The sequence below is a fragment of the Dicentrarchus labrax genome, unplaced genomic scaffold (genome assembly GCF_905237075.1).
Source record: "Dicentrarchus labrax unplaced genomic scaffold, dlabrax2021, whole genome shotgun sequence".
Taxonomy (NCBI): Eukaryota; Metazoa; Chordata; class Actinopteri; family Moronidae; genus Dicentrarchus; species Dicentrarchus labrax.
The window spans coordinates 18,658,369-18,864,011 of NW_026136709.1; the positions used below are offsets into that span (position 1 = coordinate 18,658,369).

The 205,643-nt window shown below is 39.9% G+C and overlaps 15 protein-coding genes across 28 annotated transcripts; 8 read left to right on the forward strand and 7 right to left on the reverse strand.

Moving 5' to 3' along the window:
• Window positions 1-11,945: 11,945 nt before the first annotated feature.
• Window positions 11,946-15,226, reverse strand: rbis (ribosomal biogenesis factor). The gene is made up of 4 exons (XM_051411189.1): window positions 14,974-15,226; window positions 13,377-13,492; window positions 13,167-13,283; window positions 11,946-13,072 (listed from the first exon to the last, which is right to left on the reverse strand). Exons 2-4 carry the CDS (start codon window positions 13,485-13,487, stop codon window positions 13,004-13,006), a joined length of 297 nt encoding a protein of 98 aa, XP_051267149.1. The 5' UTR covers window positions 13,488-13,492; window positions 14,974-15,226; the 3' UTR covers window positions 11,946-13,003.
• Window positions 15,227-17,717: 2,491 nt separating this feature from the next.
• On the forward strand, window positions 17,718-24,418 carry LOC127369512 (carbonic anhydrase 1). The gene is made up of 7 exons (XM_051410965.1): window positions 17,718-17,895; window positions 18,171-18,368; window positions 20,033-20,151; window positions 20,653-20,745; window positions 20,866-20,928; window positions 21,029-21,184; window positions 22,868-24,418. The coding sequence occupies exons 1-7, from the start codon at window positions 17,862-17,864 to the stop codon at window positions 22,985-22,987; spliced, it is 783 nt and encodes a 260-aa protein (XP_051266925.1). The 5' UTR covers window positions 17,718-17,861; the 3' UTR covers window positions 22,988-24,418.
• A 31,676-nt stretch (window positions 24,419-56,094) lies between these two features.
• Window positions 56,095-61,404, forward strand: rdh12l (retinol dehydrogenase 12, like). The gene is made up of 7 exons (XM_051411057.1): window positions 56,095-56,270; window positions 56,593-56,711; window positions 57,975-58,130; window positions 58,221-58,325; window positions 59,366-59,575; window positions 59,724-59,916; window positions 60,611-61,404. The coding sequence occupies exons 1-7, from the start codon at window positions 56,257-56,259 to the stop codon at window positions 60,711-60,713; spliced, it is 900 nt and encodes a 299-aa protein (XP_051267017.1). The 5' UTR covers window positions 56,095-56,256; the 3' UTR covers window positions 60,714-61,404.
• Window positions 61,405-62,884: 1,480 nt separating this feature from the next.
• On the forward strand, window positions 62,885-73,772 carry LOC127369816 (uncharacterized). The gene is made up of 6 exons (XM_051411551.1): window positions 62,885-62,903; window positions 63,476-63,629; window positions 64,303-64,463; window positions 64,694-64,900; window positions 65,018-65,199; window positions 66,605-73,772. The coding sequence occupies exons 1-6, from the start codon at window positions 62,885-62,887 to the stop codon at window positions 72,155-72,157; spliced, it is 6,276 nt and encodes a 2,091-aa protein (XP_051267511.1). The 3' UTR covers window positions 72,158-73,772.
• Window positions 73,773-73,871: 99 nt separating this feature from the next.
• On the reverse strand, window positions 73,872-80,762 carry pks1 (polyketide synthase 1). Its single transcript, XM_051411321.1, has 6 exons — window positions 80,629-80,762; window positions 80,369-80,522; window positions 80,116-80,276; window positions 79,823-80,026; window positions 79,543-79,724; window positions 73,872-79,443 (listed from the first exon to the last, which is right to left on the reverse strand). The coding sequence occupies exons 1-6, from the start codon at window positions 80,684-80,686 to the stop codon at window positions 73,948-73,950; spliced, it is 6,255 nt and encodes a 2,084-aa protein (XP_051267281.1). The 5' UTR covers window positions 80,687-80,762; the 3' UTR covers window positions 73,872-73,947.
• A 966-nt stretch (window positions 80,763-81,728) lies between these two features.
• Window positions 81,729-89,265, reverse strand: yme1l1a (YME1-like 1a). Of its 2 annotated transcripts, none has more exons than XM_051410629.1 (18): window positions 89,032-89,265; window positions 88,296-88,415; window positions 87,839-88,007; window positions 87,535-87,636; window positions 87,309-87,418; window positions 86,969-87,119; window positions 86,728-86,811; window positions 86,104-86,277; window positions 85,811-85,963; window positions 85,586-85,718; window positions 85,440-85,502; window positions 84,672-84,784; window positions 84,177-84,332; window positions 83,875-84,026; window positions 83,659-83,785; window positions 83,313-83,386; window positions 82,863-82,949; window positions 81,729-82,740 (listed from the first exon to the last, which is right to left on the reverse strand). In XM_051410629.1, the coding sequence occupies exons 1-18, from the start codon at window positions 89,065-89,067 to the stop codon at window positions 82,588-82,590; spliced, it is 2,157 nt and encodes a 718-aa protein (XP_051266589.1). In that variant the 5' UTR covers window positions 89,068-89,265; the 3' UTR covers window positions 81,729-82,587. The 2 variants fall into 2 exon arrangements, with proteins under 2 accessions (XP_051266589.1, XP_051266588.1); XM_051410628.1 differs by having other exon boundaries at window positions 86,704-86,811.
• A 207-nt stretch (window positions 89,266-89,472) lies between these two features.
• LOC127369362 (uncharacterized) lies at window positions 89,473-93,230 on the forward strand. The gene is made up of 3 exons (XM_051410630.1): window positions 89,473-89,821; window positions 90,358-90,545; window positions 90,660-93,230. The coding sequence occupies exons 1-3, from the start codon at window positions 89,644-89,646 to the stop codon at window positions 91,719-91,721; spliced, it is 1,428 nt and encodes a 475-aa protein (XP_051266590.1). The 5' UTR covers window positions 89,473-89,643; the 3' UTR covers window positions 91,722-93,230.
• LOC127369363 (uncharacterized) lies at window positions 92,035-95,259 on the reverse strand. Of its 2 annotated transcripts, none has more exons than XR_007886063.1 (2): window positions 94,879-95,259; window positions 92,035-93,039 (listed from the first exon to the last, which is right to left on the reverse strand). XR_007886063.1 is itself a non-coding variant. In XM_051410631.1 (2 exons), the coding sequence occupies exons 1-2, from the start codon at window positions 93,989-93,991 to the stop codon at window positions 92,511-92,513; spliced, it is 1,302 nt and encodes a 433-aa protein (XP_051266591.1). In that variant the 5' UTR covers window positions 93,992-94,871; the 3' UTR covers window positions 92,035-92,510. The 2 variants fall into 2 exon arrangements, 1 of the variants encoding a protein (XP_051266591.1); XM_051410631.1 differs by lacking the exon at window positions 94,879-95,259 and adding an exon at window positions 93,219-94,871.
• Window positions 95,260-95,276: 17 nt separating this feature from the next.
• mastl (microtubule associated serine/threonine kinase-like) lies at window positions 95,277-101,414 on the forward strand. Of its 2 annotated transcripts, XM_051410626.1 has the most exons (13): window positions 95,277-95,787; window positions 95,872-96,009; window positions 96,115-96,254; window positions 96,334-96,422; window positions 96,504-96,610; window positions 96,709-96,868; window positions 97,031-97,179; window positions 97,502-98,566; window positions 98,743-98,884; window positions 99,006-99,020; window positions 99,914-100,027; window positions 100,130-100,231; window positions 100,428-101,414. In XM_051410626.1, the coding sequence occupies exons 1-13, from the start codon at window positions 95,620-95,622 to the stop codon at window positions 100,583-100,585; spliced, it is 2,547 nt and encodes an 848-aa protein (XP_051266586.1). In that variant the 5' UTR covers window positions 95,277-95,619; the 3' UTR covers window positions 100,586-101,414. The 2 variants fall into 2 exon arrangements, with proteins under 2 accessions (XP_051266586.1, XP_051266587.1); XM_051410627.1 differs by lacking the exon at window positions 99,006-99,020 and having other exon boundaries at window positions 95,279-95,787.
• A 351-nt stretch (window positions 101,415-101,765) lies between these two features.
• On the reverse strand, window positions 101,766-108,797 carry acbd5a (acyl-CoA binding domain containing 5a). 2 transcript variants are annotated; one of them, XM_051411006.1, is made up of 13 exons: window positions 108,705-108,797; window positions 108,204-108,330; window positions 107,737-107,857; window positions 107,138-107,210; window positions 106,918-107,035; window positions 106,269-106,505; window positions 106,023-106,181; window positions 105,510-105,604; window positions 105,191-105,422; window positions 104,312-104,514; window positions 103,475-103,534; window positions 103,225-103,334; window positions 101,766-103,133 (listed from the first exon to the last, which is right to left on the reverse strand). In XM_051411006.1, exons 2-13 carry the CDS (start codon window positions 108,298-108,300, stop codon window positions 103,121-103,123), a joined length of 1,518 nt encoding a protein of 505 aa, XP_051266966.1. In that variant the 5' UTR covers window positions 108,301-108,330; window positions 108,705-108,797; the 3' UTR covers window positions 101,766-103,120. The 2 variants fall into 2 exon arrangements, with proteins under 2 accessions (XP_051266966.1, XP_051266965.1); XM_051411005.1 differs by lacking the exon at window positions 108,705-108,797 and adding an exon at window positions 108,451-108,673.
• Window positions 108,798-110,727: 1,930 nt separating this feature from the next.
• abi1a (abl-interactor 1a) lies at window positions 110,728-158,056 on the forward strand. 8 transcript variants are annotated; one of them, XM_051410827.1, is made up of 12 exons: window positions 110,728-110,950; window positions 122,820-122,987; window positions 138,519-138,695; window positions 142,717-142,731; window positions 143,388-143,491; window positions 144,111-144,263; window positions 148,514-148,614; window positions 149,817-149,942; window positions 152,944-153,243; window positions 154,803-154,889; window positions 155,968-156,153; window positions 156,255-158,056. In XM_051410827.1, the coding sequence occupies exons 1-12, from the start codon at window positions 110,834-110,836 to the stop codon at window positions 156,428-156,430; spliced, it is 1,710 nt and encodes a 569-aa protein (XP_051266787.1). In that variant the 5' UTR covers window positions 110,728-110,833; the 3' UTR covers window positions 156,431-158,056. The 8 variants fall into 8 exon arrangements, with proteins under 8 accessions (XP_051266787.1, XP_051266789.1, XP_051266790.1 ...); XM_051410829.1 differs by lacking the exon at window positions 154,803-154,889 and having other exon boundaries at window positions 110,729-110,950; XM_051410830.1 differs by lacking the exon at window positions 149,817-149,942 and having other exon boundaries at window positions 110,730-110,950.
• Window positions 158,057-158,107: 51 nt separating this feature from the next.
• Window positions 158,108-162,785, reverse strand: pdss1 (prenyl (decaprenyl) diphosphate synthase, subunit 1). The gene is made up of 11 exons (XM_051410835.1): window positions 162,596-162,785; window positions 161,730-161,797; window positions 161,343-161,475; window positions 160,982-161,112; window positions 160,637-160,778; window positions 160,428-160,539; window positions 160,178-160,287; window positions 159,994-160,074; window positions 159,621-159,734; window positions 159,451-159,531; window positions 158,108-158,983 (listed from the first exon to the last, which is right to left on the reverse strand). The coding sequence occupies exons 1-11, from the start codon at window positions 162,749-162,751 to the stop codon at window positions 158,843-158,845; spliced, it is 1,269 nt and encodes a 422-aa protein (XP_051266795.1). The 5' UTR covers window positions 162,752-162,785; the 3' UTR covers window positions 158,108-158,842.
• Window positions 162,786-162,799: 14 nt separating this feature from the next.
• Window positions 162,800-169,272, forward strand: LOC127369435 (protein adenylyltransferase SelO). Of its 2 annotated transcripts, none has more exons than XM_051410823.1 (20): window positions 162,800-163,116; window positions 163,664-163,905; window positions 164,003-164,121; window positions 164,207-164,335; window positions 164,712-164,776; window positions 164,884-164,940; window positions 165,093-165,191; window positions 165,618-165,685; window positions 165,797-165,884; window positions 165,973-166,042; window positions 166,248-166,320; window positions 166,403-166,486; window positions 166,575-166,704; window positions 167,143-167,187; window positions 167,279-167,360; window positions 167,514-167,606; window positions 168,148-168,224; window positions 168,423-168,466; window positions 168,646-168,725; window positions 168,834-169,272. In XM_051410823.1, exons 1-20 carry the CDS (start codon window positions 163,004-163,006, stop codon window positions 168,954-168,956), a joined length of 1,881 nt encoding a protein of 626 aa, XP_051266783.1. In that variant the 5' UTR covers window positions 162,800-163,003; the 3' UTR covers window positions 168,957-169,272. The 2 variants fall into 2 exon arrangements, with proteins under 2 accessions (XP_051266783.1, XP_051266784.1); XM_051410824.1 differs by having other exon boundaries at window positions 162,815-162,890.
• On the reverse strand, window positions 169,273-191,867 carry apbb1ip (amyloid beta (A4) precursor protein-binding, family B, member 1 interacting protein). The gene is made up of 14 exons (XM_051410822.1): window positions 191,684-191,867; window positions 185,091-185,150; window positions 183,968-184,055; window positions 182,517-182,809; window positions 180,941-181,018; window positions 179,205-179,364; window positions 175,241-175,362; window positions 173,992-174,066; window positions 173,738-173,881; window positions 173,161-173,271; window positions 171,446-171,544; window positions 171,232-171,352; window positions 171,043-171,104; window positions 169,273-170,929 (listed from the first exon to the last, which is right to left on the reverse strand). Exons 2-14 carry the CDS (start codon window positions 185,148-185,150, stop codon window positions 170,288-170,290), a joined length of 2,055 nt encoding a protein of 684 aa, XP_051266782.1. The 5' UTR covers window positions 191,684-191,867; the 3' UTR covers window positions 169,273-170,287.
• On the forward strand, window positions 188,495-201,033 carry nell3 (NELL (neural EGFL like) family member 3). Of its 2 annotated transcripts, XM_051410817.1 has the most exons (6): window positions 188,495-188,622; window positions 195,167-195,204; window positions 195,395-196,085; window positions 196,568-197,127; window positions 197,537-197,603; window positions 197,847-201,033. In XM_051410817.1, the coding sequence occupies exons 3-6, from the start codon at window positions 195,425-195,427 to the stop codon at window positions 199,376-199,378; spliced, it is 2,820 nt and encodes a 939-aa protein (XP_051266777.1). In that variant the 5' UTR covers window positions 188,495-188,622; window positions 195,167-195,204; window positions 195,395-195,424; the 3' UTR covers window positions 199,379-201,033. The 2 variants fall into 2 exon arrangements, with proteins under 2 accessions (XP_051266777.1, XP_051266774.1); XM_051410814.1 differs by lacking the exon at window positions 188,495-188,622 and having other exon boundaries at window positions 194,914-195,204.
• The last annotated feature ends 4,610 nt before the right edge of the window (window positions 201,034-205,643 follow it).

The following is a 205,643-nucleotide window of genomic DNA, read 5'->3' on the forward strand; positions in this document are numbered from 1 at the left end:
TTGACTAAAGAGACCCACAGCAATGTTTTATTTTGTGGTATAATGAGGTTTTTATCTTTTTATCTTTCTTTTTTCTTTTGCACTACATATCCCAGTGTACCCAGCTCTATAAATTGCTTCTAAAGACACACAATGCAAAATCCCTGCAGAAGAGTTTTCCTGGAGAAGTCACTACTGAAAAGATGAATCAAAATGTTGTAATCAGAATTTGATAGTTAAACACTGTCTTCATTTGTTTATATGAATAAATGTTGCCAATTATTACATTTTTACAGACTGGCTCCTGCATATTTTGATATGATACTAACTAACTTCAGGCGCTTTTTCTCTGTTAATGAATGTAGCTATTCAGAATACATTTTGGATTTCAGAACTATTCATTGTTTTTCAAAGAACTCATTGTGTTGGAAAATGTCTCCTAAATGTGCTGTTCATGGCGACATTACACCACGTTCAACTTTATTCCAAATCCAATTTTGAAACTCCACATATCAATATGTTGTGTGCTGGGAAAAGACGCTACACACCGCAAATCACATTGCATACAAATGTGGCTGCGAGATCATTAATAGCATTGCAGAGATGTGCCAAATTGAAAATGGAACACAGATGGGTTTTTGCACAGTTCATTACTTAGATTGCCTTCTGAGAACAGAATTGTGAAAATACAGTGTGTGTGCATTTATGAGGCATGTACTGTATGGGCAACAACAACTGTCTGCTGTGGCTCTGAAGACCACAGATGGACCGCTGTGAAGCAGACAGTACTGCTGCCTGTAGTGTAACATCGGTGGATGTTCTCTCTCTTACTATTGCATGTTCACTGAAGAATTTATACAGTTAAATAATGAATCATCTGTTCTGCGGAGTCGATAGATTCAGATGTCCTGTTGATCCTAACATTTTGATTGGATTGGTGATTGAAACTTACATGCAGCCAGAACATCATGGAGGGTGTTATCAGTATTTCAGTTACAATACTGACTTGAAAACAATGATGAAGAATACAGTTATTTTATTGTATAACTAAATAATATTGTCCATATTGTAGATTCTTTCCAGCAATTATTTCAAATAGATTCAGATAACCTCAATTTGGAATGGAGAGAGAGGTCTAAAATGTGAAACATTCATGGTAAAATAAATATTTCACCTTCTGAAAACCATTTACAATCAAGCTTCCATTTAGAGAATAAAGAGACATTTCAGTTAATCACCAAACACTTGCTGTGATTCTAACAGTTTGAATGAGGTGAGAGTCATGTTAAAAGTTAATAAAGAATAAGAGAAAAGGTCAATTTCATATACACAGTGAAATAAACACTTCACTGCAAACACAGTTGGTGTGATAAAGTTAAGTTGAGAAACCTTCAAGGTTCAGCTTCAGATATGTCTGTATTCACTTTTTTTTTTTCTTCTGTTTTTTTTGTTCTCCTTTTCGGTCCCATGAGTGACGGGGGATGACGTCACCGACAGAGTGAGAAGCAGTTTTTACTCTTCATACATTTTATCATACATCAAAATGTTCCCACAAGCCTCTTTTTCCCCAATATGTACAAATGGAACCCACAGGAGTTACAGCTTTGGAGATTTCACCTTAATTAATATTACACTAGAGCTAAGTCCTTCTTTTCTTTCCCCCTTTCAGCTAAGAGATTCTCCCATAACTGAAATATTTTGTAGATATTTTACATATTATATTTAGCTCCTGCTGTCAATGTAAGAATCGAAGAGATACAAGTTATATTATGGAGGGGATGAAAGCTTGCTATCTTTTAATTGTTCGTTTTGTAAAGATACTTCTACCACTTCACTGAAGCTCATTGAATAGGGACTTTAAGGTTCTCTGATATGCACTGTAGTTCTGACCTTGAGTTAAAGCAATGAGCATTTTTTTTCTGCCTGTTTAGTTTTAATACAGTGCTGATAGAAAAAGGTACTGGCTGTAGATTACCTCCTTTGACTTTTGCTAAATTAACGTAAAAGTAAGATTGCTTAAAGCTGCAGTGAAAAATATTTGCATTTCAGCAGTGGATCAGTGACGCTCATATGAACCCACATACAATTATCACACAACTCTGCAGTTCCTCTCAGACATTTTAGTGTCTTTCAGCTCACTGTTTTGATTTCATGACATGCAACTTTTATGTTTTGGTACACCACTCTCATCAGTATTGTTTCCAGATACGAAAGGCAACTTAATACTATCTTTACACTACCTGTGTAGCACCAAACAGTTAACAGACATAGTTAGCAACTAGCTGGAGAACATAGTGGAGTATTAAGTATCTAAAGAGCCATATTTTCCTCAGAAACTGCTGTTTGGACACAAACTTGACTCCAACTGAATCCTAATGTTGTTAAGTTTCAGCTCCATGTGTAAATGAGGCCTACACCTTGTTGAGCTGCCAGAAGATGGCCAAAAATATCAATGCAGGTTTAAGAAACCGCAAACCTATTAATCATGAAGATAATATAGATAAATGTTTGGAGACTGAGAGATTTGTGATAAAAGCTCAGTTATGGATTGAATTGTTTTCACATTTTGTATAGTCAGTCAAAATGTGTTAATCTCCTGGTTTTATTGGTGTGTTTTCTTTTTCTTCTTGTTTATACCAAGTATTGATCTGAAACTTCCTCTTATCCTTATCTGCTGCCTCCCCTCAGACTCTTAGCTGCACCTCCCATTTTGTCTCTGATGTCTACCTGTGTGCATCTTCACTTTCCTCCATTTTAGTCGTCTCAGTGCACAGCAGCGCTCCTGAAATCCATTTCTTCACAACACCTCTGGGCTCCTCACCTCCCTGGGGTGAGGTGAGCCCTGCTGTCATCATCTTTTCTTTGCTTGTCTGCAGGTTGAAAACTTCCCTCTCTTATCTGCAGGGTCTGAAGAGGCCTAAACACCAGTCAGAAAGACAGGATTTTAAATCTCACTCATGGAGGCAAACATCTCCAGCAGAGCTATTCAATCATTGTACAAGTGTCTGACTTCATCTGGCACTTCTGTGAAACAGTGGTAGCAACACAGATACTAAATGTCATTTCAGTTATTAGCCCTGAAGCCTTTAAAGAGAGGTCATTTTTATTTTTAAAATGTATATTGGCGTATATTCATTTCCCAGCTACCTGTCAATCAAATGCTGTGTGCAATATTATGCAATCTTCCCTCAATTTTGATGAAAGCTGACTTTCAGTGGATGGCTGTAACATGCTCCATTTCTATTTATTCCATACAAACAATGTTGCTCCTTATGATAACATAAAAACAAACATTTCTTTTGCATCAGAGGATTTTCCCCAAGAAAGATCCACCTAACAACAAGTGTAAAAGCTGTCATGGGCTGATTCAATCAGAAGACAGATACCAGCCTGACATTTGTTAATAGAACAAATTCTCATTTTGTTTTATTTTGTCTTGATAAATTATTGTTTTGATTTGATTCTGTAACGTTTGATGGTGATTATGATAAAGGATTATTATATTTAGAGGTTTGTTTAATTAAATTAAAGTTATCAATGACTGACCAACTGCAAGAATTATTGGGACTTATAAAAGGAAAACTATTACAAATTGGGATGAATTTCCATACCTCTGGTCATCAGTTCTTGTTATAAGTTATGATAACATTGTACTCTCCAAAGGAATTGTTCACTTTTATCAACACCATGACGTCACTAAAAAGAAACCTAATAAACATGAGCTTTCTGAAAAATAAGACTGTAAGATTAGCTACCACTTTAGTTGGAGCTAAAACTGAAAGTGAGTGCAACCGAAATGTCGGAAGTAATTCCTCGTTATGGCCCGTCCCTGTTGCCTATATTGGTTAAGATGCATATCGTACAATGCGCCCGGTATGATTCAAACTGGGGACCTTCTGTACACGTCATTCTCCCCCCCTCTCCTTTCTTTTTCTTTAACCTCTATCCACAAATAAAGTCAAAAATGCATTACTCAGGAAAACAAACTACAGCGAGTACCGCAGGTCAAAGTTAAACCGTGATGGATGTTTCCAGCAGACAGTTTGGGTAATAATTTTACCTTAGTTTTGCCTTAGTTTTGTCTTCCAAATAACTTTGACTACTCCTCCTACTGAGGGTCTGTTTTCTTCCCAGATCTGAGATGTCTGCCATTACTTTGGTCAGTACAATATGTAAAAATTTTTGTTTTCCTTTTTAACATAAGTCAGCAAGGATGGAGAACATGCATGCAGGATAGTCCAAGGATAGTTTGCCCTGTTGCACCATATTTTTCTCTTTTTTAGATAGTAGCGAGTGAACACATTAAGTAGCTCCAAACACTGCCAGCAAAAGTGTTAATTATTCAGATTCTTTCATCTTGATCTCAACAGTTTTTTCCCCCCCAAAATATCATCTGTCATCAGCATTAACAATTGTTGTGTTACTGCACTGGAAACACTTCCCCTCCAGGCTATAGTCCATCCAGGGCTCCGTGTTGTCTTCCTACCCGGCTCCTCTCTGTCCTTTCCCTGCGGCAACCTCCCCACTGTTCCTGAGGAGCCTCCTTTCCACCTCCTGGATCCTTGACAGTCCACTGACCTGCCCAACCCGGTCGGGACAGCAGAGTCTTACTGAGACCTCTTATCATCAACAAGCACTTCACGTCCATCCCTTCCTCTCCTGAATCACAGGCCTCGCTCCCTCATTGCCCTCCTCTGGAAATGTTCCTGCCTTGTTACGGAAATGTATGAATAACATTTCCCTTTGTCCTTGTGCAATTTCTCCATCATCTCTAATGTCTGTAATTTTGCCATTGACAGCTTAAAATGCAAATGTAAAGAGGTCAGTTTTCAATTTCTATCTTTAAGCACTACAGCCAGTTAGAAGTGATTTCAAATCAGACTTAATCTGCTTGAAATGCCCTGCAAAATAAGTTTTTATGACTGAATATCAGCGTAAATACAAACTGCAGACCTGGAACAGAGTCTAGGTTTTTGCATTGTTAGAACAAATTGGAGGTGAAAGATAAGAAGCACATTTTTCTTCTTTTTATACATTCAGTTCAGTTTTGCTGAGCATGCATACTCTTATTCAGCACCTTCAGGTTCACACACTTATTTACATTTGTACACTCCCTATAGTACTATAGTTATCTACTGCCTGCCATTGAAAAGATCCACCAGCTGGGACTCACTGTGCTCAAGGGAACTTCTGTAGCAACTGGTTTAAAACAGGAACATCACAACAACAGTTTCTTGACAACGTAGGATTTTCCCGGGAATCTTGAAATTCAACAACAAAACACAATACAGTGACCACAAGAGCATCAGTATAACACCAACAGAAACTCTCTTCAGTACACCAATCCTGGACCAAACAGTAAACAGCAGTTACACACGGTGGCTGGAAAAGATGACGAAATTCGAAATAAAACTTTCTGGAATGCAACTAAAACTAAGTTTGCAAGACTGGTGTGTCATAACACACTGCAACCAACTTTGAAATCGATGAAACAACTTTCTTTGGTGCATCATAAAAGTTGTGTGAGAAAACAAACAAGATAACATTTCACCACATCTTACCAAGTCAGACTCATGTATTTAGTCTTAAGATCTTGTTTTTCACATAAAAAACAATCTGACAGCAAAGGGGAAATACTTCCATGTTTATAATTTGTGTCAACATCTCTTGAAAAAAAAATCAAAAACAGATTTTAAAAGCCTGTAAAAATGTGGTTTTAAATATTTCTCTATAACGTTAAACATTCATCACTAAATAGCAACAATTTAAGTTAAAGTTCAAGGGAAAAACACACTTATATTATTATTTATTTAGGAAGAGTTTAACACTCTAAAACTCTACTTTATCAGGACTGTGTGCCTGTTTGATCAGATTTTACTGCCAGCTAGCAACACACCCAACTGTCTTCACAGTTTGATTGAAATATTAAACTCTGATTGGTGCAGGTATGTCACCCATTTCAATCCATTGAGAAAAGCAAGGACAAAAAGACAAACCCAGGAATGTTTTCTTTGAAATAAAAAGTATAAAGCTGTTCTTACTTTGGCAAAAATTTGCTTGTTCTTGTGGGACCCCATGAGTGAAGAACTGACAGAGAAAAAAGGGATTCAAGGCCTTAAGGAGAAATACATTTTGAACCTTAAAACTACATTTAGTTAGACTGTTGCATGTCTGACACTGGTCACACTCACTGCAAGAAAAATGACAGGCGAATCACTGAGACCCAATCAGAATCAATCAGACTATCTAAAGGTATTTATTATTGTAAAAACCTGAGAAATTGCACAATGGAATGTAGTATGTACACTTACATTTTAGGACACATACAACTCAACAGTTCTTGCACTATATAATGTCCATCACAGACTGGGAAATTCACACAGAATTGTTGATTTGCTCAATGCGTCAGCCAATCTGTGAAATATTTTTCAAAAAAATCTAGATTGTTCAAATATATTCAAGCCCAGTCATAATAATCGCTTGTTACTTTCATATTACAGAAGTGGCATGCTTTCCCTTTTGCTACAGGCATGCATTTTGAGTAAACAGAACCAGGACCACCAGGGAGAAAGCACAACGGTCTTCTGAAGACAGGATGAATTCTATAATGCTGTAAACAGAGCATATTTGCATTGTGGTATTGCTGCTTTCAACACATTTTGCACCTTTTTTTCTCTTTGTCTGTGTGTGTGTGTGTGTGTGTGTGTGTGTGCTCACATGGGTGTGGAAAACAAAGAGACAGCGAGACAGACGCAGGCAGAAATAAGTGCGCTGTGTTTTTGGAGAGCCCTGTTTTTAGACGGTGACATCTGACGAAGGAGGAGGGGATGAACAGATGTACTTTGTTCATGCATCTGACAGGTGTACCAAAAAGCTCTCTCCCCTCTCCACTTCACTGACAAGCAAGCGTGCGCTCCTCTCCAGATCTCCTCTGAGCCGTACGCCTCTCTCCTCCCTCTTCTGTCCCTCAGCCACAAGCCGGCCCACAGTACCTGCAGGTGGGACCTCACCGGCGACTCCAGCAACGTGCTCGGGATCCCATTAAAAAAAGCAACTGTGTGTGCTGTGTTCTCTCAAGTGTAAAGCCTATTTCATTCCCTACGAGCCAAACAGCTTGCAGTCACTTGACGCTCTGGTGGTTTGTTGCAGATGGAAAATAGAGCTGCAGAGGCTTGGGTTTGTTTGTTTTGGCATTTGGTTGTGATCCAGATACAGTCTGGGGCGTGGAGGTGACAGGGTTCTTGACTCGGCTGAGCATCCAGACTTGTACATATAAGTTCTTAATGTTTAGTCCAAAGCTGTGCTCTGTCCTAATTCCAAGTTTGAGATCTTTGTATATCAAGAACAAGTGGATAAAATGCTTTCTGAAGAGAAAATCCTTTGATACCTCATGTTTAATTGGGAAGAACTTCCCTGTAAGCCTGGTTTAGGTGATTTGCAGCTTATCTGCTTTGGATGAAAAATGTAAGGTTTGTCTACATAGATTTATGGATAACTGTTATTTTAACAATATTTCAAAATAAAAATGTAGTAGATTTATTAGAGGTGCATATATACATGTTGGATTATAATTTATTTATGGAACCTAGACACTAGACTAGACACTTTCCAGCAAAACAACAGCATTAGTCATTTATAGGGCAGAAACAAACAATAATTTGCATTATTCATTTTCATTAATCAATCCATTGTATCGAATTCTGAGAGCCCAAGGGGACATCCTCAACTGTCTTGTTTTGTCAGACCAACACCCCAAAACACAAAGATACTCAGCTTACATTGATATAGAGAGGAAAGCAGAAAATCCTCACACTGATGAAGCTGCAACAGGCAAATATTTGACAACGTTGCTTGATGAATGACTTAAAAGATGAATCGAATATTAATCAAAATTGTTGCCGATTGTTTCAGCTTGTTCAAATTCTTCTGACACAAACATTGTGTGTACGTTTTTATATATGTGGTCATGCAAATGTTAACATCTCTCACAAGTAAAGGTGGAAGTGGTGTGACACTGTGCCTGACATGAAAGCAGTCAGCGTTAGTTTGTAAACCATGACCACACTCTAACCCTAACCTAACCCAGCAGTTAACACTGCATATGAATCATATGATCAAATTCAAGCATTGTCTTAAAGATTTAGAGGTTCAATTAGGTTCATCTCGACTAGGTTTGGCTGAACAGTGAAGTTTTTATGTCTTGATTCTGAATAAAAACGGTATAAAACAGCATTTTAATGACTATCCTTCAACACTTGGCAGGTACATGTTGAAATAGTTGCAAAAATCGACACCTAGATGTCTTCTCACCTGCAAGTTCAATTGAGTATCACCAGTTTTAAAGCATATTCAGTATCTAAATCTTTATTTAGTGTGTTTATTTTTGGCAAAATTGAGATTCTGTTTGTTTTTCTTTGAGTTTTCTCCCCAGGCAAAGACCTACCAGACCCTGGGGTTGGATCTGTACAGTCTTAAAAATTCTGTTTCTTCCCTGACCTTGATGCAAAGACATTATTTCATTTTATATACTTCTGGAGCAAGGAATTTCAGAATGCCGTTTTCTCTTACTGAAGGATAAAGGAGACAGGGGAAATAATAGTAAATCACCATTCTTTTCTGGCATTAAGAAAATTCAGACCTTTTTAATCATGGCTGGCTCCTAAACTTTAATTAACTCAATGAAGAGCCCTCTTAATCAAGACTTTCTGACTGTACCCCAGGTGTTAAGAACAACATGTAGAAGCTTTAATGAAATTATAACAGGCTTAATCACAACTATTCCAAAAGAGTCTCTGCAAAGTCCTTGTAAAACTGCAATAAATGTTGGTGTTTCTGGGGAAAAGTACCACAGGCCTATAGGTTTAATCAGATGTTTGGAGGGACAGACACTTGATCAAACAGCAACCCACTGAAGATTGAAGCAAAATATACAGATTGACATGAGATAAGTCTGCAGGCGTGAGCGCGGAGAATTCTGGGTAACTGTGAAGACACAGTAAGACATTGAACTCTGGTCTGAAGAGAAAAACTTAATCATAAATTGAATCTTGGCTGTCTAACTTGTTGGCAAAATGCCTTTAAAGACATTAAAGGGGGATTCAAATGACTATCAGAAGGGGAACCGTTGTCTGTCAATGACAAGTCAATGACAGAATGTGTTTCAGTAAAGGGATTTTTATTAAGTAAATATAATAACGTATTTCCTTTTCAGGCAGATTTATCTGATTGCAGCATATGCCTATGAGAGAGAAATTTAAGTTTAATAGCCATGTCAAGATAACGTTCACATCTTTTCATGATTATTAATTTTATTTGAATGGCATTTCGACCTTTCAAATACCATAACTGCACCCGTTAATTCAGTAACTACTTTTTTTTTTCAATGTCAAGGGTGCTTGGCTTTGAATTGTTCACCATGTTCTCTTTTGCCAGGTCAAATAAAGCCGAGCTGTCAGTCAAGCATTAATCATTTAAAGGCATATTTCAATTCAAGCTGATAATGTACGTCCTTGACACCTATGGCATCCATTTTTTATTTTAAATTGTTGAATAGGAACGAAGTTAAGAAAAGAGTGGGTCGCCATTAAGGCTTTGCAAAACACTGGCGTCTGGGTTGTGACGACTGGTGCTATCAGAAATGGCTGTGAAAAGCAAATCTGCATAGGCAAACACTCGCTGTGCGCTTGCTGCTTCTGTCTCTCTCGCACAGACAAAACACACTGATTCTTATTTCTGTCACAGGGAGGAGTGCAGGTGCTCTAACCTTTTGCTGGTAGTCCTGACAGAGTGAAAAACCCAGCTGTGCGGTGGGAATGACATACTGCAAATAGGCCTTCAGCTTCTTATTGGCATTCAGGGAGCCTAACACCTCTCTCTTTCTCTTTCTCTCTCTCTGTGCCCTCAACTCACTCACTCACACACACTCTCACACACACACACACACACACACACACACACACACACACACACACACACACAGATTCACTTCCCCGCTTGTCACCATGCATATTGATAAGCCCATCCAGAGCACCATCTTGTGGACATTTCCAACTCTGGTGGTTGTCTAAAATGTCACTTTTGATTACATTCAATTAAGCAACTGACTAATCAAGTTCAATCAACCCGCCTGGGAGTTTTTTTTTCTCTCTCCTTCTCTCTTTAAAGACACAAATTAAATTATGAATCTAATTTATGAAAATCAATTCTCTGCCCTGCTATAAAATATAGCATCATTAGCATCGTCTGTCTCTGTCTCTGCTTGGTATTTGGCTCAGTCAGACATACTGAGCCAAGTTCTTATATAATTGATGGTTGGATCAAAGGGAATAAGTTTTGAAGCACCATGCAGAAGTAGTCTTTGCATAATAAACAGCCACAAAAATGACAAACACACCCTCAGCCCACCACTTACCCACAGGTCCAACTACCCCCTACCAGCTCATGTAGATTACATTCTAAATTTAATGTGTGCTGGCATGATATCTGTCTCCCCAGGGTGTGTAGTGGTGCAACCCCACTGCCTGTGTTGTGGTGCAGCCATCTGGATCACAGTGGGGAGCCCCTGACACCTTAATACTGCATCTGCTACACTCCCCTCGCCAATCCTTTCCAACTGAAAACCTTTTTTTCTGTATCAGAAATAAACGTTTATGGCCCAAGGGCATTGATCTAATGCATTTCAGACCAAATCTGTCATATTTGCTCGGATTTCCTGTGATTCTGCTTTCGTTTTTTGGAACTTTAATCAGGGTTTGCCGCCCTTTTCCAGCAGTATTCTGATTGAATTAGATGTTTCTATCCAGTGTGTAGGATCTAATTAAAATGCCCTTGCCTCCGCCTCTCCTTCCGAGCATGTAGAAACTATAGTGGCTGCGAAAAAAAAAAAAAAGTGAGTTTCTAGAGCCGGTGTTTGGTTTGGCCGTGCTGGGCTACTGTAGAAACATGGCAGACTCCGTAGAAGAGGACCCACTCCCTGTAGATGAAAACAGCTCACTCTAAGGTAACAAAAACATCATTCTTATTTTACTGTGATTATACTTTAATGAAAACATACCTATTAATATTATATTCTATTTCTGCCAATAGATCCTCTTAAATGTTAAACACTGGACCCTTAAAGCTGCTCTAATCAATATTTCTATATCTATATATGACTGCTTTTAAAGGTGTCACTCATATAGATGAACCCAGAGAACTATGAATTATTTTCCCTCAGCTTTACAACGCACTTTTATCATCTTTCATATGATTGTTTTGGTTTTATGGCTTGCAACTTGTTCTGGTTCACTCTCATCAAAGTTTATTTCAGGGACAGCAGGCAGCTATACGCTACCTGCCCAGCCTCAGCAGACAAACTTGGCTATTAGTTGGTGAACACAGCTGTGTATGTATCAGCTAAAAGGCCACATATTTCCCTCAGGAGGTGGAGGAGATCAAAATAGAACTAAAATGAGACTTTATCAGGCACAAACATGACTCCAAATGCATGCTCATGTGTAACTGCGTACAATAAGTAAGCAACTGTTTGCTAACGAGTTCATCATAAGGTGTTAATGTTACAGCTGAGTGGTCAACAAAATCGGTTATTGCGGGTTTAGGTTAATAAATCGTCATTCTTTACCACCTTGAAAATCTCATTTTTAGCTTATTTATGTCATGTGTTTGTTTGTTTACTATCCTCATTTGTGCTTTCACCTTGCTCAGATTTATTGACCAACTAACTGAGTCAGAGGTCGCCACAGAGACAAGCAATCAGCCAGGCACTGGTACCGGTGACCTCTGATGTCAAGCTGCTACAGCAGGTTGCAGCAGCAGCATACTGATAACGGCCCGCTGCTCGCAGGTGGAGCCGGAAAATCTATACTTCATCTTCAGGTGCACTCCTAATAGAAGTGTAGTGTGAAGCACTGAAACAGAGCTTGTATTATATACCTTATATATATACCTGATAATATGATTCAGTCCAGTACAGCAACACCACTTTATTTTTTACAATTTAATGATGCTACAAGTGATTTCTCCTTTAAATTCTGATTGTTTTGTTATGACAATTTCTACATGAAGTACATGAAATATTTCCATAAGAACCACTGGTAACAAAACCCTTTTGAAGCAAACGCTTTCATCACAGCAGTGACCTCCTTTGTGACTTCATTTACACTAAATCCGAAGCATGAAACACAAGCAAAAAGGTGTGAAAAACCTCGAACTGCCTGGAAAAACCAAACTCAGAGAGGGTATGATAAAGTGCACATGGTTATATAATTGTTTTCTTTAAAATAACATTATTAGTTGCATACAGGTTTAAGATGATGGACAGGGCACCCTTATCAACGCTTTTTAGTAAAGAGAGTAGAGCTAAAACAACCAGTTGCTTCATGAACTGTCAAAGAAAACCAATTAGCAACTCATTTAGTAATCGATTAATCGTTTCAGCCGTTTTCCAATCAAAGATACCAAATATTCTCTGGTTCGATTTACTCAAATTCAAGGTTTTGGTGATGTTATTTGGGGGGTTTTACACTGTTGGTCAGAAAAAAGCAAATGATTTGAAGATTCTACGTTGGGTTTTGGGAAATAATAGTGGGCTTTTTTTTTTTTTTTTACTATTTTTTACTATTTTACTACTGATATTTCATAAATAAAGGAGTCATCAAATAATCAAGAAAATGATCAGCAGGTTAATCGATAAGAATCATTAGTTGCAGCCTGAAGAGAAAGCAAACATTTCTACACAAAAGAATATAACCAATACAAAACAGAAATCCTATGTTCCTGAAACAATATCACAACTGACAACAACTCCGTCAATTGATCATATTTATCTGCACTGAATATACAGATCTATATACCATGCAATAAGAATAACTTCTTCCATTTTCCAACTTATCTGCAGTCCCCAGTTTGGCATGAAATGTCAAAATGCATTGGAAGTAAATTGACTTTCATGCGTCTGATGTGGACAGACATACAGTACAACAGTCGGTCACTGTGTTCTTTATAACAGTCCCACTTTCAATGTCCATTATAACTGAGAGAATAGCTGAGCAGCAGTGTCAACATTTACAGATTCCTTTGGTGGCTCTCTGACAACCTAGCAAAGAGAAAAAAAAAAAAAAATCATTAATCACATCAAGAGAATTAAAAACGTTGGACGATGAATGAGGGTTTTCAATTTACACCTCTACCTGTGTTTGTTTCTTCGGTTCGGGGGCAACAGACTTCGAAACGCTCTTAACATCCCTCTGGACTTCTGTGAAGATTTGATTGAGGTTCTCCACCTTCTCATTTTTCACCGCATTGATCTGTGAAGCCACAAATTATGCTAGAGCAGGCGCAACAAACAACCACGTACAAAAGAGGGAATACAAAATACATGGAAGAAAAAGCAATCTTACGTGTTTGAGTGTTGTCGTGACAGGTTTCGCTTTGTTCTTGTGCTTCGAGTGCTTGTTTGCAACTTGAAAGACGCTCCTCTGTTTTTTCCCTTTCTGCTTATTCTTCGCCATGTTACCTGGGGAGAGAACGCCAATCAGTGGGGAGAAATCTACTTTCTGTACAATAGCCTCTGTTTTGTCCTGTGTTTTTTTTTTTCCCTGCAGCAGTAATAACATAGCATGAAAATGGACCATTATCAGACCATGCACATTTGCTTATCTACAGATTTTAATTCTTCCGTATTAGTGATATTTTAAATATATACTGAATTGAACTATATTAGTGTTGTTATAAATACATATATTAAGTTTAAATCATGTTTCAATGTCTACCAGGACATAATATTTTGTGAAATTATAATAAAACCTCTGTGTTAATTACTTTAAGGGTCGGATAATAATAATAATTTAATACTATACACACTGAAACTGACATTTCCTGAGACTATTGCAACCCTACTCACAACTGCTCTACCTGCAAAGTGGTAGTTTCCGCATTGATCACACCGGCTCTCCCCTCTCTAAATTACACAGATGTTGAGATTGTTCGGTAGCAACACATCTGTTATGCCAAACGCTCACTGAGACAGACGGAGAGTCGTAAAACTTGAACCGAGTCCAAAGTTTCAGAAGGTGTAAGGTTGTGCATAATTGAAGTGATTCTGAATGTGGCATAAACAGAGCGATTCAGGGATTTGGAAATTTTGCCGCAGACCTCCTTTTTTTGAATTTGATGCACAACAGAGTCTAGACTTTTACTAAGGGTTGCACCACAAACAAAAAAACAAACCCTGACCAGAGTCACGTAATTGACTGGCAACTACTTGTAGAGTCGGTGGAAAACTCAAAACAAGGAAAAACTATAGAGCTGCATCTATTTGTTACTTAAATTCTGTTATTTGATGCCATAGACACTCAACATTTGAGCCAGGATAGCTTAATATTGCTGATTTACATAACTTCAGACTACACCAGATACAATACTGACTCTGGGGAACTGGGGAAACAATAAAAGTCCATCTCTTTAATCTCTTAAATCAAATCACACATATTGATTGTATGTGATCTCCTTTTGATAATGTAAACCTGTGGATCAATCCATTAGTTGTCAACTACTAAATTAAATAACCTGCTGTTTTGGATACATCGATAATACATATTTTCTGGTTTCTTGCAATATCTTTGATGTCATCCCCTCAACACATTTCCATTTTATGGAGCCAAACAACGAGAATATAATAAATAGTTGCAACCCCAGAAAAAACAATATCCAATCCTACAGCCAAGTGTTGAGACAGCAACTACACAACCTGGCAGCAATGTGTTTGTATACCATGTACTGTGAACTAAAAGGCCTCCCATTTATCTTGATATTAAGTTTATTTTGGCCCCCAGACCTTGAATACAACATGAGTCCTGCTCACAGCTGCCTGTTGCAGAGACATTTAAACAACCTTTAAACTCCCTCACATCCACACTCCTCTGGATGAACACGAATCCCTGACTCAACTCACTCACTAAATGTTACTGATTTGCATTATTTTCGGTGTAAACAAACCTTATTTGTGGAGCACGTTCGTCGTTGTTGACGGTGTTGATTTCCTCACGCGCTAGCACCAACGTGCCCCTCTTCAGCGACGTCATTCCTGTGCGACGGCCCCTCTACGATCGCTTGTTAAAATCATTTTAATGAGTAGCAACGAACAGCGGGAATTAAAGCTGTTGCGGAATGAATGAGACACCGTTTGGTCTGTTAAATCCAGCACATAAGTTTTATTTTTATATCTTTCTTTAGCGACACAAAACGCCATTATTTTGAAAGAGTCCTCATTGGCGGAAGTGCTGCTTCTTTTTTTAAAGATGACGCGACGTAGATGTTGTTTTACATTTTTGTTTTCTCTTCTAATACAAATAAATACGATCTTAAAATTCTTCGTGTTCAATTTATAATCGGAAAAAAATAAAAAATAAAAAACAGGAATATTTAATTTTCTGTGAGGAAAGGTGCGTCAAGCTGACAGAATTAAGAAAACGGCACTTCCGTTTTTATTAAAAATAAAAGCACAAAGTAGAGCTCTTTTCCAAATGCTTTGAGATTAAATAATACCAAACAATACCAGGCACTATTAAACTTCATTAAGGTCCATGATTTTACCTTTTGGATATCTCTCTGAAGACATTACCACAAAGTGACATTGTGTGTGTGTGTGTGTGTGTGTGTGTGTGTGTGTGTGTGTGTGTGTGTGTGTGTGTGTGTAGGCTCAGATCTCTTACATTATGTCCATGCCAATGTCACGCTGTCAAAATAAAACTTTTTAAGTGCAAGTTAAAAGTCCTGCAATGCAAAAACTGCAAAATGTTACTACAATGTTAAGTAGGGTATGTTAGTGCACTATAATCAGGAAAATGTAATTAAAGTAGCCTTGCACTATATTTCATTATAAACTGAAGTCATTTAAAAGCTGGATTTGTGCTTGGTTGAGGTGGAGCTAATTTTGAAGTACTTTCTATAGCACTGCACTTTTTTTAGGGATTAAACTGCAGGTTATTTTCTCCATTAATCGATTGATTGTTTACTGTATAAAAATTCTGAACTGCTGTCACAATCGCCCTAAATGATACCTTTCACAATGCTAACATTGTCAGAACAGTGTACACAATTCAAAAGTATTAAAAAATAAATTAGAATACTCAAAAGGAAATGCAGAAAATCCTCTAATTTGAGAAGTTGGATCTATTAAGTGTTTAATTAAACATAAAAAAATGAATTAAATGATTATCAAAATAGTTTCCAATTAAATTTCTGTTGATTTATTAATCAACTTATAATTTCAGTTGTGTATGTACATGTGTTTGCATGTATATGTTTTGTGTTCCAAAATCTTAATTTGCAAAGTAATTAAAGCTGTTAAATAATTAAAGTGGAGTAGAAAGTACAATATTGTAGAAAGTACCTTGCATGGATCAAATTTGCCTACAGTACTTGAGTAAATGTACTCAGTTACATTCCACCACTTAATAGACTATTCTGAAATTATCTTAATCCATTAATTTAATTGCATTATTCTGAATTAAAAGTCAGTTCCTGTCCGTTGGTTTGCAAATCAAAAGGCGAAAAAGGAAAAATGAACGAAAAAGACGCACTAATTGAAACAATTTCCTTTAACTGCAGGTCTTATTGACCAACAGCAGATGGCACCACGGTACCACCACAGCTGTGTTCGTTACAGGTGTGTGATTTTCTGAAAAACTGAGCCTATATATACCGTTGTACACTGAGCTGCACTGACCACTAGGATGCAACCACACTGGAGAATAAGATAAGCTCTCTTATACTTTTAATGCAAAGTATGGCATGTTAGTAGCATATAGGGTAATCTTCATATGTTGTGCCACTGCTGATTAGGCATTTTCTATATCAGCAGACACCGAGTTGCCTCACTTTTACTTGTAAAGCACCTCAGATGTGTTTGCTGCAGCACCATCACTAATAAACAAATCATGTACAGCAGGCCTTCAGTGTGTGTTATCTGTCTCGCAGAGCTGTGCAAGAACGATGCAGACTCATTCTCGTTTCCAAAGACACGTTATGTTCCTCATTCAACATGTGTGTATGATTTTTCTATAGAAAATAATGCTTAATTGTGTTGTTTTTATTACCTGGGAGATCCATCTTAAGATCTCCTAGCTGACCCCAGTGTAGGGGAAAGAACATTCATCTTTTTTTTTTTTTTAGAGAATCCATAAACTACAATGTTGAAACAACCATTGTTACCATTGATGTTACACTGTACACTACAAATACACTCAAATTTAGGCGCATGTTTGTTAGTAATGCAAATACCTCACTAACAAGTATGTTTATTGATATTTTAATAACTTTAAATAAGTATTTGAGCCTCATCCACCTTTCAGGTTTCAGTTTTTGCGCGGTACTGTTATTGTGTTTCCATAGTGGTTCTTTCATATAGGCTAATGTCACAGCTGAAGCCGACTTTCAGTTTGAAGGTGACACTATGCCACATGCTGTCGCGTAATTCCGTTACTTCCTGACATGACAGGCAAGTTTAACCCGTTAGCTGAGAGGTGAGAATGCGTTCAGCAGCGTTGTGATCGAGGAATATTATCCAGCTCATCATACTGTAGTGTGTCAATGAAGTCTTTACCACCGCATCAGCAGAGAGAGAGAGAGAGAGAGAGAGAGAGAGAGAGAGAGAGAGAGAGCTCATTGATCCACTGTGTTGCAGCGTTGCGGCGCATCTAAACTCCTCCCGGTCATTGCGCGGACATCATGTGGCCAACAACAGCCTGATGGACACGCCGCTCACAGGGGACCCTATATAAGCTCTGCAGCTGTCAGGTGGAAGACACTGGCTGCTTTGCGCTGGGGAACGACTCGCTTTAGGGAATTACGGCTATAGATACTCATAAATCCAAACTGTAACAATGTCTCATGCTTGGGGATACGCAGCCGACAACGGTGAGGCGCTCGTTGCACGCTTATAATGTAATATAAATATAGGGGTGACATTACTGAGAGGAATGATAAAAACCAGTCATACCAGCAGGCAGTGTGCTGAATGAATGGAAGCACGGGTCACTGCAGAGATTTTTTTATTATTATATATTTGGGAGGCTTTTTACGCGCGTTTTAAGCACATCACCATCCCTGAACGCGCAATTTGTTCAATAAAAGAGCATATTTCTCAGATTCATTCTCTAATAATCACAGTTCTATCATTATATCATTTTTAGGACCTGACAAGTGGGTTGGTAATTTCCCTATTGCCGATGGACCCCGCCAGTCTCCCATTGACATCGTACCTGGTCAAGCATCATACGACGCAGGGCTGAAGCCGCTCAACCTGAAGTACGACCCCTCCACCTGCCTTGAAATTCTCAACAACGGACATTCCTTCCAAGTGACCTTCGCAGATGACACCGACAGCTCAAGTTAGTGTGACATTGATATTGTATGAATGGAGCCGCTCAGTGGAGCTCCACAATCTGATTAATACATTTGCATTGTAATGTTTAGTTTTAACCTGGAGAAAAGACAATATTTTCCTATATTTTCAGTTATTATCGCAATTTTTGTTGATATAATAGAAGAACTGTACGATTATTGGACAAAGAAGGTCCCGATGGTGATTTACAGAATGCAGTACCCTTCAAAATGCGGCATTCAGGTGCATACTGCAGCTCTAACAGTCTCCACATTATAAAACTCAAGCATGTTAATATTAGGTTAATATTTATACGGATGCATGAGTCATGCGCCCTAGTTTCCATAATAGGTTTGTTAATAGTAATCAAACATACGGACATAGATTTTCATTTTATTTCATCAGACTAAATTTTTATGTTTTTTTTAATAAAGAAATGTTGGATAGGCTGCAAGGGTTCTATTCAAAAGCCGAGCACAAAGCATGCAGATACTAATTGAATTGGTAATGTAACCCCTGGTAAACCTTTCCCACGCCAACTCTTTTCTGCTTCCAGTGAGGTCAAAAGCGCAAACAACGAAGGTTACTCTTCAAAAAAACCCTGGCTTGCTTAACTACTAATGCGCCAGACGTGCGTGGGAATGATTTACCATAAATTAGGCCTACCATTGATTTAAAAAAAAAATGTTTTAGCCCCCTATAAAATAAAATCGAGATTGCATTCGTTTTTCCTCAATTTTGTTTAATTGCATTTCCATTCATATACGATTTGATTTCAAAAAGAGACAATTGCTTGTCCTTTTTTTATGTTTAGGATTTTGGAACTGGTTGTCCTTTAGCTTATCTGAGGATAATGCAGAATATGGTTACATAATCAACACAATCACATGGATTATTTCTAGTGGACACACGTCAAGATGAAAAAAACAAAAGCACTTTTTTTTAGCCAAGAATAGGAGCTAGATGAGTTAGAGCCTCTCACATCTTTCTCAGTATTTCACTTATTTTCCACCCTGCCCTTCTAAATAAAGGACAAGCTAAGTCTCCATGTCAACGTCTGTCATACATCATGTCATGCATCGTGTGTGCACAGTGGGAAACACGAAGCCTCTTTTTTTTTTAGTAATCCCTTTAAGTTCCACACACCCTCAAAATTCAAGTGCAACTACTGAGAAACAAATATCCTGTTTGGAGTGTGTGTGTGTGTGTGTGTGTGTGTGTGTGTGTGTGTGTGTGTGTGTGTGTGTGTGAGTCAGTCAGAATTTTATAACATAGCACCAGAAATAGAACAAACAGGATTATCTGCTATTGTTTCAACTATTTTGTATAGTGCAAATAGATACATTATGTAACATTGGAAGGAGGTTTGATGTTAACAATACCTGGACTGAATGTAACCCTCAATTTGACCAGCTTACACAACAGGAACTGAGTCTGATTCCAGACTAGGAAGTCTGCCACCGCCGCACGAGTGTATACGTGGCCTGTGCCACATCTTGTTAACCTATTCCTTGTCTTTTCATATTTTCTGCTCAGATATTTCCTTCAAAGTAGCATGTTCAAAACCTAATTTTATCATCATATATGAGTGTTGCACACTCAGTGCTGATTTCAGCACCACCCACATTCAGTGTGGGTTGAGCTGATGGGCGATGTGTGTTTATCTTGCAGCTCTGACAGACGGACCGATCTCAGGGATCTACAGGCTCAAGCAGTTTCACTTCCACTGGGGAGCGTCTGATGACAAAGGCTCTGAACACACTGTGGCAGGGACCAAGTATCCTGCAGAGGTAAGGAAGCTCAAAGCCATTAGGATGATCATAATAGTAGTTGACCGATTTGAAGCTGACATGCAAAGACAAAAAGGCAGATTTGAGTTTTTATACTATATTTGTATTGTAGGCTGTTAACATTTCTCAAGTGCAAAACTGCTCTAAAGGAAGAAATAATCTCATTGGTTGGATTAAACCATAATAGGTGGAGAAAAATATTCCCTGACTCGGATTAGAAGTAGAGAATTTATTTCCTTTGCCTTTTCCAGGTCACTTACTTCCACTCAACCTGTTGTCTTACATCATTACGTTTTTATCCCCAACCCCTATCTTGATCAAAAATAATTTTTGAAGCAAAATGAGCTAGAACTAGATGCTCCAAAGTTTGTTTACGTTATTTAATTGCACTAAAGGTTCAGTTACCAGATAAGAAATGACAAGATTTTCCACGTTTCTAAAAATAGATCATAGGAATAAGGTTACTTTTGTTTTTAATTGATCTATTTCCTTTATTCCCAGCTCCATCTGGTGCACTGGAACACCAAATACCCAAGTTTTGGTGAGGCTGCTAGCAAGCCTGATGGGCTTGCTGTTGTTGGAGTATTCCTGCAGGTCAGTAATACCGTTCAACCATACAGTAATCATACCACAGTGCGTAGTTTAGTTACTGCAGTGGATAGTATTGTTTGCTGATGATTAACCTTAAGCATTATGTATATTATTTTTTTTCAGATTGGTGATGCAAATGCCAGTCTCCAGAAGGTGCTGGACTCCTTTGATGCCATCAAGGCCAAGGTATGGTTCTATAAAAACCATACTGTCTGGCATTTGATTATGTATGTTAAGGTCTTTGACTGACCTCTTCACTTCCTTTCACTTTCTTTATTGTTTTCAGGGCAAGCAGACCACTTTCTCTGGCTTCGACCCCTCCACCTTGCTCCCTGGTTGCCTCGACTACTGGACATATGACGGCTCTCTGACCACACCCCCTCTGCTGGAGAGTGTCACCTGGATTGTCTGCAAAGAACCAATCAGTGTCACCTCTGAGCAGGTATGGCTGCTCACAGAGCCCATTCAGTGGTAGCAGATTGGCTGTGTGCCCACGGCCTAGAATAGCCCTGTCTGCAAATCCTCTCTTATAGTACGATCTTAATCAAAGGCTTATTTGTTCCGATTAGCTGCGCAGCTGAAACAAGAAGAAACCTCTGCATTGGGAGGAAAGGCAATACAGCAGTCTATTTCACTTTCAGAATGAAAAAGAGATACTTGGTAAATCAAGAGAACGAGCACCAACCAGAGTTCACACACATCCTGGTGACCGCAGTAAATCTATGTCTCAGTGTGGGGAGTCAACAGGAAGTGTTCGTTTCACACATGCATTATATTCTGTAGGTAAAAAGATACAGCTTCAGGGAGTGTGTAATTTCATCCACAAACACAGCTGACACATGCTGATCTTCATTTACTTAGTGTTAACTTCTAAAATTACACCTAAGTGCACCACTGAAATTGATATTTGAATTATAACCACACATATTTAAACTAACAGCCGCTGTAGGCAGCTTTGCCCTCGTAACCAGTATTCACTTTCATGTGAAAATGAACACTGCCTGGTCAAATGTTTATTTCATGGCAGTAAGCGTGTCTCTCAAGGGTAAACATATGAGACGTGTGGACATAACCTTTAGACTTAGTGCAATATAAGGGTGGTCAGGCAGATAATGACAAAGAACTCATTCAGAAATCTGAAAAAACTAATAAATACATGTCATTAGTTAATGTTTTGGTTTTAGTTCATTGTGAGAGGATACTCCCACAATCTGAAGTAACTCACTGTGTACATTATACTTAAGTAGCTGAAGGGGCTTAGTAACCATGGACTAATTCATTATCCAGAGTTAATGACAAATCCCTGACACCATCCTGACTTGTTTTTCTGTCCCAGCCTGACTTAGTTAGTTAGTTAGTTGGACGTTTTAGTAAATACACTTATTTGCACTATGAAGCTAACACCAGCAGCTGTTTACCTTATTTTGACATGAGTAACAGGGAAAAACAAATAACCTGCTACTGTAGAAAGGTAACAAAATCCACCTACCAGCACCTGTGAGGCCCACTAAGTAACGTAATGTAAAGTAATGTAACCCCCTGTACAACCACAACTTGACGTTTTTAGGAAATTGGGAAATATGTTTATTCGTTAGATGAAAAGATAAATACCACTCTCATGTCTGTGCGCTAAATATGAAGTTAGTTAGCTTAAGCTTAGCATAACGACAAGAAACAGTTAATAACCAGAATTTGTAGTTTTTATACTTTCGGTTTTTGGACATGTTAAACAACCGAGAAACATTTTAATTAGTGAACTTTAGAGGTTGTGGTAGACAGATTGTGTTATCTTTAGATAAAGGCACGCTACCTGTTTCTTTCTGTTTATAGTCATGCTAAGCTACGCTAACCAGCCGCTAGCTGTAGCTTCATATTTAGTGTACAGGCATGTGTGGTATCAATCTTCTCACCCAGCTCTCGGCAAGAAAATGAATAAGCGTATTTCCTTAAATGTCAAACTGTTTCTTTAAGCATCAACAGAACAACTGCTAAACTTAATTCCCCAGTACAAGACTCAGATCTCAAGTGAGTGACTCAGCGGTGAGACTACTGATGTGTTTGCTGAGTGACAGGCACAGGGGGTCAGCAGGAATGACTAACGCGACCGTCTTCTCCCTTTTCACAGATGGCCAAATTCCGCAGCCTGCTCTTCTCTGCTGAGGGTGAGGCTGAGTGCTGCATGGTGGACAACTACCGCCCTCCCCAGCCGCTCAAGGGTCGCTCTGTCCGTGCTTCCTTCCAGTAATACCCCCTCCCCCTCTCATACCCTTTCTGCCCTGTTGCCCTTTCCCTTCCCCCTCCCTTTAGTCAGACACCCAGAGTTACCTCTTTAGCAGTGAGCCACAAAGCACACATATCTCTCTCCGTCCAATTTTTAGAAGAATTAAAATTCCTGTGGCCCGTTGCTTTTAATGCAGGGCAGTCTGTGAGATGGAGCACTTGCAGGGGTTGCATCTCTTTTTGTATGTGTGTAATAAGCCAGCAAGGATGCCCTGTCATAATTTATTTTATAAGTCAAACACTTCACGGTGACTGCGACACGTTTACTCGGATTTAGCATCGGTGCTAGTGTTTTCAGAGACATTACGCCGGCGTGTGCAGGTCTTCTTTGTGTCGCCAAACAAACACTACAAAGATGTAAAATGAAGATGAATAAAAGTCAAAATGGTGCTCTTGAGCCAGCAGGAAGCAGAAAGCACAAGCTAGTTGCAGTAAGCAGGGGGAGGATGAAACTATATCACCATCTGTGAGGAGGGTAAGGTGCAGACAAAAAGATGCACACACAGACACACAGGACACATGCACATCCGTTGCCAGTCTGTCTGTAATCTCTGACCGACTGCCAGCCTCTGCATCACAGCAGCTTAATGAAATGCTGCAGCCACCTCCATCACAACCGATTGACTCAGAAAATCCCCCTCTGGCACCTACACACACACACACACACAACATCGCACACACAGTCTGGTGCAGACATGATGCCTATAGGCACTGACCTGCTTATTGATTTAAATGTAGTTTAAAGCAGCAAAGGACATGAGGATAGACTTCTGCTAGTTACTGAACATCATGACAATGGCTTAATGTTTTTACAGCCTAATCTTCAAATCTTTCATGTGTTTGTCATCCTGTGTTGTGGTTTTGTTATTATTATGGATTATGTCTTTTTTTTTTTAGCCTGACAGCTTGTGCAAAATAAGTCTTAAGTGATTCCTAAATTATGTTTTGTACCCAAAAGGTCATCTGTATTTTTGATGTCCTGATAATATAGCAATACGAAGGAATGATCCGTCTTTTTCAAAATGAAATGGAATGTGTAACAAATCCTTTCATGTGTTGTTTTGAAACCCCCCTGTGTTCAGTGCTAAAGCTTTAAACGCACAATCGCCTTTTGGTCGATGCCATAGTTGCTAACGCACAAATCCAAGGATGAAATTATCCTACCAACAAAACCCAAGACAGAAAAGAAGATTATAGCCTCAGAATAAAAGACCATGTAGGCATTTTTGAAACATTAAAGATTGGCAAAAGTGATGCATTTCCAAAAAGATTGTAATTAATCTGAAAAAGAAAAATGCCTTATTCCCATCCCTGTTAGGGCTGTCCCATGAGTATGTGTTGTGTTCTACTTTGGAAGTGGACGTTTTACTAGTTGAATAAATATATTTTATGACTAGCAAGTGTCAAGTGTCCATCTGTTTTTACTTCTCTCTATACAATTAAACATATTCCCTATATTAGCTGTTGTATAATTATGTTTTGTTGTCATTATTACCTTTTTGAGATCTATATGTTATTTAAGTGCTCTATGGTATAGAAGCTGTCAGCTGTTCAGTCAGCTGTTCCCCTCAGTGACTCAATTTCCACCTGTCAACACCTGAAACCCCATGAAGATTAGAATTACACGATCCCAAATGACATGCTGGTCGAAATTAGATTTTCATGTATCTCATATCTAAGTATTTGTATTTTAGCACAATGTGGCTTTATGGCATGTTGTTAACTGACTGGTTATCTCATCTCAAAGACAGGAATGTGCACCTTTCAATTTCCCTAAAGATAGGCATGAGGTCAGACTTCCTGGAGGTTCATGTTGGTGTGGTTTATAAACTTAGAAAGTCACTGATAAAGGGTTAGGGTTAGAATTAGAATTATTATTAGAATTGTTCCAAAGAAATTGGATGTTATCAACCTTCCAGTGCACCTATGCAAACAGCCACAGTGCGTGTGCAATATATGATACCACTCTAATGTCTGTCAATATGAAGCTACAGCCAGGAGACAGTTAGCTTAGCTTAGCATAAAGACTAGAAACAGTGGGAAACTGCTAGCCTGGCTCTGTCCAAAGGTAACACATCCTCCTACCAGCACCTCTAAAATCCACAAATGAATGGTCAATTTACATCTTAAACAATCAAGATGTTACACAAAGTGTAAACATGTTGTGGTTATACTTCTTCCGGTCTTTATGCTAAGCTACCCTGGTGGGCTAGCTTTATATCTAATCTCATCTATCTTTGACCAACCATCTTATTTTTTCATTCTATGACACATATTTCCTCAGTAATGTAACAGCTGTCAAAAAAATACAGGTTGGTGTGTGTGGTGTAATGTTGAATGTTAGTTGGAAATACAAGTACCACAAAATTCTAGTTAAGTAGACAGTAAATGTAGCCTACTTCTTCCTTTCACGGCCTTATGTGTAGCTATTTTAGAAACAGTACCTGGTTGGAGTTTGTTAGTACTTGTGAAAATATTTGCAAAGAATAAAATGTTAATTGCTTATAATCCAAAGTACTGCACCCTCAGCATCGGGGAAGCCTATATTCCTGCAAAGTAATCCTATTTATGTGAGCTTATTTTAGTTCATCAGTAATATTTGCAGCTGCAGACTAATACATGCAGGGGAAAAATCCTCCAAAAAACACACAATACACCTCCTTGTGATATTTTGAATTCTGTTACATGTGACTATTAACTTTGACAGCCAACACCAATCAAATGGTGGGCAGTGGTGATGATCTTCTATCATCACGTGTGGGCCTAAATGCTGCAAACACCTCAGTGTACTCGAAATTTTAATCAGCAGCGGCATTTCACCTCTGTGAAGTGTGAGCAACATTTGACTTCTCGCCTCTCTTATAAACCCTTGACAGGAAGATGAGACCGATTTTAATCAACAGAGCTTTCTACCTCCTCTTCTTGAGGGTGGGTGTTACCTAGTTTTTTCAGCTGGTCTTGAGGCTCTGTTGAGGAATGTGTGTGTCTCTTATGTACAGAAAAAGTTGGCTTGACCACACAGAGCTCTGAATAGAGCTGGACTTGTCCCCAGTACATCCCCAGTTCCCAGTGTGCCCTCAGTTACCCCAATGTAGAATGTGCCCTCCAAAATATCAATAAAAAGAAGAGCTATCGACTGCTCAAATGTCTGTCTGACTAGCCCAGTCAGAATCAATAACGGATTAAACAAACTGTTTGATACAAACCAGAATGGAAAAGTTTGTTTAGGTTCACATGCGATTGATAGTGGCGACATTGGGAAAGGTTTCATAACCAGTCACCCCAAAAGGTCGGTGGCTGCAGGAGACAAGAGGGGATCAAACTAGTGATGCTGATTCCCTCTGTGGTCAAACCAGTTACAAAACCCTGTATAAACAATGAGTATCAGTCAGTTTTGTTATGTCAAGCTTGTGTAGTATGAGGAACTTCTGCCTATCAGATGTACCCTTTTTAAGTAAACTGCGTCATTTTGAGATGTTTTCTATAGTTAACCTCTTGCTGAACCCTGCCCCCATAGTGTTGCTGTGCCTGTCAAGCCTTCTGGCACAGCACATGCAGCACATGATACAGTGCGAAAAGGCTGAGGCCAAAACTACATGTCACAGGCAAATAGTCAACATCCTCACTAGTTTACAGTGACCAGATGTGCTGTTTTGTCAGGGATTGTCTCGGTTTCAAGCTGGGCGTCCCAAGTCACGACAAATATCTGTAAAACACTAAAATGTCCGTTTCAAAATTCACAGTTTTAACCACAATTTAAAATGAACTATAATATTGCTCTTGTTTTCAGCACTTATGTAGACGTTTCATGTTCTGTCCCAATATTACCTATTCCAATATACATAAACAATGCAACAAGCATCTGAATTCAACACTGATTTGTCTTTGTGTGTCAATCAATTTGTCATTGTCAAAGGCTGTTAGTCTATGAGTAACAGGCTATGCGGCTCTTTCTGACAGAATCTGTCATTATGCTAACGATTAGCTGTCAGCACATACATGAGCACATGATTGTGTGGTAAGGGTTCCGGTTTGGGGTTTTGAAAACACAGTCCCAGTCATAGTTCATGATCCAGGAAGGAAATTTATAAACACTATTGCTCCTGTATTGTGCTGTAGAGATTTTAGTCCTAGTATTATAATGAGGATAACAGGTGGATGAGCTATAGGAAATATGGATTTATTTTTTTTATGTAACCTGAAACCCACAAACTGCTGAGTGGCCTTGGAAGTCCTAATTGGTTACCACCAGATATGCTAACTATTGCACCTTACATTAGTGCATACATATTTAATCAATTCCTAAAACATTTACTTGTGGTTTTGTGACTGGAAAACGCCACCAAAGTAACGCTCCACACACCTCAGCTCCACACACACGCCGCTTCGATGTGGAGAAATCAAAAGCTTGACAGCCCTAGTTATGGTTGGGGTTCAGCAAACATCAGTTGCTTCGGATTGACATTATTTGCACAAACTAACTGAACTAAAGGTCTGAATAAAACCTGTCCTTTTATCATCCTCCTGCCGGCACTGATCACCTGTATCCCCCATTTCTATTTCAGTGCAGCTTCCTATTTCCACAGTCTTGTTATCTCACCAGTGCTGCCTTTGTGTTGCATCTTTTCATCTCACTTGGTGTTGTGACAGCTGGGTGAGAGAGGAAAGATCCTGTTGGGTACCATCATGTAACACAGATGTGACCACGCTTACTTGCATGTTTCATCTCCCAGAACACATGCTTTCATAAAATGATGGTAATATAACCCAAGGCCATCGTCTGCAGCAGTGTTTGTCAAGGTCAGAAAGTTAAATGTCATATCAGATTTATGTCAGATGCACTGGACAGAGCCCCCCATGAAATACATGAGAAACCGATGGCACATTGGTGTTTAAATGGATTTTACTGAACACATAAGGTGAGGGTAAAATACTCAGGGCAAATTCTTTATGGTCAGCGCATAATAACAGATTTGACATACACCACGGTCAGCATGTCACACATTTTTCCCCCCAGGCTTCTGACCAGTGGTGCAGCTTGTTGCATAATCAAGCATGGCAGGCGGGTGACATATATTAAGGAGACAGGAGCTACGCATAGGGAAAGAGAGTGAGGGAGTCAGAGGAGACCATCAAAATGCACACCACTGCACTATGCAGTCAATAGATCTGACGTTGCACTTCTGTGTGATTACCAACCAGGGTGAAATCTAACCTCTAGACAAGGGCATTTAGGTCTATTTCCACAGAGGAAGGGATGCATCCACCTACTGTAGAGATAAAGTGTTACTTAATCTCATTCAGTCAGGATGGTAAACACTTATTCAGAATTACTATAATTATTCAGATGTTTCTGTGACTTTTCAGAAGTCATTTGTTTTACTTCTGACAATACAAGGTAGTTACAGTGAAATTATCCAAGTTTCCACTTAGTAGCTATTCACAAGTTTTCCAATGCCTTCATTTTCAACAGCAAATGGAGTTTTACCATTTTACCCCTAACTGTAAATGTTGAAATTTGCATTTTTCTAAGGACTTTAAGTCTTTCTAATGCATGGACGACAACTAAATGCTCACTGTGGAGAGACTGTTTTCTCACCTGCTGTTTCTCCAATTCTGCATAGTCAGGAAGTCAGTGACAGGGTGATCAACATCACACATTTGGAAGAAGAGGAGGAGGAAGTGAATTTTTGATTAATATTTTGTCTCGCAATTGTATGATATTCCATCTTCTTAGGTTTGCTTTTGTACCTCACCCTTTGTTGTTTCTACTATTGCAATGTATGATGGTACTTTATTGCCTACATTTTTGTTATTTCTGGTAGGAATGTGTGTTTTTGAAGGCACATTATGTTTACTGATGGGTCATGTGGTATTGATGAATCGTTTCTTGCTAATGAGGAAATGAGATAAAACAGGTCTTAGTAAACCTGATAAAGAATGCTGTGTTGAAGTAACACTGTGTAATGTCACTCTGTCATTTGTGGTGACGCTAAACCACTTTTCTCAGAAGGAATTTTCAGTGCGCAGAAGTTACTGTTCTGATTTTTGCTCATGTTTGGTCAAGTGATTCACCTTTCGTAGTGTGTGTTTTGCAATCCGTGAGTCACAGAGAGGAGACAATTGCAAGATAAAGAGCTGCAGAAGTTGTAGACTTCAACAAACTGAATATAGCTCCCCCTACATAGCATGCAGGTTGGCCACAAAAATCCAATTGCCAATCAAGAGCCAGTGTTCGGTTTGTCCGTTCTGGGCTGCTGTAGAAACATGGCGGTTTAAGATGGCAGCCTCTGTGGAAGAGGACACGCTCCCTCATTCTAAAGTGACAAAAGAAAAGATTCATATTGTCAGGTGATACGTACCTATGAATATTATATTCAGTTTCTGCCACTAGATTCTCCTAAATGTTACACACTGGACCTTTAAATTGGTTTAAAACAGGATGGAAAAAACATTGTAACGTGGGTAGGCCTAAATGAGTTCCAAGTGCAGTTTTGTTCCTTAATCTGAAGGCGGTGTGTTCAGCTATCAGCATGTTGTTTCCTGCTTTTCACTGCTGTTGTTTTTTAAATGATACAGTAAAAAAGCCATATGAATAACGTGTTCATTTCATATCTGCTTCTGTAGCAAAACTCCTTGTGCCCACATGTGAATCCAGACGTCGTCAGCGTAAAGATATTATTCAGGAAGCCCTCCACTTAGCACTAAGCATTTTCCAAACCGCGAGCAAGAATGGCCTCATATAAACATTTCAAAAGCAAATTTCCTCTGTAATTTCCTGCCCTCAGTCTTCATTGCCATTCTACATAAACACTGACTTCTCAAGTAGACTGTTTCACTGACATATCTGGAAGATCTGAAGTGCACTGTGAAAAAGGTGTGATTCATTTTATTCTCCCATATTGTTTGATAAGGAAATAAATCTTTCAACACACTCTGGCCTTTAACCTGGCAATATTACTCATGAGATAGATCTAATTTAAACAAAAGTATCACATCTCAGGGCCTAATCCTTTGTATAAAACACATCATAGTCTGTACTTTATTTTCAAGAGTTTGCAAGTATTAACAAATATTGAGCCTGTGTGGGACTCTGAAACCTCCATAGGCAACAAGTCACTGAGTAATTCAACCAGTAAATTGAAGCTAAGCGAAAATAATTAATTATATTGTGTACATTCTTGAAAGAAATGCATAAATTAATCAGAAATACATTCCATGTATACAAAGCTTCAGTGGTGTGGTTGCAGCCAAGTCAACAGGATATTTGCCTCAAACATCAACAATAGTGTTTTCACATGTTAATCCATGGGGATAAAGCTGGTCTCTAAACAAAGTAAAAAATGCAAATATTCATTAAGTGGAACCACTCTATTTGGTTTTTCATGAGGAACAGCAAATAAACACACATCTTGTCCATTAACTGAAATCCAGATTTAGACTCAAGATTAATCTCCCATTCTGGTATCTTTTTTCTACTATTATGTTAAAAACAGTAACTTAAATTGATCCCTACAAACAGTGTGAAACAAAGGGAGCAATAAAAACATTAGAGGGTAAAAAAAAGTTTGACACTCTTGATCACACATTGCTTTTTAGAGTATAAATAGATGCCAAAAAAACCAAAAAAAACTAACAAATCTACCGCTTCTCTGTATGAGACCATCAGTATAATTCTGCATGACGTATGACAACACATACTGTAGCTCTAACTTTAATGAGATCATGGGATAATCCCTGTTAACTGCAGGGTCATGCTACTGCTGAACCAAACTATCTCTGACAGTTACACTGTGGGTTATTACAGACTGTGACATATGGAGCATTCAGTGACACACTACTGTATGTTCAGCATCTGTTTTTTTTTTTTTTCTTTGATTAATTATGCCTGGATAATGATGACTGTGCATTTTGTGTGTGCTTGCTGCCGTGGTCCGTCTGCTTTAAACCTATAATCCACAGGATGCTTATTCATTTTGATGACATCACTCAGCAATACATTAATAGGACATCATAAGCTTAGTCTAATAGCAGTGCAAGTGGGCGCAGTTTTACTTTGAACACTGTTTAGTGTAGTCTAGTTTTGGCTCAGAGATGCCCACTTTAAATCTGGTTTTCTTTCTTTTGTGCTATTTACTTTGAATGATCTTGTCAGCCACTTTGGCTATTTTACAACAGCCCAGTTATTTTTGCTATTTATTCCATGAAAACTGGAATCCACAATACAAAAGATAATCTACACTAGCATCCGGGTCAACTTTGTAAGCCACTGAAGTTCTTCCAAACAGTAAGTCTGACAGCAACATATTCTTAGAAAATCAATTACTCTTTAAAATCTTTATGCAATGGTAAAGTGGAAACTACCATTTCATTTGGACACGTTACAGATTTCCTGCATTGCGTAGTCAAAAACCTATACTTTACAGTGGTACAGCTTTTTTATTTTTGGTTGCACATTCCACTGAAGCAGGAAGCCAGTGAGGGATCACGTCCCCGTTGCTGCACTAGTAACTATGTAAAACTGGCCTTGTTGGGGCACCTGCATGAATGAGGTGAAACAGCGCAGCTTTGTCTTTTGGGAATTTGTCTCGGTCGACATCACTGCTTAATGTGCATGGACTGGCTTCCGCTAACATGTTGCGAACAAGTTGAACCTGTGCCACTGGATGTTACAACTCAGCTGGCATGGTGTATTTCTCGCTGCAATGTAAAACCCATGACTTCCTGTTCACTGTCCTTGTTTCTGTGGGGTTTAGCAAATTAGATGACTGTCAAGACTTAAGCAGTCCAAGCAACAGGATCATCCAGTTTACAACCGTGTTTCTGACACAATAGGGGTTCCAAATTTTTGACGTTATCGTACTTCGTGGAACTGTGAGCGTGAAACATGTTCCTTGTCACGTTGTACAGTACATTTTCATAGCGGGCAACAAATCATAACTAACCCCTTAACCAGAGAGCCCAGTAGCTGTAGTTTGAGTGTGAGATCCTGCAGCAGGCGCAATCCATGCAAAGGGCATATGACATAACACGAAGTATTGACTGTGTGCTGTTTGGCGTGAGGTCCCCGAGGATATCTCCCGACTAACATGTCAGTATATTTTACAGATAACAGGGAGAAGCAGGGTTGATAGCGGAGGGGTGTGTCGCTTTCGGAGGCCGCCCCACAGGCCTTGTACAGCTCAGGAATAACCTTATCTAGGTCACCTACACAGAACCTCACCACCTCCTCCTCCTCCTCCTGCTCTGCTGGCCACACTGATAAGAAGAATGAGTCTATTCACTGAGGCTATCAGGCTGGTGGTTTGCTTAGTGAGACTGTGCCAAACCTGTACCAGGCCCAGCCATTTCTTTGTCTGTGTGATTGTTCATACCCTGACTCTTTCTTTCACTCTTTGTCCCTCACTTTTTCTCACACACACAAGGAGACAAATTTTCTGAGAAAGAGAGATGTTTCCCTTGAATAGGTAACAACAGTCATTCGTTCACTTTCTCATTCCTTCCTTCCTTTGTTCCTTTCTTTCCAGTCACTCAGCTGAAAACATCTTGTGTTCTTCTTCACGTCACTGCTTTATCCACTGATTCCCTACCTTTATTGCTCCTGACCACAGTCAAATTAATCCGGCCATAGGCCGGATTTCTGTTCATGCTCCTGTGCCTTGTCGGTGGTATGCTGGCTAGCATTACCCATGGGAGTAGGGTTTCCTGTAGAACTGTAGGAGGTCATGTCTCTCACGTTACCACCTGTTACTTGCTGGTGAAGGTAGAGATGTGCAGCAATATTACGTTTGCCGTTCAGCTGTTCCTTTTAGAAATGTGCTCAGTGCAAATGCTTTTAAAATCTTGGATGATGTCACCGCTTTGATAATGTTTATTGATATTCTAAGAGGGAGTGGTCATTGATTTTTCTTGCATCATAGTAATTAAATGTAAGTGGTCGGACCATAACTGCAATCAGGATTTAAAGGTGTGTATGTGCTTGTTTTAGATTATGTTTGATCTAATGTTTGGCTTATCTCTCTCCACTATCAGAAGATTACTGTTATCCACATTTTATTCATCATTACCTTTAAATTATTTGGCAGCACTTGATTTAAAGATTATGTGACAGTTAACTACAGTGTTGACACCGAAATCTGCCAGGAAGATGAGAGAGTTTTTTAAATTACAATCTGAATCTTGTAGTTTTATTAAAACAACAGATATATGAACAATAAAGTTTAGTTTAACCAACCTTAGCATAAAAACACATAACAAACAAAAGTATGTGGAATTAGTATTGCTAGCATACACCCAATAGGTACCTCAAAGTTTAGAAAAAAAACACATCTGAGTTTTAATTAAACTTGATATTGTATTCAGTTTCTTACTATATAGCCTCTGTAACATACCTACATGTGTACATTGTGAATACATACATATTGTATGTAAGCAGCCATCATCACTCATGAAGATAAGTCAAAGCAAGCCAATTTAATGTTCCCAGAAAACTGAGGAAAGCAGCCCTAAGGTGCTGTGAAACAACATGGTGCTGAGATAACCTGTTATATAGGAGGTACAAAACAGTGACATGCTGAGTCAATTGATTTGCAAATAACATACACATTTCCTCTACGCTGCTGTTACCTGAAGGTGCTTTCGTCTTCAATAACACACAGAAAATACTTCCGATTTCTGCAACCACATGAAACCCATTTTGTGGTGAAACAGTGCAAATTGTTCTCCTCGGAAATACACAAAGATAAAGAAACGTAAGAAAACGAGAAAATCAAAGGTTAAGCACGTAGCACACAACACGCATCTGTCACCACACCACCACATCGACAAAACATCAGAACAACTGTTGATGTTTCTAAAGCGTCCCTTTCATTTCAAAGGAACACTTGTCTGGCGCCATGTATGTAAGGAAGGAAATTCCTTCAATGTAAGCAGCAGTGTACAGAAAGATCACGCCTTTGATAGACCAACATAGTCTAAATAGCTTCAATAAGAGCCTCTAAAGGCATGAAATGTGTGCTGCAACATGGGGTGATGAGGTGATAAAGTAGACCAGCAGTGGGCCTCATCAGCTTTCAAACAGGCTGCAGATGGCAGAGATTCTAGAGGTCCCATGACAGGTGATACACATCACACATGAAGCACATGTAGCATTATCTAACATGTTTAAAGCCTCAATGCAAATGCCTACCCAAATTCAGCCATGATTAATGACATGCCTGGTGAGCTATAACAGCACTGTAGCTGCAACACCAAAAGGAGCTCCCATTTCAATACATAAAAAGTTCCTAATTTGCTTCACCAAATAGCATCTGTAGTTAGAGCATGGTTTATGTTCCACTGCACAGAAGTCATAGAGATAAGGATGGGGGGTGGATGGTTGGGTTCACAAAGCACCAGACGTCCAAAGCCAAGATTTGAAAAAATAAACCACTGAATATTCTGAGACTGGATGTGGTCATTTACAAGACAAGAGCACCAAATGATTTTAGACATGGCAAAACAAGGCCTGTAATCTGCAGAAATATTTTATATTATCACATAAAAAACACTGAGATAGGTTTGTCATGGTGAATTTTTCATAATATCCTCACATGGTTTGTACTGAAACAAGTGTGAGTTAAATACGAAAGCCTATCCGTATGTATTTATATGTGTTATGTGTATGACTTCAGAACAGCGTGTAGGCTGTTATAGGCTGTGCAGTTATTTCAAAATAATACACACCCTTCAGCCAATCAGGGTTGAGTAGCTTCCTGATGCAATGACTTTTTCGTGCAAAATGTATGAGATATGCTGCAATGTTTACAACTGTAATTTTAACTTTAACTCAAAAAGCGCAATGCTTTTTATTTAAAGTTGCACACATTTTATCAGCCTAAGAAGAGGAGCAGGTCCTCCTCCTCTGCCCAGGGGAAGTGACAAAGCAACATTTAAATGTATAATATTCAATATACCAACTTAAGCTAGAAGATCAAGAAAAAAGATAACAAGTGAGTTATCTTTGAGAGACTCTTTGCAGGAGGCCTTTCTAAAGACAAAAGGCAACAGGTGATTTTTTGCTTTGTGAATTATTTCATACTGAAAATAAATATATCTGCATTTACTTTTATATTCCCCAAACATCTGGGTAACCAAACATCATTAGCCCCTTCTTCTACATCTGCTACCATTTCTGTTTATCTACTGCATCATTACAGCAACTCTAGCTCAGTGTTCGTCAGTATCACACAACTGAAACCTTTGAGGAAGTTGAGTATTTTTTTTCTCAACCATGTGGGCACAGTGGGTTTCACATTATATATGGCATAAGCAGAGATAAGGTTTCAGTTAAATGCACTTGAGTTGACGTTCATTCTCATTCCCACAGATTATGAGGAAGATGAAAGGGACTGGTGAATTTGAACACGTTGAATTCTGCGTAAATTCTTGCTTAACGAATGAATGTTCACCCGCAGACAGTCCTGCAGTGAGAATGCAACACTACTATTCATTGCATATCTGTTGCTTTAAAAGTCGACAAGCACAGTTAGCACAGTTTAGACTGTTGCCATCAAACTGAAAGTGATGAAGAAGAAGAAGAATAGCAAAAGCTGTGTGAATGTGATGTGGTTGTTTTGGTGGCACATAAAGTAAAAGTGGCATGAATGTCTAGTATAATAAATTGACACTCTATTGGGGTCACACCTTATATTAGCGTAAGACGGCCATACAGTACATGTATTTTGTTGGATGTATGTAGTTATGCTTAACATAAACCATTGACAGTTCACTGCTTCTGTATAGTTATATAATGGTTAATGGTTTACCAGGGTAATCCTTGTTCTGACAACAGAAAGAAGGTTAATGTGTAAAAGTGACAATGGTGACAGCCTGAGCTATTGTCAAACTTTAATAGTTTTTAAATGCGCAACTTCACTTTGTTGTGTGCAAACTGTGAAAAAATGCATCAGATACGATGCTTCACAAGGTGTGGTTGTCCTTTGTCTGCTCCAGACTTCTGGCACCATATGTTGGTTCTCTGATAACATACAGTTACTCTGATAATGTACTGTATGTTCTTTTTGAGGAGACTATGAGAACAACCACCCATATCTTCACTAACCTATAGGTGAACTGTTTAAAACAGTTAAAAAAAGTCGCAAACGTCACAAAATATGCTTTATTTTATTTTACTTTATTTATTTGACGGATAAATTATTATTTTGCTTCTTATACATGTCTGATTTTTCAACAGTGTTGTGTTCCTGAACTACATGTAAGAACAATCTCAATACAATCAATTAAGTAGCTGTTTTGGAGCTTTCAGACACACATGTCATGGAACAGCATCATATTATGGGATGGTGTAAATAGTGAGGACATTTCAAGGCATTTCAAGCATAGCGTCTCATTTACCACCATTCCAGATCCCACATTTTATGACTTTTTAATGTGCAGGAAAGGACGATGACCACCATACTGACTGTCCGTAACAATCATAAACATGTGGTTGTGAAGCGGTCGCAGTTTGGTTTATGGCAACAAATCTACTTAGTTAGGTTCAGGAAAATATATTTATATGTATAAATGACGTAAGTTGAATACATTATGTAAGTTAACCTGAACACAAACACCAGTCTCCAGAGTGAAATCCCCATGTTGGATTCTGTTGTTCTACCCTTACCTCCTCCATACATGGAATTTCTCATTTCAATCTCAGCCCCCACAGAACGGCACCAGTCTCCTGAGCTTTGGAGCAGCTGGTTCGCTCTCCTCTGCCTGTTGCCTCTCTCTCACTGTCCCCCAACACCGCAAACTCTTCCCAACCGGCATTAGTATGCTCACATTTCCACTGTTGGTGCCGTGAAGTCGCCATACCTCTGCCAAGATTTTGGAACAAGACTGCTCTTGAGTGAGACTTAGACACACAGTGGCTAAAGCGAAAGGAACTGAAGACGTGATGTGCAATTGCCTACAAGGATTGCATTGTAGTCCATTTTGCAGGTGCAGTCTGCAGCTCTCTCCCTCAGTACTGGACCGGATTCAAAACTTGTTGTCCTCATTAGTCATTTTGACACAAAACATGGGAAAATAAGGTCCAAAATTACCCTTTAAAGTGCCATTGAAAAGGGAAATTTGAACATCTATGACAACTTGAGGAAGACCTATGTTATGATTGAAAGCTCCAACACAGCTACTGAATGCTGATATCATAAAATATGTAAAATGTTCATTTATTAAATTATATTTACACTCCACTATGCTCAAAACATTGTCTTGCATTGGTTATAAAACAGTGTATGCACACAGTACAGAGATACTGCAGCATGTCTGTGCAGTCTAGCAAAAACTGAACGCAACTGAAGTGCCATCCACAGTGGCTTGCCTGCAGGCCCAGTGGCTGTACAAGAGAACACGAAATGACAGGTTCATTGTAAATGTGACAAATAGCTAGACACGAGGAAGACCTCAAGGGTCAAGGCTGCAAATCTGTGGGATGTTGATGCAAGTATGTTTGTGTGGATGTGTGTGTGGATGGTAGGAGAGAGATAGATAAACAAAGATTGCTCACAAGTATGCATGGACACGTTCCAAAGTGAGTGTTGTCGAGTCGTCACTACAGCTGTTCCACCAGATGGACATAACCTCTCTCGGTGTCCTGAGCAGGTGTTTTGTTGAGTTTACTCTCTGAGCTATTGCACAGCAGCCTCATGCAGTGACACCAAAGCAAGCATAATTATCCACATATGCTCAAATTTTTTTCCAAACTTTAATATCAGAATCTCCTGTGCACACTCTCCAAAGGCGAGGCAAGAAGATCATCTGTTAATGTTTCATTCATGCATGAAAAGGTTTACTTGCAATTAAAGGTGATCTGTGGAGTTTATGACCACTAGTAGTGCTATGGAGCAATATTTTGCCATAAAGTGGAAATTTAGCATGTTAGCCTTAAAACATGAAGAAAAAGAGCATGAACAGAAAACTATATAGCTTGGATGGTTTATGAATTTCAACTAATGTTTTTAGGGCATTAGTAGGAGCTGAAAACATCTCATCACTTAGCTGGGCCTGTATATCAAATTTCCAAATGCGATGGCAATTAAATGGAATTTACCTCAAACACTGGCTAATGTTTAATGAAATCTCAAATAAAAAGGAGATGCCCATGTATACCCAGGTTTGTTGGATCTACTTTGCTTCCACGTGGCATATTATTTGTGTTTCAAGATCTGATTCTCACGAATTTCACAAGGCTACATTCATGAGATTACTACCCTGTTCATGTGTATTGGAAAGACCTCACTAAGGTCCCTTTTTGCCTTTTTGATGAATTTCTTCCGAAAGGATTGGTTGAAAATGGGTTCATCAAATATTATATAACCCCAGAACTGTTTCCCCTCTTCTGCTTTGATGAGCTCTGATCTCTTTGCAGATAATGATGATTGCAGTTAATTATCATGCTGTAATACAGAGAGGCATCAGGGAGCTGGTTAGGCTGGGTGTAGCTTTTGATCATTGTTGCTCTCATGTGAGATGCTGTTCCCAAATCTGCTGCATAAGCCTGCTGACCTGAATTCACATTTTTGACAAACAGGCCAAGACTGCTCCGGGGTTCTCAGCAGAAACAGAAGCTCATATTTAGCTCAAAATAGTGCTTTATTTAAGGATGTATTTAATAATCACTCAGGCAAGTTCATTAATGGAAAGCAGGCTTATTTTTGCATGACATTTGTATAACCTACACATCTGATGTTGTCACAACAGCCGCCTTATCTACTCAGCTCAAAACCAGATACTGACTGTGTCTCAATGTTGGCAAAGCAAACAGACAGGGTAATGGGCCAGCTGATTGCCATCACACTTCCTCCCAAGTGAGCTCCAGGGCAAGCATGAGGGGACCGTCGACCTTCCTCCTTATGCAACCAGACACGATCTGTCTGGCACCAACATATCTACACAAACTGATGGACAAATACCGAGAGAGATGAGGGAACAGGTTTGTCCAAAAAAAAAGACAGGGGTGTTCATGGATAATGACAATGATGACACACATTCATCTGTTTGTACATCACACAGTGCATAGATTGGCCATTAGAGGTTATAGGTTCATTGGATGCAGCAATACGTGTGTTTGTAGGGGGTGGACACAATAAAATAGACCCTGAAAAGTGAGCAGTGTTTGGTAGTAAGGTTTTGCGGATCATGATTCAATCACGATTCAACTTTGTTTCATTGTTTGTGCCACCAAAGACAAAAATGTCAGTTATTGTATGGGACCTCCATTCATCCTATTTTTTATTTGTGTCTTGTCATTTTCTTGTAATTGTCTTGGAAATCTCAAAAAAATAAAAATAATAATAATAATAATTTTGTTATCATGTAAAATGAGGTGCAGTCAAGCATTGTTTTCTGTAGCATGCCAATAAAGGTGCATAATGAACATCCAATAAATAAGGGAAAACTTGTTCTTAACCCAAGCAAGCTAAATGGTTGTTTCAGAGGCTAATATTTTGAGTCACAACAAAACTCTGTTTTCAGGTTCACAGGGATTACATCAGCCTATTTCCTTCTTCTAGCATCTAGCATTTTCCTTAAGATGATTATGAATGAACAAAGGTCTACATTTGTCAATAATTAAGACAGTTTTAATTGTGTTAATGCAGGGGTGTTTTGGATTAGTTATGAGTTGTTGTTGGGAATTTAACCTGATCCCACATAGCATTACTGAATATTTCTTTAAGAAACAATGAAAACTATTGTAAAAAGAGAGAGAGAAAATGAGCTGGTGAGTGTTTGATTCTCAGTTATGTGTCAAGGTCGTTCTTAAGATCCGTCCTTAGAAAGTAGATCTCATTATCTTAATATAGCACACACAACAGCTTTAATCCAAAGGTTCAGTGCAAACACACAGTCACTGGCTGTAACTCTGTAAGACTGCATGCTCACTGATCATTAAATATCCGAGGCAGACAGGTTTAATAAGATTTCAATTTTCGCCTTAGACACTGATTCTGTTGGTCAAACAGCATGCTTGCTGACAGGTTTGGTCAGAGGTCTTTGGGAGACATACAAGCCAGCATGCTGAAACATGTCTAATGAGAAAACGTGAAAAAATTGCTGGAACAAATTTGTACATTAAAGTTTTCTTGCATTTCCTGAGAGAAAAACATACATTTTACACATCAATATCTGCTTACCAGTCTTTGAGAGTACTACTACATATATGAAAAAAACCTACAATAAAACCCTACATTCATTACTCCACTGTGTGTCCAACAATGTTAAAGGAGGTCGATGGTGTATTTTATCTGATCCCGCTCTGTCTCATGGTCTTAACACGGCAACAGAAGATTTAATACATTATTTCCAATTGCACAAAGAGGATTAGCATGTTAAAGTATTGCAGGGTTTAGCAGGGGCAACAATCAGTCATGACCTTATGCATCCACAACAGTAGGGGTGGACTTGTTAGCAGGTTTTACCATGTATGTCTGCCAAGTTATGCCTAATGCTTCTTTCCCCACACCATGCTAAGCCCAAATGAGTAACTTGTAGTGGTGGTTAGCAGGTACAGCCCTGTAGATAAGATATGGTGAAACGTTATCGATCTATGTCAGGAAATGAGGTCATTGCAGCAGTAAAGGTTTAGTATTCCACAGTGAGGAAACTAGAGTACACAAAGGAGAAAAAAAAATCTTTGTTATGGAAAGAGGACAACGAGGAATGGAAAATGTTTGGATTTCTTTACATGATCACTGTTACAAGAATGTACGTATTTTAGCCTAATGTTTAAAAATGTGACTCTCTGACTACAACAAAACTGCAACCTCTTCCTATTCAAGTAAATCCTTCTGGGTTCAAATCATGGACAATCACGTTCTATCTATTGTATGATTCAGATTCATAAGATCAATGCCTTACTACCGTTGAATCGCTGGTTATAAAAGTGATGCCCAATTTATTATAGGGACTGAATCAAATCCATCATTTTATATTATGAATATTATAACAGGGGTTCCAGGAATCTGATGCCCTACAGTTATCAGTGTTCTCCCTCTTCTGCTCAATTCTCCAAACCATAATTCATCAGCAGTCCTTTAAAGATTCATGTACCGTATGGTCACCATTCGGTAACCAACCCATATTAGGCTGTGGTCTAGAAAATAATGGTGTATTAAAACAATAAATCCCAAAGTAGCAGACGTCTGCAGTTTAATAAAACACAAGGATGTACACATAGATAACATTGGATCCAACAAATGCAGAAAGAGGCCTTTTATTGCAAAGGAGGAAATTGTTTTTAATATTTTCATTTCCAACAGATGGAAGGTCTCCCTCCTCACCTGCGGAGGACCATCTGTTCTAAACATTGTCAGTCATGTCTACATAAAATAAAATAAGCTTAGGAACGAACAAGACAGCACCATTGTGTTATTTTCCTCTATTTAGTCCCCTTAGTCCTATAAGAGCCAAGAGCCACAAAAGTGTGTCTGTGTGCTAGTGCAGAATTTCTAAGAGTGCTTTCTTGCCAGTAAGCCAGGGGAGATGGGTAGCTGGGAACCAGAAATAATGGGTGTGGGTGGATTCAGCATACACCCTGCATGTGCCAAATCTCCTCTAGAGTAACACCCTATAACTGGGAGGCACAGATACAAGGCCAGCTCTCTATTGTGTATTTCCCTGCTGAAGACTGCGTGACTGAAAGCACAGAGGACGCCTGAAGGGAAACACAATTCCCTCCATTCCATTCAGTTTGCATTGTATGATGACATGATGTGAATATGGCAACTAGCAATCTAGAGCCTTGTCTAGCAGGCATAATGATTGCAGCATCTTTTCTTTATGGCTTTTCATCACCATCTGCCACCCCGTTCATCACCTATTGGGTGGGTGTGAGCCTGCTAAACCAGCAGACAAAGACCTGAAATGCAAAAAGGAAAAGATTTTCTACCCACATCTTCAACAGACCCATTCACCACATTCCCTGTGCACTTTAAAACATTATAACGTTATCTAATATCATTAACACAATATAGATATATACATTTTGTTGATTCACTTCAAAATTCCAATTCTTAACCTAGATAAATTAGTTCTTCTGCCTTGAGTTACTTTAAGTTGAAACGATGAGTTGATTGAATGAACTGTTCAGTTAGCTTATCAAGTTAAATTAATCTATTACATTTGCATATTTCCCAGAGCAAAGTTTGAGAGTTGAAACTGCAACATGTGTCAGTGCAACTGAACAGTTAATCTAATGGTTTTACATTTTCACAGCTCATGAGACAACTTGACTAATTATTCAACTTCAGTTCAGTTTACTCACAGTTTCAAGGCAGCAGAGAAACCTATGGTTTTAGGTTGAACAGAGTTTTGATTTGTCCAAGCAAAAAGAAAAAAGCAGGCTGAAGTGGCCTTAGTCCTTAAGGCCAATTCAGGGAAACTTTAGAAAGTTCAAACCTAATATGGATTTTACAGTTTTTTTCTTACATAAATGAGAGATGTATATATCTTATTTGTGTTTGGGAATTAGTGAAACAAGAGAAAACCTTAAGCCATTTGGGCCTGGCTTGTTGTTAGTGATGGTCAACGAACCTCTAAGTGTTTATACAAAATCTTCCTTGGTGATGGCGTGTGTTAAGCATCTGCTAAGACCTGAAATTCCCTCAGGGACACACAATGAAAAGGACATGAATGGAATATCAATAGTCTGTGGCTTGACCGTTTTTTTTTCTGCCAGAATAAAAAGAAGTGCCAAGGATCACAGCTTAAATCCTGTTCGTTACGCGTTCATTCAGATGCATATGAACCCTGCGAGTTTCCCTCTCAGCCTTGTGCTCTGGCTCAGTTTTCTTTAGAAAGTCCAGCTTTCTGTCCCTCTGGCTCTACAGCTCATTTTCTGTGAGTGTGGCCTGTGAATAGCAAAGAGCTCCCTGCACTCCTTTTGCAGTTGACCACTTCTGTCTTTTGACAATGACCAAACTTTGCAGAGGAGACGTGCTCTGCATGGTAACGCTGAGGAACATAATGTATTTGAGTCTATTCATAGTAGTCATTCTTCATCTTCTGCATGTAGGATGTTGAGTTTTAACAAGATGTTGAGGACTACAGAGCAGCTGAGAGGAAAGGACATTCTATGTATATGCAGTACTTCTATATATATATATGTATGTGTGCTATATGTATGTGATAATTTATCGCCTCTCTAAAAGCAGCAGCAGTTGTACACACTGTCTGGCAGTATGGTGCAGTGTTTAATATAACACATACTAGTGGATTCACTGCAGTGGACAAATATGGCAATTTTCCAGGTTTCTGAAAGCGAGGCTGCAGAAAGAACAAGAACAGTGCTGCAGTCAGCCTGTGTTTCAAGGTCCTTGCATATCTCTCGTAAAAATTGTACAAATAACGAATAAAGAATAAAACTAAAATCAAACAACAATTACATGCCATTTTAAAGCAAAGAAAATATGTAGATGGCACAGCACCACAGTGACCCACTGCTGTGTTGTTTTATGGCTCTGTTCAGTCTGTGAGCACTTTTTAATCCATTTGATCAGTGCTGAAACCTAGTTTAAATAAAAATTTGGGATTATGTGAAGGCTTACATAATGTAATCCCTGTAAGGAAAACAGATTCAATCAAATCTGTGTCCTGGTGGAGTTCATTGGAATTTCATTTAGCCGATTGTGAGAGTCTCCCAGCAAATATAAGGAACATGTGCATACCACCATCATCATTTATGCAATTAAGCTGCTATCAGTAAACATACACTGACCAGATGTGCAAAGCCTGTACCTATTTCCTCCACATTTTCTCAAGTATACCCAAGGGAACCCAAAAGAAAACAAAACTGCATATATAGTATCCCACGCAATGAATATGTGGCAAAATCTAGTCCTGAGTGAATGAAGCTATTAAATAACATAGACTTGTACTATGTCATCATTTGTGTCTGTAATGTAACCCACTCCGATTACATAAAACAGTGTCCCCAATCCAGTTGCTCCTAATGAATCATCTGGACTCAGTTAGTGTATTTTTGGACTCCGTCTGTCTGAGAAATAGACAGAAGAGGTCAGAGTCACTGCACTGTTATTATTTCCCCTTCAAATGTTTTTTCATGCCACTCATCCATCACAAGCCCTGCCTTCAGCCCAAATGTGCTCTGTATCTTGTGTGTTTTGGGGCCTGCCTGGCTGTTTGTGTATGCATGTGTGACTGCAAAATGACCTTTTCCACCAGAGGCACAGGATGTACTTGTTTCTCTATAATAACAGAATTATTGTAAGCAAATATTTTCTTAAAGTGAGTAAGCAAACTACAGTGTACATACATAACAGGAACATATTTCAAATGTCATGAAAGAATCTTTACATCAAATGAGTAAACGAGTAATACAAGCTGCTCTCATGTCAAAATGTTTTGTAACCTGCAATGTAGCATCCCTGTCATGATGTACTGAATATATCTACTACATTATGTTATGCAGTTACTGATAAGCAATAGCAGTAAATTACTAATGCTAATCTAAATTTAGCAGCAGGTTTGGGGAACCATGTAAGCTTAAGCTAATTAACTGATACCCTCAATTAGAGCTGCTGGCTTATGACACCCATCTCTCACAACCACTCCAGTTTGTAAGGTATTTCAAATTTGTAGTCTCTAATCTAAATAAACTTGAGGTTATCATCCTTAAAGCTACATGTAAATTATAGTTTTAGTGTCTTTAAGCTGATTGTTTTGGTGTTCTGGCCTGCAGCTTTATTGTTTTGGTTCACTGTCACTGCTTTCATCGGCTTCATTTACGAATAAAGGAACAATAAAGACATTATTCTTTTGAATGAACCATTGGAAGTCACTTTAATTAGAAAGAAAGTGAGAGCCAAATCCAAAGCTTCTGGCTGCCAGGCCATTTTGTATATCTTCAGTCAGTTGGGAATGAACTGAACCAGATTCTCTTTCAGTCTGCAATAAGGTACAATTAAATCTTCTGGAAAACTGTGCAGCCTAAAATTAAATTCACAACTTCACTCCTCACAACAGCTTGAATATCTCGAGGTTAGTTTAATATCAACCATAACTGATACTGCTGAAGCTATTTGCCCTTTTTTTCCCTACAAGCAATCAGATTGTCTGCTTATATGACACCAATTGGATTAGTAGTTTGTTAACATGTTCTCTGCCTGTCAACATGAGTTGACTTTTATGAGCCTAAAGGTAAGAAAAGTGACACAAGAGACTTATTTATATCCCGGCTGTGTCCATTGTTCCCACACCAGGCACTCTCTGACATGACATTTTACAGTATATGTCATAATTCATTGGCAGCAAGTGGAACAGTTGTGATTGGAATTAACTATTATTTAGTTTTCATATCTCCCTGAAATGAACAATAATCAATAAAGCTTCAGTTATGGGTTTCTTTGAGTGAACCTTAGCTGGCAGCCTCAATAATCAGGGTATAGATCAAGATATAGAGCCAGACGGGAAATAACAGCTGCAATCCAAACCAGAATATATAACTAAACAAATGATCTTTAATCCTTTGGTTTGGATGATTTTGCATGGCCTGGAAGTACTGAGGCTATTTGGTATGCTAATGAATAAAACCAAGATTCATCCTTGATCTGTACCTGGAGTCTGTCTGTCTATATCTGTATATGAATGTTTTTCAGTTCAGCATTGTAAGGCTTGTCCTTTTTTGGTTTGTTTGCTGATGATACTATCCTGTATCTATAGCACTGCATATGCACAATAAATACTTCATATAACTGCCTGGAAAATCTGGGAAAGTGATGATACTTAAAGTTGTAATCCTCATTTCATCTTCATTATGTCCTGCATGCACACAGTTCATGTGGAGGAAACATGTTTTATGGTAAACGACGCTTGTGAAGTTATAGATGTTTTACTACCTAGTCAAAGTTAGCAACTAGATGATAAACTTAGAGGATTTAGCAGATGAGAAGCCAGATAGTTCCTTCAGCACCAAAAACAGAGCTAAAAGGGGAGTGAGTACTGGTTTTGCATTTTCTAGCTGGTCAGAAACACGACTCCAAATGAATGATAAGGACACTCTTTGTCTACAGGATGTGCACATGTTCGCCATATCAACTTACTTAGGACTAAGGAAATAACATGTCTGTTATATATTTACAGTTTTTTCCTTGTTGATTTGTGTACACCTGTGGCAACTTCTGTGTGCTTTAATAATACATTTGTTTCGTCTCTCTATTCCACCTTTGAAGACCTTGACTTTGCTGAATATCTAGCCCTCCTCTCATATACACAACACCTCCAAAGTAAAAAACAGTGAGACACCAATCCTATGGGCAACAAGTGGGACTGGTGATCAACTGCAACAAAACCAGTCATGCCCATCGGCATCACTACACCAAAGGCAATGAGAATAAATTATCTAATGCTAGAAAACATCCATAACTAACAAGTATCATTAACCATGAAGGGGTTACCAGCCAAGACATTCACAACAGGATAAATAAAGCACATGCAACAGTCACAAGACTAAAACAAATCTGGAAATCTAACCAATTCAACTCCAAACCCAAAGCTGAGTGTTGTCAACAGAATGCTGGAAAACAACAAAACCAGACACCCATAAATTAGCTACCTTCCATACATAATGCCTATCAAAAATGATCTTCCCAGAATCACTCAGCAAGACAAAATACATAAAACATCACTGTGGGCCTGGAATGCTTAGAATGGAAACATCAGTTCCCAAAGTTGCAATACATTGGACCCAAGAGGGTAAACGAAAGAGAGGAAGGCTCAAAATAAAATTGTACAGGATAATTGAGAGAGAGCTACACCACCACTAACAAAGCTGGGGAACCATGGTTGCTGCCCAATGTAGAATGTGAATGACTGAATGTTGTGTTTACAGCTCGGTCCTGGTTGATTCAGGGACACTTCACAGTGTGCTACATACATTTCCTCCACATGAACTGTGTGCACAAACTTTGTCAGCATCAGCAACACAAACCAAAAAAGGATAGGCTTTACAATGCTGAGTTGAAAAACATTTATATACAGATGTAGATAGACAGAGTCCAGGTACAGATCAAGGATGAATCTTGGTTTTATTCATTAGCATACCAAATGTAGCCTCAGTACTTCCATTGTATGCAAAATTATCCAAACCAAAGGATTAAAGATCATTTGTTTAATTAGCTATACTGCTCAGTATTAAAATGTCTTTTCATTAGCCGTGAATAGAGGAAGACAGTGATGTATTTGACCAAGAATCTTTACAGGGCCATTCATAAGAAGGCTTGTAGCTCAAAGAAACCCATAACTGAAGCTTTATTAATTATTGTTAATTTCAGAGAGATATGAAAACTAAATAATAGTTAATTCCAATCACAACTGTTCTACTTGCTGCTAATGAATAATGACATATACTGTAAAATATAATGTCAGAGAGTGCCTGCTGTGGAGACAATGGACACATCCGGGATATAAATGAGTCTCTTGCGTCAATTTTCTTACCTTTAGACTTATAAAAGTCAACTCATGTTGACAGGCAGAGAACATGTTAACAAACTGATTCAATGATGTCATATAATCAGACAATGGCTAATATCTGAGCAGCATCAGCTATGGTTGATATTAAAATAATCTTGAGATATTCAAGCTGTTCTGAGGAGGGAGTGAAGCTGTGAATTTAATTTTAGGCTGCACAGTTTTCCAAAAGGTTTAATTGTACCTTATTGCAAACTGAAAGAAGAAAAAAAGAACCTGGGTCATTTCCAACTGACTGAAGATCTACAAAAGAGTAGAACTAAGCATCAGTTTGTCTAAAGGATGGATCCTTGACAGTCTCTGAAAACCCCCGAATATTTATTTTATACCACATGGTTTTGAAGATATTTCCAGAATCATCTCAGACTCCTCTGACCATCTGGATAAAATAATATTCCATTTGCTGCATTAAGCGACTTATGCAATTGCTGATTTTAGTGAGAGGGACATATATTGTGTAAATAAATACTCTACAAACTACACAGAAAGCACTGTTCAACAAAATATTTGTAATTTTTGGTGTTTTTGGTTTTGACAGCCCTGACATGAACAACAGGGAAATCCTTATATCATTCTTCATTCATTCATTTGTGTGTTTCTTGTTTTTTACACACTTATAAATATTCCAGGTCATTGGAGTCAGCGGGGAAATCCTAGCAAGGTCGTCAGTGGATCACAGGGATCGGATGTTACAGTGTGATAGTTTTACAGTGGCTGCTGTGTGACACCAGTTGCTCCACTTCTGGAGGGTGAGTGATGTGTTACTGTTAATCACATATCACTCAGTCCTGGAAAAAGTTCATACTCAGTGGAGCCACACTTGATATGTTTGCACAAGAGGGAGCTGACACTAGATCCAGCTCAGAGTTGAAGACAAGGTTACACTTTAACAGCAGTTCTTTACCAATAAAAGCGAAGACTATTGATAACATTGTTATCTATATTGGTCTATACTGGTTGATATATTGTGTTTGCAAGTGTAAAATAATTTATTAGACCGATGGTAGACTAAATGATATAATGAGTATGCTGCTCCCATCTAAAGTATTTGGCAAAGGTGACATCCAGGATGACAAGCTAAATAAATGTGTCACAAGGCGAGGACATGTATAGATAGCACAGGCTCAGGTAAAGTGCATACTTGTGAAAGGGTAGAAGAAAAATGTTTTTTCCCACTGCAGAAAGATCATAACACAATTAATGATTGAAGAAGTCAGGTACAAAAGGCAAGATTTTACTGCCATTTTGCACAAAATGACTACAAGGGCATTGCAAACCTCCCAAAAATACCAGAAATGTTTCTGTAATTTTTGCACCAAGATTATTTTGCTCATCTTGATTTAAAGCAGTAAGTTTGCAGTGATCTAGAAACTGGTTCATAATGGGGGCAATATGTTAGAGGTATATAACGACTCATACTATTGATGAAAGCTCAGATCCTGTGGTGATATGAAAGGTTCCCAACTCTGAGATGTTTTTGGTGTTTTGATACCCTGTGTGCCAACCTCTTGGCATTTCAAATGCCCCCAATGCCCAGTGACAGTTCAAAGATTGAGGACAATGACATGAGCGAACAAGGCTGTTTTGGAGCCAAAATAAGGGAAAATGGGGAAAAGTGTTATAGAATTGTACAAATGTGAAATTATTATTTATGTACTGGGCATCAGAGACTTGTAAACCTTATGGCAATTCCTCAGTCACCAGTAGAGGTCAGAAGAAGTCACAGTTGCTTTATTCCCCTTTAACTGAACTGAATTTCAAGCAAGCTTCTTGATAAAATATATTCTATGCAAGGGCAGTTTATTCTGTCCACTACATCACTAAAATGCCCCTCAATCATCACGATAATAATGGCATACTTGTGCACTGAAATAAGATATTATATGTTGTAATAAAAGCAGCCATTAAAATTGCCCTTCTCCTAAGACATAGCTCTGAACTACAGTATTGACTCCTTGAGACAGCTCTATAAATAGCAGTGAACGCCTGTTCCCTGGGGCTCTTAGCAGGGCCCTAATGACTGTCTGCTCACCCTCAAAGGGCATCATAACCTACATTCACCACAGTGCCATCTTGCGACAATCTTGAATTATGTCTTTGATGGACAGAGCAGAACACATTAACAGCTTTAGGTTGGCGTTGAAACACACCCTCGACATTGACGCTGTTCTTTGTTGCCCAGTGTTCCGAGGCAGATGCTGTGATGATGCATGCTGCCACCAAGATGAAACAGTGAAGATCAAAAGCTGAATATTAAATGAAGGATGTGAAAGGTGGGTTATCTGCAGAAAGCTGATTAATGCATCTGGTGCATCTCTTCTGGTGTATTTCAGAAAGGCAAGACGAGATTGTGGGAAGAATTAAAGGCCTTGTAAACCTTAGTTTCTCAGTCAGAGTCTTACATGAGCACAAAGGTTCAAACTGTCTTTTTGATTGTTGATTCACATGAGATTTTCTGTGTTTTTTATTTATTCTGTACTCTACTTGCTGATTGGAAGTAGGTGGAACTGAGTGATGCCACGTATTTCTGTGCACCAATTCGGATTTAGAAACATTTTAATTAAAATCTGATGACAGTTGTTGGGTTGTTTGCTCATGTTGCCATCGCTGCCAATCAAATCTGATAATACCAAACCCACACAGTCCAGTTTTTTACTTTTAATAAAGAATATGTCACAATGTTTCTCCAAACTTTGATAGTGGTGCATTAATTCATGAATATTGGATCTTACAGAGAATTACTTTATACTAACATTTTCAGATGTTTTCAATTATTATTATTATTTCTATTATTTTAATTTAAACTACCCTTAAACTGCTCTTTCATTGCCTGGCTAGCCTCTGTTTAAGCTGTTTAGCTTTAGGCTAGGGTTACCTATTTTAGTTTACCCTGCAAGTGTTTGTGTGGATGCCTCATTGGTTGATTGTTTTCTATAGTCTAGACATGTTGGTCTGAAAATACATTTGTTCTTTATTTTACTTATTTAAAGTATTGCTGGAGTTTTCTAATTTTAGTTTTGTAAATGTTATTTAAGTGAGCACCACAAAGGAAGTTCAATTCATCTCCATTAAAACAAGGATTAAAGCAAAACTATCTGCTAGTCTTGATACTCGCCATCGTTAAATTAGAAAATGTTGTTGTTCTTTAACTTGAATTGACCCTTTAAGCATAAGAACCAAGTTTAGAATAAAGTAAGCAGATACATCTCAAGTTCAAGACAAATTAAATCAACTGTAATATCCCGTTGGTATAAGACTCATCATTACCGAAGGGGAGGTTTAGCTTTCTACATACAGGGTCAAAGACAACATGTACATTATTAAAAAGCAGGTTTGAGCCCATAAGGGAGGCATTGTGTAACAAACCTTGTTCTTTCTAAATGATGATGATAAATTAGGGAGGAAACACTTTCCATTCCTCAAATAACAACTCTGGACTGCATCAAACAGGACAACCTTTACATGACCTACCAGTTTGTGCAATGGTTGCGTTGATTTCTCCAGAGAAAAACGAAAACTGCTGAGAAAAAGCCTTTAGCCCAATTATGAATGGCAGTGATGTGGCAGTGCTAAATGCTGCAGTGTGTTTCAGTCAACAGTGCAGTGGTGAGATGAAGGAGTATGTCATCTAGTGTAAAACAAGTCCGCTGTTTGAAGAAACCCTGTAATTATGAAAGTATAGATTGGTATCTCGGGGAAATGGTGCAGCAGCTAAAAAAGCCATTACAGGTCAGAGATTTGGATCGGTAATGGGACAGTCTGAGCAAATGAATGGCACCGTTTATGTGTTATGTAACCACTCAAAGAGGTGAGGGAGGCTAAGAGGGGGAGAAACTAAATACAGAAGCATGGTGTGGGGGCTGCCGGAGGAGCCAGACTAAACAGAGTGTTGGATGAACCGGTAAAGGTTTGTCTGTACAGTATAAAGGTGACGGCAGGGGATGAGAACACTTGGAGATATTTATCATCCCACAGATAATTTGAGGTTTTGTAGATGAGAGCTCAGTGTGTAAGCCAGACTGGTGGCCGCCTGCGTGTGTGTGTCAGGGGAGGTGGTGAGGGATGTGACCTTAGAAAGATATTGTCATAATGTAAACAGTGGGGTTTGCGTACTCTGCCAGCGTAGCTACTGGCCTGTTTTAAAGGGCAAGACGTTTTCTTTTTTTTTTTTTAATCATTTTGTTTTTCTCTTAACCACTATGTTTGAATGATGTGGATCTTTCAGCCCAGTCGTTCAGAAAATCTCCTCCTTAATACTCTTTCATGAGAGGGCCTTTCTCAAGCTGTTGAATTATCTCTATATTTAAAAGTTGTTTTGCTTATTGTCCACCTAGGTGTTTATTTGCTGTGTTTGACACTAGAAGGCAGTTTTCATATTCATATTCTTCTGTTGAAGGGGGAAAGTCTCTGTGCTCACCTTAAATTTAATTCAATTTGAGACCTGTACATTCAAGCATGATTTTGTTACGTCACAGTAGTCTGCAAAGTCGGTCGTGGCCTAATATTCAACTTACATTAGTGTGATGTGGAAATGTGAAGTGAACATACACTGAGAATTTCATTTTAAAAATATTTAGCAAGGATTTAATTGTACAACTGAAACAGTGGCTGCAAATTAAATCTTATATGTTAATTAAATTTAAACAAATCCTAAAATATCTGAAACATAGACTGTGTATCATTATATAATAAATGTAATATAGGTTGGGTTGAACTGTGTGCATGGATGACTATTTCTTTCTTTTTTTGGTTTGTTTTCCTGTATATATAGTATTTTTATTTGTCAGCCAATTGTTTTAATATGAGGTGGTGCCTTTCTGTGTGAACAATGCAAAACTAATTTAAAAGTTGGTCACAAAAAGGCAAAAGTTGAATAAACTCTTCGTATTATTCAAAGTGTTTGTATGTCATAAACATGTCTGGAAGGGATCTTTAGGTTTTTATCTTTTACCTGTGCTAACCTATGTTTTACTACTCTGTAACTTAAATATAAAATAAATGAAGCTTGTTATTATTTTCATTTATATATGATTATATCTATTGTTATTATTCTGACATTTGTTGTGATGAAAAACCAAAGTTGATGTGTAATATTAATAATGGACATCTACAAAATGCCATTTGTAGGTTAACCACATTTTACAGAGAGAGAGGTATATTAGGCCATAACTGCACAGTGGTAGTTTTATTGATTGATTCTGTTACACATTTCCTGTATGTGTCTTGTATGTGTCTTGTCATTACTTTTGAGCCAACTCAACCTGCAGACACATCAACATGTTCTCCTTCAGCTCTCGCTTGTTTATTTGTTTTCTCCCCTCTGTATAAAAATAAAAACCTGCATCCTCCTGCTCGACATCTGCCAAAGTAAAGTTAATAGTCCCATTATAGCTGATGGATTGTTCTCATAGTTTATTCAGTGCATCCTCTTGCCTCTCCATTGTCTTTGGCCTCTGGGAATCTGCTAATGCGGCGCCAGTAATGGCTTAGGTAAACTGTTGTGTCTGATGTTTTTTTTGCCACTAATGACAAAACAGTAGCCCATCAACAATGCAAACATAAGAGGGGAAGCTGACAAATAAGCACATTGTTATTGTGTCACATATTAAATTGTTCGGTTACCTGTTGAACCACAGAGCAGCCGTTAAATGAGATGATCTACTGTGAGGCGATCAAAATAAGTTATGTTGTACAGTATTTGAGAAATTAATCAACAGCCATTTACAACCACTTCCTGTCCCTTTGCCACTTGCTGGGTAAATAAACATGGAAAGGGAAGTTAAAGATGGGAGGTTGGGAGGACAATCAGGATAAGTGCACACGAGCTTGATTTAGACTCCTGGGTGTTTTCCAAACAGCGTGGATCAAATTATGTCCTACACACACCTCTGTCTTTGTTCTGTATATGTGCACACAGACACACACACACACACACACACACACACACACACACACACACACACACACACTCCCTTGCTGACTGATCTTGCAGAGAAAAGGGAAGGAAATGTTTGCTTATGCACAATCAGCTGATGACTGGCACAGTGTTTCCTGTTCTAATGACCTTATATCCTCAGTGCAATCCCACTGTACGCTGTGATTATGTCTCTAACGTATTAATGTATTGAACCATTCGTGGTGCTTTGCTGAGCTTTGGAGAGGCATGATGGGTGATTTTTTTCTGTTTCCTGGAAGTTATTTGCCGGCTGAGCAGTAAGATATCTCAGCCAAGGACAACAGCTACCCAAATACCAACCTGTTAATCTGTCTATAGACATAACACAGTAACACAGTGCTGGTGCCAAAGTGTAACAGCTGATTCGTGGTGGTAGATGGTCATTGAATGCCACCTGCTGGAGAGAGCTTGAAATACTGAGGAACACTCCTGTCTAGTCTTTTGTTAGTGTTTATTTGTTTGTCTGTTTTTTATTGCTTTATATATTTTGTAGATAGGACATAATGTTCTTTATTGTAATCATATTTTACTGTAAATCAAAAACAATACACTGGGTGTTTTAAAAGATGCTATCAGAATCAGAATCAGAAATACTTTAATAATCCCAGGGGGAAATTACTTTTGTTACAAACTCCAGATATACATACAACATATAATATATTAAGAATATATATAAATAGGGGAGACCGGGGCTTGTTGTCACATGGGTAAGTTGTCACATTGGAATTATCTTCTCCACCAGGGGGCGCAACTAAAAAGGGTAATACTAGTTTTCTTCCTTTACATGGTCAGGTGTCATGTCCTGTCTGAGAAGAGGATAGCACATTGTGAGCTGAGATGAGCACCAAGTAACCATTTTTCACAACCCAAAGTAAAAAATATCAACTTTAAATATTTCAAAATAAGCTTCATTCAGATAAAAAATCCTAACAGTGATACATGTGGACTTGTTAGAGGAGAGATTAAGGCATCCTGTCATACCTCAGTCATTGTTCTGTTTTAAGATAACTTTAAACTAGAGCTAGTGTTAGCAAACATGGTAGTTTGGGGCAACATGTCATTCTGGGGTTAGTTGGCACACGCATATTTTGATGAAAATGCACTGCATATATTGACTTGCAATTTTTTAACACTATTATTATAGTGCATTATTATATTATGTACTATAATAATAATATTATGCAATATTACAATAATATAATATAATACAATATTATGCAAAGGATGGGTCCATGAAGAATGCACCTCTAGCAAATCAATCTACGTATGCCAGAACTGCGATGCGGATGATGAGTCTGACTAGTGAGGAAATTTGTTTGTCAGGTTTTGTTTGAGTTTTTATGAATGGATCTTCCAGTTGTTGTTGGAACTATGTCCACATTTCAGGACTGGTTTAAGTTTGATAATGAACCAATGCTTTCTTTTTCTGTAATTGAATTCAATCTGGAATTTTGAGTTTAAGAAAGGTAAAACAGGCATTTGAGTCTGAGAGTCATAGCCTACGTACCAGCAGTATCTAAGGACTTTAATTCAGTGCATGTTGCATGTTGCATAATATTTTATGTTAACGTTTGTTCAATGGCTTTTTCAAGCTCAATGATAAACATTTTCTGTGCCTGACTTCAATGTTCACTTTCAAGTAAAAAAGAACAACAAAAATAATTTTGTCCTTGTTTTATTAGTTGCAAAATCCAGTGTGCCATCTTACCCCATATAGTGAGACAACTTACCCGATGGTGGGGCAACATGTCACATGTTCACACTTTCTATTTTATTGCTTATAACTCTGCACTGACACAAGATATGAAAATGACATGAATACAAAATATATACCTGAGACTTTGGTCTTTCATCTTTTTTTTTATATGATGTATTGATTCCAAGAAATATATAAGAGTGTAAAACATGTGACAACAAGCCCTGGTCTCCCCTATATATATATATATATATATATATATATATATATATATATATATATATATATATATATATAAAAGGTAAAATGTACAGTTTAAAATGTGCAAAAACGATTGTCCGTGTTTGAGGTTAGATTACAGAGAGGGGGTGTCTGACTCTCTGAGGGAGGCGTTATAGAGTTTGATGACCACAGGCAGGAATGATTTCCTGTGGCGCTCTGTGGTGCATCTGGATGAGAGGAGTCTTCTGCTGAAGGTGCTCCTCTGCTGGGCCAATGTGTCGTAGAGAGGGTGAGAGACATTGTTCAAGATAGACTGAAGCCTGGACAGCATCCTCCCCCACGACAAGTGGGATGTTTTCCTCCTGAAGTTAACAATCATCTCTGCTAGTGTTTAGCTGAAGCTGGTTGAGCTCACACCAGCTGACAAAGTCCCTGATGACAATAGTAGTAGTATTATTGTTAGTATTAGTATTATTATATTATATGACTAAATATTGTAGTTTCTGTAGTTACTGTAAACCCTGACCAGCAGGGAGGACTCCCCACCTATCCGGTGCAACCTGTATTATTAATGAAACACGTACAACACAAAGGGCGGGCCCACACATGACGTTTAACCAATCAGTGTTGCCTGAGAGCGATGGAGTCGCACCCGATTGGCTGAAATCGCGGGCTATCAAACATTACTACTCAGTGACGCTTCCGCATCGCCAGTTTTCAACCCACCGATGTTTTGTGGAGCTTGGCGCTGTTGATTGTGAGGTTTAAAGAGTTGTTTATAGGTTTAAAGGTCCAATTACAGCCAACCACTAGTCTGCTGTCGTAAAGCGAGATGCAGGCTATAAGGTGAGGACTGAATTCATTAAAATACTGTCCTAATAACTGTCTTAATAACTTCTGTTTGTACTTTCAGTTATGCTCAAGTCTCATTTTTCAGAAGCCTTATTCTAGATAACTTCATTAACAAGTGAAATGCCACATAATACTTCATAAAAGTGTGTTTTCTTCGCTTTAGTTGAGACAAACTGAGGCAAACCAGTTTTGTTTTTTTGTTTGTTTTGTTTGTTTGTTTGTTTTTCTGCATGTGTTTGCTCTGTCACTGTTCGTGTTACACAAACATTGTGGGTTGAGTCAGAGGAGTAACTGTGGTGATTTCTCAACATCCCAGAAATTTCTTCGGGCGGACTTCCTGGTCCTCTGCTGAGAGGCTGGATGACAAAACTGTGGTCATCACTGGTGCGAACACTGGCATTGGCAAAGAGACAGCCATCGACCTGGCGAAGAGAGGTTGGTCTGACTCATCCTCACACCCCCCCCAAAAAAACCCACTGCATTTCTTGTTTTCTTTTTTTATTAAATCACTTCTTTTATTTTTCTGCTTTGTCATGGTGACATTTTTCCAGCTCCAAATAAATTGGGCTGGGCACAGGAAGTAGGTTGTGTGTATAAAAGATAAAGCTCTATAGAACAAAAGATGACGCTTTACAAATGGTATGAAGTGGTGCACACTTCCCCTCTCCAAAATGGCTGTAATTTCTTTATTAAATATGTTATCTTAAATATTCCATTCAATACAAGAACTGGGACTAAATAAAATGCAGTCTAAAATTGACAAAAGTATTATTTAAATGATGAAATATCCAATTAAAGAATAGGCAAGGCACATTTATTTATATAGCACATTTCATACCTTAAGTTCTTTACAGAGTTCATGAGCAAACTGGAGAATCAGGAGATCTGATAAGCATGTTGGAACTAAATCATGAACAATTTAAGAATAAATTAGTATTAGTATGATTTTAAACAATCTGTGCAAACGGTGGGTACTTGACAGCTTTTGATGTTACACATTTCGCTCTGTACTCAGACAGTGTTGGAGTTCGATGCTCGGCTCTAATTACAAGTTACAACATGCAAATCCTGTCGCTTCTTTCATATTTTCTATTTAATTATCTGTGAAGCCTAATATGTGTTATATTTGGGCATGCAGGGGTAACAAGTAACTACGTATTAGCCTATTTTAGTTTCAGTTTATATCATTTATATAGAACTTCAAGCAAGCAAACAGGTTTTGCCCCAAAGTGCCATATAAAGACAGACATATATGTATAAACACACACGTGTATATCCATAAGGGTGCATAACAGATGTCGACTGTAGTGATGTATTTAAGAGAGTAAATTCTGCAGCTGCTTAATAAGAATATACATTTTATTGTGATTTAATTTAAATGTAACTATTAATTTTTCATGCAGCTGCTTCCCATGTTACATCGACGTGACATCACAAATTGGAGTTTTAAACTCTTAATTTTTTGCTAAATCTTGTTAAAAACCTAGCAAATTGGTTAATATTAATTGTCATTATCTTTTGTCCAAGTCTCTAAATTCCCCTTAATGAAATTCAAAACACATCATGTGCACATTTGGTCGTGAGGGGGTGCTCTTCACCCACATTGCGTGCATGTTTTGGTATGTGTCTGTGAGTGTATACAGAAAAACCAGCATGTTTACACAGACATTGCTTATGCGGTTTATTTTTCTGTTTTAGGCGCAAAGGTCATCATGGCGTGCCGGGACATGGAGAGAGCCCAGGCCGCTGTGAAAGAAGTCATTGAAAGCTCGGGCAACGAAAACGTTGTCTGCATGAAACTTGACTTATCAGATAGCAAGTCCATTAGAGAATTCGCTGAAGCCATCAACAAAGGTATGCTCAAACAGTATGTTCCTTTGGAAAACTGTACACATGAAAGGATTTTAAACACACTATTTTACTTCTTTATTATTTTTTCTGCAGGAGAGCCCAAACTCAACATCCTCATCAACAATGCTGGTGTAATGGTTTGTCCTTATGGGAAAACAGCAGATGGCTTTGAGATGCAGATCGGTGTCAATCACATGGGTAAATAAAACTATGTAGTCTCTTACCTGATTAGTGATGGACACTTAATACATCACCTAGAGTGTGACTGAAGTGGTGCCTTGTTTTTACAGATTTCTTAATATTTGACAACTTAGTTATTAGTAATATGATATCCTGTTGGTCAAAAATATATTTTAAAATCTGGTTTAAATGAACTTGGCTCTTTATGTAAGCAGAACAAACTATAACTATTTGGAACTATTTAGATTTTCTGCACTGTAGCTCCAATATTTGCTTGCACTGTACACACACTTGTACCAGTCACGTCTCCAACTGGGAGGTATCAGGGCATTCAAAACTATTCCCACACCTACATGCAATGTCCACTTGGAGGCAGACGTACACGTTTTCATCTCCTGCAGCTGCCAACTTGTGTTCTCATTAGATCTAATATTGTATCTTGAATGTAACAGTACTCTGCTTTTGCCGTGACTTACTTTGGAAATGGTAAAACCACAGATTTTTGGACTAACTTTATTAAATTATAACAAGTAATACATGCATAGACTTGGGACAAAGATCACTTTAATTTGTAAATAGCCCTCTATTATGCTTTACTGTTTAACAGTGATATCCATTTGATGTTAAATATTGATTGGTGTATTAGAGCTCGCTGTATTATTGTCTGATAAGGCAAATATGAGAGATAAAGAGAACCATTTATCATCCTGCCATCAGAACATTTGTCCCTGCCAAGGTTACAAGGTTACAGAGTTTTAATACTTTTAACTTCCTTGTCTGTAAATATGGTCAGTTAAAATCCATGCAGACATCTGGACACCCAGGTTAATATAGGTAAGAAAAGGTTGAAATTATGAAATGGAAATCTAATGAGATCCAATATGATGCTTTCTTTATTTTATAGCTGTCCAGTTCATTTTTTAGTCCAAGAAATCCAGTGAAATCCACTGGGGAGCACTAATTTACATTATTAATAATATATTGTAATATTATCATCTTTCTGTTTCTGTTCTGTTTATCTGAATTTGAACATAAAAAGTAATTTACTTGTTCTCCAGGTCACTTCCTTTTGACACATTTGTTGATTGACCTGATTAAGAGGTCAGCACCAGCCAGGATTATCACTGTGTCTTCCATGGCTCATTCCTGGGGCTCCATCAACCTGGAGGACATCAACAGTGAGAAGAGTTACGACAAAAAGGCAGCCTACTCTCAGAGCAAACTAGCCAACATCCTCTTCACCCGCTCATTGGCTAAGAAGCTCGAAGGTGTGCATTATACTTTATCATAATTAGTCATTTTAAGACATTTTAAGAGAACACACAATTGTCAAGTAAGGTGGAAAAGTATGTTTTTTTTATTATTTCATACCATTTTATTAATGCTGTACAGTAATCGTATTGACTTCTATTTCAGGCACAGGTGTGACAACATATTCTCTTCACCCCGGAGTCGTCCAGACAGATTTATGGCGTCATCTGAATGGCCCTCAACAGGCTGTCATGAAGATGGTCAGTCCTTTCACCAAAAGCTCTGCCCAGGGAGCTCAGACGTCCATTTACTGCGCAGTGGAACCTTCACTGGAGAAAGAGAGCGGTGGATACTACAGGTACACTAAACACAAAGACAGTGTAATGCAACCAATCATACATTTACAATAAATAACATCTGATTCCATTGGGGAGGTGAAGAAGATAATTGGGAGTAACAAGATAATGGCTGAAAACATTCAGCTGTGTTTGACATTGATTTCTTTGAATAATGTTTAGAATCCTGAAATAAAACATATTTTGTGTTAATCCTGTTCCCAACCTCAGGTTTGGAACCAATGGCCTAATATACAACATAGCAACCAAACTGGTTGAAGAGGGATACTTGTAAAAGATTTATTAACTCAGTCTAACACTACAGACCATCTTGCGAGAACATCTTGACATACCCATTAATACTCAGCTGTTATTACTACTAGTATTACTTAAGTACAGTACTCATGGGTCAGACCACACCCATCTTCAAACTCATTTTGATCTCAACTACACACATCTTGCATGGTTGTGATGCTATTGTATTGACAAAATGTGTCCAAAGACATATTAAGACTTGGCAAAGTATTCAAAACTGCTACTGTAGCTGGAACTACCACCACCACTACTCACAAGGTGAAAACAACACTAGCCACACACTCTCGGGGCTAGTAATGTCTAGTTAGAGTTGTCTGTCTGTGCATTGAAGTAACATCCAAAGACCAGACTCGATGTATGAAAGCAATCCATTTTAAGTTACTCCTCTAACGTGTCTTGCAGCGACTGTGCTCCTGCAGAATGCTCAGCGGCTGGTAAAGACGACAACGTGGCGCAGAAGTTGTGGGAGCTGAGCTGTCAGCTGCTGTCGTTAACGTGGGAATGAGGAAATCCTTCAGTTCACATTCTGTTTCTGTACTAACTGGTGCAATATATCTCATGTCACTAATACAGCCTGCCAAGAAATAATGTCCAAAACATTATCTTAGGAATGTGTTTTCTTTTGTTCTTGTATGCATTTGTGTTTCAATCTATCATACAGTATTTGTACAACATGCCGCTGTTTCTAATTAAGAAAGTACTAAACAAATAATTGTATAATTGTTTACGATTTATAAAAATGATTACAATCTTTAATACTTTAATAATTATAAAATAAAATGTCCGACTGTGGGGTTGTCCACATATTGCATGTTTCAAAAGTTTTTCTGTATTTTCTAACATTAAACAGAAGCGTTACACTCCATCCTTTTTTTTTTTTGGCCCTAATTGCACAATCTTGATATCTCAATTACTTGGATACAAAGATTTTCTCTTGGTAAAAAAAAATATCCAACTACATACTTATTTACACTGGAAAGAGTGAACAGTCAGCACCACAACATGACAAAGCAATATTAAAATTTCTGGAATTTTCACTGTGATATACTGCTGCATCTCTTCTACACTATTTTGGTTCAATATCTGCTGTCATTAGCTGAGTTTCTTATCTTAACTGTGAAAATGTGTCACTCAAAAACAAAGAGAATTGTACGATAGGGTATATGTTGGAGAATAAAGGTCTTATTAATGTAAAATGTAATGATTGATTGATTATTGTTGCATGGATTCTTTCTGTACCTTAAAATTAATGTTGAAGCAACTACTCCAGTTATTTTGAAAACATGACGGTTTTTGGCACGGGCCCATCAAAAGACATTCTTCCTGCATTTAATTCAGTATAAAATACTGCAGCGTCTCTCAACTAAAATGTGATGTAACTTTTGATATTATGGGTTGCGACATAAAAGCCTCAGGAGCCCGTTTGGTACCATCTGAGAATCAATGTAAAGGTGCTGTTGTAGCCTAAAGTTGCTTTCTGATCCTGATGATTTATTGTATTACTAGCAACACTTTTGCCCTCATCTTAACTCTGTCACCTTTCTGATATACAGTAATAAAATCAAGTGCAGTTAATAACTTAATGCCACCGTATGATCTCTGTGACCGCAGCGCAGTAAAAAACAAAGATAAGCAGGTGTTTTTTGATTCTGCTTTATGAAGCCTTTTATAAATCTCCATTTATCAAGCAAAGGATCAAACGGAAAACTTAATAACATCATGGAATATGAGGCCGTTTCAGTTGGTTTTAGTGAAATCATTAATTTGACTTAAATAGCTAAGAAAAACTCAAACGCTACAGTAGAAAAAGAACTTCTCTGTACAAATGGTCTTTGTTTGTTTCTATGATATTTGGAGTAATTATTAGTTGCATAATGTGTAGTAAGGTAAGTTTTCATTCATTGTTATTCATGGCCATCATTGCAATGTATAGGAAAAGAAGCAGAGAGTCTACTGGACCTCGTAAACACATCAGAAAAGGTTATTTTCCGCTGCTTTGACCTTAACATATCTTATCGAAACATAAAGCTAATGGAAGCAAAATTACACTCTTACTTAACATGTGTTGTATGTGTTATATAATGCATTGGAGTATTGATAACGTTGTTGACTCATAAACACTTAACCTATTTCTTAACACTTCATTTAAAATGTTGTAAATTATTATTTTTAGATTAATGTTAGATAGTTGTGAGGTTTAATTTGAAAATGTTACCAATAGAAACATTTTAAACTTGGTTTCCTTGATTGACCGGTTGATTGTTAGTTAGGGTGTAACCTTCAGTGGAACAAGACCTAGAGTCACCCCATTGTTTGATGACATATTGATTTACTCATTAAACTTGGTCTAATCATTTGCAAGGCGCCATAAATGGTGTGCACTGAAGTCCTTCATCTCCATGGCCACGTATACAATCATTCATTAATGTTTAATAAAGAAAAGAAGCTGGCTATAAGAATCAACTGCAAGTCTGGCAGTGATACCATCACTGAGGGAAAAGGCAAACGGTACGGATGTAAGGATGCACTGGTGCATGTAATAACTGGACTAATTACAGTTTTAAAGAATGCTAAACACATTTATTTCTGCATGGGATGTTGCCTGAAGGACAGCAAGATGTTGACATGATGCAGTAAAGATTTTTGATTTTTCTTTCTCAGTGATGTTCAGTCAGAATGGAAGAAGCTGAAGACGGTATTGCAGTGGTAGGCATTGGATGCAATTTCCCAGGGGGTAAGCAATTTGAATTTAGGTTTGGTTTGTTTTTTTTTTTTTTTTTTTTCTTAATAATTTATTGACAAATTTGCCATTTAAAGATTTATCTCTATCTTTCAGAATGTGAATTAAGATAAGTGAATAATATCTCTGAATCTAATTGCAAGAAAATTGAAAAACTAAAACTACAAAAAACAAAAAAACTAATATTCCAACATTATTAAATCAGCAGATTAAAATGTGCTCACTGGAGAGACACAACCTCCATTGGGGTTAGTAAAATTAATCCCTGGTAATTGTAAAAGAGTAAAAATAATGTCGTTAGTTCATATTAAGTAACTGTGGCCAAATTATGTACATCATTTAATAAAACAAGTTCTACCCTTTTCACCATTGATTTTTTTTAATTTGCAAATCAGGGGAATTATGCAGTTCTAAAATGCTTAATACAAACAGTGGACATTTATCTCCTAGGCTACCTGCTACAATTTATATTATCACAATTGAGCTTTTAAGTACTATTAATTATATTTATATATATTTCCAAACAGGGGAAGGGCTTGACAATTTCTGGAAGGTTCTGGTGGATGGGAGAAACTGTTCTGTGCCAATTCCCAAAGAGAGATTTGACTTAGCCGGCTGGTATGACCCTGATGACAACAAACCGGGTAAATCCCGTACAGCCAAGGCTGCTCTCATTGATGGGTATGGTCTTTAAACTTGATTATACAACCTATGTAGACAGGCCTATGCATTTTGTAAATATGTGTAGATAGACTTGTCTGTTTTCTTATATCTCTATATTATTTCGTTTTTTAGCTTTTGTCCATCTTTTTTTTTTCATGGGCAAATGAAAACAGGCCGTGTGTCCATTTCTTTGTAGCCCCAAACTTTTAGATTGTTCTCTTTAAACTGGGTAATTGAGACATTTGAACATTCCTTGGACATTCTCAAATAGTCTTTATAGTGTGTCTTTTTTTGTGAAAAAAAAGAAATATGGATAGGATTGTTGATGTCATTTTCTCTTGAAGAAATGCTCTTTAAAACTAACACATGATCAATAAGTAAGTGAAACAGACAATGATAAATATGGGAGAATATAGATAAACTGTGTAACTCGTGAATGAAGCAGGGGCAGGCCCAACTTAAAACTTTACTTACCAAACCAAGTTATGTGTGGAAAGCCCCTTATTCATTTTTTTTTTTTTTTCATTTCATTGCCTGCACTTAACCAGCATCCGATTAAATAACGGTGCTGTTTTTACAAGGTCAAGTAATTTTCCTTTAGGCAATTAAAGCCTTTAAAGCAATTAGAATATTAAATTATGGTCAATGTTTAAGTCACTAAATTTGATGTAATGATTTTGAATGTTTCCAGGTTCAATGAATTTGACCACAAGTTTTTCGGCATCAGTGACAGTGAAGTGGAACAAATGGACCCTCAACAAAAACAGCTCCTTCAGTGTGTCTACAGGGCTTTAGAGAATGCTGGAATTCCTATGGAGAAGGCCAGTGGGACGAGGACAGGAGTGTTTTTTGGTCAGTAAAAATGTTTTGTCTATGTCATTATAGTTTTGTGTAATATTAGGAATAACAGCTCCATGTTGACTAATATGCAATTTCTTTCTGCTGGATCAAATTCCAATTTACAATTTAAATTCCCGTCAGATTTTTGCTACTGTTCTCTGAATTATCTGACTATGAATAATCTTTCTGCAGTAGCCGCCATATGCATACTGTTTCTACCAGTTTTATTGCTTTTATCATAGGTCTGATGAACAGAGATTATGAGACAAATGCTGCACACGTGCACCCAAGTGTGATCAACCACTGGACTGGCACAGGGCTTGCCATGAGTATTGCAGCAAACAGAGTCTCCTACATCTTCAACTTCACTGGGCCCTCACTGTCCATAGACTGTGCCTGCTCATCATCTCTTGTAGCTCTTCATCTTGCCTGTCAGTCCATTAAACAAGGTCTGTACAGTTTGACTAACTACAGTGAATAGTTGGAATTGTGGTTTTAATTATAAGGATGCATGTTTAGAAAAAATACTATTGTGTGAGATTATGAACTGTGTTTTACCTTATCAGGCGACTCCGACATGGCTGTTTGTGGAGGAGTCAACTGTATAATAGAGCCAAGAGTTTTTGTTGCTCTCAGCAAAGCCAAGATGATTTCACCTGAAGGGACCAGCAAACCTTTCTCCAACAGAGCAGATGGTTATGGTAGAGGGGAGGGCTGCGGGGTTGTTCTCCTGAAGCCGCTGAAAAAGGTAAGAATATAAATAATAACAGTAATATTTCCTCTTTCCTTTTTTATTCTTGTTCAATATTTTGTATTATTATTAGTAGTAGTATTACATAATCAAGCATACACTGCTGCTCATTCAATAAAAGGGATTACTGTAAAAATAGAATTCATATATGTACACCAAGCTTGTTTAATTCAGTAATGATCATATACAATGGTCCAATCTGTTTTTAGTTTTATATATTATCACCAATCCACCTTTGAAGAATACATAACCTTACAGGATACCAACACATTCTTAATTATATTTATACCTGACAGCATGCTTTGCTGGATCATCCTAATCTAAAATACAGATGCCTGGGTTTTTCCAGAATTCCACAATATTTGGCCATTCCCAGAAAGCATGGAAATATGTAGCTTTGCCAATATTACATTTTGGACCAATTATAGAACAATCAGGCTCATACTTGTATCTTATAACCCAGGTAACATCCAGTTTATGGATGATCGCAAATTGTATTTTATGAGACATAATTGAGCAACTTATCTTTTTTGGATTTAGTAAAACTGTTTCCCATTAATCTTTACGTAATATGGTCCCAAAATCTGATTCCTATAATCATCTGTTGATGTTGGTATCCATCTTCTCCCATTTTACCATTTCCATGTACAAATAACTTGTAATGTCTTTTTAAGTATAGTGGCACAGTAATTTTTCAGGAAATATCCACGTTCCTTCTATAGAGGGGAACCTAATAAACATAACTTCCCATTTGCAAGTATCTAAAAGAATTATGCTTGTTCTAATCCATACTCACACATACATACATTTCATTGCCAATCCATCCAACATATCCTTTCGAATTAATTATCCATACTTCCTGCTACCTCTTTATCCAGTGTCTCAGCAAGAGGGAGGGGAGCGAGGGTTATTTACCACAGGAGTAAGAAATGATAGAAATCCCATCATCCCATAATGTTTATTAACCACAAAATGATCTTGTAAATGGTAAATCGAATAGTAATAATGATGTACACCCTATCATTTCTAAATTTTTGAATATTGATTTAGCTATTTACCTATGTCTCATTTGAGAAGCCCAGTGATAGAACCTAAAATTAGGTAAAGAGAGGCCTCATTTAGATAGGCCACCATTTGTTCCTTTTTATTAACTGACCATATCAGATATTAGGCGACTAAGCAGTTAAATAGTCTAAACAATACCCATAAATGTTAAATGAGTGAACAACTTCCTTGTTCCTGTTATTCATGTTTCCAAAGTCCAAAGTATTTTTTGACATAATTTGGACTAAATATTACAATATTTAGTTCCGCTGTCATTGTATACCAATATGACACACTTATCAGTCTTAAAAACATGATACTGTCATTGTTGTTTAATTTTAGTCTTGTTGTTTTATAGGCTATACAAGACCATGACCATATCTGGGGTATCATCAGCAAAACCGCTGTCAACCAAGATGGACACTCAGTCACACCAATCACCAAACCCTCCATGACACAACAAGAGGAACTCCTGCGCAGAATCTACTCAGAGTCTGACGTCGCAAATGTCCAATACATTGAGGCACATGGGACTGGAACCCCAGTTGGAGACCCAACAGAGGCAGGAAGCATCTCAAATGTCATCGCTAAAGCAAAACCTCCTGGTTCAGACACACTCCGGATTGGCTCTGTAAAGAGCAACATTGGACATACAGAATCTGCAGCTGGAGTAGCTGGACTCATTAAGGTTCTCCTAATGATGAAGCATGAGACCTTTGTTCCCTCAGTTTTCTACTCTGAAGAGACTGCCAGTGTAGATGCCAAATCCCTGAACGTTAAAGTTCCTAAGGAAGCAGAAAAGTGGGAAGCCTCTGGTGCAAGAATTGCAGGAGTAAACAACTTTGGCTTTGGGGGTACAAATGCACACGCCATTGTCAAACAGCACAAACAGGCCCACATTGAGCAAAAGAATGATGGTAAACAGGCAAAGTATTTTGTATTGTCAGCAAATTCACCAAAATCTCTTACTCTGATGATGGAAGAAACAATTAAACAGCTAGAAGCAGGTAACAAAGTGGCCCTAGATTCCTTGTTGTACACATCAGCTTGTAGGAGGAGCCATCTTAAACATAAATACAGAAAGGCCATCGCAGTTTCATCTGTAGCTGATCTTAAAGAGAAGTTAAGTGCCACTGTGGGCAAAAATATTAGCCAGTCTCAGTCAGATTCAAGGTTAGTGTTTGTCTTTTGTGGAAATGGTGTCACTTACCATGGGATGTGCAAACAGCTACTAAAACAAGAGCCTGTATTCAAAGATAAGATCAAGGAAATTGCACAACTTTTCCAAAGACTGAGTACACTGAACATCTTGGACACTCTTGAGAGTGAGTTTGAAGGTAGTGATTTCAAAAACCCAGATGTTGTTCAACCACTTCTCTTTGCTATCCAAGTTGGCATTACCACCCTACTCAGACACTGGGGTGTCAAGCCTGATGCAATACTTGGACACTCTGTTGGTGAGGTTGCAGCCGCCCACTGTTCTGGCCTCTTGTCTCTTGAGGATGCAGTAAAAGTCATCTATTTCCGCAGCACTCTGCAATGCAAAGTCACTGGGGGTAAGATGCTTGTGATCAGCAATATGGCTGTATCAGAAGTCACTGCTCTTCTACCTCCTTATTCTGATAGAATTTGCCTTGCTGCTTTCAACAGCCCGCAGTCCTGCACCCTCTCAGGTGATGCAGATGCAATTGAGAGCCTCCATAAGGAGCTAAGCACCTCAACCAACAGTCAAAATCTGTTCCTTCGTGTACTTGATGTCCCTGCTGCTTACCACAGCCACATGATGGACCCAGTTCTGCCAGGAATCAAGGAGACAATTGGCTCCTTACAGGTGAATGATCTGGACACAGAGTTGTTCTCAACAGTGACAGGCAAGGAAGTCCAGCAGAGTGATTTCTGCACAGGAGAATACTGGGCCAGAAACATTCGTGAGCCAGTAGCTTTTGAGCAGGCAGTAAGGTCAGCAACTAAAGGTAAGAAGAATACAGTCTTTGTGGAGATTGGGCCAAGAAGGGCACTACAGAGAAACATCATGGAATCTCTGGGTAATAGCACTGCTGTTCTTGCATCGGTGCAGCCAGAGAAAGATCATGAAACAATAATGTCTGTTGTTTCTAAGTTGTTCGAACTGGGTGTCCATGTAAATTGGAATACTTTTTACAGAGGACATGAGACAATGCCACTGTCTATTCCAAAATACCAGTTTGATTGCTCAGACAGAGATGTTATCATTGGAGCAGCACAGAATAACACAGCAAGAAACCATCCTGTGCTCTGTCAGACAGGAAGTGAAAGCAATGTTTTCAGCTGTGATCTGAAGTCTGACTCTGTTTTCTACCTGAAAGAGCACAAGCACAATGATATACCCATCATCCCTGGTGCCTTCTATGCTGAGTTGGGTTTGGCTGCATTCATGGCCAGTGCCAAACCGAAAGTACCGCTCAGCTCACTACAACTTAGTGTCAATTTTCACAGTCCATTTGTTTTAACCCAGCATTCACCTGAAATGAAAGTCCAACTAGAACAAACAGAGAAAGAAACTAGGTTCATCGTGCTCTCTCCATCTGCAACATATGCATCAGGCACAGTGGTTTCAAAGAAAGAGAGGCCGATTGAGGAGCAGTGCATTTCTCTAAACTCCATCTACAAAAGATGCAAATCTGTAGTGAGCTCTCAGGAGTTCTATGGGTATCTCTCTCAAGGAGGCTTTCAATATGGAGATGTCTTCAAGAATAAGGGGAATGTGCACTATGGAGAAGATCTCAGGGAGGCCTTTGCAGTTGTCACAGTTCCAGAAGAACTGGAGTCTCAGTTGCATGATTACTGCATTCATCCAGTTATGCTGGATTTTCTGATGCAACTTCTCCCAGTTACAGTAGAGCACATTTTTGCTGGTAGACCAGGATTTCCAGCAAAAATAGGGAGTTTGACAGTGTTTGAACCCTTGCAAGATGAGATGATTGTTTATCTGAGAGCAATTGATGTGGGTCTTGATCACTTTGAGATTTGTGGCTGCTTTGCAGATAAAGAAGGAAGAGTGTTGGTTGAGGTTAAGCATGTGATAATCAAGTACCTTGGCAGTCGCTCTCATGTGGTTGAGGAGTATTTCTACCATAATGCCTTTAGTGTCATCCCTGAAGGCATTACATCTGTACCTCCTCCTAAGGCCTTGGTCTTCTGTGACCCTATGGGGATCTCTAAAGGCCTGCAACAATATTTGGACTCAAGGTCCACATACGTTTCCTTCACACATGCAAAATATATCTTGAGCCATGGGTTTCCTTCTCTCTTGGCAGATCTCAATATAACAGATATTGAGAAAAACTTTGATGAGGTCTTATTTTTGTGGGGCAAAGAAAACCTCACTTCACTGACAGCTGATGTTGTCTTGCAGAATTTGGCAAGCTGCTGTGAGATTTTCCGGCAAATAGTTGTTGAACTAAAGCGAATTCGCTTCCCAAAGTCCATCAGAGCAATCACCTACTGTTCATCTGACATCACAGTAGACCATATAAGTCCAGGTTTTGCTCTCGCTGGCATGACAAGATCATTTGCTGCAGAGCTACCGGATCTTTTATTTCAGCTGATTGATATAAGTGCTATCTCTACTAAGGATATTGCAGCTCTGTTTGAGGTCCTAAGATCGTGTCCTTGCAGCAAGTACCCAGAGTTGGTGGTAAAAGATGGGCTGATTCTGAAACCTTCCATTGTCCGCACTCCACCTGAAATTATTGATAGTTCAGAGGGCAGTTTTACATCTACAATGTCAAAGCACTGCATCCTTCAGACAGCTGATGCACACAGGATGACTCAGCTGAGTGCCATGCACTTTGAGGAGGAGGCCCAGCCAATAAGTGATACATCAGTTGAAATTCGGCCCATTAAGATATGTGTTCATTCATCTGATTACTTCCCTGTCAGTGCTACACATCTGAAATTTGGCCAGACACTGTACTGGAACAAACAGTCATCACAAAACCACAAGCTACTGGCTCTTGATTTCAGTGGTACTATTACAGCAGTTGGAAAAGATGTCAGGAAATTGAAAGTGGGAGACCACGTTTCTTGCTGTTATCCTGTGGTGGCAGCCAGCAAGGTCAGAGTTCCAGAGGATGTGTGCTACAGCACCAAGCGTTTCCCATTCCTTCAAAAAACACCCTGTGTTTCCTACTTTGTGCTAGCATGGGAGATCCTGCATCGGGCCTTGCCCAGAACCAAGCGTAATCTTGGAATCATATCCTCTGTGCCTGATTCTGCTCTGATGAAAGTCTTGGCACTCACCTCTTACAAGTCCGGTTGGAATGTGATTGTTGGCACGCACTGCAATGGCTCTTTTGTGGATGTCAATCACATAGATGCATTTGTCATCCTCCCTCCATTTGATGAATCTCTGATTGCTAAAATTTGCAACTTTCCAGGTGTGCAACATGTTGTCTTGATCTGTGAAACTCAGAGTCAGTGTTTGCTTGCTCATGATGTGTTCCAAATTGCAAAGGAAAGTGTTTGTGTGCAGACCATTCAAATGCAAGTCATTTTGCAAAAGGGATCCTTGAGAGCAGAAAGGCCTCACATTTATCACTGGCTGAAGTCCTTAAGCTTGGGCAGGAAATTTGCTCTTGAAAGCTTTACCTTTCAGAGTATGACATCTGAAAACATCAAGAGCATTAATCCAGAGAAACAACAAACATATTTCAACTCAAAGAAGCTGGCTGTTGTGGTTCTGGAAAAAGATGTCAGCAGTACACTCTCTGACATTCCACTACTGCCAACAAAAAAACAACTTTTCCGAAATAGAGCAGTCTATATAGTGGCAGGTGGTCTTTCTGGTTTGGGCTTTGAAACCGTCAAGTTCATCTCGCAAAGAGGAGGTGAGTACATTGTAATACTCTCCAGGAGCAAACCAACACCAGAAGTGCAGCAAGACATACATAATGTTGAAAAACAGTGTGGAAACTACATCACTACCATGGAGTGTGACATATCTGTGTCTGAGTCTGTGCACAAGGTTTTCTCTGTCATCAGCCAGAAATTCCCTGGTTATCCAATCAGAGGAGTGTTTCACAGTGCAGTTGTCTTGCACGATGGACTGATTGAGACCCTTGACAGATCTCTCTATGAGAAAGTTTTCAAACCCAAAGTAAACGGTGCACTGAATTTGCACAATGCAACACAGCACTGTCAGTTGGATTACTTTGTATGTTACTCCTCCATCTCAGCTTTTCTGGGAAACGCATCACAAACAAACTATGCAGCAGCCAACACATTCCTCGATATGTTCTGTCAGTACAGGCGCAAACTCGGCCTGCCTGGGCAGTCTATCAACTGGGGAGCTCTAAACCTTGGTCTCCTCTTGAACAAGGAACATTTCCAGCGGTTTCTGGAGGCAAAAGGGATGATGGTGTTGGATGTGGCTGAGATTCATAAAAGTCTGGAGCAATGCCTTGTGCTCAATCGACCCCAACAAGCTGTTTGCAGGTTTCATTTCAGAAACATCAGGTACAACATCCTCTCTCAAAATGCAGCCTTGACCATGCGCCTGTCTGCATTGGTAGAGGAGGCTTTCCAAAAATCCAAAGAGACAGATTCTCAAACAAAACAAACTGAATCTGTCTCACCAAAAGAGTATGTTGTCTCTCTGCTTAGTGAGACCATTGGCATGGATAAAAGTGAGCTAAAAGATGAATCACCTCTTTCATCCTTAGGCATTGACTCCATGCAGGCTATGACTCTGCAGAATCTCATTTTTCAGGAGAGAGGTGTGAATGTGCCGTTGGTGAAACTGTTGGACCCCAATGCCACGCTATCAACAGTGGTAGCTATACTAATTGAGGGAGGTGAAGGTGAAAATGTCAGTGACAACCCAGAGCCTCTTCCAGTTGGAGACACAAATGATGATTCTACCAGATTGTGAAAATGACAAATGCGCATTCATAAATGCTATGATATTGAAAATGTTGTCATTGGATTCAATAGAAGGCTTATGGTGGCCATACAATACAACAGCATTCTTGTGTTAATGCCACATGTTCATATGTTATTTTACTCCCTTTTTTGAAACATGCCCAATTTTGTATGGATATTTATTGCTATGTTCATAATGAAAACAACCAGCATAACAAGGAAATTCATTATTGTTGATAAATGATGATTTTAATGGTGAATAATTTATGTAAATTTGAGTACATTGTTTTTTATTATTTTATTAATGTTCAATACATTTCAAACGTAAAACTTGTCTGTAATTTTAAAACTCTGTCACAGGGTTCGGTCCACATAATACTAACGTCAACTTACTTTCATCTGCTTATTTTACATTGACTTGTCTCTCATGGTCATCAGGCCTCAGGTCATGGTCAGTTGTTATCACTGCTAGTTCACTGAGTCTGCTTGATTATCACCTTTATGATGATGATAGAACAAAGCATGCAATACAGTATTCTGGCATGTCCCATAAATGTTCAGTTGGGCGTATGTATGATTAGTAAGACCTTTGCTGTTTGAACCACTAATTTATCACACTGTGTGGACATACATGTAAATAACATAAAAACATAATCTATTATGTTAGAGTTTCTAGCAAATGTTAAACATTTTAACTTTTTGACAACATAGTACTTTTTAATGACCTTTGCTGTAGGTTAAAAATGTGACAGCAGTGAATTCTTATATGTTGTCATGACAAAATATCTAATGTTATTGGGTTTTTTTTTTCTTCTTTATGACACAATAAAATTATCTGCCAATTTCTCTATGCACTTGATAAGGTTGATTTATTTACTGATATTCTTCCACAGAAACTACACATTTCAGATTACACAATTGCAATTTACGCAAGGATCAGGAATGGCTCCAAATTTGCACATTCATTTTGAAAGCCTATTTTGTTTGGTCACATGTAAAAAAATTAGCTATGCTCGGGTGCCTGGATGATTGCCTGGTGGAGCTGGCGCCCCATGTGCTGGGGCTGGTTCGTTTGCTGCACCGGCACAAGGTTTTGATCCAGCCTGTGGCCCTTTACTGCTTGTCATCCCTGCTCTTTCTCCCTCTTTCCTGTCACTCTTCAGCTGTCACAGTCGACTGAAGGCAATAAAAGCCCCCCAAAAAATGTACAAAATGATAATAAAAAATTATAAAATAAAATAAAATGTGCACTGCTAAAAAATCAATTTGAAAGTCAAGACATTTTCATTTGAATGCTAAACATTGGGTATAAGTGCAACATCTAAACAATGACAATGCCAGTGGAGTTCCATGGCGTAAAAACACAAGCTAGGCCTATATCAGGCTTTGGCTATGCAAACAATACTGATTTATAGTAGTAGTATTAGTAAAAAACATAAAATAACACAAGCCTTATCTTATATTCCTATCTAATTTTTGTGATTTAAGAAGATATTCTGCTGACTAACAATACTTGGTTCTTAATATATCGAGGAAATGTAACAATAGCACATCTGTCAGCAACATAAATATACACATTACAATCAAAATCAAAAGCAGCACTGTATTCAAAAAGTTGTGACTAAGCCAAGATGTCACACAACTAAACATATAAATATAGAAGATTATTGTAATGTTGTAAAAACAAGCCAACTGCAAAGAATTTCAACCAATTTGACTGCTATGAGAACAATACGACAAAAACCTAAAATTAATCCACTCTCAAAAATCCCTTTCTCATTCATTATCATTACAATATCATTATCCATTATTCATTACAATAGTTTCCAAAGTGGCCAGTGTACTGTTGGGGTCCAGTATTCTAACCAAAGGTACATTCACACCTGTCTCTTGGAAAATCTTGTTCTGCAGAGTCATGGCCAACATCGAGTCAATACCCAGTGCACACAGAGCTGAGTCATCATCAAGTTCATCTACACTAACATTACTGATGTCACTGACAAATGTCCTCACACTTCCATGTGTAGAAGACAAATGAACAGTGGGTTCATTACTTATATCATCTTTTAGCTCAATTTCCACTAAGGCTGATAGCCGCTCTCTGAGAGATGCATTTTGTGAAAGTACATGAATGTTCAGATTTTTGAAGTTGAACTTGCATATGACTTGTTGTGCTCTGTTCATCAGAAGACACTTTTCAAGTGCCTCTTGAATGTCACACACATCCATTATCATCATCCCTTTTGCCTCCAGGAACTTTTGGAAGTGGTCTTTATTCAACAAGAGACCAAGATTTAAAGGACCCCAGTTGATGGATTGTCCAGCAAGTCCAAGGTTTCTCCGGTAATGGCAGAATGTGTCGAGGAAGGAATTGGCTGCTGCATAGTTACATTGTGAGGGATTTCCAATGAATGAAGAGATGGAGGAGTAGCACACAAAGAAATCTAGTTTGCTGTGAAGTGTTGCATAGTGAAGGTTTAGAGCCCCACTCACTTTGGGCTGCAGCACCTTTTCGAAAAGGGACTGATCAAGGGTTTCAATCAATGCATCATGTAATACTGCAGCACTGTGAAACACTCCTTTGATTGGACAAGAGGAGAATCTTTGTTCAATCTGCGAGACTGCATCCACAACCTGCATCGAAACAGAAACGTCACATTGGACATTCATGACTAACACTCCATATTTTCTCTGGAGGAGTTCCATTTCAAATTGCATTTCCTCAGTCAGAGTACTTCTGGACAGTGTAGCAATACAACCTCCACCATTACGGGCAATAAACTTTACCGTCTCAAGTCCCAAACCAGAGAGCCCTCCAGTTACAATATAAACACATCTTTGTTTAAATAGTTCTCCAGGCCTTGTAAGCAAAGGGATATCCGACAATGGACAGTGAGATTGTCTGTGATGTAGAACAACTTGTTGCACTGTCTTTGTTGTAAAGTAGGACTCAGCATCTGCATTGGTCTGAGGCTCTTTTGTGCTTGATAATTGAAAAGTCTCAATTTTTAAAGGCAAAGATATCGTATCAAAGCCTAATGAAATTAGCCAATTAGAGATATTTCTGTTTTGCACTTGCAGATTGGCTCTCTGGAGAACATTAGGCACATCAAGTTTATGTACATGCATGTGTTCACTCTTCAATGCAAACATGTTTGCTGGGAGTGAGGATGACATGTGATTGCTACATACAAAAATAAAGTGTCTCTCATGTCCACCACCATCATACATCCCCTGCCAAGAGTGATCAAATGGGGGCAGAACAACAAATGCATGACCCTGATCAAAATGTAGAGTTTGTCCTCTGAAATGTGGCAGAGAGGAAACACTCCAGCCTGACCTGTTTGCTGTCAGAGCCAAAACTTTCATCAGAGCAGAGGCTGAGCTCGAGGAGATAATTACCAGCTTTCTGAGCGGTTGGTTTACCCTAGACAGCATTTTCTGAAGGATCTCCCATGCCAATATGAAGTAAGACACACATGGAGTCTCTTTCAGAAATGGAAGTCTCTTTGTGCTGTAGCACACAGCTTCAGGAATTATAATCTTTGCAGTGGCAGCAATCGGATAACATGAAGCAATGTGATCTCCAACTCTTAGATTATGAACATCTTTCCCAACAGCTGTGACAATGCCGTTAAAATCTAATGAGAGAAGCATGTAATTCTGTGACGCATGCTTGTTCCAATACATTGTCTTGCCAAAGTTCAAATGTGAAGTGGTGACAGGAAAGTAATCAGATGAATGCACACATACATTGGTTACCTGAATCTCAAGTGACTTCTCTTGGACTAGATTTACATTTGTGTCGTAGGGGATAGCAGACAAGTGAGCCATTCTGTATGGATCAGTTGTCTGTAGAACAAAGTTGCTCACACATACTGAGTGAATATCACCTTTACATAAAGCCCTGTAACTCATGGGGGTCCGTACTATTCTTGGTGTTGATGCGTGCCCTTTACTGATCATGACCTCTTGTTGATTGCAGCTGTTAATTACATGAACCAGCATTTGAATGTCTTCATTGGTTACAGAAGCAAGGTCAATCAGGTGAAAAGAGAGACCCATCATCTCTGCTGCACAAGCCCTTGTCATACCGGACAGCACAAAACCAGGACTGACATGGTCAACAGTTGTTTCTGTCGATCTATAGGTTATGACATAGACAGTGTAACAGCGTTTGTTCTCTTTCAAGGCTAAAACAATCTGGCGAAATAGCTCACAACAAGTCACCAAGCGGTCAAGTATCTTCTCAGATGACAAGTAACTGAGGTCCTCAACACCCCAAAAGAAGAGAACATTTTCCAAATCCACACTGGTGTTAAGTGAGTGGAATACTACATTTCTAACCTGGTCTGCCATCCAATCCTGCCGGCTCTCTACAAATGCTGACTCTGGGTGTATGTATGGCCTAAGTCCTTTCGCAATGCCAAGTTTGTCTTCAAAAACTATTGCTTTTATTTGGCCTTTTTGCAAGTCTCTCTTGTCAGGAATTGCAATTATTTCATTGTGGAAGAACCGTGACTGAAGAACATTTGAGCAATCGCCCAAAAATGAGATCCTCACCCCCTTAAGTTCCACCAGTACATGACCCTCTGTGGTGGAAAAGCAACCACATACATCAAGGAAATCTGGAGTCTCTTGAGTGACTCGTAAGTACATGACCATTTCCTCTTGTAGTGGTCCTGATATGGCTACACTACTGATAGCTGAGGGGAATCCCTGCTTGGGTGTTACCCGTCCGATAGCTAGCACAGCAGTCATTTGCAAGAAGTAGTCCAATAACACAGGGTGAATAAAATAGTCATGAAGGTGTTTTATAAGTTCACCAGGGACTTGAATTGCTGTCACAGCTTCCTTGAATTCATCTCCAAAATGCACATCATCAAGCTGTTTGAAGACAGAGCCATATTCAAATCCTGCCTGAGAAAGAATTGAATAAATCTCTTTTGTCTTCATAACCAATTTGCACCTTCGGGAAATTGTGTCAAGACAAATGCTCGGTTCTTCTAACAGTGGTTGGCCATCCATACACCTGTATGTGCCGGAGGTATGTGTTGCGACAGAAGACTGTATTTTAAATGAAGCCTCATTCTCTGCATGTTTCAGTGTCACTTTCAACTGATGACAGTTTGAGCTTAGGGTTAACAGACTCTCAAATCTAACACTGATTTGGAGCAGAGAAACAGGTTTCTTTGGCCTTAAACTTGCTATTACTGCAGCATAAGCAAGTTCTACATAGAACGCACCTGGCACAATGGGAACACCATTGTTTTTATGCTCCCAAAGATATGGTGCAGTCTCTAATGAGAGGTTGCACGTGTACTCTTTGTTACCCTGCTTTATTTGGGATATGAGTGGATGAGGAGAAAAAGCAAATGTAGAGGATTCATCTTCTCTCACAGCTTCAAAATGCAATTCTTTCTTTGTGTTGCTAAACTGATAGACTGGAAGAGCTGTTGGCAATGTCTCACAACCCCTGTAGAGCTGATGCCAGTCCACACTGATGCCCAGTTCAAATAGTTTTGCCACGGTAGACAAGATTGTGTCACAATCTCTCCCTGGCTGGACAGAGGACAGAACTATGGCATTATTTCCCAAAGTCTCATGTATGTTCCTTTGAAGAGCCCTACGAGGTCCAATCTCGACAAAGACCAAATTTCTCTTTGATTGTTTGTCTTTGGTGGCAGCACGCAGTGTTTGTTCAAATAAAACAGGCTCTCGAATATTCCTTGCCCAGTACCTGCCAGTTCTAAAGTCACCATCTGAATAACTGCCTCCAGTCACCGTTGACAAAAGTTTGCACTCCTCATTGTTTGGAGCCAAAGCATCAATACTTTTCTCAATGTCATCCAGAATAGGATCCATCATATGGCTATGATATGCTACTGGCACATCTAACTCATGGAGAAAGAGATTTTTATCTGAAAATGCAATCTTCAACCTCTGGTGGAGGGTGTCTATAGCATCTGCATCCCCTGACAAAGTGCAAGACTGGGGACTGTTGAATGCTGCGATACAAATTTTTCCAGAAAAGACTGGAAGGATTTTAAATACCTTTTCGACAGCCACATTACTAACAACAAGCATTTTCCCTCCCGTGACCTTGCTCTGAAGAGTACTGCGGTGGTGCAGCACTTTAACAGCATCCTCAAGAGACAAGACACCAGAACAGTGAGCAGCAGCAACCTCACCAACAGAGTGTCCAATCACAGCATCAGGTTTGACACCCCAATGCTTTAGGAGAGCCACAATGCCAACCTGAATTGCAAAAAGAAGAGGCTGGACAACATGTGGCTTGCTGAAATCATCATTATAATTCTCACCAGCAAGCCATTGACTAATGCCAATGCTTTTATGACTCTGGAAGAGATTCTCAACTTCTCTGACCTTATCTCGGAAAACAGGAACCTCTTCCAGGAGTTGCTTGCACATACCTCTGTAGGCAACCCCATTTCCACAAAATACAAAGACCACTTGGATGTCAGACCTTATTGACTCAAACTTTGTTTTCAATGCGGACGTCAGCTGAAGTTTTAAATTGGAGAGACAAGATGTTGGGAAGGCCTTTCTATATTTGTGTCTAGAATGACTCCTTCCACATGCTGAAGTATATGACAGTGCCTGTAAATCAACTGTTTGATTGCTGCAAAGCCTCTGGTGGGTATCAGAGATGGACAGGATAAATGATTTCTCAGAGGCTGCAGATATTACAAAGAGTTTTGGACAGCCTTTTGGGATCTGTGTTGGAATGTTGGTCTGTCTGTGCTGTCTTACAATCGCATGTGCATTTGTGCCTCCAAACCCAAAGCTGTTGATCCCGGCTACCCTTTCTAATGACCCATCTATCTCCCATCTTTCAGCTTTAATTGGAATACTTATACTCAGAGCTTTTACATCTACACTGGCACTGTCTTCTGAGTAGAAAACTGAGGGAACAATGGTCTCATGCTTCATCATTAAGAGTACCTTAATGAGTCCCGCCACTCCAGCTGCAGATTCTGTATGTCCAATGTTGCCTTTCACAGAGCCAATCTGCAGCGTAGCTGAACCAGGAGGTCTGGCTTTAGCAATGACGTTTGAGATGCTTCCTGCCTCTGTTGGGTCTCCAACTGGGGTTCCAGTCCCATGTGCCTCAATGTATTGGACATTTGCAAGGTCAGACTCTGAGTAGATTCTGCGCAGGAGTTCCTCTTGTTGTGTCATGGAGGGTTTGGTGATTGGTGTGACTGAGTGTCCATCTTGGTTGACAGCTGTTTTGCTGATGATACCCCATATCTTGTTGCAGTTCTTTATGGCCTTTGTATAGAAAGTCACACCATTAGCAGGCTATCTACTCTCCTGTATGTAATTTATTAATGACATTAAATGACTGTAAAAAATAAACACAATACTTACTTTTTTAAGAGGCTTCAGGAGAACTACACCGCAGCCCTCCCCTCTACCATAGCCATCTGCCCTGCCGGAGAAAGGTTTGCTGGTCCCCTCAGGTGAGATCATCTTTGCCTTGCTGAGAGCAACAAACACTCTTGGCTCTATTATACCGCTGACACCTCCACACAAAGCCATCTCACAATCACCTAGAAATGAAGTAAAATGAAAGATGGACATTTAAATGTGATGCATATAGTAGCTGGATTTTAGGCGTGGCATTTGTAGGGAAAACAGAACCAAATACCTTGCTTTATAGCCTGGCAGGCTAAATGTAGAGCCACCAAAGATGAAGAACAGGCACTGTCAATGGCCAAAGAAGGGCCAGTGAGATTAAAGGTGAAGGAAATTCTATTGGCAGCCACACTCATGGCGGTCCCAGTGCCATTGTAGTGGGTTATTGTAGTAGAACTGTTACGTTGGAGCATCTCATAATCCCTGTTCATTAGACCTGCAACACCAATACAAAGACAGTGTTACAATTTGTATAGCATAAAATTGAGTTTTAAATATAGATATAGATAGATCAAAGGTGTTCACCAATGTAAACGCCTGTTCTGCTTCCACTGATGCTTTCCATAGCCATTCCTGCATCTTCTAATGCCCTGTATGTACACTGCAGAAGGAGTTTCTGCTGAGGGTCCATGAAATCAGCCTCTGCTTCAGTAATGCCAAAAAACTTGTGATCAAACTCATTAAACCTAAAATATGAAAATAGCAGATCCATCATGAGTCAAACATCTCTCAATAGAACGATTAACCCTTAATATTAGTCTAAACAGATAATGCTTACCCTTCTATAAGAGCTGCTCTGGTTGTCTGTGTTTTTCCGGGTTTGCTGTAATCAGCATCATACCAAAAAGTGGTGTCAAACCTCTCCGCCGGAATATCCACAACACAGTTCTTTCCCTCCAACAGAACCCTCCAGAAATTGTCCAACCCCTCACCTAAAATAAAATGGACCATAATACATATATATATATCATTTATCTTAACAAACGTTGACTCACAGAAATTCTAAATACTTGCAACAGAGTCATAATTCAGTCATACCTCCAGGAAAATTGGCTCCAATCCCAATAACTGCTATGTCATCCTCTGCATCCTCCATTGTCCCTTTTGAGGTGGTAGTGAATTTGCTCTGGTGACCTGGTTGTTTTATTCTAAAAGCCAAAGTGAAATTTCAAGCCTCCCCATAGTGAAGCTTAATGTTCAGTCCTGCTTGCAGTCTTTGGTCACAACTAATGCATCTGTACCTCCAGGTCTTTATAAGCACTGTGCCAGGCATCAGTGACAAGGGGCAGGAGGACACGACAATGCCTTGGTTTGTTACATCTCAGTTGGCTTCACTTGGAACTAAATACACTAATTGTAAGTTAAGAGGTAGCAGTAAATAAGCTTTTGTTCTTGTTTGCCGGTTGACAAAAGGATACACACAAGAGTCTGATTATCACTGGCAGATCAGTCCTCCATAGATGTGACTAAACATAACATCATTATAGTGAATATATGAAATATGGTTAAGCAGGTGTTTAAAGAGATAAAGACATTTAAGACACAACTATGCTTGATAAAAGAAACCATAGAAAGTAGTGGGATGCCCACAGAATCTGCAAATTGATGCATTGTAGTAATTTTGGTAAACAATTATCTACCAGTAATTGATCTTATACATACAAATAAATGAGAATGTGTACAGTTGAAGCTGGGAGCGCTATAGTCTTTAAGCCAGGCCTAACTGTTTTGATTTTAAGGCCTGCAACCTTACTGTTCATTCTCGACTCATTCTCAACCTTGTTAGTTAAAAGCTCTGATAAACCCACTGTAACCAGTATCTGTACAGCACCAACAGCAGAGTGACAGTCATCAACTAGCTGGTGAACACAGTGGAACATCTAGCAGCTAACTCAGGAGTTAACAAAGACCAATAAGAATAAGTCAACAGGATATGTTGACTTATTCAGGCAGCCAAAAAACACAACTCCTAATGTTCCTGTGTCTGATGGATGTGTAAATAAGGAACTGTTTGCTGACACATATCAGCTTCACATGGTATCACTACAGGCTACAGCTTGGTGCGCTGCCCCCAAGTGGCTAGAAAAATCAACTGCTGCAAGCTTATGTTTCATTTGAGTCACGCACTGAACAACACATTCATGGGTAAGAGTAACCTTTATTTGAGCTTCAGAGTGGCCTTTGTCTAAAGGATCAAACAGAAGCACAAAGCAATCCTTTTACACACCTACAGTATATACATTTCCCCTCACTTATCAGTTACAGGTGAGCTTAGAATGGGGCAAAAGGGCCTCTCACTAATTTCAAAAAAAGACCTTTGGGCACTTAAATAAATAAGAACACACAAAATAGATAGCATATGGTAGATGCAACAGAAAGATATCATTTAGAGAAAAAAACCTCTAATATGATAGTTCAACAATGAACTGTGGTATCGTCTGTACCTTGCTACAGCCAGATGGTACATTCTAGATTGAGGTACTTTAAGGTTCTATGGTGTTCATCAGTCTGTAAAAATTGAAAATGAGACAGACGCATAAATTAAACCACCTCGCCTTAATTAACCATGATCTTTGTCAAATTCATTTGCTTTAAAACCTTGTTATCATTCCAAATATGACTCTGATGTATAAAACTACTACAGAAGTCATTTCTCTGAGAGTAGAAGACCACAAGCCCCTGATGAAATCACACACATCTTTGTGTATTGTAGTAGACAAACTTGAGAAGCAAATTTTGTTTTTTTGAATTCAATTAAACTGTGAAGTGCTTTGAAACGGCTGTGAAAGAAGTCTAAGAGTCTTCTCTATAGAAAGTGAAAGACAAATTTGAAAATTAATGAAATAAAAATGTATATAAGGGTTGAAACTGATTGATTTGAGTGATATCTTCACATTGATAATAAGAGGAACACAAACAAATGAAATACAAGGCCTCCAAAAGGCCTGTGCACAGTTGCACAGCTTCATATATACATGATACAAGAGTTTAAAATATCTATTGAGGTATCTGGTGGTCCAGTGATTTGCCCTCCAACACCATCTTGATCTCTTTGGCATCCAGAGTTTCGTATCTTAGCAGGGCATCAGCGAGCGTCTTGTGCTCCTTACTGTACGTCTTCAGGAGGTTTTTAGCACGTTCATATGAGTCCTGGATGAGAGAGGAAGATCAATGAATTAGAAATAGATACAGAAAGAGGTGTAACACATTTATCTGTATCCATATATATTGAAATTAGGCACAGTCAATTTGAGAGCTGCGGGAAAGCTCACCTTCAGTAAAACCCTGACTTCCTGTTCGATGGCAGCTTGTGTCTCGGGGCTCTGCTTGGTTACATCACCGTAGGTCATGACACCGAGCTGCAACAAAACACAAATTACATCCTTAGGTTGAATGAACAATAGACCTTCTTATGCATTGGTCACTTGTCCTTACTGAAGTTAGAAACTGGGTAATTTTCTAACTTCAATGAAAGAAGCAAAGTACACTTATAAGAATGTGCTTACGTGCACAGGAGTGTTATTATGTATGCATTCAGAACTAACATTTAACTTTACATTTACACTTGGCTTTGTGCAAACTATTTGTTGTGTAAACTGTAAATAAAAAAGGTCCCTCCCTGCAGCAGTGTATACAGAAAAAGAAGCCCAGGAACAGCACTGTTTAGAGATCAAACAATGTCTTCTATGTTGACTCATCAATCACACAAATTAAAATTTTACCTTGTCACTCATGCCGAACCTGGTCACCATCATTTTTGCTATTTTGGTTGCTCCATCAAAGTCGCTGGAGGCTCCTAAAATGCACAATAGCAGAAGAAGATTTAAACTAATGCTGTATTACAAACAACCAAAGTTGTAAACAAAGACTTTGTTGCATACCAGGAAATGTATTAATTGATCAAAAATGTATTGATAAGTATGTATTTATAATAAGGATTCCAATCTGTCAACATTCCTTTAAATGTTATGGTTGTACAATGTGGAGGAAAAGTACATATTTAACAGCATTTCTGGGTCTGAAATGACACCCAAGCATCAAGTTATTCAAGTTGTCTTATTCCCGCACCAGTGGTGATGTGGTCATCTCCAAAGATGAGCTCCTCTGCTACGCGACCGCCCATGCTGACATCCATCTGAGCCAGCAACTGGGCTCTTGTCTCGCTCCAACGGTCATTCTCTGGGAGCATCGACACCTAGACGACAGAGAGCAGGACAATACGGATTAGCTTTAGGTTTAGTTTTAACAGGAAGTGACACAAGCGGTGCTGGTAAGGACACTCACATGGCCAAGAGTTGGGCCTCTGGGCATGATAGTGGCCTTATTGATAGGCATCGCATCTTTGGTGAAATAGGCAACAATGGCATGGCCGGACTCATGGTAGGCTGTGATGGTCTTGTTCTTCTTGTCGATTTCAACACTCTTCCTCTCAGGGCCTGGTACGAAACGGACAAAATGAAAAGGATTTTAAGTGATTAAAACGGCCACTTGTGTTATCTCGTTAACATTCTTCCCTTCTCCTAACTGCTGTGTGTAATCTAAGTAATCCACATCATGTGATGTGTCTGAACACTGCGTGTACTCACCCATGAGGATTTTGTCCTTAGCGAATTCTAGATCCTTCAGTGTGACCATCTCTTTCTCGTCCACGGCTGCCTTCAGGGCTGCCTGGTTGACCAGGTTCTCCAGCTCTGCCCCAGTAAAACCGACTGTCCCCCGGGCAATAATCTCCGCATCCACAGCTGCCAAAGACAATAGAAAATACCTTCTTTATAAAAGGTGATCAGTGTTCAAGAGACAATGGGGTCCTTTACTGGAATGGAAAACACAAGTATTCTCACAGGTCTACACCCCTGAATCCTTTAAAATGGTTTCACCTGCTAAGAAGAGCTAGTGTTTCTTTAAAATGTGCAGGATCTTCTAACTAATATCGCATAAGTTGTCAATTAGAACGCATTTCTGACATGCTAACAAAAATAAAAGCACAATAAGAATGACAGTTAAGGGTGCAGTAAGACACGTTTTGTGAGATATTACTTAAATTAATGAATTATAAATAAATATTTTACACTGAAACCTACCAGGGTCTACTTTGATCTTGGAGAGGTACCAGTTGAGAATTTCAGTGCGTCCTTTCACGTCGGGGCGAGGGACCGTCACCTGCATGTCAAACCTTCCTGGCCTTATCAGAGCACTGAAAAGTAGTGAAGTAGTATCAATTAACATTCATAGTACACAGATTCTTAATTTTCCAATTACTTAATTAACTTCACTGCTGTAAAACCCAAATGTCATGCAAAATTGCAGGTGTTATATTTGTTTCTGTGCTTGAAGTGTTAGTTTGCAAGGCACTGAGAAAATGTGACACAGTTATAGTATTATATACATATATATTTATCAAATAAGTTGAGTTTTGAAGAGTGTGAAGTATGTTTTCAGATACTCAGATTAAGTGTTGGGTTGACACGGTCATAATTGGAGATGTTTCCATTGCACATTTTAATTAGATTCCCATGAAAATGTGTAAACAAATATTACTGTGTGACTTTCAGTTATTGTCTTAGTGTGGCTGATTATTAACAGGTCAGTGGTTAATGTATATTCTGAGTGTTTGTTTTTTCCTTGTGTGTACATGAAATGGTTAAAATACAGACAGTGTTATACAGAAACTAGGACAAGGCCACAGGCATCTGTCAGAGGACAAAGGTTACAGAGTGGACAGTTTTATGTTGCTGAACTATAAATACACATTGCATGGTTTGAGGTTGAGAGAGCTGGTCATTCAGTAATAGCTAATTCTACTGAAATAAGCCAATTAAAGATTTTGTGTGTGTGAAATGTAAACATACTTATCCAACGCCTCTGCAAAGTTTGTAGCACCAATAACGATGACGCCTTCATTTGGTTTAAACCTGTAAAAGAGCAAAACATTCAGAACAGGAAGTGAAAGTTCTTCACTTTTCAGTTTTAAAAATGTCAAAGCCAGACAACTGACCCGTCCATTTCAGCCAGCAGCTGGTTGATTGTTTGTCTTGAATAGGGATGCATAGGAGACTCAATCCTCTTTCCACCAACGCTGTCCAACTCATCAATGAAGATGACACAGGGAGCATTAGCTTTTGCCTCTTCTGAAAACCACAAAAAGAAAGAAAAGAGATTGTAGTGGTTTGGATGCATCCTCAACTGGTTACTCACATTTTCTCACAGCCGGTAAACTTACTGAAAAGGTTTCTAATTCGGCTCGCACCAACACCCACAAACATCTCGTCAAACTCTGACCCGGAGGCGTAGTAGAAAGGCACATCGGCTTCCCCGGCCACAGCCCGTGCTAACAGAGTCTTTCCTGTGCCTGGTGGACCGACAAGGAGGATCCCTGAGAGAATAACAGAGGAAACTAATTAGGATAAAATAACAGCATATTAAGACTGCTAGCCAAATTTTTGCATTCGGTTATTTTCCTTGGAAAATTAAAACAGAGGAAATGGAACATGGAGAAAATATTAAACACAATACCTTTAGGCAGCTTTCCACCCAGGACAGTAAACTTCTGGGGATTCTTGAGGAACTCGACAACATCTTGTAATTCATTCTTTGCCTCCTCCACTCCTTTGACGTGCTCGAATGTCACATTCTTCATCTGGATGGGGTCGACTGCTGAGTCAAGACCAGATGTGGTGCGGAACCTCACTGTGAAAGTCCATAACAACTGCGGTTTAGTACAGTAAGGCTATAAAAAACATCTTTACAGTGTCTCATAACGACAGTCAATATAACTGCTGGTTACAATATGCTCACTCCAGCACATATGTAAAGTATAAGATCCAAATGTATGCTGCTTTTCCACACTTATCACTTCCAACTATTCAAATAGTTCCAGCACACTGGTATGAAAACATACATAGTTGATATAGATATTTAAGTAGTACTACACAGTGCTACGCATTAGACTAACCAGTCAATCTCTACGTGCACACCACAACAGACATATCATGTCTTAAGCTGACAATAGGTTGAAGTAAATCCTTGGGCACACTAACAAGCTTTATTTGTAATGTGCATGTGGGGTTGTGGGTTGATGTGCAAGCATAGGAAAGAATAAAAACTGAAACAAACCAGCATCAGAAAAGGAGCCTTTACCCGAGAAAAACGGGGTTCTTGACAAGCCATAAATACCAACAAGCAGGAGGACCATCAGGAACAACCTGGTTCTCCTCAGCGAATCTGTCAAAACAGAGCAGAGACAAAGGCCTGTATGTCAGTCACAGGATCTCTCTGTGTTTTACTGCCACCCAAAGAAACCCTGATGCAACTGTGCCACTGACTACAAGGAGATCCTTTGAATATATTTCTGTCTAAATGATAAATGATAAATGCATGCCTTGTGTTCTCTGAGTGAAGGCCTGAGACCTCATGAATCCCTCAGTGAAACCCGTTTTGAAAGCCTCCTGCTGGTTATCTGGAAGGTTCTTTTGTTTCAGCAGTTGGTCCAGTGACTGCGCCTCTGGTCCCTTTTCCCTCTGAAGAAATCCCTGTCACGGAAACAGCAGGGGAGTTGGTCGGTTAGCTTCAAAATTCAGCCCTTTTCACTTCTTTATCCACGCCCTAAATATTAAATAATGACTCTAGGTCTCATGTGTACATTTATAAATACAACCCACTATTCCTTTCCATTAGACACAATGTTAAAAACTTCCGGAAGAGTGGCGTGGCGTGCTGACCTTCATGAAGGCTAGTGTGTAGGGCTCAGACTCCACCGGACCGTCATAAGCAGACTCCGTTCGTCTGGTCTTTGTTCGAAGTGTCTTGAAACCACGACTCTGGACCCATACTAAACAGAGACACACATGGAAAACCAAAAGCATTAAACACTAGCCTAAATGTCAAGCTGTTCATACATACAGAGGACTTACACACAGCAGGTTATGTATTCAAAGTCAGTCTTACCAGGCAGGAATTGCAGATCTGAGCAAACTTCTTTTAGAGGACTGTGGTATTGTCTGTGAAATATTGGGGAGCCAAAAACCCCCAACCTTCTGTGTGAAAACCCTGTCAGACAAAAAGGAACAAGGGATTTTTCACTTTATGTGTTAAAATATATCCACAAATGTGTAAAATTGTATTGTATGTAAAAAAAAATAAATAAAAAAATCTTAGATACGACAGCTGTTGATAAAGTAAGCTTTGGGCCATTTTCTTAGAAAACAGTAAAGCAGTATCGCCTTTCAGATCAGCGTCCCGAGCTTCTCACCATGCTTGTTGTGGAAGAAGCTGTGTGCAGAAACGTGACTCGTCCTCCATGTCGAGGGGACGGCTGGAGGTTCTTCTGGTCCTGGTGTTGGCAGTAACCTGCTGACCAGCTCATCCAGCTGACTCACCCTGATCTCTGACAGGCCAAGATCCCTGAGACTCACATTGGGCTACGAAGGAAGGATGGCGAAAGTAGGCAATCGTCGTTAATATTATTATCAATAATGACCAATGTGTGGGTATGTGGCTTTTTGGAGCCTTTAAAAAAAACTTTGTTAACAATGTTAAAAGCTTGGCTGTATGTATGATCAAAAGGTTACAGAAAACAGCTTTAGTAAAGATTGTGTTAAGTTCACTCATGGGGTCTGATAAGGCTCCTATTCAGCTTTACAAAATCTGCACATGTGAAGACATTCAAGTTTATGAATCATGTCATGTATCCGTAGAGTCCGTCTCACCTCTTTCAGAAACGAACTGTGCTCTGGAGCGAAGTCTTTGTGCAGGGTTTGGACTGAAGCTGTGGCTGAGTTCTTCAGAGAGTGGAGGGCATTGATGAGCTGGCTGAGGGGCAGGATCATCTGGCACAGACATAAACAGAGCAGGGTTAGGAACGGTTTTATTATTATTTATTATTATTTATTATAGTACGGTATATACTAAGTTCACGTTTAAGTAACTTTTCCAGGTTCTTTCTGGAGGTGAATCCGTGGGACGGGACTGTTATGTCAGTGTTATTCAGGCTGCTCTCCACCAAACAGAGAGCAGTGTGGCCCTCATACGTCAGATTTACGTCTTATGTAACCTCGACTCTTTGAGAAACAAAAAAACAAAGCAAGCACCCTTCAAGTTACTTTAAGCCGTCCTCTACCCTCACCTAACGTAAAAGTAGTGACCGAAACCGCACGTACACACAGTTTAGTTTTTTTGCGGGTGGACTGTGGAGAGAGAGAGAGAGAGAGAGCCGCCGCCGACTTGCTCATGCTAACCGCTAGCCACGTTGTCATTGACCGTCAGAGAAGACGTGACATAAACAACGACCGTTAGTCAGAACCCCCCTTGTTGCTATAACTACCGAGGCAGTCGTTCCCGGGCAACGCCGGCAATATAACCTTAAACTTAAAAGGACGGGGTAGCAACGCTGTCAGACACATTGGCTAAGTTAAATGAAGAAAGGCTGCTCTCCAGTCGGCTTACCTGCTGCGGCTGAAACGACGTTGACAGTGAAAACATTTTCTTCCGAGTTAGGATTAAAGCTCAGGGTATTGGAGGGTTGATGTATGAGGAGAGACCCTCTGTATTACTTATATGAGCGAGTCCTCCCGGGAGCCGTGTCCTTTTGTTTCCCCTCACTGTTACTCAACTTTCGGCAGCTTAGCTTTTGTAACGCCAAATGGATTCTCCGGCATCTGAGGTCAAGTGGACTACAAAATGACGTCGGGGCGGATTGCTTCCGGTTGCGGGTTGCGTCGTTACGTAGCGTAGCGGGACTCAAACCACAAGTTAATTTAAAATAAGATTAAACACGCTATATGATAAACAAATATCACTTTGTGTTGCATTTTGTGACTTAATAATATTTTTATTTATTTATTTATTTTTTTTTTTTAAAAAAAAGCTCGGCTGTTATTACAAAATTTCTATAGAGGGTATGCACGTGACGTCACGGTACCCGGAAGTCGCTGCGGTTACGTCCACTGAGTGGCAAAAAGACGAGTGGCAAGTAGAGCGCCGTAACGTTTAACAGCGTCAACACTGCCAGAATCATATAAGAAAAAGAAGAAGAGCCGGCAAGATTTTATATTCAACATGGGGAAGAGCTGCTGTGCTATCGACTGCACTAATAGATTTGCAAAGGGGTCGGAGCAAAGTTTCTATAGGCTACCGAAAGCAGCAGAAAAGAGACGGCGATGGATCACTGCGATCCGGAGAGACAGCTGGTATCCAGGCACCGAGACCTGGATCTGCGGTTCACATTTTGTGTCAGGTAACGTTAAATTATGCTGTATTTTCAGACAAAATCATATCATTAAATTACATAATATATTGCTAACGTTACTTCAGTAAAGCTCTTAACGTTAGCATCTTTCATTTAGCTAACGTTAGCTTCTGTATTCTGTATTCAGTAATGTTAATAATCCTAGCTAGTTTAAGGTAACTGAAAGACCCAAAAGTCATACTTTTGTACAAAGAAAGATATCGTGTTATAGTATTACTCTGGTAAAAGTGAAAGTCACCTAAATAAATAGTACTTGGGTAAAAGTCTCAAAGTATCTGATGTTGGCTGTACTTAAAAATCAAGTACAAGTAAATTATTTACTTGTGTCAATACACTGTATAGGTTACTGTAAACTGACTTTATCAGCTTATTTTCTGCTATGATGTTTAGTTTTGGATTCTGTTTAAATCTAATGGCTGATTGAATAAATAGATTTTTAAATGTGCTAACCTGGCTCTGATTCATATAGAAATCGTTATATGTATATATTCGCTGCTACCAACCATGTATATTTGTTTTTTCAGGAAAAAAGAGTGATGATCCTCTACACCCTGACTATGTGCCGAGTTTATTCAGCTTCACCTCTACTGCTGATCGGACTCGGGCTGTCAACCACCTGGAGAGATATGTGCGAACTCAAAACGTTTCTGGCAAAAGACATGATGGGCTAACTGCAACAGACAGAAGTACTGCGTCAGAGCAAGAATTACAGGTAGATCAAGGAGATAATAACACAATACAATACATTTTACAGCATAAGACATCAGAGTCTCCTGAACACTTTCTGAACTCCTGACCATTGACTTCAGCTATTTCTTCACAACAGGTACAAACTGAAACTGGAGTCCAAGGCACTGAGGTCCAGACAGAGGAGACACACAATGACATTGCCTCATTATATAAACAAATTGAATCTTTAAACATCGAATGTCAATCACTGAGAGATAAAATTCATGGACTAGAAAGTGAGTTGAAGCATCGTACCCTTGACCCTTCACAATTTGATGACAGCAAAATGAAATTTTTCACAGGACTTCCCAATTTACAGACTTTCATGTTATTGTTTAGCTTTGTGTTGTCAGTTTTTCCTGCTACTCCAAAGCAGTCCCTCAAGCCTGCTCAGGAACTACTTCTTACACTGATGAAGCTGCGCCTCAATCTGTCAGAGGAATTTTTAGGTTACCTCTTTGGGATTCACCAGTCAACAGTATCCAGAGTCTTTCACCGTTGGATACATGTTATGGCAAGCAGGCTTCATCCTCTGATATTGTGGCCAGAAAGAGAAGACCTTAGACGCAGCTTACCAATGTGTTTTCGTACATTTTTTAAGAACTGTGTAAGCATAATCGACTGCTTTGAAGTGTTCATAGAGCGTCCTTCTGACTTAAAAGCTCGAGCTCAAACTTGGAGCAACTACAAACAACACAACACTATAAAATTTCTCATTTCAATCACCCCACAAGGAAGCATCTCTTTCATGTCCAAGGCCTGGGGTGGACGTGTTACAGACAAACACCTGACAGAACACAGTGGGTTCCTTGACAAGCTCCTACCAGGGGACTTGGTACTGGCTGACCGAGGTTTCACAATTGAGGATAGTGTTGGCCTATTTTGCGCAGAATTAATAACGCCTCCATTCACACGAGGGAAGAAACAGCTTAGCCGAAAAGAAATTGAATCGGCTCGTGAAATTTCTCGTGTGAGAATCCACGTCGAAAGAGTGATTGGAATGTTGAGGCAGAAATACACAATTCTGGGCTCAACGCTGCCTGTAAGTCTCATTAGAGTGGAGCAAAATGGCAAAGTGGAGGACAGCCTTATAGATAAGATTGTGTTAACATGCTGTGCTTTATGCAATATGTGTGAGTCCATAGTGCCTTCAGATTGAGGTGAACATTAGTTCAAACCTTTTGTCTTAATAGTTGGTATCAATATGTATTGGATGATAAGTGTAAATATTAATTTTAAAACTTTTGCGTGATTTTCATTGATAAGCCCGTAAAGGGTTACATTTTGTAAATATTTACTCTGTGATGTATCTGTTATGTATTTACTCTAAGTTATTTCACAGTAACATATGAAGTACGTTTATATTCATGTTTATGTGTTATCATATTTAGTATGTATATATGTTATTGTTTAGTATACCTATATACTTTTATACTGTTATTGTTTTGTATACCTATAAAAGGAGAATAGGCTTTTAAAGTTTATTATTTATTTATTGAAAATAATTGTAATAGTTTTGACACAACTGTCAGGTCAGTCTAGATATGCTAATATGTCACTTTCCAACCTTAGACATGTAAACAGTGTGTGGAAATAACCCCAGACTTACAGTCTAAATAGTTACATTTTATATACAATGATAGGACTAATAAGAAAAAGATTACGCCAAAAATGCTGTAAAAACTTTGGTTTTGAATAATAATGTAACATATTTACAAATGTGAAATGTGTCACCAACTGCTCCTTTGAATGGGAGGCGGAAACAGTTCACAAGCATCAGTCAGTAATTTGGGGCTTTTCAAAATGTTCAGTAGTTCCCCCATCATAAAATAACTTTATATATCATCTTTTCTCTGTAGGCAAAGTGTCACTTACGTATAAATATGTACAAGTTAAGTGCAAGCTGTAACATCATCCCTAAGGTGAAGGGCTTAACACAATAACAGTCCTACAGATGAGATGTTGCACCAGGATTCAGTACTGCATTTTTGGTGAACCATTTTCCCAATAATTCTGGCAGCACTCCATACTTGAAAAACGTTGTGGCCTTCATAACATGTCTTTCAAAATTTACATCTGGGGTTATTCTTTCAATATACAATTCTGAAGGCGTCCACACACAAAAGTCACAGTACAGAGATTTTGTGACATGAATCTGGCACTGCACTTGAAAGTAGTAGTTGTGCTGTCTGTTAAGTGTCAGCGTCACATCTGAGGATGAAGATGTGACCAAGGGAAAGTCTTTTTCTTTTGACAGTTCAAGCAGTGTCTTGTCTTTTGCCAAGTAGGGACATTTGATTTCCAGGCAGCCTGAGCCACAACAGTCACAAGACACCTTCCCATCCGGGGAAGCGCCTAGGTGAGGGTAATGTGAGGAAATATTGAGTCCAGTGGTGGTCACATCAAAATTGACATGTCTTGATGACATGGTTTCAGTGTATTTCTCCTTTGCCTTGTTTTCCTGATGAATGCCCCACCTGAAAATATTTGAGGAAAACATGTTACTTTTAAATTAGGGCATACATATACCATGTCCACAATTACTTTTCATCAGGTTTTGTAAGAGATTTTATCATTCACTAGTTCTATCCTTCTGAGAAGAGAACAACTTTGAAATTTCATAAATTTACTATGTTGTTAAAGCAATAAATAATACCTTGTTGCTGCAGTGGTAAACTTTGCTGATTCTGGGTAGCATACAGCTTTCACAAGTGATTTTGGGGGCTGATTTTCATTGCTTTTGATAACTGCACCAAACTTGGAAGCTGTTACTCTGCCACATCTGTAGGTATACCACATCCTTGATGAAGCCTGTCCCTTTGTCTCCTGTTCAACAAGCTTACATTGCTCATCTGTCATTTTCAATTCTTCAAACACCTTGTCACATTTTTCAATAAGTTCATTGTATGTCAAAGAAGCATTCTCAGCATCATAAAGTTGTCCCAGTGGTGTAGGATAGCCATCTCTCAGAGCCATTGGGACAAAATCTTTGGAGTGGTTTGGAGCTACAGAGAGCACAGCAGCTCTTGGGTTTGCATACTTCAGCTTATTCAGAAAGCCTGCAACTTCATCTCCTGTAGGTTTGGACGTAGCATCACAGGGCCCTGACTTCCTTGATGTAGTTTCATTGACCACACTCATGTCAACTTGACCTAAAACCTTTCTACTCTGCGTTCTGGGACATGTCATATCTATAGAGGACAGTTCAGAGCAGGCGATTTTCTTTTTTTGTGTTGGCTGAAGCCACTGACATGGCAGTGAAGTACACGGCGTGTCATCACGCAGCCTCACACCAGACATTACTGCAAACATCAACGCTGCTGCATGTGAACATGTCTCTCCAAGTCCTGCCATGCATGTACAATGTGCTGTCACAACTGTCCCTGTCTTCTCTGCAGCTATCCAAGTTTTCAAGGGTGGCTCATTCATTCTCTGGCTGTGTTTCACCTGTACAATTAGCGAGTGGCAGTGTCAGTTACAAACAAATCAGTCCTTCCAGAAAAATACAGATTTTTTTTGTGGTTGTTGCAGGAAAAAATCCTTAATTATGCAGCATGTTTTTTTAATATAAGCAGGATAATTTTATGCGATAAAATTGTGGGAACTGCTGCAAAAACTGCGGTTTGATGTAAAAGAGAATAAAAAGTGATTCCCCCAACACCCTGTTCTCACTAGGCTACAACCTTAATGTAAAGAGTAATTTTTTATTACTTCCTATGATAAGCAAACATAAGTTCTCATCTGGTTTTATTTCAGACTTACAAAACATTGATGAGTCAAACAAGGTCTGTAGCTTTACAAAAGGAATATGCTACAACTTGACAACTGTAAAAATGGATAAATACAATATAAAAAAATAAAATGTGCTTCCTGTTTTGCAGAGGTAGACATCTTCTGTTAAAATAAGTGCTTCCAATGCACAAAGTGCAGTCTCTTACTGTAACGCAAATGTACACACTGCTAATATTTACAACTGTAAGGTTTTTGAAACTAGTATGATTTAACCCACTGGAAACAAAAAAGTGCAATCGCAGGGTTTGCAGCTTTCCAGTGACGTTCACGTCGTATAATTACGTCATTTCATAACGTTCCCATGGCAACGGGAAAATGGTTGCTCTTCTGTGAAGTAAATGCAACATTTTTCAACTTTCTACTAAGATATATAGATATATGTGACTTTTTTGCAACGAAAATGCGGGGATTATAAAATCATGCAAGCGTTTATTCGTGTTTTTCTGGAGGGACTGACAAATAATGCCTGACAGTAGCTAACTCAGTTTATAAAAAACATAAATATATATAACTTGTATACAAACCTGTCCACAGACCACCAGAATATCCATCGATGTTCTCATCACTTTAATTTCGCCGACAAATCCCGCCTTGAAGTATGACCAAGCATCAAGGCTTTTGTATGCCTTTAGGCTTTGCCGTGTATATTTACCTGGCGTACAAATCAGGTACATATAAATGTCCGGATATCCGATATCTGGCCACATATCAATGTCCGTGGACCAGATGGTTTTGGGGAGCTCGAATGGATCATTTGCGAGTCCAACTGCCGTTAATTTGTTTTTATGATCCATTTTATTTAGTTTCGCTATCCTTTGACATATTGTGGGCGATTTCTTTTGCCACTCAGTTCGAATGAGGGGGCGTGTCGAGGGCCGGAAGTGACGTAAACGCATACCCTCTATATATACGTCGCGTGCCTGTTCCTTACTGCCTGATCAGTATTGAAATATAAAAACGTTAAATATCGTTCAATTACCTCTCTTATATTGACAAAATTATAACACTTCTTGATTATTTTACAGCTGCAATAAAATAACTCGAAATTACAGTCCACACGAAGCGCATTTATTTATTTTTTTTGCACTTTACACACAGGCAGATAGTCCACCAACCAAACGGAACGGACGTCAGGGGGGGACCCCGCGAAAGAGCAGTGGAATTCAAAAACAAACCAGAGATTTGTAGTCCGTGTTTACTCCGAGCTAGCCGACTGTTACAGACACACAAACCCAGCTCCTCGTTTTAAAAACCACTCATATCAAATGGACGCGGGTGAAAAGCACGATTCCAGCACACACGAGAAATCCGTGGATATTCCCAAACCGCCTTCCATCGAGGATTTCATCGTTTTGAAGCCCATCAGTCGCGGTGCGTTTGGGAAGGTCTACCTCGCACGGAAGAGGTGCAATGCGCGATTATATGCCATAAAGGTGAGTCGGTTTGATCTTCCTCAACTCTGTTTGACTCATTTTAGGTTAAAAAAAACCAAAAACAACTTTTATTCTTTTCTTTAGATGATGAAGAAAGCAGACATGGTTGTTAAAAACATGACGGGCCAGATGAAGGCGGAGAGAGATGCCCTCGCTTTGAGCAAAAGCCCCTTCGTGGTTCACCTGTTTTACTCCCTTCAGACAGCCACCAAGATCTATCTGGTAACACCTGGTGGCAAAATGCACAAGGCACATTCACAGTAACCGTTTTGTGACGTTATTATTTGTAAAGATGTTGTTAAATATTGATTTTCATGTTGCTTACAGGTAATGGAATACCTCATTGGTGGAGATGTGAAATCTCTTCTTCACATCTATGGGTATTTCGACCAGGATATGTCTGTTAAGTTTATTTCAGAGGTTGCACTGGCTTTGGACTACCTCCATCGGCACGGTATAATCCACAGGTACTTTTTGGTGTCATTAAATGTGTATGACATTGATTGATTAGTCTTTATGTGAGATTTAATGTGTGACCTTTTTCAGGGATTTGAAGCCAGACAACATGCTTTTATCCAACGAAGGTCACATTAAACTAACAGACTTCGGCCTTTCTAAAGTCAAGCTTGACAGAGGTATGAGGTAACACGTTTTGATCATCGCCACGAGTGATGTTAGTGATATTTATTTTATTTTCTCTCTGTTCTCTCCATCAGAGCTGAGTCTTACGGATATTCTCACTACTCCATCCTTGGCTAAACCAAAAAAGGATTACTTCCGCACCCCAGGTCAAGTCCTTTCCTTGATCAGCTCCCTTGGATTTGTAAGTGAATTTATGTAATTTTGCATGGAGAAATATAGTCACATGCCTCATTTGTGTTGCGTAATGACTCTTCTTTTATTTTATTATGTTAAACACAGAATACACCTGCAGGAGAGGGGAAGCGTCACTGCAGTGCGTCTGCTGTGTGCAGTCCCATGTCTTGTGGCAAAATCAGACAGAAGAATAACTCTCTTGGTTCTCCTTTGATGAAGAAAAAAGAACAGCTGTCCTCTCCGACCCGCTACCGTTGGAAAATGGGTATGTCATGGTAGATGACAAGATGCCCTCTTGGCTTTGACTGACTGTTTATGCAAGGACTGTTTACTCATATCTCAAAGGCTGGCGCATAGTATAACTTTCAATGAAAATGTGTGCCATGCTACATTAACTGTTTTGGTTTATTTTGTATTTTCTTCTTAGGACCCAGCAGCATTGCGTTTAGTCCTCATAACCTGGCTAAAAATCTGACTCCCACACTGCTGAAGACCAGGAAGAGGTTTGAGACGATGAGTGCAGGCAGCACCACCGACACCGAAGGTGGCATCAGTCCACTTTGGGAGTGTGACGAGGTCAGTGATCGTAAAACCCATAACTGTAATTTATGACATATTAAACAATGTTATATGTGGATTAGGGTCTCCTGACCAACTCTGTTGCCTCCAAATCTTAATTTAAGTAATTTCATTTAATGGATCTGAGAATACAAAGTCATGCTTTTTTTCTAGATTAAGATAGTTTCCGATTACAGATATTTAACCTCTTGTGTATAATATTTGCAGATAAAATTAACAAAGTATTGGAATTAAATTTGAAACATGCCCTAATCAGTTCCTATACTGTTCTTTCCTTGCTGTGATAATAATTTATTTTTATTTGATCTTTCTTCTTCAGAAAGAAAACCAACATACTCATGAACAGAAAGGGAGAGGGTGTTATGAGTCAAAAGGGCCTGAACAGGACTGTGCACCCACAAAACCGGATACTTCTGGCTTCTCTTCTAACGCCACCGGCTATCTGATCTCAAATGAGTCAAATCCGGGCCACGTGACAGAAAAAATACCTCACACCAACAAACTGGGGTCCGTTTGCACAGTTCGGGATGAGTTTTGTCCTTCGGGCTCATCTGTAAAGAGAATGTTTTCCGATGTTGAAAGAAGTCCCGAGCCATTGGAGATCCAAGCCAAGAAGAGTAACGCAGCCTATAAGAGGTGCTACGAGATTCCAGAAGAAAGTACAAGGTTTCACACTGGCCTGACTGGGACATTTTCTTCAATCCAAATAGGTGACTTCATGGCCTCCACAGAGGGGATTGGGTTAGCTGAAGAAAAGATCCCAAAGCGCTCGAGTCCCATTGCTGTGGCCAAGAGTCTGTTTTGTGAGCTGGAGGAGCCAACGGAGGACGTGTTTGAAGATGGAGCCAAAGACTTGTCACATTCCAGTTTTACCTCACCACTTGCAGGGAACAGTGACATTTGCAGGAGCTTGAGCCTCGACTCCGATGGGTCCATGCACGAAACGTCTCTCACTATTGACAGCCGTGCGTCTCTCAAGCCAAGCAAGTCCTCCAAAAACAGGAATTCTCCATCATTTGAGGAGCAGGAGGAAAATAAAGACTCATCCATCACTGAATCCCTCCCGCACACTCCATCTGCTACTGAAACTCCCAAACTTGGTAACTTTGGCCAGCGAGGTGAATCCCATTGTTCCTTTCTTAACCGGCTCCCCGATCTGGCCTGCGGTGTTGCACAGTCCCCCTCATTCCTCAAGCCAAGAAATGTCGTAGCTTTCCGCAGCTACTGCAGCTCCATAAACCGCTCCAACGTGTCAGGGGTGTCTCGATTTAGCATCGGGTCTGTTGAGGCTATGGATCTGTCCACAACAGCTTCTCATCACTCTGCGTCTGGCACTGCAACCCCAGTGCAGAAAAGACCCAACTCCAACAGCTCTCTCTATCAGGTAAGCATACAAAGGACACTATTCAAATTGTAGTCGCAATCATCATACATGTGACGTCACAAAGGCTGTTCATTGGAGGGCAGCCGTGTTGGATTACATCACGCAGCGTTTGATTGAAATGTGTCGTTTTGCAATTTTTTTTTTTTTTTACATTTCCTCTTATTCCCTTCTCACAGACTCCTCAGCCCATGTCGACCTCTCACACCCCTTTCAGGACCCCAAAGAGTGTCAGAAGGGGTGGGCTGCCTGTTGAGGGTGCACCCATTCTAGGAACTCCCGACTATTTGGCTCCAGAGCTTCTTCTGGGAAAACCACATGGTAAGAAAATGAAATTCAAAATTCCACGCACCACAACAATGGCCCCACACAGGTCTTATGGTATTGACATTGGATGGTTGCCACTGTAGTCCTTGTGACAGGAATTTTCTTTGAGTTTCAGGAAGTTGTCAGTGTGGTAAGTTTATAATGATATTGCTGTTTTAGCAAACAAGCTTGCATGCTCACCCAGCCTGCTAATATGCTAGTGGAAATGAGCTGATTCTCCCCCCCCCCCATTTTTCTACCCCCACTGGTTCTGTTTCTGCCCTTTGGATTGGTGAATAAACTGTGGGCCTGATCAGAGGGAAGGGGATAGTATTTTAAATGTGTGATTACGAAGGCTAAACAAAATGGGGTCATTTCCTAACATTAAACTAACATCATTGTTAAAGTTGGGGAATCAGATTTGTGAAGGCTGATGTGCTTTTAAATGGTGGAGAAAAAAAAGGGGTTTTCTGCTCTTAAAACCTGCAGATTTGGGGTTATCCTGACAACTATCTGCTCATTATTTTTGACATTTAGCAACTGACAGACATGTCATCTAATAACCTATTTATCTGACCTACTGTTATTCATTAAAACACACTGAGGGCAATATCTCCTGTCAGTTGCACAATGCCATTGTGAAGCATGATTGCCGCTATTTTTGATTCATGAACAGTCGATCTGTGGCATGAATGACCTTGTGTGGCAGTATTTTGTTCATCAGCTGTCGAGGAGGCTCGTGATAATTGTAATTTTGAACACAGTTATTGAGAAGCAAAATGACTTATTTCAAACTACAACGCTAGATACAAATATCACGGCTCATGTGTGATAATTCTCTTCAGTTATTGAATTATTGTTCCATGTGTGAACGAAGGAATGTGAAGTTTAGACCCAGAGGTTGAATCCCTCCATCCTAAGTCTAACTCAATCCCTGCTTCTGCCACCGCAGTTCGATGTAGTGCACACTCTAACAGGAACCGCAGGGTAAAGTAGCCAGCAGCTGTATTAAATGTCACTCTTCTCTGCCCCCCCCCCATCCAGACTGCATGGTGGATTGGTGGGCACTAGGCGTGTGTCTTTTCGAGTTCCTCACAGGTGTGCCACCTTTCAATGACGAGACGCCTCAGCTGGTCTTCCAGAATATTCTCAACAGAGGTGAGATTTGGTGATATATACCTTTTTTTTTTTTTGACAGTTTTAGTTGAATTGATCATGCTAAGGATTCTGTTGCTTCTTTTACCACCTCAACAATTTTAGATATTCCCTGGCCTGAGGAAGAGGAGGAACTGTCTGTAAACTCAAGAAATGCGATTGAAATCCTCCTGACCATGGACATGACAAAACGAGCTGGTCTAAAGGGTGAGGTCCACTTTCCAGTTCTTCATGATTTACCTGATACCGGTCAGAGAGACTTTTTGTTGCTGTAATCAGGGAACTATCTCATAATAAAATGCCTCAATTTCAACACCCATTGTAAGTAAATCTACTTGGAGGACACTTGTTAAGATTTAAATAGGGAGTATGCTCTGATTACTTTGTCTGAACAATCCACCAGAACTCAAGTGCCACCCGCTGTTTGAGGGCTTAGACTGGGACAACCTGCAGAACCAGCCGATGCCTTTCATACCTCAGCCAGAGGACGAAACCGACACCTCGTACTTCGATGCAAGGAACAACGCTCAGCACATCACTGTGTCCGGCTTCAGCCTATAGAGTTACAAACACCAGACGGTTAGGAGTTTTATTAAAGCAGCGGTCAACAAATATTGGCTGCTGGTGAAGCGAGAATGTCGTGCATGTGGATGAATCGTTGGCCTTCCCTGTGACAAACTCAATCGGATCCGTTATACAAATGAATACGCAGTAATTATGTGGATTCTGATTCAAGGTTGTAATATTTTTTTATTAAAAAAAACCTTTTACCTATGTGCAATTACCGGTCATAAGAGACAGAAAATAGCTGAATCTGTTGCCGGCTCAGTTAGTTGTGTTGTAGAAAGTAAACTTCTGTTAAAACTTTCATTATATAGTTCCGATACGTCTCTTAAGTCAGATTCTTCCACTAGCAAAATGCTCTTTGCTACTGCTTTACCTTTATAATAGGCTTTTGATTTCCTGTGTTATTATGGTGTTATATTGATTAAACACAAAATATATATATATGTAAGTTCATGTAAATGTGGCACTTACTGCCGATACACTCCATTTTTATCGCACTGTTCATCATTGTAACGTTTCCCTGCTGTTGGTAGACTTTGAGGGGTTAAATACTGCTAAAGAAAATGCTAATATATTCAAGAATGATTTATTTTATATGTAAATCTTATTAATAACATTTTGTGTTGTTGTTTTAAGACGAGTTTGTACTAACAGGACTGTCTTTTTGCTGTTTTTATGTCATTTGCAGTTGTAATTTTGACCTTTCCTGTCCATTTTTCACACTACTAGTTTTTAAGATAAGTTCACTTTGCTACCTGTGACATTTTATCTTGTTCACTCTAAGAAAAAAAGTGAAATACAAATAAAATTGTTTGTAACATGATGTTCTTGGTTCTTTTTTGCTAAAAAAGTTTGCTAAACCCAAAACAATCTATCACTGACATTATCAATTTGTTAACCATGAAGCTGCAGCTGGTTAGCTAGCTAGCTTAGCACAGAGAGTGGAAGTAACCAGGCTAGCTATGTCCGAAGGTATAGCATGTTTTATTTGTATATTTTTTGTTTTATGGGGATTATACGCGGGACTATTTATGTGCCAGTTCCTGTTTCCAGCTGTAGCACATACTTAACGTACAGAAAGTGTTATCCGTCTTATTATCGAACTCTTAGAAAACAAGGGAATAGACATTTCCCAAAATGTCAAACTATTTGAAATAATGTGGAGAAATTAAAATGCTTTATGAAAACTTTATTTGAGGCTTAGATTATCACATGCAAACACCACTCTATCCACAGGCAGAGAGGGTGAGAAAGCCTTAGTACATTTCAGTAGAAAGGTAAACCTTTTTTCATTTTTTTTATTAAAACATAATGGCTCTGGAAAGATTAGTGATATTGCAGATGCAAACCTTTGTAAATATGATATAGTATTCTATATTAATAACTCATGGGAATGCAATTAAAATACTGCATTTTAATCTGAACTGTACAGCTATTTTATACAATTTGTATAGATGCTCACTGCTTTGCAAACAATTCATGATTACTATCAGTCACACAAATTCTTTCCACAATATTCATACAAACATTATTACATCACACATTAAAATGATACAATATAGAAAGACGTGACCGCGTAAACAACACAGGCAGTGACAAGAGTTATGCATTAATAATCAGACAGGCGACCACCTCATGGCTCACTAGGTAGTATGATTAATGATTATTTGGTCCAGCACTGGATCAGTTATGCTACAATATGTGAATGTTAGAAATAATAATGCCACCTATAGTACACAGTATGAATGTACCTTATGATGTTGAGGCACTTCTATTTGGACAACAGTGAAGTGACCCGAGTCAAACCACCTGGACGTAAAGCACAGACTGATATAAAGTAGGACAGGTGATGGGGAACTTTGTCTAACCTATACACAACATTTAGCGGTCACTTTAAACATAAACCTCACTTGTACAGCTGAAATTGGGCCTGCAATGCCTTCATTGTAACTGTTGCTAAAAGCAATAAATATTAACTTATCCTCAGAATTGAAAAGGAATCTCACATATGAATATATTATTACATTCAATCCTCCCTCTAAACTATTACAGTTATTACAACATTTTATTATAGCAGCATTGCCTGGGCAACTAATGAAAGTGAATTTTGAAAATGTATAACCACACTAAGCATTTTTTATGCTGTAAAGCCTTAGTTCTGGAAATAATTGAGAAGCTACTGTGATTGGTTTATAAACACGCTGACAACAATCCCAACTCCCCTCTCAACACAAACCGTTTGTTACAGAAAAAGATTCCAGTACAGTGGTATCATGAAAAAGGTTGTATAATCGCAGGCTGCAAGCCCTTACATTCATGTTTCTATTTGATTCCACATCCACAGTACAACACACTTGAGAGGTTTCTTCCTCTCACTCATTACTCTACGTGCCTTCTTCATAGTGCAAAAGCAAATTACTGGGCTGTGGGTCTAAGCAGGGGGGAGTTACAGCCATTAGCAACCCAACCAGACATTTAGAGGACTCTTCTTTATCGTCTATGCCCATGGATGTTTGGGTGAGAGCGGGTTCAGTTGATTCGTCTATTAAAAAGAACGAGAAACGTTAACAGTTAAATAGAGTATTGCATGAAAATGATGGTATATGAGTTGACATTTTGCTGTATAACAATACCTTCTCCTCCTCTGCAGGTATAGGCGAATAAGCCACTGTACCACAAATGGCCATATAACAGCGAAGGCCAAACTGGTTGGAGAAATGTCAAAAGGCCACCAGGATGGTTTCTAGGAAAATGAAAAATTCAATAAATTACAATATGTGGCTCATTTTAGTGGTTAATTATGTTTAAATCTTTGCAAATCACTGCCCAAACAGCTTTTTTCTAAATGAAACCAAACAGCGTGAAGTCTTTTAAACCGTTTACCCGAGTCCGCTTATTCACTGGAAGTGGTGCATAAGTTGGAGACAGAGACATTGATCTTGTCTGCAGAGAGTGAGAAATAAAAAGAAATGTCAGAGGAAAAAGTAAACACCCCCAACAGTACAAAGTGCAAACCCCTTATCTTGTCTTCTTCAAAGCCTCATCTACAAACTGAAATCCTAACTTCGCAGGACCTGTGTTAATGTGTACTGTCAAGTGCGTTTCTGATCATGTCAAACTAATTAAAAAGAAAATAAAATGTATAAAAACATCAACAAGCATATTTATGATGAACTTTTTTGTTTAGAGATTTAGCAATTTATTTTAAGTACAATAAATGTTGACACCAAAATGATCCATGTGTGTCCAGTAGACTGCTTCTGCACTATTATATTATGATATATTATAAATGGAAGCATTCAGAACTATGTGAAAGTGAAAAAACTTCACGTGCACCAGCTTTAAAGTTGAATGCATTTAATACAATATTGTACTGGGTATTAAAATGCAGCCAGTTAAATAAAATGTGCCAATTGTTGACTCATTATATCTGGTGTAGCAAAGTTTGTTTCTCAACAAAACAAACATTAACCACACACTGTAAATAGATTTTCACCTGAACCCCCTTCCTACTTCCCTCCACCCTTAGTTGCTATTTAAAAACAGAAAAAGTAGTCTCAAGTGGTTCAAAGCGGTTGATGATTTTGTGTGAATCCTCCTACTAAAAGCTTCCAAACATGGCCACATACTATAATGCTAATTACTGGCCACTTAAATGTGGCTTTAACTGAGTGTGTTTTGTTTCTGAAAGGAATTAATGAGCGGACAAACTGGTCTGACCTGGCTAGCAGTGAGAGCCTCCAGGGTGTGCAGTCTCTCCAGGACGCTCTGCATGTCCTCCTGCAGTCTAGCCAACGCCACGACGATCTGCTCGTTCAGGCTCCCTCCAGGTGTCACTGCTCCTCCCCAGCGCCCCCCGTCCCCGTCTCCACCGCTGTACGTGGGCACCAGAGATCCAGAGCCCGGGCCTGGAGACCTGGAGCCTAAAAACACAGAGAGGACTTATAATTAATGTTCACACAATGCCTACATGAAAACAACATCAGTGGTCATTTTAAGAATGGACATTTGACAGTAAGGCTGCAACTTTTTGCCCTTATAATGTAAGAAAATAGTAACCATTGACCATTGTAATTTCCCATGTGTTATTGTTTTATCTCAACGACAAAATGGGTCAAAACCCCAAAGATACTCAGTCTACTATCATACATGACAAATAAAAGCAATAAATTGTTACATTTTAGAAGCTAAAATAAGAGATTATTTAGCATTTTTGCTTGAAAAACTACTGAAAATACTTATTTTCAGAAGATAGACAAATTAATGAATCATCTATAAAGGTTACAGTTCTATTTTTCAGTATAGGACAAAAAGGCAAACAGGGTTACTTTTTTTTGGTAAAACCCCTAACCACTACTTCATACTGAAAGCAACCTGATCAACAAGTCTTCCCGAGTCAAATAACTTCCTGTAAGACTGAATAACTAAGGGAAGAAAAACTTGTTGGCAGTGAAATGTTGCTCAAGGCTGAGAGACACTTTGTTTAGAAGACTGAAGGCAAAAAAACAGCATTTGGTGTACAGATCGACACGGCGGACACAAAAACACAGTCAAACCAAGGTTCCTGGGAGTATAAACTCCCTGTGAGGACAACCTTACCTCTTCCTCTTCCTCTTCTGACCAAAGAGCTGTCTGGCCCATCTGCGTTCAGTCTCTGTTTCTGCGACGTTGTACCACCGTTCTCTCCATCTTCCCCTCCACACTTGATGACTTGCGGTGGACCGTGACCGTCCTCCTGGAGCTCCTGCGTTGCCTGCGGCTCCTCTAGAGGAAGCAGGGCGTGGTTCTCCTCTTCATCCAGATCGTCCAGAGAGCGGTTAAGCTCTGAGCTCTGAAGAAGATGCACATTATAATGACTAAATGATAGACTATGAGCTATAGACATTGTATAAGGAAGAGGTTTTAAGTGGTTTCTTGCCTCTTCTTGGCCGAACTGGTCCACAGAATCACAGTAGACTTCGCTGTCTGAGTCGCTGGCCAGGTGACTGGGGCCAATCACATCTACACTGGGATCTGAGATCAGTACAAAGGGCACAAAAAAAGCTCAGACTCTGCATTGAAATGTTGAGCAAACTGCACTGCAATTAACAGAGTGACATGGAGGAAGGCAGCGTTCACTTAATTTGGGGGCATTGTGTGCCATTTCAGCAGAGCCATTCATTTAGACCATTAAAACTGTCCCAGGAGCAGCTGATGTGTAAAGTGGTAAGATTTCTTTGTCTGCCGAGTTGCCACAGCTCTGGGAATGAAGCTTAGCAGATTATCTGATCACATGGTGCGCTGATACACGAGCTCAGGCAGTGAGTGCAGAGTCCTCTGTAACCATTTTGAAACATTTCAGGGACATCTTGTAAAGTCAAAACAGGACCGGGCTTTCACAGATTTGAACCAGAATGGAACTAAATGGTCGTGGAGTTCGAGTGTCCCTTACCTGTGTGGTGGCCATTGAGCACAGGCTCACCGACCGAACCCTGCTGACTCCCATTAGTCAGATGGGTGACCCCGTTAGCCACTTTACCGTTCAACAGTGGCGCTTTGTGTCTCCTGGCTGAACCCCTCTTCTTTGGCTGTAAAGCTGCTGATTTCTTGTCTGAAACAAAATCCCAACAAAGAAAATCGTGTCAAATAAATGTTATATATATTATATATATTTTGACAGTGTTTATAGTTTTGTTACCTTTTCTGACCTCCCTTATCACTTCTTCCTCTTCTTCTTCTTCCTCCTCCTCCTCCTCATCCTCCTCGTCGTCATCCTCCTCCTCCTCCTCTAGTGCCTCTTCCTCTGACCCCTCCCTCACTTCCTTTGATTTGAGCCTGGCAGGACGAGTCTCCAGAGTGCCGTTCATTTCCATCGTTCTGATGATGTTCTTCGTGACGTTCTTCGAATGGACCGAATTCAACATTGTACCAAACCCTGTGCAACGAAAACAAAATTCACTGCGACGCCACAAATACCAAAAAGACATTGTTTCCTTTGATAAATAAGGTTTCAGTAACTCGCCACTGATGATGTTTGGATTTATCTGTATCAAGTGTCCTTAAATGTGCTAATCCACATGTTCTGTACCACTAATTCAGCATGCTTGACAGGACACTAAAAAGCACCAAAGCTACTACAACACCAGACAAATACTAGAACTATATCAACAGAACCAAATATTTACACAGTAATATACTTGCCTTCCAGTTGCCTAGCAAACATTGTCAAACGGGCTGAGCATCGGACAAGAGGCAAATTATAAAAAGGTTAAGCTCTGCATGCGGTTTTTGACATCACAAAAGGAAACTGAAAGGTGGCAGAGTTACACCTGGTGAATAATACCCACCTGTGCTCAGATCTGATATCTGTGAGATCTTTTTCTTCTCCTCAATCAGCTCATAGAACGGGCCGAGAACACGTAGGAGCTCCTCCACCTCGTCCGTCATGGGCATACCCTCCAGGATCTACACGTTATACACGGCAACAAAGGACGGTTACAGATTAAACTACAGGTGTGCCTACATAAAATAAATGCCATATGTTCTGTTAGTGGAGAGAGAACATACCAGCTTCATTTCATCAACATAGGCAGCCATTGCTTCTTCTTTTGGCATATCTCCAAGAGAATTCCATGCATCCCTGAACAATTACATTCAAAACACTTTATCACTTTATCAGGTTAAAAGAAAATCCCTGCCCTGGTTTTAAACATTTCTGTCATAAGGCCAGGCTATTTGAGGTCAGTGTATTCTTTGTTAGCTTCGGGTCAAAGGCTGACAGAAACTTAACCATTCATTAGTAACTAGAGCTATTCCTAAACTGAGTGTTTTTGCCACTTACTGATAAACTACTCCCCCTCCACTGAAACTGTCTGGGCCTAATGGGTAAGAGGTTACGTTCCAAGAGTCCAGAGATCATTTAACACGACTTGAGACTTAACAGGAGGAGAAGAGTGGAGGGGATTTTACTCTTGTAGTCTTGTTTTGCACAATGAGAGGGAAAAAAAAGCAACATGTTGAGCAACGTTCACAAGTCAAATACCGTTTCAATTTTCCCCCTGAAGTCTGTGGCATTCATATTCAAATGATTCCTCAAAGTGACAAATATAAAGAGGAATGCTGTATGCACTGAGGCAAAAACAAAAGCACATACTGACTGTCATTACCATTTTGCTTTCCCGACTGCGTCCCAGAAGCCAGGTCGGGGTATATTGCACGCTCCCACGGTGGCTTGTTTATAGTAACTGTAGAACTTGAGCATCATGTCATTGGACGGCTGAAAGGGACCTGAGAGAAATAAACTTTAATCATCAAAAAGAAATGTTGCACTGAACATGTTTACTAAGTCTTAACTGTTTCTTATCTCTTGCACATCTGTGAATGCTCTGAGGCAACACAGACTTTCATAAACGACTGTCAATGTGCATTAAGTTGCAGACTGCTGGCAGGTGTCTGTACGCTGCTAGTAAAGTGGATTAAACCTTTTTAAACCGCACAAGATCCAAGACACACCAGGCTGTTGCACTGTGTTTGAACACCGTGTTAAAGCCCCCTCCCCTCCCCTCCTCTCCCCTGCGGTACACTGATCAAACCTGGCCTGAAGGCTAGTGGCAGACTGGCGTGGTCAACTCACCATCCGCGGGCAAACTCTTGATCACCTTGACGGCGGCATCGAACCTCAGCTGGGTCAGACGCCTGTCGGCGTCCACTGGCACACACTCCACCTCCATCGTGCCACACTGACACAGTCAACACAAAACCTACAGACAGACAGACAGACAGACAGGCAGTAAATAAACAAACACCGCTGCAGTATGAGAAGCGCCGGCTAAAAATATAACAGGCTAAAAAGCTGCTGCTGCAATAACATTCATACTAACCCTGTTATGTGAATATTAGGCTATAAATCCAGACTTGTACAACGTCAATGCGACCGGCTAAACTTGTGAGTAACTGTGGTTACAGTCTGTTATAAGCACCAGCAGGAGGTTGTGTCGGTTGTGTATCTAGGACACACTATCTAACGTTAACACAGTATGCGACACACGGCTATCTGCCCCAAATATTCGCGCCAAATACAATGTTTACTCCCCAAAAGTGTCGACGGTGAAAGCTCACAACCGGCGACACTTACCGTTAAAGTCAACGGCCTATCTGTTTGTCGGAAGGCGACCTCTCGTTATCCCTCGACCAGACGCCATGAACAGTAATAAAAGCCAAGCCGCGGTGTACTCTGGGAGTTGTAGTTTCTCTACGGGATGTTGTTATTTCCTACAAGAGCCACAATCCCCTGCGCCTGATAAAATATTTTAGTTTAAATGTAGTTTTTTTTTTTTAAGACTTAGATGCGGCGTTCACTGAGAAAGTAAAAAAACAAAAACAAATGCACTGAATAAAACGGATGCGTATTAAAACATAACAAATGTTATGTTATAATGTAGTTAGGCGCCACCGCGCATTCATAACATAACTCAGAGTAAAACTACAAATACCATCATGCTCTAGTCGAGATCAATGTTTTTTTTTTATCAGTTGGAAGAGTGATAGGTGGACGGGAAGGAAAAGGAAGAGCTCTCACTTTGTCGATATTTTCGAGTACCACAAATCGCTGTAAAATAAACTACAGCTGAAATCAGTTTTTAGATCAACTGTATTGGCTAATCAATCGAAATGATCAATCTGGATTCATTGTTTAACTAATGTTTCAAGAAAGACTGCCAAACATCTAGTTCCCCCCCCAAGAAAGACATTTCAATACATACATTTAGGATTTTTTGGTGTTAGAAGTAAAAATAATTGGTAGACAAAGTGACCATGTGAGAAAAAGACATTAACGTTAAATAATATTTATATATGAAGGTACAAAAGAGGAAAACTTTGATTTGTGTTTGTATGAGGAAGCAGAGACCTAAATAATGAAATAGTAAAATAACCCCAAAACATACAGAAAACCCACGTTTCCCTCAGACTGTTATGTTACTACTTATATTTTATTTCATGTTCTATAGATGTTGCATGATGTGAATATCTTGACTTTCCCTCGGGATAAATAAAGTATCTATCTATCTGTCGATATGCACTGAACATGAGTGTTTGTTACCATGTGAATATTCACAGATTGCTTAAATTAACAGATTTTTTTTTGTCATGCATAAAACAATATGATTAAAATACACTGAGACAAAACAAAACTCCCATTTGCAAGTTTTCCGTTGAAAGAAATGGAAAAACACAATTATCATAGAAATATATAATTTAAAAAAATAAGTGATTGTAATAATGACACATACTGAGACACATGACATAACAGAGAAAAACTACACAATATGATAAATACATTATAATATAAATAATATATAAATGATGAATGGTGCTGTGGACTTGCACATTTGGTTGTAGTTGTAAAAAAAGTATTCAGATCTTTTTTAAGTAGCAATACTACAGTGTCAAAATACTAATAAAAAAAATTACAAATAGTCCAGCATTCAAATTATGAGTAGTAAAAAATATATAATTATAACATTATAATAACAATACATACATATATACACACACACACACATTTATATCAACTAAAAAGTACAATATATACTTTTCAACTTTTACTTAAGTCTTAATGAATTACAATTAAAATGAATAATTAATAATATACATATTATAATAATTCATACGTTAATATGTATCTATTTAATGTTGCAGATGGTAAAGGTGGAACTAAACTGAATGACTTTATATGTTTAACCAATAAACAACAATAATCAAGCACTGGATTTGACCATGCACCTTAAGACACTTACCCAATGCTCGTTATTTTGCTATTTATTCTAATTGTTTTTAGTAGTTCTTTCGCATTTGACCTCCTGTTGTTGTTGTTGTTATTATTGTTATTATTATCAGTCGGTGGATACTGCTGGAAACTGTGAATAAAGTATCTAATCTAATCTAATCTAATCTAATCTGATCTAATCTAATATTTCTAATTTATGTTTTGTATTAATAGTCTAAATCTGTTAACTAGTAGTAGCTGTAAGTCGTTTTAATGCCTTGGTCCCCGCTTTTAAACCAGTGAGTGACTCCTCTTCTCCCCAGCAGAGACGATCTTCGGCTCTGACGTTACACCAGAGCTGGGGCAGGAATCCCACAATAGCAGGCAGAGAGGATTTTTTTTATTTTTTTTTCTCGAGGCAGAGCTGGGCTGGTGGCTGCTTCAATCAAAGGGAAAAAGGCAGAGGGGAAGGAGAGGCTCTGCGGAGAGATGTAAAGATGGCAGAGCTACAAATGTTGTTAGAGGAAGAGATTCCGGCCGGTAAAAGAGCGCTTGTAGAGAGTTACCAGAACCTCACCAGAGTAGCAGACTACTGCGAGAACAATTATGTCCAGGTAAGTGTTGAGTCTGTCCGCCCTTTACCGCGGTTGTCTTCAAGCTCCCTCTTTTTGTCGCGGAAAGCTCGGGATTGAATGGTTGTGTTGGGACAGGAAATGTGGATAAAGAAACTGGGCTCGGTTATGAAATGAAGCCCTCTCCGCCTTAAAAGCTTGGAGTAACAGTTTTGGATGTTTTTTTTGTGGCTAGTTTTTGTTTTGTTTACGAATGTGGGGCATTATTTCAGCTGGTATCTGTTCACACCATTGACCACATTTTATTCCGTTTACACAGAGGGTGTGTCTACTTTAAAATATATATATATATATATATTATTACACTGGGTGGCTTCAAAAGGCTTATTTATTTTTTTTTAGTATAGGACAAATAAATAAAGTTAGTGCACTTTCTTCGCTTTAATTGATGCTGACACTGCATTACAATGTAGAACTATAGGAAGTGTGGGCAACTAGATGTCACAGCGAAACTATAAGTCCGTGAATATTATAGTAACAGCGGTGCTTTACATTCCATAAGGTCATTAAACACACCATTTAATACCACAAACCCAGTTTAAGCCCCCACTGGGGTGCTACAGTGGAGGTATAGGGTCTGCATTATGGAGTTGTGAGCACTCAGCAGAGGCCATCATGTCAGTGGCATGGCTTTTTATTGTTGCTGCATGTTTTAAGACAACTTTTAATGTCACATTAAAAGCATAATACGTGCATTGGAAGGCAGGTTGCGTTGGGCCAGATGTGATGCAGATGCGGGGTTTTTTTTATTTTTATTTAAGATCATTTAGATGTGTTTGCAAAGCTTTGCATCGAGGCTGTGAGACAGGAGGAGGAATGTAAAGCAATTGTTAGTAGGTCAATAAAGGTTGGAGGTATTGATTTTTCTCCCCTTCCAACTTATTCATGGGAACAAAGCTTGTTTTAATCTCTGCTGGCCTGTATGGGGCTCCACATCTGTCCCCTTTTTTAAAGTTTAAAGTTTTCTTCTTGATAAAGTGGCTTATTTTTGTTGTGTTTTTTTATTTTTTATTTGGTGATGTTGTAAAAAAGCTCCTGAATTTATCCTGATGTGTGTACAGAGTCTGCTCGTTTTATTACGGTGACCACAGATTGCTTTGTCTTGTTTTTAATTTAATTTTAGCACGATAATATATGTGGTAAGCCGCAAGCTATAAGAGAAAAAAGAAAGTCAGAGCTTTTGTCTTTTGAGAACAAATTGAGTGACAGACCAGCGGTGGCGGTGAGAAAACCTTTTTCAGCAGGAAGACCAGCCACCATATCAGCTTCAGAGGGTGTGTCCGCTCCAGCTGTACTCCCCAAGGACTCCCTGTAATTTTGTTTTCTTCCTCGTCCTCGGATGATTTGGCATGGCGAGGCACGGCTCTGAAGCTTTGTGCCAGTTATAGCCTGTCAGGCAAAACACTGCAGGTCTTTTCCCGCCGCTCTCTTTTTAAAAAAGCCAGACTTTTTGTGCAGTTGTGTATCAGGATAGTTGACAAAATGCTGGGGGACTTTTGAATGCAGGAATTTCCTTGTTATGGATTTAGTTTACCACAGACAGCTGTAACATGAGATTTCCCACACTTACACAACACTGAGGCTTGTAATAAAAGCAGAAACAATGTGTGTTAACTTGTGTTGGGGAATTTTCTTTACTTTCAAATTGGTTTTTCAGCGGCGTGACGGTATTTTGGATCAAATGAGCAACTTCTGAAGGCCTGTAATGACATCTTTTAGTCGAAACCGCAGTGAATAATAGTCCATATTTTTTTGCTGAACTGCAGTTTCTGTTAAATTCAAGCATCTTCCTACCACAGTGACTGGACTTCAGTGTTTTGCAGGGCTGGGTATCGAACCTGCATACTGACAAGTCGGCGTCAGATTTTTATTTATTTTTAAAGATACATTTTGAGAATGTTAAATTCTTTTGTATTAATTATTGGGAAAAAATCTTCTTCTGAAAGTAAGGTGTAGAAAAATGTATGATTTTGGTAGCGTTACCAAAACTTGGGTACAGTATTGGCATTATTTTTTAGGTTATGATGTTTAATTCCCTATATTTTCTTCAGTTTTATGCAGATTTTACTGCCTTAACATTTGACTATTTTCATAGTATTGAACCTAATGTTGGCCAATGTTGGAATCCAATGCCCGGTATGATTTGTATTCTTGTTATTTATTCAGATAGTTTCTGATTTAAAGCATAAAAAAAAACTACTGTATCCACACAATGTTTTAAATTTACAACAATACCCAGCAGGAGTTTTAAAGACCGATACAGACGGTGTTTGATTGCCCGTATTTGCTGACATTTTTTCTACAGTAAGTGCATTTAAAGTCAATAGCTACATAAATGTCATCAAACCGATGTGCATCCTTTTCAAACAAACAACTGAAAGTGGTTTTAGAGTGCTGGAGTATTTCCCCCCCCTAAGAAATTGGGTGCTAACGTTGGGTGTCAAGGTGTAGTCTGAAAACGTGGGTTTAGTGTCTTTAAATCTGACCCAACATAGACTCCAAAAATAGTATTTAAATCATCACGGGGCTAAAAATCTCCCCTGAGAACCAAATTAATGAGCCGGTGAAATCTGCAAAGAAAATGCACAAGAATAACTTTCACGCTGCTGTGGATGAAGAGTACAGTAGGGATGGATGATACAGTATTTGATCTAACTGTTATGTAACTTTAACCCCTCTGAAAAGTTGTGTGTCGTGTGTCTGAGCGCGTTGCCGTTCTCAGTCCTTGTGTTTTAGCAGAGCACCTTGTTGTAAAGGGCTGACGCAAAAAAAGCGGGATTTGATTTGAAGCTTTACAGCGCACGTCGCTCGCTCTGTGTGAAGCGAGTGTCGGACTAACAGTGCACTTTTCATAAGCCCTCTCTGTCTGCGGGAGATAGAAACACACACACACACACACACACGCTCAGAAAATTGTGCACTGCGAACCGAACCGCACACATATCAACATGCCTCAGCTTGAATCAGCTCGTCCTTTCAGCACTCCTCCCTCACATTTCCATCCCTCCTTCTTCTTCTCCCTCTCCCTCTCCCTCTCTCTCTCTCTCTCTCTCTGTTCTTGTCATGGAGGCTTTGGTGTTGTGGACTGTGGTGCAGCTCAGCAGGGTGAAGCAGATGGTGAAAGCTCTGTGTAACCAGGGACAGATCACTGCCCCACTTTCTCTACTTGATAGTGACTTTTGTTTTGTTCGAGGGAGTGTTTTTGAACTGTGTGTGTGTGTGTGTGTGTGTGTGTGTGTGTGTGTGTGTGTGTGTGTTGTATATGACACACTGACAGGTCAGAGTTATGTTTCCTGTTTGCTCCACTGACTCTTGCCGACTAGCTCCCTGGAAATGCCTTCGCTCTGTGTCAGGAAGTGGCTTAATAATAGAGCCCCAAAAAAACACCCTTTCACATTAAGATGCACAGACATCTTAATAAATAATCTGCTGTGTTTGTATTTTAATATTTTCCTGTTTGTTCTAGCTAAGTAAAGGGGGGAAAAAAGAGATCCTTGCACAATGCTCGCTACCCTCTTGAAAAATACTTTGCTTCCATTTTTTGAGCACCGTGTTTGTTTAACCTCTGTGACAAGCACGCATACACTGTATGCAAAGCGGGCCACCTGGCCGTGTTGGCAGGGCGCTCTGGAAGGGCAGTTCAGTTGTGATCGAGCTGTATTTGATGTTCCTGGAGCTGAGACAATTGACAGAAAATCAAATCGGCATCTGTTTTGGAAATTTAACAGCAGTTTTAGTTTTATTTTTCAAACGGCTTCTCAATTTTGCAGCCTTTTTAGTGTCGTTTGATTTAGTTAATTAAATATCTATGGATTTTCCGATGATTGTTGGAACGAGCCATTTGAAGATGTCCCCATGGGCTCTGAGAAATATCACTTTTTTCTACCGTACATAGACAAAACAATTAATTGATTAAATAATCTGTAGGATTGATTGATTGTCGCAGCTCTAGATACTCCACTCTCGGCACTGACAGGCCAAATTGTGTGTTGGCACCCAAAGCGTGCTCAGATTTGAGAGATAAATTAGACTTTTTTTGACTTTGTGGCTACTTTTAATGTCATAATATTAAGAAAAATCATGAAAAAAATATGGAAGCATACAGTATTTGGTGGTATTCTTGATAAATGATTCATCGATTATTGAAGTGAAGGCCAGTTAATCTTCGTTCGAACAACTAATCGATTATTGACTATGACAATGGAGCAATTAACATAATACATCTTTTCACTTCCCATTAACAAAACCCACTGGTAAAATATTTCTCAGAAATTGGTTGCACTGTCGTTACCAGGAATTCTGGAGGGGAAGGTTTGTAAATAAACAGTAAAAAGGAATACGGAAATGGAAGTAAGATGTTGTGTGGCAAGAGGTCAGATCGGATCCAGTGTTGCAAGCTCAGGGTCATGTGACCCTGCCTGCTGAGCCAGCACGATGCCCACTTGTGATTTGACTTGGTACTGTAAACTGTCAGTTTTTAATGTGGGCTGTTCTGTAGCATGACAGAGGAGAGGAGTTTGGCACAAAGGGAGAGACAGATGTCCTCTTTGTGTCCTGGTCATATAACCTTGGTGCACCTGTCCTGTGCTGTGACTTTCTCTCCTGGAAGAGAGCAGGTTGCAAATATTGTGGGATGTTTTTAACACAGTTCTGTCTCTCCGGGTTACTCCGAGTCCTCATTTCCTGTCCTTCTTTCTTTGACTTTCTCTCTCTCTCTCTCTCTCTCTCTCTCTCTCTCTCTCTCTCTCTCTTTGCGGAGTGGCCTGGTTTTTCTCCCAGCATGGAGAGGCCTAGCGGCCCTCAGCCTACCAGCCATTCATCCTTTTTGACCACCTGTCACTCCTCCCCCTCAGCTGACTGGGGATGGTTTGGTCCAGACTGTTGGACTGATCTGCTACATTCTGGTTAGAGTGTAGGAGTTTCGGAAAAATTGGGAGCACACATTTCAGACTGACATTTTCTGCTTGCAGTTGGGTTCAGATACAGAATTTATTCCCTTCTTTTACAGAAATGTCAGGTTTTTTTTTAATGGAAAAGAGCTCCTCCAGCTACCAGTTTGTATTTGTTTGTATTTGTTTGTTAGTTGAGTGTTGTTTCACGTATAGAACAGTGACTTTCTGCCTGGACAAACCAATTAACAAGTCACTCAGGAAAGGTTAATGAGTTTCCTCCACGTGCAGACTTCCCCTTTGTGTCTCTTCCCTGACATACTGAAGGAATGTTTAATTGTGCGCTGGCAGTTCTTCAAGGTCAGGTAGACCTTATGGCCTTTCAGTCAGCCTCCATCTGCCCCGGTGGAGGAGGAGGAGGAGGAATTATGAATTCACGTAGCGTACTGCTGAGTTTTTATAAAGACTTTGCTCAAAGAAGGCTAGAAGTTGTTAAGTCTGCAGGGTTTTTTAAATTTTTTTATTCTTTACACGTTCCAGTGTCACTTTCATTACCTTGTCTGTCTCCTCAGGTGGCTTGGTCTCTGGTTTTTAATATTTAAAGGCGACAGAGCTCCACAGCTTGTCGATGAGATCTCTGTCATTTTTATTAAGATAAATATGTTGAGCCGCTTTTTCTTGGATTAATCTTATTAATTGAACTCCCCTTTAGCTCGTTTTCTTGTTATCGTCTAGGTCTAATCTCCAACAAGGAGGGCAGGGCAGTGTGTCCTAATCATCTATCATGTAATCATCATGCTACCCGTACTAACACTAGTTTCAGTATTTGCAATATTTGAGAGCTGAATGCATAAAAAGAACAAACATTTTTTGGTAAGGATCCCTTGAACAACTGAGGAACTGTCAGCAAGATCTGTACTGAACGGGGCTTTTCACCGTCTATAAATAAACCTGTTCTCTCTGGTGAATAAACAAGGTAGCTAATATCATATTTGGCATTTCTGTACTGACATTTTCTGACTTATACGGCAATACATATCTGTGATAAGCTATATTGGATATTATTGAGAAATATGGATTTTAGGAGAATTATGTTGATTGCTGCAGGGAGCATGAGCCTCGTACAGCTGTCCAAAGAAAACTCAAAAATCCTCAATTCAACAGAAACACAGTTTGACAAAATGCAAACACAGAAAGTAGTCCCCTAGAAATCCCTGTCAAACTGCATTAGGGCTGGTATTCAAACTCCCATCCGATCATAGTAAAAAACAAATTCAATATTCGTTGTATAATCATGGGTTCGAATTCGATAATCACAGCATAATTAGAAAATGTGTTGATTCAAAACTGCCTTACAGTAGAGTTACTGTGACAACAGATCTAAAGATCGCTCAAGGGGGGGGGTCACAGAGGCACCCTGAATGAACTGAAAAATCCACAACATAGTTTAGGATTTGGCTGTTGTGGGTGCGTTTGATTTCATTCCAGCAGCTCAAATGGAAGTTCTTACTTGTTCGAACTAAATCTGACCCCAATCAGGATTGTTCCTGCCAGAGTCTGCGTTTCCCAAATCGGCATGACAAAGTGAGTGGACCTAAAATAAAGGGAATAAGACCCAGACTTACTGGAATTGGTGTGTAATGTGTCATGAACTTTTTAATCTCATATTCACTGGCTCCACCTTTATTCCCAATCAGCTGAATGTCAGCCACATTGTTCCAACAACCTACAGAGCACTGGCTCTCAGCTGTCTCACTTATCCGCCCCCTGTCCAGTCTGCAGTATTGGACGGTCGATACATCACACGCAGCCAGAGTGCCATGTGAGCTCTACGACCTTCCACTTGGATTTACGCTCATTCTGCTCTAGACTCAACACTGCTTTAGCTGTAGATACCACTACGTCTGTTATGGCTGATTTCCCTTTTCTAACCCGTCCGGCTCTCAGAATAGAAAAATAAATCCTCGGTCGTTCTCTTCCAGTATGTTTGTCTTTATTTTTTTTTTGTTTTATTCCTCCACGCGTCCCCGACACGTCTGTAGCGGAGCTCTCCAGCAACACTTGAAAGTTTGAAGATGTATCACATGTAGCAGAATTCCAAACATTCCGGAAAGTTTTTTTTTTTTGTTTGTTTCCAAGAAGCTTTTCCCCTCAGGACAAGTGGGAGCACATAAACTCAGATGTGCTTGTCAGCTGTACAAATCCAGGGGCAGATTGCACAGTAGAAACAGTGTTCAGCGTTGCTTTATTGTCAAATGTCCATACACGTTTGAACCGCCAGTGCAGTGCGAAAACAGTTGTAGCTTGTTGTTGAACCCTGTGTAAAGAGGTTAAATTTTCCATGTTCCTAACTTCGGAGGGATGACTCAGTGGAAACCCCTCCATGAGTTTTGATTTGGGTATTTTGTCTCACTTCCATAGATCTTATATTAGTCATGTCAGGGAGTCAGGAGGAGTACTCATTTTGTCCATTTCCTATTTTATGCTTCTGGGTGGAGTCAGTCTCTATCTTCAGGGAGGAAGTCTGGACCTTTCCTTCCCACTGTGTCAAATGCAGCCGGCGGGCCCTGACCCTGAAGCAATGCACCACCTTGTCTGGAAAAAAAAAAAAAGAAAGCACATTTGCACTTCAGTGGCGGTTGTTGGCCGTTATCTTGTCAGACTGGATGGGTGACAGTGAAATGGAAGTATTTAACCAGTTCAGTGCTTTCGAGCAAAAACAAATCCGTGCTTGTGACTGCCACTCCTTTATTCCTCCTTAATGTATCACCCCGCACACACACGCCTGCTACAGCGTTTGCAGTCAATCATTTAAAAGGATTTTCAAACATTGCTAGGCTGATCCTGTACTTTTGCTGTATTCAAGTGTTTGTTTGATTATCTAGCTTGCCTCAGCTCCCAGCTATAATTTCATTGTGCGTACACACACACACACACACACACACACACACACACACACACACACACTGTGCATTCCTCTGTACTCCCTTTTTAAACTCAGATGAGGTGCTGACAGACTGTCTACTACTGCCTGGATATTCTGCAGTCTCTTTCAGTCATTACTCAGCTCAGAAATATGAGATAAAGTGCCCCAGGAGCGCTAAAGCTCTCTGGGAGCTCACCTCATTCTCTGCATCTCCTGCTGTGGTATAGTACACTCAGCTCTCCGTTGCTGTTATTTACCTTTTGTACTCAAGCAAGCACACAATTTGTCCCTCTTGCTGACGAGTGTCTCAAGCACTGTTTGCTCTGTTTTGGTGTTTGGAATATCTACTGTACTCCTGCCGGTTTCTCGCCGAAGATGGATGTCATAGGAAGTAAACATTCTTGAGTAATTGAACAACAAATAATGTTAGTTTCAAGGATTTGCGGACGGCCGACCTCTGATGCGTAACCGAGTGAAGGGACGAGGGGGGTTTTGACTAGAGCAGACGGCTCTAAGATACCGCCAGCGGCAATGCGATCAAGTGTCGCATCTGTCCTCCCAACGCCCACCGCTGACCTCACATCACAGCTCTGGCAGCTCATGCAGTTCAGATCAGTTTATCCAGAATTACAAAGAAAGTTGGTAAAGAAGCTGATTCCACCATGCGACATGTTTTCTGATATGTTGACTCGCTTATGAGTCAGCTTATTTCACCCTCTGTTTTAGAGAAAAAAAACCACATTCTGTGCAGCTGATGAGGCAGACTGAGCTCTGAACAGTTGTATGATTAACACAAGGCTAAAGATTTAACCTTATGTAAACCGGGAAAGGAAGGAGTAGCCCATGTCAGCCCCTGTCCTTTCCATTCAGTGTATCAGCTTGCCTGACAAGTAGGCCAAAAAAACTACTATGTCTTTCAGTTCCAGTGTTACATATTGTTTAGAAATAAAAGTTTATTGATCTTTGAAAAGGTGTACCTGCATTATTACGCCATTATCATTATATCAGATGAAACTGGTATCGGAACGACAATATTATTGTTTATCGCGATAATTTCTGGGACAATTTATCGTCCAGCAAAATTTGTTATCGTGACAGGCCTACTGACAAGTGAATCTGGCTGTAGTAGAGGATGTGACTGTTGATAGTCATTGATGCGCTAATTTTAAGGCATTTGAAACGGATACAGGCTGGTCATCTTGTGTTGTTTCATCTTGTAGTTGGTGATAGACAAAATGTTTGTTCATGGCGATGTTGCCATTAGCTATCAGAACAGATAGTCCTGTTCTTTTTCCGAAGCTTATATGAAAACACGTCTCTTACTTCATCTTTATCTCTTACTTGGGGAATAAAGCAAGCATTCATGCATATGATAAAGCCCAAGAGTATGAAAGTGGATTGGACACATTTTACAAAAGCAGCCATTGAAAAACGTGGACTAAGCAACATCACATGTTGTGCTTTGGGTGGAAGCATGGACAGCTTTGAACCAATATGTTTGTGAGACATGCAGGATGTGCATTTGTATTTCTTTACACATCACAGCATTCGTGCGCTGAAGCATCAATGGTGCCGTTTGTCTGTGCACGTTACAGCTGCAAGACAAAACCGAGTTAATTGTGCAGTTTCTTAATATTACAAATGCAATTTGCATCGCAGATCACAACAGATGGCTGTTTATTTATGTTCAGGGTTTCTACAAATGAATGGAAGATGTAAATGTAGCTCTACATATTACAGTGGAGCATTTAAGCTCGATAGCTGCAGCATCAATGGTGCTGTTTGTCTATGCACTGCAGCTGCAAGATATTGACAAAACCAAGTTAAAGGGATACCCCAGCAATTTATTATTGGATTTTTATATCGTTGGGGGGTTTTTAAGATAAAACTAAAGAACCAAGGATCCTACACTTCCCAGAATGCAGCGTCTTTCAGTATACCCTGTGTGACGATAAACACCCACATCTTTCCAACTCCAAACCCCAAGTTTGTAAACCAGACCTTCTGTCTTTAATTAAGCAGTTTTTTTTTTTAATTACAGTTGCAATTTGAATTATTTGCTGTATATTTTTGTATATCAAAAAGTTTAGTTTTAGGATTTTGCAGTAGAAATAAAATTGTAGTGCTGAGACATTCTTGTAGTATGAGTAATCATCTCTAACTTGCTGCTTTCTTTGTATGCCAGCAGTTCTGTACAGCTAAGCATATGTTCATGAAGTTGTTTGAAATGTCACATCCCTACACAGCAAAAACTACATTCTCTGGCCATTTAGAAACTGCTGTCATGCATCTGAGGCTGTTTTTGTTTGTTTTCATACGTTTTCCCGCAGCTGTTGCTCCATCTACCACACTGCGTATTGCAGTGTCAGTAGTAGGTGTCTGTGTGTGCACATGAATGACTGTGTGCTTTCAACAGATGGCCTTTCGCCCTGAGCCCTCCGGAGGAATCTCTCCTCCGACCTAAGGCTGTTATCTCACAACACATCTGCTGCTCTGATTCACGCTAAAAGAAAACAGCACTAACCTCAACCCGGCCGAGGCTAACCAGCACGGCAGCTCTCCAGGTCAGGAGCTTTTAGCTGTACGGATTGCTTCTGGATTAGTTACGTGCTGCCACAGGGAATCAGTAATGACATGGTTGTTTTCATTTTGTCCGCCGTCCTCTCGTGAAAACCCCTTTCTTCTCGCTACCGCCAATAATCATCTCTTCTGCCACTGCCACCACCTACCCCCCCCTCCTGCTACAGCAGCCTGTTATCAAAGCCCATTGTTGCCCCTCCAGGCAGTGCTCTTTGGACTCAACTTTATGAGGGAGCAGTGCTGGGAAGAGCCCACAGAGATCAAACATGATGGCTCATTTTGGAGCTTGGCTGTTTGCCTCGGCCTGTTTGATGTGAACTCGTCATTACCACGATTTGTCTGGTCCAGCCACTTTGTGCATCTTTCTGTCGGTGTTGTTGTTGTCATTTCAAAACAATATGGTGGAAGAATGTTTGTTACTGACTGTTGCAAACAGGTTCTGATTTTTTTTTAATGCTATTGCTATTATTTACTTTCCAGCAGGCTAATTAATTTAAGGCTTGGTGCTTTTGATGCTAATGCTAATGAGGTTTGTTGCCTGTAGGCTTGAAAGCTGGAGTGTTACTTTTAGCATCAGAAACACCTTGTAGGTGCTTTAGAAAATAACCTGCTGGCTAGTTAGCGGCCTAGCACAGCCAGAAACAAATGTAAGTGCTTGTTTAGGCAGCTAACAAACCAGCAAGCTGATTTATTGAATCAACTACTTGGTGCTTTTGATGCTAATGTGAGTTTATATTAATAACAATTAAAGAAATACTCCAAAACCTGCGTTTGAGTATCAAACAGTTACTGACTGTACGCTTAATAAGGCGCCCTGCTAAAAGGTTGCACATACGTTTGCTTGCTTCTTTGTTGTACCTTGAACTCTCAATAGTGAAATCATATTTTTGCCAAAATATGGCTAAATACACGGCTTCTTTTAGCTGCTAGTGCTGTTAGCTGTTGGCGTTTGCCATCTGTAACCTAGCAGACCTGGTGAAGTGTAATGAAAAGAACATTTTACATTTTTATTTTTATTTTGGATGAGTATTGTTTTATCAAGTGTGAAGACCGAAAACATTTACAAAATGCTGAATGTTGCCTAGAATTTTATGTTATCTCATTTAGAATTGTCTCTTTCTCAGTGTCTTAATGAATATGTTAAGTATGTTCCTTAAGTCTTCGAGTTCACAAATGTAGTGAACACTTCACACGCTGTTCTCAGAGCTGCCAGTATGGCTGCTGCAGGACGAGTTACATCACAAGTCCCTCCAGAGAGAGCAAGGTATCTGGAGAATGAAAGTTGGGGGGCGAAAGGATGTCTTGGCTGCTCTATTGGCCCGAATCCACCACAAACCTGACCTGGATACGGGGCTGGAAGATGGATGCGAAATGTTATGTGATATTAACAGTAACTGGGTTCCACTTCCATCTTTTTTCATGTCTCCTCTTCTCTCTAATCCCTTTTTGTGCATAGGCCCAGGACAAGAGGAAAGCTCTGGAGGAGACCAAAGCCTACACCACCCAGTCCCTGGCCAGCGTGGCCTACCAGATCAATGCCTTAGCCAACAATGTACTCCAGCTGCTGGACATCCAGGCCTCGCAGCTGCGGCGCATGGAGTCCTCCATCAACCACATCTCCCAGGTCAGAAAATTCACACAGATACCCACGCCACAGACCATACAGCTGTGAAGAATGGTACCCCACATTTCCCACTTCTGTTCTCACTTTCACACAGACGCTGTTATTTTTAAACACAGTGCGAGGCCCTCTGTAGAATCCATGGTTCCTTTTTATTGCTTTTTTTTCAGTCTTGTCCAAGCATCTGACTGGCTGTGTGTTTGACGCAATGACTGGTGGTCTGTTTGTCTTTCTTTTTAACCTTGCAAAACATTTACATTCAACACAATCTGTCTAACTCAGAAATGAATGTAGAGCTACACAGTCTGTCCAGGGTAAGTTCGCAACATGGGCAATGTTTCGAATCAAAGAGCGTGCCAGTTTTAAGGGAATATGAGTTTGTGATGGAACAATTGATAATGTGACATAAACATATACAGTGAAGGATTTTATCCATATTGCTCACCTCATATCAGATATGTCCTAACATAATGAAATTTGCAACTTTATAGATGCCATCAGAGTTTTTTTTTCTTTCCTAACCTTTTCCTTTCTATAGCATGAGGCTTCTGCCATGTGCAGGTAAATCCAGCCGCTCATCCAATGAAGGCATTAAGAGCTCAGACAAATCAAACAAAGAGCACCAGCCATGTGGCATCTCGTAGATTAGAACTGGGAGGCATTCACCTAACCTGCAACATTTCTGATTTGTTGTCTCTTGTTTAAAAAACCTTTTTTATTCTATAATGGAGTGACCGGTGAAGGGGTGGAAGGAGTAGTTCCTTTTTGGTTTTGTCTTTCCCATGTCCGCTATCTGTGTTTTTACTCTGACAGAGCTTTGCTATGAGTGCCAGAAATTCTTTCAGGATACACTGAAGGTCAGACTTTCAGTCTAATGGAGGGAAGGAGGACTTGTGAGACTTCAGGGCTAGAGAGAGAGCGAGAGAGCGAGAGAGAGAGAAATAGAGAGAGAGATCCGGCAAATCAGAGGGAAGGCAGAAGGAAATGGAAGATGGATGATGACAAGCAAAGAAAGGCAAGAGAGAGACCAAAAAAAAGGCATATTTACACTCCTTCAGGTTTTGAGTCAATATCCTGACAAATAGCATTCAGCCAACACCAAGGTCCCACTAACGCTACTGCCAGCCTCAGTCTCCATGACAACCCCCTGGGCCACGTCGGAAAAACTTATGACGGACAGTTAGACCTGGTACTTTAGATCAGTGAAGAAAGCTATATGTTGAACTCCAGGCTTTGCTTACATTGTCTGACTTGTCTCCATTGCAAGGGCTCATCTCTGTCTCTTGTCTTGTGCATGGGAAATTCCATCCTTCCTATGCTATAAATATGCCCCATGTTTGTGTACTTAGTGTAGCCATGGTGAAGATGAACTAGATGGTGTTATGTTAGGACAGCTGATGGTCAATAAACGGTCAGTTTCCCCTTCTTTTTGGGTTTCTTCTTTTTTGTTTTGTTTCAAGAAGTGCAGAAAAGTGAAGCAAAACATTCAAACTCTGTCAGCTGATAGTCAGAGCATAACTTTTCCCTGAGAAATGTGAATCCTTTAGCAGCTTTGCCTTGAAAAATCATCTTCCTCTCCGTCTAGTTGTGTTTTTTTAATGGATAAGCAAGAAAAGAGGTCCCAATATGTTTGCAGTAATGAGGCGCATCTCTGTTTTAATAATAAAGAGGCAGTGCTGTGAGCTCTGCAGGCTGTGGGTGTGTTTTATTGCTCTCCACGGTCCGGTTCAGAGGTGGCTCATTATCATGTTGCCCTCGCTGCTCATGGATATGAGATTAGCAGCAGGGCCTCGAGGCCGGTGCTGCATACAGCTTGAATGTGTAATGGAGGCCTGCAGCTCGCGGGGTGTATGTTGTTTTAACAGTGGAAAGGCAAGGAAAGGAAGTTTCCTCAGGTGAACACTACTGAAACACGACTCCCTTTTCCTCGAGAATTTACGAGGCTGTACATAATCATACCAGCGTATCTACTTCTTTCTACAGTCTTCCCCAGTAATTGTTTTCTGCACCCATCCATGCCTGAAGCTGGGATGCCTTAGGAAGTGGCTCTCTTACATTAACTTGTCAGTCAGCGTGTGGTTAGACGTTGCTTGGCGTCACTTTGGTCGCCCACAGTTACAAGGGGGTTCGCTGTGGTCAGGGTGTGCCTGCTTAGCAGTGGCGTGGAACTGATGCATCCTTCTGAGTTGGATACCAAGTGCATTGTACTGCACTGCACTGTAATACAGAACATCTTATCTTGTGTTTTGCATGTTCTGTGAGGCAAGACTGACTGCCACTATTGTTAAAGTGGTGATGAAAGTAACAAATAAGTTGCACATTTCCTTCCAGTTGCAAGTCATAAGCAAACAATTTTCGTTTTTTTTTTGCAATTCAACAACATCAGCTTCTGCAATGTTTCATTCTTTTGTTAAAACCATGCTTGGAAACAACTGAATGGCTGCAAATAATGATTAATATATTCAGCAGTTAATCTTAATCTCTCAGTTAGTATTTATTTGTTTATTTATTTATTTCGCCCCTTGTTTTATTTGAATAATGTTCAGATTCTGATGAAGTTATCTAGAACTTTGCAGCAAATAAGCAGAGTTTAGATGTAAAAAATAAACAGAATTTTGTGTTGAACAAATATATTTTTAGGCTCTTTTATGCCATTATTTATTTTCCATTCCTCACATTTCTGTCCAGACCCCACCGTAGGAATCCACTAGATTAATCCACTAAGTGATTAATTGTTGCAACACTAACCAAGATGCCAATAGAAGCAGTTCAGTTTAATTTCAACATTTTAAAATGGATCTCTTTAAACAATTCTTAGTCTTAAAATTTTAATCGTATACGCTAGAATTAAACATCCTTTTAAGCTGTGTTTGGTGTGTTTTATTAAGTATGTAGCATCTTTACCTGAATTGCTTATTGATATTCAGTGGACGTCACAGTCGGGCTGCAGTATGACTTAATAGCTAAACGTGTGTGCTTGAATCTGTGTGTGTGGGTGTGTGTGTGTTGACAGGTATTTGTTTGTGCGTCTCCCCCCCCGAGTCTCTTTGCAGTACTGAGGCGGAAGGGCTGATGGGGAAAATAGAGTAGCTTGCGGGGCTTCCACCTTGTGCTGCGTGTGAAGTGGCTGCTAAGAGGCTGTGAACAGGGAGCGCTTTGTCTGTCCGGCGGAACAAAATGCCTCACATTGAAAACCTTCCTGTGATACACCAAAGAGAGGGGAAAGAGAGAGAGTAGTGTATGTGTGCGTGTGTGTGTGTGTTGGGGGGAACCATGCACATACAGCCTATGTTCATGCTGCAGCTCCTGTGTCCTGATTATGATTTCTTTCCTCTGACACAGATCGAAAGTTTCACGGAGTAACTTTTGCTTCAAATCTGAGAATTTGTGTGAGAAAATTAAACCCAGAGGCATGCAGCTATGTTAATCCACCTGTCCGGCTTTTTAGCCCGTGGCAGCTTCGTTAAAGAGAGTCTGCGTGATGAATGAGGCATAACACAGGAATAAAAGCACCTAAATTTGGGGAAACTCAGGCACATACCACAAAAAGATTGTTACTTTGTGCATACTAGGGGTGTAACAATACAATCAGCTCACAGGTCAGTACGATACACAATAAAGGGATGACCCTATTCAAATATGGCACACATTTTAACAGAATTTCAACAAAATTTGCAAATAGAAAGGTGAGTTAATGTGCATTTCCATCCACTACCATTATGTGACTTTTAGGAGTTGGTTCGTGGATATAAACAGCTGATGGCGCAACAAGATGGTGCAGCAAGATGGCGTAATGAAATGAGCGCCAGTCAAACCTCAAAAGGTGAAAAACAACATTAAAAACATGATGCATGGGCGCCCGGTTAGCGCAGTTGGTAGAGCTGGCGACCCATGTACCGAGGCTGAGCCCTTGCTGCAGCGGCCCAGGGTTCGAATCCGACTTGCGGCCCTTTGCTGCATGTCATCCCCTCTCTCTGCCCCCCTTTCCTGTCTGTCTTCAGTTGTCACTGTAATAAAGGCAATAAAAGCCCAAAAGATATACTTAAAAAAAAAAAAAAAACATGATGCAAATATGGCATTTATGTTTGATTCACATATTCATTTTAGAAAGTTTACAGTCCGTCACTCCACACAGATCTGTTGTTTTCGCTATTTTTCGTCTCTTCCGTTGATGTATAAGTCACATGCTTAATGTGCGTCGTGATTTATTCAGTGAGTGTGTTTTTTGAGAGTTTGTTTAAATTTTTACTTTTACTACCACTGATTGATACACTGGAGTGAAAACACTCCAATAAAATGGCTGCAACTAACAATTATAAGCATTTATAGATCCAAAATTCATATTTTTCATATATATTTATATATATACTGTTACATCCTTAGTGCATGCATGTCTTCATGAACAGAAGTACACACACAGAACAAAGATATGCAGAACTACTGACAAATTACTGACAAATTGAGCATGAAGACCTCAAAATAGCCAGTGATGCATTCACACTTGGTAACACCCACATACATGCCAAGCTATAAATAAAGACCTGATTAATGGTTTGTATGCATGTGGTCAAAACAAATTTTCTTCGAAAATCCCCTCAGTTCTTAGTAAATTCTTTTTTTTAAAGAAAAGTGTTTTTCCACTTATGCCTCATGGCAGCATGGCAGTCATGGAGGAAATGGTGAGTCAGGCTCAGGCAACAATTGTGGGGAAACTCAGATCAGTAAAAACCTTGAGTGGGGGTCTTTTCCAGACAATACAGTATCAGTGAAATACTGCAGAAATAAAACAGACATTCGTTTTAAAGTGATAAAAATGGAGCCCTTTTGTAATTAGTTTTTTAAAGCTGTATTTATTCTATCAAATTGTAAATTGGACTACTGCTAATTGATCACTCAGTGTTAGTGGAAATTTGAGTGCTCTTATCTTAACGAGCAACTGACAATGTGGTGATAACTGATGGATTTATGGATGTGATTGTAGAAAATCACATTTTACAACTCGCTATTTTGCCAGTGCAGCTGTTTTTACAATGATGTAAATCGTTTGCGCTTACATTTGGAGCTGGCTGGCCGGTGTGCCGATTGAACCCAGCGACCACAGTGATGAAGCAGCACAGCAGCAGCCTGGATGCAGCAAGCAGCTGACACATGCACAACTAGAGAGTACACTCCCAGTTTGTTCCCACAGCTGCGAGGTTCACTGAGATGCTGTTACTACAGTTACACAATATTCTTATCTGAGCCTGTGAGTCAGCCCACTGTTTGTGTTCAAAAGGATTCGGTTTGTAATTATGATCTCAGCCTGGCACGCATTTGATTGTTATTGTTATTTTACATTCCAGTTCTCATTCCTCTGATGTATGGTTGCATGCTGTTACACTCTGCTTCTGGTGTGTGTGTGTGTGTGTGTGTGTGTGTGTGTGTGTGTGTGTGTGTGTGTGTGTGTGTGTGTGTGTGTGTGTGTGTGTGTGTGTGTGTGTGTGTGTGTGTGTGTGTGTGTGTGTGTGTGTGTGTGGGTGTGTTTATGTGGGTTTATGTATGGGTGGGTGGGTGTGGGTGTATGGGTGGGTGGGTGGGTGTGGGTGTATGGGTGGGTGGGTGGGTGTGGGTGTCTGTTAGCAGTGTCGTGATAAAAACATGCATGCAAAGACTTAGGGTTGCATCTGTGTGCTGCAGTGCTGGCTTTTTGACCTCCCATCGAGGAAGAATGGCTCTCAGCCAAACAGGAAATGAAGCCATATAGGTCTTCCTGTGTGTGTGTGTGTGTGTGTGTGTGTGTGTGTGTGTGTGTGTGCTCCTTGTGTTTCCTGCTGATCCCTCTGCTTGGTTGTGTATTTTGGTCTCTCTCCTGCCTCTCCTGGTGGTCTCTCCCACTTTGCCTGGCTGTGAAATGCAGAGTTCCATGCAGAGTTTGTCTGTATTTTCTTTTTTCACTGTTGGATATTTACACTTATTCTACATGCCTCCTTCGCTTTTCTTTTCAGTGGACTACAGTGATGTGTGTGTGTGTGTGTGTGTGTGTGTGTGTGTGTGTGTGTGTGTGTGTGTGTGTGTGTGTGTGTGTGTGTGTGTGTGTGTGTGTGTGTGTGTGTGTGTGTGTGTGTGTGTGGCCCAATCTTTGTGTGGTCCATTGCCTCTGGGCAGTGGTTATTTAAAGGTTAAAGACATGGCTCTGATATTTTGAAAATGGAAAATGAAGTGTCTGAGATGTTATGGATTGCAAAATTCTTCCTTTTCAAAGCAACAGTCCGAAACTCAAAGATAGTCATGGTAAAATTATATAAAACATCTTAACATTTGAAAACCTTGCATGAACAACTTTAATGTTAACAATTAAGTACATTTTTTACATCAGTTCATTCATTTATCAATTCAGCTTCTATCTATCTATCTTTCTATCTGTCTGACTGACTGTATTTCTAACATTGCTATAACATGTATTTTGTAATGCAGGTTAATCCATCAGTTAGCAATTTTAATAATATATGAATGGTAATAATCGATAAAAGGAAATGTATTAAATAAAAACGCCAAATATTTGTAGGTTTAAGCTTCTCCATTGTAATAATTTGCTATTTTCTCAATCTCCTAATATTTAGAACTGAAGCCCTTTGGATATTTAAATGTGGTTAGAGATAATGAGCAATTGCAAGGTGACATCTTCATCTCTGAGAACTTGCTATGGGGATTTATAGAATTGATTAATCAGAAAAATAAATGACTGATAATGAAAATTACAATTGTTTGTCTTGATTTGAACTTTTTAAAATTGTTTTTGTGTAATTTGGCTCGTGTTTATTGTAGCTGAAACATCCTGTAATATTGGTGGAACCCTTTTGGCATCATCCTCATCTCTGAGCAGCTAATTGGAGTCAGAAGGGGGGGAATTGATAATGGTAAAAATTGGAATGAGAAGTGTTTATAAAATCAACTGGAGAATGAGTTTTGTTACCTAGAATACTCCGATAATATACAGTATTATGGTTCTTGTATTGGTACAGAGCAGCAAATATGTCATATAATTATGTCATATAATACTCCCTGGGACTAGAATGAGACCATCTTTTTTTTCTTTACTCAATCTGTCCATTATTTAGTCTTGAGATGTCACAAAAAAAGTGGGAAAAGACCCTTATAGTTTCCCAGAATCCAAGAATTCTTATGTCCAAAAACTATCTACATTAAAAGTCACTTTTACAGAATTAGTAAGTTAAAGAAGCTGTCTGTCTGTCTCTATTAGATGATTCAGGTCAGGACTACTGCCTTTTAAGACAGTTGCTGCACTGCTTTCTGGAAGGTTTCTGTATAAGTCATAACGCCTTAAGTGTGAAGTGTGGCAGTGTGTACACATTCATCGTGACTGTCCTGCATGAATAGAGGTTAGATTTTGAGTAAGTGATCATGTGAAATGACTGGTGACTGATGTTCAGTGAATCATCAGCTGCTTGGCACTGTGGTTACTTCCTTCTCCACCCCCTTCCCCCTTCCCCCTTCCCACTGCAGAGCATCATCATCATTACCCCTGCATTCTTTCCCACTTAACAACCCTCTGCAATTACATCTAATCATTACACCTCTGTTCTGCAGTTCCTCCCTGTGTGAGAGAAATGTAGGCAATTATTTGACAGCTCTATATAAACAAGGCTGATTAGCAAATACTTATTTCCCTCTGCACAAGACACAATCTTTAGCTGTGATTCAGCTTTTGGTGTTTGTTATCTTTATTGTTGCCTGTGCTCGCTCTCAGCTTGTATGTAAACCTCAGAGCTCAGTCAGGATGCCGTTTGGCCTCAGCCCAAAATTCAGATCGGCTAAAGTCAGCCGAGGTGTTTCCATATGTGCTGTGTTAGCAAACAACGCATCGACCTTGGCATGCTGTGTCCTGACTCTCTTTTAATAGAGGCTTTTTTCTCTCTGCTGGGAGAGACAACCTCTCCAGAGTTTCACACTTCCAAGCCTCGCAACCTCCACTTCTGACTCCATCATGCCACACATTGGGTTGTTACATTTACCAGAGGAATTCAGTTTTTGAGGGATGTTTGACAAGAAACTGCCAAACTGAGCTCTCCCCAAGGGGCGTCTGACCTCCCCATTTTGGCTCCGAGCGCAGATGGAGCTTCAACATTCTCTGTTTTGCACTAACTGCTCAGAGAAACAGCCCCACCGAAGGGCCTTTGGACAACTGTTTGACTGCACAGATGACGGGCTTCAGATGTGCTGGCTGTAATCACGCTGAGAAACAGACCAGACAAAGAGGCATTTGCTCTGGTTCAACAGCCGTTTTGGCTCAGTGCAGAGGTGGGGGTGTTGGATTGCACTGCTCCTACAGATGAGGCCAGACACAGTGAGGAGGAGAAGACAGAAGACTGGGAGCTACAACAGCCCAGAGGGTTAAAAAGCAGGCATGTGACCGGAAGTTTACCAGTTCAAATCTAGGATAAGATGCCTTAGAGCAGTTGTTTCTGAGGGTTGGGTCACAAGATCAACCTGAGGGGTCACGAGATGATTGACAGCAAATAAGAAGAAAAACCATTTTTCAAGAACATTTTAATATTTTTCTTTTATTCTTAGCTTTTTCTTGTGAAATACCAGATAGTTTTACATTGCCCAAACCTCTGAAATGTATTAGAATGTAGATCTGGGTGTTCGTTTGAAACTTTTTGATTTGACTATTGCAAATAAAATAGCTGAGAGATGAGTCTCGGTGCTGATACCAAAACAGTATTAGAACTATAAACACATCTTTCTACAAAAATCATTTTCTTTTAAGAGGCCAAAGAACCCAAACAAATGTTTTAAATAAATATTTAGCATTTCGGGAATGAATCTTATTCACTTTGTAGCTGAGACTTATTTGAGAAATTCATACAACTTTTATGCCTTTCTGTTAAATAAGAAGCTACAGCCAGTTAGCTTAGCTTAGCACAAACACTGTAAACAGAAAGAAACAGCCTGGCTCTGAAGGTAATAAAATCTGCCTACCAGCACCTCTGAAGCTCATTAATAAGTTGTATTTTGTTTGCTTAATACATACAAAAACAAGTGTAAAATGATAACTTTACATGCCGTTAATGCTCTCAAAACAAAGGCATCTGTACAAGAAGTATCGTATAACATACTGTCAGACATTGACAGACATTTAAATCGGGAACTGTTTGGTCGAATAGTAAGTGAACAAGATTACTTGGCAGTTGTTGAAACTGAAAACGCATTTTGGTTGGCACCAAAAAAAGTACTCAACCCTATTTATATGAAACATGAGACTGAGAAAGTATGCAAGAATCAATTTTCTCACCGGGTTTCATTTGACTCTTGACTGTTAAAACATGGCTCACATAGGCATTGCTTCATACAGTCAGAGCTCCAATGTAACCAAAGCAAAGATGCCAGTTCCTCCAGCAACAGGAGTCTCAATGCACATTGATGCAACAAAACCACAACATGTCTTAATGGTATGACTGAATGATCCCATTTCCAAGCTCTATATGTGTCTATGTTTCCACATTACACAAGGGAAACATGTCAAGGACCCTTCTCTGAGGATGTTATTTCAGGAAATGAAGGAAATAACTGTAGTAGAAGCCAACCAGGCAGGTTGAGAAAGGTGGGCACAGCAGAAAAAAAAGCACACTTCAGCACTTACAGCATTTCATCATAAAATAACTACTGGAACACCCTGAGCATCCCAAATTGTTCTAATCCGCTCTCGGGGGTGAACGTGGGTAATAGTGTGGAGTGCGAAGCAGGGCTTTGCCAAAAAGAGCGTTCAGTGCTCAGTCACCTTTTTCTTGGTAAAATAACAGAAAAAGAAGAAGAGACGTCCATGTCCTCATCAGGCTGTCTTCACCTGTTAGCGGCTTCAATCATTGTGATAAATCCTATCACGCAGTAAGCCTGAAACTGAGGTTCAAATGTGTTTAACAGACGTGCGCTTCATAGTCATTATCACCCCGTAATCCCACAGAACAAGGATTTCCAATTCCTGGACTGCTGTAAAGCCAAGCTGATGTTAGCTCTCAGCCAGGAATGGCCTTTAATAAGACCTTCGCAACGTCTTATTTCATAATCATGTGTGGTTCTGGTAAATGACATTACACGGCAGTAAAAATAGTTCATGTCCTAATGTTCTTGGACAGCGTACCAAAGGGAACATAGTACTTTTCAGTGTGTTTGTGTGTAGGTGTGTGTGTGGTATCTCAGAGGAGCAGAAAAAAGATGCCTTGCTGAAACATTTTCTTGTCTTATAATCATCCGCAGTCGACGTCTATCATTAACGATTGGCACATTTGTCTGGCCTGGCTAGCCACACATGCACACAGACACAATGGTATGTAGGGTGTGTTTGTCTAGCAGCAGGCTTTTCCTCTTGTTGTGTGTAAGCTTCCTACTACGCCTACAGTACATGCTCTGCAGCTTTTTTTTTTTTTTTTTGTCCGAGCGTTTGTGCATAGCTGGCATTTTATTGAGGATATCATCCTGCGGCCAGTCTGCCAAAACGCTGAAAAGGCTGTTTTATTTTTTTTCTCCAACTTGTGCTGAGGTGAAATCAGCTGTCTCAATTCCATATCAAAGTCTACAGACATTTTCTTTTCTTTCTTTCTGATGTCTTCTTACCTCACCCTCCATAACAGTGCGCGTTTGTGTGTTTGTCTGGTGGGAAGTTGTCAAATTACGTTTGCGCAAGGCTTCAAAATTCCATTCCTGGACCTCTGATTGGCTGCGCTGCTGGACTGAGAGATTTATGGCCCTTTCGCTGATTTTGTATGAATGCATTCTGTAAATGTGTGACCTGTTCCCAAAATACTCCAAACCCTACCTGACTCTCCCCCTTGTCTGAGCAGTGTAAATCAGCGTGAGGGAGAGAGGGTGGGTCAAAGTTCACTGCGGGAAGAATTTAGTACTACATTTTCAGATGTATGATTCACTAACATAATAAAAAGGTGCTGGATACAACCTGCACCCGTATCTCCATTGCAAACACCCAATTTATTGTTTAAGCTTTCAGTCAAACACTTGACATACCAAACACACACAGAATAATACACGATGGGGGAAGAGATAGTCTTCATTTACACACCAGCTGTGATAGAAAAACAAACTGTTACAAAAATTACACAGTATTTTAGGAAGATATGTTTTCCCTTTTAGATGTCACTCAACTTTTTTTACATATTTTTTTTAAGGTTTACCCAAAAAAATACTCAAATTAAAAAAAAAATAGAACCCACTGAAACATAACATAGAAGTATGGGTGGGCTATGTTATCCATAATTTATATCCCACTATCAGCTGTTTATAATGACATAACCGGAAATTAATGTCTTTATTTCGCTAACCGGCAAATAAAATATCTGATAAATCAAGTTTTTCCCCAATGGGCAAAAAATACCTGTCTGTTAAAAGACAGTATAAAGACAATAGCAAAATCAGTGACAGATGACAGATTTATATCATGTCAGAATATATCCTATTGTCAACCCCTAAATAGAAATAAACCTTTGTCACTGCCCAAATTTAAGGTAAAACAAGTACACTTACACAAAAGCAGTGAGACGAAGCAGAATGACCTAAAACATAATAAATAACGGGATAATGTTTTGTCAACCTAGGAAATTACCACAGAATGAGCAACAGACCATTAGTACATATTATGGCATAGCTTTCAAGTCAAAGTCATCAGTATGCCCCCTAAGGTTATTAAGAGTCCAACTTGTTGATCCTGATGTTCCTTTTTCCAGTATGCCCCCCCCTTAGATTCCCATTACTGAAATGCTTCTTCCATTCAGTCAGTACAGATAAATCTTGCACTTTAGGCAAACAATAACAAACAAAGTCACAAATTGGGGCTGTAAAGCAGAGGAATGTGCAATCCTCCCTAATTGTGTGGAATCACCGTCTTTGCTTAGATGAAATTCAGGCAAATAACAGATTGAAATATGAGCAAGCAAGTGTGTTTACAGGCTGTCTCCCAATCCACACTCCAGAGGAAGCTGTATTTTTACAACGCTGGGTCTTTTGACATGATCTCTTTGGTATCCTAAATAGCGACCCCAGACTTCACAGGTTGGTGAACGATGACACAATGTCACGTCATTAGATTCATGGGTGTTGAAGTTCAAACATTTAAAACGGCTGACCCTGTGTCCTGTTTGGAGCTACAAGCTTTTAAAGTGCAGCCGCAACCAAAATGGCAACAATCTGGATTAAAAAGAAATAAATAACAAATCACAAATATTTAGGCACTTGTTGCTACTAACAACACAACAAGAATCTCTCATCGTGGCAACCACTGCACTGACTCACTCGTATCCCAAAATGGTATAACTTTTCCAGTCCAAAGTGATTGGCTCGATTTTTTTTTTTTCTGTTTGGCTAGAACGTGTGGATGACGATGATGGTGTTGGCAGCAGTTCCACTGTATGACCTAGTTCATCAAACTAGTCATATAGGTGTGTGACTCTTCCATGGGTGTGGGAGGAATTTGGTGGAATTAGAGGGATAGAGGAAAAGACAAAACTGAAAAGATGCAGAAGAATTGGGTGGAAGGAAGAGAAGAGCAGAAGGTAATGGAGGCGATGAATAAAAAGAGCACTTCAAAAACGAGAAAGGCAGCAAGAAGTGGGTGCCCTTAAATCCTGAAAGCCTGTAACCGATGGATTAGCCGTACACGAGAGCCAAAACTGCTCAGTGTTCTGGGAAAACACCCGCAGGCCTCAAACATATGGGTGACAGTGGTTGAAAACACATGTGAATCATCCACCTTTTTTAGTTTGGCAAGATGTATTCAGAGTTCAGTCTCTTTCCACTTAACAGATGGACCATTGGGATCAAGTAAATACCTTTTTAGTGCCAGTTGAAAACCAAGGGAAGTGTTGAGGGAAGGGGCAGGCTATTAAGTAGCTATTGCTCAGATTGGAACTCCCCAGTTGAGCCAATCGAAAGGGTTCAAGCCAGAGTGCAGTTTTCTACTTAGCCCTTTTAATTTTTGTCGAATCCATTTAACGTTCTTTGGGCACCGGACAGTGGAGTAGAAAAAGCACTCTCGACAGGGTGGTGTCGCTCGCTGAAAGTGAAAGTTGTGGCTTTGAATTTACGCTTCTGTCAACACTTCTGTAACATTGGCCCACACTGTTACGGCAGGGCTATTTTCTTGGCATACAGGAAGGAGATGAACTCACACAACTTCGCCTTCTCACTTCCCTCTTTTGCCAGCTGCGATGATGTTTGTCCACCCGCAGCTCTCTGATAAGGGCAGTATGTTCAGCCAAGACCAGATGCTTTCCCTATTTGGCTACAACCTTTCTCTTATTTGAGGAGGAGTTTCGGTGGTTTGTAGTGGAATTCTTCCTCTTTGAGTTTTGGCCGAAAACACCTTCTTCCCCATAATATCTTTGTCATTACCATGCCTCATGACTTTACAAGGACTCCAGGTGAGGTTGGTGTTTTGGGGTCACACTGAGGTGACGTGATGAGGTTAAAGCTTTATTTTGGAGGTGAAACCTAGAATGACTGAGCTTTTCCCTCCTCTACTCCTTCCTGTGTCTGGGCTTATCATAGTAATCACTGAACGCCATCACTCCCCTGCAAATGGAAGCCAAAAAGACTGATTAGATTTTGGCCCAGTTGTTTCCAGACGATCATGATTTATGACGTGGCATTATCTCTGAGCTGTGTAGTCAAGTTATTAGCTCAATTCCAATCGTAGTGGAGGTCTTACGCATTGCAATTTAAAGTGCTGCTAAAATGGAATAGTTGTGCATTGGTTTGTTCGCCTCATTGGGAAGACTTTGTCACCACTGTTCTTTTTTTAATATGAGCCTCTCGTGTTCTGGCAGCCCAGCTTTGGTAAAAAATGATGACTGTAGTCAATGCTCTGTCATCCCTCCTAATTCAAACAGACACAACAGGGCATTGGAACAGAACGGATGTTTCCCCTTTGTATGGGAAGTCTCCGTGGGAGCAATTATGTATGAGACACTTTGCCTGTTATGAAATATTGATTTAGTTTTATTCTGTAATTTTGAACAATCCACTTTCTTATACCCTTCCATGTCCTGTAAGAAGAACATTTTTTAAAAATGGATACTAGAGCCTGTCATCTCTAAGCCCTATATCTCACTAGACCTACAGTTTAACATCAGACTTGATATTGTACAGATGTCAGCACTGATGCACTGTACTGGACTACATATAAGTCCACTAGTGTTGTTGATTCCCCTTAACTCTAGGATGAGTGATACTTGAAGGGTGAGTTGTCCATACAGTGGAACAGTGCAGCATGAAGACACAGAGCTCAGCCCAGCTCCAGATCCCTTTGGCATGAAAGGAATCCTCTGTTGGCGCTGGACGCTCACTCCTTCCCCCCCTTGTGAGAGACCATCGTTTTACTGGTCTGCCCTCAGCAGACATTGCAGCCTTTCATCTCTCAGAGGAAGGGCAGCTGCTCCTGGGCTCCTCTTGGTTTGGTGGGAGTGTAAAGGCAAAGCAAGAAATGGATATTAAGTGGCATGTGATGGTGTTGAGATGTGTAGATTCATGTTTTTTGAACATGATAGTTGATTTGACATTGATCGAGTGATCGCTTTTCAAGCAACAATGTGGTTCTAGCTCCTCAAATGTGAGGTTTGTAAGGGATCTGTATCAAGATTGCTAATATATTAGCTTGACTATCAGCCGATTTATCATTTTCATATTTTTTGAACTCCCAAATATCAATATCAGCATCAAAAAATCCTGTATTGGTCGGGCTGTAGGTAGTTGCAACCCTCGATGATTTGATAATCAAATAAATGCTAACCAAGGGGACCTACTTCAAGGCATTCCCTCTGTATGATGAAACCCTGATGGCAAACCAAAACAATGCAGCGTTGCATGGTTTCTGAGCTCTTCAGTAAGTTATTTTTGTCATTTGGAGCCAGCGGTGTGCAGGGTTTCCTAATGCATCTTTAAAGTAATTAGTTTTTTAATTAATCGAACATTGCTGCAATTTCAGTAGGAAAACAGTCTTGGTCTCCAGGAGCATAAATAATGCATCACAATTTGGCCCTTGCATTCTGCAAAAGGAAGATGAAAGAGACATTTCTCATTGCTAATAGAAATCTATGAGAATGTGGTTTAAATACACAATAGACTTCATTTTATTCTGCTGAAATATGAATGCAGTGTTCCTTCAGTCACATTTCATACCATCACTTTCAATTCTAACGCATCACTCTCCATCTTATATTTTTGTGTATTCATTGTACAATTCATTTTTGAAGTCAGAAATGTTCAGACACACATGCTTTGGTCATTATTCTGTTCAGGACCCGGTCTCTACCGCAATCGATTTTATTAGTGTGCATTGAATGTTGTAAAAAGATTATGACCTCCAGTGATGAAAAAGCACAGACTCATGATTTAATTAAGCATCCTTAAGCTGCTGTATGACGAGTTCATTCAATCCCAGAGGTCCCTGTTGTACTGCGCCTTTTCTGTGTTTTCGCTTTGGCATCGCTCACATCCCCTCTTCTGTCCTCACTGTGTCATTTACAGACGGTGGACATTCACAAAGAGAAGGTGGCCAGGCGGGAGATCGGGATCCTGACCACCAACAAGAACACATCGAGGACCCATAAGATCATAGCACCAGCTAATATGGAGCGACCGGTCAGGTACATCAGGAAGCCCATTGACTACACTGTACTGGACGACGTCGGCCATGGTGTTAAGGTGAGCGGACTTTCTCCTTCCTGATTTTTATGTACTTTTTCTCTGCTTTAGATCTGCTCCCCGATCAGATTTCTCTACACTCAGTCCATTAGTTTATCTCTGCTTCTGTTCTTCCACTTTCTTGTCCTACTATATCTAATTTTCTTCCCTTCCCCCTCCCTTCTTTCTTGCCAGAGGTATTCCTATCCCTTCTCTTCTCTCTCCCACTTTGACTCGTTTTCTCGCTCACACTCTCTCTCCTGTGCGTTCTCTTTCATCTTCAGAAAGCACCCCTTCTGACCCTACAGGAATATGTTTCAGTGTGGGTTGGTGGGAACGGGTTGGGGGTGGAGATGAACTAAAAAAGTGATTACATCATATAGCTTTCAGAAAACAGCTCTATTCTTAGAGCGTTGTGAAAATGGTGAGCAGAGACAATTTTGTGAGACGTTTTTAAAGGCACTTAGGTCCAGACCGCCCTCGTAATCGCGTTCTCCAGTTTCTCTAAGCCTTCGCACAGGAATGATGTTGTTACAATCTGATTTGTACTTTATTTTCACATCAGTACAATCAGAAAGGTTGGAAAGAGGCTGTTTTTGCTCCGATAAACTCTCCCAAGTAGAAACTGATGATCAAAGTGTGACATTTTCACTCCCTCTCTGCCATTAGAGCTTTAGGGGTTACTGGGTCGCCCTGACCGTGGTGGTACTGACATCATTTCCTGACGGCCGCAGGCATTTTTGCGATCTCCATCCCCCCCCTTTGAGCGTCCGCTTGTCCCATCAATCAGCCAATCAATTGCAGCTTTCAGAGAGATTGGATTAGGGGCCCGCCATTACCGTCCCGTGTTGTCACTCTCAATTTACCGTATAGAGAATTACATGGGACCTTTCCGTCAGGGTGGAAGAGTGCGATGTCTAATGGGAAGCGAAGCATTTTATTTGGTCGTTTCTCACGACAGCTACCAGATTTTATGAACATTATGCACTTAAAAGTGTTCTTAAAAAGTGTTATTATTTAAGTTATTATTAAAGACACATTTTTGGAAATTTGCTTATTCATTCTCTTTCCGAGCATGAGATGAGGAAAAAACAAAACCACTCTCATGTCTGTATGCTAAATGTGAAGCTAGAGATGGGAGACTGTTGGCTTTGCTGAGCATAAAGATAGATAGTATTTCTGTATAACAATTTAGCATTCATATTTGTAGCTTAATTTTTAATATCCATAAACCTATAATAATAATGTTGCGTTTAACATTGAAAATAATTAAACATGAACACTTTAATTTGATAGTTAGATGCCTGAAAGTGGGAACATTGTTAATCAACAGATTATATTACTAATTGCATTTAGCAATTATTCTACTTTTTATTAAATTACATGATCTTCATCAGCAGATAGTGTCTACCCAGTAGATTTTATTTTATTTTTACTTATTAAAAAAAAAAAAAAAGCAATTTCATAACATTAGGGCAAACTCTATGTGCTGATGAAGATCATCTGATGTGATCAAAAGTTACAGAACAGCTGCTAAATGGTATTTGAGGTGAGTTTTTTTTGTTAACTGCTATTTCTAAGGTCAAGAATCCATATACTGTTTTAATAATGTTCATACTTTTTAAACTTAACTACATTTTATATAATCACAGGGCAAAAATCAGGCAAAATCACCATGAGGTTTCTGTGAATCATCCACAGTTCTGACTCTGCTGTGTTAGATTAAGTAGACGAGTTGCTCAGAATTAGGATACCACTACATCATCGCACAATAGTGTCAAATTACTGAAACCATCGTGCTTCATGGCTGCTTCGAGAGTGTTTGATGCATCTATTTTAGGAACATTACGTATTACTCTGGGTCTAATCTCAGTGGATTTTCTCCTTTAAATGTCTTTATGCTGCATTTAGTTAGTGAATATGATCGGGAACACACACACACACACCGGCAGCAGTCCTACATCACTCACCTCCTCTCATCTATGCATGTCACAGCCCAACGAGCCAATCAATACTCCATATTCATTCATATAGTATCCTGTGATGGCTGCTGTCAGATGCCAGGCTTGTATAGAATATCTATAGCCATGGTTTACTTACTGACCAGAATCAATACTTTAATGGGAGTTTAAATCCTGCCTATTGCCTCCAGTTAACTGTGAAACTCGCTACATCTGTGAATGTTTGCACTGGCCTAAATATTGAATTGGTTTTACGGCCTCAAACAGTGTTTGTATAATTAAACACCAAAGCACGAGCTGTAATAGAGAGAAGAAACGGCATGTAGCTCTTACATACTTTATTGTTTAGAAGCTTTTCAAAAATCCAAAGCAGACAAAAAGAAAAAGAGGAGTGGAAAGAAAAAGAAAAGAGAAGGTGAGATTAATCTAGTAGATACTCTAATTCTTCTCTGAACACAGCAGCATAATATACTGTAAATAATAAGTGAAATCTCCCAACTGACAGATCGGGATGTTCCTGCATCTCAAGGTGTACCGACAGACTGACATGATGCTTTTTAGCTTTAATATAAAAAGATGAGATTTACTCTTCCAGTCAGCTGATGTTTAATCTAGTCAGCGGGATTTCAGGAATCCAGGGATGATTATGTCAGATTTTTTAAGTTAGATTGCAATCCTTTGATATGTTAATATTGTTAGAGTTATGAGTTCACAAGATTAGCTTAAAGGGATAGTTCAAGGTTCAAGGTCAAGGAGTTATAACCCTTAGGATTTCAGGCCTGGTTGATTTGGAAACATAGAATAAAATCTATCTGTACCATATTGCATTATATAGCATCACATTCTTGCGTTAAATTGGATTATGCTGAATCAAATCGTGTCGAATCGCACCGTATTGCCGGTTGCCTCATATGTTTCTTTAATGTGTCAGATAGTTGGCAACGTTTGGCCCTAGTTTGGACTAGATATGCGTCCTTGGTGACTACCCTAACCTCAGGAAGCACTTGTGTCCTTTATACTGAACATTTACCCAACAGACTCACCTAACTCTGACAGCATTGCTCTAGATTTTCACCCAGGTGCGACATGCTAAGCCTTTTTGGACTATAATGACCTTAATCTGAACCTGACTGTCCATAATTCAACTTAGATGTTACTAAAGCATTTCCACACTGACAGTCTGGTTTGTGCTGAAAAACAGATACAGAATGTGTCAGGAAGATAAGGGAAGGCAGTAATAGGCCTCTCTAGCATGACCTAGATTGTAAATTGAATCTTGTCTAGTTCTGATAACCCAGGGAGAGTGAAATTTGAACGTGAAATTTACCATTCACAGCGGCACTGAAGGCGTTTACGGTTTTTAAAGAGGCAGAGATCACTTCATACTGACCTATGCCACGAATTTGCCATTTGTTTCATTTTCTCTTTCTCTCGTGGTCTTGTGTGATGCTACAATGCTTTCTGCAAAGGCCACTGGGGAAGCTGCATTATAGATGAGCCACTTGACTCTGCAGTTGTCAAACCCTACTGTTATGTTGGCTCTATATTCTCTTTGACACCAGCCCACACAAGTACTAAGGTGGTGTTTTATCACTGCCAGTAACGTGATCATTTGAAATTATTTTGAGTACGAAACTGCAAAACAGGAATTGGGTGAACACATAGGTACTCAGTAGATGTAAAATACATATTTGTGGGGCAGCTTTTTGATGTACAAAGGTAAATGCTTCAGTCTCAGACACCCTGTTAAGATAAGATTTCTTTCACTTGGGCACAATAGCTCTACCATCAGATCCCTGCAGTTTCCTTCCAGTCTGACTGTGGTACTGGGTGTGGCACCGTGGGTCTAAGTAAAGAGAGCAACAGTCACAAGCCACAGTGCTTTCCTCTGGTTGTATGACTTGTAACTACTGACCTGCCAAGGTCTTGCTAAATGTTTATGCAGTGTAAATACAACGAGGAGTCATTTTTCTCCTGCCAGCGTGTACTTTGACTTCTACTGATCCGTTTAGACATGGCCATTTTGACATGCCCTCTTTCTGTCTCTCTCTTCTGTTTTTTTCTCCCTTCGCCCACATAAGTGGCTAAAAGCCAAGGTAAGTCTGGTTTGTCACATGACCCCTTTTACTATAATGTATTATTGATAGATTCGTCCAACTCCCTTTCACAGAAAATCCCTGTACATGTGGTAATTGTTGTCATTTCCCATGTTATTCCCATTAACCGACTTGTTCTGTAGTCCTCTTAGCCCAGAACACAATCTGAGGCTCTGTAACATCCTCCTTGTCAATTTACCAGCGGTTATGTGTTGTTATTTACTTTACACGTCGTGTAGCTGTCCATAAATGTTCTCTAGTTTATTTAAACTCCCTTTTTATAGGCTTCCCAGACAAAACATACACTGTATATCCTTAAGTTTCTTGCAGAGTATTCCTAAACTGTAAAAAAAAAATTTGCAGTAGTTACTTTGTGCATCTGTTAAGACACAAGTATTTTGCAAGAAGCCTTGTTGAAACAACCTGGAGTTTTCTAACCTGCAATCAGCAGCAGACACCATGTGACTTAAGCACAAGCTGGGTTGGCATTACATAACCCTTCAAGTATTACTAACTATAATATTTACTGTACATATATGATGTTGAAGTGTTGTCATCTGGGTAGCCTATAACCTTTGATTTTAGTCAGCCACACTGTCTGTCAATTAATTTGTTTGTTAAATAAGTGTCTCTGGGGTTTTTCCTTCTAACCACAGCAACATGGAAACAATCAGTCAATCAGAGGAGGAACACTATCGAGGACCAATCCGCCGACGCAGAAGCCGCCAAGCCCTCCCATGTCAGGGCGTGGCACGCTCGGGTAAGATTTCCATTTCAGTCACCATGAAAGGAAGACTAATCCTCTAATTATCAAACACTGAATGAAAAAAACAGAACTCTTGTGGGGGCGATTAAAAGAACACGCCGTTAAAGTACATCACATTCATTTATTATTGGGGATTTCTTTTTGGCATTTTGTGCTTTTTTAAAAAAATAAATGTGAGGTGAAGAGTAACATAAAATAACACACTGAACACACACTACCCACTGAGCTATGACATTTTAACTTGAGTGTGGTTGTGTGTTTATGGTTTTAGCTCATATAGTGATGTAAGTGAAACTTCAGAGAAAAGGGATCTAGGAAAAAGAAAAGTCTGGGAACTTTTATCGGTTAGTGAGGACAGGTCTCACACCCTGTTGAACCCTGTCGCCGTGTGATGCATGGCAGCATTCGGCGACACTAATCAGATATTAAACTGCTGTGTGCTCACATCCAGCCCGTAGTGCACAGCATCCAGCTGGGTAAACTGATAGGATTTACAACGCTCTGGTGAACACAGCCTCACAGTTTCCATCGTAGGATTTTCACTGAATTATGATCATTCTCGTCCTTGAGTTGCCATTCATTTATTTCATTTTCTCACCTTCGGCTGCTCCAGACGCAACACGTCCTACAAGACCCTGGAGCCGGTGAAGCCGCCCACGGTGCCCAATGACTACATGACCAGTCCCGCCCGACTAGGCAGCCAGCACGGCCAGCAGCACAGCCCCGGCCGCACGGCGTCGCTCAACCAGAGGCAACGTACTCACAGGTACATAGGAGAGAACATAAGAGGAGGCACAGTGTCTGTCACACAAGCCGTACGTTCTAAACATTCACAGCTTCACAAATGTGGGGATTTACTGCTTTTCTTTGTTTTATATCATTGTAGCTTGAACGTCTTTGGGTTTTGGATTTTTTGTTACTTGAGACAAACAATTACAAGGTTCAGTCATGGGCTTAATGAGCTTTGATGCAATTTAAACTGATAGCAGCCAGACAATGCTCGTATGGTTAAGCTTGACATATGAAGTTGCCCAAACAAACTTCATGAGTATAAAATCTCTAAAATCTGCAACTGAAATGTTAATCAACCTTGCACAGCTTTTAATGCAGAGTGATACAGGTACTTCATACTTTTTTTTCCCATTTGTGGATAGGTATGAGTGGAACTAGTGTTTCAGCTACACCTCTAAACCGAACGCTAAATGTGCACTCAGTGTTTCAGTAATGTGAGAAAAGCATCTCTTCAAACACCACCCCCCCTCCCTCTTTGCCAGGTAGTTCTAATCTCTTCACTTAGTTCAGCAGCTTATAGCACTTGCACACCTCTTCCTCCTCTCTGCCGCACTAAATCCAGCATTTGTCTGACAAGGCTCGGAGGGTTTCTTACGCCAGCCTGAATCACTCCAATATTAATATCTGTAAAAGCCTCTGATATAAAGTGCTGTTTCAAAAAACCCTAAGTCAACTACAGCATGGAAACCCTTGAACATGGCTCTCAAGGATTGTTACCCAGAAATCTCCACGTAGAGAAAGCCAGAGACGCCTCCATCAAATTTGAGTTACGAGTGACTGAAGTCGCCTCATTAGCTAAAAAGCCTGTTATGCTGACTGTGATGCTCATAAATATTACATAACTTTTTATTTTTTCCTACCGTTGCCCAACTTTCCATGTATGTTTGCACAAAGCTGCTCAGTCACACAGACGTTCCCCAGTTCTTCTTCTATTTTATCAGTTAAAACCAAACTCCAGCTCTTCCTGTAATTTCTGTGCAGCTCTTCTCATCTGTTCAGCATCACTGTGGTTCAAAGACACCCTAATGTCCCTTTAACAAACTGATGCTGTCCTCAGAGTCGGGCTGCACCCACCCTGCTTCAGCTAATATTGCTGTGGCATCACTATTTGATTATACAGGCTTGAAGTCGGCTGTGCTTATTCAGCTCATCAGTCTCTGCCATCCTCAACTGAGATCTAAATTCAATATGAGCCTGTGCTCCATGTTCCCTGTTATTATCTAATACCTTTCTGTAGGAAATATTTCACCATCGTACTGTATGCAGGTATTATTGTTTTTAAAAAAAACTTGTTTATTTGTCACCATATCTTGGTGATAAAATCTGATTACCTGCTTCAAATATCCAAACTAAACAGGATGCATTTAAGAGTGCGTGACCCTGTGGATGAAGAAGGACACATCAAAATGCAATAGATTATTTAAAAAAGAAGTAGACAAACAGTGTTACTTCATCTTCTTTCAAAGTATTTTGCGTGTCCCACTTTTTCAAAATTGTTCTTCCTCAACAAACATCTACTCTTCCACTCCTAAATCAACCTAAAAGTAAAGAGGGTCTGCCTGGAGGCCAGGGGGCTTTGACCATGAGGTACAACGGCTCCTCGGTTCGTGTCCACCCGGGGACCTTTGCTGCATGTCGTTCCTCACCCATCTCCCATCATTTCCTGTCATCTCTCACTGCGATTTCTCTAATGAAGGCATAAAGCAAAGTAAAAAACTTAAAAAAAACTAGGAAATTTTACTCAAAAGATTTCAAATAATTTTTAAAATGTGAGCACCATTTTGTAAATTATATCCAGCTTAAAGTTTAAATTGTAGTTTAAGCACAGTTGTGTCTTTTTATAATTTTTTTTTAAAAATGGGACTGGTTTATGTTTTTAAAGACTTGTGTTGGCGTGTGCAGCAGAGAAGCATAACTATACATAATATATGAACTATGAATATAGTGTGTTTTTTTATTATTTTCTTTTTCTGCATCAGACAAAAAACATTAGCTTCCTGTTTATCTTCCTGTCACTTGTATTTTCTGTGCCCATCACCTTTCACATTGCAACGTGAAAATAAACATTACATTTGCACTGAATGTAGCATAGTTTATCTTTTTTATACACCAGTTCTTTAAGAAAAAACAGGTCTGGAATCCTGTTGTATTAGATTATTTTGCTAGATTACAGCAACCCTCATGCTCATCCTCTGCTGTTTATGCACTTTGGGTTATTTATGTGCATCTGAAGCCTCAATATCAGTTCTCAGAATGTTTCAGTCTATGTTTGATTATGCTCTGGGCTACTCTGTAAAGTCTATTCCTCCCGCTTATGTCGAGTCATATCATGTCACAATGCCTTAGTGCCTTAATGCTTTTCACATATTGTTTTCACTTTTTGTTCCTTTCACTGAGCAGTGTCTTTTTCTTCATTGGCTCCAGGGATTGTTGTCAGCTGTGAGCAAGTGAGCTGGAACTTTTTTTTTTAAGCCTAGCTGATTTATAAACAACTCACTGTGTTTGGTAGAGGCTGAATGAGCAAGGCAGGCAGGAAGGTGGAGCAGGAAAGACGGAGCTCAGTGTTTTTTTTTATTTCACAGCGAGCATTTTGAAACAAAGAGGGAAAGGATGGGAAAAGCAAAAGCTGGGGAAGAGATGAATGGGTTAGCGAAGGAACGGGTAAGTTTTATATAGGGATTAGAATGGATAAATTCAGAACATGCAGATGGGGAAGTGATGTATGACGTTGACTTCAAAAGAGGGATCACACGATATTGTTTAGCCTTTATCCCCACAGACACTCCTCTCCCACTGCCACCAACATCCTTCAGAGGGGCAACCCCTGCTGGTTGTGCCTGGAGAGCCCGAGGGCTCGACTGACATGGATCAGAGTGGTGGAGAGGGGGATGATGGGGAAGTGAAAAGGGGATAAAGAGATGTGTGTGTGTGGGGGGGGGAGCAAGAAGGGGTTCGTAGGGATGGAAGGAATCAGAGGAGACGGAGGTTTGTGGGGGGTGAGGGGTTTGGGAGACGAATGGGGGAATCAGTTTACAGGCGGTGGGGAGATGAGAGGTCGAGGGATGGTTAGGGGTGAGAGGTAGGGAGAAGGATCAGTTGAAAAGCAGGGATGAAAGAAGCAGGAAAAAGGAGAGGTGGGGGTGAGGGGCTGGGAGTAGAAATGAGGATCAAGGCCAGCCCGAGAGAGAGAGTGAGAGCGGGAGGGGGTGGGGGGGCGGGGATTTAGTCGGTCAGGGCATTGATCTACGAGCCCCGGGGTCAAACACAGGGTGAAACAACGCTTATACAGGCCACTGCCGAGCTGACATACATACATACATACTACATTCCCATGTCTAATATCGACAGAGGTTAGGGCTGGGCAGGACGCCATTTGTCCAAGGAATAATCCAAAGCCCAGAGATGTTCCATTTCACTAATAGGAAACTGAGAAAACCAGCAACACTTTGCCTGAATAAATGGTTTCATTGATAAATTGACCAACAAAACTATTACGAAAAATGCACATGCAATTTGTCATATTTGAAACCAGGCGTTTTTTTTTTCTTCTGGTGATCGGCTAACGCTTAATCAACTAATTGAATCGGCACTGTTTAATATCGACTGGCTACACTTTCGGCACCTGCATAAAGCTGTTATGTCACTATGTTGATTTTAGTTCATTCACTAAAAATACAGCATTGTTTGGCAAAGGCTCATATCATGTACAACAAAGTGTTTTAAATTTAGCCTCGTGTTCAGCCCCATTATAACGTCAGCTGCCAAATGAAAGTAAAACTTATTATTAGACTAAATACACAGAGCGTATAATAATCACTGTAAATTAGTAGAAAGTAGTATTTTGGGGCAATCTAAGGATATGAAGCAAGATATTTTTAGGTGGTTTTCATGAAAAAGCATAATTATTGATATTAACTCTTTATTCCATTTTACTGTGTTACTCTCAGTCTTCAATAGAGTGACTCATGTCCTGTTCTCCTGGGTGTGTCACTGCTAGCTCAGTCCTAACAAGCCAATAGACAGAAACAATGAATATGAGAGAAGAAATTGGACAATAATATGCTTTAGATAATACTTAAAAAGAGAAGTTTTACGGCCTTATAATTCTAAATAGGACATGCAGATGCCGTCCATATATCTGCAGTATTACCTGCTGTGCAGTCTGAGCAGGTTGCCCTGAATAAAACTGTGTCCTCTTTCTCTTCCGTCTCTCTCCTCCCTCAGTGGAAGCAGCGGGGGTAGTGGCAGCAGGGAGAACAGCGGCAGCAGCGGTATTGGCATTCCCATCGCCGTGCCTACGCCCTCCATCCCCAACTCTGGACCAGGTGAGTTTTGCTGGGGGAACATCGCGTAGTGACAGTTACCACAGGCCAGTCAGCCTTGTACCTTGTTGGTATTATGTGAATTGTACACAGCCAAACTGGCCCTACAGTGCTGATAACCCACCTAAGAATTTCATTAGTGTTGGTTTGGGAGAGTTTTGTTACCCTTTCCCATGCTTCAAATACTGGATAAAAGAATTTTTCTGTCCTGATAAGAACACTCTTGAGTATTGAAAAGATAAAACATCTGCTATTTATACTAAAAAAAAATCTGTTTTGCACTCCCTTATCAGCTGAAGTCTGGTCTGTTTGACCTGTGTGATATGAGATAACTCTCTTTAAACATTGACAGGCAGTGATGAGAATACAGGCTCTGCTGAGAGCCTCAGCCTGAGTTTACTTTTGTTAACACAATAAACAGTAGACACACTACATTACACTGCATACTACTATTAACTACGTGCCTTAAGTCATAAGTGCATATCTGTGTCTACGTGCATAAAATATCCAATTTTAAGCTATTGGTTTAAAATATTTTGGAGTAGCAGGCATTAGTTTATTTTTTAAAATGTAATATAAATGTGAATACCAATAATAGACATTAGTTGACGAGGTGTAAATGTAACATGCTATTTGCAGATAGTGAGACTACGCTGCACAAAGCCTATGTTTACCAGACAGGGATTATGGAGGCCCATTGTGTTCTAAGCACAGCTGATTCTCTATCCTACTGTGTAAATAGGCCAAGCTGCGTTAGGCCTGCCGCTTTATAGTGGAACAGTAAGGCCCACATAGCACCATGCACAAGCTACACATAGTACTGCATTACACCATACACAAGCCTTAGACACTGCTGCGTTTAACTTTTTGCAAACGATTGGAGCTGAACGAGAAATATTTTAGGTTTGTGTAGCAGCTTTTTTACCTCAGCGCCAGGATCAGGCCAGCAGCACAGAACTAACCACAGCTCTCCCTGCAAGCTGGTCGCTATGGAAACACTCAATTCATGCTACAAAGAAGTGTCTCTAAGTGTGTGCGGAGCAGCGCTGCGCCTTGACAAAGTCGAAGCACTCCTCCAGCCCCAAAGGGTCCTTGAGTAAAGTGATGTGATGTTATGTAACGGCGTAGAGGTGCAGGAGGCGGGCGAGGACAGACTCTGTTCTGCCTCTGCATTAAATGGTTACTAATGTTAACACTCCTTTCAGTCCCGCCCATGTCCGCTCCCCCGGGGGCACCTCCCCCACCCCCTCCTCCACCACCACCTCCTCCTCCTCCTCCCATGGCCGGGCTCGGCCCCCCAGCACCACCACCACCACCACCACTACCTATAGGTGAGACTACTCGACCTTCGAGGCCGATCCTGACGCCTCTGCTTCGTGGACGGTGGATAATCAGCTCGTCTCATGGTGGTGGAGATGCACAAACAAGGGTGTTATGCGTGTGGATGGATGTCTTTCTGTTTGTACACACTGCAAGCAAGCGGCTCTGATTGTTTCTGTGTGATCGTGTCATCGTGCCGTGGTTTTGTCCAAAAAAGATCTAAATTGATGAGTAAACAAAACTCGCTAAAAAGTACTAGTTAGTTCATGGAAATGGGCATAAAACACTTAAATCAACTTCAATAATGGATGCAGCTGTTCTCTAAAGTTCATTTGAGATATTTAATTCTGTAGCAATATGTATTCTGTAGAATATCCTTAATTTCTTCCCATAATTTGCCCATTAACTGAAACAACATTGTTTAGGAAATGAGAAAAGGACGGAAATCTGATTGGCTCTCGGCAGCTGAACATGTTGATCTTCTGCACATCAGCCAGATTCCCTGGTTGTTCAGCTCTGTAGGAAATGACTGGCTGATGCTGATGGTCTTGCTTGCAGTGTGAACCGGCTCTGTATGTGCTTCTGTTTGGAGACACAGCAGGTTACTTACTATATGAGAAAGTGTTTTTCTGATTCAGTTCCGTAACATTTTTCTAGATCCTCTGTGGTGGCGGTGCTTCGTTATTCTTCACCAATATGTTATGATTGGCTAATAAAGAAGTCTCATATCACCTAAGGCCTGGCAAAAATGACTGCCTATAAAATGTCTAAAATTGTTAAGTTACATGTAAGTAGATGATAACTTTAACATGCCAGAAATAAAATTGAAGGCCTCCAAATTGAGTTCCTTTATTCCATAGAAATATGTAAAAATCAATTTACCTTAAGGACTTTGAGGCTTCTTTTGCACAGGTATGTTACTGTTTCATTTGAGTTCCTTTACTTTTCCCAGAGAAAAGTGATTGCATGTGAAGCTGCATCAGGCAATATTTTGCTGAATTCTTTCTTAAACCACAGCTGGGCCTGCAACAGAGAAGAACCAGAGTTTAGCTCAGCCCAGTTACAGCATTAGTGTTTGCTAAGTGGACATTTATGTATTCACTAAATTAAAACTGGTTACACCACACATTTAGTTCTTGTGGAGAGATGAATATACATTTTTACACCCAGTAACTCCCGAATGCACGTGTTGAATAGCAAACTGCACCAGCTGACTAATTAATAAACTAGAGATATTTTAAATTACATTTCACAAAAAATGTTATGCCAGTTATGTTAGAGTAGCTTAATGACCAAATAATATCAGTTAGGTTAGGATGTTTGCATATTCCCCACTCATTCTAAATAAACAGGCCTACTACTAACTCTAAACTACTAAAATGTCATGCCTAAATTTATAAGCATTGTTGGATAAGTTTAACACATTGTTTGGCCCATAAAACTGTTGTGTTGTGATTTATGTTGCAGCTTGTGATGCCACAGTGACTTCCTGTTGTCATAGTTAATTGCTTTTGATTGGATGGCATTTCCTAGCAACAAGGTTACACATTACTAAAGTCTTTACTAGCTGAATGTTTTAATGGTGCAACCTGATTTAGTGAATCACTTCATTTTAAATTAGCTAGTACTTACTAACTACTTAACAAGTAATGGATTTACTAATAGCCCAGTCCAGGTGCCAGGTATGGCCACTGCATTCACATTAAGTAATAAAGTGCTGAAATACACAACAGTGAGGCAGCAGTCGATTCTGATGCTAGACTCACAGATGATGTCCCATAATAAGATTTCCTGGATAATGAAGTCTTAAAATATTCAACTCAAGCCATTCGAATGCTGCAAACATTCAATTTTGCCTAATGTAGCTTTACCTTACACAGGGTATTGACTCACTGAGTGATAACTGGCTTTGATTTACTGTCAGAGGTTCTGCAAGGCTGAAAAACATCCAGCTGTGTGTGTGTGTGTGTGTGTGTGTGTGTGTGTGTGTGTGTGTGTGTGTGTGTGTGTGTGTGTGTGTGTGTGTGTGTGTGTGTGTGTGTGTGTGTGTGTGTGTGTGTGTGTGTGTGTGTGTGTGTGTGTGTGCGCAGCGTCTGCTTATATCTGATCGACTGCAATCTTGAGCAAGATGATCACTTGAAACATGCACATTCTCTCCTCCGTACACCGATGCACACTTTGAGCTGTAATTACTTCTGCCAGTGACAATGTGGAGAAGTTTGTTTGCTCCTGTGTTCCTCTGAAGCTTTACTTCCTCTGGTTCCACCCATCCCTATCTGAGAGCAGGGCCCGTCCTTAGAGACGGTATGTTATCTAGAAATGTGAAAAGGAAATACTCTCTTTAACCCCTTCTCTCCCTCTGTAATTTTGTCTTTCACACACACACACAGCTTCTATAATCTTAAAATATTTGAGCGTATTTAATGTTGTTGTAACAGTGCTGTTGTTTCGAAGGGATGATCTGGTTATTATTAGACAACCAGTGTAACGATACACATGTGCACTCAATTGTGAACTCGCCCTCTCTCTGCGATTGCTCAAACACATTCACAATCCAAAAATGTGTGAAGTTATTTTCACTGCCAGATCAGTCTGTTCTGTTGCTGCTTCTCCTCTTCTCTTCGCTCACTGAATCTTTTACTACAGTTTTCCTTTGTAACAACATTTCTAAAAGAACCTTTTTGGGTGCAGGATTCATTTGGATGATCTTTTGGGACTCACTTTACCATTGTGAAATATCTCTGCGTAACAGTGTTATCAATTAACGATCTGTGTTGCTTCCCTAGCTCACCCGCTCCCTTTAATTGGTTATTGATTGTCTTTTTATAAGGTGTGGGGCTCGAAATCAATTTTTAAAAGCTCACATTATCTTTTACAATCTTGATGATTCATGTTTTGGGTGCTTTTTTTTTCTCCTCTTCCCTTTTCCATCTCCTCTGTCTAACCCCCCTCTCCCTCTTTGGTCCTGTCTGTCTTTCTCCTCTTCCTTCCCTTTTCTTTGGGTGTTTCTAGTGGTGGCCCCTGGGCCTGGTCTGGGCCCCGCTCCAATGTCCCAGTTTGGAACCATCTCGCGGCAGATTTCGCGGCACAACCCCTCCAACTCCTCTGTCTCTATGGTTTCGGCCACGGGCACCTACCGCCGGGCGCCGTCGGTCACTTCCCAGTTCTCCTTGCAGCAGCAGCAACAACTACAGCAGCAACAGCAGCAGCAGCAACAGCAGCAACAACAACAACAACAACAACAACAACAACAACAGCAGCAACAGCAGCCTCATATTAATGGAGGCACTCCTGGCTATGGCCAGAATTCAAGTAAGGCCCTTCTGTCTCCAATCCCAGCCTGCTTTATAGATCCTGAACTGTCACTGAAGCACAAAACTTCACATTTTTCCAAATCATGCACAGTCACAAACTAAAGCAAGCTAACCTTTGTAGCCAGAGACCCAATATTTCATGTTGGCAAGTGAGTCACTGCTTTCTGAAGGTCAAGCTTGCATTCTTGTCAGAATTATTGAATTTTACTTTAAGTCTGAAAGCACAGGTTGAGGCTTTTTATCCAACTGTTGGACGTCTTTAGTATTGATACAGAATGCCTCGTGTTTGGGTTCTACAGCAGATACAATGCAGACAATCGATGTCTGCTAACAACGCATAGACACAGTTTTTGGCCTTGTAAAAGCAGAAGTTAACCTGGAAATGCATTTCTCTGTACATCATGTGGATTTGGGTTGCTTTAAAACTCCACTAGCTGTCTTTACTTCTGGTATTAACATGTGATCAATATCTGGATACACTGTCTGGGTGATGGCATCCACTCCAGGGGCCTTTGCATCTGTTATTAAAGCGTCACCTTGATTCTGCCCGAATTGTGATCTTGCTGGGAGGATTATTTCCCTATGAATGTGGTCTCGCTGTAGGGATTGCATTTACACCTGGTTGAGATCAGATCACAATGTGAGCCGGATTGCATTCCAATCATAATGTTTTCCCTGTGCATTGCTTTGTTCCTTATCCATATATATTATCCAGAACCGGACTGCACGTTAATGCCAGGTGTAAGTGGTGCTCTAGTGCCTCATCTCCTTAAGACAACACCAGCCTCGATGGGCATTTACTGAAGCACTGGGCTTAATGTGTTCTGCAACTGTTGATTAGTTCAAGTGTCCCTAATCTGGGATTGATCAAATGATCTTGAAAAGTCAAAAAAAAAAAAAAAAAAGAAAGAAAACAAGAATTCAGAGCACTCTGTACATACATAACAGGTCTGAAGGGTGTTCAGCAGGCTTGTCCTGGACTGAGGTGGAGGTTGATAGACATCCAAGGCAAACAGTGCCTCCTTCTGGCCACTGGAAATTCACTTCTTTTAGAGCCATGAGTGGGAACTGTCTGTCTGACAGAAATCAGACATAATCCACTGTTTGTCCTCTGGCCTCAGTGATCTCATCACACTCACAGACACCCCTGAACTTTTCAGTGTTACAGTATTTGTGTCTGATCTGTGGAGATGCTGCAGCTGCAGACAGTTGAATGAATTAATCTGTTAACTATTGTTTCAGAATTGGTAATGTTACTCTTGTAACAACAAAAAATCTCATTTGGAATTTATAATGTTTCTGTTAGCTGACAGGTTAATTGATTTGACTAAGCATTTCAAGTCTGTCACTGTTCCACATCACTCTGTCCTGTTCTATTAGATGTATACAAGCTCACAATTCTTGCAGTGTGTTTGTGTCTTTGGTCTGTATCCGTGTTGTTTTCTTGGGATCGGTGTGCACTCTTAACTGTCTTCTGTACATTCTGATGGGCTTTCTCTTTCTTCTTTTTTTTTTTTTGTTTCTCTGCCTTTCTGTCTTTTCTCTGCTGGCTTTCAGTGTCTATCGCTCCTCCTCCTCCCCCCATGCCCCAGCTGACTCCACAGATACCTCTGACTGGCTTTGTGGCCAGGATGCAGGAGAGCAGTAAGTGAAGAGGCTAAGACATACTTTTAAGCCTTCTCTGTGCCAATTATTCCCATTCCATTTCCTGAACACCCAGCATGCCTTGTGCTTGTTCATCCTCTCCTCCCCCCTGTCTGTTGACAACAATTAATACCAACCTCCTGCAACAAGAGTCTCTTCGTGGTTTATATAACTTAATGTAGCTTTATCTGCTGTTTGGAGATTTGCTATGAACATGACACTTCCTTAGTAGCAATAGGGGTATGATACATAGCTGCTGAAGTAATCCCTTTCTTTTTAGAATATGTGCAGTGCAAAAGCAACCAACTGAGATTGCCGAGGGCCACCTAATCTGCTTCTTGTGATTTAGTGTCATGCAGTGGCTTTTATCACCGACTGAGGCTTGGTATTCGTATGTTGAATGTTCTTGTAGCACTGCAGGGTTGAGCTGAGGTGAATGATAATGTTTAGGGGGGGGTTCCAAAGGTCTCTGCAAAACAGGACTGGAGAAGATGGGGCTCTTTGCTGCACCCTGCTGGTCCAAAACCTACAATACAGTTGAAGTGTTTAAATCTTGACCAGAAGCAACTTTAGATTTCTGTGATGGACATTTTTAATGAGTATGCTATAAAGCAATAATAGTGTTAGAGAAAGATGATTAAAATGATTTTACAGCTATCTATCTACCTTTTTTTTTTTTAATAGCTTTTTCCCAATGTAGATGCTATAACCTAATAAAGAGCATGACTCTGCATGTAATAACCATCTGAAGATAATTTTAAGTGTTCAAAAGTCCTTCACAGTTCCCTTTTTACCACATGTGCATGTCTGAATAGAGTCTCAGAGCCACAACAGGAGGAGCACAAAGCTTCACGAACCACTTAAGAGGCTTAAACATACAGTGTATGCTCCTATCAAGTGGGAAGTCCTAACAGTGATGCAGCCTGCTTGATGAATTTAACCTTAAAATACCTTCCATACACTCTCTTCTGCACGTCTCATCATTAATTCTGCATGATTCAGCCGTCCGACCTCTCCAGCACCAGGCTCATGTTGACCAGCGAAGCTTTGAATCTCACTTCCTGTGTCCGTTAAACAGTTGCAGATACTCCCACTCCGCCTCCCCCTCCGCCTCCGGATGACTTGCCCATGTTCGACGACTCTCCTCCACCTCCGCCGCCTCCTCCAGTGGACTACGAGGAGGAGGACGCCGCCGTCGTGCAGTACAACGACCCCTACGCTGACGGAGACCCGCAGTGGGCACCCAAGAACTACGTCGAGAAAGGTTTGCTCAGAGGGCAGCATGTTTTTTTTTTTTTTGGATGATGCTCAAGTCCTAACATTGGCTCATGTCCTCTAAACAAACCTCTCCATTCCCTTTTTCAGTGGTAGCCATCTACGACTACAGCAAGGACAAGGACGACGAGTTGTCTTTCATGGAGGGGTCGATCATTTACGTCATCAAGAAGAACGATGACGGCTGGTTCGAGGGCGTCTCCGGAGGCGTCACCGGACTGTTCCCTGGCAACTACGTGGAGTCCATCATGCACTACGCCGACTGAAGGGACCTCGCAGTAACCATACAGTCTATTTATTCAGTCATATCATAATCCACTGAGAGACTGACCGCCGCAATCTTGACTCCTGAGACGCATAGACATAACTGTATGATCCCCCCTTTTTGATATGACAGAATGTTCTTTCCCTTAACTGATTGCAAATAAAATGAAAAGTAATATCTATTTAGTTTATTTTGGTGTTATATGGGCGGGTTGGGGACATTTATGGAATATGTAAAAAAAAAAAAAATAATAATAAAACCCAAAAAAAGAATTTAAAAAATAGTTTCTAAAGAATTTGACTGCACGTGCTCACACCGGTTGATATCAAAGACGATGGTCACACAGCTGAAGGGTGTACGACATCATCTTGCCTGGACAAAAAAAAAAATTGGCGATTCGGGACTGAATCTGAACAAGAGTGTTAGGTTTGACGGAACAAATAAAATGGCGATGTCACGTAAACGCACCTTCAGTTGAAAGTGTTACCGTCAGTTGTATATAATGTGAGCTGCAGCCACTTGGGTTTATGTAATGTGAATTCAGTGAATGTCGATTATTTGATAGTTTTCATTAGTGGTGCTCTCCTCGACTCCGTAAGGCTCATTCGTAAAAAATAAACGCAGATGGCCTGTTGATCATTTACAAGTTTAAATACTGTATATGGTATTTCAAAGACAAATAATTACTCCTGAAAACCAGTCTTGGCGTGAAAGCATGCAAAATTTTGAGATATAATGTAATCTTAAGTTTATTGCCATTATGCTTCCATTATGTTGTAAATGTATTCACCTTTTTAATTTTTATTACACTGTTGAAATCACTGAACTTTTCAGACTCTGAAGTGAATTTCCAGCTTTCCCATGGTCTCACCCTCTATATACCGATTTGCATCTTAAAAATGAAATGGAGTTTACTTTTTTCATGCATTTAGATCTGTTTGAAGCAAGAGAACACATTCCATATTATTATTTTTTGGCTTATTATCAAGCATTTTAAGGTTATGTCACATCACTGTTATTAACTTTATACTTATCCACTTAAAACCTGTAGGATCCATTGTTAACATTGGAAATAATGGACTCTGATGGACAGCGTGAAGTGATGATTAGACAGGAATTGTCGTGCCTGACACTGCCATGTGACAATTCAGATGTAATGTAGACCAATAAACAACTCTAATACCTCCTCAGTCTTCACCAGGCAACAATGACCTGCTCTGGGTTCAAGGACCATGTTGAATGCTATGAACATGAAATCCTCTGGGTTGCACAGGTGTATATATTTTAACTCAAGTTAAATCAGCCAATCAATATTTAGGTTTCACTCAGGTCTAGGAATCATCTTTATAACATTGTATTTTTTCTGTTGGCCCACGTGCATCTAACATGACCTAATTTTTTGACTCCAAATGCATTCGTCATCGTTTACCATTTCAGGATACTGCAGCTAACGCCTTGATATTTTGCCCATTTGCTTTAGTTTTTCCAACAAACAAACTTGTTCCGTCTCAATTTCATGGGTAGAAATCTTGAACTCTATCCCTGTCTGCCCTTCATTTGTACATATAATATGTTGATTGAAAAATTAATGTACAGTCTTTTATAATAAACAATTCTACGTATACAACATCCACGTGTGGTCACTTGGAGGGAATCAAAAAAAGGAGCGAAGGCTTGGTTTAAATAAAAAACATAATAGTAGGTTTATTGAGTATACAGTCATTGCAGATGTTAAGGCCTTGGTTGTTACAGGTCAGTAAACGTTCACAGGTCAAAAAGACACATGACTTTTTGACCTCTGGGGGTGTGGACGGATCTCAAAAGACGATAACACAGATCCAAACAAGCACACCAATGACAGTCTCGCTTCCATTGTGTTTGGAATCACAGAGATTTTGCAATGCCGCCACAGCTCAGCACTAGCATGTAACAAACTGTCAGTCGGCTAGTTCGAGGCCTGGGACGTTGTTGCAGTTACAGTACTGTATAATGAAGAGTTGGCATGTAGCTTTCAGTGCCATACATTAATTTATGTTTGTTTTTTCCAAAACCATCACCGTTGATACTGAATCAGAGGATTTGCGCTTAAAAAAAAAAAAAAAAAAGTATGTATTTATACATTGTATTATTAAATAATTCGGCCTTGTGTATTTTTTGGGAGTGGTTGAGAGAGCCATGAAACATATCAGTTCAGAGAGACCCCTGTGTGCTGTTTTGATTAGTGTTCAGACAAATGCTGCCATATTCATCTAGTGTTGGCACTAAAATCAGCACCGGGGGTCCTTCAGAACCAAACTCCTATCGCTTCTCTCACCGTTATTGTTCGACCCTTGCCTGTGCAGACAGTGCAGACAGTGAGCTGCTTTCCCCACAGGTACAGTAGCTGCCTGAAGTGAATCCCGGCAGAGGACGTTCACTTGTCTCTGGTGAGGACCATCTCAGTAAGCCTGATGAGGGCGTCTCTCTCTGCCGACGGCCTCAGCCTGTTGATCTGCCTGATGGCTTCTTGACAGTAACGCTGGGCCAGGTAGTTGGTCTGTTGAACGCCATCGCTCTGAAACAGAAGAATAAGGTGTCTATCCAACCATCTATCTAAGGAAAGTTTGCTGCGCATTGTTGTGTATCGGCAAAACATAGCTTTTTCCAAATCAAACACATACCCCGATTGCATTTTTGGAGGATTTTGTGAATTTTTAACAGCTTGAGCAGAGAGCACTGAGTTGTGCCATTAATCGTACAAATGTGTTTAACAGTCTTGGCATCAACAACCCTTAAAAAGAGAGCACTGTACAAATTAAAATGCCTCCTCCACTCTCAACTGAAAGCACACACAGCTTAAGTGATATTAATTAATATATTTAAGGTTCTGATCAGTCTTCACTTAATATATCAAACTTTAGTTGTTTTATATTTGTCTATTTACAATAAAAATGCCTCACAAAAAGAAGCAGATATTTTTTAAAGTCTACAGGTAGAAACGTATTGATAAATATTTTCTTCACAATGTATTATTGGTCATACCTGAAGGACGTACTGCCAGGCTCGATCTACGTCTCCTTTAGAGCTGAAACGCCTAATGATCATTGCGTGGAGCTCAGGAAACTGCAAACACAGAAAGAAATTGAGAGAAAGACTGTACAGTTTCTATGAAAACAAATCAAACCATCTGAAATGCTGACGTTGGTTCTCACCTGTTGACAAGCAAACAGGACCGGTCCCGTGGCTAAGCCCAGTTTGAGATCTGCAGCTGTGGGCTTCCCCAAATGACTGGCTCCCGATGTAAAGTCCAAGACATCGTCCACCAACTACAGGAGAAAAATGAACCCATAAAATCATTTTATATACCTATTAGACATTCAAAGTTTAATACTACACACCATTATGTCCTGGATGTAAACCAAATGTACTGAGAAATAGAGGATAGTAGAGAAGATTAATGGAGTTTTGGGTCTCACTTTTCAAATAAACTGTACAGTAAACGGCTGACATGCTGTAGCTTGTAAAAGATATAATAGATTTTAAAAAAAATTAAAGATTTAAAGATTTAAAGAGACAGAAAATGACCTGAAATGCGATGCCAACATTCTTCCCGTACTGGTAGGCTATTTCATGAACCTCAGGATCAGAAGTCACCAGAATGGATACCTTAAACAAAAGGAGGAGAGACAGTCAACAAACAGCATTAAATGTAGAAACCAAGGCCTTTCTCCAACTCGGTGATATTTTCGTGGAGACAGAACGTACATACTGCTTTACAACTGTTTGCAATGAGACTCGCTGTCTTCTTGAAGGTTTTCTCGAGGTAGTGTTTGAACCTCTCGTTCTCGTTCTCTTTAGAACCCAGCTGCATGAACTCACCTGGAAGCGCAATCAACATATATCAGGGAGTACGTTAGTGGATTCTGGACAGTTTGCTACAAGTTACAGCATCCAATCTGCAAGGTTTCTTTAAACTGACTGATGTGGCAAAAATAGCACAAACAATCCGACCACTGTACCTCGCACTAGGTCCTCTATCACCTGGGACATCACTTTTACCACTGCATTGTTACCGATGCGAGCCAAGAGCACGGAGGCAGCCGAGAGGATTAAATCTCCGGCCAAGATAGCCTGCAAGAGACAAAACAAATGTTATTCTTATTCTGAAATATTAATGAGAATGAAGTGATGCAGCAGAAAGTATGAGGTGAGGATTTATTTCCCTTACCTTTCTTTCGCCCCACATGTCATTGATTGTTCTCTTTCCCCTCCGTTTATCCGATCCGTCTATGACGTCATCGTGCACCAGGCTGGCAGTGTGGATCATTTCTGAGATCATAGCTAAGGCCCTCTGTCCTGGTAGCAAATCTCTACAGAGGACAAAGAGCCGGCGAGAGATTGCAGGAAGTGAGATGGAATAAAACTCTGGATTATGCTTCAAATAGAGTCATTACAGGGTGTGGTGCATCTTCACTCTTACAACTGTGTTATAGGTCACTTTGGGTTAGTAGGAGCAGCAAATGAAACAGAATGTTTTGTTAAAGTATGAAGGTCTGAAGTGATTCAGTCTTACCCGGCTCTGTTGCTGTGGATGTTGAGTGCCCGGGCCATCAGGATGACTATAATTGGTCGAATTGCTTTGCCTTTGCCATCAAAGTAGTAGTCGCATAGAGACTTCAGCTCTTCTTTGGTTACAAATAGCTCCTGCGAGGCAAAGTCATACAATTCATGTCTTTTATGTCAATCATAATCAACTGACACCATGATAAAATAACATCCAATTGACTTGTAGTACTCCAACTTAAGATAAGCTTTAAATGCCCTCCTGACTCTACGCTGTACAGACTGTTAACTAACCTAATGTTAGCTGAAAACTCCCATTATTTTATATGTAGAGACACATAGCAAGTACACTCTGTGTATTGAAAATGTACCTTTCTGATGTCATCAAATAAACTTTGTAAATCTTTATTGGCTAATGTGAAGGGGTCCTTCAGCTTCGCATCACTGTGTATCTTTCTGCAGCAGCAAGACTGTAGTGTGGGATCCAGCAACCGGGACTTGTGTCTGCGGAGAAAGACAACACAAACTGTAAAATAAAGTGGCAATTACACAATTTAACAGGCTAATATTGGTTATTTTTATTGTTTTTACCCTAACCCTAACCCTCATTGGCTGTGCAACAGCTACATTTCCTGACATGCACAGAAAACCAAAACATAAAAATTCTGGTGTGCTAAAAACTGTCAACTGCAGTGTAAGGCAACAAATTATAATAATATGCACAACTGCGTGGACAGCCATCGGTTAAGACAACTCACCTGGTGAGAGATGAAGTAAAGTTTAAAGTTTTCGTATTTATCTTTGTTGGTAGTGCCGATGGCCGCCTCTGAAACATCAAAAAGGACATGATACAAATAGGACATTAGAAATGATACTTTTAGGACAACAAAGTCAGCATTTCCCCTTCAAGAATTTAACTCCTGGCAGCTTAGAAAGGTTTTTAGAAACATATAACTGAACAGTGACCTGCAATAATACATGAAAAATGCAAATAAGTAATAATAATAATAATAATAATAATAATAATAATAATGATAATAATAATCTGAGATGATGATTTTGGTTTCTGCTTTAAATGATTTGAGGGTTAAATACTGTCTAAAGCTTTGTAGTGTTTACTCTTTTTTTAGCAAAGTAGTGTTTTTATTATAGAAATCCTGAGTAACAGGTTGAGTCAGTGACGAATGAATGAATGAATGAATGAATGAATGAATGTAAGGTTTAAATAAATTATTGAATGCACACTCGACCAGACGCTGGTTTAGATGTAGGTGGACAGCCAACGTTAGCCAAGTAAAGAGCAGAGCTTAGTGTAATATCCACAGCAGGTCTTGACCTTTATCCCAGCTGCGAGCCAACACCCCCCTCCCTCCTCCTCCTCCTCCTCCCTCCTCCTCCTCCTCCTCCTCCTCCCCTGTTGCAACAAGTCACCACTCATTTAACAAATTATTACCAAACACAAGAAACTCTTGCAAAACACACACTTCCAGGACACTTAAGTAACACACCGGTTATCTGAATTAGACATTGTTTGTGTCGGGGCTGCTTGGCTGACAGCTCGGAGGTGTGTATGACCTTCCAGGGTTTGACAGGACTTCCTGCCGAGTGTCGCCGGCAAACTCACCTCGTTGCCCGGCCGGGAGCTCCAGGATGTCCGCCCCAAGGAGGACGCGGAGACGGACACACACCTGCCGTTAAAATACCACAAGGTGTCCAATAAACTCGTGCCAGTACAGCTTGTACTCCACCTCCGGCACTGCCTCCACCATGGACCCGCCATGTTCCCACAGCAGCGTGCGTCAGGACGGGTTATATATTTGACCGGAACCGGAAAACGGTCACCGGTCGTCGGTCCGTGACGTTTCATAACGAGGAAGTAGCGTTAGCCGTGGATGGCGGAGAGTAGAGCGGGAATATGAGTAGATAACTCCTTTTAAATGAGTTGTATGCCAGAAGTTCAGTGATAGATGGAAAGTGTGGTTGTTTTATGTTTAAACTTGAGCTTTAAAATGATCTTAGTGGTCTCCAGAACATGTGTGTGGTTGTTTTGAAGCTAACAGCTAGCTGGCTAACTGTAGATCTGATCTCAGAACAGCTAAAAACACTAAGTTACATCCACAACACTGTTTATAGCTTACATTTAAGGTGTGTTTTAGTTACATTTCTTTAGGTTGTTACTCAAAAAAACTGATAAAAAAACTCTTTTTAGGGAAGATAGAGCATTTAAATGCTAGTTGATATTTGTTGTTTGTCTGCAGAGGAAAGTTGCATTGTGTTGTTGTTACACTCAAACATTGTACTTATTCGTTCACACTACACTGCATTTTGTATAAATATGCACTTTGCAGTATGTATGCTGCACCTACATTAAGAAAACAACTCCGCTGTAGTACTCTTTTTAACAGTAACTAGTTGTAGGTTCAGATTTTATTTGCAAAATATATCAACAAATGAATAAACTAACAGTAAATGAAGTAGTTGCAACCTTAATACGTCAATAACAACAAGTATTTTTACATTTTAGACTGAAACATTAAGCTGATAATACTTTTAAATGCAGTAAACATTGTGGTTTTATGTTAAGTAAGAATCAGAGTACATCCTCCACCACTGCTGTTTGCCTTATGAGGATGACCAGCGGGAAGTCATAGTTTATTTATTATTTAATTTATTACAACATCATTGCTTACAGGGCAAAGGCAGCTGCTCCGTCTGGGGAAATGTGCAGCATCCAAACTGTGTTAGTGTTTGCTCTCGTAGCAGCAACCAGCGTCACTCCTGTTTATGTCCTGGAGTTCTGCCAAGGTACTGACCGTGAATGCCACAGTCATGACGAAATGCCATCAGGCACCGTCAAATCCAGGTGGAACATGAGTGTTTCAAACCTCATACAGGACCTGGACCAATTCAGTGTGTCCTGCAAGAAGCTTATAGGTAAAAGAGAGTCTTCATCATTGGTAAATGTATTTAAATAAAGGTTTATACAATGAAAGTGTAAATAAATGTCACCACCATTCTGTCCTTTCTGCAGAAGCATTTCCAGTCGATGAGGTTGATGGCAACTTTGTTCGCACTGTAAAGAACTGCATATTCTCCAAATCCATTCCAACCCCACTGAAAGGCCCGTTAAGACTGGCAGCAGTTTCCAAGGTGCTGTTGTAATAACATCATAAGTGTCACGTAGTGTTTACTTAATAAGAGAGGAATCCACTTATATTTCAACTTGTCTCAACAGGATGTCGTTGAAGGCATCTTAGATGTAGACGTGGCTGTAACACAGTCTGAGGAGTTCCTGCATTATGCCAGTGGTGGCAGACTGCTACAGGGATCGGTACCACTTGCACACAGATATGGAGGTCATCAGGTAGAGTTAGTTTCAAATCCTTTTAGATTAAGTCTTACTGGACTGCATTAAATCTATTCAAACTTAATACAACCAATGTATTATGCACTAATTACTGACAGGGATCAGATTTGACTGTTTCACAGAGCGACAATTCAAAAACAGATTTTTTCAAACATATAATTCTTTTTTCTTTGACCAAGGACATATACAGGTATAACTCAACAGATATGTCATCAACCGTTGATTAAATTAGTTAAGTTGATCAACAAAGCTAAAGAAATGTGGAAGTCTCTGTACATTTCCTTTATGATAATAATACTTATGTACAGCTAAGATTGTATCTGATCATAGTTGGCGACAATAAAATTCACTAGTTAATATTCCTCTCCCTCAGTTTGGCTACTGGGCAGGTCAGCTGGGTGATGGTCGAGCACATTCTCTTGGTCAGTATACAAACAGGTGAGAATATTTTTGCATAAGGTTCCTTGTATATTCAAAGAACTGTATATTTAAGCTGCATTGTTGGTTAATGTTTTAACTTATTTTCCTTATAAAATGCACCACAGGAACGGGGAAGTATGGGAACTGCAGCTCAAAGGCTCTGGGAAAACACCATATTCAAGGTATGTTTATTTTTCTGGCCTTTCTCTTTTTCTTCCTTTTCATTATTTTTTCTTCTTGTTTCACTTTACCACGTTTGGGAAATTTGCATTTTGGTGAAATTAAATGGCAGCAAGAGGCAACTTCTGAAATTTCAATGTGAATTTTAATACAGGTCAGGCGATGGTCGAGCTGTGATCCGCTCCTCTGTAAGGGAGTTCCTGTGCAGTGAAGCCATGCATTTCCTGGGTGTTCCAACCAGCAGGGCTGCCAGGTGAGAGAAAGAGGGGATGGATGAAAGGCAACAAACAGGGTTAGCATATCAGAGGATCTTTTTTTCATTATTAATACGTCTTATTTTTTGTGTTCAGTAATGTATTGATAATATGACTGTTAGCTGGAACATATCGCTTACAGCAGTTACTTAAACCAGACACATCACAAAGTTTGAAAATTGTTAAATTGGTTTTCTCTGTTTCACATAACATGTTTAAAAAAACACGTAGAAGGCCAGTATGTGTATATATATCTCTGGTGCACAACATTATTTGGCATTAAGATTGATAAAGTCAGATGAACTACCTGCTTGAATGGAATTACACAACATGCTTTATTTGCATGTGTAAAAGGGAGAAATGTGAATCTATGAAGGTGCATGTGTTTTCTGGTATTGATCTGACAATGCTTTGCTTTGCTTTAGTCTAATTGTAAGTGACGAGCCGGTGTTGAGGGATCAATTCTACAGTGGCAATGTGAAGACAGAGAGAGGTGCAGTGATTCATTCAAAAAACCTAGATTTCACACACAATCAGTTACATTTATTATTTCATTACATGTTTTAGTTGAGCTTTGTTATATGTTTTTTTTTTTTTTAACCAGGAGCTGTTGTTCTCCGGTTGGCAAAGTCATGGTTTCGGATTGGATCTTTAGAAATTTTGGCTCAAAGTGGAGAGATAGATCTCCTGAGGTGAGTCTAACAACATGCTAATACATCAGTGCTTTCTTCTCGTTCTATTACAGCTTGTTACAAAATGTTGTTGTTCTGTTGATTTTAGAAAGCTGTTGAACTTTGTGATCGGTGAACATTTTGCTTCAGTCGATTCAGATGACCCAGATAAATATTTGGTAAGTTAGTTTAAAAAAAGAAAATGTGGTCATGATTTTTTTGCTCACTGTTACCACTGTTAACATCTATTTTGAGTAATATAGCTCATCCAGGCATACTGTTACTGTGATAATATATAGTAAAGAAACATTGCACGATAGTTATATCTGTGTGCTGTATATAATGTTTCATGCTTTTTATTTTCTTATATTTTAATGTTTCCAGGTGTTTTATTCCACAGTTGTAAATGAAACAGCACACCTGATTGCCCAGTGGATGTCTGTTGGGTTTGCACACGGTGAGAACTCGGTCTGACTGAACATTTTATGACACAGTTTGTGCCAACAACTACTGATATCTGCTGTGTGTCGTCCCAACAGGTGTGTGCAACACAGACAACTTCAGTCTGCTGTCTATCACCATCGATTACGGACCATTTGGCTTCATGGAATCGTATAACCCCAGTGTGTATGATGATGCATGCCGGCATTTCATTACTGTAACTGAATGCCCTGCTCTCATGAAATATCAAACAAAGCTTCAATGTTGCAGATTTTGTCCCCAACACATCTGACGATGAGGGCAGATACAGCGTAGGAGCTCAGGCCAGCATCGGACTGTTCAACCTGGAGAAACTCTTGATGGCCCTCAGTCCGGTGCTTTCTGAAAAACAGCAGAAAGAGTAAGTAAGCGGCACGGAGAGAAATATTCTTTAATAGTTATTAGTTTAAGAAATCAGCCTTCTGAGCGACTGAGTCATATCGGTGCAGAATTGGCGCACAAATTTCTTTCCAGCTCAGAAATTCACTATATTGGCCGCGATGTCAGTATTTGGTGAATTCTTTTCTCTCTAAAATCGTTATTGTATTGGCCAAAAAGATTCCATATCAGTCGTGTTCAAATGATAATTGTTAATATCAAGAATATGTGACTAGTACAGACCTCTGTTTGCCACTAATATAAAGTGCAACAACACTGGCAACCTTTTGCATATTACTAACTTTGATTTAAAGGTAATCTTTGACTGTGCAAAATGATTGGAAGACAAGAGAAGAAGCAACATACAAACTTTCTAAGACAGCATCCTTTTGGACTTACTTGTCTTCTTTTTCTTCCTCAGGGCTAAAATGATTTTAAAAGGATATGTTGATATTTACCAGATGAGGTGAGCTCCGTGTGTTTCTTAATATCCAAGCAGTTATAGAGTTATAGTACTAATATGTTATTTCCTAGCCTTAATCATGCTTGTATTTCAGGATTCATCAGCTATTTAAAGCTAAACTGGGGCTTCTAGGTGAAGAGGAAGAGGATGGCTACCTCATTGCGTTCCTGCTTAAGGCAAGTTAGTAACAATGAGTAAATGTTTACTGGCATAGACGTTTTTACATAGTTCATCTCATTCTGCTGAATCAATTTAATCTCTCTGGCTGTGTAAACATTTTATTTATTTATTTCTTTACACCAAAATCTACTTTGTGTTTGTCCCCCCAGATGATGGAGGACACACAGTCAGACTTCACCATGACATTCAGGCAGCTCAGTGAAGTTTCAGCCCGGCAGCTTCACAACAGCGACTTCACACAGGTGGAGCTGAAGGGGCCAATGTTACATTCCCATTTTTAGATTCTGTTTTGAATTTGGTGACATCTTTAATATCTGTACCGAGCACTCAATGATGTGTTGTATTAGCAGTCCACATCCAAGACATTGTTTGGCAATGAGATATTTTTTTAACTGAAGCAAATGTAAACGTAAAAGAATAAATAAATGGTGACAAAGGTAACAAAAGATACATTTATATCGCTGTGTTTCCACTGAAAGTGGAAGTGGAACTTTTATTCCCAGGAACTAGTTTTCTAGGAACCATAAGGTTTCTTCAGCCCATTGTTGTCCACTAACGAATGAAAAAGCAACAATGCTTTCTGCTGTAACTCCACTGTGATGTGTCGAAGCACAGTCAAATTTTATCAGGCTTATAGTTTAAATAGTGAATCTGTGTTCAGCAAGTATGCAGGTAAAACACATGTAAAATTCTACAACTGCAACTGCAAAAATTCTGCAGAACCAGAGTACTACTACTGTCTATTTTGACCCTTTTATGATTTTTATCTTTTTGCTCTGTTAGATGTGGGCTCTTGAAGACTTGTCGTCCCACAAGCTCTTCTCTGATTGGCTCAGCATGTACCTGCTCCGGCTCAGCAGGTAAGCAAAAAGATGTAATGCCAAGTTAGTTTGGTAACCCAGGTTTCTCTTAAATGTTCACATGATTTCACATTTTCTGTGCTTGAAAACACTTGCTATACTCTCTCATTTCTATTTCAGTTTGTGTCACAGTGTTGTTGTTGTTGTTGTTTGTTGTATTTGGACATTTACAAAGTAATGTTTTTTTCCTCTCTTCAGACAACGAGATGATAGTGATTTAGATCGCCAACACAGGATGAAAAGTAAGCCACTAAATCTACATATTAGTGTTTATTTTGGTTGATTTCAAATTTTATAGCGAGTCATGACATTGTCCCTTAAAACAGCGAATAAGGAGGAATGCACTTACACACACATATATATATTATATATATATTATATATATATTTCTGTAATGTGATGTTTTACCAATATCTTTTAGATGTAAATCCTAGATATGTGCTGCGGAACTGGATGGCAGAGTCTGCTATAGGGAAAGCTGAGATGAACGATTTTTCTGAGGTGAGAATACAATATTTAATTTATTTTAACTGTTTATTATAATGTGCTTTTTCTGTCACAAGTTGTTTGTTTGTAACCTGGTGTTTTTTTTTTATTTTTCCCCACTAGGTGGAGCTGCTGCACCACATCTTGTCCTTTCCCTTTGTTACACAAGAGACTGCAGAGGAGGCGGGTTATGCAGCAAGACCTCCAGTGTGGGCTAAGAGGTTAAAGGTCAGCTGTTCCTCTTGAGTGACTCCTGGATTGAGCAAAGTACTTAAATGAAGAAGAATTACAACCCAGCTGAGCTTTTATGGTACATTGTGGTCATTTATGTCCTGCTGGTGGAATATATTTGGTCCAAAATGTCAAGGTCATGGTTCTTTTCTACTCCTTTCTACCCACTATGTGTGAATACAGTGACCAACAAAAATTGTATATAGCTCTTAGTGTCACAGAAGAATTAAATTCTAATTGTATTTAGCTCATAAAAGTGTACTTTGACTGTTTGACAACTACATACTTCCATTCTTATTGACACCAAAATAAATACAAAGATGCTACTGTGGAGGCTGTCCTTCTACTTTTATACAGATCTAGGTTCATATACAGTATGACTTTTCACCCCATTCACATACAGAACACATAAAGTAAAAGTAAAGTAGATCCAAAGCTTTTTTTCATATTCATAGCGTTCATAGCACTTCTGAGGCTTGATATTGATTATGAGATGATTTCCTGGTGGGTTGTTGCTTTATGATGCCAATGGCAGCAGGTTGTACTTGATGATAGGGAGAAGACCCAATAATTCAATACCAATAAGAAATTCTGTCCAACTCATGCATTTTCTATGCTAACAGGACTTGTAGAGATTTATTTCTAGTTCTATTTAGACAGTCATTTGAAAGCTGGGGCACACAGTAAAATATATGCCCAAGTAACTCCATGCAAACAATATGTACAATTCTATAAAAGTTTATCTTTGAAGTATGATGACAGCAGTATATTTTTTATGTCATACAAAAAATAAAACGCAAAAAAACAGGTCATATATATATAAAGTTTTCTCTACAGTTTAATTATTTTGTCTTAAAAATGATCCGCTCTTAGCGGTCCGTTAGCTCAGTCAGTAGAGCTGGCAACCTATGTACGGCGTTGCTACAGCGGGCCCGGTTTCAAATCCGACCTGCAGCCCTCTGCTGCGTGTCCTCCCCTCTCTCTCTGCCCCCCCCTCCTGTCTATCTTCGTCTGTCACTATCAACAAAGGCAATAAAAGGCCAAAATAAGTTTAAAAAAAAAAACAAACAAACAAAAAAAAAAATAATCACCTCTCACTTGATTCATGCAAGATTATGTTTTGTAAAAGCAGTTTAGGAAAAAAGATGGATAGACCACCGTCTGTTTTCTGGAGGATATGAAGTCTGTACTGATCTCCACTGGCTTCATGTTGGAGACGTTCAATATTGTTGTGGATGTAAAGAGTAGCTGTTTTGCTGAAATCAATACGAGGTTGATTAAGGGTGAAGTTGGTCGTTGTGCAGGCGCACATTATACAATATTTATACTCCACTCCACAGGTGAGGCTAATTATTGCCACGCTTCTTGTTCATGGCCAGCATGAGTTCTGACATGAAGTCTCCACCTCCATCTCCACCTCCTCCATGCTGCGCTGGTGTAGTCCTCTTTGGCGGAGCAGGAGGCATCTTCTTTACTGAGCCAGTGGGCCGCACAGCTGCTGGTCTCGGGGCTGCAGGCTGTAGAGGTGGAGGTGGAGGCGGAGGTGGAGGCGGTGCTCCTCCAGCCCCCGTGAACATTGGCCGAGGTGGAGGTGGTGGTAAAAAGCCTGGATCTGGTGGTGGAGGAGGCAGAGACAGGTCCATACCTCCAAAACTAGCTGGGGGAGGCGGTGGTGGTAGGGAGCTCACTGGCGGTGGCAGTGAACCATAGCCAGCGGCAGGAGGAGGAGGAGGAGGTGGAAGGAAGTCTGGCGGGGCCTCTGAGGCATCATTGATGGGTGGGGGCGGTGGTGGAGGAGGGAGGTTTTCCATTGCAGGTGGAGGTGGAGGGAAGTTGCTTGGAAGGTGTCGCTGGGGGGTGGCAGGTTTTGGGGAACTCTTGGCAGCCAAAGGAGGTGGTAGAGGAGGTAGGACAGGGTCTGGAGGTGGTGGAGGGAGCATATCGGCCATTGGTGGAGGTGGAGGTGGAAGTGGAACATTGTCAAAGTCCTGCGAAGGCAGAATGTAACATAATGATACATAATGTACAAGAGGGGGACACATTTTTATTTATTGATAATGAAAATAATCCTTAGCTTCACCCCTAATGAAGAGATTCCTACCTGAGAAACAGGTCCTGGTTGGGGTTTGGGAGCATGACCATTGGCCTGGCTTGGTGATTTAGCTGGCAGAGAAGGAGAAACCATGAGTGAACATACTGTACAAGCAAAAGGTTTGTACTAATATTACCACATCTGGATTGTTTCAAATCAGTGGAACGCTCAGTAAGAGCAGGTTGTGTGTCGTGCTACCTTTGATGGTGGGTGAGGGCGTTGATGGATTGGAGCTCGATGGAGTGCTGCGGTTCGTCCACACGGAGCTGACGGCAGACTTCTCGGCTGTTTTATAGTTTTCATACAACGACACACCGTACTGGAAGTGCAAGGAACACACCACAGAGCATGAGTTCTGGTCAAATGGAGATTATTTCCTGTTATTAAATGTAGAGCTTTGAGTTTAATTTACCTTTGCGATACGTATGCCGGTTACCCAAAGGTTCATGGTCCAAGCATCATCACAGCATAGGTACTTGATGTACTGGGACTCTTTTTGGATCTGAGGATGCTGTGGTGACAAATCCAAAACAGACCAGGTTAGTAAAAAAGACTACTTAGTTGTTTTTTTTCCTATTATAAATGGATAGTATCAGAAAAATAAAATAAACTCAACTGACGCTGACTCAAGTGACATCACTTGAGGCCATTTACACAACTTTTTTTTTTATGCGTGTAGAAGTACACATCAGGACCTGTAAACAGACTTTGATGTGTAAAATGAGTGGAGTCCCCCTTTAAGGGTACCACATTGGGGCAGAAGGAGCCTAGACTGTTAACAGGGAACACCAGTTAAATGGGAATAGTCCAGTCAGCATTTCAAGACATAAACCGACCAATTAGAAACCAGGAAAATAGTAAAATGTGTGCCACTGAGTGCATCCTGAAACCCAGTGTAATTTAGGAAATATGAGATGTTTTGATGCTTTAATGGTCTTAGTTATTGGATTGGATGTCGGTAAGTACACCATCATACTGATTGCAAAAATATTTGCTGTATATTGAATGGGTTTACCATTAATCCCACAATCAATTGTTTTCCCCTGAGGAAGAAGTTGACTTTCCACAGAATGTCATGGTATCAGTTGTACACAATGAAGATGGTATTAGTGATCACTTCAGGCTTCCACTCTGAATATATTACAGCTAAATCATGAAGCTAAATTGTTTTGCTCTCATATTTGAATTGCTGCAGTGGTTGGCAGCCTAAACACCACCCCACCAATGTGTCAAAACACACCCTAGTTAATCGACAGTCAAAAGCAGCATCAGTTCATACAATCTACCACAACTGAAGCGGCTTTAACACATTTCGCTGCATGATTCTTAAACAAGGACAGATACCATACAAAACCTGGCGAGCCTTCCAACATGTCCACTCTGACAGGCCATTTTCCTTTTGCCCTTGCCTTGCAGTACCTTAAAGTCTCCTTCCTTCAGCTCAAACCTTGAGGACTCTGTCTTTCACTGGTGGTTAATTAAGTTTCTTTGCCTCTCTAAGCTCTTTTTACTTTGATCCTCAACGACTAGTGTAATGATATCTGCTGATTCTAGTATTTCCCAGACAAGATAGGGGAAAGGAAAGAACGCAAACTTTCACATCCCTTTAAGACTGACCACCAACCCATCTAATTCTTGCTTTTTATCACCTAAGTCAGCATTTCTTGCTCTTAAATGAGTACTGTAGGTACCTCCCATTACTGTTAATATTCTCAATTTCAAAGTACTCTCTTAATTAAATGCATGGTGAAGAAACATTAAAAACTGTCTGAAAAGTCATCTTGTTCACTTATTCACCACTTTCAGCTAAACTGGATAAACCTTCTCCTTTCACTTCTTGAAATTAAACTATTTATTGCATTTTACATTTCCAGTAAAGCAAGCAGCTGTATAGCACAGAAGGCACTCACAAACCCCCAAGCAACCACCAACTCTGCATCTCTTGCACTATGCAATGTAATGTGTGGTGTATGCCTCTTAACACCAACTAGTAAAACAGGCTCTGTTAAAAATATTTTCTGTAGCACATTTAGGGGAAGTTGCAGCTTCTCTGTTGATCAATTCCATTGTAAAAGGGTGTGTGAGGCAAACTAGATTGACCAAACAACACATTGTAAGCTAACTTACCTTTAGAACAAAGCAGAAGTCTGTTGGGGCCTTGTATTTGCTCTTAAAGTCTTTGCCATAGTAGACATTTAAATTGTCAAACTGGACAAAGCAGACAAGGTCACGGGACGACTGAAAAGAAATAAGGGATTATATTAGTTGATAGTTGATCTGTAGTGCCATTTATCTTACGTGCAATAGTAGAGGCATTATGCCTTGTATGAATGGTATGTTTGGGAGTAAGACCTCCTGTAAGATATACAGTAGGGGAATATACTTTAGGTATTCAGCAGGGAGTAAAAGTAGGAGTAGTTACATTCAGTGTTGCATGAAACAAGAGTGCGGTTCATAAAGCAGAAGCACTACACACTAGGGCTTTGTATTGCCAGTGAAAAATGAAAAAAATCAACTATATATTTCTAAAGGTTTCAGACATTAGATTTCAGCATCTGTAACTGCTGGATTTTGATCCTTCACCACTGCTGTTCGACCTGTTAAAGCCCAACTGATTGTATCCTTGATTAGAGCATTAGCTGTTGGATTTGTGTTTATAGTCTGGTCTTTTCCCACAAAACGATGTCCCCTTGTGACCCCTGACCTTGGTCTTCCCTTTGGGTACGTAATAAATTCCCGAGGCCCTCAGCTGGAAGAGCCGCTGTTTCCAGGACTTCTTGCCGTCTTCTTTGAGGTACAGCACCGCCTCGAGATCAGGCACGATGATGGAAGTCCCGCAGAAGTTCTCCTGCAGAGGTGAAGAAGGGATGAAAGGGGTCACTGAGAGGAGCTCCCACTGGGAAAAACTGTTTCTAAAGAAAATATTTTACTAATGTTTTGTGTGTGTGAATATTTTACCTGTATTAATAACTCCTTGTCTTTCTCTTTTATTTCTTTGAGAGCTCTCTTATCCTTCTTCCATAGATAAAAGTTCTGCAGGAATTAGAAAATAAAGTGCATTCATTAATAATGTAAGATCACAATGCAGCAATTTACCAGTATATTCGCAATTTTTTTCAACGGTCTGACTTTGGTGATCTCCTGATTATTCCTCTAACACTACCATGTGGTTGACCTTTGTGGTTTCAAGTGAAATGTCTCAACAAATATAAGATGAGATGAGATTTCCACAACATTTTATGGATTTTGGACATTAATTTGTTCAATACTTTATGACAAAATATCTACAAGACTAATGGCATTCCCATCAGCCTCTGATTTACTTTGCGTTTAGCACAAGTTAGCAAATGCTAACATGCTGACACGTCAAACTAAGATAGTGAACACATCAGGATGTTTGCATTATTTTGAACATGTTCGCATATATGTATGAAGTTTTTTTCTTCTGTCTGGTCAAGGGTATAACACTAAATTAACCTTTTTAACCCTTAATTCTTCAGACATATTCAAATGCATTAAATATCAGAACAAAACATTGGTTATCAGCATCCTGAGCAGAAAAAAAGGAATCATTATCAGCTTTTCAATGCTTGAACCCTGCACTTTGTCCCCGTGTGACTGAGTTAGTTCATATTATAGTCTGGGCCGATGTTTTCATTGCGGTGAGAGAAAGCCCAAAGGGGAATTCTATTTTGGTAGCTCTTGTCAAAAGTTAAAACTGTAAATTGATCAGGACGTACTGTATAAAACAGATCTGTCTTTTGTTGGGGGAAGTGGAAGACATGATGGAGCAGTTTAAAAATGAGAATATCTCACCGGTTTTTTCCAGCCTGGCTATTTGTCTCTGCCAACAGACCGAATCCATTAAACACTCAGAGATTATAAAGGGTTCCCATTATATCAACAAACATGCCAAGATCTCGATGTCTTTTGCCTGAAGCTGTTTTGTCTGATATATTACAGTGAGGACATAAATGTAAGAGGTCATCCTACATGGAGGAAAGAAATCTCATAATTCAATGATTCAACGGTGAAAATAGCCAGATTGCGCTGAGCTGAAACAATGTGGAGATAGATTTGCACAAATCAAGGCCAAAAATAACAAACTAGCCGCTGTTGGACTTTTGAGATATCACCTCACCTCTGATCACTCAGTAGCTACATGTTTAGAGAAGAATATAAAGGTGTATAGAACGAGGGGACCAACCTGTGGGTTTTTGAAAACCTCATTCTTTTCCCCCCGCTCTTGAAAGAGGATTTTGTTCTCGCTGTCTCTCGTCCATGCTAAGAGAGGATCCACAAGGTTCTCGTGGTCTTCAAACGTGCGTTCTGTCAGAAGAAAAGCAAACTTAGACGTCAGCACACTAGTATTGGTAGTATTCTTTAATCATGAAGAATGACCCTTTTCAAGTATTAAATTGTCTATAGCTGAAGTTGTGTACTTGTGAACCATGCTAGTCTCACTTTTACTGAGAGATGATGAACATAGAATATCACTTCTTAGTACAATATTTCGAGCACTAAAAGAGGACCAATGGCATAGTAAAAAGTCTTATAGAGTGGAAAGTACCTCTATTTTTTACTTAAATACAGCTGCTTACTTTCCACCTCAGCAGTAGACACTTTTTTAATTTCTCAGCACATTCAAACACTACTGACAGTACTCTGGCTTTGGAAGATTAAAAATGTCTCCAGTTTACTTTCACACACTGAGTCTAAAGTACAATATTATTTAAACCAGAACCTACAGTCTTTAATCTTCGCTTTATACTCTCCGTGTTCCCTCCGTTTTTAACTTTGTACCATAAAACATGTCAAAACAAATGCTTTACCATATGTACAGTAGTTCACTCTGTCACGTAATCTCTAAATCAGCTGAGCTCCATTCAAAGTCAATTTCACAGCTGTACCATTGTCTATTTCAAGTGGGATGAATTAAGGCAGGGCTCAATAAAATACAAGCCTCCCTATTTTCTGCAAGGACTTTAAATGGCACTAAACCTCGAAAACACATTAAGGGCAGTTTCCACCTCCTTCTCCTCCTCCTCCTCCTCTCTGCCCACCCACACACTCAGTGCCATAGATCTCCATCATGTACTGGGCATTTGACTGTAGTTTAGCCATAGTCCCCAATTACAGGATACGAGCCGAGGTGGAGGTAGGCATTAAATAAATTGCTGCCAGGGTTCCCGTCCATAGTTTGACTATTACAATCATTAAATGGATGGTGTGACTTTGCTGCTAGAGTGAGTTATTAGGAGTGAAAAACCCTTTGAACTGGATTAAGCACATGGTGTGTTTCGGTGGTACGCATGGTGAGCACATGGGTCAATTTTGTTTGAAGATGCTGTTGCTGTTGAGCTCTGTGGGCGTTTATTGGGCATGACTTGCCTTGACTTTTTGTTGATAAAGATTAAAGGCTGGCAAAAGTGTATCGTAGTTAGAGCGAAACACACTATGGGTGTTTACAGGCATTTCAGGAAGAACTTGGCGTCAAGCTCATACCGCCTAGTTAGTCAAGAGATGACACAAGACCCTGTCCACACCCATGCACATGAGTCAAAACATAAGATGATATGCATGTGCTTTAAATAGCAATCTGTGTGTCAGCTTCTTTATACATGGGCTATCATTTGGTCAAAAATAAAACTGTTTCCCTTTGGTCAACACAATGTTTCCTCATTTGTTTGGTCCCGTGAGCATACCATCATACCATCAGATGCAAAGAGAGGCATGTAAAATAAATCCTGAGAGTGAATTCTTCTTTGTAAAAGAGTACTGATTGTACTTGTAAGGCTGACATGAAATATATCAGGGGGTTTCAAGTCTTACATATTCAGCCCTATCCATAAGAAAACAAACAAACAAAAAAAAACCCTGCTTCATGTTTTTGTTTTTGAGTTACTGGAAGAAGTTGTTATCATTTCTCAGCCACACTTCCAAAAGGTTACTGTCAATGTTCTCTGTGACAAAGTCTGGAGAGATTTTATATTTTTCGTATTGCCAACAAATTCCATGTGTATCTGGGTAATCTCTGTATCCAAAGCCCGATACATATTATTCCTCTGTGCACTACTGTTGTCCAAAAACGATTAAAAACACATTAATGAGTCATATTGTTCCTTTATTACAGTGAACATGGGCACTGCAGTTTTTTGTGAGTCAATTCCACAAACATAATTCTGCTGTTGTAGATACTTACATGCCAAATATGTATTAATAATAGTTAAATAGAATAAAAAACAGTCCCCAATAAAATATTATATATATATATATATTCAGTAGGATAAACCACAGACAGGGTGGGGAAGTCTTGCAAAGTTAACACATGTTCTTGGTTTTGGATTTCTAGTGGAATTAGTCGAAAATAAGAAAAATATGGAATAACTCCAAGGCTTATCCTTTAATTTAGTGTTTCACGGCTTAATTAGTGGCATATAAAATTACTTGAGTATAATTTTCAAGCAAAATAATATTAACTTAGACTGTATTGCTCACAGAAGTTAATGACTTTACCACCAGTAAAGTTATTAAAACAGTTTCAGGAGACTGTAAAATGACTTCCTATTCATGATACATAAGATTGGCTCTATGAAAATATGAATTATCTCCATAACAATCTGATGAAGTTATTAGAAAACAGAGAAAACAGGTGGTAATGACAATCTGTGAGTCCAGCAGCTGAAGTAAATATAGCACAGACAGCTCAGACGGAGGATTGAGATCATAAGGCTTCTATTTCCGCATGACAGGGAGGATGACTGACAGTGTCCGATACAGCAAATTAAACCCACCTGCCTACACTGTATGTGTGTGTGTGTGTAAGAGAGTGGGGGACAGTGCGAGTATACGAAAGAGAGGAGGAGGGAGAGAGAGACGGATGGGAGTAAGATCAATGTTTCATTGTGAGCTCGCTGCAGTGTGGCTGCCATCGTGCCAATAAAAACACAGTCCATCATCTGGACCTGAATGAAATATCCCACCCTGCACATTATGTGTCGTTTGTTGACAATTCATTTAAAAACACACTGAAGACCGATGCTGTTAAAGTGGGAGTCTACATTACCACTGCACTGTGTTGTTCTGGTTCTGCTGATGTATTTGCAGCGCAGCTCGCACCTATTTCTGTTGTGTTTCTACACTAAATTTACCAGAAATCTGTCTTTTCTGTTAGTTAGGGTTAGGACATTGTGGTTGTTTTGCTTATTCTAGCATCCCAGATCTTTTATTTTTTTCCACTGAAAATGTGTACCCAAGAATTTTTAATTTCCCCTTGAAAACCCTTAACCTGTCACAAGGTGTTTAAAGCAGCAAATCTCTCATGAAAAGATCACAGATTGAATGACTGTGGAGCTATATCAACTAATGACAACACATTAAATGCAATGATTGTTGTTGAGGGATTAATCATTGATCATAAACGCTCCTCAGTCTGTCACAATCTTTCCAAACTCTGTATATGTCATTCGGAGACATTAATTTCTCTCCATAGCTATGCTGATGACACACAGTTTTATGTTGTTGAAGGTTGCACCCTTCCTGCGACAGAAGAACTATAGATGCTATTGTTAGATGTATAGATATGTGCCTGGAAGTTACAAAACCTTTATTTGCTCACATAGATAAAATATTAGATTGTATGGCTCAGGGAGAGAAACTGGCCTGAACCAATAGGCAAGAAACTTGAGAGTCTTCTTTAACTTTAATGTCACCAAATCAACCTTTCATCATCTGAAAACCATAGGTTTAGTGCAACCATTTCTCACTCTGTGGGATAAAGAGAGACTAATGCATGCTTTTTATATCCAGCAGGCTAGACTATTGCACTGTTCCCCTTTCTGGTCTACCCAAAAAAGTAATAAATCTGGAACAGTTTTCTGCCCAAGTGCTGACAAGGACCAGAGAGAGGCAAGATATAATTTTTTATTCTCTATGTTTTGAAATGTATATACTGTCTTTTATTGTTGGATATTGTTTATTTTTAATGTCTTTTATCTCTTCTGTTGGTTTTATCATTTCAGTTTCCTCAGTCACTATTTTTTGAGTGCATTAGTCTTAAATTGTTTTACTGTTAATATTTCTCTTGTTATTAGCTTGTTAATCATCTATTAGCTGCTTTCAGTTGCCGATTGCAGTCATAGCACCGTGTAGAATCAATCACATTAACTCACCGAGCTGCAGTTCAGGGTTGGTCTCACACAGGCTCCAGTCCACATTGCAGTCACAGTGAGTCTTCTCAAACAGGTTCTCCAGAACCTCCCTGACGTTCTGCCTCTCGTCGACCATCAGGGTTTTGGAGCTGCCGTCATTTAACAGCACCTTCACCACCAACTGTCAAAAAAGAAGAAAAGAAGTACATTTTTATTTTATTGTGTGTTACTTTTGCTGGAAATTCCTGCTGAGAGTTAGAAGAGAAGATCAATACCACTCATATCTGTACACTAAATATGAAGCTGCAGGTAGCAGCCGATTAGCTCAGCAAAGTAAGGACTAAACACAGAACATATCACCCCTAAAGCCATAAGAAAGTTTCATTTTTAGTTTTTGTAAAGATTAGGCAAATGAGATATAACATTCATAACATTATCACAGCAAAATGTCAATGAGCAAGTGTTTTTTGGTTCTAACATGAGCTTTTGTGTGTCATCTGCATGACAGATGACACAAAACATGTTGTGGACAGCAGAAGGTGTCTCTGAAGTGTGACATCAAATCAAGCCTTGAAGCACATGTTTGCCACTTTAATTACAGGCTATGTGCAGTAAATGGCTGTTTCTGTTTCCTAATGTTAGTATTACTAGAAGAGTTGGAGCATCAGCACTTCTGTCTCTCCATTCTGTTGAACTTCTTTAGCTTGTTAGACCAATTTCTATTGGTCTCTTTTTGGCTGAGGCAAAAGTTGTCTGAGATTAATTTTTCTCTGGAGCGGAGCAGTGCTTTCCTCACAGGCTCATATGGCTTCACACTTCCTCTCATATGAAACAAATCCAGCTTTGGGAAGCTGAGGAGTTTCACAGGGCCAAGGTCAGCCAGTTGCTTGCCTTGTGTCATAAAAATGTGGGTTTCGGAGATGTTATCGCAAGAGGATTTAGAGTGTTAGATCACATGTTACTTGGTCTCGACCTGCCCTGGAAAGCAATATGGTATGTGGTTGTATGAGATGTCACTGTATCAAACAATTTTTCCTCTTACAGTACTACCACATGCAAGTTAGGTGTCTTCAAAATATATGATCTGTGTCGAAAGCATGCCCTGGAAGCAGTGGGTTCATCTGAAACTTAAAGGCCTTCAGTGGTTCCTGCTGAAAACCACTGAGAGTACACCTTGCTATTTTGTATTTAACAACCATGGGACCTGTGTTCCTGTGGCCAGTGGTCTGTTTCCTTATATCCACTCACACACATGGCTGGCTCCTTTAGATTTTATACAACTTTTAGAAACAACATCAGGGAAACAGGCCATTAGTGCTGTCATAAGTTATAATACTTCTCAGTAAGTGTGGAACTTGGCATTTATATCATCAATCACATCACCTATGATAAAAAGATAGTATGCAATTGGCATGAAACTGGTTTAGTTGTGTATAAAATTGAAGATCCTGATGTGAAGCTTTGCATGCAAGACTGCATGTCTGTGCTTTTGTTGACTGCTTTGAAGATGATAAAGTGTCCACATATCACCCAAAGAGGAAATCGTGCTGTCCTGCGGGATGTTGGCTGGATGAGAGTGGCCATTCATTACTGTGATTGATGGCTCTTCCACAGGAAAAGTAAGAGCCATACAATGTTTGAACATTACGTCTTTTATAGTGATGTCCATGTAGCCGTAATTCACAATGTCTTTATAGTTTACTGCTGCCAGCGGATGTAAGATCAGAGGAATACACTTGAATGTTTGGTCGTCTTACCTTTTTCACTTTTGCTTCCTTGAGCTTCTCAAGAGCCAGCTTTATTTTGTCAGCTTTCATCTGCGCCTCAATTTCCTCCTAAATAGGAAAAATAATAATATATGATTATTATAGTGAATTATAAATCTTCATCCACCGTTATACTCTAGTATACAAAAAGTGGTATACATACTATCATAGCGTCATTAATCAGCTCAGTAATTAATTATCTATATCTCATTTGTTTAATCCATACAAAAACCACAGCATAAAAATGACGGGCAGTTCATTTCTTGGCCAATAGCAGTAAGGTTCTGGGGAAGTCCAGGAAGTCACCGCACCCCGACCAAGAAAAAGTCCGGCACATAACCATCCATAGAACCACTACTTATCATTTGCATACTTTGATTTTTCTATGGATTAAACATGTTTACTATAGTGAGTTTTAGAGCTGCTGGTAGGCGGATATAGTTACCTTTGAACAGAGCCAGGTTAGCTGTTTCCCCTGGTTTCCAGCCTTTATGCTAAGCTAAAATAAGATAACCTGTGGCTGGCTGTAGCTTCATATTTACCGTACATGTATCTGTCAAGGTATCAATCTTATCATCTAGCTGTCAAAATGCTGACCTGTCGCTTAAACATGGTGCTAAAGATAAATGAGATGTAAAGATCTAGCCGCGTTAATCTCTGTGGATGTAGCACTTTAGTTGTAGCATTTAATTTTGATTTAATAACTGGAGTGTCTGATGAAGAATTTAATTTGGGACATTACATCTAATCTACTGGATCTCAATTAACAGGGATAAGATACCCTTTTCTTTGGCTTATAAATCAGTGCAGTTTTAATGAACTTGTACACCTCTACCTAACAATGACACATTCTCTGCCTCAGCACAGCTGGTGTTTTTACCTCAGAAGGATGAGGTAACAAGCCCTGCTAAAGCAATAAGCTCCTGTCTGGCTTCGCCTCCCCCCCCCCACCACTGCCACATCTTACCTCCCCTTCTCCAACCTTTGGTATTGATCCTGTTACTCTTTCCTGCCTCATGGCTGTATGGGTTTGATCTGTTCCAGACAGACTCTCTGCTGTTTCGCCTCACGAGTCTCTGTAACTGTAACAGATGCCTCCGTCCAGCAACAGCTTCACCATGATCTCACCTTCCTAACTGTTATAGGAGAATACCACTCTTCCCAGTTGCACAAAGACAAAAAGGACTCACCAGAAATTTATATGCTGGGAACTGGTGATGTTTTTGTTGTAATACTGTCTTGTCACGCATGGCTCAGAAAGCTCTTTCTCGTGGTAAACCAAGACACGCCACCAATAAAACAGAGATTGTGACATTATTGTTTCCTTTTGCTTCATGTTCCTGCTCTTGCATATAATATTTTAAGACTCTAAAAGTGCACAGAAATGTTCTATCCATTACTTTGGAAGTTTCTACAATAACTTACACTGTACCAACCAAAATGAACTCTCTATTACTTTGAAAAGCCTTGATTAAAACTCTCACTTCTTCACTTTTGGACCAGTTCCCAGTAGAGGGGTTAAAATATACTTGCAGAAATGCTTATCTTTTCTTAAACACTGACTCACCTTTGAAGGCTTTGAGGACTGAGGAGGCGGAGGTGGTAAAGGAGAGGCGGTGGAGGAGGCCGGGGTGCTAACATTGCTGCTGGTGCCTCTCGCGGGTGATGTTGGGGAAGCGAGGGAGGAGGCAGGTTGTATGCTCAGGCCCTTAGGTGGTGGCGGTAGGTCTGATGGGGGCGGTGATGGCACCTTCAAGCCTTCTATTTCTGCTGCAAGTTTCTCTTCCGTCGCATTGAGGTCAGCCACCAAATCAGCCATGAGTGCATCCAAATCATTGTCTTCCAGTTCATGGAGGTTCGCTGGTGTTTGAAGAAAGTTAGTTTATCTGTCAAGAATTGACTCAGGTATAGCATTAATGTAAAAGAGTGCTAAAAACTTTTTGAAGGCGGTAAAAATCTGAGGTGTTAACTTTGTTTTAAAATGTTTGATCACTTGGCACACACTTTTTAAAAATTTTGTCACTCAGAAAATGCCTTAGTTCCTTTTTCGAAATGACATGTGCTTTCCCCCTACATATTAAGAACTTTCATTTCTTACAAGTTCCTTTCTTTGTGTTTTTATTACACAATACAAACCAAACTAAACGAAATAATTTCTTTCATTTGCTTCCTCGTTCATCTTTCTTTGTCTCCCATGAGAATTAAAGGCTGATGATAGGCTGGTCTCAAGCATTATTTAACCATTAATTAACCATTTATAACACTCATTTAACAACTGTTGTTGTTGTATAGACTGTTGCTGTGCATCTTTGTCTCTCTCTCTTGTCTCTTTCCATTTTCTGCTCAGGATTCATTATGATTGGTGATTTCTTAACTTTTCACCTAGTGCTGTCAAAGCTGTACCCTCGGTTAACTGCTAATTAGCAAATGTTAGCCTGCTTACATGCTATTCTAAAATGGTATACATGATAAACAGTAGCTGCTGAACATTGGCATGTTTGCATTGTCATCAGGCACATAGCTTGCTGAGGTTAGCATTGAGCTCATTATGTGGAAGGCTAGGTTTGTCTTTGTAAAGTAAAATATTGTAATTTAAGTTAAAAATTAAATACAAATTAAGTGAAGTAGCCTAGGCCTACATAATTAAATATCTACTAAAGACAAAAGGGAAAAGGAGACTTAAAGTAGTCCTAATAACAACAGATGCTGTAACCTTGCTTTAACATTAACCTGCTTGTTTTACAGCTCACAAGAGCCAGAGTAATTAGCACATACAGTGACCTCAATCTCTGTCTGAAATCAACTCTTGAACAGTAGCCAGATATACTGCAGGGCAACTGAATAATGTTTTACATTACTACCAGCTCTCAAAGCTATCTTGATAATTTTCTAGATAATCGATGAAACACGCAATATATCCTGCCCTTGCACAATTGCAGTGTTGTAGTAAGTCACGGTACACGTTCAACACCCGGCTCTCTGTAGTGTTTCTACACACAAGACAAACTGTTAAATCACCATTCAGGTCGCCGAAGCCAATGGGGAAGTTGACTTCTGTGTCGGTGCTGGGGAGAGATGCAGGAGGTACTGTTTCCTGACCGAGACTCTGCAGGCGAGAATAAACAAGGCAGTGTGTTTGTAAGAGCATGAATACAATATCTGTACAACCACAAGACCACCAGAGGCTCAGTGAGTTAATCCACAACACATTCTGAGAGCACTGAAACATAAACTGTCCCCAAACATTATGTAGGAGAGTATAATATTTACACGTATAGAGTTACATCTGTTTTTAGGTATTACCACCTAACAGGGCTTCTATAGCCCCTTGGTGAGACGGAAGTGTCTTAAAATGACTGGTGGGTGCGAAAACAACATCAAAGTGATCAGCAGGGCTTTTCACTGAGAAAAAAATGCGTAATCTCTAGTTGGCTTATGAGTTTGCCATTTGACCTCCCCTCTAAAAGAGAGTGTAATTTATGGTTCTTAGATGACCACAAAGAGTGTTTCCCCCCGCTGCGTCTGTTGTGCTTGCCAGTGTAGAGTGTCTCGGTGATCGATGGTGGGTTTTAGTGAGTTTGTCATCTGTCTCTAAAGAAGAAAAGTCTATTTAAGGTATACGGTGAGAGAATTAACCACAGGCAGACTGGAGGGAATGTGTTGTGTTTAGTATGTGTTGCATGAAAGGTGTGTGCAGTCTCTTACATTTCTATGGTACAATTAAAAAAAACAACCTTTCCTGTAAAGTGTTTTATTTTATGTATGCCTTAAATAATAATAAAATTACCTAAATTGTAGACAAAAGCATTTGAAAAAATGGCTTACTTATTACAAATACAATTTTATTGGCCTATAAAAATAAGTGACACCAAATAGTGAATGTTAATGTTGCTCCATAGTGCAGCTCTAGTCTATTATTATCCATTCACCTTTAATTTGTCAATTTTTTAACTATTCTTTTCCTTTTGCTGTTTCTTTGTGTGTTTGTTTTTGCCTGCTTTTTGTGAGTTTATATTTGAGAAAACTGTGAGTTTATATTTGCAAAATGCAAAAAAGGTTGAAAAGGAATAAATAAACTTAATGATAATAATAGCAAATACAGTTTCAAGTCATAGTTGCCATGACAACTGCCTTAACTCACCTGAGTGAGGAGGTCCATCTCCCCCAGCAGGTCACTGAACATGGCGTCAATGTCGTCCATCTGTTTAAATTAGAAAGAAGTGTCAGACCCCAAAATGACTTAAAAATCTGACAAACACTGTCCACTGTTGGGGAACCCTGTGTATCAATGACCTGTATTGATTGGTGCTGCAAGGAAGCAAAGAATGTTCATTGATTAGATGCAGTTGTTGTGATGAATGACAGTGAAGAAATGTGTGGAATGAAAGTCAATCTGCATGGAGAAACAAATGCATGTTACACAGCCAGTGTGGTTAGACAAGTACTGCTACTTTACTCTGTGTGCAATTATTATATGTGCCCCGAGGCTTCCCTATCTCACAAAACATCTCCAACCCAGACTGAAGGAGGAAAAGTATGTATGCATAACTCGCAGGCATTTATTTTTCACCAGAACTCGTTGTGTCTTGTTGCACATGCTAAACCTTTCTGTCAGACTCAAATGAAAAAAATACTTTTAAATTGACTGACCATCATGTGTTTTTATAGTGTTTCTTTCACTGGACAAATTCTGACATGTTTATAAATGCAGTCTTCCTTTTTCTGAACCCCTTCACTGACACTGAATGGAACAGTTCTACTCACAGCACTAGTGCACAGTCCTATAATGTGATTAAAGACCATTACGTGTTGAATCATGCGCTCACATTTCATGATTACAATGAACAAAGTTTGTTCCATCATTATGCATGGCAATACCAATTCATTTCAAAGACAGTACGCTAACAAAATAAGATTAGATAATTTCATGACCACAAAAATGTATCTCTGAAACAGGCTCAGTAAAGACGAAAAAAGAACTGACAGAAACTATGCATGCTCGTATACTGTGGTCTCTGCTACATTTATATAGTTTAACCCAGGCATAGATGAATGGAATGAAATATCACAACGTCTTAAGTAGCAAAATAGCCCATGTAACGACTGGGGTAGCTCTGTTTTCCCAGAAAACAGCTCCTGAAGATTCACTTGAGATTTTCCAACTGCAATTGTGTACGATGTGCTGTCTCTCACACATGTATTATTTGAATCCCAATTTCTCAAAGAAAATGTTATGTTGGGCTAGAATGTGCAGTCAAAACAGAGTCCCTGTTTTCTTACAGTGGAACATGAACAGTAGTGAGATGGTGTCAGACAGAGTTCATTCAGTTACAGTACATTAGTTGTTAGAGGGGGTTTTCAGTTTACTAATTCTAGAAATATAATGTTCTGTATTTTAACTACTGTACAGCTCCAATGCATGTTGATAGTCAAGCGTGCACTTAATAACTGAGGAAGTAAGGATATAATATTCTGATTAAACACATTTCACCCGAAAGTATGGCTGCTGTAACTGCTGAACCAGTCAATTGTGGGCAATGTGATGAGCCCCCATAACCACTATAATAGCCTTACTAGTGTTTGAAAGTTCCACCTTCTGCCTCTGGTTCTGTGGCTAAAAAGTAATTGTGGATAAGAAATAAAAAATGTTTTAATTACAATGAGGAATGTAGGCTAAACCAGACTTTAATTTTGCCTCCTTACTTTTTTATTTTATGATGGCAATTTTGGTCCACAGTGAAATATCTCAACAACAAGTTTTTGAACAGATATTTATGATTGCCAGAAGACTTTTGCTGATCCTCTAAACTTTCCTTTTGCGCCTCCATGAAGTGAAATTTCTCTCCTATCCAACGTTTACCTGATGGATTGGGATGAAAATTTGCACAGACATTTATGGTTCCCAGATGATGTATCCTAATGACTGTGATCTCTGACCTTCCATCTACTGCCAATCATCAGGTCAAAAGTATAATTTGTCCAATACTTATGACCAGTAAATGTTCAGCCTCAGCTTTACTTTGTGTCTTGTGTCTTGTCCAGTTGTGGTTCGGGAGGCAGACACCCTCACCACATTCAAGAGTAGGCTTAAGACATTCCTCTTTGATAAAGCTTATAGTTAGGGCTGGATCAGGTGAGTCCTGAACCATCCCTTAGTTATGCTGCTATAGGCCTAGACTATCGGGGGATTTCCCATGGTGCACTAAGCTCCTCCCTTCCTCTCTCTTTCTGCACTCATTCATGTCCCATTTATGCATGTTACTAACTTCACTTCTTCCCCGGAGTTCTTGTGCCTTCTCGTCTCGCAGGTTCTTATCGATCCTGGTGGAGCCTCCTGCCATGGTCCTGCTAGATTGCCATTACCAATACTGTTGTTGCTGTGCACCTGTCTGTCTGTCTGTCTCTCTCTCTCTCTCTCTCTCTCTCTCTGTCTCTCTCTCTCTCTCTCTCTCTCTCTCTCTCTCTCTCTCTCACCCCAACTGGTCGAGACAGACAATCACCCACCTAGAGCCGAAGGATCTGTCCTAGGTTTCTGCCTTTTAACAGGCAGTTTTTCCTTGCTCTTGTCGCCAAGTGCTTGCTCATGGTGGTACTGTTGGGTCTCTGTAAATAATGTTTTAAAGAGTTCGGTCTACACCTGCTCTATTTGAAAAGTGTCCTAAGATAACTTCTGTTATGAATTGGCGCTATACAAATACAATTGAACTGAATTGAATTGAACATGCCAAACTAAGGTGACCATGAAAAAACACTACCTGCTAAACATCACTCTGTTAGCATTGTAATTAGGAATATGTTGGCATGCTGATGGTAGCATTTGGCTCAAAGCACCACTGTGCCTCAGTACAGCCCTATAGCATGGCTGTAGATGCTCTGTAGAGTTACATTATGTTAAAATCTTTAAATATTTAATATATTATGAGGCACAAAGATGTAAGAACTGGCCTGCTAACCTAGGATAGAACCTTGTGTAGCTGCAAAGCTGCAAGGTTGGGTTGTGGTGTAATGATTAAACCAGGTTGTGTTTAACCATGACTAGAAGAGAGACTATTTGAAGTTGAATGGGGGGGCTCAACATTCGGAGTAGCAATGGTCATGTAAAGGTTTGGTGAGGTTAAAGTTACAGTAACAATATATGGGGCTATGACTTCTGCACACCTCAATCAGACCTTACAGTGTCTACACTACACACAGAGGCCTCTCTGATGTTAGCCACTACTCGAACAAAAAAGTTTTTCATTTACATTACAGGCATTAAACAGAGAGGGTGAGTGTAGCTTTGGTCAGACCCTAAGTTTGTAGTCACTTCCACAGAGTGATGATTGGATTCCTATCTTAATCAAATGGCAAAGTAAGTATTACTTTTAAAAAGGTTGTCTGTTGCTTCAGTGACACTTTTTTCACCTTATAAGTGTGACATTACAAATAAAACAAAAAGAGGAACCACAGGGAGGGTGTGACAAAAATAACAGTAAGAATAGCCAATGGGTGGTACTTAAAGGACTAGTTTGGCATCTTGATAGATATGTATATTTGCTTTGTTGAGAGTTAGATGAGAAGATTGATACCACTCTCACGCCTCTTTGTTAAATATAAAGCTACAGCCAGCAGCAGATTAGCTTAGCATAAAGACTTGAAACACAGAGAAACAGTTGGCCTAGCTCTGTTTAAAGGTAAGAAACCTTCAGTTTTGTACAGACTAAACTAACGTGATATAATGGGATAGATATGGTTATGTAAAAGTTTAGTGTGAGTGTTTTTCCTAAGGTAGGTATGGTAAATTAAATATGAAAATGTTGTCTGTAACAAAGTGTAACTACTTTCACTTATCACAGATTGGGATCTGTTTAGTGAACTCTCACACTCTGGGGAAACCCTTTGTCACACTTTGGAGGAGACAAAAGTGATTGATTGTGTTCCAGGCAAGAGTTCATAGTACTGTGACATCATGTTTCAAATTCAAACATGAAATGGATGAAGATTGTACCAACATCTAACAGATGACGCGTTAAAGCCGCTGAGAAGCAGTGTGATGGTAAATTATCAATCAATTATTTCCATGTGACGTGTATATCTGGGTCTTTCTAAATGTTGTAGCATTTGGGCCCACTCCTCCACGCTTTTACACAAATGTGCCTAGGAAGTGGTACAGTGTAATTTCCTGGAACTTGCAATGCCGAAATCGTATAGGAAATGGTGACACGCACAGCCACCTGCAAACTAACGCTACTGTTTCCTCCTCCCACATTATGTTTACGTATGTATTACTCTACACACTGGCTAAACAAAACATAAAGTTAAGAAACTAAGTTGATATGAAACACAAAAGCACATGTTCTTATTATTAAAGAATATATATTATTTCCACTCCTTAATTATTTGAATTTCCTCTTCTCCCCGTTGTAAAATGGTATCACATTTTATTTAGTGTTATGACAACCACAGCACAACAGATCTCCCTGTAACAGCCACAGTATGATTTGGACCCACGCCAGATCTTTCGCTCACTAACAACCACACAGAACACGTGAGCGGCCGATGCCACCATGTGTATTTTTACAAAAGTCACACAAGGAAACAGTTTGTGTCAGTCAGGTTGCTCCCGGCAGCTACTTTTGGAGACCAAATGCATTAAATGGAGTGCTCCCAACTCAAAAATCGGGCTTCTGCTGATGGAGGCAAAATATAGTCACGTCTTCCACACACTGATGATTGAATTCATATCATAATAAAATGGCAAAGTGAACCTAAGGTAATATTACACCTTTTTTTCATTCAGCTGCTTTATAGGTGTGACATTACAAATATAACACTGAGAGGAACCACAGAAAATGGGTTAACCTTAAACTGGTGTCATTACAGTTGTTTAAATTACTGTCAGTATAGCCTATGGACATACTTAAAGGACTAGTTTGATATTTTGGGAAATACATATATTCACTTTGCTGGGACTTAGATGAGAAGATTGATACCACTCTCATGTCTCTCGTGTTAAATATAAAGCTACAGCCAGCCGCAGATTAGCTTAGCTCTGTCTGATGGTAACAAATTCCACCTTCAGTTTGTATACAGAATAAACTATTCAGCTTAAGATGCACTGAAACTGTAAGTGGATGTTTTCCCCTTGGTTTTCAGTTTGTATGCTAAGCTAGGCTAAGTGTCTCCTGGCTCCAGCTTTATATTTATAGGACAGAAATGAGATGGTATCGACCTTCTCACTGGAATCTTAGCAAGAAGGCAAATAGGCAAATCTTTGGCTCAAGGGTTGACATTGATCTGTTGAAATCATTCAAAAGATTTTTATCAGTAATACTGGAAAACCTTCACAGTTGGAAGAGAATGTTTGGCATGACTAACGCTATTTGAAAGAACCATTACTGATGCATAAAGTACTCTGAAGTGAGCTCAGTTTTCCATTTTAATCGAACATGTTTCTGCAAAGGATGGACTGATGACAACTGTAGATTGTCCTCTGTAAGGTGAGATGCTGAGGATAATGGGATAATTTCATTTCCCTTTCAATAACTGCATTTAGTCTGCAACAAAGTTTGTATTTGTGAACTTACGATATATATTCAAATGACTTTGGACAGTGTTACAGCATGAAGGAATACAATTATAAAAGTATGTCGCTGGCTCTTTGCACCATTTCTATTTTCTTTTCAGAAACCACTCTGAAAATATGTGATTTGTCAGCATTCACACATATTATTGGAAACACTCAGGCATGAAATATGGCGCCCTTCCAAACCCACACAATGTATTTTGAAAACACACCACTGTATTTCTGGTATTCAAAGAAATAAAAAAGACAAAAACATACCTTGCAAGTGAATTCTATATTCCTCCAGAAAACGATTACCTCCTAAATAATCTCAAATATGTGTTTCAGCCTTTCCACACATGTGCAACTCAAGTTTCAGGCGAGAAAATGGAAACCAGACAACAACTCTAAGTGACCGTATCAAAGCACAGCGTGTTTACCATGATGTAAAGAAACTCCCTCTCTTACTCGGATCAAATAGCTATACTCGGGCCTACAACCGGTAACTGACATTGAACAATACGCAAGATGCTGAAGACTTTTGTAAAACTCAAACATGGACACTCATTTCCATGGGAGAAAGAAAAATCCCCCAACATTTTTTATTTATATAAAATCCCTGCTGCACATGACTCATTGCACAGTGTGACTAAACATATATTGCAGCGTTTACTGGCTTGACAGCGGTCAAAGACAGAACACACCCAACTACATGGTTTTTACGCCATTATTCCAAATTCACACTTGCTATGCATTTTCTAAGTAATTCAGTCAATTTTTCCAAATGTACAAAATGTTCCCAAAATGAACAAACACCCTTTTCATCGTATTAAAATGTGCCTAATGGCTGCCTTATCACTGTACAGCAACCTAATTAAGCCTTATCTAATGTGTACAAAAATATCTTGGGTGACAAGTGTAATTTTTGTACTATTACAAAGTAATTTGACTACTTTAAAAACTCATAATCAAGGAGGAGGCTTTTAAATGATAAAATTTGACAGAATATCTAAGATTTTCACTCTGTGTTCTGAACATTATCTGTATTGTCCCTCAGTTAAATGCAATAAACTTAAAACAACAAAGCTTCATTCACACAATAAAAGCCACGTATGTCTAGAGGATCGCAGCCATGGGTGTTCACCGTTAACCCAAGGTACAACATCCAACTTAACAGAGATGTAACTCACCTTTTCAAATGTATTAATCCTTGTTTAACCAGTTAGTTTCAAGATAGCTTCATGGAGATCGGTTCCACCTCAAATTGTTATTCTCTAATACACCAAAAAACACTTGTATACAGTCAGATTTGGGTGTGCTGATGTAGATTGCATCTGGCTCTGTGACTTGACTTCTTCCTGCTTAATGCGGAAGTTCAGGCCCGGACCTGTCACTGCATTCCAACACTTTCACAATAGTCTTGTCTGAGCAGCACTCGGCCGTCTCTTAACAGCCTCCTTATCTGAACTGCACTGCAACTGTTTCAAAGCATGACAAACATGGACAGACCAGAAGAAAACTGCAGGCGAGCTTGCTGTGACTTCTAATCACGGTGCTGATTGACAACTACTTGAGCAAAAGATGAAGTTTTTTCGAAAGAGATATAAAAAAGGTCTTGTGGGTTCAAGGGAACGGCTGAATCAGCACAAGGAATGCGACGGTCTCGGTTAATAATTCACCTCACTGAAATTGATTTACAGCAGGTCTTTAGGCAGGAGTGGTAATGTGGCAGATCATAACAATGAAGGATACTAGACTCCAGCTGAGCTCCATTGATCTAAATTCTCCTGAAAAATACAGTATTGCCTCTCGACAGAGCCGTATATTCAGAATTATTTGCTGTACAACTTTTAAATAAAGTTCAAACAGTGTCAGTCTAGACAATCTAATGAACCCAGACATACAGAAATTGCTTTCACTTACACTTGACACTTAAAATCAGGAAGGAATATCTTAAGACACTGATATGTTGCAACAAGGTTATCTTCAGGGGGAACAAGGACAGTCAAGCTGTCAAGCTATGAATAGCCTCTGGCTCTTATCTGACCATGCAGACACAGATAGCTCTATTTATTTGCATTTCTCCTTGACTCAGCCTGGGAGGCCAAAAAACAAGATTTCACATCTTCTTTTTTAATCTCATCTCACTTTCCCCCATAGCTACCCTCAATTTCGATTCATTCATCTGTTTAAAGGGGAAAATACTAGTTTCCATTTGTATTATTTTGCTATTATTAGCACTTCTGTGCCCTATTTTCCCCCAAAGACCAGCCTCGGCTCCAATGGGAAAGACGGACCACCCTCTCTGTGGCAAAGTCCTGTCATCATACGGAGAAGCTGAGCACCATGGGGGGAAACCAAATAACCTTGAACTCGTCCAAGAGCCTTTCGTGACTGGTGATGTATTAAACAAACTCTCGGGGTACAGGCATGTGTCCCAACCACCACTCATTTCCTCCCTCTCTCAGGGGTTGACAAACAGATGGACGCCAAAGGCAGCCTCTCATTAGCTGCAGGCTTCTCCTAAACACCAGCACGCTGGTGCCTCAGAGGACATTTCTCAAATAGATACACACTGATTAACTGCTGTGGAGCTCGGCAGCAAAGAGAGGGGCGATTTTTCTGCTTTGTTGTGTCTTTGCAGTCACATTTCAGTCACTGAGGGTGGTCCAACAGAGTGGATACTTATAATGGTTTCTGCCCATGTATGCTTCAGCTCATACATCACGGCATGTAATGAAGAAACTGTAGAGAATTGTTATTTTATTGTGCGTTTATCAATGTTTGTGCAATTTAAATAAAGTAGGAGGTGTCATTTAAGCTTTTACAGGTTGCAAAACAAAGCCATACTTGACAAAGAGCAGTGTTTTGGTTTTAAAGTATTGCAGAACCCCAGATGGTAAGGTGTGAGGTGTAAGTGAGGGCATACTTTTAAGCCATTAGTAGGCATCATGTTAAATCTAAGCGCTCCAGCACACCTCAGAATAACTCTCTTGGGCTTTCCTGCACTAAAAGAAACGGGGTGAAAATGACAAAACCAGTGGGCACCTTGCAAAACGATAAAGCATATATGTAGTACAACAAGTCACTATGATGATGTGACAAGTGATGCATATAGGAGTGTTGTAGTGCCCTCTGTTTGTACTACAGTGGGTGGTGCAGAGCAGTTCATGCTACCAACCTGCACTTCTTTTTTTATGTGTAGTGCACTGATCAACTCTAAATATTTACACCAGGAAAATAGCAAACACTTTATTACATACATACTATTGTATGTATGTAACTAATTTAAGTTTGCAATCAGCCCCCCCCCGCTCTGTTTGGCAAGACTGACTTACAGAATCCAACAAACAAGGAAATTAAGGTTTGTTTTTATTCATCGGAATCTAACTAGGCTGTCTATGGAGGCCCATTTCTGCCAGGTAAAAAAACAAGATGAAAAGATATTAATAAAAATGCCCTGTATATCAAACTTTTTAAGATAATGGGTCAAACTGATGTAGTCAAAATGGTGAGATATTAAGTCTTATGAGATACTTTGCCAAAATTGTAAGATAACAAAACAGATTTTTTAATTAACAATTCAAAATGATGAAAAACTAAGGGGAAATTATTGGATAAGTCACAAATATGAGATGTTAAGTGAACATTATGAGATACTGAGTCAAAATGATGAGAGAATAAAGGTCCAGTGCGTAACATTTAGGAGGATCTATTGGCTGAAATGGAATATAATATTCAAAAGTATGTTTTAATTAGTGTATAATCACCTGAAAATAAGAATTGTTATGTTTTAAGACAAATTTGTAAGTAAAATTAGGTCATTCAATTAAGTGAAACTTAAGAAATTAGAGTTATGAGAACATTTCTGACTCGTAACTTTTAGTGTAATAAGGTGTCATTTTTCATCCTTTTGTTTTATCTAGGCAGAAATGGGCTTCCATACATGCCTGACCTTGAAATAATCAGGAATTTACATCAGAACCTGCCAAACTACCACACCACACATCAGCCTCAGATAACCTCCCACAGTGGTTGTGCTGAAACACTAAAATGAGAGTATAGGACGGGGTCCAAAAACCAGCTGTGGGTTTCACATTCCTGACTTCTGCCATAGGTCCCTTCAACAAAAGTCTGACCTCTGTTGGCTCTGTCTATAAACAGGGGTGCTCGGTGTTGACAAGGCCAGTATAAAGTGAAGGACACTGGGTTGAGGACCAGCAGCTGTCTCAACATTCAGGATGTGCTAAACAAAAAAACACTGCCACTTTTTGCAACTTGGATGGCCATAAGGTCATAGGAAAGTCAACAGTGAGCGAAATGAAAAGCGACAGTCACCAGGAAAAAGGATGACAGGACTGGAGAACATAACTTTGGCAATGTGAGAAGAAAATTTCCCCTTTGTTTTTTCTTTTAACATGGAAATGGGAGCCAACATTTAAATGTTTGATTGAGAAAATGTTCCTTTCTGCCTTCATTCTCTTCAGTGGGGAATTCCTGTATGGAGAACAGGGAAGGTGAAGGGTTAATTTGTGGCCGGGGAAACCTGATGCTAATTAAGTCTTAGGAATGCCACATACTGACATTGTAGTGCAGAAGCCCTCAGAGTGGGTCAGGCATGAAGAGAGCCAGCAGTAATGCGTGTGTCTAATGTTTTTATTCCTTACTGACAGTCGGGGAAAGCCAGTCTCACCAAAGCCTGGAGCTGAAGGTAATGTTCTGTCAAGAGTCTCTGTGTCAAGCATGATAAAGTTTGTTTCTAGTAGTGACAGAGAGGGCTTTAATCTGAAAGGAGCAGATCAGTGATGGACTGTTTGCTGAACAGTTTTGGAGATTTTAAGATTTTTCCAGATTTATCATTTGGCAATCAAAGCGTAACGCAGATGTTTCTTCTTTTGCAGGGGAAGAAAGAGGAATATAGCTGACGCAAAATGGTTTTAGTAACACCAGTGGTGTTGCTGCTGCTGTCTTGGGTATCACTGCAAGCTGTCGCAGAGATTTGCCGGGGGACGCACTGCTACGGCGCGGAAACCGGCGATCCAAGACCGTGCACCGGAGCGCACTGTCCGGGAAGCAGATCCTCCAGACTGCCGCGGCAGTTTAACCCGACAACGCACGGGAGAGCGGCGCAGATAGTTGCCAGCCAACACCATGCGTACCCGAGCTCTCCAAGAGCAGCATCGGAAGCCTACCCGGCTGTCCAGCCACTTCGCGGGCGGCACGGTGACAACAGCGGCGGCGGCACACGGATAAGAGCGCCTGAAGTTTCACCTGCAGGGTGCACCGATGTGGAATGTGCCACTCCTGTGAAACAATTTCAGCCCACCAATGACACCCGAGACTGTAGAGGGATCGAGTGCAGACTGCCACTGAGGATACGGCCAAAACCTCGAGCAAAGTCTTGTGTGGGAGAGGGGTGTCTGGTCGGTTCAGAGGAGAGCGTCTCCTCTGCCGCCGCCAGCCAGCTTCCTCCTGTCCATCTGTCCGATAGAGCCGCACAGTTTCTGGGAGATTTTCCGGAGCTTGGATATCCGTCGCCGGAACTTGGCGGCGCGCCTTTGGGTGTCCAGCTCACATGTGACATCAAACCAGGTCTGCTATCATCATCATCATCATCATCATCATCATCATCATCATCATCATTGTCTTCTAAAAATGAACTGTTGTATTTAGACTATTATAGGCTTTTTGACTTTAACCTGCTTTTCCCCCCAATGATCTGCAAAAAAGGGGAGTTAGGTGTCTAAAAGAAAAAGAAAGACATTGTTGACCTTTCAGCCCAAAATGATATCTGCAGAGCACCTAGAGCAGCTGGACTGGAAAAATGTCTCAGAGTCAATTGTCCAGAAAATGTTGAGTGCTTTGATGTTTGGTCCATGTATAGGAAACTTTCATTGTACTTGCCATGGCTAGACCAATAGAATGGGGTCACTGGGTTTTCACATTTTGTTCCTGCAGAAATCAGACCACTGAATCAGTCTTAATCTTGTTTAATCACTTCCTCCACTGCAGTGTTTAACATTAACAACATGTCTGTCTGATCCCATCTTTCATTCTGCATTATTTCCTCTCAGGGGAGAATGAAGTTCCCTCAGAAGATGCACTCATATTGCACCTGCAGCTGGCCAAGGGGCAAGAGAAGCTGGTGGAGGCCCTGCGCACCCAGCAGATGGTCATCCGCGACCTGCAGCAGAAGCTCGCAGACCAGCAGGAGGCGCTATTGTCCCAACAGAGGGAGATCCTGGACCAGCAGCGGCGAATGTATGAGCAGATGGATGTGGTGAAGGCCCAGTACGGCCTCCTCTCAGACACCGTCAAACAGGTTTCCTTCCAGGGCCTGCAGGGCGAGCTGCAGAGCTACTTTGAGAACCACCTGGCGGGACTGCAGAGCCAGGCCCGCAGCCATCTGCAGAAGTCCTACGCCGTCCATAAAATGGACATGGACTCAAAGGTGATGGATGTAGTTGGAGAGGCTCATTTTCCTCAACCTCTGCTGGGATGTCCTTCACCCTGTGGGCAGGAGGAGTTCTGTGATTTTCAGAGGGACCCGCCTCAGTGTGAGAAGTGCACCATGTGTCCACCGGGCTTCTTTCTGATCTCACAGTGTTCTCCTACTGCAGACAGGATGTGCCAGGTGATGTCCTTCAAAATAGCTAAATTTCATTTTTGGTGAACACCCTGGTAACTGTATTTTAGATACACTACAGGTTTTCATGATGACAAGGCTGATATCTTTTCCTATATTGGTGTTATCTCTAATGTGTGAAAACAAAGTGTGAATGGATTTCTGCTGATAGTTGAAGTGTCATATGGTTGTATCAGTCAGTGGTTTTCGGCCAAACAAAACGACAGCTGATTTGGAGAGTAAATGTTTACCCTCTAGGGCCTTTATGCCCCTGATTAGAATATAAAATCGAGGAGGCGCAAAATATCAGCTCTGCAGCTTCAGTACAAAAGCAAAAATACATTCAAAATCAACTGAACCCTATTATTAACATTCAAAATGTATTCATGATGGCAATATTAATTTTAATGAATTGCAGGACAGAGATGAATGCCTTGAATTACCAAACATTTGTGGAGAGCGAGTGAAGTGCCTTAATACTCCAGGTGAGTTCAACACTCATATTTTTTCAAAATAATTAGTGCGATGTATCCCCTAATTGTGGGGATTGTGAAAAAGTAATGTTACTATTATTAATAAATATATTATTATTTAAATTTTTTACACACATTTAGGTACAATGCTGACTAACAACAATAAAAAATGTAACCTTTTTTTGTACTGAATCACATGTCAATCAGACCCTGTTTTTACACCCTGGTTTCTCTCTCTGCTCTTGAACTGCACAGGGGGGTTCAGGTGTCTGGGAGTTTCTGAGAGAGAGGCAGTGATGGGTGTGTGTGGTCGGGACTACTTCTACAACCAGGAGCTGCAGGAGTGCCAGGCCTGCTCTGATTGTGATGGAGAGCTTGTCGCTGTTTCCTGCACGGCTATCAGTGATGCCGTCTGCGGCCAGGCTTCAGAGAGTCGACTCTCCCAGTCTTGGGTGGCCAATGTGGCAGTTCCCCCTGCCCGGACCTCTGGCGCCCACATCTTCCCCGGGCTTCAATTAAACATCCGAGGCAAAGAGACCACTGATCTGCTGTCCAACGAGGCAGGGCAAGTGACGTTCCTGCAGCATGGCCTGGTGTGGTTGGATCATAACTTTGCGATAAAGCACAGCTGTAGGAACTTCCTTCAGGTGGGAATGAGGCTCAATGGGAGCCAGGAGGAGGAGGGTCAAGACCTCAGTGGTGTTCGCATTGAACAACCAGATGGGAAGTACTTCCAGGGTGTCAGTGTCAGCAGTGGAGTCGAGGTGGAGCCTAACCACACCTTGACTCTGCTGCTGAAGAGTCCGAATCAACACTGCAACCAGAGCAAGGATCTTCACGTCTATGATATCACCACTCCCTCTTTTAGCCTGCTCTGGTTGTCGCATGATACTGGTGCCGTCGCTATGACGGCTCAGATGTCCCTGTTGGCGCACTACCAGACCAGCTACCGCCCAACTTTCCGCATGACCTCAGTGTCTGACCCGTATATGATCATTCTAACCCATGACAACCGCGGCGTGCGCTTCACAGAAAGTGGTGTTGTAAAGTTCGTCCTCCAACAGGCGCTGTACTCCATGGGCCACACCTGCATTCGAGAGGGTTTCTCCCTGATTGCCTACACTAACCACAACGGGACTGGCCAGGAGGCGATGCAAGCCTTCAAAACGGGCGTCAACTACAGGGACACCTCCATCACCCTCTCAGGTGCTGTGAGTGTGGACAGCGGGGACACGCTTAGCTTTGAGATCACATCTCCATCCCAGTGCAACATTCGCTACTTTGGGGACAGCACTGGGATCAGTATGCTGAGCCTTATCTGGATTCCTTCAGCAGTGTCAACAGCCCTGACTGCTACTGTGTCCAGGACTGGTCTGCCCTTTGGAGCAGTTAGGAATAAGCCGCTGTTATTCCAGCAGATCAGCCCGGACACGGCACAGGTGCATTTGGCTCGCTCAGGGGAGCCAAACAGTCGGAAGAACTTTATATTCCACGAGAAAGGGACGGCGAACATAGCCCTCAACCTGAAGATGATACACTCTTGCAATATTGTAAAACTCACTTTGCAGCAGGTGGGGGGTCAGGGCAGGCAGGCGGGTCCTGTGGCTCAGCAGGTGTCTGGTTATATGCCTGAAGGGAGCCAGTGGGCCAGTATTGGGCTCAGGGCTTCATTTCAGGTCCAGAATGGTACAGCTGTGTATGTTACTCTGGACTGTATCCGTGGACGAGTCAACCAGATAACACATGAGGGCGGCACTAACATTTCAGTCCTCTGGGTTGCAGTGTGATCCAAGAAGGGATGAAGCCTTCAGTAATACACTTTGAGAAAAAAAAAAGACAGTTTTGCACGATATTGAATTGCAGAGCAGATTCAACAATTTACCAAAATAAGGAAGAATAGTGGTTGATGAAAAACAATGTTATTCATCTATTACACATAGTTTGTCATATTATTGTTTTAAATGCATCACGTGTTTAGACTTTTATTGTGAAATTTGGTATGATTTACATACTGTAAGTACTGCTTTAGTTTGAAGTACTTCGGCTGGTTGAGCAGTGACCAATTCTTCATGGAATGTGTTTGTGTGTGTGTCTGTACAGTATGTTTGAGTGTGTGTGCATACATGTGCAGTGGTGCTTATATATTTGTGTATGTGCGCGTGTACACACACATTGGCATGCCAACTTTTGCATATGTGTATGAGTCGTATGTATGTATATCCTCTATTTCCTGCACATATTTAACTTGTGTACTGTATGTAACAAATGTTTTTGTATTATATCGTTAAGCATTTAAAACAGTGGTTTGACATTTTGGGAGATGCGCTTATTCGCTTTCTGGAGAGTTAAATCAAAGGATTGATACCACTCTCAGCAGCCAGTTAGCTTAGCTTAGCACAAAGACTGGAAACAGGGGGAAACAGGTAGCATGCTCGGTCCAAAGGCAACAAAATCTGCATACCAGCACCTCTAAAGCTAACTAATGAACACATTTGATCTAATTTGTACAAAAAGCGTTTGCTTTGTTTGTTGCTGTTGTGTGCCAGACTACAGACCACTTCTTGGCCAAGACCAATAGATTTGTAGAGGCTATGTTGATTTCTTGGCAAATGCTTAGAGCCAAGAAATAACCTCTCCTAAAATAATGAATTGTCATTCTTATGCCATTTTTTGTACGCTGACCAGCTGACCAGCTGACTAGTTGTCTCTTTGTTTCCAGTCTTTGTGCTATCCTAAGCTAACAGGCCGCTCTTGGTAGCTTCATATTCTCCGTACCAATCAATCCTCTCATCTAACCCTACACCACAATGCGAATATAGTAAATGCATTTTCCAAAATGTCAGTTCCTTTAATACTCTGGAGAGTTTGTCATGAAATAGCTATACACAAATGCTACGTAGTAAACTTTCAATAAGCAGGAGTTTGGGTATTTGATTATGTTTTTGATGATATTTATTTGCCTTTTATAAAACAGACTTTTGCATTTACACTATAGAATGCATATATTTGTCAGACATGAGAAACATATAAAAATATGTCTAGTATATGGTAAAGCACTGCGTAGACAGTGTTGATATTCAAAAACATGCAGCGATAGCTGCTATCATATGTTTATTTGCACACGTATAGTTTAACATAGTATTATGCAATGTGCAAACATCATACTTTGTTATTCTTTTACCTAAATGCTGTTTCCCTGTGAAGAGTTACCCATGCATATCATTCCTAATTGCCTTTGTGTGTGTTCTGTCCTCCGAACAATTAGGCACAATTAAGTGTTTCAGGGAGTTGGCAGCGAAGCCGCCACTGAAATTCTTCAGCTTTATTCTCACTTCATTATGTTTAGTGATTTTGTTCTGTGGTTGCTCTCCTTGCACACGTCAATGCATGCATACTTGTTCAACTCCAAATAAAATGTACATACATTTTGCCAGAAACTAAATTTCACTCTCGCTTGTAAAAGCTTAGTTGGTTTTATTCCAAAAATCGACAACTTTAAGGTGGAAAACAGGACCTAATGGTTTCATTGTTAATCCACAACGATCAGAGATGAAGAGATATTTCACAATTTTGTTTGTAAATTACAGTATATGAATTCAGTTTAGTATAATGTACACGTCATGTTACCTCTCATGGGTCCTTAATTCCAATATCTTGACATTGATTTGATAGTAGACTTACCTATCATGACAATCAACATTTCATAGTGAGCGGTTATTATTTTCCATTAAGTTAAAGGGTAAAAGTTTAACATTCAGACATTACTCATTCCATATGATTTCATACACACTGAACCTATTTTAAAGCAACCTAACTCAGCAGCTAAGGTGCCAAAATTGCAGACATAATACCTGGAAAATCATACGCTGTATTTCCCTCTCAATTGGTCTTAATCAACTTTAAATGATTCTTCCATCTATTACCTGTAGGAGAGCTGTTTTTTGGTTTAAACATAACAAATAGCCTGTGAGTCAATGAGAGGGAGAGGAAAAAAAACGGTCTGGTTGTGAGAAACAATCAAATGTTTCTGTCGGTTGCCTGAATTGAAAACAGGTGTTTCAGTGGAGCGGCGCTCCAGATGTCTGACGCTGTAGATCAAATGAGACCCACAGCACTTGAAAAGTTTCAGAGACATCAGAGAGAAAAACGGGGACAGGGAAACAAAGCGAAAGAAAAAAAAGAGGAAAGGGGTGTGTGTGTGTGTGTGTGTGTGTGTGTGTGTGTGTATTGAAAACTTTAAAGCTCCTGTAAATATTTTCTATCTAATCAATAGATATGTAATGTCAAAGGGCTCGATTGCAGTGACAAAGCCATCGAGAGTTATCACCTAACTTGTAGTTCCCCTTAGCTCTACAATGTGTCTTTCAGTTAGCCTGTTAGCCTTTAGTTAGCCTTTAATTTGTTAATGTTTTGGTTGTACGGCCAACAAATTCCACTCTCATCAGCCTGTTTCCAGGAGCTGATTCCAGCAGAAAAGCCCTGATAAGCTACCCGCCTAGCACCAAATGGCAGACAGATAAGGTTAGAAATTAGCAGGTGAAGCTGGAAACGTCTAACAGCTTTTGCAAAGAGCCTGAAGCTAAAAGGAAAGAATGGACTTACAGCCAAGAGCTGGTCAGAAACATCAGTCCAGACTCTGCGAGATGGCGCACTGATTGTTATGAGACCTACTGCACAGAGGTGAGATCCATCATGGTGACGCTCAGACACTCAGTTGAGCCCATGGGCTACACACTTGTCAACCAGCTCTCTTGTAACAACCAGCAGTTCATTAACAGAAGACCTAGCAGGCCTGGATGCATAAATTGATCTACTGCACAAATTAGAAACTATATGCAAAATGCCAAACACACGACAGAAGACATCATCCACAAACAGTCTGCGTACTACAGAAATCTAGGTCATTCATCAGTAATAAAATTAACTACAAATAAATGCCGATGTTGTATGTTCAAAATGCTGGATGTGTATCAAACATTAGCTTATATAACTACATAAGGCAGTTACGTCTTTCTGAAGTTTTTGTGAGGTTTACTGGCCTTACAGATCATAATGACGTAAACCAACAATAACAGTTTATTTGGTCGGTTGGAGGCTGTGGAAACAAGCTGAAACAAAACTGATATATGATCTGGCTCTGTAACTGCTAAATGCTCCACTATGGTCACCAGCTATTTGCTAACCACGTCTGTCTGCTGTTTGGTGGTGGGCAGGTAGCTTACAGCCAGTTCTTAGAGCTTTATCTCTGAAAATTAGGCTATGAGAGCAGTGAGAGTGACCCATAATTGTGAAACTGAGAGCCAGAAAACCAAAACAAAAAGCTGAAAGTTGCTAAAAAGCTCTGTAGAGCTGAAGGGGAGCTGCAGTCGGGTGATCATCCTCAGTGGGTTTATCACTACGAGCGTCTCCTTCCACGTAGAAGTAGTCATGTGATCCATTGTTTATATAAAACTGTTGATTACAGCCACAACATATACATTCATCTTTCATTCATACACATAAAAGTTATTAAATGTTGACACAGCTCAGATTCCTTAATCTACATAAATTAATCAAGCAAAGAATTTTAGAAGTCAATTCACAAATGTTGATGATGTAAAAACAAAAAAGGTGCCATGCAGTTTGACGGGCTGCAGCCTTGCATGCCAGTGTATCTGTGGCAAAACAGAGAGACATCATTCATCTCCGCAGTGCATCTGTTGTGAGTTTATTTGCTTTCTGAGGGGTTTTGTGTTTGGATTTCACTCAAAGGCATGCGAGGAAGTTACTTCAACACAACAGAAATCTCTGATGATTCCAAAAGCACAACTGTTTCAACAACTAAACAATCCAACATGTCTAATATTACTCCGTACAAAGTATTTAACCTAATTCACTTTAAAAATGTTATCTTCATTATTTGTTCATGTATGCAACATGGTGTCATGTTAATAGACACATCAGTCGCAGTGATTTGCGGTCGAGGTGAACACCCTCCTAACCCAAAACTGGCCCCAGTCTGCTCTGATGTTGACTTAAAAAGGACAAAGCTGGAGACAGGCTTGCTTTAATCAGAAGCGGATGTTACTGTAAGAGCCAAGGCCTCTTGTCTACAGGGAAATGTTTAGACCATGTGGTCAGGTTTGATGCTGCAGTCCTCCACACGCTGCGTTACAGAGGTACTCGACAGTGGATTTATGAGGTGTGAAGAAAGTTTGTAATGATGTTTTTGATATTTTTATCCAGCTTGTTGGTTACTTCAGAGAATTAATCACACTATATTGTCTAAATATGGAAATTAAATACATTGTACATTTGAAATGTCTTTATTCTGGAAGTTTTTGCCTGCTACATTGAGTGACTGCTGAAAACCACTTCGAAGTTATCTTAAAGTTTCGTACCTATTTTTGGGTTTGTCGTAAAAATACCTCTGAATATTATATTCTATTTCTGCCAATAGATTGTTCCACGTTACACACTCGGCCTTTAAAACAAAGTTTTCATCTTTCTTCCTTTTAAGAGGAAACAGAATGGTGTCATTTGTGCCTGAATTGAAGCGATTTTGTGTTCAAGTATCAAGCTACATCATTCAGCTGGTGAGATTCCAGATGACGTTTGCTCTAAAAGCTTTAAACATTTCTCTTTGGAGTTGAAAGAGAGGTGTTAGTGCACACTGTGGCTCTCCTTAATTCCAAAATGCTCAGAATTCTATTAGTTGCTAATTTTCAACTAATAGGAGGTTAAAGATCATTGATATACCATATGAATACTGTTAGTCTGTTCTGGGCTACTGCAGAAACATGTATCCATGGAAGAGAACCGGTTCCCTCTGTAGATAAAAACGACTTATTCTAAGGTAATAAAAATGCAGGGTGATTATATACTAATGAAAACATACCTATGAATATTATATTACTTTCCTGTTCAAAAGAGCCTCCTAAATGTTACACACTGCACTTTTAAGTGCAAAACTGCAGCATCTATATCTCTGGGTTCTTTTCAGTCCTCATTTCATCATAAATTCTCCCATCATCCTCCCTTTCTTGCGCATCCACTCATCTGTCGCAATCTCCTCCCCTCCTTGGTCCATCTGTGCCGGTGTTTTTCTCCTCATTAGAGAGGTTACTGATGCATGAGGGAATGGGCTGGCAGGTCAGTAGCCACAAACACAAAGCGGGATTCATATTGAACAGCCTGTGCAAAGTTTCTCGGTCTGACAAACAGAAAAAAGTTGAGCAGAAAGCTCAGATTTTCTACGTCACTGAACATCTATCAAGAGATGGTACATAAAGAAAACTATTTCTTTTTTTAATGGTACTACTTTCTATTGGATATTTTTGCCAGCTGAAACCTACACTGGCATTGAAAATAATCATGCTCGACATGTTGTATCTCCCTTCTCCAGACTTGGCCAGGGCTCTGCATAGTTCCCTCCAGTGTCTAGTAAATTCCCTGATCACCAGGAATGCAGCATTTAATTTTCTTGTTCCCTAGCTGACCTTAATCATTTCTGCGTCAAGGGCAATCCGAAACTCCAGAGCCATGGGGATCAGTCAGTCTGGGTGTGGAAATAAATACCTGTGTGTGTGTGTGTGTGTGTGTGCGTATATGTGTGTGTTTGTGTGTGTGTGTATAATATACACGTATATGTAAAAGGAAGTGGTGAGGCCTGTCTTGCTGTCTTCATGAAGAGGCCTTTTAAAGCGCTGATGATGAATAATAGGTTGGCTGAATGTGAGCGAGTGAGTCCCTCTGGTGTATATTTAAATGGCGGAGAGATGCTCTCTCACTCATATCAACTCCCCGGTGGTCCGTGAGGTTAATTGCTTTCTCCGGCAGGCGCTTACAGATTAACTATCTCACTGAATGCATCCATACAAATGACTCTGCATATACCACAATAAGTTGAGGGGAGTGATGTGTGTGTGTGTGTGTGTGTGTGTGTGTGTGTGTGTGTGTGTGTGTGTGCAGCTTTGCAACAGAACATAGTGTATGCTTAGGTAGCAGGCAGGGTGCACAGCGAGGTCATGGAAGCTAATGAGTACAACTGACTTTGACTAACGAAGTGGGCTC

What these genes read in the sequence shown, in the direction of transcription:
- nell3 (XM_051410817.1), top strand. Translation starts at nt 195,425, where the DNA reads ATGGTTTTAGTAACACCAGTGGTGTTGCTGCTGCTGTCTTGGGTATCA. An exon ending in CACATGTGACATCAAACCAG is followed by an intron (nt 196,086 to 196,567) that starts GTCTGCTATCAT and finishes ATTTCCTCTCAG; the next exon opens with GGGAGAATGAAGTTCCCTCA. An exon ending in CTGCAGACAGGATGTGCCAG is followed by an intron (nt 197,128 to 197,536) that starts GTGATGTCCTTC and finishes AATGAATTGCAG; the next exon opens with GACAGAGATGAATGCCTTGA.
- mastl (XM_051410626.1), top strand. Translation starts at nt 95,620, where the DNA reads ATGGACGCGGGTGAAAAGCACGATTCCAGCACACACGAGAAATCCGTG. An exon ending in TGATCAGCTCCCTTGGATTT is followed by an intron (nt 96,611 to 96,708) that starts GTAAGTGAATTT and finishes TGTTAAACACAG; the next exon opens with AATACACCTGCAGGAGAGGG. An exon ending in CCAACAGCTCTCTCTATCAG is followed by an intron (nt 98,567 to 98,742) that starts GTAAGCATACAA and finishes CCCTTCTCACAG; the next exon opens with ACTCCTCAGCCCATGTCGAC.
- LOC127369512 (XM_051410965.1), top strand. Translation starts at nt 17,862, where the DNA reads ATGTCTCATGCTTGGGGATACGCAGCCGACAACG. An exon ending in TTGTTGGAGTATTCCTGCAG is followed by an intron (nt 20,746 to 20,865) that starts GTCAGTAATACC and finishes ATTTTTTTTCAG; the next exon opens with ATTGGTGATGCAAATGCCAG. An exon ending in TCAGTGTCACCTCTGAGCAG is followed by an intron (nt 21,185 to 22,867) that starts GTATGGCTGCTC and finishes CCCTTTTCACAG; the next exon opens with ATGGCCAAATTCCGCAGCCT.
- rbis (XM_051411189.1), bottom strand. Translation starts at nt 13,487, where the DNA reads ATGGCGAAGAATAAGCAGAAAGGGAAAAAACAGAGGAGCGTCTTTCAA. An exon ending in TCACGACAACACTCAAACAC is followed by an intron (nt 13,284 to 13,376) that starts GTAAGATTGCTT and finishes GTGGCTTCACAG; the next exon opens with ATCAATGCGGTGAAAAATGA. An exon ending in AACCGAAGAAACAAACACAG is followed by an intron (nt 13,073 to 13,166) that starts GTAGAGGTGTAA and finishes TCTCTTTGCTAG; the next exon opens with GTTGTCAGAGAGCCACCAAA.
- pks1 (XM_051411321.1), bottom strand. Translation starts at nt 80,686, where the DNA reads ATGGAGGATGCAGAGGATGACATAGCAGTTATTGGGATTGGAGCCAAT. An exon ending in AGAGCAGCTCTTATAGAAGG is followed by an intron (nt 80,277 to 80,368) that starts GTAAGCATTATC and finishes TTCATATTTTAG; the next exon opens with GTTTAATGAGTTTGATCACA. An exon ending in TCCTGAAGCCTCTTAAAAAA is followed by an intron (nt 79,444 to 79,542) that starts GTAAGTATTGTG and finishes TTCTATACAAAG; the next exon opens with GCCATAAAGAACTGCAACAA.
- rdh12l (XM_051411057.1), top strand. An exon ending in CGCTGAAGCCATCAACAAAG is followed by an intron (nt 58,131 to 58,220) that starts GTATGCTCAAAC and finishes TTTTTTCTGCAG; the next exon opens with GAGAGCCCAAACTCAACATC. An exon ending in GAGAGCGGTGGATACTACAG is followed by an intron (nt 59,917 to 60,610) that starts GTACACTAAACA and finishes CGTGTCTTGCAG; the next exon opens with CGACTGTGCTCCTGCAGAAT.
- acbd5a (XM_051411006.1), bottom strand. Translation starts at nt 108,300, where the DNA reads ATGGAGGTGGAGTGTGTGCCAGTGGACGCCGACAGGCGTCTGACCCAG. An exon ending in GATATCAGATCTGAGCACAG is followed by an intron (nt 106,506 to 106,917) that starts GTGGGTATTATT and finishes TTCGTTGCACAG; the next exon opens with GGTTTGGTACAATGTTGAAT. An exon ending in CAGAAGAGGAAGAGGAAGAG is followed by an intron (nt 104,515 to 105,190) that starts GTAAGGTTGTCC and finishes CTGTGTTTTTAG; the next exon opens with GCTCCAGGTCTCCAGGCCCG.
- yme1l1a (XM_051410628.1), bottom strand. Translation starts at nt 89,067, where the DNA reads ATGTTTTCACTGTCAACGTCGTTTCAGCCGCAGCAG. An exon ending in CGTCGTTTCAGCCGCAGCAG is followed by an intron (nt 88,416 to 89,031) that starts GTAAGCCGACTG and finishes TGTCTGTGCCAG; the next exon opens with ATGATCCTGCCCCTCAGCCA. An exon ending in GGTTCGGCATGAGTGACAAG is followed by an intron (nt 82,950 to 83,312) that starts GTAAAATTTTAA and finishes GTTTTGTTGCAG; the next exon opens with CTCGGTGTCATGACCTACGG.
- pdss1 (XM_051410835.1), bottom strand. Translation starts at nt 162,751, where the DNA reads ATGGCGGGTCCATGGTGGAGGCAGTGCCGGAGGTGGAGTACAAGCTGT. An exon ending in TATTTGATGACATCAGAAAG is followed by an intron (nt 161,113 to 161,342) that starts GTACATTTTCAA and finishes TTTGCCTCGCAG; the next exon opens with GAGCTATTTGTAACCAAAGA. An exon ending in ACATGTGGGGCGAAAGAAAG is followed by an intron (nt 160,540 to 160,636) that starts GTAAGGGAAATA and finishes TGTCTCTTGCAG; the next exon opens with GCTATCTTGGCCGGAGATTT.
- LOC127369362 (XM_051410630.1), top strand. Translation starts at nt 89,644, where the DNA reads ATGGGGAAGAGCTGCTGTGCTATCGACTGCACTAATAGATTTGCAAAG. An exon ending in CGGTTCACATTTTGTGTCAG is followed by an intron (nt 89,822 to 90,357) that starts GTAACGTTAAAT and finishes TTGTTTTTTCAG; the next exon opens with GAAAAAAGAGTGATGATCCT. An exon ending in CGTCAGAGCAAGAATTACAG is followed by an intron (nt 90,546 to 90,659) that starts GTAGATCAAGGA and finishes TCTTCACAACAG; the next exon opens with GTACAAACTGAAACTGGAGT.
- abi1a (XM_051410827.1), top strand. Translation starts at nt 110,834, where the DNA reads ATGGCAGAGCTACAAATGTTGTTAGAGGAAGAGATTCCGGCCGGTAAA. An exon ending in ACCACCACCACTACCTATAG is followed by an intron (nt 149,943 to 152,943) that starts GTGAGACTACTC and finishes GGGTGTTTCTAG; the next exon opens with TGGTGGCCCCTGGGCCTGGT. An exon ending in CAAGAACTACGTCGAGAAAG is followed by an intron (nt 156,154 to 156,254) that starts GTTTGCTCAGAG and finishes TCCCTTTTTCAG; the next exon opens with TGGTAGCCATCTACGACTAC.
- LOC127369816 (XM_051411551.1), top strand. An exon ending in AAGGCTGCTCTCATTGATGG is followed by an intron (nt 63,630 to 64,302) that starts GTATGGTCTTTA and finishes GAATGTTTCCAG; the next exon opens with GTTCAATGAATTTGACCACA. An exon ending in GAGGACAGGAGTGTTTTTTG is followed by an intron (nt 64,464 to 64,693) that starts GTCAGTAAAAAT and finishes CTTTTATCATAG; the next exon opens with GTCTGATGAACAGAGATTAT.
- LOC127369435 (XM_051410823.1), top strand. Translation starts at nt 163,004, where the DNA reads ATGTGTGTGGTTGTTTTGAAGCTAACAGCTAGCTGGCTAACTGTAGAT. An exon ending in CTTGGTCAGTATACAAACAG is followed by an intron (nt 164,777 to 164,883) that starts GTGAGAATATTT and finishes AATGCACCACAG; the next exon opens with GAACGGGGAAGTATGGGAAC. An exon ending in CATGGAATCGTATAACCCCA is followed by an intron (nt 166,487 to 166,574) that starts GTGTGTATGATG and finishes TCAATGTTGCAG; the next exon opens with ATTTTGTCCCCAACACATCT.
- apbb1ip (XM_051410822.1), bottom strand. Translation starts at nt 185,150, where the DNA reads ATGGACGACATTGACGCCATGTTCAGTGACCTGCTGGGGGAGATGGAC. An exon ending in AGGAAGCAAAAGTGAAAAAG is followed by an intron (nt 179,365 to 180,940) that starts GTAAGACGACCA and finishes CTTTTTTGACAG; the next exon opens with TTGGTGGTGAAGGTGCTGTT. An exon ending in AGGTTTTCAAAAACCCACAG is followed by an intron (nt 174,067 to 175,240) that starts GTTGGTCCCCTC and finishes TAATTCCTGCAG; the next exon opens with AACTTTTATCTATGGAAGAA.
- LOC127369363 (XM_051410631.1), bottom strand. Translation starts at nt 93,991, where the DNA reads ATGAATGAGCCACCCTTGAAAACTTGGATAGCTGCAGAGAAGACAGGG. An exon ending in TTTACCACTGCAGCAACAAG is followed by an intron (nt 93,040 to 93,218) that starts GTATTATTTATT and finishes AAATATTTTCAG; the next exon opens with GTGGGGCATTCATCAGGAAA.